Source organism: Notamacropus eugenii, chromosome 3, assembly GCF_028372415.1.
Source record: "Notamacropus eugenii isolate mMacEug1 chromosome 3, mMacEug1.pri_v2, whole genome shotgun sequence".
Classification (NCBI taxonomy): Eukaryota; Metazoa; Chordata; class Mammalia; order Diprotodontia; family Macropodidae; genus Notamacropus; species Notamacropus eugenii.
The window spans coordinates 12,836,074-13,124,431 of NC_092874.1; the positions used below are offsets into that span (position 1 = coordinate 12,836,074).

General features: G+C 41.0%; 2 protein-coding genes across 8 annotated transcripts; both read left to right on the forward strand.

Moving 5' to 3' along the window:
* Positions 1-23,023: 23,023 nt before the first annotated feature.
* Positions 23,024-137,549, forward strand: ITGB8 (integrin subunit beta 8). 7 transcript variants are annotated; one of them, XM_072650869.1, is made up of 14 exons: positions 23,032-24,664; positions 53,696-53,781; positions 67,617-67,791; positions 79,665-79,911; positions 81,947-82,112; positions 84,972-85,130; positions 100,002-100,097; positions 102,615-102,704; positions 106,474-106,608; positions 114,161-114,566; positions 120,705-120,930; positions 123,829-123,932; positions 129,586-129,746; positions 129,859-137,549. In XM_072650869.1, the coding sequence occupies exons 1-14, from the start codon at positions 24,532-24,534 to the stop codon at positions 129,979-129,981; spliced, it is 2,307 nt and encodes a 768-aa protein (XP_072506970.1). In that variant the 5' UTR covers positions 23,032-24,531; the 3' UTR covers positions 129,982-137,549. The 7 variants fall into 7 exon arrangements, with proteins under 7 accessions (XP_072506976.1, XP_072506970.1, XP_072506973.1 ...); XM_072650871.1 differs by having other exon boundaries at positions 23,033-24,664; positions 67,702-67,791; XM_072650874.1 differs by lacking the exon at positions 23,032-24,664 and adding an exon at positions 24,680-38,710 and having other exon boundaries at positions 67,702-67,791.
* A 112,591-nt stretch (positions 137,550-250,140) lies between these two features.
* On the forward strand, positions 250,141-251,721 carry LOC140532427 (26S proteasome regulatory subunit 4). The gene has a single exon (XM_072650876.1). The coding sequence runs from the start codon at positions 250,153-250,155 to the stop codon at positions 251,473-251,475; it is 1,323 nt and encodes a 440-aa protein (XP_072506977.1). The 5' UTR covers positions 250,141-250,152; the 3' UTR covers positions 251,476-251,721.
* Positions 251,722-288,358: the final 36,637 nt, after the last annotated feature.

Below are 288,358 nucleotides of genomic sequence, written 5' to 3' on the forward strand. Positions count from 1 at the left end.
ATAAGGGTTATTCCCTCTTAGAGGTAGATCAATCAGTTGGTATTTGTTAAGCACCTCCGATATTCCTAGCTCTATATTAGGCTCAGGAGACACAAAGAAGATAAAGAAGTGGTCCCTATCTTCAAGGACCTTGAGTTTTAATGGGGATGAGAACTTGCTCTTACTTAATATGCAATTAATACAAAATCAATATGAGATCATTTGGGAAGGAAGAAGTATCTGCTTGGGGGGGGGGAGGGGTGAATCAGGAACAGGTTCCTTTAGAAGTCTGTAGAGAACTCAACTTTGAAGGAAAAGGAAGCTACTCAGAAGACAAGGTGAGCAAGGAGAGCATTCCAGGCTTGGGGAAGTTAGTACAAAAATGAAGAGATGGGAGGAAAAAAAGATGGAGTGTCACATATGAGCAGGAGCCAGGCCAACTTGGCTGGGTCTCACTGACTGAAATGACTCACTCCTGGTCCCACAAGACACATTTGAATTTAATAGGTCTTGGGTGACCACAATATGCTAGATGTCAGGCAAGCCAGTTGATACTCTAAGTAGTTAACTTGGACCAGGAGTGGAGTGCCTCCTATAAGACTCTCTCCAGCTATATTTTGCTCTACTTTGTTTCCATAACAACAGGCTTGTTCCCATGGAGAAACAAAGATGAATACTTAGGGGAAAAAGTTGATGTTAAAGACATAAAACTTCACTCCATGGATTCAGTTTCTCAAAGACTGTTGGAGAGGAGGATTGGCTAAAAACAAAGGTCTCAAACATGCACATGCTTCCTTTCGCGTATATGTCATTGGAATTCAAAGGACTCCTCTCCCCTCATGGACTGGGTTGAGCATGATGCCTTGAGCAACTCTTTATTTTCGAAAATAATTTTAATGTTCATTGGTATACGTTTGTAAATGCTCCTTTTCTATACAAAGGGTACCTGTAGCATTGTATGTGTAGTGTTTTAGTCTAACTGAGGCTTTTAACAGTGATTTACATTTATATGAAGAGGTAACATGGTCTAGTAAAGACAAAGCTAGGAAAGAGTACCTGGCATTAAGTTTTACATCAGATTTGTCCAAACTCTGATCCAGTGGAAACGCATATTAGCTTAACCTCCCAGTTCTTAGGCAATTAACTCTGTAATCTCAGTGGGAGAAGTTTCCATATCTCACACTAATGAAAGTCTAGCTACAAGGGGAAAATAAGGAGGCAGAGAGCTGAGTGCAAAAAAATGTTCTATCTGATTGAACTCAGGATAGACTCATGACCTTCTCTGCAGTCCAATACTTACTGACCAGGGAAGTATAGGGAAATCATTAATCTTCTCTGATCCTTAGTTTCCTCAACTGCAACATGGCATAATACCTCTTTTCTTCATGGGGTGGTGAGCTAACTTTTTCATAAACCCTAAAGCACTCTTGAAAAATGAATTTACTTCCCCACACACTCCCTTCTTTTCCAGTTTGTATATTTTAAGAATTCCTGGAAGACTAACAAAATTTTCCAGCCTATCTGTTGTTAAAATCAGCTTCACAAAATTCTAGATCAAAGCAATAAGACTGAAAATGAATAAATATAAACATTTTCAAAGAATGTGCTAAATATCCTTTGGCTCATACCACCATTCTCAACAACTAGTTAATACCATTAACTCATGGGACAGAATAATTCAAAGAATGACTGTTATGTTCCAAGATACTTGGCACCATGACATCATCCTCCACTAAATCAACCAACCAGATTTCCCTCAATGGATCTGGGACAGGCATATTTGCATAAATTTACATCTTTCACATTTGCATAAATTTGCATCTTTCATTCAAATGGTCCTAGGGACAAAATGAAATTAAACGAAATCCAGGGGCTGCACTGCCAGTTCCTCCTGTGCCCCTTTCTTAGTGCACCTGCTATTGAACTGACTCGGACACTTTCTCCTTTCTCTTTGTGTCCTGTTGTTTTCTGCCGTCATGACGTCTTTGTTCCTCCTATTCCCCCCTCCACTTTCTTGTCCTTTTCAGGTTTTCCTGCCTTCTCTCTTTGGCCCTTGTGCTCCTGCTGTCATCCTACATTTTCTTCACTTCTATTCCATTTGCCCTCTTGTTCTTGTTGTCTTTTCTGTTCAGTGCTTTGCTTCATATTCATATATGTGTATGTATATATGTATGTGTATATATGTGTGTATATGTACACATGTATACATGCACATATGTACACGTGTATTATATATATTATGTGTACACACAAACAATCTTAATTTCTACAAGCCCACTCTATTTCCAAACATGTGTGCAGCCTACCACCACCATCCCTCTAGTGTTGGTATTTTCTTAAATCTTTTCTAATCTTCCTGATCTCAGGGGCAATTTTGACTTTTATTTCTCCTTTGGTCCTCTTCCTTTCATTCCTCCCACAGTCACATTTTTCTACCTATATGACTTAGGTATCTCCATCCTTCCACCTACTTTATATGAATTTACACATAATAAACCAATATTAAGATTTTCTTTAACATGATGAAAGGATCAATGAAACAGTAAGTCATTTCTGGATCATAAAATTAGTCTGGGAGCATTGTTTAGAAAGGTCTCATTTTTCAGTGCTATAAAACAGGAGAAGAGAAGGAAGATGAAAAGGAAGAAGAGGAAGAGGAAGAAGAATAAGGAGGAGAAGAAGAAGGAGGAGGAGGAGAAGAATGAGAAGAAGATGCCTTTTTATTTAAAATGAAATGTCAGATTGATGATAATGCTTCGGCAGGACCTGATTAGTGCCACCAGATATTATAGCTAGCTCATCCTTATGATAACTAGGGTTGATTTTTTCTTACTAAAAATTTCACAAGGAAACAGGAGAAATTATTCAAGATATCACTGCAAGTTGAAAAAAAAAGACCTCCCAACTACCTGGAACACCCTTATCTAGTGCCTAGGTATGAGAAATTTGATGTCCTCTAACTGATAAAGAATGAATCCTTTATGACAAATGTAAACCACAACAATGCCTTTCAGAATTCAGCAAATTATCTTTACTGGACCCAGAGGATCATCACAAACATGGTTCACTTTCACCCAGATATAATAATCGCCCACAAGAAGTTAAGAGCAAAGGTTTAGTAGATGTTCCCACGTTAAATCCTCATAATGTCCAATCTATATGAAATGAAAAGTTCCTGTAATATAATAGAGGAAAGCAAATTGCCACAGAAACAGGATAAAAGACATGTCAGTCCCATCATACTATCTGCTACGATTTTTTCTCAAAAATATTTTAATGATCCTGTGGAAGATAAGTTTGTTGTCCAATGCATGGAAATCAGAGAAACATGGCATGTGTGAGCTAGAAGGAGTCGGGATGGGGGTGGGGGGCTCATTTAATCCGATCTGGTCATTCTATGGGTAGCACAAGGTCTCCCCTGAAGCTACTTCCCAGCCCTCCATTCTCACTAGAAGGCTGGGTTTCCAGAGCTCAGTTGCTATCAGTCTCTTCAAGCTAATCCAAACATACTTCTTGTCTCCCCAGGGAGATACTAGAGCCATATTTACACCTGGTAAACAATTGAGACATGTTCTCACCTACTGAATGTACTGGAACTGAAAATATTAGAACTATGTAGAGTAGGGTGATGGCTTTCAGATAATGAAAAAAAAGTCAAGAGAGGGTGCCCAAGGTCACACAGGTAGTTAACAGAACTTGATTTCTTGAGTAGAGAAGACAATGTAAAGACATTACCCCTGGAAAACAAATTACATTCCCAAAACTCAACTTTGGCCCCATTGCCTTCATGGGACCTTTCCTAACATACCAGGTCTTCTTTCTTCCTGGTGCCTTCTTTACAAAATTCTACTGAATTTACTTGAAAGACAATGTACTGATCATTGGAACTGGAGTTAGAAAGCCCTGAATTCAAATTCTCTAAGTTACTTGAAAACAGAGACTATATCTCTTTTACATTTCTATTCCTTGGTATTAAGAACATAACGGGTGCTTATGAAATTCTTACTGACCAACTGATGCTCCATGAAGAAGCATTGGCTCTTCAAAAAAACTGCCATGGTCCAACATCCACAGATTTTAGCCTAATATTATTCTTGGAACTTCAGGGGATTAGGAAACTTTAGAAAGTAGGAAAGATTCCTCTTTAATTTTCTGTGCTTAGAAATTTTAGAAACTTGAGAAATTTTCTGTGTCAGAGGTAAAATTTAGGGTTAGGGTTAGTGTCAAAATCAACCACAAAATATTAAGCAGACATTAAAGGAAGTTGGCCTGTGCTTCTGGGGGAGCATTCCCATCAGCTCTTTCCCAGAGGGTGGAAGAAGGAGATGCATGAGGGGAAGGGGCAGGGGAAGGACCAATGAGAACATAGGGGCACCTAAGGATGTGCCATCATAATGAGTCCTGGCTCTTTAGACCTCTTACATATCAAATAAATGGGTCTGTATGTGCATGTGCACATGGATGTGTGTGTGTGTTATTTTTTGTTTCCTAAAGAAAAAGAATCATCACTATCCATACAAGATAAACTGTCATGAACATAGAGGAAAGCAAGCAGGACAGAGAAGGCCCTTGAGATCATATGATATGGGATTAGATTAAGGATTAAGAGTAGTTAGACTGAATAAATTTGGAAGACTCATATCTGTTGGTCATGTTCAGTTGCCAATTGGTATGCACCTGATTGTTCCATAAGATCATATCATAGATTTCCAGATGGAAGGTACCTTAGTGGTTATCATATCCAACTCCCTAATTTTATAGATGAGAAAACCAAAGAAACTCCTGGCTGCTCATTTAGGGTAAATTATTTACCCAGGGTCAGAAAGTTGGTGAGCAAGTGTCTAAGGCAGGATTTCAACTCATCCTCCTGACTCTAAAAGCAGTGCCCCATCCACTGTAGCATGTCACTTCTATCCTAAGAGCAGAACCTGTTTTCCGTTCTTTTCTCTGCAGTGGCCAAGAATGTACACCCAAGAAGGTGAGTACTGAATGAGAGATTTATCTATAACCTGTAATTTTGATGAATTTGGAAAAATCATCCAAATTTAGTAGGAGTTACCAGACTCCTCATCAAGAATATGTATGTGTGTGTATATATGCATCTATATACATGTATATATACATGCATATGTATATATATACATACATGTGTATATGCATATGTGTGCATGCACACATATTCATATATAATATGTGTATGTATATATACGTATGGATATCTACATAAGGATATAAATATGTATATATTTATGCTAGATAAATAAAGTATCAACAGGAAAAATGTGTTTAAGAATTAATGAGAAATAAGTCTTGAACAAAGAAGTTTGCCACATTTTTTTCCTCAAATACATTGATGAATGCAAAAGGACCACAGGAGAAAAGACCTAACCACTAAAGGGAAATGGAGCATGTGGTACAAATCCTTTTTTTCAGCTATTTAAAAATATTTGCCAATTTTCCTTTCTACAAATTCAAAAAGCTCATGATGGATGCAATTCACAAACTTCATTTGAAGGAGTGATGAAAAGCCAGACAGACAACATGCATGCACATCAGCCAGGATGTCAGCATCTGGCAGATGTGAGAATAAGCAAGGTAATAAACCTTTTTCTCCAGGGCATTGTGTTGTCTCTTCTTGAGTTTCCAATAATATGATGACTGTTTGGACATGCCTGACATCTTTACTATGCCCTCCAAATACATAACTTGGCATCATTTAGCTGGAATATGGCTTGCTTTGCTTTGAAGATTAAAATAATTATTTAAGTGTTCAGGATAATTAATGCCATAACTCAATTTTAGCTGAAATTATTTTCACTAATCCATATTCAAAATCAGGTCTCCATTATTCTAAAAAGAAGATCCTAATTGATCATTTAGTACAAATTAAGGTTGTGAGTTGCCTCTTTCAGGGCCTTTTCATTGCTTTCAGTTTTTGTGTACAGCATGTGTGTGGTTTAAAAGATCCATTTTTAAAGTGCATCCTACTGGGAGACCGTGAAATCCTCATAAAAGCAGAAAGAGGGATTCATAACCACAGCTCTTGGTTGCCACCTAAAGGTCTCTTATTTTGCTTCCAGTGGGAACTTCTGTGTCTACTTTCTGGGTGATAATCATTTCCTGTTTCAGGGAAACTGTCCCACTAACAATATAACCAAAGATGTTACCCTGAGCTAAGGGCTTTTCTGTGCAAGACAGAGATTTGTCCTGCTTGACCCCAAAGAGTTGAAGGAGGAGCAATAAAACAGAATTTACGGAGATGCAAATTTCAGTTTTCTGGCAAAACCAAATAAGGCTTGTTAACAATTAGAGGGTGATGGATGGCCTCAGGATGTGGTGAGTTCCCCTTTGCTGGAGGTCTTCAAGAAAAGACTGGTTGACCACTTATCCAGTAGATGGTAGAAGGGTTCATGTTCCCATGTGGCTTTGATTAGATCTAACCCAGCAGAAGTTCCTTCCAACTCCGAGACTGTGATTTTTTTTTTTATTTAAATGTCTCAGCCGCCACCGTCCTTACAAAGTTTTGTTTGTGTTTCCTATTCTGATTTCCCTATTTGATGGTAAAGCACATGGCTATCTATGCACTCTGATTCTCGATTCACTCACATGTTCACATTATTATTGATTTTATGGTGGAAGGAATCTCAGAGGCCATCAAATCCAACCTTTTCATCTAACACTCATTAGTTTAATGCCTAGAATATAGTATTTGTTTAATAAATGTTTATTGATTAAATGAATAACAGATGAGGAAACTGAGGTCTGCCGAGTTCAAATAACTTGCTCGGTCTTACATGGTTAATTAGGCAGGATTTGAACAAAATCCTTCTTCACCCTAGTCCCAGCCTCTAACTATTGCACCCCTGGCTGCCTTGTTAATTTGCCAGTTCTTTGTGCAGAGGCTGACATAACGGTCTGTGAACTTCTCCAAAGATGCAAAGCTGAAAACGTCCTACTTGTCTCCAAAGAGACAAATAATAGGAACTTAATTAAGAATGAATATTACTTGGTTATATTATAATAAACAATCTATATTAATGCTATTATGTTATGTGTTAAATTATATTATTAGCACTATCATGCCATTATATCATTAAGATTCACTAAAAATTAATAATATAATGTATAATAATATAGTAATGGGTGACATCTTCATAGCACTTTCAGAGTTACTAAGAGACTAGTTTCATTATTATGTAATGAGTAATACAAACCAATATATCATATTACTGATTTTATTCAACACTTATCCAGCAAGTGCCTAGCACATAGTAAGTACCTAGTAAATGTTTATTAATTGATTGAAATGAGATAATATATGTAAAGTGATACATATCATTAGCGCTAATATAATTAATAAGATGATCATAGCAATAGATATTTGTACAGCACTTTCAAGGTTACTAAAACATTGCATATTCTTGTTAATAATAGCATAGATTGCTTAGAGCAAATGTAGATGGAATAGATCTAGAAGGAGTATTTCCCAATTCAGACTTGCTAATTTGCATGTTAGGCCTATAAAACAGTTACTGGGATTTCTAGATCATTCATGACGTTCCTTTCTTGAAATACCTCTACTTTGTAGCTTCCTCCTCTCTGCCCAGTATGGTTCTAACTTTGTGCTAATATTGACTCGCCGCTTTCTTTCCATTCCTTTCACAAGAAATGCTAATTCTATGTCAGAGCAATGACTGGTCCTCCCTGCCATTCTGTTTGAGTAAAGCCACTAGAAGGAGCCAAATAGGATACCTGTTCCTGACCTCGTCTTCAGAAGTTAGGAAGGATCCCTCATGGTGTTCTAATTGACCTTCTGCCACACATGTGGCATGCTGTATTATGAACTGACTCAACTTTTCTTAGACTCCTTTATGTCGTTTACCAGTGCAACCTGACAATTACCATTTCCATTTGACTTCTTACCTGCGTAAGGATAGCCACCCCTTGCTGTCCTCAAAAGAACATCCAGTTTACACTCAATCAAAGACTATCTCCCCTAATTCTAGATTCCTTTTCATTTTATTACCCTTCTATAGCAACCAATTGGCAATATCATCTTAGCCCTTTGCAAGCCAATCAAATTTTCAAATTTATAGCAAAATTTGGTCTTTGTAAAGCTAGTAACTGACATTAATATAGCCCCTTAAAATTTGCAGTTTAAATTATCTCATTTCACAGAGACCTAGTCTTCTTTGAAAAAAAAAAAAACTTAGAAGGCTTATGTCTCACCCTTACTTGAATAAGAATTCCTCTGCAGGTTACAGTATAGTGATAGTGAGATATACATGTACAGAATATTTGTGGTCAAAGAGTACAGTTCCTGTTTACTGGGAGTCATTTTCTCCCTTTAAAGAATCCTAAAACTCCTCTTGGGAATAATTGTCTTCTGAGCTCTAAGAGCTGGTGCTGCTATTGAGTGTCTAGCCAGAATTTCTCTCTCCATGCCCTGAAGTTATCATCATTCTTAGGTAACTGTCCATCCAAACCTACCTGCAGACTTTCCCTCTGGTATTGGCCACCAGTCTGGCAATTACTGCCTCCAGTTACCTATAGGGGATGGGCTTGACTGGAGCTCTTCTGTTGTGATCTTGACTTGCTTCTGAAATCCGGCATTCTATACTGGCTCGTTATTTTACCCAATAGGACCAGAAACAGGTCGGGTCCTATCAATCGGTGACAAGGAAAGATAGTCTCTGTATGACATCATCTCTCTTTATTCAATGATTGAAGTACTTTACTCTTGGCAAATTGGCTAAGAATTTATTTGCTCCAAGTTTACACTTCTTACTTATCAGTTGATTGCTTCAACTAAGAAGCACTGAAGAAGTCACAAGTGGAAAATGTTTAAAAAGCCCTGACCTAGGGACTTGATTATATGAACAGAGCTGTAATGGAAACCCCCACCCTCACATGGGGAAAAAAGAAGCCAGTCATAATGGCATCAACACAGAGTGTGTCAGTGACAGTAATGTACAAGTAGCCTGAAGAGGCAGAATGGAACCAGGTAGAGGAGAATTTGTACTTTAAGCTACAGTCTCTAGCAAGTCACTGGAACTTCTGGAGTAGGGCATAATACACAGTGCTGGGCTCATCTGGAGAATGGACTGGATAGGAGAGTAACTTCAGGATGGTGAACCACTAGGAGTCTACTGAAATTGTTCAGGAGACTGTTCATGATTGGCTGAATTAGACATGAACATGTGAGGGGAATAGATCCAGACAGTTATATTGTAAAATAAAATAGAAAATATTTCACAACTAAGTGAATATGAGAGGTAAGGAAGAGAATTGACTACAGACCCAGAACTGAGAATGCATTCAAAGGGCAATAACCAAACAAGACCAAGGCCAATGACTTACCCAAGGTCACACAGCTAGTAAGTATCTGAAGTCAGATTCAAGCTTAGGTCTTGCTGCCCCCAAAGTTTTACCCACAAGTGCCAATGAGGCAGTGAGACAGATCAATCTAGAAGTAACCTTCACCCTCTTGGCCCCCCAGGCTAACCAGCTCAGTATCATCCCTCATCCTCACTCACACGCAACTCTGAAATTCTACCTCTTTCTGATTTTACGTTGCCCTTCACACAACATTTCTCAGTTCCATCCCTTTCTCTCAATTCAAACAGTCACTACCCTGGTGATTATTTTATACCTGGGCTATTGTAATGGTCTTCTGGTTTGTCTTCCCTCTCCAATTCTCTGTCCTACTAAAGTGATCTTCCTAAAATGCAGCTGTCATCATGTCATTTCTATTCAGTAAACTCTAGTTGCTTCCTATTACCTCTAAGATTAAATATAAAATCCTCTGACTTTCAAAGTCCTTCACAACCTGGTCCCCTCCTGCCTTTCCAGTCTTGCTTCACACACACACACACACATGCACACACATCACATACAAATATGCACATATATACATACACACATTTATACATATACACAGGATATATACACACACATATATACATACTTGTGTGTATACGTGTGTATGTATATGTGTATAGATATAGCTATATCCATCTATATAATCTACCTCTATCTCTCTATCTCCCCATGTTATCCCCCATGTTTGGAAAGCTCACCTCTCCCTGTCCCTTCCCTTCTTGGTTCTGTTGGTTCCCTTGAATGTGTACTCTATCCAACTTCTGTGAGAGACCTTTCCCAATCTCGCCACTAAATATGTCCACTTTCCTCTGAGCTTACCTCCCATTCGCACTGCACAAACTTGAAAAGCATGTAGCTACTTGCACATTGTCTCCCCCATTAGAATGTTCTTTGAGGGCAGGTTTAGCATGATGCTAGGCATACAGCAAATGCTTAATAAGTGTTTTTTGACTAATTAACAATAGATTTCATTGGTTTCCTACATAGATCCCTAAAAACGTCTAAAATAAACTAAGAGCACATTCCAACGAATTTATTTCCAAACTTGGCTCACCTCAGCTGAAACACCATCATTTGCTCAGCCTGTTGTTCATGCCCAGATGAGAGAGCTCACTCATAAAAACATTTTTTTCATTTTCTTGGGTGGGAAATAAGTAGACATGACATAGACTGTTATTACCTCAAACACTTTGGCTACCTGCGCATACAAGTATGTCTTTGTCCTATGTTCCAGGATAATACCCTAGTGTTATGGGGTTTTTTTCTTTAAAACTAGGATATGTTTTGAATTGCACAATGACAAAAATTATATTTCTTGCCATTTGCATGTTAAAATGACTTTGTATTAAAGATACTTCTTTGATAAAAGAAAGAGAGAAAGGCAGGAAGGAAGGAAGAACAATTACAGCCACCACTAAGTTGTACTTTTATTGTATGAGTTATTTTTAAAAGATGTGAGATTGTATTCTTGCCATTTTCTCCCTTTCCCTTGGGGGGAAATAGCAAACAAACCACCTCAGTGCACATTTGGAGAGCACGGGACAAATCAATAAACTGTCCCCCCCATGCACGCCTTTTCAACTCACAGCCCTCTGGTCTGCCAATCCATCAAACAGCATTCAAGGGCTTACTCTGGCCCAGTACGTAGCTAAGTAGGCACGTGCTGATAAAAGAAATGGATCTTACCCTCAGAAGCTTCCATCCTGTTGGGGGAGACAATCTGTACCTAATTAGGGTATATAATATAACAAAAGATGAATGTGGTTGGTTTCATCTCAAGACTGGGGAACCACCAGGACCAAGGTGCACAACAGGCAGATGGGTGTCATAAATAGATCTGGTTGGACTATATTGTCTGGGAATGGAGTACCTCTTGCCCACATCTGCCTTTTACTCGCTATGGAAGTCCATGCTGTGAGACAGATGATGCCCTTTGGAAAAAAAATGAAAACTGGATATGGAAAAAGTCTTTTTTTAAAACCTCTACTATGCTAAATAATAATAGCAGCTAGCGATGATACCACTTTAAAGTTTACAGGGCACCACACAGAGCTCATCTCCTTTGATCCTCACAACAACTCTGGGGGGCAAGTGATGTTATCATCCCCATTTTCCAGACGAGACTGAGAGAGATTGTCTTTCCCGCGGTCACACAGCTAGAAAGAAGCGGGAATGGGATTTGAATTGAAGTCATCTTGTCTCTGCCACTTGTACCCACAGACCCATTCCATCACCTCTAGATGACCAGTTACATTACAATGAAGTGCTTTCTGTGAGGCTAATTGACTACTTGCCTCCTCCTGTACCAAACCCAAGACTGAAATACAAAAAAAAAAAAAAATGCTTTGGGAAAAACCACTGGCACAGTTTCCTATTAGTACGTAGTAGTGATATAATTCAGGTGTGTAAATTCCCAACTGTCCTCGGAAATCTATGTTTCAATAATAATATTTTTTCATCGTTTGGGCATTCAACTAGAAAATATCAATCCTCTATAGCTAAAATAAAAATTAGATAACTGGGGAGAGATTTGAAATAACTTATGACATTACCAGAGACAGACACTCTAAGACTTACATAGAGGGATAGAGATGGGGAAATAAAGCCATTTGCCTGAAAGCACAAATCCTCTAAAAACACCAAAGAAAGCTTCTCAAAACTTCTCTCTAATGCTAAAGAAATCTGGAGGGGGAAACAGGATTAGAGGGGGACAAGAAATTGTTCTCTGGCTTATTTTGTTTTGTTTTGTTTTGTTTTCCAGTGGGATGATGAGGTCAGGGGCACTGGCAGGGTAAAAACAGGAATCCAACAAGACTTTGTTGATGAAGGGGATGATGGGGAGACTGTCCTCTTCACCACATTATACACATGTTCTCTTGAGAAAGGCAAGAGTGGGAAGTTCTGTTCACTTTTTCCCCTGAGATATTTATTATGCTGTTCTTTAGAACCATGAGATGGCCTTTTCTCTCTTCTCACCTCCTCCTCCTCCTCCTTTCTGTCCTGAGCTAACCTTCTCCTCTCCTCCAGGAAGCTTTATCAAGCCTTCATCTCCCCAGATGACTAACCATCAGAGCAGCTGTTTTGTTTTCTTTTGTTTTTCTTTCTTCCTTTCATTTTTTTTATATTGACCAAATAAACTTCCTCTGTGCCGAAGTTTCCTTTTAGCTAATCCACCATTCAAACTTTGTTGACTTAATCAACTCATCTGGTTTAGTTTTAAATGTTTTATTAATGTTCATTTTCTAAGTTTTTCATTTAATATTTGTCCATAAAATATGGCCTCAGGTAATATTGAACAAATGGTATCATATGTCCAACACATGTAATGTCTGTGTTGTCAACTGTCCTAAAAACCTAAGAAGAATTAAAGCTAATTAGCTGATTAAAGCCATAATCAAATACTTCTAAGAGGTCTGTGATTCATGGGATCATAGATTTGTAGAGCCAGGATTGACCTCAGAGACTATCTACTCCAACCTCAATATTTTACAGTTGAGGAAACTGAGGCAAAAATCTGCTTAAGATCAAACAGGTGATAATTGGCAGAATTCATTTTTTAACTTAGATTCTCCAAGCCCAAAGTTAGTTCTGTCTTTACAGAATCACACCAGCTCCTATTGGCATTCTTGTCAATAATGTAGATGATAACCCATACATCCATGTCCTCTGCGTTATTCAATTTCTTTTCTTCCCATAATTCACCACAGGAGATGAACCCAAAGTTATCCCTGTCAGGCCAGGACTCACACCTCAGTTTGTCTTGACCTCAAATAGTCAATAATGAAACACATAAAGGCTCCACTGGTCATACCCTATATTCACTGCAAGACTGCCCCATTGACTTTTGGGGTTGATGCATTCCTTTGCCACAGTCCCGTTATTCGATTTTAGTATGTATGTTGTAGCCTGCTCTCATCCACTGTCACCCACACACACACACTCACCCCAATACTCATTCAATCCATTCAGTTCTAACCAGACTTCAACTGTCTATAATTCACAGGAAACAACCCTGGCAGAATAATGTCATTAAAAGATTCATTTTGTTTTAAGAAGTAAATTGGGATGATTATATTAATTCGTTAATCGCTGATTATATAGAAGTGGATTTGTTCTAAGAAAAGCATACATATTAATGGATGGCTGATGTTTTCTGGATCACTTTTTTTGTCAACTCCCTTCCCCTTACACACACATTGTGACCTTTTCCAATCTTTTAGAATTCGATTCAATTCAACAAGTATTTATCTTCGCCTCAGATAGATCTTGTGAATCAATCCCCCAATGATTTTAAACTTGGGCTGCCTCCAGTATGTGTTTCTTCTGTGATTACATAGGTCAGGTCCAGAGATTCTTCTTAAATTCATATTCTGAAGAAAAATTGTTTTTACAAACTTGGAACAAGCCAGGGAGGGTCCAGAAATAGGCATAATTGGAATGGAACATGTATGTATATATTCATAGGATAATAATAATGATATTTAAATAAGTGTTTTAAGTTTTGTTTTATGTACATTTACCTATTTGGCCCTTACAACAATTCTATGAGACAGGTGCTATTATTATCTCCTATTTACAGATGAAGAAAACTGAGGTAAATAGCAGTTAAGTGACTTGTTCAGGGTTACACAAGTAAAAGGCATACGATTGGGATTTGACTTTCTGACTCCAAGTCTATTACCCCATATGGCCATTAGAATGCAATTTTCTTAAGTTCAGAGACTGGTTTTTTTTTTGTTTGTTTTTTTTTGTTTTTTTTGTTTTGCTTTTGAATCTCCGGTGCTAACACAATGTCTGCCACATGCTAAGTACATAATAAAAGCTTGCTGATTGATTGATTATATCCCAAAGCCAAATACAATTTAAATGTTTTTAGTGTCATTTAAATCATCATAATTCTCTTCTCCCACATTAAAATGGAATTTAATGACTCTATGTGTGATAGAAAAGCAAAGTTGGGATATATAAGAAAGGCATTCATAATTTGTCTTGACCAAGAATGTGAATTTTCCATATTTTAAAAAAAGTTCCATATCTCTGTGCTTATGTAAATATTCCATGGCATTATAACTAACCTTAGCCTCAAATGGCCACAGAAAAATGAGCATTCCTCCCATAGGCTGAGCTGAGGAGGATGGATTTCTTTCGAATTAAAGGAATGAGATCATTTAAAGTATGCCAATAACAATCCTGAATTTGAATTAAAAAATGCCTTTGTGCCACATTAACCTCTGAATTTTTTCACAAACATTCCTCTATGCCTGGAATTGACTCCCTCCTCCCCTCCACCCCTTAAGAGGTCTAGCTGCTTCCAATGTAGAGCTTCAATTCCTCTGTGTACAAAACACTGTTACTGAGGATCAGGATTGGAATTTCAACTCTTCTAATTATTTCTGGGGGACCTTGGGCAAGGCATTTCATCTCTCTTGGCTTCATTTTCCTCATCTGTAAAATAAAGAAATTGGCTCTCAGGTGTTAGCCTGAAATCTCTCCCAACTCAAAGTCTACGGTTCTGCAATGTTACGAATGACAGCAATTCCATCTAAACTCAGCTTTGTTAAAGAAAAGCAGCCACTCTGTGCTGCCCATCCATGTAGCTAAGGCTGGGTTCTCGTCCAGTCTGTTTTCAGATGGATATGTGGTCTCTGTCAGCCTACGGAAGATATAAAATATCTTAGAGATTTGGAAGAAGACCCCAAAGAGGTTTTCTTTGTGACGTCAACACCCTTCCCTAGATATAGACAAAGCCATACTTTCTTCCCTACTGATGTCCAACAATCATGTATGAGTCAAAACATAAGAGGTCATGTTTGATTGTAACTCCTTCACTGCTTATGTCCAATGGGACCCCAAATCCTGCCCATTCTTCTCATAGGATCAGAGAGTTTTTTTTTTTCTGTTTCTCCAATGTTATTGCTTCCACTCTGGTCCAAGCCCTGATTGCCTCAAGCCTAGATGGAGCGGATGGTCAAAAATGGAATGAGAACTCAATGTGGCATCAGAGGATGTGAATTCAAATCACTCTTTTGTCACTTACTATTTGTGTGGGCATAGGCAAGTCATTTAACTTTTTTTGGTTTTCAGTTTCCTCATTTGTGAAAAGAGAAATGACAGTGCGCCAAACAGGAGCAGCCTCAAGGTGTTTATATTCAACTGGGTGAAAAGTGAATACAGATTACATACGTATAAATACAAAGCGATTTCAAGTGGGATGGAGGGTGCACTAAGAACTGGGAAGTGAAGATAAATAATTTTTGTTCCTTAAACACTTCATTTGTCATTTTCTGCCCTGATAGAAGCTAAAAGCCCAATTGCAATCTTGTCAAGTTCAACATTGTCATCTTAGAACTCAAAAGGTAATATTGATGGGTGGCATCTTACCTCCCCAACTCTTTACCAACTCATCCCTTCTGTGATCATCATACAGGGTCTTCACTGTATTCTGGACACCCTGGGCTCATGCTCACACCTATACTTTGCTTCTGAATACTCCTCCTTCTTGGAACACCGCCCCCTTTGACTTTGGTATGGACACCCTCGCTACTCTCTATGATACACTGTTTTCACTGGTAATTCCAGGTAATGCTATTGTTTCTTCTCCATGGTGACACAGCCTCTGGACTTCATTTTGGGCATGAAGGGTTGCGGAGATGGATGGATCATTTTCTCAGGGTTTTATGGGTAGAAGAATAGGTGAGTAGATGTTTATCTATGACCAGACTCTATATAACTAACCATCCTAAGCAATGAATAGCTAATATATGATTGATTTTTCTCATATAGCACAACTTTTAGCAGAAGAACAATGTCCCTGATGAAATCCTTTCTTAAAATTTCTCCTTCATTTTTCCTACTTAATACCAGGAGCACTTATCTGCAAACAGATTAAAACATCCCCAGTGAAAGGTAAGCTCGGGGAGCAGAGACTGTTTCATCTTTTTCCTTTGTTTTCCAAATGCCTAGAACCTCATTGGCACTTCATAGAATTATAAATGGAGATATGGAAAGGAACTCAGAGGCTACCCACTCATTTCATAGGTGAAAATGAAGATGAAGATAATAAAACCTAGAAAACAGTGAGTTTCCCAGGTATCGAGGGCTTGAAATTCAGGAGCTGAAATTGGAACCCAAATGGTGGCATTAGAAATGCAAAGCCTTCCCCTTACACCAAACAGGGCTGGTGGATTTGCAGGTGCATTTTAACCAAATTAAATTGTTAAATAAGATAATGTATTAAGCATTGTATATGTCATATATGATCAGGTAAACACTTTCATATAATTGTGTATAAAACTTTGGAAGGATGACGGACTAAAAAGACTTTGGGACATTTTTTTTTTTTTAATTAACAGGACATAAGGCTGGAATTTCACAAAGAATGCTAGCGTTACAAGCCCCTATATAAAGACTTGTTTGCATTCTTTCTGTAAGTGTGAAAAATTCCTCAGTTACCAGAAAAGGAAAGCTATGGACTCAGTAATGTTAGAGATATTTAAAAATTATGTTTGTGCTAATAAGTTAGCCTCATTCAATATGATTATATTCAGGGATTTCCCATATGTGCTCATCATTTTTTTTCACATATACATTGCTAATAGAAACATTTTTTTTTAAAAGATAAAAAAAACTCATCAGTGTCTAGATCAACAACCCAGGGGTGAGGAATTCAAAGAGAAATCTAAAGAGGAACTTGGCAAAGACAATCAACATTATATTACCCAGAGCATTTTCACAATCTGTATCCAACTTTGATGGACTGCCTATATTGGAATGCCACCCCCCCACACACACCTCTTCAAATCCCTCATTTCCTGCCAAGAACAACTCAAATTATTACCTTCTACGTAAGGCCTTTCCTGATTGTCCCAACATTCACGTGCATTTCCTTTGTATATATTCATATGACTCTCTCTCTCCCCTCTCCCCCACATTTAATAAATGTAGCCCTAGTGCTGGATATATACTAGAGAAGGTTTTCACAGATGCGTGAAGATGACTGAAATGAGGAGTACGAAAATACTAAGGCTGCTGGGAGTGATAGCTCAGAAAATGAGCTAGAATAAACAAAGTAAGTTCCATATAAAAATACCTGATATTTATATTCTCTTACCTCTGTTATCTCAGTCATGCCTGTGAAGTAAGAGCTATATATTTCATTATCCTCATTTTAGGGATGAGTAAAACTGAGATTCAGACAGAGTTAAAGTGACCTGTCCACAGTGCAGGAGCTTATAGATACAAAAGGCTGGATTTGGTCATGAGTCCCCAATACGATTGACAATACAAAGTTGTTTCTTGCAAAACAAAAATTATACTCAGTAAAAATGAGATTTCCTTCCTCCCATCTTTTTATTTCTCAGTTCTTTTTCTGAAAATGAGTGTTTTCACACTTTTGTAACATTATAGAACTCAATAGAGGAAAAATAATTCTGATGATGGGGCAGCTGAAGTAAATGGCCACATAGGACTGTTAATCCCTCTGGAGATTTTATTGGCGCTTCATTTCTCTCCTGCTAATTAGCATCAATAATAAAAGTGTTTAGATTTTTACATGTGCAAGACGTTCTCTCCCTTCTTCTCTCGGTGAAACATAAGCTCCTTGAAGGCAGGGACTGGGACATTTCCCTTCTGGTGTTTGTATTTTCCAAATTCTAAATTATATAATCAATCCCTCAACAATCATTTATGAAATGACTACTATATGTCAGGCATTGAGACAAAATTGCCCCAAATTGCAAGTTAGACAATCAATCAATAACCATTTATGAAGTGGTTCCTGTGTGTCAAGCATTAAAGATACAAAGAAAAACAATGAAATAATTCATGCCTTCAAAGAGATGTGCCTTCTACAACGGGATAACAAAGAGATTATAATCTGCAAGGCGGCCAAATGGTAGAATAGATTGGGGAAAAAATAGGACTTCATTCACCGTCATACAGCTGGAACTTTGAAACACATTGCCATTTTCTGGGACACTACTTTCCATTAGTGGGCTATGATAGAGAGGCAAAAGCAGTCATCACATATGTACTAGAATAGAATAAGTTAGAGTGACCTTTATCAACACAAAATTAGCTCTACTTTACATGGGTCACTGGTGACTGTGAGGAGGGAAATCCTCCAGAAGTTCAAAGAGTTCTCTGGGGAATTCACTTGCCTTTCAAGTGCCCCAAATTAAGAAATTCAAGCATTTCTTGACTTTGGTGGGAGGATGATCAATGTCCATGAAGGACTCTTCCTTGTGTAATCTTGGCATCAGGATGAAGTAAGTCACAGAAACTCCTTGTCTTAAGTCTTTAGAGTTGAGAAATGGTGATAAATGAGAGCATGTTCAGCTTTTAATGCATTTAAATACCCAGGAGGTATTTACTATGGCAAGGTGAGATATAGCATGGCACAACGTAGAGGGGCTTACATCCTGCCTTTGACACATACAAGTTGTGTGACCATGGATGGGTAAGTAACTTTTCAGCTCAGTGGGCCAAGGTAACTAACATAATACATTATATCCTAAGGGCTTACTCCCCCAGAAAAAAAACCAATCACAGTTTCTGCCCTCAAGGAGTTCCTGGGGAAGGAGAGGGAAGATATTGTGACATGTACATAGATAAGTAGAATCCAGGATAATGGACTAAAAGGGAAAAGTTACAGGCAAAATGAGCTTAACAATATTTGAGAACACTTTGTTGAGGGATTGAGGGAAGATGTCATTGGAAAAAGTTGCCCACGAGGTGAAGTTTTGAGTGGTGTAGGTGAAGAAGGAGTTTTAGTTTAGACACAGGGATCAGTTTGTGTGGAAATGTGAGAGGAGGAGAACACATTGCTCACCCTCAGAATCCAATGGATTATTTCAAATTCTATTATTAGTAGAATCTTGAATGACCTGAAATAGATCCATAAGCCTCCTTTAATTCCCCTTCAATACTCAGTTACTTTGGTAGAACAGACGTAGACAAAAATACATCACAGAGCAAAACGGTTATAGAAAAATAAGTTGTATGACTTTGGAGGAATGATGTCAGAACATAGGTGGTGGCCCATAGGTGTGGAGTGAGACATATGTTTTGGGGGCCTTGGTCATTTTGTGCATTTGTTATACCTGAATTTACTTATTTCTTACAAGGAATTGTTCTATAGGGGAGGTATTAGGAACTTACATTAGAGTAAAAAGGAGAATTATATAAATAAAACATGTTTTAAAAGAAAATTCCTTTAACCTTATCAATTTCACTAAAAGTCAGCAGTCAATGTTTACATTTCCCTAGTGATCATTTTTAAATAGATTCTCATTTGAATTTATATGGTGACTAAGATGACACTTTCAATTTATACAATCCAGCTTCAAAACTGAAGCACAAAAGTCTGCTATGCTGCAGTGATCTGACCTGATCCAATCCTGTGTTTGTCTTGAGTGCTGAGCCTGCTTAGAGACCCATAGTCCTCCTGGGAATTATGAATTCCAATGCTTTTTCCTAATTGTAGCACTGCAAAGTCTCAAGGGTGGCTGCATTCCTAAGGTCTGCAAAATGATCTCTGGAAAGTGTGCATGCTGCCTTTTAAGATGGGGATGAAGGGTTTCCTCTTTTGGATAAGGTTATTAAGAATGCACAGAGCTGGGACAAAGCATCTGCATCCTTGGGTGAGGTTTAAAATGGGGGGGGGGGTGTTGGAAGAGCATTAAAATTTGAGATTCCTGTAGGGTGTTCTGTACCAGAAGTTTGTTTATTTCAATTCAATCCGACAAGTGTTTTTAAGCACCTACTATGTATCAGTAACTGTCTTAGGCACTGAAAATTGAGAAGCAATATGTTTAATAGCCTTTGGCATCAACGAACTTGCAATCTGCTTTGCGGGGGGGAGGGAAATCAAACAGAATCACACAATTAAGTAAATATAAACTATACATAAAACCATACTTGAAGAACATCTTATAGAATTGAAGTTCCTTGTGATCAGGAACTATTCCATTTTTCTCTTTGTATCCCAACAATTAGCATTGCAGCTGGGACAAAATTGGAAAGTAATAAATGTTGTTTGATCAACTGGGCAAATGTAAGGGGGGAGGGGTAGATTGGAGAGGAGAGAGACTGGATGCAGGGACACCAGTTAAGAGGTTGGTATGTGTACATCCTTCGTTGTCGAAGATGACCATGACTTGCGCTTGACTTTGTTTTGAGTGAGGGAGAGCTGTGCAGGTCACCAGCCTCACTTCTCCTCCACAACCATCTGAATCCAGTGACCTCATCAGGATGACTGGAGATGACCCAGGATGAGGCAGATAGGGTTAAGTGACTTGCCTAAGGTCACACACAGCTAGTGAGTGTCAAGTGTCTGAGGTGAGATTTGAACTCAGGTGCTTCTGACTCCTGCACTGGTGCTCTATCCACTGCACCACCTAGCTGCCCTAATTAAGAGGTCATTGCAGTAACAAAGCATGAGCTGATGAGAGACTGAATTACGGCAGAGACTAGGTGAGTAGAGAACATGGGATAGGTGAGAAAAGATGTTATGGAGACAGAATGGACAAGACTTGACAACTGATTGGGTACGGGGTGTAAATAGCAGTACAGAGTAAAAGGTTGACTCCAAGCCTGAGAGACTATAAGGATGATGGTGCCCTCTACAGAAACAATTAAGTTAGGAAGATGGGTTGATTTGGGGGTGGGGGGAAGCAAATGAATTCTGTTACAGACCTGTTTCATTGTAATCCCCAGATTTCACTTTACCACAAGTTTTGTGACACAGAGTTTTCCTATGAATAGAATTTCTTCCAGGGGCAGGAACACCTGAGTGCCAGAAGGCAGGGCAACCAGGGTCAGGAGGGAAACTGTTGCCAAGCACCTTCTGGCTTCTGTTTTCTCACCTACTCTTTGGGCCAAAGGCACAACACCTGAAGTGGGGGAGGTTTCTGGGCATGGGGCCACTTAACTTGCTACTTTCCACTACTCCAGTTAGCAATTAGGCAAGAGAAAACAGAGCCGCCTACTTAGTAAATGAGTATGGAAACTATTGGTCATCAGCCCATGAGCTTTAGATCTAGAAGGATCCTCAGTGATCATAGAGTTAGACCCCTTCATTTTCCAGAAACTTCCCAGTTTCCAGAGGAAACTGAAGTCTTACATGAGCATCATATTTGAGTGGAGAAGTCAACGGATTGGAAGTCTCAGAAGATCTGGTGGATCAGATGCCAGCCCTGCTCCTTATGATCTGGGTGACCTCAGACAAGGCATGTGATCTCTCTAGGCTGAACAAATGCTCTCTAGAGTCCTTTCTTCATAATTCTAGGTCCTGTGACCCTACAGAAAGTACTTTCGGGAGGAATTTAGGAAGCAGGCCTGTAGTACTTGAAGAGGACCCCTAGGGGAAGATGTGGAGAGGAGTGAAGAAGATGAGAAGTCCTGGGCCACTTGGGGTCCTCATTATGGAAAGGAGTTTCCAAAGTAATTAGGAGAGAGAGGGGGAAAAGGGGAGAGGGAGAGAGAGAGGGAAAGGGAGAGGGAGAGGGAAAGAGAGAAAGAGAGAGAGAGACAGAGACAGAGACAGAGAGAGACAGAGACAGAGAGACAGAGACAGAGAGAGACAGAGAGAAGAGAGAGACAGAGACAGAGACAGAGAGACAGAGACAGAGACAGAGACAGACAGAGAGACAGAGACAGAGAGACAGAGACAGAGAGGGACAGAGAGACAAAGACAGACAGAGAGACAGAGAGAGACAGAGAGTGAGAATGAGGGGGAGGAGCAAAAGGAAAGAAAATGTAAGGATGCCAGCCCGAGCCCCCTGCCTCCAACTCCCCTCCCCTTCCATTTCACCAGACTGTGCAGATGGGGATACTGATAACTTTTTTCCTTTACCTGTTCCAAGGGGTCCCAAACATTCTAAATGCTTTTGGTGAGGGTAGTCAATTCAGAGGCAGGGGGACCAGTTAACTTTGCAAGAACAAGCCTATACAACGGATACCCTTCGAAAGAAGAACATTTGCAGGGAATGAGGGTGGGGCATGCAGAGGTTCCAGCCTGGCCATAGTTGGACGGTGGCAGTGAAAGGGCTTGGGGGGCAGGCTGCATTCACCACTTCCCCATTTTTCTCTACAGACTCCAGGTCTGGAAAGGTCAATGGATCTGTCTACCTCTCGATCTATGTCTGGTATCTCTCTGTGTGTAGGTCTTTAAACTCTGTTCTCTCGGGTCGCTGTGGACCCAGGCTACACTGAAGTGGGGCGAAAGCTGAGCCACCACTTAATGATGGGTGAGAACCCGGTACTACCTGGAGTGGAGTGGCTGAGGCCAGCTGGGGGAGGGGATGGCCGCGGGGGAAGAACCAGGAAGAGGGCCACACTCCTATGCTACTGACACCCGCCTGCCTAGGACCCTCAGAGCTGGGGAGCAGGGGCGCATGGTGTGATCGGAGGATGCAGGAGAGCGTTGACAGCTATGGGGATCCCCCCACAGTGGGGGAGCAGCTCCTGGTCAGTGAGTACATCGGGATCAGCGGGCGGTCTGCCGGACCAGCTAGGCGTGGAGGCGAGCTCTGTGAACCGCTGCTGCTCAAGCTGGAGAAACGAGAGGGAGGCTCGGGAAGCTGATGGGGCTGGGAGGGGGTGGGGGGAGATGCTGCTGAAGTTGCGATGTGGACCGAGTTCAGCCACTCAGACCCTGGGGTAACGGGGAGGGGGGAGCAAGGGAGAGAAAACACATTCACATCCAGACGCACTGGGCTGAGCAAAACAAAGAAAGAGTGTGGGCCGGTGACTTCATGCTTTACCAATGTCCCGCCCACGCGCCCGCGGCCGCCGCGGCCCCAGCCCAGATCTGCGTGAAACCCGCGCTGGTCTCTTAGCAACCGGCCAGCCGCTGAAGTTGCCAGGTCCCAGGCAGTCCCAGGCTGCCCCGGGGCCCCGACGGGACGATCTGGGCCTAGCCAGGACCCCCTCCTGCGCAGCAGCCCCCTCCCCCAGATCCCCGCTGCTGGGAGCTGCCCCCCGCTCCGGCTGCGCTCTAGGCCCCTGGACTCTGGGGGCTGCAGCGCCTGGACAGCGGCGAGAGCCTCTGCTTAGTTCTCTCTTCCTCTCTGGAGGGGGAGGGGGGGAGGAGAAGGAGGAGGGGAGCCCATCCCCCTCTTACCTCTTCCCCCCGGGACGTACCCGGGGCCCCTCTAGTCCCACCACACCCCCCGCGCCCGCCCCCTTCACCTAGTCTCCAAAGCAGCCTCCGCTGCCCGACTGCCTAAAAACTCGACGGCGCCGCTGCTTGTGCGCCGGGACTGGAGCGGGTCCCGCGCGCGACTTCTGCCACCCGGGAAGTGACACCGATTCCGTGTCTCCTCTGCTCAGCGCCAACCCAAGAGGGGCTGATCTTTGGGGCCGTCCATTGCCTCCCTCCACCAGGGCCCAGAGGCTGAGGTGAGCAGGAGCTGGGCGCCCCAGGAGTACAGGTACGGCGGGGCTGCCCACCTGTGGCTCGGCTGATCTGCCCACCTGTGGCTCGGCTGATCTGCCCACCTGTGGCTGGGAGCCTCTTCTTCCCAGCCTGGGACTGTCGGTTCTCTGCGCCGGGCTGAGATCTCTCGGCCCGGCGCCTCTCCCCCCAGCCCCCGCCTCTCCCCCTGGGCGCTTTGTTTGGGGCCAGCTCCCGGCGGAGCTGATTTATGCCGCAGCAGCTCCGTCGGGGGCGGCCTCGGGCAGAGGCTGGGAACAAAAGCCCTTTGTCCCGGGCCGACCGAGCGGGGGCTGGGGCGCGGGCAGCTGAGCCGGCCCCCGTGCGCTGGCTCCGAGGCTCGCTCTGAATGAAGCGGGACCGCCCGCCGCTGCCCTTCTCCACAGCCGCCGCCGCGGGGCCCCAGCCGGGCTGAGTCCGCCACCCCTCTCCGCCCCCGCCTCCGCCTCGCCTCGCCTTCGCGCTCGGTCCAAGCTCTCGAGCCTATTGTGCGAAGCGCCCGGATTCCTGCGGTCGTTCTGACATGCTGTGCCCCGCTCGGGCCCTGGCCCTGCTCCTGCTCCCTGCCAAGAGGGCGCCCCGAGGCACCGACCCCTGCCAGGGGCGGGAAGAAACGTGGGACTAAAACTTGGCCCCGAAGGACTTCCCCGCCGGGCTACCCCGGACCGAGGCGGGAGACGAGCCCCAGAGCCTGAAGACAGCCTCCAGGAGGAGCCGCCCGCCGGGCGCTGTGAGCGATGTGGGGCTCGGCCTTGGCTCTCTGGACTGCTGCCGGCATGGTATGCCTGCAAAAGGGCCGCCGAGCCCCGGGGCCCGTGCTCGGGGCCGCCTGCCTCTTCTCCATGGCTTTCGGACTAGGACAGAGCGGCGGTAAGTGGTCTGCCTTTGTGGGCGGAGTGGCAGGGGTCTCGGGCGCGGGGGGCACACTGCCTGCCAGTCAGCTGGCACTGCAGCCAGATAAAGAGAAGAAAGCGCTGGCTTTATCAGGAGAGAGGCTCCGGCACCTGGACTGACTCAGGCCAGGTTTCAGCTAGTGGCTAGCTGCGGAGCTGGCAGGTCTGCGCGTTTCACAGTTGCCCCCCAGGAGGTCCCCGAAGCAGGTGCCTCCGGCTGGGCCAGGTGGATCACGTTCCCTTCGCTCAGGGCCAGGGATTAGGGACAGCACAGTGAGAAAGCCTGGAACTGGAGAGCCTGGAATCCAGCTTCTGTTTACTAAGAGACTAAAACAAAGTTAGACATTCCAGTGCCTCCTTGGAGAAGGACACTCTACAGTCTATGTTCCCAGTCCTCATTTACTGACCCGGAGACCAAGGACTGACTATTCGATCGGATGTGGGGGCAGTGAGGCAGATTTCCTTGGTCCTACATCCATACACGGAGAGGGCCAGTTAGCCCAACCTATTCATTTTACAGATGGCGAAACTGAGGCTCGGCGAGGTTAAATGCTTTACCCAAGGTCACACCGGCAATCGTAAGTGGAAAAATAGGAATGAATCCATGTACTTTGACTCCAAATCCAGTATTCTTTCCACTCCAGTGCTCTGCCTTTTAACTGAGAACTGTCACTTAAACATTATAGCTACCATAATAAACACATTACTGCAAATCCCCGTGAGGGAGGAAGAGGGGAACAGCACTGGCTCTGAAATCTGAGGGCTTGGCTTTCAATCATGCCTCTGGCATTTATTTGACTTGGGCCAGTCACTTATAACTCCATGGGTTCCAGCTTGCTCCCCTGGAAAAGGAAGGGGCTCCTAGGTGACTTCCAAAGTCCCATCCACCTTTAGAACCATGATCAATGATCTATCCCTCCTACCCCCTGCCACTCTCATTCAGGTAGTAGCACCAAGTGGTCCTTAGCCCCATGGAATACTAGGGTACATACTACACGGCCTAGCCTCTTTGTGCAAAAGACCTTTGCCTGGAGCCCCCCAATCCTATAAGCTAGAGAGCACACAGATATTAATATCCTATTTTACAGAGGAAGAAACTGAGGCCCAGATAAGTAAGGTGAGTTGTTTCAGAGCTAGGATTCAGAGCTTTGGGACCTCCCTGACTCCCTCACCATTCACTCTGGCTTCCTCTCTTAAGTCCTGATATCAGGACCTGAAGGATCTCTTGGTTTGAAAACAGTTAAGTTCGTCTCACTTATACTCTTAACTTTGCCAGGGTCTACGTTTTTTGAATTTTGATGTTCACCTTTACGTCAGCCCTAGGAACACCTTCCTTTGACCTCCCAAGAGCTAAGGGAGTTTAGCTAATGGTAGTTATTTGGTGGAATAAAATCAACTCCCACACTTGGGTTTTCTATGCCAAGTTTCTGCTTGAAGCTAATTAAAGTGACCAAGTCTTAACCCTATAAAATAAGATTTATACTGGAATCACCATTAGCCTCCTTTAGGGAGTTTAGCTTCCCTAAATAGTTTCAGATATAACTAACTAATATTTCATTCTCTGAGATTCTGTCTCCATCCAGCTCCATATGAAAAAAAAATAGCAATCAAAATTACTTTTCCTTGTGGTTACTTTGTGATGGAGGGGGGCTACTTCTGGGAATTCAAAGTAACATTTATAAAGTGAGGAAAAAGTGCAACATTCAGCATAAATAATTACCAACCTGATGGAAGAAGGCATGGTGTATTCACACATAATCCCCTTTAGTCCCATTTTAAAAGAAACTGACAAGGTAGCTTTTTGCAGGTGAAACATTCTATACCTGAATAGTGCACATACAGGTTCAGGGTCATTAGCCTGCAGGAGAAGTGGGGTTAATTTTTTTGTAGGGAATATGCCAGTGTTCTCAATCACTTTGCACACTTGGGGTGCTTTGCAACTCTCAGGGTTACTTTGAGAGCTCCCTAAGGTGTTCTTCTGTTGAAAAGAAGACACTAGGGTTGCTGTCACTAAGGTACCTTGTACCTGTATTTTGAGGGCTTAGAAGAATTCTTGAAACATAAAAAGCATTTAATAAGTACTTGGTGATGACTTGATTACGTGCTCTACCTCAAACACAGCCTTCTGTCTGTTAACTCTTAACACTATGCAAAAGGCTTCTGACCTACAGGATATATGTATGAGGGTTAGACTTAAGCCAGGACCTGGGATTTCTTTTTTAGTGTTTAGAGCTTTATAAGTAGGGAATTCTCTCTCCCAGTGAAGCTAGGCACCTTCTCTATACCTTGCAGTCTCATACAGACCTAATAGCCTAACAGTCACCTGGGGCACTAGCAGGGTATCCCACTCTCCACAGTGTCTTCCAAAGCTTCTTCTCCCTCCTCAGACCTCCCCTCACCCTTGGAGCTGAGATTCTTGCTCCTATTTTCCAGAAAACAACTGAGGTCATTTGCCACATGCTCCCTCTTCTCCCCTCATCCTTGTCTCCTGTCAATCAGATGCCTTCTGTCTCTTTTACCCCTGTTTCACATAATGAGGTGGCCTTACTGCTTTCAAAGGGTAACCCTTCTACAAGTTCAAGCAGCCTCATTCACCCTATCTCCTCAAATAGATTGCTTGCCTCCTCTGTCATCCCTGCCTTTGTTACTCATTTTCAATCTTTCCCTCTCTGCCGGTTCATTTCCTAGCTGCCGAAAATCCTGCCCATGTGTTCTCCATCCTGTAAAAACCCTCACTTGATCCCTCCCTGCCCACTATCGTCCTATATCTCTTCTTCACTTTATATCTAAAATCCTTGAGAAATCCATCTTCAATAGATGTTCCCTTTCTTTCCTTTCACTCTCTTACAATCTAGCTTCCCAGGCCACAAAAACTGCTATTTCCAAAGTTACCAATCTCTTACTTGTCAAATACATTGGTTTTCTCTCAATCTTCATTCTGCTGGAGTTCTCTGCACCTTGTGAATGACACTGTTGATCCCTCCTCCTTGAGACTCTCTTCTCTCTAGGTTTTCTGGAACCCACTCTCTCTTAGTTTTCCTCCTACCTCCTTCTCGGTCTCCTTTGCTCTGTCCACCTTGAGATTATACCTTCTAAATGTAGGAATCCCCTAAGGTGATGTTTTGACCCTTCTGCTCTCCCACTATACTGCTTCACTGGGGGCTCTTCTCAGCCTCCATAGATTTAATCACCACCTATTGTCTATACTGAAGATTCTCAAGTCTACCTACCCTGCCCCAACCTCTCTGCTTTCTTGCCCCTGCAATTTTGTTTCACTCATCCCAAACTGAATGTCCAATAACTAACTATACTAAACTTAACATGCCTAAAATGGAACTCAGTATTCTCCCTCTGAAAAACCCTTCCCACCTCAGACCTTCCCAGTACTAGAGAGGGCAGTACCACCCTTCCAATCCTTCAGGCTCTGCTCTAGGAGTCATCCTGAATTCCTCACCATCACTCATTTCTCATGCCCAAGCTGATGCCAAGGCCTGTCATTTTCACCTTTGCAGTATCTTCTTGTTTCTGACACCATCCCCATCTGGTGCAGGCCCTCATCCCCTTACACCTTGATCACTATGATAGCTGCTCATGGGTCTGCCTGCCCCAAGTCTCTCCCCACTCTCCCCACCCTCCATTCAGCCATCAAAGTGATTTTCCTAAAATATAGGTCTGATCATGCCTCTCCCACTCCCTATTCAGTATACTCCAGTGGCTTCCTATCATCTCCAGAATAAAATATAGAACTTCTGTTTGGGATGCAGAGCCCTTCATAACCAAACCTTCTCCTGTATTTCCAATCTTCTCACACCTTTCTCTCCAATGTGTACTCTTTAATCCAGTGACACTGGCCTCTTGGCTGTTCCAAGATGAAGATTCTCCATCTCTCAGCTCTGGACAGTTTCTCTGGTTATTTCCCATGCCTGGAAAGCTTTCCTTCCTCAGTTCACCTACTGTCTCCCTTTAGGTCCAAACTAAATTCCTTTCTACAGGTTTCCCCAATACCCTTCCTTCAAATGCCTTTCCTCTCAATTATTTCCTATTTGTCCTGTATCTAGCTTGTTTGACTTATGATTGTTGTCTCCTCTATTAGATTGTGAGCTTCTTCAGGACCCTAGTGCTTATCACAGTGCCTGGCACACAGTAGGCACTTGATAAATTATTGACTAACTGACAGAAGTGCCAAGACTGGACTTGAATCCAAATCTTTCTAGCTTTCAGGTGTATACATTTTTTAGAATTTAGAGATCAAAGTAAACTGAAATACTTTGATTATAAAACTACAGGTCCCAAGGTACATATTTAATAATCAGTATTTATTAAATACCTACTATGTGCCAGACAGAAGCTTAACATCACAGGGAATTGTAGTTGTAAACTCGCTCAACTAAGGCAGATAACACGTTTTCCATTTAATCTAATTCAATACAATAAGCATTTATTAAAAGCCTATAATATGCTGAGCTATGCCAAGAGCTGGGCAATTCAAAGAAAAGAAAATAAAACCAGTCTCTTCCCTCAAAGAACTTACATCTAAGAACCTTTTATTTAAAATCAGTTAGAATCTTGCCTCAGTCACTCAACCACCTAGGTGATCTGGGGTAAGTTTCTTTGCATCACTGTGCTCAGTTTCCCCTTTTATAAGATGAGGATGTTACACTGGGCACCATTTCAGCTCCTGTGATAATTCCTGTGATCCACTACTCCTTTCGAAAAAAGTAATAATTCCATTCTTAGTCACCTGAGGCTCAGCAAGGTCAATTTATTTGTTTTTTACAGGAAACTGCCTTTGACCTTAGAAAAGTGACTCTATGGGTTTCAGTCTGGGACTAGCTGACTTTTAAGGTTCCATTCAGGTCTTGATCCTAAGAATTTGCAGGATTCTGACTCTGTCTCTGAATTTTGATAATGGACATGGGATCATTCTTAACAATAACAATGTTTCACTCAACAAACATTGATTATCTGTGATGTGGAGGACATTGCATATTGACACTGGGGAGATTCACAGCCAAAGACATGATAGGCTTTTAAGGAGCTTGTTATCAAATGTTTATAATCTGGAACATTTACAGATAGTGAATTTTTATTCTTTTCAGGTCAAAGTTATAGAGTGAGAAAGGCATCAAAACTCTAAAGTAGTAAACGTGCCCCCCTAACTCATGGCGGAAATTGAGCTAGGAAATTCTGAAGGTTGTTTGGCCATTTTGGTTGCTAAATAGATTGAACATCAAATGACTGGCGCAGTAATGCTAAAACTCAGAAATAGAAAATTTACTCCAATAGTCTATGTAAAATTTGGTGATGTTCATGTCATATAAAAATATCTCTGCTGTTCCTATAATGCAGGATCTCAAAGTCATCAGTCATGAATTTTGAAACCTGCCCTTTATTAAAATTTTAATATTTTTTTCATTTTAATAAATGAGGAACTGAAGCCAAGAGGGGAAAAAGGGCCATGCCCCACATTATGTAGATACCAACGGATAGAGTCAGGAGTTGAACCTGGGACCCCTGGTGCACAAACAAGTGTTCTTTTCACTCCATCCATAGGCTCTTTTCATAATTCATTTCATAGATGTAAACAAGAATGATAGAGAGGCAGATTTGACATCAAGAATACTCATCTTCCTGAGTTCAAATCTGGACTCAGACACTTAATAGCTGTGTGACTCTGGACAAGTTACTTAAGTGTGTTTGTCGCAGTTTCTTCATCTGTAAAATGAGTGAGAGAAGAAAATCTCAAACTACTTCAGTATCTTTGCCAAGAAAACCCCAAATCAGGTCATAGAGAGTTGGAGATGATTGAGACAACTGAACAAAAATAAGTAAAAGAAGGATAAGTGAGGATGAAAGAAGAGGATTTTGTTTCAGGCAAGGTTCAGATATGTGGACCTGGGGACTTAGGACTCCACTTAACTGTGTTCTTGTAGCTCAGTATTTAAGAATCTCATTACTAGCTCTTGGAAGTCTCTGTGCATCCCCAACACAAGGCTCTTTTTGGAAAGGCAACACAGAAATTTGAGCCACCTGAAACAGGCTTTCAAAGGAACAGTCTTTTGTTTGAAATGTTGGCAGAAGTATAGAAAGTATTTGATAAGCTAAAGAGTCATCCCTGAATAAAAGCCTAAATGATCGTCGCCAGGGTATCCTTTGAGGAACACTGATGTCCCTTTTATTCACCAAATTGGTACTTTCTGCCTTTAATGTCAACATTAGAGATCAACTAAGTATTGCTCTCTGTAGATAATTCCCCTTTAAAGTAACACATGGTCACTAACACCTTAGTGTGAATTAACTTAGTAGGCTACTTTCCCTAGAAACAGATTGGAACAGGATGACCTGAGGTCCCAGGCATCTGACAGGGAAAGGGAGGTAAGAGGGACCCTATGCACATTTTTGTCTACTCAAGGCTAGTTATATCCCTTACAAAACATAATTTTCCTACAATTGTTGACATTCAATATTTCATAAAATCAAAGCCAGTGGGCTAAGGGTTCACCTGGGCAGGAGCGGATGGACACGATTAATCTGTCAGTGCTCAGGAATATGGTCACTTATTTATTCAGTAGACAGCTATTGCCGCTGGACTATCACATCTACACCTTCTTTTAAAGGCCTGTTCCTTAGTTTCCTTATCAATCTTGTCATCAGATTTACATTTCAGTTCAACCCCCAAAAAGGGTTTGTCTTTCTCAAAATCTGACTTTGCATCTCCTATCATTCAATTCAATTCAACACACCTTTCAAAAATATAAGTGAAACCATCTCTAAATTCAAGAAGTTTAAATTGTTAAGAGAGAATGCAACATCTATGGAACTCCACAGAGGAAGCATGGTGGATAGAGAGCCAGCCTTGGGACCAGAAAGCCCTGGGTTCAAGTCTTCCCTTTGACACATCATGTCTATATGACTCTGGGAAAGTCACTGGTCTCTCAGTGATCTACAGATAACTTTCTAAGATGCAGAGAAGATACTTACTCTTATGTTTGTTCTTTGTTGGAGAAGAAGACCATACCATCAGAGAAATGACGATGTGACTTGCACTTGACTTTGTTTTGAGTGCGAAAGGGCTGTTGGCAGAGGGAACAGAGATATAAAGAAAGTTGAAAACATACAGGCTTTTTTCCCCTAAGAAATGAACAAAGGAACTTTTTTTTTTTTTTTAAAGAAAATAGCCCATATGACCTTCACCAGAAACAAGATAGAAGGCAACAGAACATCTTCCTGGCTAATATTGGTGGCAATCACTGGGGAGTTGGTTTCTGTATCCCCTATCTCCTTTTGACCTTGATAAAAGTGGAATTACATATTGTAAACTCTTTCCTGTAGTACTAACAGCTGCAGATAGTGGGGGGAGGGGAGAAGAGAGGCTTATAGTGCTCCTGTCCCAAAGCAGGTCAAATCTTTGCATCTAACTTGGGAATTCATAGCATGATTGGCCCCATATATATGTCTGTGATTAATAATTGTTTCATTTGCTTCAGTATTCAAATAAATTTTCCTTCCCTGAAAGTATATTGATAAACCAGTGTACTATATAAATCTAGGGAAACTGTGAAATGAAAACCTATACTTAATCTTCAAAGTGCATAAAAGAGATAATTGAGCCCAACAGGCATATATTAAGCTCCTAGAGTTTGCAGGGAAAAGTTATAAATATCAAAGATACAAAAACAAAACAAAAACTGATCTCTTTCCTCATTAAACTTCTAAACAATATTGTGGGGGGGGGTGAGTGTGTGTGTATGTGTGTGTGTGTATGTGTATGTGTATGTGTGTTACATTTATATAGCTAAAAAGATATCAAATAATTTGAGGAGAGAGGGGGCTCTAAGAACTAAGAGTTTAGGAAAGTCTTCCTCTAGAAAGAGGGCCCTTGAAGGAAGTTCAGCGTTCTAATTCACTGACTGAGGAGGGAAAACCTGGGAAGATGCCTGGAGATGAAAGATGTAATGCTGAATTCAGAAAGATCAACTCGGCCAGTTTGGCTGGAATGGAGAATGTGGGAAGAGGAATAATGTGTAATGATCCTGGAAAGGAGGGCTGGGGCCAGACTGCAAAGGCTTTTAGCTGCCAAATTGAGTTTTCCTCTAGCTTTGCTTTTGCTAAGTCCAAAAAGAAAATATTTAGTCAAGAAACAAAAAATTCAGTGCCATTTTCCAGTTTCTTTTCAACCTTTCTGAATGAACTTTCTTCCAAAGCCATTAAATATTTGGGGGAAATGATAATATTTTCTAGCTATTAAAGAAGTTTTGTTTTTAAAAAAAAAAACACACCTGTTAAAACTGGCCTGTTCCTCACAATAATAATAATAATAATAATAATAATAATAAATCTAGCCTTCTTGCTCATGTGTACCATGCAGGTGTCTATTTCAATCCCATCCTTTCCCAACCCGAAGTCACCTTATTGACCAAGAGTCAGCATTTTGACCACCCCTTCCATTCTTTAAATGAGTATCTGTGGCAAGGAATTACTCAAAGACTAGTTATGTTCTTTGGAAATGGATAAGCCATTTATTTGTCTTGTGGTATGATCTCAATGTTGCTTATAATTAAACAAAGTTGGTTAGAGTATCTCCCTTCCAACCATGCTGTGTAAACATAGCCATTCACTGAAAATATCTCTTCTTATCCCCCTTCAACACAGTGAATAAGTGATATGAAAACTTGATCAGTTGGGTCATTCTTGGCTCCAGCCCCACTTGCCTGACACAGATATTGCTATCCCAAGAGATAAAAAAAAGTTTTTAATTCATGGCAAAGGTCAGTTCCCTGGATGGCTTCTTATAGCCAGTTAATCATTCAGTGCTTCCTGGTTGCCCATCCAGCAATAGTTGTTTGAGCCAAGATTGTCGCTTTCCAAAGGAGAACTGCCATCAATATACTTCATTGCAAAAATAGTTATTTATAGAAAAAAAGATAGCTAGTCAGGCTTCCTAATTCCTCCTTGTCTCCTGTGGGCTGCCTCCTTATGACTGACTTTTGAGGGCTTTATGCATTCCTTAAGCTTTATCACTCTGGATGAAAACAATGGCTTTTCTCTTTACCACTAAAATGATGCTTCTTGTTTGCCTTCTAGATAGTGAAAGGGAACCTAGAGCTTGTGTAGGGCTGTGTCTGAGTCTTTTCTGGAGGTTACTCCAAAGCTCTCCTCTTTGGCTTTGAGAACTTGGAGATTCCCACTCAATTCAATTCCAGCATTTATTGTTTATTTATTTAGGGCCCCTAATGTGTGACAGGCACTATGCTAAGCACTGGGGATAGAGATAAGAAAAAGTGAAGGTCCCTCCCCTCAAGGGGTTTACAAACTAATGGTGTTTAAGCAGAGATTCCCAAAGATAGCTGGGCATTCTCTTAAGGAGGAGAGCTGCCTCTGATTATCCCGTTGGAACTCAGGTAGAGAGAATTCTCTGTCAGGTATGGGTTGGACTAGGTAACTTCTGAAGCTCTTTCCAATTCTGAGATGCTAGGAATCTTGGTTCCCTCCCCCCCCCCTTCTTCTTTACATAAAGCCCTAGGCTATGCTATCAGCTGGGTTTTTGAAGGACCGAACTGCAGAAGTATATAAGCCCATCTTCAGGACACACTTGGAAGGGAAGAGCATAGTCTGCCTGAGTCCCAATGCATTGGAAGGTTCCATCTAAAACTTCAAGCTATTGAAAAGTAGAATGGTCTACCTCAGGAAGTCACAGGATCATCATTCAATCCCTAAAAGGGAACTCAGAAGCCATCTACTCCAAACTGCTGAGTTTAAAGCTAAGGGAAGTCACTTGGAATATGATGGGTTTCTCCTCAATGGAGATCAAAGGCCGGAGAGGCAAAGCTACTGTTTGAGTATATTAAAATGGGGATTTCGTTGGGGTTTGGAGTTAGTCTAGAGGACTTCTTGAGATCTCTCCTAGTTCCTGTGATTGCCATCAACACTGTACATATCTTGCATAGTTATTTCTGCATCTCTCCCATTAGAATGTAAGGTCCTTGAGGGCAGGGACCTCCCACTACTTAGACCAATATTGACACAAAGTGAGTGCTTAATTAGTGCTTGTTAACTGAAAGATTCCTCATGCTGATATGAAGATCAGCTGAGGCATCCTTTGCTCAAAAAAAAAAAAAAAAAAAAAAAAAAAAAAAAAAAAGAGTGAACTATTTTGAAGGAGTTGACTCCTTAATGGGAAGCTAAGAAGTTCAGTGGATTGAGTGCTGGGCCTGGAGTTAGGGAGACGAGTTCAAATCTGGCCTTAGACATTTACTAGCTGTGTGACCCTGGCCAAGTCACTTAACCGTGTCGGCCTCAGTTTCCTTGTCTGTAAAATGAGCTGGAGAAGAAAATGGCGAACGTTCTAGTATCTCTGCCAAGAAACCCCCCCAAAAGGGGTCACTAATGGTTGACCATGAGTGAAAAATGACTCACCACCAACAAAAACAAACTAATTGACTGGTGACCAGGCAGCTCAGTCAAATGATCCAGGTGGCTTTGTATGTTGACGCAGTCATGGTAAATGGATGTGGCAGTAAAACTCAGTGAACCCCACACCCCATAGCTCTTTGGCTGAGGATGCTGATATAAGGTTGAGTGATATGGTGAAGATGGTGCTAGATTTGAAGCCAGGAAAACCCCAGGTTCACGTTCTGACTCTGACACCATAGTTTTCAAATCATTTCACCATCCTGAGCCTCATCTGTAAAACGGGCACAATAATAGCATGTAGCTCCCAGACTTATTTTCATGAGGATCAAATTCCATCATATTTAGAAAGTGTTTGGTAAGCCTTAGAGCACTTTAGGAATGTCAGGTACTGCTACAAACACTCTTCGTGGCACTCAGATAAAAGCATCCATTGATATCACCTGAGGATGGATGGATTCTACATGCTTCCCTCCTGCTGTACATGGTTAGGGTATCCCAAAGGAGTCAGACCTTCACAGTAACTAGTTATAAACAATCTTGCCAACATGTGCTCCCCTATAATACTGGCATTTCCAGGCTTCCAACTAAGCCACCAACCTAAGCATATAGCACGTAAACTTTTCAATTAGGAGGCTTACCTTCAATACATCATAGTCAAGAAACAAGTAAAGACAAGGAGCATTTATTATGTCCCTACTAAGTGCCAAGGACTGTGCTGAACATTGAGGACACAAAGAGAAGTAAAGAGAAAGACAGTCTTGTCTTCTAGGAGCTTACTTTATAACAACAATCGAACCATCTTGATAATACCAGTGCTTTTGCATGTGTTTCTATGGTGTAAGTACTGAAGTTGTGGAGAAATTCTTACCTGACAATCCCACAATTTCAGTCAGAAGGAACTTGGGTGGCTCTAAAATCCAACCAACAGCTAAATGTGAATCCTCACTAGACTATCCCTGAAAAGTGAGAATTCAGATTTTGCCTGAAACCCCTCACTGAGAGGGAGCCCACTCCCACCCTAAGCAGCCTTTTCTACTCTTGGATGGGCTAAATGGCTAGAAATGTTTCCTTTGTCTCTTATACTTCTGATCTTTGGGCCAAGCAGAGCAAAACCGCTCCTCACTTAACAGCAAATAACAAGTTTGTGTGTGCATGTGTGCACGCGCGCGCGTGTGTGTGTTTGTGTACTTTGTGGAAGTGATGCATCAAACCATTTGCTAAAATATTTTGTTATTCCTACTCAGCCCAAAGTCGATATCTGTTCGTTTGCTGGCAGTGGCTGCAGAAAGCTTTTACATGAAAAAAAATGTTCCACCAAAGAGTATTTTTCAAATCCCTGTTTGGTTCCCAAATAAAATACCAATTTTTGGCAACATTCCATTTGTTTAAGTGTTCGTCCTTTCATTCTAGCTAGAGTCCCCCATGAAAGTTTTCACTTTCCCTCTGTGACTCAAGGCATCATGGGATCTTTGGAGTTAAAAGAAACCTTATAGGCCATTCTGTTCAATGCCCTCATTTAACAGATAAGTAGAGGTGAAGTATCTTGGCCCAGGTCACATGGGTCACCACTGCCAGAGCTGGCATCACTGGGGTCCTGCTTGGCCAAATTCATCATTTTTTCTACTGCACTCTGCCCTAACCTCTATTTAACTCCTCCAGGTTGAAAGGGTGAGTGGGAGAAAGAAAAATTGAAGAAAGGGGAACCATGGCAGTATTTCCCTGTCATCGAGTGCATGGGGGCTCTATAGCTTTCTTCTGGGCCTGAAAAATTCAAGTTCTCATCTGGGCTCTGGTCTGGTTTTCTGAGGTTGGGGTCAGAGAAAAACAGATGGATAATAATAGGGGGAGGGTGGCTGAGAAGGTGAGTGAGGGCAGAAAGCAGCAAAGCGCTAGACAAGACAAAGAGAACAAGATACCAGATCCAGGGACCTGGGTTCTAATCTTCACTCTCACAGGAATATGTATGAGCTCAGGAAAGTCATTCGATTCTTTGACTTCATATTTCTAATCAGGAAAATGAAAGGGTTCAGTCAGGTGTCTTTCCAGTGCTGGAGTCCTGGGATCCCTCTCATTAATAATGTTTATTTAACTAAGTGCTGGGTACTTTGCCACTCTTGTCTGAGATATACAAGGTCAAGGCTTAATGAAGATACACCATGATGAACATGGTATAGAAAGACATTAACTCAGCTTGTGACACATGAGAAAAGCCCAAAGATTTGGTTTCTATTTCTGGTGAGTTACTGGTTGGTTTGGTAAACTTAGAAAGGCATCGGATGTCTGACTATAAATAGGGGTCATCATTGTCTTCCTTCCATCTTTATCGTAGTAGTGATTCTCCATATCCTGCATACTTCCTAGTTATGCTGCAAGGAAATAGATGAGAAATATTTTAAAGCATCCTAATTGTACATCAATAAACACCTAATAATGGCCAAATAGCTGACAATGCTAACTTTATCAGCACAAAGAAGCAAAGCCTATTATATTAATTTCATTCATTTTTACCTAGATGTGTTAACAAGCCACCATTTTAAACTTTTGTACCCCAAGATTGGTGGTTCCATCTATGTGGGTATCCATTCGCCCCACCAATACAGATCATAACCCACCATGTCCTAATAAGCAGCCCATCCTTGAAAGCTGAAAAATTGGTCCCCCTTGTGGCCAGTTTCACTGATGAACTTCTCCTAGATTATCAAGGTTGGCCATTGAACGGTAGCTAAATAGGCCCTCACGTGGCCATATTCAAACCTCTTAAGCTCAATAGCAACTGTGAAAGCTGGGCTTACAGCCCTGGTTTTAGCCTTTTGGTGCCCAGGCATCAGAACAACACTCTACTGGAAGTCATGTTACAAATGATGTCTAAAAATGGTTTTATTACTGGTGGTTCTGATCCATATAGGTTAATAAGGTCTGTGGTTGCCTCAAAGCAAGTGTTGTCACCCTCCTCTTCTGCTTGAGATTTTAAATGTAGTGAACTAAGGATTATGTAATACAAGAATAGTTGATAGGTAAACCATGCTTTATGGTTTATAAAAATAATTTAATTTATGTTATCTCATTTGAGCTTTCAAAAGTACTCTGCAAGGTTCAGTTATTTTGAACCCGATTTCACAGATTTAGAAACTAAGGCACAAAGAATTAACTGATCCACAAGCATGCATTTCCAAAGTCCATACTCTGGGTCAGGTACGATGAAGGTAAGTGACTCACTCAAGGATAGAGAACTACTCAGCAGAAGACCTAGCTCATCAGAATCAACTGTGTTTCCCATCATACCCCACTGCTTTTCTAGACTAATAACAACTTCCTTTATGTAGCCCTTGCTTTCCTGATAACCTTTCTGTGTGGATAGCCAGATGAGTATTATTTTTTCTTACTTCTACTCATGGAAAAACTGAGACTCTGCAAGGCAAGGCTAGTAACTGACTGTCGGAATTTGAACCTGTTTTCCTAATTCTTTGAGGTTACTTGAATGAACTAAGGCAGAACTGAGAGGAGCATACAGACTTGTGAATCCTTCACCTCACATTTCAACTGACGCAACATTTCACAAGTTGTCACAGCCATCACCTGACTTGATGCTCAAAACAACCCTGGGTTGTTGGTAGGTGTTATCCTCCTTTCATAGATGGGAAAACTGAGGCCTAGAAAGGTCCATGATTTACTCAGTCATACAGGAAATTTGTGACAGACCAAGGATTCAAATCTAGCTTCCTTAACCTAATCCAAACTACTTCTTGTTGTCCAAGCTCTGAGATGACCAGAAATTCTTGGGTGGATATGAAAGAAATGACCACTTTCCCTTCCATTCATGTCATCTTCCTCAGGCTCTCTCCAGTTTCACAGTCCCACTCCGGTCACTACAGACCAGTTTATTCACTGGTTTTGGAGTTAGGGCTTAATCCCTGGCTCTGGTTCTTTCTACCTGTGTGATCCCTGGAGTTATTGAACCTGTGTGGAAACTCATTCTCCTGCTGCATCTGTAATCCAAGGTGGTCTAGAACAGATGTCCTTTCAAGTCCTTTTTGGCCCCATATCTATGACCTAGGCATTTGGGGGCATTCTTAGGAGGTAGTAGCTTTCCCACTGGGGATGTACAGAGATGAAAATTGACCTGAATGGCCTCTGAGGTCTCTTCTGAGACTGGTGGTTGGAAAAACCCAAAGGCGAAAGCAGAAATACCTTTTCTTTGGGTCAAGAGAGGAAGTTCCTTAGGAACTCAGAGCAAACCACCTGGTTATTTTAGACTCTTTCCTTTCTCCTCTGTAATATTCCTTGGTTGACTAAGTGCTTCCTTGATTATGAGCTCTGTTGAGTCAACTTAGTGCTTCTGTCTGGAAGTTTCTTGAGGTCAAGGATTATTTTTGCTTTTCTCAGTCAGTCAATAGACTTTATTAAGCTCCTACTACGTGCCAGGTTCTGTGGTAAGCATTGGAAATGCAAAAAGAATCAAAAGACAGCCCCTGCTTTCAAGGAGCTCACAACTGAAAGGAGACTCAACAAACAAATAAATACGTAACAATGAATTCTATGCAGGATGAAGGAGAGATAATTAACAGAGAGAAGGCACTGGACTTAAGAGTGGCCGGGGAAGGCTTCCTCTAGAAGCTGGAATTTTAGTTGAGACTTCAAGAAAGTCAGGGAATCTAGCAAGTGGAGATGAGGAGTGAGAGCATTCCAGGTGCAGGGGACAAACAGAGAAAAGCCCTCGAGCTGAGAAATGAAGAGTCCTTTTCCAGGAACAGCCAAGAGGCCAGAGTCAATAAATCAAAGAATCTGTGTGGGGAAGTCAGGTGTGAGAAGACTGGAGAGGTAGGCAGGCCCCAGGTTACATCGGGCTTTGAACTCCAAACATAGCATCCTGGAGAAGAGAGAGAATTTCTAGAGTGTACTGAGCAGGGGGAGGGAGGCGTATCCTTATCGCTTACCACAGTGCCTGGCATCTATTAAGTGCTTAATAAAGGCTTGGTGCTTGGCTGATTAAACACAGAGCTACTGGGAGTTTTGTAAAAAACCTTAGGGGCATATAGAATTCTGTATTTCTAGAAAGGGAAGTGCTCTCAGAGATCACTTAGTCAAACATTGTTACTTTACAGAGGAGGAAACTGAGTCCCAAAGAGATGAGACCTGCTCATGGTCAGAGCTAGAATGTGATTTCCAGCTTCAGACTCTTTCCGTGGTCCAAAGCTGCTTCTCATTGTGGGAGGCAATCAGTCAGATGACCAGTCACCAAACATCTGTTAAGCTTTTACCCTCTGCCTGGCATTGGGTCAAGTGCTGAGGAATCAAAGACAAAACCAAAACTCGAACTTGATCAGGAAGGTCTGAAAGTGATCTGACTGGTTCCTCTTTGAACCCTGCTTTGGCCACTTGCTCCCCATGTCACCCTGGGCAAGTCTCTTCCCCTTTTTGTGCCTCAGTTTACACATCTCTAAAATGACAGGGTAGGACTAGTTGCCTTTGAAGTCTCTCCCTACTCTAGGACTATGAATTCATGAAACAATTTAAGCCAATGTGCATTTATAAAGCATTTGCTTTGCTGCATCTGTCCCAAATCTAAAAACAAACAAACAAAATCAAAGTCATTTGCACCTGACTTCCAGAAGCTTAGGCTCAGGCTCTACATGGGATAGTGGGGTAGAGAGGGGGTTACAATGAGGAGGAGGAGGAGGAGGAGCAAAGAACACTAACAAGTTTAGATTAGGAAGGGTTTCCTGGAGAGGAGAGCCTCAGAGTGAGCCCTCATGAAGGCTTGGGACTTTAACAGGCGCAAGGGGAGAGGGAGTTTGTTTAGAAAACGAGTTGATGTTGATTTGCTGACCATGTAATAAAATCCACACAAGCAGTAGGTCTTCAAATTTCAAAGAAACATTAGCGAATCTAAGTTCCTCATGGCCTACACTTGAAGAATTTCTTTAAGCTTTAGGGATTTTGACCTAAGCAGCTGTTTAATAGTAAAGAAGAAAGAAAGGGAAGGAGGGATGGAGAGAGGGAAGGAAGGAAGAAAGAGAAAAGTGAAAGAATGAATAAAATAAGGAAAGGAAAAGGGGAGGGAAAGGAGGTAGAATGAGAGAGGGGGGGTGGGGAGAGAGATTCCTACCTGCCAAGAGTTGGAATGGAAAATAGGAAGAGGCCCTGAAACTTTAATGAAATGTGTTATATTGAAAACATTATCTAGAGGGGCAGAGTGGGAAACTAGTGAATATTTTGGCTTTTCAAAACAGGGAGTGTGCCTCCCAGAGAAGACAGCTGGAATGCATGGAAACTTTCCAGTTAAAACAAGGAGCAGAGCACATGTCCAGTCTGGCTTTTCCAGGCCAGACCCAGAGGCTCTGAGCAGCACAAAACCGTCCGCACTGGGGAGCTTTGGAGCCCCCAGAGGTTCAGGCCTAAAGAGATGCCCAGGGAGGTGCCCTGACTGGTAACTGTGGTTAGCCACTGTTCTTCTGCCTTTTCTCCTTGGGGCCTCTCTCTTTCTCCTGGGTCCAGAAAACTTCCTCAGATAAAGTAGCCTAGTGACAAGACCCACATTAATAAGCTGTCATTAACTTGGAAGAGAGCTGAGCAGGTCCCTGGGGAAACAAAGGGAAAAAAAGGTAACCTCCCCTGCCCTCAGGGAACTTGTGTTTTATAAAGGGAAGCAAAAGAACAGGAATAATTAAGTACCCGGGGCACCTGAGGATAGGGGCAGCGGACATGGGTTCGAGTTCTGGTTTTGACACTTATTTTCCATGTAATCCTGGGCAGGGCATTCAAATTCCCTGGGCCTCAGTTTCCTCATTTGTAAAATGGGGATAATGGTACTTATACTACCTTCCTCAAAGGGTGGTGATGGGGGAAATACTTGGTAGATCTCTGAAAGTTCAGGACTGTACTAAGGTATATCATCCAGAGCAACAGGGAGTGAGGGGGTGAGGTGGGGGCACGTCTAACATTTGGAGAATGATGGAATTATTCAACAAACTTCTCTCACTCTCATTCTTGCTTTGTCTCTCTCTCTGTTTCTCCCTTTTTGTTTTCTTTCTCTCCATCTTTTGATCTTTGTCTTTCTGTCTCTGTGTTCTCCTCTCTGTCTCTGATTCTCTATGTCTCTGAGTTTCCATCTCTGTCTCTCTGTGTTTGTGTATGTCTCCCTCTCTCTGTCTATCTCTCTTTTTCTCTCTGTCTCTCTGTCTCCCTCTCTGTGGCTATCTCTCTTTTTTCTGTCTCCATTTCTGTCTCTTTTTTTCTCTCTCTGTCTCTGTATCTCTCTTAATCTCCATCTATCTCTTGGTGTGTATCTCTGTCTCTGTGTCTGTCTCTCTGTTTCTCCACCTCTTCCTCTGTTTCATATCCCTCTGCTTCTCTGTTACTTTCTTCTCCTCTCCATCCCTTTCCCTCTCCCTTTGGATGACACATTTGACAGTCCCCACTCACCAGAGCTAGGTAGCTTTCCTCCAGACTGTGGAAGCCTCCCCCTCTTAGAGGCCCTGCTATTTCCTTGGTGAAAGTATTTCCTAACTCAGACAGCTCAGACTAGGAACTAGCCTCCCCCTCTTCAGGACTTCCACTTGTCATACATGGGTTCAGATCGTCTCTCAGGCAACCTGATGGGCATATAGCCTACAAGGATATAACCACACACAAACCCAGCCCTCAAGGGGCTCACAGTCTCGTAAAGGGGATTAGACATGCGCACAAATAAGCCCAACATAGCAGAAATTGGGATATCTCAGAGGTCTATGCGAGAGGCATAGCCACAGAAAACTACAGCAGGAGATCTCACTTACCAGTGAGAAATTTAGGGAAAGTTTCACTGAGAGGGATGACCCCTTGCAGAAAGTCTTGAAGAAAGAAAGCCATCATGTCCATCAGGTGACAGTGATAGAACTGGGCCCTTAACAGGCTTGGGGATGACATGAGCAAAGACACCAAGGTGAGGATAGAATGTGAACTCGGGTTGGGGGGCACTGGGAAGTAAATAAACCAGTTTGGTTGGAACATGGAGCCCATGGTGGGGGGGGCGGGGCGAGATAATGAGAAACAAAGCAGGAAAACTGGACTGGACCCAAGCTTCTAGAAGCCTTGAAGGCCAGGATATTCATCAATAAGCCCGAAGCACTTCCTCTGTACCAGCCACCCACTGTGTCAGACACTAGAGATACACAGGACAACGATGATAGTTAGTCCCTACCCTCAGAGGGCTCCCATACTATTGGACACAATTTCTCTCTAATTTGGACCACAGGGGGAAGACACTGAAGTGTTTTGGGTAGAAGAATGATGTCATGGGAAGACTAAATTGGAGGGAAAATAGACTAGAATAAATTTGGGGGCTCCTACAATAGTCCAGGAGAGAAGGGGTAAGTGCAGCATGGTTGTGGTGGAAGTAAAGAGGCTGACACAGATTTGGGAGAGGTTTTTAGAGGTAGAATTGACAGGACTTGGCAACTGAATGGGGTTAGCAGTATGGTTGGTTGTGGTTGTCCTTTGTTCTCAAAGAGGACCAAAATGACATTACTTACCATGGGAAAGTGAAGTTTCAGTGTCCAGCTGTGGCTGAGCAGACCAATATGAGCTCAGAATACTCCACCATAAGTTGGCACAGATAGTCTGTGTGAATATTTGGGGTGGATACTCCAAATCTGCACATCCTACATTTCCTTTGTGATAGAGACTGAGGCAAGACAAAGATCAAGACACTAGATGATATAGAGGCCAGTACAGTGGTCTTGGAGACAGACACTCCTCAGTTCAAATCCTGTCTCAGATGCTTACTATTGTGTGACAAGGGGTAATTCATTTAGCCTCAGTTTCTTTATCTGTAAAATGGGGATAATAATGGCACCTATCTGTTGAGGATCAAATGGAATACTATATTAATATGCTCTGCAAATCTTGAAGTGCTGTGTCTGTTAGCCGTCATTATTGTTAAGATTCTCAGGTTCCAAGCCTGGATTACAAGGATGGATGGGGAGTAAGGATCTTATTGGTGCAAATAGAGAAATTAGAGGAGAAACAACATATTAAGGGAGATGAGTTTAGTTTAGCTATATTGAGTTTGATGTTAATCCTTGAAAGACATCATGGTGCCAGGGAAAGAGGATAGACTATAAAGTCAAGGATTCCTGGGTTTATGTCTCACCACTGATACTTACAGTGTGCAATCTTGGGCAAGTCACTCAACCTCCATGGGCTTCAGTTTCCTCATCTGTAAAATCATGGGGCTAGACAAGTTGACTTCTAAATTTCTGTCCGTCTCTAAATCTATGACCCTTTGTCTCTAAATCTATGACCCTTTGAGGTGCTGTGTGGACATGCAAATTGAGCTGCTCCATGGGCAGGTTGAAATGGGAGGCTGAAGGTCTGGAGGAAAAGTTTAGACATGGTCCCAGAGAGGGAACGATCTTCTGCATCCGGGTGATGATTGATGTTCCAGAAGGTTTGTCAGAAGAGAGAATGGAAAAATTCAAGGACAGAATTTTAGGAGATGGCCATGCTGAAGATTCAGTGAGGAAAAGGAAGGAGCCATCATTTAGGAGCCATGTGAGCTGAGTCATGGGGAAAGTGAGGGATGACAATGTCAAGGAGCAGTGGGTGACAGGGCCAGTGGTTGCACAGAGGTCAAGGAAGATGGAATCTGAAAAGAAGCCATTGAATGGAGGGATCTGGAGGTTGTCAACACCCTTGGCAAGAGCTGTTTCAGCAGAGTGATGGCGACAGAAGCCAGATGGTATACGGCTGAACCATGAGGGGGTCGGGAGAAACTGGAGCCTATGGACCTAAAGGAAGCTACTCTTTCCAGCAGTTTGACAGTGGAAGAGAGGAGGAATTACTGACACTAGGGGTGGAAGCAGAGTCAAGGGCAGGCTGTTTTAGGATAGGGGAAACAGATCACAAGGCCAAAGAAAAAGAACCATTAAAGGCTGACCAAAGAAATATGTGGGGGGATCTTTCTGGGAAAAGTTCACACAATAGCAAGGGGCTAGATAAAGAGTGCCAGGTAGAGGAATTAGCATCAGTAAGAAGGAGGACTACCTCTGTCTGTGGAAGAAGAATCTGAAGGCCAGGAGAGTATGAGAAAGGATATGGAAAGATCTCAAGGACTAAGTGAGGGAAATGACTTGAGGGACCTTGGCTAAGTCACCTTTCTCTTCCATGGGCTTCAACCTTAAACCATTGGAATGGAGGACCCTGAAGGTTCCTTGAAGCTTTGACTCTATGGGCCTATAAGGCTTACACTAGCCTGGCTCTTCTTAGGAAAGGAGGAGAAAAGACTGCTAAGAGAGAAAGAGCAGAGGCCTTTGATTGCTCTTGGAATCCCACAGAAGGGGGCTAGAGGGCCTGGACCACGGCCAGTGTTCAGGACGTATGTTCGAGTCATGTTCAAAGCCCATGTTCAATTATCAGCTATAGCAAAGGTGTTTGTTATAAAGAAACAAAGATAGAGCAGATAATGAGAATGACAGTAATACGAATATTGGTGATAATAATAATAATAGCATTTTTAGGATACTTACTATTTGCCAGCTTTCTGCTTAGTACTTTACAATGATTATTCCATTTGATCCTCACACCAAGCCAGAGAAGTAGGTCCTGGTATTATACCCATTTTATAGGTAAAGAAACTGAGAAAGACAAAGATGAACTGGCTTGTCTCAAATCACATAGCTCATAAATGTCTTTAAATTCAGGTCTTCTTGATTCCAGGCACAGTTCTCTTATCCACTGCAACACCTAACTGCCCAAAGACAATTGTCATTGCCTCTGAAACAATGATCAGTTGTAATATCTGCTTATTATCCCAACTTTATCTCTGAAACATTGCATGCTTTAAAGATTCCATAGACTCAGACTGTACCAGTAGGCAAACCAATGATAATCAAAAAACAAAAATGGTTCCCAAGAGGATACTGTCTTTCTACTGTTTATGCCTGAAGTTTCTCATCAGTAAAATGGAGTATAATCCTTCTACTTCCTGACTCATACTTCTGGGGCTGTTGAAGAAACTTCAGAGTCCTATGTAAATGTGAGCTGTAATTATCAGAACTGTCACAGGGCCATTTGCATGATGATTATAAACCATTAGTGGCTTGAGAGTGGGACAGGGGAAGGGCCTGGATCTGTAGTTTCATTGGTATAGAAAATTCCTAGGGGAGAACACACCCTCCACTGCCAATCAGATCAGCTCCCACTATGTGTTAAATGATCTTAGAAAGTTGCCTATTGTGCCAAGGAATAAAGTAACTTGCCCAGGGTCAAACAGTCAGTTTGTATCAAAGGCAGGATCTGAACCGAGCTCTTGCTGACATCAAGACATCTATCCACTATTCCATACTGTCTCTGATGAGCTTATCTCCTTGTAATTATTCATTTGATATGATACTAGAAAAGGACTAGGCGTCATCACTTCTTTCCTAGAGGCAGGGCTCTAAGAAGGAATATTGTATGCCCTCTTCCCACCAGGTCACTCATGGAGAAGCTGGTAATCAGCATCATTGTTAGACTGTCATTGGCTGGCTTGATGGTGGCTGGTGACTTGGACAATTGGTGAGGAGCACCACAAAAGTGCTTGAGGGTACTGGCAATGTTCTTTTCTTCCCCATCCCCTCTGTTGATTCAAAACGAGAAGAGACCATGGAACATTCTAGTCCTGCAGGATTAGGTGGCAATCTCAGAGATTTCTTAACCTCTAAATTATGGACTTTTGTTGGTTTTGATTCACCTTCTGGGTATGCAGTTGTTGAGTGGTCATTTTGCATATGTTATAAATGACAGGCAGTTAGAGAGGTGGTCTTAGACAAGCATCCATTATTCTTTTGAGCTCTCAAGAATTTCTCCCCCTGCTATCATCTCTGGATCATCTTTAACACTCTTAAAGCCACCTCCACCAAAGTCTTCTGTGCAGTCTTCTGGCATCACCAACAGGAGAGGATGTTCAATGAAACAGCAGAGAGATATAATGACTGCAGAGTCTTAGAGAAGAACCGGGTCTAAAGGGAGAAGACCTGAGTGGGATGCATGGCAATCCTATCAGATATCTGGGTCACTGGGGAAAACTCCTAAAAAAATCACTTTCCCAACTGGAGGGGGAAGACATGATCAGAGATTAGTTTGTCTGAAATACATCTGGGAATCTGATGGACTGGAAACCCAACTGAGACTATAGTGTGAGGTAGCCACCAGAAAAGTGGATGCTGCTTAGGCTGCATTGAGAGGAAGGGAACAGTTTCTAGTCACGCGGAGAGGATAGCCCCATAGTGCTCTGCACAGGTCAGACTGTGCTCAGTGCTCGGGCCACAAAGAGAATCCTGGTAAGTTAGAGAGTGTGCAGAGGAGAGTAATCAGCCTTACATGAAAAGGGGTCTTGAATCCAGATCATACAAGGATCGCGTCGTCATCATCATCATCATCATCATCAATCAGTAGTAGCGTTGATGTGATACATTATAGTTCATAGCATTGATTGATGATGATTGCTGTTATTTGCATAGCAATTTGTGGTTTGCAAAGTGTTTTACATATGTCAAAATATGTTTACATATGTTCGATCCTCACAACAACGGTAGGACATTGGTGTTACTATTATCCTCCTCTTAAGAAACTGGGGAAGAAGACCTTGGAGATGAGAAGACTCAGAACAAGAAGTACAAGGCACCTACTATACACCAGGGGATATCATAAGATCACAGATTTAGAACTAGAAGAAACTAGTCCAACTTTGCCATTTTACAGAGGAGGAAACCAAGTCCCCAGGAGGTTAAATGACTTCCACAAAAGCCATCACATAGCATGTGGCATGATGAGAGTATTCATTTATCATGCAGAAGTGAGTTGGGGCTGGTTCTATCCCCCCCAAAGCCAGAGATAGGAGCAAGTTCAGTCTTAACACATTCTTACAATGAGCCCACTGATAAATGGATCGCCAATTTGTAGGTGTCTCCAGCACATTCTGGAATGGACCTCAGGGGCAGCAGGAAAGGAGGAGCTACTGAGGCAGATTTATTCTTGATGTCAGGAAAATCTTCCTAACACTTCGAGCAGTCAAGAAGGTGAATGGACTACTTTAGGATGCATTTTTTAAGCACTTACTGTGTGTCAGACATTGTGCTAAGCTTTGGAGATATAAATGCAAGCAAAACGAAAGACAGCCCCTACTCTTTCATTCTAATGAGGGGAGATAGCACCCAAAGGGAACGGAAGCCAGTGAATGGGGTCAAGGATGAGACATGATGAAAGTCTGGTCAGAGCTGGTAGGGGAGAGAAGGCTGAGAGCTGGTGGATTCCCCTCACTGGGGGTCTTCAAGAACTTCTTGGAGACATTTATAATAGCTATTCCTTGGGGGTAGATATTGATGAAAGTGGCCAGAGTTCCCTACAACCTCCAAATTCTCTAATTCCTTGGGCTCCACCTTCTATATCTGTAAGAAGAGAATATGGAGTTAGATGCCATGTATCATCCTTGCCAATTTTAATTCAGCTTCGATTCAATGTATTCCATGGGGAGGGCATCATGCTCAACTCTGGGGATACAAAAATCTATTAGGGCAGAAGCTCTCCTCTCAAGAAGGAGTGAGGGTGGGGAAGCCAAGATAACTCTGATACAAGGGAGACTCTAGCAAGGGCAGGGGAAAGTCTGGGCCAAGTGCTAGGAGTTACTGGGGAGGGTGAGCTGCCTTTCAGAATGCTTTGCTTCCTGGAATTGGAATTGGAAGGGAGAGATTTCAGCTGACAGAGATGGATGGGGTTTGGTGGAAGGGACAATGGTGTGAATGGCCTTGTCAGAGAGTGGAGGAACACAGGACCACAATGGGGGACAAAGAATGGGGCTCAGAACAGAGATTTTGTGGCCCTTTAGAACTTGTGAAGTACTTTACAGACATCACGCTCCATGTGAAGTAGTTCCCTCAGGTACTTTTCTTCCTGCTTCTTTACACTTAGGGAATTAAGAATCAGAAAAATGTAGTGACTTCCCCATGGTCACATGGGATGTCAGAGGCAGGGTTCCTAGCTGCAAGTCTAGCCCCCCATGTACTATCCCACACTGCCTTTCCTTCTATTCATCAAGTGAGTCCATGTGGCTTCCAATATTTCTCGAATCCCAGTCTGCTGAGTCTGTTGCTGGCTGGGTGAACCCTTTGTCAGCGCCAGCTCAGACCAGGGCTGCCTCAGACTTCTTTAGAACTGGACCTGCCTGAGCTGATGCTCAGGACAACTTGGCTAGCCAGGACCCTCAGGGCAAGGAGAAGGAATACTCACTCTCCTGCCTGCTACATTAGAGTGTGCCCCATAGGGATTTCAGGGCCTCCCAAAAGACAAACTTCCTTCATCCAGTCCTTTGCATAGGCCTTGTTTCAGTATGAAAAATGAAAGCCTGAAATCTATCTTTGCCAAAGTTTATCTGGCTTGTCTTCTGAGAATCTGACCATGACACTCTCCAGCAGCAGTCTTTGACATGGCTCCCATGGAGGCCAGAGCTGGAGTCTGCCCTGAGTTCCAAGGAAACATAAGGCACCCCTCCTCTTCCAAATCCATCTAGGGCCAAACTCATGTTTCTGGGAGGCTTCAGAGACATGTCAGCCCTGACCTCTGACAGGACCAAGGTGACCTCCCAAGCTGTCACCATCCAGCCTGGGTGGGTCCCTGAATTGGAGCCTGACTCCCAAATGCCAAGGATGCAGGGCAGCGGGGAGAGAAGCAGAATCATGGAACTTCTTCCTTTGGAAGTTGTTCAGTTCCTTGGCCTCAGGTTGAGTGAGGGTTAATCAAGGTCAGAATCAGACTAACTATGGAAACACAGCCCTGTCCCTTTGTCCTTCCCATACTTCAGTTCTCTGCACATTTACTTTGCAGCCCCAAAGTCTCACCTGACTGGATGAAGTCAGGGCTAAAAGCAGGGCCCAGCGCAGTGCCAGGCTTCTGCAGTGGTGGTCCAGCTTGAATTTCAACAAAGGCAAAATTAGACGTATAAGCATCTTCGATTCTAGTTTTCAGTCAGTTTACTAGCCCTGAAGGCACAGGACACTTCCAGGTTGAGAGAGCGCTGGATTCAGCATCAGAGGGCCAGCCTTTGAATCCTGGCTTTGTCATGGCCAGACCTGGGACAAGTTATTCACTTTCTCTAGACTTCACTATCCTCATCTAGAAAAGAAGATGTAAGACTCCAGGCAGCAACATAGCCTTTGGGATGGAAGGTTGAACTTAGCATTAGAAGAACCTAAATCCAAATCCCACATTAGATATGTAAGAGTTGTGTGGCCCTGGGCAAATCACCTATCTGTGTCTCAGTTTCCTCACCTGAAACATGGCAAGAGAGCGTGGACTCTCCAGCTTCTAAGGGAGATTCAATCTCTAAATATCTAATATTAGACCCTATCAGGACCCTTGTAGCTATAAGTCTGTGATATTGTCAGTTCAGAAAAAATGTAGGAGGCTAAGTTGGGCCTGTTCCAGATCATACACCCAAGTTCTCTGGGATATTTTTATCTTTAAAGATTCAATCTCACTGGAGGAAAACCTAGCTAGTGACCGACAAGGTATAAGGTGTTGAGGGTTGCTTTTAAAAAATACTGATTTATTCTATATAAACCTTATTGCCCATATCTCCTTCCCCTATCCCTTACTCAGAGAGCCATCCCTTATGGCAAAGAGCTAAGGGAGAAAAAGGAAGAAAAGAAGGAAGGAAGGAAGGAAGGAAGGAAGGAAGGAAGGAAGGAAGGAAGGAAGGAAGGAAGGAAGGAAGGAAGGTAGGTCACCAAAAATAACTAAGCAGTGGTTGTTTTTTAAGTGCTTGAATGCCAGGGTTAGCACCCTGTCTGACTCATGGCAGCCACTTCATTGAAGAGCTCAGGACCAGAAAGGTCAGTGTGAAGTTATATGAAATTAGGTGAAAGAGCATGTAAGGAAGAAAGTGATGAGAGAGTATCAGGAGAAAATGTCTGTTTCTTAATGTGATAGGGAGAGGAGTGAGGATAAAGGGAAGTAAGGGCATGCCCCTCCCCATCAATTCCCATAAGACAGTGTCAGGGACCTCTGGCTTCCCACTCTCCCCACTTAGCAAAGCTACCCCTCAGTTCTCTAGCTTTTCCCCTCCCTATCCCTAGAGTTTAGCTGTTCCCTGAACTCTCAGGGGACAGTTTTAGCCTTGAGTGCCTCCAAATGACTGACATGTCTCTGGGAGCAGGAAGCAGAAGCATCAAGGCCAGCCAGAGAGGAAAAGGTTGAAAGGAGACATCCCCCACCCTGGCCCTCTCCTCCCCCAGCATCCCCCAGTCTTCCTCTGCCTGCCTAAATCCCCAAATCTATTTTTAAACACTAGGTTTCAAAGTGAGTAAGATAGCTATAGAATGAGCAAAGCCAGAGGATGATGAGGGGAGGACTGAGCTATCTTTAGATCAGAGTGACATCAGTGCCTCCTGAGCAGGTCTGAGAAGAAGATGTGCCTGGTGAGTGACTGATACTGGGCTCAGGTGATGATCAAACCAGAATATGATGCCTACGCCCAGGGGTGCCAATGGGCTTTGTGATCAGCTCCAGGACACTGTAACCTGATGGCAAACTATGGAGAAATCAGTCAATGGTTATTTCTGAGTCAATTTTTCTATCTTTTTCCTAGTCTTAAACGTTAGTACTTGGGGTGGGGATGAAGTATGGGAGGGGGGCTATTCCCAGAGGAAACTGGTATTATTAAATATCACAGCCAAAGATGAAAATCTGTGAAAAATCCAGTTGGACATTCACTTAAGCTGAGCCAGATCTGAGCCAATTTCTAAAGTACCAGCACTGATGATTATCATGGCTTGTTGTCTGGGCTCTTCTGTCCCTTTTTGCCCCAAAAGAACAATAAGATCACAGGTCCAGAACTGGGAGAGAGTTTAGAGATCATCTAATCTGATGTCTTAATTTTAGAGAAGAGGAAACTGAGGCCTAGAGAAGGAAGTGAATTTTGCAAGGTCCTTCAGGTGGGAGCTGTCCAAGGTGTCAGTCATACACTCACAGATTTGGACATGGCTAAAACCTTACAGGTTATCTTGTCCAACCAACCCTTCTTTTACAGATGATGAAACGAAGCCCAGAAAAGTTCATTGACCTGTCCAAGGCCACACAGATTGTAAGTGTCAGAGATAGCGTTCATAGGATCATAGATTGCAAGCTGGAAGAAAAGTCAGATCCTCTATGATAAGGTACTCTCATGGGCACCCCAGCTCTTTATGAATTCTCCATCCAGAATATTCATGCCTGGGGCATGACCCAGGACTATGATTTATGAGAACCAAATCCATCCCCAGCTTTTAGGTACTGGTCCAGACCAGGTGAGACCTATCATTCTAGATACTATAGTAGCACAGTCTTGATATGGAAAGAATCATGACTGTTGATACAAGAGAATTGAAAAATTGATTTACATAGGGCATTGCAAGCATCATTTCATTTGATCCTCACAACAACCCTGTGAGTTTACTGTAGGTACTCTAGGGATTAGCTATTCTCATATTGCAAACTGGGAAACTAAGTGAGGTTGAGACTTGCCCATGTGACTTTTCTAGAAATTTCTACAACTAAGAGCTGAACCTAGGTGCATCAGAATGAGTACATTCCAGCAGCCTCTACTACTCAGTGCTCAACTCGAATTCACTGAGTTCAGGTCACATTCCAGAGAGCAGTGTGGCATAGTGGATAGGGAGTTAGCATTATAATCAGAAAGAACTAGGTTCACTTTCCACCTTTGACACTTCCTTGGTATGCAAGGCTGAGCAAGTGTATGAACCTCTAGCAACTCCCTAACACTAATCTATGAGGTATAAACAGCTGACATATTTGTTGGCAGACAGAATTCTCGCACTCAAGGCAATCACAAATGATTAATGTAATATTCCTGTATATGAGAATCAAGCAGGGAGTCCCTTCTTCTTGGGTTGCTTGAAGAAGGATTTATCCAGAACTATAAAATATAAATTAAAGATAGTGTTTCTCACCCTTCCCAAGGGCAGAAAATCAAGCACTAAAAATCTTGGACAAACATCATATTTATGGACTAAAATTTGTGAGATAAAAAGAAAGACATTGTAGGATTTTTAACATGGCTTCTCTCTGGAGACTAATGACCTGCGTACAAATTCTATCTGTTTCGTTTCCTATCCACTTGACTCTCCAAGGTTACCTTACCTCTGTTCTATGTATTTACATGTACTGGGTTCATGGCAGCTGATAATGTCCCCTCCATTAAAGTGTAAACTTCTTAAGGGCACAGAATTTTTTTTCTGTCTTTAAACCTTAAGTATTTACCATGGTGCTTGGCATGACAAGCATATAATAAATGCTTGAGAATTGAGTGGCTAATTTATTGAAATCATTTAACCTTTCTTGGCCTCAGTTTCCCTATCTGTAAAATAAATGTGTGTGAAGGGGGAGAGCAAGATGACCCCTAGAATCTCTTCTAGTTCTAAATCAATGAACTTTATCTTTTCCAATAAAAATGTGTTTTTCTTACCAAGTCTTGCAATTGGCCAGACTGATTTTTCTCTCAAGTAGTTTATCAGGGGTCAAATGGTAAGGACCATTCCAGGGAGGAGAACTCCTTAATAATCCACTATTTTGTCCTCCATTACAGAAGAGAACAGATGTACCAGCTCGAATGCAGCCACATGTTCCAAGTGCCTGGTGCTGGGCCCAGAGTGTGGATGGTGTGCCCAAGAGGTAGGCTTATGCTCTGCTTTCTAAGCTGGACTGCATGACCTTAGTCAACTAGGTCGAGGAAGTGCCTGATGGAAAGAAAGGGAGGGAGAGAGGGGCCATCAGGATAATTTTCCTAGGCCTTATTATTGGAGACAGCCTATCTGGCTTTATGAAAATAAAGAGTAACCTTTTTATTAGGAAAATTACAGTAATTTAAAAATAAAGTGCAAACCACTTTATGTTTTCCATCTGGTCCATAGACAGCATTGGCAGACAGAGATAGTCACTTTTCATAGGCTCAGCCAACTTTGGCACAGCGTGCCAGCCCTCATTTATTTTAAGAATTTAATTATATTTCCAAGCTGAATCAAGCTCATGTATAGGCTTATTAAATGTCAACAAGCTAATTTATTAGTGGTGTTTCATTTGTCTTTGTTTGAAATACTTGGAGATAAGTCCTGCCCTCCTTTGCAAAGCACAGCACAGTGCCTCCTTAGTGGCTGGTGGAAAAAAAATTATTCTCTCTCTCTCTTTCTCTCTCTCTCTCTCTCTCTCTCTCTCTCTCTCTCTCTCTCTCTCTCTCTCTCTCGGAGCTATTCTGTGAATTATCATGAGAGATTGCAATCTGGGTTCTGGAGCATTATGCAAAGATACTAGCTCTGCCACAAAGATAGTGTTTCTGTCTTCTGCCAAAAATCAACTGAATAGAAATAGCAGAGTTTTGAGACCCACCACCAATAAGGAATCCCTAAAGAGCAAATTCTAATTGGGTCTTTTAGTGCTTAAGCTAGCTTAGGCATCATCTGAATGTGTGTTATTGGCAACCCACGGATGTGGATTGCCTAGATTTATTCAGAATGGTACTACCTTGTGGAAATCCTCTGCTGATTGGGTTTCTGCCTTTGTTGATATATTCACACAGTTTGATTGTAGCTTCTCATGAATGACTTCTAGTAGTGAGCATCCATGGGGCTCTTGGGAGTAAAAGGTCACACGACTCCAGAATCTGCCTTCTGGAGCTTTTACGTGACACAGACTCCTTGGGCAATCTGGTGGTAAAGCCTATGGAATCTTTCTTAGAATCAGGTTTTAAAGGAATAAAATAAAATACATAGGATTACATATATATATATATATATATATATATATATATATATATATATATATATATATATATATATATATATATATATATATAGAGAGAGAGAGAGAGAGAGAGAGAGAGAGAGAGAGAGAGAGAGAGAGAGAGAGAGATGTAGTTATGTATATATATTCTAAATACAAAAGTTCATGACCCTGGGTTAAGAATCCCTACTTTAGAGTATCTCAAGATATTTGCAAAGAGTGGAGAGGTTTCCGACAGACAGGCAGCAGGTCATAGTAAGTCACAGGACCCTGGGATCTAGGGAACGATCTAGCAGAGTCTTCTCACTTTTCAGATGAGGAAACTGAGTCACATTGAGATTAAGTGATTTGTTCAAAGTCCCACAGGGAATAAGTGGCTCCACCAGGTCTAAGCCTCAGTCCTACAGCTTTGAATCTCAACTCTCCCCACTACATTGTGATCAAAGCTCAATTACCTACTAGGTGTGTGGGCACAGGCAGTTCACACAATCTCTCCAGCCTTAACTTTCCTCCCATGTCAAGTGAAAAAAAATCATACTTGTCCTACCACAAGGCTATATTAAGAACTGTGCTTTCTAAACATTAAAGGGTTTTAGAAATGTGGATGTTTCCAATTCATGCCACCTTTATTCTGGTCTTCCACCAGAATTTGGATTTCCACACATGGAGTCCTGAGTTCTGAGATGCAAGACAGCACCTGCCCTCAAGGAGCTTACGATCTAATGGGAGAAAGACAGAAAAGTGGGGTGGGGGGCACCAGGGGCACCTGGCACATGGTCATCTTATTCTATGGAGTTGAAACCAGGCAGGGCACTAGATTGAGAGTAGAAGGAACTGAGAGTCTGGTTGCTGCCCTCTAGAAAGAAAGGGATTGGGAGGAGTCCAACTACCATCCCTCCAATCAAAGGGGAAAGGAGGCTGAGGGACATGACATCAGTCAAGACTTGAGTTAGTAGCATGGTGGTGAGATTAAAGATGATGAGCTTATTTTGAGAGCGACAGCTTGTTCTGGCAGACCAGCAGATGTCAAAACGCCACGGGGCTTCCCAACCATTTTTAAAACCCTGCTCCCCAGTACAACATTTCCTTCCACAGGGCTTAACCCTGGCTCCAATGGCTCCTCACCTTTTCATGGTTCACAGAAGGAGGCCATAAGAGTTGGCAGAGGTGAATCCAGATCTATGAAGTTGTCCCTCCTGTCCCTAAACCTGACTCCCATCCTCCCTTTTCTTTATTGCTAGACTCCTCCTTTCTTTCACAAGTAGTTCCTTCCACATGAGGCCTTCTCTATGTCATTTCCACTCCAATAGAATGCTCCCAAGAGTAGAAACTGCTGGGTTTTGTCTTTCTTTTCCCTGTGGCAATCATAGTACCCTGTATGTAATAGGTGCTAAAGGCATGTGAAATTTTCAAGTTAAATCCAAGGCAGGGAACAGTAACAGTTTGCTTGGTAGTGACCCAAATCATATACAACTATCTTACCAAATGCATGAGGTACTTCTAGTGTGGTAGTCCCATATGTAGATCTGCAGAGAACCTCAGGGATGACCTCATCCAACCTTTGCATTTTACAGATGAAGAAACTGAGGCTCAGACAGGCTGAGAGACGTGCTTGGGGTCACATAACTCATGAAGGATGCAAACTCAGCCCCTCCTGGGTCTCTTTTGGAGGCCAGCTCTCTCTCCGTTGCATCCCACTTTCTCCTGGGTTAGAATGCCAGCTCTATCTCAACTCTCGTATTTTATAGGTTAGAAAAACAAGGACCAACAGAGGAAGTGATTTGCCCAAGGTCACACCCATAAGACATAGCAAGCCTGAGATTCCAATAGCTTCTCCCAGTCAACATCCAGGGCTTTTTCAAGTCCTCCAGACTCTAATGGGTCCCATGTCTTTGGCCTGCTGGGCTAGTGCTTTACTAATATTCCCAGATAGCTGTTACAAGTGCCAGGAGGCCATCAGCTGTGGCTGTGGTATGTTTTAGCCAGAGTGGTTTGGAGTGAAACTGAAAATTCCATACAAATTCCAGTTCTCAGCCAAATTTCTTCCTAGCCAGCTATGAAGGCTATAGAAATGTCAGAGACAGAACTGGGGCAGGGTCTTTGGGTCTTTGCTGTAGGGCTCTGATAATACTTAAACACCTTTGGCCTTCAGAAATAACAAATTAGCTTGTGACTCACAAGAGTAATTAAAGTAAGAAATGACCAGAGAGGGGTAGCATGGAATAAGAGATACCGCCAGCACCAGAATAAGGAAGACCTGGGCTCAAGTCCCACTCACACATTTTGTTATTCATTTGTTTCAGTTATATCCTATTTTTCTTGACTCCATTTTGGGGTTTCTTGGCAAAGATACTAGAATGGTTAGCCATCTACTTCTCTAGCTCATTTGTGAATAAGGAAACTGAGGCAAACAGGGATAAGTGACTTGCCCAGGGTCACATAGCTAGTAGGTATCTGAGGTTGGTATCTGAGGTCCAGTGCTCTATCCACTGTGCTACCTAGCTGCATCCCTTTGACACATACTAGCCATGTAATGAAGATACATAACCTTGCAATATTCTAGACTATTCTCTTTAATTATGAGTTGTAGAGAAAGTGTTAACCTATAATGGTAGAGAGAATATCCTGTCCATCAGTCAGTTAATAAATCAGAGATCTGGTCCAAAAACACCAGCAGATGACAATCTTTTGTTCCCCTCTGACTATACCCAAATTCAACGGGTCAAAGCCTTTTACTGGCAGAGGCAACACTAATATGGCAGGGGAAGTATCCATGGATAAAGGTGAGGGTGGTTCTCTTTCTTCAGAGAGAAAGGCCAGGTACGCTATCATGGGGTGACAAGGTGGGGAAAAGTGAGGGAAAGTTCTGTCCCTCACAGATGAGAGGGAGACCATCCTATTAAAATATCTCCTAGCCCTATGAACCTGGCACTGTGATTTTCTAACATTAGTTTAATGAACAAGGATACAATAACAGGTTTAAAAAGATATTCCAGCTGTGGAACATGGAAATCATGTGAAAATATGTTTACCTTGTTTCTCCACTCCCTCCTGATTTCCTTGTCCTCCCTCTGGGAGGCCTCTCTTTGCTTGTGGAATAATTATAATTGGCAAAGATTGGAAGGCTATTAAAATAGCTTTATGAGATGCCCTTTTGTTGTTCTTCACATTCCCTTTCTAATACTCATAGGAGATATGAGAACACAAGGAAGTGTGCTTTCTGCCTTTCCTATCTAGCCTGATACCAAATTGTGCCTGGAGAGATACTCGGAGGACAATGAGACAGCACATATTGCCTGCTGAGTTAGATTGCAAGTTCCTTGAGGCTAGGGATTGTTTTGGTTTTGCCTCTGTGTCCCCAGTGCCTAACACTCTACCTGAGGTACAGAGATAAGGGTGAATATTGACCCTCCGATGTCATTGATATAAGTGACTCCCAGATGAAGAAACCCTCTCTACCAGAACTGGTAGGCACTTTCATCTCTTCAGCTTGTAGGTTTAGTGCCCAGAGCACTAGGGGTCGAAGCGACCTGCCCAGCAGCCCCAGTCAATATGTTTCAGAGATAGGACTCAAACTCAAGTCTTCTTGGCACTCAGGCCAGATGTCTCTCCACTGCTTCAAGCTGAAACTTCAGAAATGTTTGTGGATTTATTAATTGAACGGCCCATTCAAAACTCAGCCCTGGTGCCCTCTCCTACAGGAAGCCTTTTCTGAGCCCTGGAGCTGTGAGTGTCCCTTCCCTCATGAGGCCTTATCTCATTGCCTATCTGTTTACGCTATGATTCCCAAACAGAACGTAAGCATTTGGAGGGCAAAAGCTGGTTATTTTCTTCTTCGTGACTTTGCATTCCCAACCCCTGGCATAGTGGCCCACACTTAGAAGATGCTTAATCAATGCTTATTGAATGGAGTTATTAAAACATGAATGGCAGCATGATGTAGGAGAGTGTTTGCTGGATTAGATGTTCTCCTTAATGATGGTTTGCTGGTGGTTATTTAGCAAGTGTCTGAAAGAAATCAAGACTGTGGTTTCCTGACACCAAGCATCTGCTTGTAAACTTTCAAGTCCAAGTGGTCATGGTTACTCTAGGCTGAGTACCTCTGTTTTTGCCTGAAATTCCCCATTTCCAGTCAGATGTTTCATGGTATGTAGATCTGACCTTGAGTTCTTTCCTCCCCAGTCACCCCATCTCGTCTGGTTTGGTGTACTTGTTGTTATTTTCCAATGGAGACAATACCTCATTGGAACATCTGATGTCAGATTATTTTGTTTACAAATTATGTGCAATTCCTCAGAGAAAAATACTGTGGGGATCAACATTTACCATATGTCCTGCCTCTCCTCTGAAAGCCCCGGGCGAGGTAGAGTTCTCTCAGAGAATGAGGCACAGTGAGATTGCACTCCTGTTTGGATCCCTTGGATACACAAGTGGCTCCCATGACATTGCACAATTCTGTGCACAGCTCTGTGTGGGAAAATCCTTGAAAAGCCCCAAAATAAAGGAGGGCAAATAAATGGAAGGCAGTACTCATTCTGTCTAATCCTCTGTTTCTGTCATGTGGAGAGTGATGAGAAGGGAAGAGAGAGAGTTAAAATGAGAAGGACTCTGCTTAAGGTCACCAGCCACCTGATGTCTGTTGTCACCTGTAAGTCTGTTCTCAGAGCAGGAGGATCTCATTAATTAATTCCCTCTGAATTGGCTTGACTTGTTTTTGTTTGCTGCTAGTGGTTGCAGTGGTGGTAGTGATTATTGTAGTGGTGGTGATGGTGGTTATTTTGGTAGTGGTGGCGAAAGTTCCCACTATAAACACTAATGTAGAGAAGTGATGTATTGTGTTGGATAGAATGCTGCTGTTCTGGAGACCAGAAGGTCTTTATTCCAATCCTAACTCTGAGGTTTATGAGCTTTAGGACCATGGACAAGTATCTCACCTTCTTTTTCCAAGAATCAAGAGGTGATTGGCTGGAGGCCATGCTCTGCGCATGTCAGATGCTAACAATAGTAGTCAAGTATTTTTCCCCAGTTCTGAGCATCCTATTTAAGGAAGGACAAGAATAAACTTGAGGAGGATGGAAAGGAGACAGGCCAGGATGGGATGGGGTCTCAAGGTCATGCCTTCTGAAGAATGGTTAAAGGAACAGGAGAAAACTCTAGGGGCAGGGAGAATCATGGTATTTTCAAATGTTTAAAGGACTCTTGTAGAAAAGGAATTAAATGTATGTTTGTCCTCAGATCAGAGGCATCCTAGGAGGAAAAGGGAGAAGTTTACACTTAATATTAGGGAAAACTTCTTAACAATTCAAGCTATCTTTAATTGGAATAAACTGCTTCAGAAGTTACTGAGTTCCCCATCACTGGAACTATTCAAGCAAGTGAGGATGACATCAGAATTGTCCAGTATGTGGAGATAATTCTTTTCCAGGTAGGGAAGTGATCTCAAGGTCAAGTCACCCAACACTTGGGTGCTTAAGTGATATGCTCAGTTATTCAGGTAGGCTGCACCAAAGTCAAGATGGGAACTTGGGTCCTGGCCTCTGGAGTCTCTTGTACCAGATAAGAGTAGATGGCTATGGAGGTTGCTTCTGTCTTTCAAAATTTATGGTTATGTGAAGATACTGAGCCTTAGGGAACTTGACTGAGGAAGACGGGTCACATTGTGCACTGTAGCAAATCACCTCTGAAATCAAAGACTCTTGACTTATTTAGAGGAAGATGATTTATATTTCCATAAAAAGCTAATTTCTCTTACTTTAAAAGATCTGTCATTTATTATGGGTGAGGACAACCACTGCAGGGCCCACCTTTTTCTGTGCCTTAGTAGATGATTTTTACCAATAGTTAAGGCTAAAAATAAATCAATTTTCCTGGCGTTTAACCTTCTGATGGTAAGTTGGCTACTGTCCTCGTCCTCCCTTTTCTAGGCTGGTTCTCAAACAACAGCCAGAGGCTGTAACTCAAAGGTTTTTTCAGCTTGGGAACTTAACCAAAGCCTAAGGCAAACACAGTAACAGTAATTCACATTTCTAGAGTCTTTGATAATGATGATGATAATAATATTTATATGGTACTTCCCATGTGCCAGGACCTATGCTAAGCACTTTACAAGAATTATCTCATTTGATCCTCACAACAGTCCTGGGAGATAAGTACTTATCACTGTATTGTCCCCATTTTACAACTGAGGAAACTGAGGCAGAAGTTAAATGACTTGTCTAAGGTTACACAGCTAATAAGGGTCTGAAGCTAGATTTGAACTCAGGTCTTCCTGATTGCAAGTCCAGCTCTCTCTCCACTGTATGTGTGCCAGGCACTGTTGTAAATGCTTTACAATCACTGGATCATTTGAGCTTTCAACAATCCTGGAGGACGGTGCTGTTATTATCCACATCTGTCTCCTGATTCTGTAACACTTTATAGTTTCTAAGCACTTTTCTTACAGTAGTCCCAGGAAGTAGACAATGCAAGGATTATTATATCTATTTTACAGGTGAATAAGCTGAGATGTAAAATTTGCTTACTTATGATCACACAGTTCCTCAGTCTCCTTGGCTGAAAGCCCAGTACTCTTGCTACCATTCCACCTAACATCATAATTAAAGGGAAATCAAAACATGAACTCCAGAAAAATGTGATGCCCTCTGGGTCACTATGGTCTGAAGTCATCAGGAAAGACATCATGAAGGAGGTGGCACCTATGTTGGACCTTTGAAGGAAGGCCAGAATTAAGAGAGGCAGAGAAGAGGAGAGAGGGACTGGGAGACTGGACTACAGGAACACATGGAAACTATAGAGGAAAGGACAAGATCAGGGATGGTTAGTCGTAGAAAGTAAGAACAAATAATGGATAAAGGGAAATCATGTAAAATAGGCTAGAAAACCAAGCTTGTAACCTCAAATGTCAATCATTCAATAAGCAGTTATTGAGCACTTTCTATGTGCCAGGTCCTATGCCAACCTCTGGAGACAAAAAGCAAAAACAAAACCTGTTCCTCCCAGCAAGGAACACATGTCCTAATGGGCAGAGGACCTGAGTATGGCCCAAAAGGTAAATATAGGTGGATGAAAGGTCATTGTAGAGGGGGCTGGCTAAGGACTGGTTTGGCTTTATCCTCTATTTAATAAGGGGCCACTGATGATGATTAGCAGGGGTTGAAGATGCCAAGGCTTGTACAATTAAAAGGATTATTTTGGTAGTCTTGTGGAGGGCAGAGCCTGGAGACAAGGAGGCCAGTGAAGGGGCTATTATAGCAGTTTGGTGATGAAGATCTGTTCTCCAGTGGTGATGTGGGAGTGTAAAGGGCAGTGGGGACCAGAGACAGCGAGAGGAGAAAATGGGTACAACTTGGCACCTGATTGTTGTGGGAGGAGGGAGGGAAAGAAAGAATAAAGGATCCAAGACTGAAGTCTTAATCTTGAATGACTGGGGGAATAGAAGTGGAATCAAGACAAATAAAGAAATGGGGTAGAAAGGGAGGATTTGGGGGGTGATGAGTTATTTTGTATAGATTGGGGTTGAGCTGCTGGCAGGAAGGAGATGGAAATGAGGGACTAAAGTCCAGGGCATTCAGAGTGATCTGAATCAAAGCCATCATGGACCCCATGGGAAAAGATGAGATCACCAAGAGAGAGGCAAATGCAGGCCAGTGACTTGGGGGATGCTAAAGTCTTGGGGAATTAGAGGAGATTCTGGATGTGTGATCAGACAGGTTGGAGGAGAACCAGGGGAGAGTAATAGCCCATACACTGAGGTGGGAGCGAGAGCAGGAGGAGGAGTGTCCAGTGCTGCAGGAGGGGAGGCTGAGGATTTGGTGAAGACTCCTACTTTATCTGAAGACATCTCCACTTGTCCAGCTCGCTTAGTACCGATATAAAGAGTAAATATCCCTTTCAATCCACACTTGTTTCTACTTTTCCTGTTACTCAGACTCTGTGATGTGCATTTGCCTAGAATCACTCCATTGCGCTTCACCTGCAAGTGAACAGTTCCTGCCAACACCCCCAAGGTTTCTGGTGCTCCAGCGATGGTGACATCCTACGTCTACCACAACCTGGAGATCCTCCACTGAGATATAAAGCAAAAACTACCATTGCCCTCCATAATTACTTAACAGCCCGTAAGATCTTAGCTCTAAAGCTAGAAGAGACTTTGGAGATTATCTTAACCTTTCACGTGACAGATGAGGAAACTGAGGTCTAGAGAACTGAAATGACTTGCCTAAGGTCACACAAGCAGAAAAGAGCAAAATTAGGATTTGAACCTTGGTCTTTTGACTCAAAGTGTCCTATACTTTCTAAATTGGAGCTGGGAAAAAATGTGTGAAGTTTGGAAAATTGATTTATTTATTTGCTTGTTTTTTCCAGGAGGAAGATGTGTGTTGGGGATGGGGGAGAAGGTAGATACACATTCCATTGTAATTCTGGGCCCAGATTACCTGGATGATTTGTCCACGTGTTTCCAATTCCTTGGGTGCTTGTTTGGCTATCCACCATACTTTGCCATTCAGTCCCACTTTTGGATGCCTGATCCAGCCAGTGCCTTAGACAGGAGAATTGGGCATGATGTGGGTAATAGTAAAGGGGGTTTTCTTGGGCAGTGTCTGTCCTCAGGTATTTATGAGTTATTAGGTCTGATGACGGTGGCAAGGAATCGAATGATGACAGCAGGAATTATTATACCTGGCATTTGTGTAATTGTTTAAATCTTGCAAAGTGATACATACATGTACATGTGTGTATATGCATAATATTTACATGTGTATATGTATACAAATACATAGCCTCTATGTTCATGTGTACATATACACATATTGTCATGGGATCATGAATTTAGAACAGCAAAGGAACCCTAACGGCAATCTAGTAAAATCATTTTGTAAGAAGAGTTTAAGAACTGACTGCATTCTGGATCTTGTAATTTAGACGGACAAGAGTTCCCTCTCAGCCCTGTGAGAGATTTCCCTGACGCTGTTTGAACAAGCAAGTGGACTTAAGTCATGCTGGGGAGCTCTGAAACAAACAAACAAAGAGCTGTTTCCCAATTAAGACATTGTTAAAACATATTACCAAACAGTTTTCATGGGAAGAAGCCTAAACAATTCATAGCCATAAGAAAGAATACTCCAAACCACAAAAAACCAGAAAAATGTTAGTAAAAGTAACTCGGAGGTGTTACCTCATGTCCGCTGGATTAGCAAAACTGACACAAATGGAAGCTGATAACTGTTTCAAAGGCTGTAGGGGAAAGAGTCACTTCACTGCACTGATGATAAGCTCCTGCCATTCCAGAAAGCAATTTGGGACTCTGTCCCAAAAGTCAAATTTCGTTTGTGTTCCTTTGATCTAGGCCTGTGTCCCGAATAAATCAAAGAGAGAGGAAAAGGACCTAGATATACAAAGAATATTTATATCAGCTCTTTTTTATAGTGGCAGAGAATTTGAAATTAAGGGTGTGCCCATCCATTGGGGAACTGCTGGACAAATTATTGTAAATGAATGCCCTGAAATACTATTGTACAATAAGAAATAAAGAAGACAGCTTCAGGGGAACTCAGGAAGACTCATAATGAAATTATGCAGAATTAAGTGAACAGAACCAGGAGATAATTCATATTATAAGAATAAAATTGTAAAAAAAAAAAAAAAAGACTTAACTCTTACATGATTAGTCATAATTCCAGAGGACTAAGGATAAAGTTTGCTCCACCTCCTGATGGAGAGAGAAGTGTTTCACTCAAGATGCTCAATCTTGGACCTGGCCAATAATGGAATTTGTTTTGCTTGACTATCTCAATTTGATATAATTTGTTTTGGTTTCCTGTTTGTTTGTTTTCTTTTTTTTCAACGGGGAGAAGGCAGAAAGGAGAAAAAATGTATTATAAATGAAAAATAAAATTTAATACAAAAATAAATGAATTAGAAAAATTTTTCAAAGTAAAATGTTGAACAGATGTTTTTTAAGGTCCATACATGTTTGAGAGAACAGAGTAGAAGAAAAGGGCTACTGTATTAGCTAAGAAACATCAGCAGCCAGAAGGTTCCTCAGTCACACTCAGACTTAATGGGCTAAGCTGGAGATGAGGGACAGCACAGGGGCAGTGGGTAAAGACAGAAAGATGAAGGAGGGAAAGGGAGGGAGACTCAGCTGGCCATGAGCTCTCCGCAGACACGTTGGACAAAGAAATGGACTAAAGTGCCCATTGTAATGAGCTCTTTGAAGCTTGAGAAGAGTTGTAAAATGTCTATTATTTTGCCAACTTCCCCCCACCATGGCTGCCCAATAACAAACACTGGTATATTCTCTTCTCGCTTCTTTTATCCAAGTGTTTTTTTTTATTCTGATTTTATCTTATAGAGAGAGCCCCAAAGCCAATCATAAAAGCTTATGTTGCATGCCTAGTCAGAGAAAAGGGGAGTGGAGGAAACCAGAATTTAGTTGGGACACACAGGATTTAAATTCAAGCAGAGAGCAAAGCCTTTTTCTGATTGTCCACCTCTTAAACCATTCAAACCTACTCTACCTTTCATATTAGAGGGGGTAATTGAGGTACAGGAAGTTAAGTGATTTGGCCAAAATTTCACCATTTACTAGAAAGTCACCAAAGCAGGCTTCTCTTGACTCCAAATCCAGTGCTCCCTTCAGCACTGTAGCCTGCTGATTTGAGCCTCAGCCCAATGCTACAGGGTGGGAACAATAGGGATTTTATCCCCATTTTGCAGATGAGGAAACTGAGACCAAGAATCTAAGAAATTCAGGTTGTACTGATAGCACTTCCAACCTCTTTCTTCATCATTCCACAGCAACCGTCAGACCTCACACCTTGGACCTTCACTCACCCTGCTACAGACTTCTCATCCTTCAAAATCATTCCACTATGGTGGCCCCTTCCTCTGATTGCTTGAATCCTCTAGAACCTACCATTTTGGCATAGAGGCCAGCCATGTTCACTCCTCCAATCCTCTTGGACTACATTTCTGACCTTCTAGATTTCTCTGTCACTCTCCACTTCCCTTCCTTTTTTGCTGTTTAACTCCTTTTCATGAATTGCCTTGACCCTTTAAAATGAAAGCTCCTTGAGGCCAGGGACTGTCTTTCCTTTTGTTTGCTTTTCTCCTCCCAGCACAGTGCCTGACATGTTGTTGTTCATTCATTTAGTTGTGTCTAGCTCTCCAAAACCATCCATGGAGTTTTGTTGGCAAAGATACTAGAATGGTTTGCCATTTCCTTCTCCAGTGGATTAAGGCAAACAGATTTGCCTAGGGTCACATAACTAGGAAGTGTCAGAGACTAGATTTGAATTCAGGCTTTCCTGACTCTAGGCCCAGCATACTGTCTGATGAGCCACCTAGCTGCCTCATAGGCAAACAGAGGCTAAGTGATTTGCCCAAGGTCATATATCTATTATGTGTCTGAGGCCAGACTTGAACTCACATTTTCCTGAGTGACTCATAAAAAGTGCTTAATAAATGCTTATTGATTGACTTTTAGTTCTTCATCTATAAAAAGGGGGTAATGAATATCTGTAGTGTCAGCTTTGCCAACTTGTAAGGCACAGGTGTGATTATGAAGAGATAGAGATCTGTATCCCTATCTCCATGTGTATATAATACATGTGTCATGTATATAATACATGTATATATGAATATGAATATATCATTGTCTTCTAGAAGTCCCTGAATGGTGACCTCTCTCTCTCTCTCTCTCTCTCTGTCTCTCTTTCTCTCTGTCTCTCTCTCTCCTATTGGATAGATATAATAAAGTATGCATACATGCATATATTTAATCATACTTTATGCATATATGTATACATGCATACATGTATGCGTGCATCCCTTTAAACCACTCAATAAATGTCAGCTGTCATTATTATGAATTATTATTATTATTTCCATCTATAAACTAAACTTAGGCCTATAGCTTTAAAGCTAGATGGGACCTTAGACCTCATAGTCTCACCCATTATTTTGTATGTGAAGAAACACATTTGCAGAGAGGTGAGAATGAGCCCAAACCCAGAGCTCATCTGACAGACCTAGAACTGAGTCCCCTTGACTCTGGGCTTTGCCGGACCTCATGCTGCCTCCTCCTTTTCCAGCTTGGATTGTTGCCTGCTTTCTGGACGCATGATAGAGAATTCCAGCACCACAATCTATAATAAATGACCTGTTGGCTTGTCTGCAAATTCACTTTCATATTTGGAATGAACAAACGTTCCACTCTGGTTACATTTCCTTCCCCAGGCAAATATTCAGGAAGCATGAACAAGACGATTTGCTGCTGTGACTAGTGAATAGTATTTGATACACTTACTGCTATTTCTTACAAATATAGTTTGTTCAGAATGTCCCAATTCAATTCATCTCAGTAAGTATTCATCTTCCTTTAATCTTCTAATTCCTAATTGACTTTCTTTTCAAAAAGCTGGAAATGACCATTAACATAAGCACAATTTGGGATGGATTAGCTATTTTTCCTTCACCATGTATGCTTATTGTGGGTTCCATATTGAATGCAATCTCCTTGAAGACAGGCATCTCATTTTGGTCCAGTGTCTGGCACAAGGTTTGTTGAATGGAATTAAATTAAGCTAAGTTAAATTCTCTGGCCATTTGTATCCCTTCCCCCAGGGGTTATATATCTTTATCCCATTTCTGGGAACAGAATCTGGATTTCTTTGAGTCAAACAGATGTTGCCTGCCTTAAAACCACCAGTACTTTTCCTTCTTAACAGGATTTCATGGCTGGAGCAGCAGCGAGTGAACGTTGTGACATTGTTTCCAACTTAGTAAGCAAAGGCTGCTTGTCCGATTTTATAGAATCCCCTTCGATTGGTGTGACGATCCCCACGGGAGGTGAAGCGAACACTCAAGTCAGCCCCGGGGAGGTGCTCATCCAACTGCGACCAGGTTTGCTGATCAGCCTCTTCTTCTAATAGCATTCATTGGAAGCTTCTTGAAGCTTGGTTTCCTTTTCTTGTGATTATTCATTGATTGAGGAGAAGGGACTGTGGTCTAGTGTAAAGGGCTCTGATTAGTGGTGAGGAGAAATGGCCTTTAATCCAGGCTCTGCCATTAACTGGTTGTGTGTCCTTGGAAAAGTGAATTCACCTCTCTGGTCTGCAGCGTCCTCATTTGTGACTTGATTGAATTAGCCCTTGTCTCCTCCAATTCTAAAATTCATAGTCATCATGGTGGATTTGATAGCCGCTCTTGGGGGGTGGGGGGCGGGAATGATTGTCTCCATCCCTAAAGAAGCTTACATTCTAGTTGGATAGTGAAACAACATATAGATAAATGGTTACTGATAAGAGGAGACCAAATGGACCAAAGGCCAAATTAGGGGTGGATACAAGGACAGGAATTATTGTGGGTGTGGTTGGAAAGACTTTGGCTAACACATGGGAATAATCTGTGGCATTCAGTAAACGTCCATCGGGTGACTGCTCCATGCTCTGATCTCTGGTAGGTACTAGGGATTAAAGACCAAAACAGAACAGCCCCAGCCCTGAAAGGTCTTACCTTCTATCGGGAAAAAGTAATGAGTATGCAGAAAAGTAAATACAAAATATTTGGAAAATAAATGTAAAATAATTCTGGGAGACAAAGGGCACTTTGAAGTCCTTGGTTTCATTGGTCTTAGTTTCCTTCCACAGCCCTGTAGAACACTGAGAGAGGTCTGCACTTGGAGGAAGACAAAGTCAAATCTTTCCTCGGATATGTATGAACTGTGTGACCCTAGGAAGGTCATTTCACCTTACCTATATGTGTGGATGTATTTATGTATGTGCAATATTATGCGTATATTATTATACATTATATGTGTGTATGCCTCTGTGTGTGTGTGTATGTGCTTTACAGGAATATAAGTCAATGTTGCTCAATTAGCTTGATTCCTTCACTGATCTGCATTAAACTCTTTGTGAGTGTGGTTATGGATGCAGGAGTCTGTTCTGTTCCCTTTTGGCTAGTTCAGATAAAAGTGAGACCGTTCTCCCACCCTCTCTTCTTTGGTTGTATGGTCTTCCAGTTGAGCACCCTGATTATGTGGGCCATTTCCCCCATGCTGCACATCCCTTTTTTTCTCTCTAACGTATTCCTTTCCCCCCTCTCTTTCATTTCTTCTTTTAAAAGCATAGCAATCACTCCCAAGCCATTGTCTCTATAAGCCTTGAGGACATTAGGTCTCTTAGGGAACACCTATTTCTTCTCCCTACATTAGAAGGCAAAAACTGCATCTGTGTAGAGTCCCTTCTAATTACTCAGATATATCACCCCTTTTTATGTTTCACTTGATGCCTCTATTTGCACTTTAAGTTTCTCCTCAGTCCTGGAATTTTTTTTTAATCACAAATGCTTGGAAGTCCTCCATTTTATTGGCAATTCATTTTATGCCTGTAAAAAGCAAGCACCCCAACTTGCACAGGAGGGCCTGCTATCACAGGTTCTTAGATCTGCATTTCTAAAAGGAAAGGCAGCTTTTGAGGGGTCAAGAGTCACTTTAATCAAGCACATATTATCATTTACTTAGTTCAGGGGGAAAAGTCAGCACCCTGAATTTCAGAGAAAATACAGAGAAACAGAGATCAATCCACAGACAGGGCTACCAACTCTCTGACCATAAGCGATTACGTACATCATGGGTCAATAGACAGATCCAGCTGTCTGACCATTACATACACACATAGTTACCAGAGAGAGAAGCGCCAACATCTGGGTTTTCATAGCTGGGGCGGGGGGGGGGGGGGGGGGGGATGTGGTCCTTAGCAGCTGCCCAGAGCCTTGTCTGCCCAAACAAATGCTTCCAATGAGTAACCCCCAAAGTAAAGCCTCACCTCAGAACATTTACACATTTTTCAGAGCCAAAGCACATCACAATTGAGAATCAGTGCCTCATTAGAAAATTAACAAAAGGTGTGAGCCTTTCTACAAATCTTCCCTTATCAAACTCCCCTTAATGGGCAGGCCCATTAATGAGTAGGGAAGATCTTCTTTAATCACATTAAAATTGTTAACAATACAAATACATATAGTATTTCTAGTTAGAGACTCTTGATTAACTCAATCAAAGGCAAGATATAATCAGAGGCATTTGATTATACTCAAGCAAAAAACAGCAAAAGATCCTCCTTTGCTTGCCATTACATTCCACCCTTCCAAGATCCTTGGCCTTACAATCTAAATGGCCATGGATTCTGGAACAAATAGAGGCTTTATGCTTTGCTATTCCAAATCCAGGTAATTTAAGCAGGTCACATGGGTCTATTAATGAGTGGTAAAGATCTTCCCATTAAAAAGCAAAATTATATTAACAATAAGCAAAAATGCATTATCAATACAATCACCTGCAAGATTATACTCATTTCTGCTGGGTTAATTGTTCTTGATCGCAGAATATGAATATATACACACACATATACATATAACATATGTGTATGTGCGTGTATATACATGTATGTATATATGCATATACATGTACATATATATTCACTCATACATACACACATGTGTGTATATGTCTGTGAGTGTGTAATTTGTCTTTTGGAATATCATATTCCAGTCTCTCCTCTCCTTTGTAGTGGTAACTTCTAGATATTATGTGATCTGGACTGTGGTTCCTTAGTACTTAAACTCTTCCTTTATACATACTTCTAATTTTTTCCCCTTTTAACCTGGAAGGTATAAATTTTGGTTGTTTTACTGGGAGTTTTCATTTTTTCTAAGAAAGGGAATTAAGGATTCTTTATATTTTTACTTTGCTCTTTGGTTCTAATAGATCTAGGAACAATTTTCATTCATTATTTCTTGGAATATGACATACAGACACCTTTTGTGATCATGTGTTGAAACATCCTATGACCATCCTATGATTAATTTTTTTTCTATTGGGCTTATTCTCCACATTAGTTGTTTTGACATGGGGAACTTGTGTTCTCTTTCTTTTTTTTAGTCTTTAAGCTTTATTTTACTATTTCTTGTCTCATGAAATCATTATTTTGTGTTGGAATCACTCTCAGTTTTTAGGTGTTTGTTAATTGGCTAAAGTTTGGTACCTCATATACTGAACTATTAATTCTTCCAAGTCTTTACCGTAGTGCTTTCATTTCTTCTCTAGTTCTTTCCTCTGGAATTTCATTTGATTTGTAATATGACTTTTTAATTCTTGCTTCATTTCTTCCAGGAATTCTGTTTTACCTTGTGGCCAACCTGTGTTTTTGTTTTTGTTTTTCCTGAGGCTCTCTTTATAGATGATTTTGAGTCGTTCTCTTGTCAATTTGTGTCTTTGGTGTCCCTTGCTCAGTAACAACTCTTTACCATGGGTATCTTTTTTGTTTACTGCCTCTTCTATCCTTAATTCCCAAACTGAGACTTTGTATAGAGGTTAGACTTTGTGTATTTGTGATTTGATCTTGATCTGTGTTCTCCAGTTTTCTCTGGCAGTTTTCTCTGGGTACTGAGTGCCATGTTCTTCAAGAATGTCAGGGAGGCCCCAAACCAGGGAACTGCAAACTTTCAACAGCACCTACCTGGTCTAATACAGGGCAAAGGATGATCTTTCCCCTCTTGCTCTTAGCTTTGCAGGCCTTGAGTCCTAGGGTATGGATCTGGGTGATAGAACCACAAGCTTGCCCCAGGTTGGAGCTCCAGTTGACAGCTGTTGAACCCAAACCTTTTCAACTCTCTGGAAGGCTCTCTAGGTTCGGAGCAACAGAACTGCTGGCTCACCCTTAGTATGTGCTCCCTAACCTAGTTACTCAGCTGTCAGCCCCAGCTTGGGTCTATGGGCTGAATCTGAGGTGCTGCTCTAAGGTCAAAATGATGTAACTGCAGAATTGCTCTTGTCCCTGCTCCCTGCTCCATCAGGGATTCTGGTTTGCCCTGGTATTCATCTGTAGGTTACAGCCTCAGTCTGCATTAGATCAGAGCAACATAATTGTCTTGTGTTCATCCTGATCATGACCTCTCCTTAGCATGATACACAGGTCTTAGCCCACTCCTGGGGCTGTTAGCCTCCTCTTAGGCCTTCCTAGGTGGAAATCTTACTCAGTGCCTCTGGTTGTCTCCCTATGCTGGCCTGGGTTGAAAGAATGGTCAGTTGTGACTTCATGATCACTGTTTAATCTTATATTATTTCTTGATCTTTGTTTAAATAGTTGTACAGGAAAATTGGACTGCACTGCTACCATTTTTCTCTACCATCTTTGCCCATCTTCATTCTTTCTTCTATTTCTTCCAGTTCTGTCTTATTCCACACAAACTCTCCATCTGGTACCCTTCATATGCTCACATACTTCAAATTATTTTCCTTCCTAAATATTTCCCCTTTAGCTTAAGGACCAAAGAATTCTTTCAACTCCTCAAATCTCTTGATAAATTGGTTCCTTTAAAAGTGAATTTCCTCAGGTATGCCTCAGCCACCTGAATTATGATTCAGTGGCAGCCTCTAGATCAAGGGTTCTTAACCTAGAGTATATGGATCTTCCAAGAATTTTCTATGAATAGATTTCAGGGAGTCTGTGAACTTGAATGGGAAAACAATACATCTTCATTTTATTTCATTAGTACCTAAAATGTATTACTATGTAAAATTTAACATTTTCCTCAGTTGTTTCAAAACATGATCAGACTGCCAAGGGGGCTGTGCCACATGAAAAGTTAAGAATCCGAGAACTGTATTCTACTCACAGAAATTCATTTTCTCAAGCATCTTCTTTTCTGTCCAGACTTTCGACACTTTGCCTCCCCAGCATTCTTATCTATTATGTCTTCCATCCAGTAACAGTGACCTCCTGGCTGTTCCACAAGTCAAGCATTCTCTCTGAGAGTCCACCATGCCTGGAATGCTCTCCCTCCTCAACTTCAACCACTGACCTCCCAGGATTCCTTTTTGTCCCAACTAAAATTTCCTCTTCTACAAGGGGCCTTCTATACCGTTCTCTGTTCTAGTGCCTTCCCTCTGTTAGTTATTTCCTGTTCTGTACATATCTTATTTGTATACATTTGTTTGGTTGCTGTGTCTCGTATTAGAGTGGAAGTTCCTTGAGGGCAGGGACTATCTTTGCCTCTTTTTGTGTCTCCAGCACTCAGCACAGGGCCTGGCCCACAGTAGGCAGTTAATAAATATGGATTGATTGATTGATTGATTGACCTTATCCACTCTTCTAGTGCTCTTACAAGTAGACTGATTATCCTGACAACCAGATTACAGAGGGCATTTATTGCCAGGCTCTTTGCTAATCTCTACCAACTCATGCAGGGTCTCTTTTCTCATTTATCTAACCTAAAGTAGGGGAACCATAGGATAGAGGAAAAGGTATTGGTTTTAACCTCTGTCTGACCCATGTTCAAATCCCCCCTCTGGCATGTCTTGGCTATGTGACTATGCTCAGTGCCTCAAGCAGCTCTCTAAGATTTGTCTACTAACACAGACATGGGTTCCACCCTGCTCTGCAATCTGCTTTGGCATAGGGACTTCCCATTCTAGGAAGTCCCCCATAGTTACAAAATCACAGCTCCATTCACTAATAATCACAGATTCCTTTGACTCTTAGACAGCATCACTAGGCGGACCTCAGTCTCCCATCAAGCCTCACCCAGGAAGCCACCTGCTCCTTGAGGCTTTTTTCTGAAGTTCCCAGTCTCTTCTTGTGTTAACAATGTTAACACAAAACAGCTGCTCATCACTCATTGAAACTGGATTATATTTGGCTTCATTTGGCCCCAGACAGACTGGGAATAACAGGGATGTGGCCAAATCCCCACATGAATTTTGGGAAGTATTGGTTTAATTTCTCAAACCTGCTTCCTGGTGTTCCCAAATTTCCCTCTCATTCATCAAAGCTTTTCTAACCCGTGTCCTTTTCCCACAGGGTTTTTTTGGTTGATGGATTAAGTATTCTGATAAGCTAATGCTCTCTCAAGTGTTCATGCATTAAAGAACAAGAGTTTATTGGTGATGATTGATGAATATTCTCTAGACATACCCCCATAGGAAGCAGAAGTCTATTTTAACTTCCTAGAAATGTTATAGTTGGTTTGCCCATGTGTCATCCTGGATCTTCATTGTTCAGGATAATAGAAAGGAAATAATAAAGGCTTTGGAATGAGAGATTTTGAATCCTGGCTCTGTGACATAAGTGAGTAAATCACCTCTCCTCTCATAGCATCAATTTCCTCATCTATAAAATGAAAGAACTGAACTAGAAGAGGTCTAAGGTCCCTTTCAACTCTGAATCCTAGGATTCTCTGGTTCAAGGGTAGAAGATTTTATTTAATATGTCTGTTGATCTTGGAGAGGAAAAGGTCTTACCTAAATCCACTCGGGTATGCCTGACTGCATTCCTCCATACCATTGAGGAGGCCTTTGTTTAAAAGGACTGATGTCATTGCTGGGCTTTTCATGGCAAGGGTCATGCTGGAGGTTTGGGCATGATACATATACCAGGGCAGGTGAGCTTATCATCACCCTTTATATCAGGTTATGAAGTAGTCATCTCATTTGCCCACCTTTTCTTTCTTGACTTACCACCAAGTTGACCTTCAAAGCCTTACGAAACTCCTGCTATTGCGTCAGCATGAATTTCATCTAAAACATTCAGTATTTTCTCTCTCTTCCTGTAATAGCTTCCATCTACATGCACTTTTTGGTGTTTAGAGGATCTCAGCTCATGAAGTCATAGATATAGACTTGGAAGGAACCCTAGGGTCTTCAAACTCTCATTTTGCATAAGGGAAAACTGAGACACAAAGGAGTTAAGAAATTGTCCAAGTGTTCCCACCTTGATGACTCTCCCAATCCTTTTCCTTCCTATCCTTGCTGCTTTGGCACAGGCTTAGATTACCTCCACCTGCTAATCCTGGATTTCAGCTACTTTCTGCACAATCCAGGTCCCCTCTACTAAGAAGCAGTTTTTAAAACTCATGTTATTCTGGTTTAAGTATTAAATTACTTTATAAAAATGAGTTCATGATGTTCAAAATATTAGTTATCTACGTTAAAGAATAAATTAAATTTCATATTTAAATGTATAGTCATGTAAGGCACCCAGTGCTGACCTTTTATTAACATGAAGGTGAGAGAGAGAGAAAGAGAGAGAGAGAAAGAGAGAGAGAGAGAGAGAGAGAGAGAGAGAGAGAGAGAAGACTCATATTATCCAGAGATGTTAAAAACATAAGTGTCTGCTATTTGCTCCCAAACAGACATGTCATTAACATCAACCTTGACCTTCTGGATTTTGATTTTAGCAATTCAAATCATTAGCACTCCATTTTTTTATTGAGTTGCATCTTTTATTCAGTGTAATGAGTATTAGATGTAGAGATGTTGAGGGTCTCTCAAGTGAAATCCCAGGATATTCAGACCTTTCTGCAGTACTGAACAGAATATACAAGATCCCTTCAGCTTGGTCTGGTGCCATGACCTTGTTCTTACTGAAGAGAGGTAGCAGGTATTTACTGTGGTCCAATGTGCAAATTATTTTCTCATCTGTGAATCTGGCATTACAAAACATTACAAAACACACTGAATATAAAGTCAGGGAATGTGGGTTCAAATGCTGCCATGTAACTCTTGAGTAAGTCACTTCACCTGTCTAGTTCTCAGTTTCTCCAATTATAAAAAGAGAGGCCCATGAGCTTATCTGAATGGTCCTTCTCAGGTGAAATCAATTATCCTAAAATCTAGAGGATGTCCATTTTGGAAGAGATCTCAGCAGCAATTCTGCTATTCCAGGACTGACTATCTTCCCTACACCATAACCAGCAAATGGTCATCCAGTTTTATCTAAAGACTGTGAGCCAGAGGACCCACTCTTTCTATTGGTACAAGGCAGACCCTCTTCTCTGGCCCAGTGATGGTTTTTGGTCTTTTCTCTTGACATCGAACTTGAACCTGAATCTTGTTCATTTCTTTCAATGCCCCTAGTTCTTCCCTCAGAGGTCAAAAGGAGGAGGCCTGGTCACCTTTCCAGTGACAGCCCTTCAGCTATCATGCTTCCCGCAAGTCTTCATTTTTCCTTACTAAATATCTCTTTCAAATGGGATATAAATTTGAGACCTTTCACCATCCTGGTCCCCTTTCTTTTCCTTCATTAGTTACATGTGGCTTTGGCATACTCCTGCTCATTAAAGCAGAGCCTCACCTTCCCTTCACATGTGACCTTAGACAAGCCAATTAAACTATCTAGTCCTCAGTCTCTTCATCTGTAGAATTTGAATAGAATGGAATTTTCTTTTTGGTTGAGTGTCTTTATCTCATCCAGGGTAGAAGTGAAGCTACTACTCATGGGTCCAATATTACTGCTAATCAGCACAGAAACTTTAACTTGCTCTATTCTTTCTAACCTGGGGTGGCTCATTCCTTTCTTTAGGCAGCTTAGTGTACTTTTATCCCCCAGGGCTTATCATATTGGTGCCGAATTTGCTCTGGACACCCAACTGATATCCCTATTGCAGCTCAGAACTCCCTAGCTTAAACAATCCACCATCCTCAACCTCCCCAGAAGCCAAGATCACAGGGATGCACCAACACACCCAACTAAATCAGGAATTCTTCACCTTTCGTGTAACATGCTCCCCTTGGGCAGTCTGGTTACGTCTAATAGCTTTTCAAACTCTCAGTCTATGACCCTTAGAGAACACTGACTTGCATGGGCTCTCCTTTCTGACATTCTTTCATGCCTCTCTCTCAAATACTGCTGTTCTGGTAGTTGTTTCAAAAGTTATCTATATACATCTGAATCACAGAGTTAGAGTTAGATCTTAGACTAGCTTAGATTAGAGGTCATAGAATTTAACACCAGCACCCTTCTTTGCAATGGAGAAAACTGAGACTAGAAAATGTGAAATTGTTTGCCCAGGACCATATAAATTGAAAATAGTAGAGCTAGGATTCATATCTAGGTCTTCTGCTTCCAGACTCAATGTTTTCTTCCCATCAAACCATAGTATTTTTAAATAAGAAGGAATGAAATAGATTAGAATGTGGCTAAAGGATAGATGACAGTGGGCTTTTCCCTTCAGTTTTACCAGTCATGCAACTTTACATCTATTCCTGCTAGAATATTTTTAGAATATCATGGATCAAATATACTCAAACTTAGAATTAATTACTTAATTGTTGTTTACATGAAGAACTCCACCAATGATGGAAAATGTGCATCAGACATTACATCAGTTGCCATGACTTTTAAGAGGATCTCTCACAAAAATTGAACCACAAGCCTAACGAGCTGCCTCACAGGGCAGTGGGCCCCTTCCCCTTAGGACTCTGAGCCACGTCTCAAATCTAATGTAGGTAAAATTCTTGGCCAAGTACAGAGGTTGGGTAAGGTGATTTGGGGATCCCTAGAACTCTGAGATTCTGTGATTCAGCTTGGGATATCTCAAAGGTTTTATCTAAGGAAAGGGACACCTTTGGAGTGAGTATTCTGGATCCAAATTTAATGTTTTAGAATTGTTCCTATTACTCTCTCCCAACTCCCAAATGGTACCACCATTGCCTAGCATGATTACGTGCTCATAGGAGACATTTAACAAATGTCTATTGACTTGATTATATTTTCCTAGGATTCTAATGTTGTAATAATGTCACTCAGAGTTCAAGAAACAAGAAAAATATCCTGTCCAAGACCCATGAGAACTGAATAACCTTAAGGAGACACATACACATATACATATGAACACATAATGGAGTTCATCTTGACTTCAGAAATAGAACCAAATGGTCATTAGAAGAATCAAGTCCATGCAACTTGGAAACATTCTATGAAGAGGAAACAAACTAAGCATCTCTAGATCCATGTGCTCTTCCTGTGACTGATAAAGGGACCAGAAAGTCATTGAATACACCTTTCTACCTGATCCCTCAACCCCCTTCAGTCAATAAGCAACCCAGAAAAGCCCAGCTCTGAAAGTAGCTGAAATTAATTGCTTTATAGAGACAAAGGAGCAAGCTAGCTTGAGAAAATTTTCATCTAAATATCTGGTTGAAATTCCTGGATCGTGATTGTGTGGAAGTAAAATGTTCAGTGGTCAGGGTCTTAGAGCTGGGAGGAACCAATCTCAATGCCATCTATTTCTGCCTAGATGTGAACAGGCATCCTCTTTGAAGCATACAAGATGAGAGGTCATCAGACATCTTCTCGAAGACTCCAGGAAGCATTCCCATTTCACTTTGGGACAGAGCTAACTGTGACAAAGGATTGAAGCCTTAGAACTGAGAGGTCCTTGGCAGTCATTTCTAGGAAACACTGATGATTTAGATCAAGCCATTCATTCATCCTATAGCCCCAACTAGCCATTTCCATGTATAGCCGAGGGGAAGCCAAAGGGCATTTTGGGGCTGCTATCACCTGGAACTTGTAGTTTTCAAGGTTAGAAGGATCAGAGCAGAAGTTTAATGAATCATGATATTTTTTTAATCACTCAGTTGAGAAGTATTTATTAAGCACCTATTTTGTTTCAGGAACCATGAATAGAAATGAGGGATATGGATAGGAATTGAACTGGTTATACAGTTCATTGCTATATGACATTCCCAGGTGAGAAAATTCCTTATATCAATACAAGTTGGCCCTTTCTCTACAAGTCCTAGAGAGTTTGAGGATACAAAGTCAAAGTAGCAACAACAATGATGAGAAAGACTTATGAAGCATTACTCTGTAGATGTCATTAGGGGATTCCTTAATGAACAGACAAGAATGTCCTATAACCAGGTAGACTGGTGATTCATAGTTTCATGATATCATTGTTGTTCAGTCATTTCCATCATGTCCCATTCTTCGTGGCCCTATTTGGGGTTTTCCTGACAAAGATACTAGAGTGTTTTGCCATTTCCTTTTCCCACTCATTTTATAGATAAGGAACTGAGGCAAACAGGGTTAAGTGACCAGCCAAGGGTCACACGGCTAGCAAATGTCTGAGGCTGAATTTGAACTCAAGTCTTCTTGACTCCAAGTTTAATACCCCATACATTGTGTCACCTAACTGCTGCTTCTTAGGCACTCAAAAAGTATTCACTGACTAGACAAAGTATGTTCAAATAGCCCAAAGCAAAGACTCTCTAATGGTGGAATTTTAAGCTTTATGCTGGCTAGAAGATAGATGGCTGAGATCAAGGAGAAGTAAGTCAGCCAGTTTGGATGGAACAGAGAGTGAATGATGGGAAGTGATGTTCCAGAAATCTGGAAAATTAGAGGGAATCCCATTGCAAATGGCTTGAACTTCCAAGCAGAGGAGTTATTTTGTCCTAAATACAACAGGGAGCCCCTGATGATTTCTGAAAAGGAGAGCAACATGATCAAACTTGTGTTTTAGTAATGTAGAAGAGTGAATTCTCTATGATACCACAAGCCTAGGCCAACAGAGATGTGTTTGAGTAGAGAAACTTTCCTGGTACCCCAGGAATGGCAACCTAAGTCAGCCACAAGTTCCTGCTCTACAGAAAGCTGACTCTGCCTTCACACCTGGACATTACCTAACATACCATCATCTCCTAGAAGCCAATGGGAGTTCCCATTCAATACTTTTCATAGGTGATGTAGAAGAATCCATTCTGAAGACCAGGGAGTTGGGCATTTGCCTAATGTGTTTACACTGGCAACATTTTTACCAACTTCTTTAAGTGACATCATAATTTATTTTTTGAACAAGCAAACCTCATGAAGCTATCAGAAATACTTAAATTTAAGAATCGATGCTCTCTGCTTAACAGTCTTCCCCAATAATTCATCATATGTTGAAAAAGAGATTAAATTAACATATGTATTTTTCCCTTCAATTAGGAGCTGAAGCTAGCTTTATGATGAAAGTCCACCCTTTACAGAAATACCCTGTGGATCTTTATTATCTCGTTGATGTCTCAGCCTCCATGCACAATAATATTGAAAAACTAAACTCTGTTGGAAATGACTTATCCCAGAAAATGGCATCTTTTTCCCATGACTTTCGACTCGGATTTGGATCCTACGTTGATAAAACAGTGTCTCCCTATATTAGCATCCACCCTGGCAGAATCCACAATCAATGCAGGTACCCGGGACATGGTTGAGTCGCATGTTGCTGGAGAGGGGTGGTGTCATCAAAGCAGGTGGATGTGGGGGCGTTTCAGGTGCTCTGCGGGAAACTGGTGATGTTGGTGATGTCGCTTTTGTTGCTGCTGCTTTTCTCTTTTCAAAACTATTTATGAATGAAAGATTTAGAATTCTTAGTGGAGAATGCTGTTGTTGGATACTAACCTTCGGGGTCAACAGTAACGTGGTTAAGAAGAGAGGCAGAGGGAGGATGAGGGGGGAAGGGTAGAAAAAGTTGGAGAGAGACAGAGAGATGGAGAGGGAAGGGAGGAGAGAGGAGGAGAAGGGAGAGACAGGGGAGAAACACAGAGACAGAGAAATAGACACAGGGGGTGGAAGGCTAGCTTTGAAAGTAGGAAGACCCTAGATTCAAACCCTACCTGTCTTCCTAGTGCTGGAACCCTAAGCAAGTCACTTAAGCTTCATTTGCCTCAAATGCATATAACCAATCTGTGACAAGAGTTCCTAACCTGGAGTCTGTAAACAGATAGATGGGTAGATGGGTAGTGAGAGAGAGAGAGAGAGAGAGAGAGAGAGAGAGAGAGAGAGATTTCACTACAATTTGTTTCCTTTGTAAATCTATTCTTAAAGTGTTATACTTATAAAAACATTATTTTAAGAAGGCTTCAACAAACTGGCAGTCAGAGAAGCATGATACCCAAAGATGGTTAAGAACCCCTGATCTATAATTATATCTATATTTAATATCATAGATAAATATTTTATGCACACACATATGCATCTATTTGTTGTTGCATAGATTCATGTGTGTATATGTCTATACTCTTATACATATATTCATATAGATGGATTATGAACATATACATGCATGTATATATGTATATGTGAATATGCATATGCGTCTAAAACAGACCACATGTGTATGTATACAGACATATTGTGTGTGCATGTTTTTGCAAGCCATCTCCATGTTAGTGAATATGTATGTATGCACATGTGCACAATTATATTATATATGTGTACATACTCCTGCATGCATGTATATGTGTACATGTGTGTACTATGTGAGTTGTCCACATAAACAGAAATGTAATAGTCATATTTAGTCATAAATAGATAATCATACAGGAGTTGTTCAGTCATTTCTCAATCATGTGCAGCTCTTCATGACCCCATTTAGGATTTTCTTGGCAAAAATAATGGAGTGGTTTACCGTTACTTTCTCCAGTTCATTTTACAGATGAGGAAACTGAGACAGACAGGGTTAAGTGATTTGCCTCGGGCCACACAGCTAGTCAGTGTCTGAGGCCAAATTTGACCTCAGGAGGATGAGGCTTCCTGACTCCAGGCCTGTCATGATGGCCCTCTGACTTTAGCCGTCTAGTGACACCTGTGGACTCCTTCTTAGAATAATGTTTTTAAATGAATCACTTTTAATGTAGATTTACAAAAGGTAAAATCATGTTAAAATATAGTTCTCAAAATATATTTTTTAAAAATTTACAGTCCCCAAGAATTCCTGTTATAAACAGATCATACACTCACACACACACACACACACACACACACACACACACACACATTCTCATCCTGACTTTCATGCATAGACATCCAACTCATGAAGACCCTGTCCTAGGGCAATCAGGGACTGGGACCCCCATCAACGGGGGTAGTGGCTGAACCAAGAAAATCTTGCACCTATTGGCAAAGAAATCTTTGCCAGACTTCATGAAGTTGCTTTAATTGAATGATTATCATTTGGCCCTGAGAAATTGTCACTGCTCTTATAATTTAGAGAGTTTCAATATCTCTCTGTTTTTCCCCCAATGGATGTTTATTTCTGAACTGCAATATTCAACAATGTTGTTTTCCATTCTGTTTCTGTCCTTTCCAATGCAGGTTTTCTTTTTTCAAAATGTAATTAATGGAAAATTGGCATTGTCTACTACTTCATGCCCATAGTTGTTACTCAAAGATTATTTATTTTGAAAGCAAAGCAGAAACTAACCCCCATGTTTTGTTTCCCCATGCAGTGATTACAATTTAGATTGTATGCCACCTCATGGCTACATCCACGTGCTCTCTCTGACAGAAAACATCACGGAGTTTGAACGAGCAGTTGACAGACAGAAAATCTCAGGGAATATCGATACACCTGAAGGAGGTTTCGATGCCATGCTCCAGGCAGCTGTTTGCCAGGTAAAAAGATGCCCGAATAATCAGTGATGGCAGAATTCTCAAAGGTCAGGTGGATTTTAGGATAATTTTCCCCTTGAGCCAAAAGTGGAAGGTGTGAATTCATAATTAATAAGGGGTTGATAGACTCAAAGACTAATGAAATGGAAATTAATTAAAATGCATTTAGGATAAAAAAATTATACTCAATATCCTGGAAGAGAACTTTGTTATCTAATTCAACCCTCCATTGTAGTCTTTGGTTGTTGCCTCTTAGCTCACTCTGCCAACTTTCAGGTTGATTCTCCAGAAGGTGGCTGACTACTCTTCTCCTCAGAGTTTTAAGGGTACTGAGGGCTTCTAATGTTATCTCTAGCAAGCCTCCATCCAATGAGCTCTATAATTCCAATTATCAGTTAATATCCCACAAAACTAATAAACCAGATACAAATATATTTACTGGTGGTGCAGTGGATAGAGTGCCAGGTCTAAAGTCAGGAAACCCACAATTCAAATGACTGTATAACTACAATAAGAACAACAGATAAGTCCTTAGATTTATTGATGAAAGTGACATAAGAAGTCATTAAATCCAACCCCCTCCTTTACAGATACAGAAACCAAGGATTGGGTGGTTGCCCAAGGTCACACAGGGCTGGGATTCAAGCCCAGGCTGTCTGTCTCCTAATCTGGGTTCTTAGTGCCTAACTATTCTGAGAGTGGACCCACAAAAACATTTCTCACCAAACAAGAGCAGGGCACACTGCCACCACCTGCACACAAAAAGTCCCTGAAGAGACTGGATTTCAACTCCTAAGTTTGCCCCATGTGGGGCATCTTATCCTTCCTATACATACAGAAAGTCCCCAGGAGGAGTGAACTCAAACTTCTAACAAACATCTTGGGACACACATGTTGAGAATCCATGTAGCCAAGGGTTACCTCGTGTTAGCTCCTAGTGGAGTCCCCTTCACATTTACTTCTAGGTGTATCCTAACTAAGGGACAAGAGGCTCCCTTATTTTGGGGACACAATATTTCAGATGTCAGGATGATTCATTGTGAGGTGTGAGATCCCTCCTCAGGACTCCCCACTGAATTTGACCACTGTGGGTATGGCTGGCTCTGCTCCAGGTCCTGGACCTCTGATGTTCCCTCTGAACATTGGAAGCTTCTAAGGTCATCTACTTGTCTCTGAATGTGCAGTAATGTAAGATCAGGAGACTAAAGATGGCAAAACAGGCACAGTACACTCAGGGACTCATGGCAGCTAGATGAGAAGTGAAGGCACAGCCAAAGCTGCCCTCCCTACCTGGTGGGCCACAGCCAGTCTTCACTTGAAAGATGCCAGGGGAGACTTAAAGACAGAAAGATGCTAGGGATATGGAGTTCCTTTTATATTATAACTCAGTTGTGAGTCTCTCATTTGTCCCCTTGAAACCAATGAGAAAACTCCACATCACTACATAGCACCAAGGCCAGTGACTGGCTTTCCCAAGTTTGAGTGTTGGTTTGAAACCAGCGGGGAATATTGTACATGCTCTGAAGACAGGCCTCATGGACCAATCCCCCTACTATATATCCATGAGGGAGCTGCCATGTCACATAAGCAGTAAATTATGACAGTCGGTACCAGATCCTATTCCTATGTGCTTCCTTACCATCTCCCCTGAGTAACTTAGTACTTTCTATTTGGGATATGGGTTGGGTTGTTTAGGGAAGAGGGAAGAAAAGTGTTATAAGAGGTAAGACAAAATAGAATGACTTTCTATATGGGTTACTTAACACATACATAGTCTCCTAAGGACTTTGCCAGAGGTGGGAATTCTGGACTCCTGAAGAAGGTCTTTCTTATATGGATTTAAGAAAAATAGCTGGGACTAGAGAGATGAGAATCACAGAAATTCAGTTAGGAGGGACCCTTAAAACCATTTAATCTACTCCATAACTGAAAAAAAATATCTTTCTTCAATATTACCAACAAATAGTCATTTGTCTTTTGCTCATTAGATTGCACTCAGGTTTCAAGAACTTAGGGATCCTAACTCATCCAGATGTGTGCTAACTTGCCCTTCCAGGAGGGTTGCCATAGGTTACCAAGGGTGGCTTTTTAAGAGTCATTGAAAGTGACTCACTTTTACATAGTGTATCACGCTATTTAAACCACTGTCCTCACATCAACATTGCACTATTGGTTTTACAAATGTTATTGTCCCTACTTTACAGATGAGAAAAATGGGATTCAATAAATCAAACAAGTACGTCATTCATGGTTATAGAATAGAAATGGTTAGAGCCAGAACTCAAGAATAGGATTTCCAACTCTACGCTGGGAACAAGCAATCATCAATAAGTATTTGTTAACTGCCCATTAGGTTTTATATTTGGTGTTGGGGATACAATGACAAAAAAGAAAATGATTTTCTGCTCTTGAGGTGCTTCTGGTCTACTGATCTCCAGAGACAGCACGGGATGAGAACCTCAGCCCCAGTGGATATATGGGGGTTTTATGTAGGGAAAGGATTAGGACCTCAGTCCCAATGAATGCATATATTGTTTTCATCCTCCAAAGCGTTTCTCAAAATGCAATCCTGAGTGTGTATACCCTTTTCAAAAGGGTAATTTGCAATATTAAAGAGAAGCCAGCCATTTTCTATCATGAAACCCAACTATTGAATTCATTATAAAATAAACAAGATTTGGAAAGGAAATATAAAATGAAATATAAATGCTAGGATGAAGTAACAATGATTCCTGATCTCATCACCCACTCAGTAATTCTCATGACCCATAATCATTAATTAGGTATATACAAAACTAAGGCTCTTAGTGCAGATCCTAAGTGGTTTCCTCAGATCTGATTGTATGTTTATTTTTACTTTAGAGTCATATTGGTTGGCGCAAGGAAGCTAAAAGATTACTTCTTGTGATGACAGATCAGACTTCTCACCTTGCCCTTGATAGCAAACTTGCAGGGATCGTGGTGCCAAATGATGGAAAATGCCACCTAAAAGACAACGTCTACATTAAGTCCACAAGCATGGTAAGGGCCCATTCTTCCATGATTCATCTATGTTCTTTGGCTGAAGTCTCAAGCGTGGGCAGTTCAGCTGTTCTTCTACATGGAAGTGACCCAAACAGAGGCTAGGCCAGGAAATGTAATGAGATAGGACCTAAGGAATAATGACTTCTCTTAATGGTGATTTGTAAAATATAGAGTCAAGTGTCTTAGGGAATCATTAGCAGCTGACTCATGCATGTAATGAAAAACAGGGTATAATTTATATAATGGATCACTTGCATTTGTTAAAAGAGAGAGGAATCCGCCTTTATGTAAATAAATCAGGGCTGTTTGGGAGGATCTCTTCTTCTCCAGGCTTGGCCAAGTAATGAAAATCAGTGCTGAGCCCAATGTACTCCCTTCTGCAGTGGAATAGGAAGGGTTTTAGTGGAGAGTGTTATTATCTGAACACTCTGTACCTTTACCTCCCTTCTTATGGGAGATATTTTGAAATTAAGAGGTGTTTCACATTTGAATTAGCTCTTGAGTTCAGAGCAAGGTATGAATCACACAGACTCCTGTGAATCATATCTCTGGGTTCAAACTCCAGGATATCAGTCATTTCCAGTAAAGATTAATTCTAGGTATAGAAAATGTGGAAAGTATCACATCTCTGAGTTCATTGCATTGACATCTGGGTAATGACTATTTCACAAGAATGAGTTAGAATCTTAGCAGTGACACCAGAACTAGTGTTATGCATGAATACCTTTGAATCTGAGCATTGACCCCTGAATTTTCCTGTCTTCTGGTTATTAACTCTTCAGTCAACTGACCTGACCAGTAAGTCTGTATAATTTTTGATAAGAAAAATTTTAATTTTCATGTACAATCTTTCTGAAATTAACTGGTTGTTTACTTGTAAACTTGATTTGAACATTTAGAGAATACAAATCACACTTAGAGTTTCAGAGTAAAATCAGTCATTAAGATATATTTGAGAGTATCTTCCCCTCGCTTTTCTACAGGGTGCACGTGTCTTAGACCAACCCACTCAATTTAATTATTGTTACTTTCTTACCTGTCAGTAACTTTTCTCTATTTACTTTATCATAAGCCGAGCCATCAACCAATCAACAAAGATTTATTAGACATCTGCCATGTCCAGGCCGACAAACAGAGACTGTCCCTACCTTACATGAGATTGTGTTCTATCTGGGGAGATGCACTGGATGTCATTTTTCTTGCCCTGGATAATTTGGCTTTGACCTTCCTTACATTTAATCCAAAGCAAATGCTCTATTCTTCTGTGGAGGCTTTGATGACATCACTGAATCCATCCCTTTATTTAACCTGTATTTATGTCTAGTTAATGTTATAGCATCATAGGTTTAAAGCTAGAATGAATTGTCAAGCAGCAGTATAGCACTGGTCCCTGTATCTGACTTGGGTTTAAGTCTTATCTTAGATACTAACTGTGTGTCTCTAGACAACTTTGGGCCTTGGTTTCTTCATCTGTAAAATGGGGCAATTGGGCTAGATAGCCTCAAAAGTCCCTCCCAGCTCCAGCTCTGGGATCTAGGCTAATGCTTCATTTTATAGATGAGGAAACCGAGACACAGGAGAGTTAATGGCTTGTCTACAGTCACACAGGTCACTCAACCAAGGTCCTCTAATTCCCAAATCAATGTTCTTCGGACTGCAGAGCTTCCCCAAACAAAGTGCAGATGTCCAACACTAGGGATCCATTCATTCAACAGGTAATTATTCGGTACCTATTTGTGTGCTGGGGATGTACCAAAGAATGCAATACAAGCTCTGGCCCGTTGCAACGGTGGAGTTAAGGTATTTCTCCCAGTGGCCAGAGAAAGCAAAGTGAACCCTCAGAAGGGATGAGGATGGGGGTGAGGTAGGGGGAGGGGCCTCCACCAAATTTTAAATCTGCAGTCACATGGGCTTCTGGGAAGATTTCAGGCAGGATCCTTAAGATGACATCTTGTATGTCCTGAGAGCATCTGCAGCTCCTTGGGAGACACATCTTTCAAATGCCATTGATGTGAGAAGTGAACTGAAATATTCAGTCACCTTAATTCTGTCAGTCATTCAACAAGGCTTTATTAAGCAAATGTGTGAGGCATTAATTAGTCAAAACTCGGAAGAGACAAAAAGGCAAAAGACAGACCCCACTCACAAAGAAGGAGTGAATTATTTGTAGAGAAGAAGCTCTGGCATCTCCTTAAAAAAATCAGTTATACCTAATATGTTTTTAAAGAACTCCCTTGACTAAGCAACGCAACCACCTCCAAAAATGTTCTGAATCCTTAGAAGGTGAACCTTTTTTTCCTATTTAAGTTATGGTACAGCATCCCGCAGTGAGTAAAGTAGTATTTAGTGTATTGTCAGCCAACTTAACTATCATTAAATCCACATGTCAGCCAAACAAAGCCAATTTAGCTATCATTAAGTCTCCCCTAAGTGCCAGGGACTGTGCTGAGCCCTGGGATAGAAAGAAAGGTAAAAGATGGTCCATGCCCTCCAGGCACTCATAGTCTGATGAGGGGAGACAATCTGCAAATGATCATGTTGGGACAAGCTACAGACAAAATCAACTGGAGCTCCTGAGCAGAGGGAAGACGCTGACCTTGAGGGGGACTGCAGAATGTGAGACGTTAGGTGAGATGTGAGGGAAGCCAGACACTTGTTTATCTTGAGAAAAGCTTAACTCAGGATTTGCTTGGAGAGTCTTGATAGCCTCAATTTAAGATGAGCTTCATCCAGTCCAGTTCAATTAAAAAGACATTTCTTTAAATGTATGGGACTCTGAACTGGCCACCCTCCCCTGCTCATCAGCAGCACACTCATTTTAAGAGGAGTAAAAAGATGAAAAGAAGAATGATGTGTTTTTATTTTTGTTCACTTGAACAGTCACGTGTGAAACATTTACTATGGACAAGGCACTGGGCTGGGTGCTGGGGGTACAAAGAGGGAATGGCCGCCATCCTCAATGAGCCAGCATCTTACTGTAGGAAACCCAAGCACCCACACAGAATCCAATGCAAAGTATATGAAAGTGTGTATGATGGGATTTTGAGAGAAAGAGGAGAAAGAGAGAGGACACTGGGAGTGGGTGGGGAGGAAAGACCTTCTGTGGGAGGGGCTGTGAAGTTGGCCTTGAAGGAAGCTAGGGATTCTACAGGGCAGAAATGAGGATGGAGTGCATTGCAGTCATGGGAGACTGCTTGGAAAAGCCCTGGAAGCTGGAGATGAGATGGGTAATAGCTGATGGTTCAGTTAGATTGGAATGAAGAGGGTGATATGAAGTAAGGCCAGCCATGAAGGTCACAGTCAGATTGTGGACAGCCTTCAAGGCCAGTCTGAGGATTTTCTATTCTGTTCTTAAACCAGCAAGACAGATGGCCCTTAGTCGAAATGGCCAAATTCCTTAGTATTAGATGGTATCTGAATGGATAGCCTCACTCTTCTTTAGTCAAAGTTTCATTATTTTAAGAGGAAGAAACTGATAAAAGACCTTTCATCCATGTAAACTGTAGAGAATGATTTCTGCCACCTGCACACGTGTGTGTAAACACATGCACACAGCCATTCTTTCCAAATTGATAGGCTCTGGGCTTCCATAGGCAGCCTTCAACAAAAGAAGAATGCTGCATTTTTCATCTTAAGGACAATTTCAGACTGATCTCTCTGATGTTTGCATTCCTATTGGAGGAAGAAATAAACCAGAGGAGCTGGTTTACACAGATTAAAAAGCCAAAGCTGATTGCTTCATGTAGCATAGTTTACAAATACGAGACCACTATTTATATATACGTTTGGCAACAACACAAACAAAATCTTCCATTATTGAAAAACTTGAATTTGTTCTGCCTTCTGCTAACGCTAAGGATGGTCCTTTTTTGAGCTTTTTCTCTTAGAACGCTTGTGTTTTCTTTGCCTGGTTTCTGTTATTGTTTTCCATTACTGAACTGCTAGAGACACTTCCATCTGGGTAGTGGGCCATGATAACAGAGCTGGGATTTGAACCCAAGTCTCCTGACTCCAAATCGAAGAGCTCTTTCCATTTTCACAAACTGATCTTCTCACTTTTCGGTGATGGCAATGAAATTTCAGGTCTGAGGCTTGGCTTCCCCTGGCCCAGCTCCCACATGCCTCCTTCCTTCACGTTGGAACCTTTGCCTCCAGACCCAAACCTGTCCTCCCACCCCACGTTCTTCACCCTGCTTTGTGGAACTATCTCTACTATTGGTCACGTTGTTAGTAGAGGCAGGAAGGCTACAGGAGCCAATAACCCCAAGAGGAGAGGCTGAGATCACTGGTAATGATGACCACAAAGGGAAGGGTAGAACTAAATAGAGCCATTTATTCCTAAGTATTTATTGAGGGCCTTATCTGTGCTGGGCACTGGAGATACAAAGACAAAGAAGAAGGAAGAAACAAGGAAGAAAAGAAGGATTGATCAGGCTCTGACTATGTACCAGGCTCTGTGATAAGGGTTTCTGCCCTCCAAAAGCATGTATGTTCTATGGGGGGGAAGCCCCAAGAACACATATAAACAGAAATAGAGAAAGTCCCATAACGCCTCTTAAAGTGAAACTACTCTGATGTCAGCCATCATTCTAGAACTTCAAAGAATCTCTTCCCTTTTCTGGGAAATAAAGTTAAGTAAAAATTAATATTGACGAGGAAAGAGCCAACCAGAGGAGTTCTCTCCCCTCCCTACCCACCCCACCCCCACCCTCTACCATCTGGCACAGTCAAGGGCCTTACTGAAGTAGTCTGTAAATCTCCCCCTGCCCACACCCCTTTTCCAACGGGAACAAATATATTTCCAAGACTTGATAACTGACTTATGATTAAAGCAAGACACCACAGGAAACATTTCAAACTCAGTGTGAATTCAATTTAAAGTGGTGGCATAAAGAAGGTGTTTTGGAACCTAAGGCAGACATGTGTCTAAATGGGCCCTTGAGAGGAGACAGGAAGCTTGGTCCAGACAGAGACCAGAAGCCTGGATTTGCATTCAGGAGATTTGGCTTGGAATCGTGCCCTGGCCAGAATCACCTGGGTGATCCTGGATAAGTCTCATCACCAAGCTCAGCCTCAGTTTCTCATATGTCAAATGAAAGGTTTGTCCTAGATGGCCTCTAAGGTCCTTTCCAACCCTAATATGATTCAGGAAGAGGAGTAGATTCTACCGGGTGCTGCTGGAAAGTAGGGGATGCCAAGATAGCCATGGAGAGCCCAGGAAATGACTGATTTGTCCATAGACACTGTGTCTAACTCCTCTATGCAGAAGTTGTCTTGTTGTAAGTTGTCTCCTCCATTAACACCTGAGTTCCACAGGGCAAGGACCATGTTTTCACCTTTTTCTTCATGGAACCTGACACATAGTAAGTGCTTAATAAATGCGTATTGATTGACTGACTACCCAAGATCAATCAGCTTTTTGGCGAACCCATTTGCTAATCTCCAAATTAAAAATACCTGCCTGGGCTTTACAAAATCCTTCAGCAGGTTCCTGTTTTACTCTCTTACCAGCCCTGGCATGTACACAGATACACATCTCTGCTATTCTCATCTAATTGCAATTTGAGGTATGGCACACCTGGTTTCCAGGAAAGAGTAATTTTAGCTAGTACAGCAAGACCCAGTCCATTTAAAAGTCATGTTCGATATGGTCTACCCAGGTGTTCCAAGTAGTTCAGAGGCAGAAATTCTCAAGGTTTATCTTCATTTCTTCCTGCTGAGTCTGGGAGTGGCTGGCACTGGGCCGAGACCCAGGGTTCCAAAACAGATTCTGCCCTCAAGGAGTTCACCAGCATACCTCGTGACTGACATTTGTCAAGGTACCTTAGTTTTGAAAAGTTTTTTTTTCAAATTATTCTGCTAGTCTCTAAAGCAAATTAACTCCCATGAAATTCGTAATAGCTAAATACTTTAAAGGAATTTCAGTCCTTGGCTGTATGTTCTAGGATCTCGTATAATAAAAATAATAATAATCTTGATTCTGACCCTGGTTGTATGACTATGAGTAAGTGACCTCATTCTCTGAGCCTCAGTTTTCCCATCTACAGTTGGAAATAATGACCTATTTTCTGCTCCTGTAAAGTTTCAAGGAGATTTCAGTTTTGAATTTGTTTCCAAATTTCTAGCTGCAATTTCAATTGAAGGGGCAATTCCCAGTGAGGAAATTTCTTCTATGATTGCAAATCAGCATGTTCTCTCAGTTTGAAAATCTTAGAATACTGTCTGGCCACAGAGCTTCTTGATGACTCAGGATGATAGAGCTAAGATGAGCCCAGAGCTTTCTGACTCCCAAGCCAGCTCTGTCTAAGTCATCCATCCAGGCTGCTCTTCTGCCCAATGCTTTGCATATATCGAAGTGCTATATAAATGTTAGCTGTTATTATCAACATCGTTATTATTAGCATCATGGCCTGGGGTCTTGGGGGAAAGGGTTTAGAATTGCCACTGGTAATATACCACCTTTCTGCAAGTGACTGAAGTTTGGAAGATCCAAGATTGAGAGCTGGAAGGGACCAGAGAGGTTAGAAAGTCCCGCCATAACATTTTACAGGTGAAGAAAGTGAACTTCAAAGAATTTGAGGGACTTGCCCAATGTCACACAGATCATTTAACCCAGGTCTTTCTGACTGTAAATTCAATGCTTTGTCCAATATACCAGGCTGCCTCCCTAGTTATCTAGTACAGAACTCCTTTGTGTTAGGGAAGGGATAGGGGAGGGGAAGGGAGGAGAGGGGAGGGGAGGGGAGGGGAGGAAAGGAAAGAAATTAGAGAGGGAGGGAGGCATTTTAGAAATGCAGAAATTAAAATGTAACTTTCAGTGATTCCCATGAAATTACTGAGGAGTGTATGTATGCACACAGAAACACGCACACAAATTAGTCACTATAGTGTGGTTAAGCAAAAAGTTAGGATGAGAATCCCAGCTATTTTTATATATTGTTTTTGTTCTGTTTGAATTACAAATAAACTACATGTGTTTGCTTCTACTTAGAAAGAGCCAGATAGAATCCCTTGGGATGAGTAGCATCTTCTTTGGACTCAAATAATTACTAAGCCAGGTCAGCTAGAGAAAGGAAGGAGAATCTTGGTTAACTGAAAGCCTGGGCTCCATAGAAGTTTCTCAATTCAAACTTTGTGCCTTTTCTTTTTACCTCTTTTAAATCTTAGTATGCTTTTTAGAAACCTAATCAAGTTACTTCTTCCATGAAATTTTAGCCCTTGGACTTTAGACTATGAACTCCAAGAAGATATTTGAGTGATTTCAATGAGGTCAGTTTAGTTTGAAGAAGGCACAAGAAAGCTTGGAGTAGCGGGTAGAGTGCTAGACTGTTTCAGGAAGACATGGGTCCAAGTCATATGATACTTGCCATATGAACAGGCATAAATCACCTGACCTCTCTAAATCTCAGTGTCCTTATTTGTAAAATGAGAATAGTATTATCAGAAGTGCTTATTTCGTAAAACTATTATATGACTGCAGAGAGATAGCCCATTTCCAACTTTAAAATGCTCTATGCGTGTCAGTTATGTCTCAGAAAGTCAGCCAGGTAATGAATGCATGCAGCTGTGACACCTTGATTTGAATAACAAGAAACAAGGGTGGGGGGAGAAGAAGGAAAAGTTCCCCAATAATGTTGATGATAGGCTTACATCCCCTTTGAGTAATTTTAACTATATTATGTTATTATAACCATGCTGAGTAATTGGACATGTTGACATATAGGGACTTTTTCAACTCTCAATGTGGTGAGAATGATGGATTCCATAAGCTTGGCAGGAAAGATTTCAGTTACCCAGAAAGCTGAAGGAATGGCATGCTCCACTTAACTGAGTTTTCTGACTAACATGGTATTAACCAGAATACCTTTTCATTTCAACCCTTGTAGAAAAACCTTGCTATAATATTTTAGTCTATCTTCCTACTGTAAAAAAATATGTAATTTTGTTTAGTGTTCAAGGACCTCCTTCTACCTGGAGTCCACCATTCAGATAGTCAGTTATCATTAGATATCATGACTGATTAAATGATCATAGGAGGCACTGAATTGTAGACTCATTCATTCATTCACAAGCACTGATAAAAATAACGTAATGTGTTTTATAAACCTGAAAATTTCATATAAATAACAGTTATCACTATTATTACTACCATTACTAGGATCCAGGCACTGACAAAAACTGTCTCTGCCCTCTGAGAATTCCCTAGTCTACTGAAGCAGTAGTGGGATACAACAAAAACCCGATCAGTATAACCCAAGGGATGGGCAGCGATTGGGCATAGGAAAGAGCCAAAGTTCTATAGGAAAAGGAAAGGAAACATAGAATTCTTCCAGCCTGGGGTAGCAAGAAAGACTTGATAAAGCAAAACGCACTAGAGCTGAGCCTTCAATCAAAGGCTCTAACATGCTGATATTGAGCATCCTTGACCTCATTGATATGCCTCAGTGGCAATTGTGTCCACATCAAGAAAATCAAGGATTTCCACCACCAAGTCAGAGCCAGGCTCACAGATCAGCTTGCTTTAGGGGGTTTTAATATGGTTAGGTTCTGCCTTTAGCATGACCAACGTGAGAGGAAATACCCAAACTGAAATTGGGACTCAGAATGTAGTGACAAGATCACTGAACTGCAGTCAAGTGACTGTTCGAGTCCCAAATCTGCCGCCAGCTACACTGTATGACTTTGGGAAAGTCATTTAGACTTTTAGTTTCAGTTTTGTCACTTGTTAAACAAGGGGGATGCCCTCAATGGTTTCTTCCAGCTCAAAAATTCAGTCTTTGTGTAACTGCCTTATTTTCTTACGGAGCATCTACAGGCATCCAGAGTATGGTCTGCTGAAGTCGGTGAACTGTGAAATTCGCTAGGATGGCTGCCAGGTTACTTGTCCTTGAACTCGCTCCCTTCCACTGCCCTTTGTGCTCCTGGAACTCAAAAACGAAATCAATGCAAATCAAATATGTGATTGCTGGATTCTGCATGTATCTGCTTCCACCTTCATCTCCACTCACATTACTACTGGCCTATCTCAGGGCCTCCTCCCTGTACTCCTGGGCTATGGCAACAGCCTCCTTACTGGTCTCTCTGCCACCAGTCTCTCATTACTATAATCTATCCTTCACATAGCTGCCAAATTAAAATCTCCCTACTGCACATATCTGGGGTGCTCTCCTGATGAGAAATTTTCAGTGGCTCCCTGTTGCCCATATGGTAAAATCTAATCTCTTTATTCTCAGAGTAAAAGTCTTCCCCCACTCATTTCTGCTGTACCTTTCCACAATTAAGAGTAAAACTCTCCCCCAATCCATTTCTAATTTATCTTTCCAGAATTAAGAGTAAAAGTATTCCCCAAACCATTTCCAATCTACCTTCCCAGAATTAATTTATGAAAATTACCATTCTTCAAGCAGCATGGGTTTCTGCTGAACAGAGAAAGTGGCTTTCCTCCAATCTTGTGTTGTTTTCTCCAGTCTCCATGCATTTACTTAGGCTTGGAATCCACTCTCTCCACATCTCTACCTCCTCAAAGCCTTCCCTAGGCCCCTAGTATAGAATGAGCTCTCTGTCTCATTGCTTCACATTATTTTGACCTTATCATATTCTTTCTTCTTGTGTATGTGTATGTGTCTTATCACTCCAACCATTCTGTAAACTCCTCAAGATCTGGGATCATTTTTATCCCAGCAGCCCCGATGCCTCCCTAGTGCAAGTAATGGACACAGCTCAAGGACTGTCTCTGCCCAAGGTGCTTCTTGATGCCTCTAGTTAGGGTTCTCTCCTTCTTGAAACCTCTTGTTTCCCCACCCCCAGCACATTATAAGGACTAAGTAAATGTCTCGTGAGTTGTACTGAGTGCATATAAACCATGTCACCTCATTTGAAATCAATCAACCAAATCTATTACTTTAGTCAATAATGCCTTTATCGACTATGCCAAGAAGTGACAATTTCTTCTTCAGAGAAAAACCTAAAATTATCTTGTTTTATTATAGAACTAGTGGTTCTTGTTGGTTAAGGTTGATTTTCTAATCTCACAGTGGCATTTACCTTTTTCATACTTTTTCAACACAGTTTTTGGTGCTACCCATTACAAACTTAGTTTCTGAATCTCCCTTTATCAAAATGTGCACTGCTTTTCTTTCCCCATTTCTCCCATCTACCATGTGGTGCCAGGTATGAAGATCCTGTCTTTCCTCCCTTCTCTCAGATATCTCTTTGTCCTACGTTGCTCCCTGTGAATCATCCCTTCTCAGACTTTTATGAGTTACTTCCCACAGGTCTCTGAGAACGTGTAAGTGAATGAGAGAAATAACAGAGGGGTCAGTCTCTTTACCCTTGAGTAATTAGCAACTGTCTTAGCCTATCCCTTTCAGTCCTCCCTGTTGCCCCTGAAATACCTATTATCACTTTTAATTATTTTGCAAGTTTAGAAAAACAGTCTGCAGTAGGTTAGCTTGAGGGGGAGTCTGCAGTGGGAGAGTAGTGACGTCACTTGACCTGGACAGCTAGTCAAGAGGGAGGATTTTCTCTTGGCTAGTGAAAGGAGAGAGGGAAAAGATAAAAGCCAGTAAGGACAGCATACTGCATGAAGAAGAAGGGGGCTTCTGTCATGGCAATTCATCCACTGTTTGGTTGTCAACAGTGGCTTATTGAAACATCTGTTCTAAGTTTGTAATGAAAGAGAAAAATCTCTCACAATATACTTGGAATTTTCTATTAAAACATTTTCGTCCACTCCCACCCTCCCCTCAGGGGTTCAGGGGAATCTGTCTTGCCAAGTTTGGAAACTCAACTGAACCTCTCTTCCTAATCTGCTGACCAGACAAGTGCTTTTCAAGATGGAGTTTATACATCCTTGGTAAATGTGATTTCCTGTTTGTAGGGGCAGGGGAGGATGGAGCATTAATAAGCCCCAGAAGGCTTCTTAAATTGTGCATACCGCTTTTAAAACCAATGTTATGATGAGTTAAGTGTAAACAAGTTAGAAACATATGGATTAAATTTCCCCTAAAATTCACGAGTTTAAAAATTAAGAGTTTGGGGGGGGGGGCAATGCTTGGCAAAATGTGTTCCAATTTTTGCAAACATCTTCAATAAATAGTTGTAATCTTCAAAAAACTCGGAATACAGTCAGATTTACCCAACCTTATATATATAGCTCATTAAGCAACTTTTTATTCATTTAACATCCATTCTATTGGGTGCAAGGCTTAAAGATGTGTCTAATCAGCTACTTAATTAGCATGAAACAGCTATTTGTGTTTGCATTTTCCAATTCCTTCTTTCTAGAGGAGCTAGCTATGTCAATAAAATTGGCTTTGTGGTCAATTTTTAGTAGGCAACAGCTAGGCCAACTGATGTTCTTTAAACCTCTTCTTACGAGGATTTATCTTCTGCCATTTTAAATTACTCCTCTTGCCCAAGGCAAAAATGACATTGATTTGTTTCTTTCATAGCTGTTTGTTGGGTGGAAGCAAGAGAGAAGTACTGTATTTAGTGATGTAGCGAACATGGTTGGATTTGTTTGTTTTTAATAGGCATGTATGGAGAAGCAGGAAGGTAGTGGATACAGAGCTAACCTAGATGTTTGGAAGATTGGAAAGATTAGGCAGTGCAAGTCTTTAACTAATAATAGCTGTATGACCTAGGACAAGTCTCATGATTTTTCAGCATTGCAGGCAATTCTTTAAGACTAAGTTGCAAAGAAGGTACCAACATGCATTGGCAGAGAGAGATTCCACACCATGCATTCCCTACAACCATTTATCACAACATACGTGGCTGTTCAGATAGATATCACTTTCTATATGAGCCACAGAGATTAGCTATAAGGGAAATTTTCAGTTTAACTTTTTCAACAAACATACTTATCCTGGAAAGACTAATGTCTGAAATTGGATTTGAGTTTGAATCATATTAGTGAAAAATATTTCCATCACAAGATTAGCTGAGTTCATAACAACTCTGGCAAAAAAGCTGAAGCATTCCATTTGTACTTCTTTGAATGAAAGGTTTCTGCTACTCTACTGTATGTGTGGACAGGTGGGCAGGTGGGCAGGACCATATGATCAGAGACCCAGCCAATGGACAGCAAGAGGATGGGGAAACTCAATTTAATTCAACAAACTCACATGAAATACCTCCCATATATTTAAAGAAATTTGGATTTGGTGGCAGAAAACCTGGATATTTGTGTCTCAGTTCCATGGTTCACTAGGTAGTAACCTTTGGCAAATTGCATCACCTCCCTCCTTCTCAGTTCCCTAAACTTAAAAAATGAGTTGTGAGAAAAACGATTGGTAAACTATAATGCTCTCAGTAGGTAGGGGTCATAAAGATGTACATTCCCAGGTCAGCATTCCTGGGAGTCTATATCGAATTGGTGTGGGTTCTCCCTCTAGTGGGGCTGGTTAAAATATTTTGTGCCTTTAACTGCATGATTTCTGTCCAGGTCTTTCTCTAAATCCTTATTGGACCTCTGCCTACTTAAGGACATTCTCCATTTTTTTGTGGGGAGAGACTTTGAGTCACTAAAATTTTGATTCTTTGGGATTCCTAAGTCTTTTGTTATGGATAAAATCATATAGAAGCACTAGGAGAATCCCAGTGCAGGACCTTTGTGTCAGAGAGCTGGTTGGCATCAGTGAAACCACTGCACACCTTTCAAAATGCAACCCAGTCTTCTCTTTTGTTCCTATTAATTCATGGTATCATTTATACAAAATATAGACACTACTAGAATAGTTTAGTGTGGTGGCTAACAAGCCACCTGAGGGTTAAAATCTAGGCAAGAGGAATTTTCATCCACTTTGTTTTTCCATTTGGATGGCTATAATCTATCTCCTACCAATGACCATTAATTTCATTAAAGAGTTCCTGGAGAGTCCCAAAGATTGAGCAAGTCAGCACAATATTATGCACAAAAAGGAATATCTGGAGAATTCCATGATCAATGTGGAGGCACCCTTCTCTTTGTATTCTCTACAACACTGATAATCACACCAAGTGAATAATCTTCATGTTTGATACCTCACTTAAGGTTGGTACTCAGTAGCTCATTGTTGGACTAAGTCATCTCTGGGATCAATTCTGTTATCAAATGTTGCATTATCTTAATATACACATCCATGAGACACTGTAGCTTCATCTTGTTCTTTCCAGTATAAACTACTTTTAAATCGACAGAAAGTAGACATAGCATTAGATTCTATTTGCTGTACTTCCCTGCCAGTTGTGTAACTTTAAACTTCTGGTCTGCAATAGAAAATCTCCTCTTAACGACAGCTTATTCCTTCCACATATTTTCGTCAAGGATACTGTCAGTGTGTGTCTAGACCATGCTCACCAAGATTTATAGAGCAAAGACAGTAGCATAAATTGTACAGAAATTTTGCTACTCTCTTGGCATCTTTTCTTCTTTAAGATCTGAAAATTGATCCCTGAGTCCCTTTAAAACAGAATTATTTGGAAAATAGTTTTCTTCTGCATGTACTCGTGCTAATCTATCTCTTCTTGCCATTGGATCTTCTTATATTTCGGTTCTACTTCATATAGTGCCTCCCTTCAGAAATGAGAAGGGATTATTACAGAAGCATCCACGTATCAGTTCCATTTAACATCTGTATCTTGTTCTCCCAGGTGGATTGAAGCATATTTTCTGTATCTGTATATTGGGGAAGCCAATCACTTGTATAAACAGGTCAGGAGACCAGCTCGGTATTCATACTCACTATCTTCAGTCTCTTTTTTTACTGCTTTCTCAAGTATGGTCAATACTGCCTACTTTGGGGACCAAGAGTAGGGAAGTCATGCTCATAACTCATTTTTTTAAGTCTGATTACTTCATTTAAACCAAAAAACATATTTTTGTTATAGTCTTACTTTGAAAAATTCCAACTTCCTTCTCCTTTTTGCTAAGCCATAAGCCAGGGATTGTGTATGGATTATATTTGTTGGAGAAAACCAAGTGAGAAGTTGGTGTTTTAACAACAGAACAGCTCACAGAAAAGGTTCTGTTTGGCTACGCAGGGTCAGTTTAGTCTAATGGTTAAGGTACTGACAAAGGAACTGAGAGATACATGCTTTGCTTCCAGCTTACACAAGCCTTCTTATTGGTGATGAATTTCACCACACAAGACAGTACTTTTTGGAATTTAGCATTAGTCCAGCCCATCTCAGACGCCGTAAAAATTCAAATTCCCACTAATGAGTTCTGGCTTCTAAGTCAGACATACTCCTACGATCCCAATACCTTGACTCCACCATGAAGTCTAAAGGTGTATTAAATATGACTTTTTATTAGATGGAATGCCTTGCCTTTATTCTCTGGATGGTGACTTTCCCTCACCTAGAAGCAGAACTATTTATGGCCAGTGGCCACCATGATACATACATGATCACATTGGCTTTCTTTTGACAAGAAGTTCAATGCTACTATCAGAATTATAGCTCTGCCTAGTTAATTCAACAAGCATTTATTAAGTGCCTACAATGTAACAAGCATATGCTTGTAGGTGTTAGGGACTCAAAATATGATAAATGGGCCTGCACTCAAAGGGCTTACCTTCTAAGTTAGTTTTAGGGCGGGTCAATGTAGTGAAAAACATACTGGCTGTGGAGTCAGATGACCCAGACTCTGGTGTCACTTCTGACATTTGGGCAAGTATATCTGTCACTATGGGCAAGTTACTTAACTGGGCTTAGTTTCTTCAACTATAAAATAAGGAGATCAACTAGATAGAACTGAAGTTTTTCCATCACAAAATCTAGAGTTATTTTTGGTTTTGCTTTTTTTTTTTTTTTAAATATGAACCTATGGGCCTGGGTGCTGTCCTCTAAATATCACCCCTTCTATTCCCATTTGTCTTACAGGAGCATCCCTCACTTGGACAACTTGCAGAAAAATTAACAGACAACAATATTAATGTTATTTTTGCAGTCCAAGGAAAACAGTTTCATTGGTACAAGGTAGGCTAATTCTGAAATGGTTTTGCTTTTGAAATTTTATCCATGTGCTAAAAGGACTGGTCAGTGGTCAAGAAATTCTTTGGAACCACAAATGAGAATCTGTGTGTAGTTGGTTCCACTTCTGACCCTCCTCATGTCCTTCACCATATTTCCTAGGGTATACTACAAAAAGAACATAACATGACAGATTGGGGTTGGATGATTTCTCCATATTCTCTTCCTCTTCATCATCATCCATAAATTCAATCTAATAGCCATGGAATTGCAGATTTTGAGCTGGAAGTCAAGTTAGAGGTCATCTATTCCAACAGTCTTTTGGTACAGATGAGGAAATAGAGCCCCAGAAAAATCATATGACTTGTTCAAGGTCCCAGACGTGTGAAGTGGCAGAGCCAGAATTTGAACCCAGTTCTTCAGACTCTATATCCTATACTCTTGTAGGATTGTACTAGTCTGTCTTTCAAGTCATTGAGGGAAATATTCCAAAGGGAGTTCACTACCGAGAAAAATGTTGTGATCTGGTTAACCATGGGTTTCATGCTTCACCTTTTCATTTTTCATGTCCAGTCCTCCTCATCATTATTCTAGACCATGTGACCTGAGTCCACACTAGGTACATTATAGACTAGACCTAGGTCATCTAAATCTGACTAGATCAATTATGGTCTACTCCAGTAATTGCAGCTCACTTTTAGGAACACGGGGTCTGGGGAGAGTCTTGAACCAAGCTGAGATCCACCAGAATCAAGCCCCATATTGATTCTCCCTCCCCAAGATTCTTTGCCCAAAGGATGACCTAAAATCATTTGGGATATCCTGAGGAAATAGTGTCCTAGTGTGGTAACTCAGAGAGGGCACAGATGGAAGTGTGCTTCAGAGGTTTGAGTGAGCATAATATAGTGAAAACAACCCTAGATTTGTAATCAGAAGAAATGAGTTTAAAACCTGGTTCTCTTATTACTTCAACAGTGACCTTAGACTAACTCACATAATCTTGCCATGCCATTAATGTTCATTTCTAAAATGAAAAAGTTTGCTTATAGGATCTTTGCGGTATTCCCCCCACCCCATTTTTAGTGCCCTCTTTCATCTTGTTTCCTTGTATTCCCTTGAGGACAAAGTATCTGTCTTTATTGGAGATGTGCAAATAGTGAAAAGCCAAGTGACACAAAATGAGTTATCCAGTTTGTCTTTTGGATGAAGGCATCAGGGTACAAAGCATGATCCAGAAACACCCCCAAAATCTACCCTCTTCCCTCAGTGCCTTGCTGAAACTTCCACTCCAGCTCCAGGTCAACAATATGCCTATCCTCCATGACCTCAGCAACTTCTGATGCCATTTCACCACATGTTCTCTCAACATTTCTACCTTCCATGATATTTCTTAGATCCTGGGATCCAGAGGCTACTAGTCCTGTAGAAACCACTGAGACAGAACCACTAGTGAGCTGGTGAAAACGTACTCCCTCCCTCACCAATAATTACACCTACTAAATGAAGTAAATTGGTTTCTACTTTACCTCTCTGGGGACCTAGAAGCCATCTGGTCCAAACCCTTCATTCTACAGTTGGGAAAACTAAGACCCTGAGCAAATCAATGCTGTCAATAGGCAGATCTCAAAGGTGTGGCAAGGGCAGGGTCTAGTTTGGGAATATATTTTTCTTTCTAACTAGAGACTAGATAAGTTGACATGGGAGATAATAGCCATGTCTCTGCAGATCTGATGGCTTCATCTCTCTGCATAGATGGACAATGAATCTCCCACGCAGGAACCCTTTAACCCACCACTTCAACCCAAGTTTCCCCAATTGTTATTGCTGCCTTCCTTACCCTGCCTTCCTCCTTCCTGATGGGAGAAAAATTCATCCTAGAACCCAACAAAGCTGGAAAGGACCTTAATAATCATTAAATCTAACCATTTTATAGAGGAAGAAACTGAGGTTCAGAGTTAAGTGAGTTACTTGCCCAGGGTCAGGCAGTTGTCAGTGAGGCAGTATTTGGACTCAGATCTTCTAATGTTTTATTCATTGCACCACCTGGCTGCTGCTAAAAGTAGGAGGCCCCTCCTTCTATTATGGTCAAGTCAGTCATCTTGCTGCAGTCTGTCTGTCTGTTCTATTCATGCCTTGAGTTTAGCATAGTGCTTTGTGCATAGTACATGCCTGGGGAATGCTTTTTCATTCATTCATTCATTCATTCCCTCACAGACACCTCTGACAAATAATCAGGATAGGAATACCGTATTCAGGGAAGAAATCAAGAGGCACCACAGCAACATCACGGATTAAGGCCCAAACCAAACAAAACAAAAAAGGTGGTCTCACTAATCTAATCATGTTCATGAATTGTTTGGATGTCTTATTTTCCCAATTCCACTCTGAATTCCTGGTATAACACTCTGGGGTCCCCAGATCTCTGCCTGTCCCAGCATCAGTCACTCAGAAAATGCCCCATACATGCTCAGTAACACACCACAGATTGTCATCACAGCTATGTGTGTGCCTCTGTTGTTACAGGATCTCCTGCCCCTCCTGCCTGGCACTGTGGCTGGCCAGATTGAATCGACAGCAGCAAACCTCAACAACTTGGTGGTGGATGCCTACCAGGTATGTTGATCAGGCACACATCTTCTTTTTTGTTTTTCTATTTGTTTATGTGAAGGTTTTCGGCCTAGAGTTTTGTTTTGTTTTATGACAAAGCATGAGCTAGAAGGCAATATGGATGGATAACCCAGAAACAGCTGACAGCTTCCCCTTGGTTAATGACAAACATTGCAAACCTACCGATCACAAAAACTCCAGGAGGGATTCTACCATCGATCTCATTGAGGGTGGCAGGATAGCAGCAAGAAGGAAGGACTCGTGGCATTGTGCTCACTGAGCTGGGCCCTGCCTTGAGCCCTAGGGGCAGGCAGATGGAGGATTGTTTTGTGAGTCAGTTAATTTAAACAGTTTGGACTTTTTTCCTTAAACTGAATTGGAAAGTTCTTGAACTGAATCAATCAGCCAGCTCAGCCAAGACATTGAAACGAGTGGCCTTTTAAAAGACTAATTTGGTAATCAACAAGCATTTATTGAGCACCTAGTGTGAACCAGGCCTTTGGCTAAGCACTGGGGATAAAAAATAAACACAAAAGAATTCCTCACCTCAAGGAGATTATATTATACAAGGGGTAAACAATATAGACATAGAGAAGTGACCCACACTCACATACGTGTGTGTGCATGTGTTAGCATGTTTATAGAGAGACAGATAGGGAATAAAAATAAAGCAATAGTATGCTAAATGTTGGAGATGAAAGTATCAACAATGAAACTCTTCTTACATAGATTAAACCTTGAAGGAACCAAGGGGGTCTGGAAGGCGTAAGTGAGGAGGGAGAGGATTCACAGCATGGGCAGTGGGTAGCTTACACATATCACCACATTTGGGGTTATGCTCCATATGGCCTGTACACGTTTACGCCATCGTCCTTAAGATGTACAGTGTATGGTGGGGTACAGAGGCAGAGAATGGGGAAAAATCATTGCTCTCAACTTTGATAATTCTCAGGTCTGCAAATTCACTAGGAATATTTTTCTATTCATGCCATAAATGTAAAAAGCTGCGTGATGCACTCCACTGGACACTGCCTACCATGTTAATGCTGACCCATTACCAACTGATGCCCTCCTCTGCACCATACCTCACAAGTGCTTCTCCATCCTTTGCTTTAAGACATGCATGGAGGAGAAGTTTCCTTCCTCCTTAAGGAGCACATTCCATGTTTAAATATTTGCAAATGGGAGGAAAGTTGTCCTATCAAGCCTAAAATTCCTCTTTATAACCTCTGTCTGCCCATTGCTTCTAACTCTATCCTCCCTGGGACATCTCTATGCATCACCCATATATCTCTTCTGCAAAATCTCCTGAATTGGTTCATACTCTTCCATAGTTCCTTTAAGCATACAGTAAGGGCTTTAATATATATTGGCTGAATGGAATGAATTCTTAAAATAAAAAACATTTATGATCCATTGGCAAATCATATTCTAGAGTATGCTTTGTCACTGAGGAAGGTCTTGTCCTTGGAAGCTAAGTTAAAATTCTTGAACAACCAGGAACGAGGCAGTGCTTCTGTCCTCTACCCTAGTCAGACTACATCTGGTGTGTTGTACTCAATTTAGGGTATGGGAGTGGGCAGAGTTTAAGATACCATGGATAAATTATAGGGTAGTCAGAAAAAATACAACCAAGACAGTGAAAGACCTTGGGTTCATTTCATAGAAGAAATGTTTAAGGACATGGCAACGTCAAGTGTTGAAGAGCTATGATCAAGTGCGTGATGAGCTGTCATATGGAAAAGGGATGAGTCTTGTTTCACTTGACTCTGGGGAGGTGCAGAAGTAGAAGCAGTAGGAGGGAGACAGTTACAAAGAGGAAGATTTAGGGATATGTAAAAGCGATGTGAGCTGCTGGGGAACATAGAGGTCTTTGGACAAAGCCTGGATGATCACCGATTGGGGATGTCATACTATGTATGGATTCTGGCCCAGGTACTGTTGACTTGGCAGCCTCAGATGTCCCTATCTGAGATTCAGTGACTATGGGACAATTTGACCCACTCTGAATTGGGTAGCATTACTATTTTAGGGTGAAAAGAAAGTTGAATACAGTGTCAGAGTTAACTTCCATTTTCCAGGACTGGGAGACATTCCACTCCATCCTCTAAAATCTCTGGACTATCAAGCCTGAATTGTTCTGAAAAACCAGTCATGAGGAGCAGGACAGGCCAAGAAATCTGATTCAAGGAGAACATTTCCTCTCTGTGTGCCTGATCACTCAGAATTCAGCAATCTGCTGTGTATAGCCTTCATTCACTCACCTAAATCATCAATTTATACGTTTAGACAGAAATGAGCTGTCTGTCTGAGACTGAAAAGTAGCGAATGCAGGCCCCAGTACAAAGACTCTTTTCTGTTATAAATATTGGGAAGGGGAGAAGAATTTGGTTTTGTTCTTAAATTTACTCTCAGAATCCAGTTAAGATCAATAATATTTATTAAGCAATCTTCTGCTGACAGGAGTCTACTTTCAAACACCCCTTAGAGCTGCTCCTTCATACATGTGTCACTATAGGAATCTTACATACCTTTTTGGTTCTTGGTTTCCCCATCTGAAAAATGTTGAAGTCCAATGGAATATTCCTCTACTTTTCTCTTAGTTCTTACAGACTCAATAGATTTAGATCTGGAAGGGACCTTAGAGGTTATTAAATCCAGCTTTTCATTTTACAGATGAGGAAACTGAGACAAAGAGGTCAAGTAAGCCAAGCAAGGTCACATGGCTAGTGACTGTCTGAAGGATTCAAACCCAGGTCATACTGATTCCAAGTCATAGGATTTATTCATTACTTGTGACACCTCTATGAAAAGCCAAAAGTTTTGACCATTCACCCCTTGGGAAATGGTTGGAGGTTTCTGACCCCTCCTATCTCCCTTCCTGCCTGTATTGCATTTCCCCTCTGCTTTCCTTTCTTTGGCTTCTGAGTTTAGAACTTATGGCTGACGGGCCCAGAATGTTATTGACTTGTGTTCAACAAAGATCCTTAGTATGTATTGGCACTGATGTCTGTGGTATAAGAGAAAGAGCTCTTATTCTAGAAGTTTGTTTCTAACCCTGTCAGAGGCCTTGCCATGGTGGGAGGCTTAGACAAACATGGCAGTCAATGGTGGAGCCAGAGGTTTTCTCAAATCCCTGGCAGTCTCCAGACCCTTACTTCAATTATGAAAAAAGAAAGGTGGAGGCAATGTCAGGCATCTCCTTCTTGAGGCAGCAACAAGTAGAAATGGTCCCAGCAAGGAAAGCTTCTTGTCAAAGCTCTGTCAGTCAAGTACATGAGCTTTTCTAAAGGCCTTAAGTCTGGGAAAGTTAAATGTTTTCTTTTGCATCTGCGGGCTCCAGACTTCCAGCTGTCAAGTCTCTCTACCCTCGATGATGATAGATGGGCTCCCCACTGTTTTATTGGAGCCATACTATGAAAGGAGAACATTAACGTTAAGAAACAATGCCCATCTGGGGAACACCCAGACTTACCAAAACAGTATAAACTATTGTAAGGCGAAAAAAAACTGAGAAAAGAGACCATAATCAAAATGGGGGTGTCTGAATCCTTTTCTTCTGAGTGGTTCATTTTCCCTTATGCATCTGAGGCATCATTGGGTTGCTGTGATGAAAAACAATGCCTTGATTCATTCCTTTGTTGCAGACAATCAGTCTTTCTCTAATTGTGCTAGCACCATGACGTCAAGCATGCTTTGAACGTGCTCGACTCTGATTCGTTACTTCTCTTTGGGACTCTTGGTGCTCTGTAATTGAAGGTATTGTCCTTTGCAGAAACTGATTTCCGAAGTGAGAGTTCAGGTGGAGAATCAGATACCAGGAGTCCATTTTACCATCACAGCCATCTGTCCTGATGGGAGCAGACATACAGGGATGGAAGGATGCAGAAATGTGACCAGCAGCGATGAAGTATGTAGACATTGGGACCCTCTCTCCCAGCCCCTTCAGATAATTCAGTTAGAGAATGTCAAAGTTAGAAGGGACCTTTGAGGTGGCCTTCTCTAGTTATCTGTCTTCATTGTGCCAGGGAGGAAATGGAGACCCAGAGAGGTGCCTGTGTTCTCCCACTGCTTAGTACAAGGCTGGTATAGCCTAAGTGTTTGAAAAATGCTGGTTAACTTGATTTCCTCATGGTCATATGGCTGGCTAGCAATGGAATTAGAACTTGAATCCAGATCTTTTGGCACCTGGGCCACGACTCTTTCTACTACAGGATTCTGTCTCAACCGAAGCTAATCTTTTTTTCCCAATAACTCAATTATCTGGCACCTTTTCACACAAAGTAAATTAAAGTGACAAACTTCATTGAAACTTGGTGAATTTGTGAGGCACACTGTTTTTGAAGGAATTCTTATGTTTGGATTTTATAGAAGGACTTATTCAACTCCTAAAGTACCTGCCTTTGGTTCATATGCAAGTCCTTTCCAATATGGACATTTTCACCAAATTTAAAAATTTTGATGCCCAACTCTTGAGACAAGAGCCTTTTCCATGTCTAGTATCATTCAGATAATTTAGTACATTAATGTCTTTTGACCAGTATTATAATGGGGAGAGCACTGAACTTGGAGTCAGAGGAGGCCTGGGTTGGAATCTCAGCTCTGTTACACATGATTTGTGTGACCTTGAGAAAGTCACATTGCTTTTGTAGACTTCAATTTCTTCATCTATAAAATGAAAGAGTTGGCTTTGAGTTAGCAAGCATTTCATTATGTGTACAAATACAGCGCTCAAGTAGCTTATGTCTCCTTGGACTGGCCTAGGTTGTCTCCATGGTTCCTTCCAGCTTGAAATTCTACATCTCTGATTGATCAATTTCATTTTTTGGTTACTTTGCTAGTAGAAATTTTGCTAATTTCTACTCTGAAAATTCTGGGAGACAAAGACAAATCACTTGGGATATAAATGGAATCAAAAAGAAGAAAATAGATGTAAGAAAACATGTGGGTCCTTAAACTGTTTTATTGATAGCACTGGCTCTAGCCTACCCACATAGATTCCTGGCTCAATGAGTAAAGAAAAGGAAAGAAAATATTAAAATTAAATTCATATGGAATCGGTATCATGCAACAAAGGGACAGCATTGGGATGGGAGGCAAAACCTGGTTTCTGCTACTCTCTCTGCCCCCTATATATCTGAGTGACTTTGGCTAAGTTATTGCACCTCTCTGGGCCTCAGTTCCCCCTGTCGATAAAATTAGAGATTATAATTGATGATCTGTAAAAGTATTTTTCCCAGCTCTAAAAACAATGTGTATTAACATGATTTTTGAAATGAAAGGACAAAAAAAGAAGATCAAAGAAAACAAAGAGTCCATAAAATAGATTGCTTATCCGCACCCCCCACACACAAGGTTAAATTTAACATTTCAAACATGGTCACATAGAATGAGTAGGGTGCAATATTTCCAAGGAAGTACTTTGAATAGGGGATCCTATTTTGTGTTTTAATCATATAAAGCAAATCTTCTAACTTGTGAAATTGTGGCCCCAATGTCCAAAAAGGTATTCGTAAGATTCTGAACATTTCTTTTAAAATGTTCTTCTCAATGCCTTTCTTTCCAGAGAATGCATCCAGACTTTATTAGAAGGAAACTTGGACTTCATTTTTTTTAAATTTCCCTAAGTTTAGAATCTAGAAAGTTTGGAATCTTGGGTGTCAGAGACCATCCCAAGGTCCATCAAATTATATTTTAAAAAAATAATTTATTGCAGTTTTATGATTCTTATTGGTTCTTCCTTGGTCACCCCCTATACTGATTTTTTGGTAATTTTCTAAGTCTAGAAGATTCCACCTCTACTCTCAGTTCCACCATCAAACTTGTGTGGACCCTGGGCAAGTCCTTTCTTTCCTTGGGTGTCAGGTGCTTCCTTTGTAAGATGAAAAGGAGGCTGTTTTAGGTTCATCTCCTAGTTTCCCTTCAGCTATAACAGTGCATAATTCTAAACATTATCTTAGAATTTTATGAAGGGAAAAGTACAACTGAAATCTGCAATATGGAGTTATTGAAATGTCTTTGGTCAAGAAGGGTTAACCTCTTAGAAGTAAGCCTTCCTTTTAATAGTCAGAGCTTGGCAGGCTTCTTTTCCTAAGTTCTTATATTCTTCCTCTTCTTTGTCTCATTCTTTTTCTCTTTTTCCTTCAACCAAGTAGTACAAACAGCATTACTCTCGGGAAAACTCATACGACCTTTTCATTACATAAACTCCTTAGTTATACTTCACCATTAATGTTGGCAGCACCTTATGCTACAAACCTCCTTGTGCCCTCACACATCTGTTAATCCTTAGGATTCTTGTACATGAAAAAATCAACCTTTTAAATGCAACATCAAACTATGTTGATTTTTAAAAGAATCTAAAAAATAGCCTGCATCAATCTAATGCATTTTAAATAGAGTACACTTAGTCTGATTATTTTGATTAAATGTAATGCCTATGGACCAGAAAGAAAGGCTACAGAAAATTGTGTATTAGTTGTAATGGAGGCCAGAGCAGCAGAGAGGATGCTTCCCTTTTCAGAACTGCTCGAGCCTCTGAAGGCTTTAGTGTGGGCGAAGATCAGAGCCCATGTAGATAGCCAAGAGGAGGAGACTGGGAAGAAAAAGCCGTAGGGCCATGACAGAACACCTGGTTCATGCCAACTTCAGATGCATCCTTCCAGGCCTAGCAGTGCCCACCAAGGAGATGGAGCCATTCAAAGTGGTTGCCACCCTCCCCCGCACTACCTGGGGTCCTCTGAGGTGAAAAAGAGAGGCCTTCTGAGCTCCCAGCACAGCTTCACTCTCATTTTAAATGAGAAGCAAAACTTGATATGCTACAAGAAGTACCAGTGAATCCACTTTTTGTTCCTCATTGAAGAGAAAGTAGAGGTTTCTCTCCAAGCTGGCACAGACCAGGAGGAAAAAGTGGAGGGTTTTAGCCTTCCTCTCAGGCCTCTGGGACAAAAAGAACAGAAGGAACGTCTGTTAGAGCAAATTGCTCAGCCAACTGGGCAAGCCACAGGGGAGCAACCCTCCACCTTGGCCTGTCGAAGTGATGCACTGTGCCAAACAGTCCATGACCCTGCATTTTACCTAGGTGAGTGCTGAATGCTGAGCACAAAAAGCCCTGGGCTCTGAGCCAGGGGGCCTTGGTTCAAATTCCATCTTGGATGTATACCAGCTCCATGCCCACAGAAAAGTCATTTAAAGTCTCCAAAGTTCAGAGAATTCATACAGGATTAGGACAGGACCTTAGAGGTCACCTAGTCCACCCACTTTATGTTACAGATGAATAAGAGGAGGTCCAGGGAGGTGAAGTCACCTCCTCAAAGTCATAAAGGTTAATTCCCAGAGCTGAAATTCCAAGCCAGGTCCTGCAATAACAGGCATGTTCAGCCCAATGTGTCCCACCACTCCACCCTATCTGTTAATGATACTTGGACACCTCCTTCAGAGGGTTTCTATGTGGAATCCCATCAAGTCTGCAGAAACAAAAGACGGTGTGATTGATATCATCATTTTTATCGTTAGTTCATTTTCATCTTTTTTTAAATGGAGTTCAGACAGAAGCCTTCAGGACAAGTTACTAGTTGTCTATTATTTCCTTATATTCAGTGTTTTGTGGGTTATTTTGCTGGTGGTTATAATGATGACATTTTGGAATTGAATAAAAACCTCATCAATAAGCATTTATCAAGCACCTACTATATGTTGGGGCACTGTGCGAAGCACCAAGAATACAAAAACAGAACAAACACAGTCCCTACCTTCAAGGAACTCCCATTATTATTGGGCAAACCACCTGCCAACATCTATTTACATGTAAGACCTACACAGGATAAGTAGGAGGTATTCTCAGAGGGAAGGCTCTAGCACCAAGGTGGGTCAGGAAAGGCTTCTAACTCTAATGTCATCCTCTTTAAGCCCACTGAAATCATCAACAGTGATCATCATCAATAAGCATGTATTAAGTGCCTACTGCATGCTAGGCACTGTGCTAAGCTGCACAAACAGTAGGGCAATGGCCAAGGTCAGGGTCAGTTACATGGTATGATCTGGGTTACTGACAGTCCCTGAGTTCTCTTGCTGGATTTCATGAATCAGTAAAAGAGCTGATATCACAAAACAGCAGTAACCACTTAATTGCAAAATGAGAAGGGAGGGCACCAGTAGCATCTTCATAATTTGTTGTTCCAGTGTAGTAACAGGTTGTGGACAGAACTGGTAAGAGCCAGACCTAAAGCTGGAAGAAAATTCAGAGACCATCAAATCTACCCCCCTTACTTCATAGAGGCATGAATTGAAGCTTAGGAAGTTTAATTAACTGGCCCAAAGTCACAACTGGAGTCATGCCTAGAGGTGTTATCTATCTGAGGCCATGTCTTCTAACTTGAGAAAGTCAGCCTTGTCTGTCTCACCTCTGGTGCAGCCAGTCATGTAACCAGGGCCAAAACACTCAGTGCCCCAGGAAATTCTTGAAAACCATAAGTTATGAAGAAGGTACTGCTCTAAATCGCTGGAAGGATTTTCTGCACCGAGTGTTTGTCATGTGGCTGAAATTCAGATCCACACTGATGAAACATACAGTGGTTCTTCCTTCAGGGATTCCATGATCTCATGATGTGAATAGAAATTGCTGACACTGCAGATCTCAGTGCATTAAATGCCTTCTCATCCTACATAATTCTTCAGTATAACTTTATAATAAACTTTCTGGGTGGACCTATCTGTGGTGCTAGCCACCTTTTTCTGGACATGACGTAAGATAAAACTTACTAACAATTAAAAATGTTCAAAAAAGTAATAGGCTGCTTTGGGAGGTGGTGGGAACCCCATTCACTCAAGATCTTCAAGATAATTTATTTGCTCTGTGGCAGAGAGCATGTGCAGAACTAAATGAGCACTGAATACTTTTCAACTAAAGGGTAACTTGTTATAGTGAAAGAGCACTAGATTTGGCATGAGAGGATCTGCACTTGCTACCTATGGGACTTTAGAAAAAAAAACTTTGGTCCTCAGTTTTCCTCTCTACAAAAGAAGAAGGTTAGAATGGATGATGTCAAAAGTCCCATCTATCCTGTGAACTCTTGATATAGCTCCATCCTTGGCTATTTTGTGCTGGCCATTGAAGCACTTAGACTGGACATCTCTTCTCCCTCACTCTCAATACATGATTAAAGGATCAAAGATTTAGAATTGGAAGAATTCAATGACTCTCAGATCTAATTCTGTAGCCCTCACCTCCAGTTTCACATCTACAACTGCTTACTGGACATTTCAAATTGAATGAGACATGTAGACATGTTAAACTCATCATGTCCAAAATAAAATGCATGATCTTCCAACCTCCAACTCTCCCTTTTCCTCACTTTCTTATTACATCAAGTGTTCCACTATCTCCCTGCTCACCCAACTGTCATCCTTATCTCCTCACCCTAGGTGGCATAGTAGATAGACCACTGAGTCTGGAGTCCAGAGAACTTGAATTCAAACCCAGCCTCAGACACTTGTTAGCTGTGTTGTCCTCTGCAAGTTACTTAACCTCTGTCTGCCTCAGTTTTCCACAGTCCCTCAAAATGGGGATGAAAAGTCCCCTCCTTTCCAGGGCTGTTGTGAGGATTAAATGAGACAGTATTTGTAAAGCACTTAGCTTAGTGCTTTGCTCATGGTAGGAGCTTAATAAATGCTTCTTTCCTTCCTCCATCATTCTCCCTCGCCTCCAATATCTATTTCTTTTCCAAGCCCTGCTAATTTACCTTCAGGAGATTTCTTTCCTCTGCTCCTGCCACTGCCCTGGTATCCTCATCACCCTGGACTATTTAATGGTCTGCTGACTGTCCTCCCTGTCTCAACTCTCTCCCACTCCAGTCCTTCCTCCATTCAGTTGTCTAATCTTCCTAAGCTCAGATGTGGCTCTCCCCTATTCAGTAATCTTTGGTTGTTCCTGTAACCTCCAGAATCAAATCTAAGTTTCTCTGTTTGGCTTTAAAGCCCTTTATGACCTGCCCCCTGTCACATTTAAGTCTTCTCATACCCCATGCCCCTCCATGTTCTCTTGTACTCAGCTTGTTCCTGTCAACAAACCATTCCATTGTTGTATGTCTAAATTACAGACGTTTTCCCTGATTGTCCCCCTTGCTTGGCATTGCCTCCTTCCTCATGTCCATCTCCTAACTTCCCTGGTTTTCTTCTTTGTATAAAAAGTTCCCTTCTGCAAGATGCCTGTCTGGATCCCATGGAATAATAGCTCCTTCCCTCAGTGTATCCTTGGTCTCTTTTGTTTGTAGTCAGCAAGCCAGCAAGTATTTACTAAACATCTGCTGTGAGCCAGGTATAGCAGTAAGCACTTAGGATACAAAAAAGGGCAAAAACCAAAATGTTTGCCCTCAAGGAGCTCACAGTCTAATGGAGACAACGTGAAAGCTATTACACACTATGTAAATGATAAATTGAGATAATCATCATAGGGAAAGCACTACCATTAAGGAGGATTGGTAAAGGCTTTTTGTAGAAGTTGGGATTTTCACGTTAGACTAGAATGGAACTAAGAAATCCAGAAGCTAGACATAAGCAGGGAGAGCAAATGCCTGGAATTTAGAGATGGAGGGTCTTATGAGAGGAACAGCAAGGAGCCCTTGTCACTGGATTGATAAGTACATGGGAGGGCTGGGGTGGTTTGACGTAGAAGAAGACTGTAAAGGTAGGAAGAGATATTATATCTTGGAAACTTTAGGGGTCTACTGGAGTTTATTGAGTACGGGGATGGCATGGTCAGATCTGGGCTTTATGAAAATGTATTAGATGGCTAAGAGGAGGATGGCCTGGAGTGAAGGGAGACCCCCCCCCCTCCAGCAGATCATTGCAATAATCCAGGCATGAGATGATAAAAGCCTGTATTAGGCAGAAAGCAGTGATATGGGAGAGAATGGGGCATATACTAGAGATGTTCTAAAGGTGATATTAGAAGGACTTGGCAGCAGATTGGATATGGGGAGAGAGGGAGGAGTCAAAGATGACAGCTAGGTTGCAAACCTTGCTGACTGAAGGATGGTGGTACCCTTAATAGAGAAGTTTGGAAGAAGGGAGGGTTTAGGGAAAAAAGATAATGAGTTCAGAGTTGGACGTGTTGAGTTTAAGATGCCTATGGGACATACAGCTTGAGAGGTCTAATAGGCTGTTGGAGATGTTTTCTTGCCCATTAGACAAGGAACTCCTGGAGGATATGTTTTGCTTTTGTTTGTATCCACAGTCCTTAGCACAGTGTATGGAACACAGTAGGTACATAATAAAAACTTGTTGACATTGGCTTAAATGTCAAAGTCAGTGCATCTACTTTCCCCATTACTCTTGACTGGAAGATATATGTATGTATGTATGTATGTATGTATGTATGTATGTATGTATGTATGTATGTATATGTATTTGGCAAGAGAGATGACCGGAAGCTGTAGTAACCATTGTGCTTTGCTCTTCACCAGGTTCTGTTCAATATCACTGTGACCATGGATGGATGTGATGGTGCTGATGGAAGAAGCTATACTACCATCAAGCCTATTGGCTACAATGAAAGTACCAAAGTTCACATCTATAGGAAGTGTAGCTGCCAGTGTGATGATGGCAGAAGCCCCAATCGGAAATGTGTGGATGAAACTCTCCTAGGTCCTACTTGCCCCCAGTGTGATGGTGACAAGTGTCATTTTGATGGTGACAAATCACATCTGGACAGTTGCAAGGCACAAAAGAACCAGCCCATTTGCAGTGGTCAAGGTGTCTGCATATGTGGGAAATGTTTCTGTCACAAAACTAAACTTGGAAAAGTATATGGAAAATACTGTGAAATGGATGACTTTTCCTGCCCATATCACCATGGAAACCTGTGTGCTGGTGAGCTCAAAAATTTAATTCCACTTTTACTGTTCCATTTTGCACTGGTCTGTGTGTTAACATTGCATGAAATTACCATGTATAAATTTAGCATCATTGGATTTGGCCTGACTAGCTGGGCTTAACATGGTAGATGTGTCTAAAAAATTCTTGGGTACCGCAAGGCATATACATTTATGTTTTAAAACCTTTTCCAAATGGCAAGACTTGTCTATTTCCTAGCTTTTTATAGGGAAAAGAAATAAGAGGGCCAATCCCAAGTAATTTCTGATGTGTATCCTGGATGCCAGAATCAGACTTATTAACTTCAATTCATTTGAGCACACATAAACATTTTCTTTCCATGAGAGCTCAAAGGATGTTCTTCCTGTAAGAACTGTTGGGTGCTACTTATAAGTCAACCCATTTCTCATTCTTGGTGGAAAAAGCAGGGGGGAACAAAACTTGTTCTGAGTCTCTAATAAATAGCTGCTAAAGCATAGAGACTTGTAGACTGTAATGGGTGGTATAGAACAAAGTTCAGGCTTTGGAGTCAAGAAAATGTAGGTTTGAATCCCACCTTTGATGCATAATGTCTGTGGAACCCTGGGAAATCATGAAATCTCTATGTATGTCAAGTACTTCCTTAGAGCTTATCTACTAAATCATAGATGGTGTGTAATTTGTTTTGGGGGAGGATCTCTCATCCTGAGAAGCTGATGAAATCACAGATATTTGGCACACATATTATTTATTATTTATTTGCATGCCTGGAGGAATAACTTCTCTGGGCCTCAGTATGAAGCATTTTGAGAACCTTAAAGTGATTTATGAGTTGTCATTACTATTATTATTAATATTTTTCATATTAATTCTATATAAAACACATTTAAATTTTGTAAACTGACCATTTCCGGTTAGTTAGAACATTAATGTCATGGTCAAGTTCAAAGGTTGATATTGTTCATGAAAATGAGTCAAACGCTTCATTTGAAATAATCCTCTAGTTCTCTTTTGTGTTCCATGAATATAACATTTAAAATTACCATCAGCTCATATTTTTGTCATCTCATCATGTTTACTGCCATCTAGAGGTAAAAGAAAAAGATCTGGGATTTATGGAAAATACTTGTTTATTGAGTGAAATAGATAAGTCCATTCCGTGGCATGATAAGGCAGAATCATGATTGTCCCAATATATTTCAATTATTCGTTTTCTCTAATATCCATTTAACATGAAGATATCTGTTCATTTATTTCAGTAACAACTAGCAACTTTCTAGTAAGTGAAAGCAACTTATCTAAATTACTCGCTATTTGGGTAATATTAACAATTTCATCAGATGAAGTCTTCCTTTTTACAGAGTGAATGGTATGTCATAAAGTTATGACATGTAGATTTAATTGTCTTGTCTAGGTTTAAAACTTTGACAAATCCCATGTAAGTAAAGGACACAGCATTCTACAGTGGACCAGGAGCCATAACTCCATAGCTGAATTTGAGACTAGGTTTGGGGACAAACTAAAAGGGTGACTTTGAGGAAATGACTTTAATTCTCTGGGACTCAGTTCCCTCATCTGTAAAATAAAGGTGTTGAACTATATGATTTCAGAAAATCACAGGGGTTTCAGGTTGGAAGGAACCTCAAGAGGGTCATCTAGTCCAACTGAAAGAGGAAAAATCACTTCCCTTAGCACCCCCAACAAGTGGTTGTCTGGCTTTTCCCATTCCAATAATCCAGAGGTTTTTAAACATTTCGTATTATGATCTATTTGGCAATCTGAAGAAGCCTTTGGATCACTTCTTGGGGTGCTATAAAATAAAATATATGAAAATTTCAAAGGTAACTAATTGTACTGAAAAATAGTTATCAAAATACTCAAATGAAAGCAAGTACATGGAGCATGATTTAATAACCTCTACAGTACTCTTTGAAACTTTAAACTTAGCTATTGATCAGAGAGAATATTTCTTATTCATTTTGTTTTAGAGATCCTTTATATCCAGAGTATTTGTCTTGCCATTGCCTTATTTCAAAGGTGAAGAAGAGGAATGCTTCAGAAATGGGAGAAGCACTAGCCACCCTTTATAAGAAATGGTCCTATTTTTGAGCTAGATGGTTTTTCTGCATCTAATTTTGAACTGTATGGAATTGATAATGGAAGGGTATAGAGACTATTCCTGAAGATTACCCCCATATCTCTCAACACTGTTAGAAATCCTCAGAGTCCTTAAATCACCATCAGGCCCCAGTGAGCCATTATGGCTCTTTGGGTGAGCAGTTGAAGTATGCCTCAAGTCAAGTCGAATCAACTTTTCTAAGAAAATTCATTTGAACATGGTGAGACACCCCAAGACAGAGGAATCCTGGTAGGGAAAAAAAAAAGGGGAGTAGGGCTAGACTGGAGAGAAAATCACTTAAACATATGACCACTGGAGAAGTAAGTTTTTTATTTTGTAGTTTCCTTTAAAATTACCGCCACCACCACCACCACCCCCCCGCCCATTCTGATGCCTCATCATGGCATGGAGATGACTCTGTCTTCAAAAAGACTATGCAAATAAAGCTAGAAGGCTTTACCAAGATGGCAAGGCTTCAAGTATAGTCCAGACAGCAGACTGAGTTTGTTTTCAGAGGACCAACCTAGCTAAGGATGGAGAGGCATACTGTTAGTAAGCGTGCCACCTAGCGATGGTCTATTTGGCCCTCCGTCTTCTGGAACCCACTTCTACCTCTCCAGTGATGATTGCAGAGTTGTAGGAAAGGAATAGAGGGAGTCTAAGAATCACATAGTGTTTAGACTGTTTATTCATTTTAAATGAATATTAATACTCTGTAAGATCCTTATTCAATGACCAACGAAGGACTTATGGGTTGGGAGCTGAATAATGTCAATCTTGACATCATTGCTATGAACAAAAGTAGAAATTGTAGCTAAATTGATGGATGACTCATGGGTAGTCCTCGAAGAGGCAAAGAAAAGCATTGATTGAATAGGGTTTATCATATGCCCAAAGGCAACAAGAATCATATTACAGTATTAATGGTAAATATTTGTAGGAAGCCCACCATGAAAATAATTACATATAAATACCATTTGTTGAACATCAAGTGATAGAGAAATTCTACGAAAAAAATTGCTAAGATCCCACAAATGAAATCAAAATATGCTGTGATCCTTGCCAATTTCAAAACTAAGGTAGGAAAAGTGGAGGAAGAAGAGAAATATGCAAAGAAGTAAATGGTTCATGAAGAATGCCTACAGGTCTCTTGCCTTACCTTTATATCACAAGTGTTGTCTTCAAGAAAACAGCTGGTTAACCCAGGGCATAGCATGCATCCATTAACATATATATTAAATAGACTATAGTTTAATAAACAGTAAAAGATTTGTTATTGACATGCCCTAAGTCAGTTGTCTGTGACCAGGACGAACATCAATTCCTCAGGACTTAGATGAGAATTAGTATAAAGTAAGAAGAACATGAGAAAAAGGTGTGGCTTACATTTGAAACATCTTAATCATTTGCTATTTAAAGAAATGATTGACAAGAAAACATGGAAAATAGACAATAGAAATGATATCCACACTGATTATAAATAATCTTATCTAGAAGTTGAACCAATATAAATTAATTGCCACAAAAGGGAATTAAAAGTGCCCTGAAAATGCCTTACTTAAGAGCATCTAATTTACTTGCCAAATGGGAAGGTGAGTACCAAAGGCAGCACCTGGTTAGGATACAAACTTGTTTCTAAAATCTCCTGAATAAGGATGATGGACAATTGTTCATAAAGCAGAGAGAAGCAGTGGAAGGCAAAGTCAGGTTCTTTTTAAGTTTGATGAGTTATCCAACTAAGCAAAATCATCCCAAGGGCATTTAAGGATAAAAATGAAAGAAGTGCTATGAGCAAGAAAAATGGAAAATATTTGTAAGATTCATGACAAAGAACTTTTTCTCCATCAAGAATAGTGGATTCATCACACTTGAATCATTAACTTGGGGAGTGTGAAATGATATAATGCTGACTATTTCAAGCCTCTGAAACCCACAAAGCTTTTGGAATAGATCATAATCATTCAATGGAATTTGGTCTGATCATCCAAGTCCCCCCAAAAAACAACTGGACAAAGAGTGACCATATACAGATTACAACATGGATTTGAATAGAGCATGTCTGTTGTCGCATACTTTTGTACGTAGATTGACGATACGTTGAGCCTAGGATCGAACGAGAGGAGAACCAGCTGGATTGCCTTCAGCTAACTGCCGAGGTCTTGTTTTGTTTTGTTTTTAATGACCCCAGCTTCCCATGAAAACAGAAGTCCATTTCTTTTAATACCAACATTCTTCTGGTATTGCCGTGTGAATGGAATACAACATTTTCCAAATAATTAAAGATGACAATCACTCCCAAGGGGAACGGAGCAGTACTTGGTGAATGAGAGTACACTACAACGTACAACCAATGCTGTATGTTGAAAAATGTTGAGTGAAATGCAGAGTGAAAAACACTCTGAAAAATGAGTGTAAAGAATTAATAATATTCCTTATCAGAACGATTAGAAAAGAAACCAGCCTGGTCAGCGAGTGTCACAGTGAACAGATCGCCATACATGGAGTCAGGAAGACCTGAATTTAAATTCTACCTCAGCATATAAGTTGTGTAACCCTGGGCAAGTCACAACTTCTGTTTAACTCAGTTTCCTCATCTGCAAAATGGAAATAATAACTGCCCGTATCTCCCAGGGTTGTTGTGAGGATCAAATGAATATATTTGTAAAGTGCTTAGCATAGCACAGTACCTGGTGCACATGTAAATGTTAGCTGCTATTATTATTAATTATTATTATCACCATATCATTATCTTCATCATAGGGTAAGAAAGAAGGATGACAAGTGGATAGCTAGAGTGCCCCACTTGGTCACTTCTGTAATATTACCAGGACAGCCACCAACATGCTGGCTGAGCATCATGTGGTGAACTCACAAGAAGACAAGGAAAACAGCTGCGCAAGACCAGGAAGCAGCTCTTAATTGCAAATCACATTATTGGAAGGAACCTCAAAATCAATGAGACCCCAGGTTCCTTTGAGCATCTGATGATTTCAGTTGGTTCTATATAAAAGGAGCATACATACTGTCAGCAACTTCTAAATTTGAATGCTACAACACTGCTCCAATGGCCCTACCCTAGTTCTAGTTTGGGCCACCAATATTTGCACTTCAGCCTTAAATATCAATGTACTGTCTTCCATATACAGATGAGGCACAATAGATTGCCCCACTGTCAGGAAAGCATATATTTAAAGTTCTTTTTAAAGTTGCTGGTTATCTCCTCTCCCAGAAAGTCTCTTTTCTAACGAATGTTTCACATTTATAAGCAAGTGTCCTAGATTAAGACTTTAATATCTGGAAATGACACAGACTCAGACAAAATGCATATATCAGGGCTGGTGCTGGGTGGGTACGAACATGATCTTATTGGCTTTTGGCTCTACTGAATGAGCCTAGCCTAATAATACGCTATCATTCTCAGTGAGTTAACTTTGTTTCACAGCAGGCTTGACCAATAACCAGAGAACTTGAAGAACCTGTCCCCAGAGGCCAGCACAGTCTGACTCATGGCCTTTGGCAAACACCAGGCACAACGCTAAACACTGTGGAGACCTTTAACGGAAGGTCCTCACTTTTCAGGTTGTAACTCAGATAATTCACATGAATACAGCATCTTGTTGGGAGAGTTCTGTTCTATTTTTCTTTCTTTGTGCAGTTTCAAAATTAGGGTGCAGTGCCAATCAAGGAGTCTTGGAGATTTCATTCTGAGCCGAGACAAAGCCCCAATAACTCCAACAGGCCACAGAACGAGAGAGGCTCGATGCCAAGTTAATGTAGAGTTGACTTCACGCTTGTCAACACAATACATTATGTAGGATGAGATTACTCCTGGTTGAATGGTCTTGGAAACAGCCACTCACCAGGCCTAGCAAACATTGATGCTAGGCCAATAGCAAAGGAGGCTGACTTCATTCATCTTCCTGTCATTGGGTTTCCATGGAGCAGACAAGGCAATAAGTGTCTTGGACCTGTTCCCAAAGCCACGGAGCACCAAACTTATGTCCTAAAGTTTGTTTTCTTTCTTATTTTCCTTGCAGGACATGGGGAATGTGAAGGAGGTCGATGCAAGTGCTTCCGCGGTTGGGAAGGAGACCGTTGCCAGTGTCCATCCTCCCCTGCACAAAACTGCGTCAATTCCAAAGGCCAGATCTGCAGTGGGAGAGGGGCTTGTGTGTGTGGGAAGTGCGAATGCACAGATCCCCGGATCGTTGGCCGTCTTTGTGAATACTGCCCCACCTGTGATGCAGCCTGTGATGAAAACCAGTAAGTTCCAAAATCACCATCCTGGTCCTCGCACCCAACTTTACCCCTCTGTCTCATGCCTTGCACCATTTGATGGCATCCAGATCTTCTCTCTTGTATGTATAGCGCTTCTTTAACTACTAGTGCCTTAAAACCAGAACAAAATAAGCTCCCTGAGAACAGGTATTGTATTCCTTGTCTTTGTGTCACTAGTAGTTGACACGTAGCAGCCATTAATATGTTCGTTGAAGTGCATCTGATGAGAAGCCAAATCAGCTATGATTAAGCAGATTCTCTATTAGAAGCTGGCCTCCCAATTAGAAGCATTTCTCCAAATCTAAAAATCTTGACTACCCTCACTGACAACTTCTTATACGTACTGTGAGGACAACAGAGAGTGACTATGTAAAATACATTAGCAATAAAACTAACCTCTAAGTACAAGCTGCTGTTATAATAGCTAGCATTTATATTGCACTTTTAGGTTTGCAAAGATCTTTCAACTATTTTCTCATTAGATGCTCACAGTCATCTTTGAAGTAGGTGCTATTATTATACCTATTTTACAGATGAGGAAACTGAGGCAGACTGAAATTAAGCACACAGATTCATACTATTAGTAAATATCTCAGATTGAATTTTGAACTTAGGTCTTCCAGACTTCAGGTGCAGCACTACACCCACTGCTCTTAGATCTAAAGCTGGATAAGACATCTAGTCCAACTAGTTTAAAACACTTATTTTACAGATGAGGAAAATGAGGCATGAGGAAATGAAGTGACTTGTTCAAGATCACATAGAGAATAAATCTCAAAGGTGGGGTTTGAACTCAAGTCCTGAGACAGTGATTCTTCTACTGTGCCGCACTATTTGCCATTGTCAGGAGCTAGGACGAAGTAGTAATGGTTTGGTGCCAGCTCAAGGACAGGACACCACAATGGAATCCCACAACTTGTACTGTTAATTTTAATAGAGTCACATATTTAGAACTGAGAAGGACCTGGGAAGCCATCCGGTCAAACCCCTGCTCTTACAGATGAGTGCACTAAAGCATACATAAAGCCTAAGGAATCTCCAACTAGGAAATAGCCCAGGAGAGAGGAGAATCCAAACTTGCTGCTGCCAAATCCCATGGCCTGGCCCTACACAAATGTGCTCCCCCACAACATGAGCTTTGACCAGAAATGCAGCAAGGGAGAGATGCAAAGGACAAAAGAGCTTTGGAAATTCAACTTAGGATTCTGGAGTTTTTTAAATGCCTATGATTTGGTCTCTTTTCAGGAATCCTGAAGCCTGCAGTGGCCCAGAATACAGCCTTTCCTTGACTTGGACCTTGAGAGTTGTTACAATAAAAAAAATGGCACTTTGAAACCAATGTAGTGATGTAGTGATCCTTTGTGAGGATGCTTTGAGACCACAAGCATATTGTCTATCCATGGGCCTGGTCCACTTGATAGGCCATGACTCCTTTCAAGAGGAAGCTAGGTGGTACACTGGGTGGAATTCTGGGCTTGACATCAGGAAGACCTAAGTTCGAATCTGAGCTGTGTGACTCTGGGCTAGTCACTTAAGCCCTGGTTGCCTCAGTTTCCTCATCTGTAAAATGTGGATAATAATAGTACCTACTTTCCAGAATTGTTGTAAGGATAACATGAGAAAATATGTATAAAGAATGTGCCTGGCACATAGTAGGTACTTCAAAAATACTTGTTCGAAAAGAATCAAGGACAGCACTTGCTGGCCACAATGAAGCATGACTCTTGTGGGGATAGTGTTAGAATACAGAAATAATGGCTAATAGCTTTAATAATGTTTCCCTTTTTATAGCCTTATTCATCTGAATGTCTACAACCATGCCAACATTAAACATGCCCCATTTTCTCGGGTCTCAGAAGCTAAGCAGAATTGGTGGGACCTGGGAAACACTTGGTCAGACCACCTGGAATACTGTAGGCTTTTCCTCAGTGACTTACTGCCTCAGTGACTTTGGGTCCTTCCCTTTTCTAAACCCATTTCCTTTTCTGTGAAATGAGGGATTTGGACTCTGAGGTCCCTTGCATCTCCAGACCTCTGAGACCATGATCCTCCTCTTTCAGAGGCATGATTGGATCATATGACCTTGAGAATCCCTTCTACCTAGGAACCTGATTTTGGATATTGATTTGATGGCTAGCTCTGGTTTCCAAACTCTTTTGTTTCAACTTCTACCGTAAAAACTCACTTGACCAGCACGTCCTTCTGAGAAGTCTGTCTCATTCAAACAAGTTAGAAATTTGTTTCAATATATCTGTCATTCATTCATTAAGCACTTATTAAGCTCCAGATATGGTGCTAGGTACTGAAAATGCAAAAAAAAATGAAAAGAAAAAGAGGAAAAATGAAAAAGAAATAAAGCAAAGGAAAAGACCAAGAGTCCCTGACATCAGAGGGATTGCATTGTATTGGAAAGATGTGAACTGTACACGGAAGAGTCAGGGCCTGATAATGAGGAGGAGGGAGGGAATATTGATAACTCAAAGGTTTCTTGGAGGACTCAGAAATTGGTCTGGTCCTTAAAGAAAGGTAAAATAGTAAGATTAAATAAATGTTAATACATATTTCTAATGTTTCAGGGAGTGATAGGGACCATTTTGTGACTGTTTTTTTCTTCTCAATGAGTTATCATCTGTTAAAGTATGGCCTCCCACAAAAAATCTTTTTTTCTTCCCCTCATAAAAGTCAGGTCTTTTAGATATAATGGAGCCTAGCTCGTACATGTTTTCCTGATTAAAAATAAATTTTTTTGATTTATTCCAGGCATCAGGAAGCCGTGATGCCCAAGTTGCACTCTGTTAATGACCTCATCTCTTCAGAAAAACCCTGCAGTGGAATTTTTTTTCTAAATGTGTAAACATTGCTACTTCTGTTCTCATTTTTCAGGAGTTGTGTCCAGTGTTACCATCCTCACAATTTATCTCAAGCCTTAGTGGATCAATGCAGAGCTTCGTGTCCTCCAAGGGCCTATTATATTGACCAAATCGAAGGTAAATGACTGCCTTATTTCATCCCAGTTGGTTCTCAGGGCTAACAAGGCCATTCTGTGGCTCCTGGTCTCCCAGAAAAAGGCCACACACCTCAGATATACTCATCAACATGTATTTATTCATTGCGGCATTAAATGCAGAGGGTGCTGAAGAAAATTACAAAGAAAAACCTTTCTAGGTGGTGCCTTATTTTTAGTGTCTCCAAAGATTCAGGCTTGGCATTGCCAATGATTTGGGCTAGGCCAGAGTGGAAGATTTTGGTTTCTGTACCAACTCTTCATGCAGATTGTCATATTGGATGATGCGACAATACATGAGAAACACTACCATGTACCCATCATACACAGTGCTGGTTGCCTTCCCTGATGGAATTCAGACTTCTGACGGGCAAGGACTTCCTTTGTGTCTTGGTGTCCCAGGTGTTGGCAACACCATGGGCACTTACTATGTGCTTGTTGATGGATTAATCCAGTTCACCTGGGAAGTGACCAAAGAGATTGTCTGAGATTTCTGTGGAGTCACATCAAAGAGTGGAAATGTTTCCCTAGAAGGGAAAGGAACTTCCCAGGGCCTCCAGGCCAACCCCTCCCCTTTCTTTGGCCTGTGAAGAGATAGAAAAGCAGAAAAGGGAGGTTACTTGTCTAAGATCATACAGGTAGTAAGTAGCAGAGTCAGAATCTGAACTCGCATCTTTCAATAGTCTCTCCATTGCACCATCATCCTTAAATATTCCTTCTGGCTGTGAAGTAACTATAGCTAATGAACTACTAGGTCCATCCACAAAAGCATGTGCAAATACATGCAGGAAAATGTAAGGGTTCTGCTCAGAGCTGACACATTTGAGGACACACTGATTCACTAAGGCAAGAAAACCAGCCTCTCTTACCTCCATTGACAGAGGTATGCACACCCTGGATGCATTTTCTCTTTTGAAAATGAAGGTGAAAAATGAACATAAAAATAACTGATACACAGCATATTTAGGTTTGCAACTCTTTACTTACATTCTTTTTGACCCTCACAAAAATTATGTGAGGTAAATATGATTATTAATTCCATTTTACAGATGGGCAAACCAAGGTAGAAAGAAGTTACTTGATTTGCCCAGGATTAACTAGTAAGTGTCTGAGGCAGACTTTGGACCTAGTCCTTCCAGCTACAAGTTCTGCTCTCCAACTACTGAACCACACTGTCTCTTACAGGGCTGCCTTAGGTTCACATGAGGTCATTTATAAAGGGGTTTACCTGCCCTGAGCACTAAGTACATGACTGTCCTGCTGCGAAACTTAGCTCAGGCCATCCTTGAAGGGTTGCCACATAAGCACATCCCTTCCCCCAAGGCTCTCCCTGCTCCTGAGCTTCTCCCAGCGTGCACTTGGCTCTAGGATGAACTCCATCTGCCTCCAGCTGGACCTGGCGTACTTCAGAATGCAGGGATTAGGGCTCATGGTCATTACCATGTCATCTATTACAGTGAATAAGCAAACACAGTCTTGGCTCATGGGGTGCAGAAAGCTGCTTCTTGACAAGACCTCGGCAAAAGCTGTTGCTTGACTCCACCCCTCAAGAGGGAGGCCAAAGTCAAGTCTGTAGCCTTCCTAACAACATCCAAAAGGACCCTTGTTCAAACCATGAAAATGCCCTCCACCCCTCACTCAGCCCTGCTCCCCCCTAGTTACCAGGGGGCCCACAGAGAGACAGCACTCACTCCAAGACTGTACTGCAACTTCCTGTCCAATCAGTCCTAATTAAGTGGATTTCCCTGTCTTGTGGTCACACTCCAGCCAGGACTCCAATTCAGTAATGAAGATCAAACATATCTATCTCTTTTAAGATTGGCGATGGAACTGATTACCAAGCATGACAATTTCTATTAATCAATTAACCAACAGACTTTCACTTAACACCTATGACATGTTAGAAGCTGTGAGTTTAAGGGGAAAAAAATCAAAAAAAAAATCCAAGAATCTGTCTTCAAGGAGGTTACAGTCTATTGGCGAACACAGCAAACAAGCACTTGTTAAGTGACTGCTGCTTACCAGGTATAATGCCCAATGAGCTTCTATACTACAGAGAAACACAATTCAATTTCAGTTTGATTCAGTGACTACTTTTAAGCACCTCCTATATGGAGAAAACTGTGGCCTGGGAGTCAGAAAGTCCTGGTTAAAATCACACCACTGACATTCATTAACTGCGGGACTATGGGCAGTCACTCATTCTCTCTAATCCCCAGTTTTCTTGTTTGTATAACCTAATTCACAGTGTTATTATGAGTATCAAATGAGCTCATTTGTGTGAAGTGATTTGCTAACTTGAAATCTCCCTTATTAGATATCTGGTATTATGGCAAGGTAATAGACCCCAAGGATATATGCCCAAAGAAAGCCCAGACTTAAGCTAATTGTCATTTAGGATGTAATCAAGCACCACTGACTGGAACATGCAAGTTTGCATCCTCTTGGAAACCTTGAAATATGAATCATCTGGATATTATGGTGCTATGTGCATCTCTGGAAGTTAACCTTTCTTCATAGAGTCCCAGCTTGACACACTCATTCCTGTCAGTCATCAACTATTCCGCCTTTACACTCTTTAAAGGGATCCATGTTACTGCATCTCTAGGCAACGCCTGTGGGCTTGCAGCCAATCAGGGCCCAGGGATGAGGCAACCCTTTCCTTATTCCTGAATTCTGAATCGTTTCTTTTTTAATATTTGTGTTTATTTTGCTAAATCTTTTCCAATTAGGTGTAAAAAATGACATTCTGTTTTTAAATTTTGATCTCCAAATTCTCTCCCTCCTACCTGCCCTTCTCCCCTCTTAAAAAGGCAAACAATTTAATTATTTAATTGTGATTATACATGTGAAGTTACACAAAACATTTCCATATTTGCCATGTTGCAAAAGAAAACTCAGATTCCCCCCTCCAAAAAAAAAAGAAAAAGAAAGTAGAAAAAAGACTACTTTAATCTGTACTCAGAATTCATCAGTCATCCCTCTGAAGGTAGAGAGCATTTTTCATCATGGCTCTTAACAGTTGATCATCCTAATTAATCCCAATTAATTGAGATTAGTGGTGCTGCTTCTGTGTTCTGATTTGTTTCAAAGAATTCAGGAATATTCCACATAATTCAAGGTCCTAAACTATCCACGTTCAGTGTGACCACACCTGTGCTGTGTAGGACTGGTCCCCTCCCATAAGTCTCTCTTGGCATAATCATGGAATCATTGAACCATTTGAAGAGATGTCAAGAGCCAGGGAGTCCCATCCCTACATCAAAGAATTCTCCTCTATAATATGCACAGCAGAGTGGTCTAGTCTTTGCTTGAAGACCATTTAGTAAGTGAGTATCAACCCAGGACCCCCAGAAAGTAAGGGATTCACTTAGAGAATGGGTAGAAGGAGAAGCAGTTAACTTAGGCCACACTGGGGAATTCCATGCCACCTCTGGGCTCCCTGATTATTATGAAATCATCTTCTAGGACGATCTGGGCGCTGTCTCTGGCTCCGGAGCCCCACGAAACCTGCCAAACAAGATATGCCAAGGGTTCAACAGGCCCAGCATGCCTAGCTTCTTGACATAGCAATCTCCTTTCCAAATATTATTCATTTGCTCTTGAAAGAATATATTGTGAATGTTGAAAAAAATAACAAAAATTTACTTCTTGCCAAAGAAAAAGTGAAAGACAAATTGCAGGAGAACTGGATTTGGCAGGCAGGGCCTGACCGGACCCTCCCAGTTACTGGAGATGCCAACACTAATGAAGACCGACACAGTGATTTCGGGGGAGACCTCGAGAGAAGCTGCTTCTAACAGTGCTGATCTGACTTCTTCAGATGTTAGCTTTATTCCGTATGACTGGGACAGAACAAACAGGGAATACACAGCAAGAAGAACCGTTCAGTATTTGGGGTCCCCAGAGCTGTCAAGATTTTATTTAAGTAATTTTGCGCTCACCGGAACATGAACAACCATCACAAATGCTGTCCTTTGGTCATAATTAAAATCCATTTTAGTTGAAAGCCTCAGGCATAGATATGCAGCTGATTCTGCAAAAGAAAAATGTGCTCCATGACTGTGGAGGGCCAGATGACTTTTATTAAATCTTGCAGGGATCTATGACCTCATCCATGCAGATGCTCCTTCCAATGAGGCAGACAGCAGTCCATCTATGCTTTCCCATCTGTGCGCCCTTGTCCCTGTCTTCCTTTCTGTAAACCCTGCCTGGGGCACCCTTCCCCCCAATCTCTTGGGATTCCCTGGATAGCAGTGGTATGACATAGTCTGTCCCTCAGTTACCAATTGCTCTCACTATGTTGTTGGTCCATCTTTTCTTCTGAGCTTAGGATAATGGTCTAGACCTAAAGACCAGTTACCCTGAAGTCTCAGATTTGGAGGTGGAAGGGATGTTAGAAGACATAGAGCCTCATTCTCTCATTTTATAAATAAGGAAATTAAGGCTTAGAAAGCTCAAGGGAAACTTGTCTGTAATCACACAGCTATTATGTACCAGAGACAGGATTTGAACTCAAGTCTTCTTGACTTGAAGTCCAACATGCGATCTACTATAGTGTTGCTCTGGTTCAGTCGTTTCAGTCCTTTCTGATTATTCTTTACCCCATCTGGGGTTTTCTTGGGAAAGATACTGGAATAGTTTGCCATTTCTTTCTCAAACTTACTTTACAGATGAGGAAACTGAGGCAAACAGGGTAAAGTGACTTGTCCAGGATCACCAATCTAGTAAGTGTCTTAGGCCAGATTTGAACTCAGGCCTTCTTGGCTCCAGGCCCAGTGCTCTATCCCTTATACCACCTGGCTACCCTGATCTACTATGCTATGCTACTTCTAAGGCAATGTATATATTAAAGGGAAGGCCTTGAAGTCGCAGAGATGGCCTCTGACACATAACAGTTGTGTGGCCACGGGCAAATCTGAGTTCCCCAGACAAGTCTCCAAGACTATAAGTCACATGTGAGTTGCTGATACAAGGCAGTAGAAGAAGTTTCCTGCAGCACTGTTGTCCAACTCCAGTGGAAACAGGGCCAGGAAGTCATGCATGAGGATCTCTGAGGACCACATTCTGACTGGGCTTGAAAACATCACGTTATCTCCATTTTATTGTATTGTTATTTGTTGTGTTTTCTACTTCCCAGTTACCTTTTATTTAGTTCAGGCTATGCTCAGGCATGTTTCAGGCCCTGTGAGTTTTGTTTGAGACCTCTACTCTACACCAATGAAATCACATCTCCAGAGCAAAGATATTATTTAATTATAGGGTGTCCATCACTCAGGGAAATCAGAGATAGGGTCTCTGCAATTAGATCATTTCCCTTGCATATCATGAGTACATATTACTCCTTCTTGGGCATCTGTGTGTTTTGAGGCAACTGTCTTCCTTTTGTTCTGTTTGGGCCTAAGGGTTCCCCAATACTTAGGCTTACACAGTGCCTGAAACTTAGTAGGTGCTTCATAAATGATTGCTTATCGGAATGGAGCCTGAATGTGTATATAGATGGACTGGGGGTGAGGAGAGGTAAACTTGCTTTATTCATACTCAAGCCTGAAAGCAAAGAATTGAGCTTGTAGAATCTCTTGACCTCCCCATGACCCTCAAGCTTCATACCTTCCTATCTGCTTACCCCCTTACAGATTGTTTCTCTAACCCAAGCCATTTCCGAATATTTTTCATCATCTCCATCATCACGTTCCTTATTGGATTACTGAAGGTTCTCATCATCAGACAGATCATTCTTCAAAGGACCAGAAATAAGGTGAAATCTGCCAGTTATAGAGTGTCCACATCAAAGAAGGTAATTGGTTTTGGAAAAGGCTTTGGGGTGGTGGGATGGGAGATGTACATTGAGTTTCTGCATAGACTATCATGGTCTTGCATTGACATATGCCTGTGACTTCTTCTTCAAGGATAAGATGTTTCTGCCTGCTGTTTGCACACACACTGTCACATACCGTCGTGACAAACCCGAAGAGATAAACATCGACATCAGTAAATTACACCCTCATGAAACTTTTAAGTGCAACTTCTAAAGGAATGGGACCTTCATTAGAAACCTTCTCCATGACCATCTCTGAAAAAGAAGTCTTCACATTGGAAAGTCACAGGAGGTGCCCAATGTTCTTCAGTCACACCATTGGTGGTGGAAAGTTCTGCTACAGACTAATGTGCTTCCCTATTGTGACATGCCCATTGGATGTGATAGCTGCTGAATTTGTGAAAGAGAAATGTGGCTTACTACTGTTTGAGACTAGTGTTGTCCTAGCACTTTAATGTAATATATAACTTATTTAGTTACAGCATAGAATGTAGATCTGAACAGCACTGATCTCACTTTACAGGTAGCTAACCTCCATCCCTTTTCCCTGCTGGAAAGGACAATGCTGTGAGATGACTCTGGCCTCACTGTATACTACAAGGGTACAGTCCTTTCTTGGGTTATATTCATTCATCACCAAATTTCCAAATGAAAACTGGGTTTTATTTTAATTCAATTAACCAGCTGTTTACACTTTGTTTTACATAGTTGAACTTCAAGTAGAATGTAAACTGCCTGAGTGCCAGCACTACTTTGTACTTTTTCTCTGTCTCCCCAATGCCTAGTCCATAGGCTGGCACTTGGTGTGAATCTTGTGAGTTGAACTTCATTGAATGGAGAAAACATCCAGATTGTTTATTCTACCTTGATGTTTTGGTGATAGGTGATGGAATGTAATTGGTGGTTGGTCAGTGTAACCTTCATCTCATAGTAAGTGATTTTGCTTTTTTAACTCTAGGGTTGGTGTTGTTTATTGTTGCTTCTTTGTGTATATATGTCGGGTTTTGTTTTGTTTTGTTTTTTACAAACTCTAATTTCAGAGGTGTCTCCTGATTGGTTTTTTTCTTCTTTTAATCTTAATGCATGTCACAAATTACTGGATCAAAGACGTGCTTAGCTACTGCCACTGGGAAAACCATGGGTGTTGAGTGTCAATTTCATGGAGTCTCTTCTTGTTGAGGATAAATGAATGGTTGATAAAGAGTCTGTACAGAAGTATCAGGGTTCTAGAGAATGCCATCCTTTCATTTCTTATTGCTTCAGGGTTTGGGATTTTCTTACCTGATCAACTAGATACATGGTACACTTTCCTTTGTCCTGATGGTGAAGTTAAACCTCAACAGATTATCTGAAAATTGTGCCATCACGCAAAGTACCCAATGACTGCATCTGTTTTTTTTAACTTAGGAAAGTCATACATCAATTTTTGCCATACAAACTGGACTTCAAGATTTTTTTCCCATCGGTATGCTAAACTAGCCTAAGGACTAATATGTTCCCTATTTTGAAATAGGACCCTAGCTGCCTTTTCTTATCAGAGATTCTAAAAAATATAAAAGAATATGAGAGATCCTGTAGTCTGACTTTCTCTTCCTCTCCTTCCACATTTTACTGGTAAGAAATTGGAAGTGCCAAAGAGATTATATGGCTTACCCAACATCACAAGTCTTCCCATTGTTAAGCTAGGGCTCTTTTCTTTTTCTTTCTGTTTTTGATACAATAGGCTACCTCCTAAATCTTGTAAATTAATATTAAAATATAAAGGGGTTTTTTTGTTTCATTATTAGATATACACACATATTTATATATTTACATATAGATATAAAAATATCTATATATCATAATGCACAAAATAAAGGGGAGAAAGGAAGCAAGTGCCCCGAAAAGACTTGTTAAGTATGAGAAGCTCTCAAATACACCTAATCACAGACTTTGACAGGTGGAAAGGACCTCATCACCTTTCAGATTAAACTCATTAAGAAAAGGAATTGCCACTATCCAAAACATCCTATCTGTTTGCTTAACTCTTTGATAACTTCCTCACCGGAAACAGCATCTTCATTTTCATATATTTGTAAACATATTCAAAGGAGACAGTGTGGTGGAATGGATAGCACCCTTGGAGTCAGGACAATCTGGGTTTAAGTCCTTCCTTTGACACATCCTGGCTGTGTGGCACTGACTAAGGTACTTCCCTTCTCAGGAACCCTAAGTTGTCCCTCTGTCTTTGTCTCTGGTTGGCAGGGCAGATGCAGGTCTTCATTGCTAGAGGGAGTTTGTGTTTTGGTCATTCCACTTAAATCACAGGTCCATAGCAACTATAACAAAAATAGTCACTTAAAGTTCTATTTCCTTGTTATATCCCGACAAAAAGTTGGCACCAACTCTCCCAACCCATTTCAAATGAGCTCAGCTCTCCAGATGAACAAAAGTCCAGCTGAGGGCTCACTGCCATGCCTGCATAGCACCAACCTTCTTTGTGTACAAGGGATCATGGCTTAAGACCTTATCAGGCCATAAAGAGTTTCCAAATATTGGTGCATTTGATGTTATGTACATGCCACCAAAATGTTGTTGGTATCAAATATGAGAATATGGGTATTATTTTTAATCACATAGAATTACAGATGCTAATTTCCTGAGATGTATCCCTATAACACCCCAATAGGGGCATGTTTCCAGGTTGGGCTTTTGTTTACTTCTTTGGGTCAAACTATTGAATTCTTCCTCTGGTTGACTTCTTGAAAGACTTAAATTCTTTAAATGATCAAAACTCTCAAATATTGTGAAGGATGTTTTCAACTATAACACTGATTGAATGGGAAAACATGTAAGATTTGGTAGCAGTGGTAGAGTCTTCTAGATTCATCCCCTGAATCCAGGCAATTGTGTCACCTGCATTACGTTAGCCTTCCCAAAGACGTGACCCTGAGACCTAAAGGCCTTTCAATACCAAAGCTCAACTGCATCAGAAACTTTGACAAATATAAGATGGAAGGAAGGAAGGGAACAGGGCTGGGAGGAAGGAAGGAAGGAAGGAAGGAAGGAAGGAAGGAAGGAAGGAAGGAAGGAAGGAAGGAAGAAGCAAAGGAAGAAGCAAAGGAAGGAGGAAGGAAGGAAAGGAGGGAAGGAGGAAGGAAGGAGGAAGGAAGGAAAGGAGGGAAGGAGAAAGGAAGGGATGAACAAAGGGAGGGAGGGTGGAGGGATGCCATTTTTCTTCTGAGTGAGGTGCTGTGTCTTACTTACCTTCATCTCTGTTTCTCAATGACCTACCACACTTGTTCTTTCTTAGATATATAATTATTTATTAGGGGTTTTTTTTGTTTTTGCTTAAATTATTTAGACTTTTTGTCTTTTAGTTAATTTAAAGGGTGAGGGGGAAACAGGGTATTATTAGATTAGCTAACATATGTAAATAGGGACTGGTTCCTGCTCATGTTACCACAGAAACCTTTTGTGACTGATTAAAGGAAGGAGAAAAACAAAGAAAAAACCCTTTGCTTTAAACTGAAAATTAAGGATTCATTTTATAAAGACTTTGTAGAGTACTTTGGTATGGCACAGTGTTTGCTCTCCCCCAGAAAAGTAAGTACATAGAAATCTATTCCCCCCCTCTCTGTCTCTCTGTCTCTCTGTCTCTCTCTGTCTCTCTGTCTCTCTCTCTGTCTCTCTGTCTCTCTCTCTGTCTCTCTCTCTCTCCCCCCCGTCTCTCTGTCTATGTGTCTCTGTCTCTGTCTCTCATACATACACACACTACAAGCTAGCTGTATATGAAGTAATGTGATAACAGCATAAATAATGAAATAGCCTTGGTTTTAGGATCAGAGAACCTTGGTTCACCCCCTACCTCTGTCACTACCTGAATGAGCTTAGTCAAGTCCTTTAACTCCCTTGAGTTTTTATTCCCTCTGTATACAATGAAGGGCTTGTATTCAGTGGTCTCTGAAATCTCTTGTGGATTCTGCGTTTTCTCTTCTGTCTACCAGGGATTCTGTCAGGGTTCGGTTTGTTAACTGAAAGGCTTTTATTGAGGAATATAAATTCTCTCTAGAATTCAGACATCCCTAATAGAATTGGATTTCTGTCCAAACTGTACGACTTGAAATTTCTTTCTCTTAACCCATAAAAGTGGAAAACAAAGTAACCAAGGACTGAGAGAAAAAGGAACACCTCCCCCCCGCCCCCCCATGCCCAGTGACAGCTCAGGCTTTCAGTTAATTGCTCCGGAACCAAAGAGCACTGCACCCATGCTTTGTCCCCTGGTCCTCACCCGCATGCCTGTATGTCTTCAATCTCAGCTGATTTGGACTTGGAGGAAAGTTCATTTAGAGAGAAATTCTCAAGCATGGCCTGATGTGCTCTCCTAGGGAAGGCTTCTGTGGTTAGTCAGCATTCATTCCAAAGAAATCTACATTTTTAGCTTCCCTTTAATCTCTCCCTCACCTCTTCCTCCTTCTTTGATCTAGATTTTTCTTCTACTTCTTTCTCTCTTCTCTTTCTTTTCTTCTTCTTGTTCTTTTTGTTCTCCTTCTCCTTCTTCTCATTCTTCTCCTCCTTCTTTCTCCTCCTCCTCCTCCTCCTTCTTTTTCTTCCTTCTTCTTCTCCTCCTTCTCCCTCCCCTTTTTCTGTTCCTCCTTTCTTGGGAAGAGGGCTCAGAAAATGTAGGATCCTAAATATAGATTAACTGGGTCCTCAGAGTCCGTGTAGTTCAATCCCCCACACCTTCATTTTATAGATGGGGAAACAGAGGTCTAGAACAACTTGCCCAAGGTCACACAGGTTACAGTAGGTAGCTTCTCCCCACTACACTACTCTGCTTAGAATTTATTGTACTTAATATTTTATCAAAGACTTTTCCTCAGCTATACATCCTTGTCTAAGTTGACACAAGGTTTTCTTTCTATGCAGTGTCATTCTGGGGGTCACCTCTTCCTTGAAAACTTAACTATTTTCCTACCTAAATATATGTGAAGGGTGTGGCTCAATTGAGTTCTTACATTAAAACATTTTATAAAACTGAAAATGTCCCTAACATTTCTATAGTAGAGCTTTAAAATTGGCAAACTTACAGGAATTATCTCCTGTGACCCTTAAACCCACCCTATGAGAGGAGTGTTGTTTTTATCTGAATGTTAATCACTATGATTTCTCTTCAAGATGCTTGTGAAATCACCATAGAGCCTGCCTTATGATGACTTCAGAGCAACAGAAAAATGCAGAGGGCTCTCACTCACTTGCTAATGGAGCAGGAGATGACTCGGTGTATCTATTCCATTGCCTATGATCCCATGTAAATTTTCTAGATGGGAGGCATGAAAAGATGAGAGTGCTGGACTCAAAGCCTGGGTCTTAATTCTAGTCCAGACTTGGCTGAACATCTGCTTACTAGCATATCACAGTAAGCATTTAATAAATATTGACTGACCATGTGACTCTGAGCAAGGCACTTAGCATTGCAAACCATCTGTAAAATGGGGGTAATAACAGCACTTGCCTCACAGGGTTATTTCGAGGATCAAATAAGGAAGATTTGAATGTGTTCCACCCAGAAGCAACAATGATTCAAGAAATTAGGGCAGTAAAAAGGCCTCCAGGCAAGGTGGGTTTTACCCAACATTGCCCAAATTCTGCCCTTGACACTGAACTAGCATAAGCTCATGGGAGGAAGAAATAGGATGCCAGGAGCCTTTACTTCTTGGCTACTGTGAAAGAAGCCATTGTAGAGGGCTGCAGAAACTACACTGGATAAGAGAGAGAAGGTGGCAATAATAACTCATTTTCTTCCCAAGAACATGGCCTCTTCTGGATCTGCTGGCTTCCCAACATTCCCCAGTTCAAGGTCAAGTTCAGGCCTCTTGCATTTGGTGGAGGCTGGGTAAAACCCTCTTGGTCAGTAAGTCAGCCCTTCTTTATTGCCTCCTGAAGCCAGGGTCCAAAGCCAAGTGACAGTCAGCTGTTTGCAAAACTTATAGTCCTGTAGAAATGTAAGACATTCCCCAATCTTATTTACAGGACACAGAGAAAGCAAATTTTCTTGCAGAGAAACAAAAAGAAGCTCATTTGTTTTGTTGAATATTTGCTCTTTTGGTGCCTTCATTTAGGAATACACTTTAGGATAGATCTCCTTGGATAGCTCTATATCAGCAAGCCAATGCATAACTGGAAATTGTGTTTTACGTGCCTTCTTCGTGTCATGTCAATTTCTGCTGTCTTTCATTTTGTTGACACATGGTCAGCATGGTACGATGGAGTCTGTGCTCAGCGTGAGTATGTTGGCCTTGCCCTCCCCTCCACCCTTATTTCTACCTTCCCCTTTTCTTCTCCCTGCTGCCTCAGTCCAGGTACAACTCTGAGTTATCATTCTCCTCTAACTGTACATGGAGGTCATTTGAAATGCCTGAATCATGGGGTAGATGCCCTGGAGCCCTGGGTAACAAGAAGTTGAGGGAGACTTTACCCTCTGACTTCCTTGGAATTCATTCCTGGATAAGATGGCTCTGGAATTATTCCTTCTTTTGTCTTTATATCTTTAGTGTCTAACTTAGTACCTGATAATAGAATTGAATTTGTAAGTTAGACTTTGTTCTTTCAAATCAATTTTTTCCTTTGATTTTTAAATTACCTAGATTTGTCCTTATATTTTTCCTCCTCTTTTCCCCCTCCCTGAGAGCCATTCCTTATAATAATAAAAAAAAAAGAATGAATGATTAAGAGAAAAAGAAGAAAGAGGGGGAAATCTCAGCAAAATTGTCACATATTTTTAAAAAATGGAATTGTATGCAATGTTCTACACCCATGGACCCATACCTCCAAAAAGGAGTGAGGGGAGATGTCTTCTCATATCTCTTCCTGGAGCCAAACTTACTACTCTTCATAATCCCCATCCTTCAGTTCAATTGTTCTATGTGTGTTTTTCCCCTTATGTTAAGTAGGGCTTTTTAAAGATGTTTTCTGATTTGTGACCTCCTGCTCCTTTTCAGCCAAGAAAGGTTTGTTTGTTTAAAACTCTGTTCCAACTATGGATTTGTTTTACATAGGCAAGACCTCTTGCATTCACGAAACAGCAGACATGCACAGGACTGATAGCTGATGGGTCATTCTTCACAACACGAATGCTACCTAGATATATGAGGTCTCAATTTTAAATTATGGGGAAAAACAAATTTGCACAAATTAGCACAGAAATTCATTGAAATCTATTTAATATGCCATTAAAGTCTGTTTTACTTTTAAATCCTACTGCTTTAAAGGAAGTTAAAATTCAACCTCTGTAAGAAAAAAAAATCCTTTTATAAATGTTTTTAAATTATCAATACGTTAACCTTTATTCTGTTAAAGTTTTACATTTTTAACCTATACTACCTTTGTAAAAATAAATTTAATATCGCTCTTGATTTTTTCTAATTGAAGACTTTTGAACTTAAAATAGCTCCTAGTGAAAGAACCAGGTTCTCATTAAACTTACCAAGTCTTTCATTTCCAGCTTTTAATGATATTTAAAATTAAACAATTGTAATAACAATGAAAAATGCAAAGGCTACCTTGACTTCCCTTAATGTCATTTACGTGCCTGACGTTTAATTCTAGCTGACTACTAACTTCTATTTTGAAGTATTCGTTAATGAATTGACACTGTAGTTTCCTGTGAGATGTTTATTTTTCTAACAGAGCTTATAACAACTGGGAGATCCATGTTTTGTGTATGGAATATTCTAAAAATCGATGTTTAATTGAGATTGAATGCTATCTGTTTTTAAATAAAAATATAAAGGTTTAAGGGAATTTCCTGTAATATCTTTATTTATACTGTTGGCCGATGACACCCCTGCCCCTCTGTCACTCACCGTTATACTACTGAGGATCCCAAGAAGTGATCCAGGATCTTCCCTGGAAATAGAAGGTACCTTGGCCTGAGCGGTAACCATCAACATCTTGAGGTCAAGTGGGGAGATGACATATAGGGGAAGCAATAAATAGAAGGGGCTTGGAAACACTAAGCTTTGGGGAATGATTCTTACCCTAGACTAGGGCTTCTTAAATTTTTTTTCACTTGCAACCCCTTTTCACCCAAGAAACTTTTACACAACCCTGAGAATATAGGTCTATAAAACACACATACAGATCAAACATTTACTGAAAATAAATCATGAAGAAATTTATTTTAAAACAATTATTTAGTATACATTTAATTTTGTCATTTATTAAAGATGAAAGCAAATTTGCATACTAATGAGATGGATATGCTTGTTTATTTTTATATGAAGAGTTAAACCTTGGCAGAATATTTGATACTGCAGGACGTAGAGCATATTCATAGTTTTTCAGAGTTGATCGATATTTTGGTTTTATAACTGTCAATGCTGAGAACACCACTTCCCATAAATACATAGTACAAAATAGCAGAAGTATATTTAGGGCTATTTCAGAAATTGTTGTCCTAATTCTGTCCTAATCCCAGTCCAAAATCCATTTAACAATGGTGTTTATACAGTAAAAACACTGCAATTCATAACACATGGTGGTCTCAAATCTGAACTGAGGTGTTTCTGACGGTGTTGGTTGGCATTGTGTGGTATGGTGACATGCACAAGACAAAGTGCACATGTGTGTTCAGAACCAAGGCTGCAGTGAAGATGATCAATGCATGGGAAAATGCCTTGGGCCTGGGTTTCTCATTTACTCAAGTGACGATTGTAAGTTGCAATTTCCTAAGATGGTCAACAACAGTGACACTAAATAATCATGAGGCTGTGGATAGAGATGCCATGGGCTATGATGGAAGGCATTCAGGGCAGAGGACCAAGAGCTCTGGCTTTGAATCCTGGCTCAGTCACTCAGACTGTGGGCAAGTCACTTCATTTGTCATGGCTTCAGTTTCTACATCATGAGAAATGGGAATGTTAGCACTTCTCCATCAGGAGGTGATCACATGGAAAGTATTATAGAAACATAATCCATTCACCCTCCTCATCCTCATGCTCATCCTCCTACTCATCATCATCATCTTTATCCTCATCATCACAGTTTTAGAGCTGGAAGGGACCTCAAAGGTAATCTACCTAGTCTTTATTTTTTATTCTGAATTTACTGCCCCCCAAAAAGAACATACCCATACTCCCAACAGAACACAAAAGGAAGATTCTACATAAAACAGTGAATCTCCCTTTAAAACTCTTGGATTTTTCCTTTAAGTAGATAAAAAATTCACATGACTCTCACAAGTACCCTATTTGTGCCTCCTTCTGAACTTCCTTTGATTCACTTATGAGCATTTTAGAACATGGTATGATCCCTTCCTTTATTTTATGTATCACTGATGGTAACCACCCTCCTCCTGCTCCAATTAAAGACTGAAAGGGGAAAAATAAAAAAATAGGATCTTTGAGGTTAAGGCCCTATATAGCCATAATGAAAGTAGAATATGAAACTGACCCTCCTGACTCCCAAATCAGGGTTAGTTCCATTGTACTTCACTGGAGACACAGGGGTCAAGGGAACCAGTGAGCTCTGATCTGGGGGACTTACCCAGTTCAGGCTTGTAAGACAGATAAACACAGCACATAGGAGGGCTGCTAGCACAGGTTCACTCTTGATTTGGTCAGACAGGAAACACATTAACAAAGGGTTAATAATCTTACTTTAGTCTAGTTTTCTCAGAAGAGGCTGCTGATGGATCACAAACTCTTACAGCATTCCCTAATCACCCTTCTTGCAGGAGCTGGGGAGAAGATGGGACAACTATCCCTATGTCTCAGTGGGGTCAACGGAGACCCAGCTTATGCATATTGCCTAAATCCCCTCAAGGCTCAACGGGGGCAGTGGAGGCAAGCACAGATTCCCCCCATGCCTTGATGGGGGCCAATCAAGGAACACACAGCATTGTAGCTTGTTCACTCAACCCAAAGGTTCCCCATTCACTGACCAGTGACCACTTTTTTTATAGATCAACAGACAAAGAACACATATTACCAGCAACAGCCTCACAAGGTGACATTACCTCATCCCCGTATCTCACTGCACAGCCACAATAGATGTTCCCATTTTCATTACATAATTCTGCACAAATGTGGTGATGTTTTGAACCATAACTGTGGGAACTTGTATCTAATGTATGTATGTATGTATGTATGTATGTATGTATGTATGTATGTGTGTGTGTCTCTCTATATAGACATATATGGAAACTGAGGCAATCAGGGTTAAGTGACTTCCCCAGGTTCACACAGTTAAGTGTCTGAAGGTGGATTTTTAAGTCAGAAAGACTCATCTTCCTCACTTCAGACCTGCCACTCTTTTCGCTGGACTACCTCACAGCTCTTAGTAGGTTCAGCAGGTCTATTAATACATTGTCACAAAAGAAATTGTATTCCTTTGTTCGGGAAAAAAAGGCTCCCTTTTCCCCTCAACTCACCTTTTGAGGAATTCTGAGGCTGCTGTGCTCCTTCAGTTTCAGAGTATATCCCACTTCTTTTCTTAGGAGGCAAAATTAAATTAAGTGGAAGACAAGAGCTGTTTGAACAAGGTCATGGTGATAAGAAAAAACGTCAATAAAGGACTCAATAGGAAAAGACTCCTTTGGCACCTGAAATTGGCTTCTGACAATACCACAAAGGTGAGAGAAATTAAGGCACTGACATTGCCAAGTCCACCTAGAGATTTGGCATATATGTACATATAAAAATGAAGCAGTCCCTACACTCAAGATACTTACATTCTATCAGGAGAAAAAGAGAAGGAAGGAAGGAAAGAAAGAAGAAAGGAAGGAAGGAAGGAAGGAAGGAAGGAAGGAAGGAAGGAAGGAAGGAAGGAAGGAAGGAAGGAAGGAAGGAAGGAAGGAAGCGAGGGAGGAAGGGAAGGAGGGAGAGAGGGAGGAGTGAGCATTTATTAACCACTCACTACTTAGCTCTACACTAAATTCTGAGGATACAAATAAAAAACAATCCTTTTACTCAAGGAACTTGTATTCTGGTGGAGGAGACACCAAACTTAGGGTAGTAGTTCTGAGGGAAGGAGGAGATATTATCTGGGGGAAAAATGAAGCCATAAGGGAATAGATTGACATACATCATTCATGGTTGGGGTAAAGTTGTTTCAGCCACAACTTACTGGAGAAGGAAAGTCTACTGGAGAGACTGTGGACTTGACTTGAGAGTCAAGACTCAAGTAAAGGATTTTTTTTTGGTTTGTTTGTTTTTCCTGAAATAGTGGTTGAGGTATTCATCATTCAGAAGGATGAGACCCTAGAGAGGACATTTCCCTGCAGCGATTTTTAACCTGTGGTTCATGGGCTTCTTCTGTAAACATAGTTTTACAATTGAATTTCATTATAATGAGTTTCCTATGTGTTTAATTTTACGCTTTTAAAAACCATCATTCTGAGAAGGGGTCTGTAAATTTCACCAGACTGCCAACGACATGGCAACAGAAAAGATTAAGGACCCTTAGTTTAGATTCTAGAACCCAGTCTCTTATATATTTTTATATTTATATACCACATAAATGTGATGTGTTAGCAGCTGCATGGACCGGACAAGGCTTCAATGTAGGAGATAGCACCTAACCTTTGCTTTAAAAGAAGCTCTGGAGTCTGAGGTGTAGTGAGAAGGTGGAACATTCCAGCAATAGAAGATAGTTTGTGCAAGGACATTGAGTTAGTGATGGAATGAATGTGTGAGGAAGAGGAAAAGGCCAGTCTCAGTGTGTGAAGGGGAGGAAATTTTCATCCAAGAACCTTTGGAGTAGTCATTTTATATATTTTTTTTAAATAGAGATATCATGGGCTTATGTAAACTGTAGCACTCATGTTTTCAAGATGAGTTTCTTTTCTCTATACTGAGGAATGTGATGAATTTATTGTCTTCTCCTTAAAAGTAGTCAGCCCCTCAAAGCAAATCTTCCTCCCATGTCTCATTGTACTGGGTATGGGACCCTGACTTCTCAAAGGCTATGGCAGTGAAACACATGTCCTATGAAGTCAGAGACTTTTCAGCATCAGGAACCCAGATAGATTATTCGGGGAGAAACAGCCTAGCTTGGTTTGGTCAGGTTGAAAATGATATTGGGGGAGGTGGTGCCCATTCTAATGAAATGATGAATTTGGAATGTTTTGAGACAATTGGGGGACGAATCACTGAACTAGGCTCAATGAGAAGGGAGACTTATAAAGCTAAGGGGTGTGCGTGTGTGTGTGTGTGTGTATGTGTGTGTGTATGTGTGTGTATGTGTGTGTGTATGTGTGTGTGTGTATGTGTGTGTGTATGTGTGTGTGTATGTGTGTGTGTATGTGTGTGTGTATGTGTGTGTGTATGTGTATGTGTGTATGTGTGTGTATGTGTGTGTGTATGTCTGTGTGTGTATGTCTGTGTCTGTGTGTATGTCTTGTGTGTCTGTGTGTATGTGTGTGTGTGTGTTGGGGGATAGGTTAATATGAAGTTATTATGTTATATCTATTATATAATTATATGCTATGCAATTTAAATATATTAATTATGTCAATATAAATAAATGCAAAATTAAGAGTAATATAAAAGTCACTAGCCCTGAACCCAAAAGCCCTGAATTCAAATTTTAGCTCTCCTACTTAGTGCTTGTGTGACCATGGGCAAGCCTCATCATTGCTATGAGTCTTGGTTTTCTCCCTATAGTTCAGGCCTTAATTAACTCAATCCCCAAGGGATGCTAAGGGAGTACCCTTGGTCAAGGTATCCTTCCTTTCCTCCAACTTGTAGAAGCATAGATCTATATAATCTGTCCTTGGCTGCCAGGGAAGACATTGCCATCAACTGATCTAAGGATGGAACTAGAACACCAAAGGGTCTTTGGGAAGTCTAATCCCCTCCAGACCCTTCAAAACTCTGTAGGGAACTCTGACCAAAGTGGGCAGGAGTATATGAAACTTAAGGCCAAAGCCAAAGCCTCTCGTCCTCTGCCCTTGCCCCTGCCTCAGGTGATGCCTTATCAGTGGATTTAGTTAGAACCCTGTACTTGTTCTACTTTCTGAAAACTCCTCAATTCCAACTAACTGAATTTTTTTTCCAGGACTCATAGGGACTGATAATAATACCTCCTCCCCTAGAACTGGTTTATTATCTGTCATTATTTCACTTCAGTAAACAACTTACATGAAGTAAGACCTAAATAATTGGAAAAATATCCGTTGCTCATGGGGAGGCTGAGCTAATATAATAAAAATGACAATTCTACCTAAATTAATTCAGTGCCATACCAATCAAAGTACCAAAAATATTTCATAGAGCTAGAAAAGATAGTAACAAAATTCATCTGGAAGAACAAAAGGTCCAGAATATCAAGGGGATTAATGAAAAGAAGTGCTAGAGAAGGTGGCCTAGCTCTACCAGATCTTATATTATAAAGCAGCAATCATCAAAATTCCTTGGCACTGGCTAAGAAATGGAGTGCTGGATCAGTGGAATAGGTTAGGTACCTAAGACACAGCAGTCAATGACTCCAGTAAGCTACTGTTTGATAAACCCAAAGATCCCAACTTCTGGGATAAGGACTCACTATTTGACAAAAAACTGCTAGGGAAATTAGAAAATAATATGGTAGAAACTGGGAATAGACTAAGATTTTAAACCATACACCAAAAGAAAGTCTAAATGGGTACACGTTTTAAATATAAAGGCTAATACTATAAGGAAACTGGGAGAGCAAGAACTAGTTTACTTGTCAGATTTATGGAGAATGTAAGAATTCATGACCAAACATGAGGCAGAGAACATTATGATATATAATCTTGATTACATTAAATTGAAAAGTTTTTGCATAAACAAAGCCAATGCAATCAAGATTACGAGAGAAGCACAAAATTGGTTAATTTTTACAACCAGTTTCTCTGATTTCTAAAGTCTCATTTCTAAAATAGAGAACTGAATCAAATTTTTAAGAATGCAAGTCATTCCCCAATTGATAAATAGTGAAGAGATATGAATAGGCAGTTTTAGATGAAGAAATTAAGGTTATCCATAATTATATAAAAATGCTATAAATTCATTATTAATTAGAGAAATGGAAATCAAAACAACTCTCAGATACTACATCACACCTATCAGATTGGCTAATATGCAAAATAGGAAAATGATAAATACTGAAGAAGACATAGGAAAATCAGAACACTAACGCACTGTTGTGGAGTTGTGAACTGATTCAACCATTCAGTTGACAATTTGGAGCTATGCCCAAAGGGTTATAAAAATGTGTATACCTTTTGACCCAGCAATATCACGTCTAGATCTGTATCCCAAAGACAGCATAAAAATGGGAAAAGACCCACATGTACAAAAATATTCATAGCAGCTCTTTTTGTGGTGGCCAAGAATTGGAAACTGGGGGGATGTACTGAGGGGACATTGGGGAATGACTGAACAAGTTGTGGTATATAAATTGAATGTAATGGAATACTATTGTGCTATAAGAAATGATGAGCAGACCAACTTCAGAAAAACCTGGAAAGACTTACATGAAATGATACTGAGTCAAATAAGCAGAAATAATAGACCATTGTACACAGGAACAGTCACATTGTTTGATTACTAACTTTGAAAGACTTATGTCTTAGCAATGCAAAGATCTATAACAACTCCAAATGACTCATGATGGAAAAAGCAATCCACATCCAGAGAAAGAACTGTGAAGTCCGACTGTAGATTGAAGCACACTATTTTCTCTCTCTCTCTCTCTCTCTCTCTCTCTCTCTCTCTCTCTCTCTCTCTCTCTCTCTCTCTCTCTCGGTTTTGTTTTGTTTTTTTTCTTTCTTGTGGCTCTCCCATTCATTCTAATTCTTCTTTACAACAGGACTAATGTGAAAATATGTTTAATAAGAATGCATATGGGGAGCCTTTATCAGATTGTACACCATCTTAGGGAGGGGGAAGGGAAGGGAGAGGGAGAAAATTTAAAACTCAAAAGCTTATGGAAGTAAATGTTGAAAACTAAAATTAAATAAATGAATTTTAAATAATAAACAATTTTCAAAGACTTTTCACACATAGTCTAAAGCTTATGAGTTATTGATTGATTTATTAACTGATTAAGACATTTTATGATCTGCTTAAGGTATCAAAGCCAAGATCACATAGATGGTTTTGATCCAACCCTGGAAGTCTCATTTTACAGATGAGGGAACTGTGTCCCAAAGAGGTGAGATGACTTGACCAACATCAAAAAGGCCATAAGCAGAAGAACTAAGGTGACCTCCAAGGTTGAGCTGAACCTGAAAACCTGTTATTTCATGATTTTATAGCAGCTCTGTAAGGCAGGTGCTACTACTATTGTCAATTAAAAATGAAGAAACTGACATTAGACATAGAAAATAAGTTCAATAGTGCTCTACTGCCACTGCATGAGAAAACAGACACTGAGAGTGATGTGACCACCCTTCCAACATCTCACCCAAGTAGTAATGTCAAAGGAAAATCAAATAGGAACCTCTTCAAGCCACAATACTTGTCCAAGAAGTGTATCACCAAAACTATAGGACATTGATATCTCTTTAACAGTCTTAACTTGCAAGGATGTGGTGAGATACAACCTAAAGATGTGGTGATAAAGCTGTGAAATTCTGGTACAAGAATCCTGCCAGTTGGACTCAAACTTCAAAAACCAAAAGAATTTACTGCATGAAAGAAAGAAGGACTGAGTGCACCTTGTTACTCACAGATGAGGGTGATGAACCTGACTGGCCCCAGTGACACATTCTTCATGGAATGCAAGTTCAGCCTCAAATGTCAATTGGATGATTGCTGCATATTATTTGGACTGGTATCTGGTCACATTCCAATATCATCTGACCCAATAGTGTAGATTTGGCCACTTGGTTAAACAAAGTTTTCACGTATTTACCATACAGTTAAGGCTAATATAAATTTATGAGGGACAGAACTATATAGGTAATCTTGATGTTGCTAAAATTCACATTTAGTCAAATGTTATCATGGAAAGAGAATTGAATCTTGGGATCCAGGGGCTTGTCACTCATGAATAAAAGCTCCATGAGGGAAGGGATAATTTTGCTTTTGTCTTTGAATGCCCAGTGACTTAGCATGGTGCCTTTCATGCAATAAGTGCTTGTTGAATTGATTCCTAACTAACTGGTTGACCCTATTGACAGCTACTCCACTTCAGTTACTTCATCAGTAAAGTCAGGACAATAATCCTTTCCCTTTATCTCCTTCACATGATTCCTTGAAGAAAAGCACTTAGTAAACCACAAAGTGCCATAGAAATATGAGGTATTTTATTATATGAGGGGGAAGTGCCATTCAATTTCTCTTTTAACAAATCATTGGCAACATTGAAGAGAGTAGTTTCAGTTGAATGATGAAAGCAGAGACCAGAGTGAAAGGTTTATATTGAAGTCCCATAGTAGAAAGGTACTAGATGAAGAGGATGGAAAGACTGTGGACTAGGCACCGAACTGATTGAAGAGGGAAGGAGACTGTCCTGAGGATCAATAGCTAACAAACTAGGCTATAGGTTGGGTGACCAATTGGGCTAGCATGAAAACTCAAAGGGAGAGAAGATGGGGAGTGAACTTGTTTGAGGGAGAGTCTAGAATGGCATTGGTGAGTGAGGAGAATTCCACCTGTCCCACCTAGACCAGAGAGCTGGGAATATGAGAGGATTCTGAATTTGGTCTGCCTCAAGTCATTCCCCTGTAGTTTATGTTTGATATTGCAACAAAATAGGAAATCCATCGGGCCCTCCACAGTGAGGAAAAGATTTATTTAGTTATTGCATCAAAAGGATATTCAACCAAGATATACATCAAGGATACCTCAAGGGGTTTCAGATGAGCAAAGCTCTCCTGCATCTGAGTTGCCCATTGTTTTCTACCAGCAAAACATCACAGGCAGCAGCTGGGGATTTGTGAATGTTTACATTCATGCAGCCAGGAAATGATGTCAATAATTTGAGCCTTTATCCTCCTGAACCTACCGTGTCTTGAGGATGGTTTCCATAACTTTTAAGAAAAAAAATTCGCCTAATCTGCATGTGGAAAGGGGGTTAGGACACTATTATTCCCATAAAGCAAAACGTTAGCCAGTGAAAGGGAACTAAAGGAGGCATAAAGAGGAGGAAGAGGAAGAGAAGGAGGAACAAAATGTGAAAGAGGAAGGACAATAACTTCCTTAGCACACTTTCAAAACCACTTTCTGATTAAATCCTCACAACAACGCCATAAGGTAATAGCTGTAGCTTTTATTATTTACATTTTAAAGATCATAAAACAGGACCAGGAGAAGGAATTGACTTACCCAAGGTTATACAACTATTGTCAAAGGAGAGATTTGAACCTATGTCTCTCTGACCCCAAGTCTGATTCTCTATCCCTTTGCCACACATTAAAAGAATTGGAAGATTTCTAGGTTTTCTGAGGATGATGTATGGAAAAGTATAGGCAACCAACTTATGGGATAAGAAGGCAAGGAGGGATCATTCCCTGTATGTACAGAAAAGGCAAGCACACCAATGAAATCATGAATTTCAAGTACTAAATTTAGTTAAGAAACTGATTTCAAAAAATGATTTCTGCTTATAATGGATAAACAGAGGCAGTGGTATTAGACCTACATATAATAAGAATATTTACATGAAACAAGCTGGGATGACAGTGCCATCCTTGTAATGGATTCTCATTACCAATTGCAAGCATCCTAAAAGCAATGATATTTTTAGAGGCCTACATGAAGCAGGCCAGCTGTCTCCATCCAGCTGCCATGATCCTTTTCCCATCAGATCTCTCTAGAATCAAGAAAGCAGAGAAAACACTTTCCCTGCCAAGTGACGAGAGGCATTTCTTTGAAGAGGAGTTAGGCAACTTCAAGAATTTATGGTGGCCCAGTGAGATTTCCATTTATTCAATTTGCAAAAGGCCTTTACCTGGAAGGGGGCAGGGAGGAATTAAATTTCTTGGTGTAGGAGACTAAACAGTAATGTAGAGAGATATAACACATAACAGAATAGGAGGGGATGATGCTGATCCTGTAATTTCATGGGTATAAGGAATTCCCACTAAAGAAATCTCTCCACAAAGGCTGATCAACATTTGCTCTCTGACTATAGAATTTTAGTTGTGACTTTTGTCCATTAATATGATTTCTGTCCATGACTGCCCATAAAACTATCCAGTGTCCTGGGGGCCTCCCCTATCCCTTCTTAACCCTTTCTGTGTGCATCATGGAGCTTTCGGAGTCTGAAGAAGCCTATGGAGCCCTTCTCATAATCCCATTTTTAAAAGAAGAAAGCAACACACTTAGGATTATGAAAGAAATCAATTGTGTTGAAATACAATGATCCAATATTCTGAGTAATAACAGCTAAGATTTAACTGGTACTTTAATGTCCACAATGAATTGTCCAAATATCATCTGATTTTATTGACCCAGCGCTGGTGATAGTGTTATCTTTATCACCATTTCACAGATGAGGGAACTAAGGCGGAGAGGGTCTTTTCTGACCACAGATCTTCTTGAAAGTTGTCTTTTGCAGCATGTTTTGTGCCCACAGAATCATTGTTTGTTTGCTGTAACTTGGATCTACCATGTGTCTGTCCTTCACCATACAAGTCACCTGCAATGTCAATCACAGCACACTGACTGACAGAGAACATGTGTCCAAGAAACATTTGATGACTGATTAATTCTTCAGAGATCAAAGAACTGTAGAACCCTCAGCCTTGTAGATAATTGGAAAAATATCATTGTTAAAATACGTGAGGAAACATCACTGCAACACTGAAAAGTGAAGTGACCTACCCTAACCTTAATTCTACAGCAGCACTTGAACCCAGATCTTCTGATTATAAGGCCAGTTCTCCATCAACTGACCCAGTGTGCCTCATCGTCACACACAATATATGATGTGACAAGTTCATCAGAAAACTACTAAACAGAGGATGGTGTTTGGTCTAAAGGAAAAGGATATTATTGACCAGGAGAACAGAGCAGACTAAGGACCAATTCAATCACAGTTTATTAGGTTACAGCTGGACTGAGGACTGTTGTGTTGTGTTGGGGATGTTTGAAATTATTTGAAACTAACTGCCTGTACTGAGACTAACAATTTGTTGTTATTTCAGTGGGGTATCGTAGTAAGAGATAAGTTGGCTATAGAATTGTAGAATGAATAGTTTATTTTGAGGGGGAGGGGGATAGGGAGCTGCTGCCTTTCTTCTATAAGTTGGTGTAGCATTCTATATTAGTTTTCCAGCCCCATCAGTTGCTTGAGAGAGATGATGTAGTGTAGAGAGGGCCCTCATCCATAAAATCACTAAACCCAACTGTGGAAAATGGAGCCCACTATCAGAAATCAGTGTCTGGTAGCTGGTCTGTTGCATATCAATGTGGCTAGGCTATGATCACTGCAGGAAAGGCTAGAAAGGACCCTAGAAGCACTTTCTTTTTTTTTGAGTCTTATGTTTTTTTAAAAAAAAATTTAAGTTTTCAACATTCCTTTCCACAAAATTTTGAGTTCCAAATTTTCTCCCCATTTCTCCCCTCTGCCACCCCAAAATGCCAAGCATTCTAATTACCCCTATCACTGATCTGCCCTCCCTTCTGACATCCCTCCTTTCCCTTAGCCCCATCTTCTCTTTTGTCCTGTAGGGCAAGACAAATTTCTATACCCCATTACCTGTATTTCTTATTTCTTAGTTGTATGCAAGAACAATACTCAACAGTTGTTTCTAAAACTTTGAGTTCCAACCTCTCTTCCTCCCTCCCTCCCCACCCATCACCATTGTGAAGTCAAGCAATTCAATATAGGCGATATCTGTGTAGTTTTGCAAATGACTTCCATAATAGTCGTGTTGTGTAAGACTAACTATATTTCCCTTCATCCTATCCTGCCCCCCATTTCTTCCATTCTCTCTTTTGACCTTGTTCCTCCCCAAGACTGTTGACTTCTAATTGCTCCCTCCTCCCATTGCCCTCCCTTCCATCATACCCCCCACCCTGCTTATCCCCTTCTTCCCCACTTTTCTGTATTGTAAGACAGGTTTTTATACCAAAATGAATGTGCATTTTATTCCTTTCTTGAGTCGAATGTGATGAGAGTAAGCTTCATGTTTTCACTCTTACCTCCCCCCTTTTTCCCTCTACTGAAAAGTTTTTTACTTGCCTCTTTTATGAGAGATAATTTGCCCCACCCCATTTCTCACTTTCTCCTCCCAATATATTCCTCTTTCCCCTGTTAATTTCATTTTCTTAGATATGATCCTATTCTATTCAACTCAACCTGTGCTCTCTGTCTGTGTGTATGTAATCCCACCAACTATCCAGATACTGAAAAAAGCTTCAAGAGTTACAAATATTACAAATATTCCATGTAGGAATGTAAACAGTTCAACTTTAGTAAGTCCCTTATGATTTCTCTTTCCTGTTTACCTTTTCATGGTTCTCTTGATTCTTGTGTTTCAAAGTCAAATTTTCTTTTGAGCTCTGGTCTTTTCATCAAGAATACTTGAAAGTCCTCTATTTCATTGAAAGACCATTATTTCCCCCGAAGCATTATGCACAGTTTTGCTGGGTAGGTGATTCTTGGTTTTGGTCCTAGTTCCTTTGACTTCTGGAATATCATATTCCATGCCCTTTGATTCCTTAATGTAGAAGCTGCTAGATCTTGTGTTATCCTGATTGTATTTCCACAATACTTGAATTGTTTCTTTCTAGCTGCTTGCAATATTTTCTCCTTGACCTGGGAACTCTGGAATTTGGCTACAATGTTCCTAGGAGTTTCTCTTTTTGGATCTCTTTCAGGAGGTGATTGGTGGATTATTTCAATATTTATTTTGTCCCCTGGTTCCAGAATATCAGGGCAGTTTTCCTTGATAATTTCATGAAAGATGATGTCTAGGCTCTTTTTTGGATCATGGCTTTCAGGTACTCCCATAATTTTTAAATTCTTTCTCCTGGATCTATTTTCCAGGTCAGTTATTTTTCCAATGAGGTATTTCACATTATCTTCCATTTTTTTCATTCCTTTGGTTTTGTTTTATGATATCTTGGTTTCTCATAAAGTCATTAGCCTCCATCTGTTCCATTCTAATTTTTAAACAACTATTTTCTTCAGTGAGCTTTTCAACCTCCTCTTCCATTTGGCTAATTCTGCTTTCTAAAGCATTCTCCTCATTGTCTTTTTGAACCTCTTTTGCCAATTGAATTTGCCTAGTTTTAAAGGTGTTATTTTCTTCAAAATGTTTTTGGGTCTCCTTTAGCAAGTTGTTGACCTGCTTTTCATGATTTTCTTGCATCTCTCTCATTTCTCTTCCCAATTTTTCCTTCACCTCTCCTACTTGATTTTCAAAATCCTTTTTGAGCTCTTCCATGGCCTGAGATCATGGAATATTTATTTTGGATGTTTGGGATACAGAAGCCTTGACTTTTATGTCTGTCCCTAATGGTAAGCATTGTTCTTCCTCATCCAAAAGGATAGGAGAAGATATCTGTTCACCAAGAAAGCAACCTTCTATAGTCTTATTTTTTTCCCAACCAGTTACTTGATTTTGGGGTACTTTGTCAAAAGTAGGGTATACTCTGGGGGTCTGTAAGATCTCTGTTCCTCCAGGGTGGTACAATCAAGTGTGTACACTGGTCTGGGAGCAAGGAGAAATTTTTGTGCCCAGAATCTTAGTAATAGAGTTTCCTCTTCACAACCACCTCACCTCCAGTTCCACCAAGCCAGCACTGGGGGCTGAGATTCAGATAAGCTGCAGGGGCAGGGCCGCCATTCAGTGTGAGATAAAGATCAGCTGCTCAAATCCTCCAGGAGTATTAGGTGGGGGCAGGGCCCACACAGGGCTGAGGTAAGAATCAGCTGCTCAGTGTCCCCAGAGATTTTATGATCCAACAATGGATGTGGGCTGCTATAGAACCTGCAGCTGCCCACCTGATGTGGCCTCTGTGGCTGCCACCTGAAGCCAGAGCTATGGGATAGCCCTTCTCCCTTCTCGGTCAGCTGAACCAACCCTGTCACTGAACTTTGGTGCCTGTGGGTTGAGGGATCTTCAAGCTGCTGCTACTGTGACTGGGGATTCTGCCCCCGAGGCCTCTTCTCATCGTCCTCCTAGAGCTGCGCCACAAGGCTAAGGCTGGGCTAGGCTCTACTCTGTGTCTATCTCCTCCATTCTGTTGTTCTGTGGCTTCTGCTGCTCTAGAATTTGTTGAGAGTCTTTCCTTACAGGTATATTTATGGGCTGTGGGGGAAGAGCTAGTATATGTGCACCTTTGTACTCTGCCATCTTGGCTCCGCCCCCAGCACTTTCAATAATCCTGATAAAAATATACCTCAAAATCAAGTCAACTCCTCTCCCTCCCCCCCCCCCCCAGGAGCCCTGCAAAATCAGCATGGCCTCTGGACCAAGTTTTCCTAGCTGCTCCTCAAGGAAAAATCATGTGCCATTGCTGAGCCATACCAAGTAGCCTAGCACTGGGGAAAAATTACCTTGCAAAAGCAGGGTGAAACTCAATAGGGACAAATATTAGGAAGAGTGCATTAGGCTTTAAAAACAAAAAGTAAACAAGACAAATTTATAAGCTGGGCAGAAATACAGCAGAACAAGATTCATGAGTCATATTCTACTAGAAGTAGAGGTTAAGTCAGCAAGCAGTGCTGGCCAGTTTTGTTTGGGGGCTGGGTTTCTGTTTTTTGGTTAAATTGAAATCCAATATTCTTTGGATACTGGAATGTATGACAGGCATAATGGAGACAGAGATGGCCATGCAGGCAGTAAGGCTTGGGTTCCATTTTTGCCTCAGATCAACACTAACCTTTCAGTGCCTCATGTAACTCAAGCAATGAATGGCCAATCTGTATTGGTAGGAGTTTTCCTGGCAGGGAGTTCTCTAAACCTAGGAAATTGAAGACCCAAACAAAAATCAAAGGAAATGTATGAGGGGAAGATGCAAGACCTGGAAAGTAGTCATAGCAAACAATGAAAACCAAACAAAAAACCATGAAGCAAACCCCAATTCTAGGAACAGAATACCATTGTGAGTGAGTAGGAGAGACTCTGGGGTCATTGTTTTTAAAATGTCAGCATTACATTATGTCCTCCATGCCATATTTTGAAGAAGATGTTGACAAACTAAACCGTGTATGAAAGAGATCTCTCAGATGGGGAAGGAATTCGTGTTACATAGTGAAAAAGAGAAGATATAGTGAGGGTGTGGTCCCTGGTTTCAAAAATCTGAAACACTATAATGTGGAGTAGACACTGTAGCTTCCAGTGGAAGACCTAGAACCAATGGATTAAAATGTCAAATGAAGGCAAGTTTCCTTTCTATGCATGCAAGACATGTCTAACAGTATGTGGTGCTCTTTGAGATCAGTATTCAAACAACAAAGGTGACTGAAGGAATTGCTACCTGGGGTGGTTCTATGGTTTCATTCCTCCATATCTTAAAGTATCCTTTAATATCAGAATGTTTTCTAGACCACTGGTTCTAGAAACAGAAACAGAGGAACAGAAAAAGGGGAAAAGGGGAGATTACAGAAAGGGCATATTAAGGGAAGAATTAGTATTAAGGAAAGTGAACTCTAATGATGGATATACAAAAATATGTAGAGCTATTTTTCAGATGGCAAAGATTAGAAATCTGAGGTGCCCATCAATTAACAAGTCATAAAATATAAATATGATAGAATACTATTGCGCTATACTAAAGGATGAAGGAAATTGCCAAGAGAAACTTACTAAGACTTGTATGAACTGATACATAGTGAAGTGACCAGAACCAGAGGAACAATTTATTCAGAGACAACAGTATGGTAAAGACAAACAACTGAAAGAAATGGGAACTCAGCTCAGAGTAATGGCCAACCATGATTCCAGAGGATTAATGATGAAGCTTCCTTCCTATCCCTTCCTATCTTCTTAATGATACATGTGTCTGTGTGTGTGTGTGTGTGTGTGTGTTTGTAACAAGAATTTTGTGTTCCTCCATTCCCAATCAGAGGGGAGAAGTGAGATGGTGGGGGAAAGGTCAGATTGAAGGGAGAGGTGGGGTGTTTCTGCCGGTTAAAAATAATGTTTTGCAAACCTTAAAATAATGGATGTGATTACTTTTATTATTGTCATTGTTAACATTCCATGTAAGATATCCTCTAATCTCAAGTGCTGAGACAATGTCAGTACTCTGTAATCTATGAAACCGTATGTTCATCTGGGTTTGGATTTTAGGTAGCAACCAGCCACTCTGAACAATTGAGTCCCAGAATACCACTAGATATCCTGGTCACACTTGCTAACCCTGGGTGTCCCCCCAAGGCTCTATTTTCTCCTCTTTACTCTTTCACTTGGTGATGTTATCAGCTCTTATGGATTCAACTATCTTCTCTAAGCAGATGATTCTCAGATCTCATTGTCCAGTCCTCACCTCTTTCCTGATCTCCAGTTTCCCGTCTTAACCTGGATGTCCTATAGATATTTGTCCAAAACTGAACTTTTTGCTCTACTTCCTCCCACCACCATCAAACTCTTTTTCCTAACTCGCTTATAGCCTAATAACTTAGGTGTTAACCTTGAATCCTTATTAGCTCTCACCCTGCCCCTGTCATATTTGTTCTGTTGCCAAAGCAAGTCAAAATTGTAAAATTACTTTTGTAACATCTATTGAGTATCCCCTCTTCTCTCCTCTGATACTGATCACCACCTTGATCCAGGCCCTCTGATCCAGATCTGAATTGTTGCCATATCCTGCTTCTTGGTTTCCTTGCCTCAAGTGCTACTCTCTCCAGTCTATCCCCTACGCAGCTGCCTAGCTGATCTTCCTAAATGGCAGTTCTAACTATATCACAACCCTCACCTATTCAATCAGCTCTGGTGGTTCCCTATTACCTCCAGGATTACATATAAAAATCCTCTGTTTGACTTTGAATCTTTATAACTGATCCCTTCTTACCTTTACCTTCCTCCCTTTCCCATTTTCTGTGATCCAGTTAACACTATCCTTCTTGCTCTTCCAAGTACAAGGCACACTATTTTCTAGCTCCAGACATTTTCACTGGCTGTCCATAAGGAGTAGAAGGCTATCCCTCCTCATCTCTACTTCCTTGCTTCCCTCAGCTAAAATCACTCCTTCTACAGGGAGCCTCTATCAATCACCTTAGGTTCTAGTGCCTTTCCTCTGTTGAGTTCCTGGTTTTTGCCCTTCTTTGTACCCCTAACACTTAGTACAGCGCCTGGAACATATGGAGTACTTAATTTGCTTGTTGACTTGACTGATTTTTGCATTGATAAAGAAGCAGGCCTATCATCTCTGCTGGTCTACCTCTTGCTCCGGGATTGAATGGATCAGCTTTACTTTTGCTAAGTAAAGCATGGAACAACATCCTACCTGTTGGCTACTCAGAATCTCAGGGATTAGGGAACATAGGAAGCCAAAGCCAAACATCTTTTCATAGACCATGACTTCACAGTCCCTTATCCCGGTCCATGATAGTCTTGTACCTCCAGTGTCCCAATCCTTCTCCATCCTTTCACTGTGCCCTCTGAAGCCCCAGTTCTGCTGTTAACACACAACCCATACCCTGAGGCATTTGTGAGTCATTTTATATTCCCAACATAGAGGGAAGAGACCACCATCAAGCATAGTAGGAATTATTCATCCACTCCTCTCAGTCCCTAATGGAATCTCTTCCAGCATATTCTCCAATAATACCAAAAGTTCTTTCCATGGAAAGGGAAAAGCTGGTCTCTTCTACTTGCAGATCATTAGTCTTCCTACTCCTTGACTGTACTAAAGACAGAAATGGAAATCTCCACCACCATAATATTCACTCCTCTCCACTATAGCCACAGAAGAGAATGGCATAGGAGTCTCTCCTCCCTGCTGAGCAAGTCATCTCTGTCTCCCAACCCCAAAATGCGTCAATCTCATGACAATATCCAGTTTTTTAAAGTTTCTTTTTTCTTCCAATAAAACTGCCATTTAATGTGGTGTGGCCAGAGAGCTACAAGTAGGAACCGTTGCTAAAGAGCCATTTGGGCTGCTAAGTGACAAGATTCATCTCATGCTCATTTGCATTGTTGAGGTAAATGAAGCATGACACCAAAGCCATATGGGCCCTTCATGTGACAGGTATCCCTGGAATAAGAATTACATAAGAAAAGTGTATGATAAGAAACAGAGATAGAAGGTAATCTATCCAAAAAGGTCAATAGGAATGTTTGTGCCCAAGGCAAGTCCCATAAAAAGCATTCTTATTTGGAGAGGGGAACCCAATACACTCATTAACATGAGTCTGCTGCTTCAAAGACAGTTGTGAAGCCTTTGGAGAGGAGAGCAAAATAAGGAGGAGCTCCACCCACTGCCAGCCCTGCCAATGGCCTCCAAATCCGGGGTCCTGGTGCAAAGGCCCAGTTATCTCCTCTGTTTGGATATCTGACTTGATCTCTCCACTTTTATTTCAGAAACCATGACACATTAAGCACAGAGAAATACCACATAGTATCCCTAGCACTCTCTCTCTCTCTCTCTCTCTCTCTCTCTCTTTCTCTCTCTCTCTCTCTCTCTCTCTCTCTCTCTCTCTCTCTCTCTCTCTCTCTCTCTCTCTCTCTCTCTCTTTCTCTCTCTCTCTCTCACCCTCCATTCATGATTTGGTAAGAATTGAAACCACAAAACCATTGAAGGTTGTGGAAGTGCCAGTCTGCCATGTTATCTGGATTGATCACCATGTAGATAAATCGGAATTTGCTTGTAAAAAGCAAATGGTTTTGTTTTTGTCATTGTTGTTGTTGTTGTTAGATTAAAAAAAACAGTATTGGACATTCCCTACGGGATGTTTTACAGCTGCTCAAAAATCCCCTCCCTACTGTACCAAAGAAATAGAGACAGCAGCGAAGGCTCCATAAACCAGATTTACTACGGGTCATTAATGTGTTTACAGTTGGGGGTGGGGAAGTCTTTTCATTAGAGTTCCCCCTTTGGGGGCACTTCAGATTGTCAAGAACTATCACCTCAATCCACTGATGAAAGTTCAAAGTTCAGGGCCTCTTATTCGATGGTTTCAAGTGATTTCTGATGTGGAGAGAAAAGCAGAAAAATCATGAGAGACAAGAAATTGAAATCTAAAAGAGACAGAAATAAAGAAAGTGAGATAGAGAGACATAGAAAAACAGAGAAGAGAGAGACAGAGGCAGAAATAGAGAGAGATAAAGGCACAGGTACACAGGGAGAAGGAAAATATGGCAGAACAATCAACTGACGTTGAAAATACCTACCAGCTATGTTTTTAGTTCAGGTAATGGATAAAAGGATCACATGTTAAGTTTCCAAATTCTGTTGCCTTATTCTCTAGTGATAATGTCTGGGCCAAAGGGAGAAGGGAAAATTAATGTGTAGAGATGGCTAAGCCCTAATGGGATGACTAAACATGGCAGAGCCATACATGACTCCCCATGCCATTGTTGTCTCTTTCCAATTCAAGCAAGATAAGATACTTAAGAATCTTCCCTTTTCTTGACTCATCTGGAATCATTTGCCCTCCCCCCAGGCCCACTCATAAGCTTTGGAAGTGAGCAAAGATCTAATAGGTTTTACATCCATCCTGGATAGGCACAGGAAGAAACAAAAGATACTTGTATATCAGGATAGGGTTATTTGTGTAGGTATTGGGCCTAGACTAGGAGAGTGCTATCAAAAGGAGGCTTGAGAGGGTGAGAGATATAAGGAAGAAAGGAAATGGAATGTCTGTGTATAACACAAGATATCATGACCTTGTTCAACATGACTTCCTAATAATCCAGGGCACAAAAGTGACCTTACATTTCCAAATTGCACAGTTCCCTCATCCTCTCTGTCCGCTTCAGACAGCTATCTGGGCTGACAAGATTTTAGACCCAATCTGATTTCATAGCACTCTCACACTGGGCCCATGCCACTGGGGATGGAGTAGGAAGTCGGGGAGAGGGTAGAACAACTGGAACCTGGGAATGCTCTTCAGGCACTGGGATGACAAGCCAGGAGGAATATCCCAGGCCAAAGGCTCAGGCTATTTCCTTCCAGTTGACTCACCCTGTTCCTTCTGGGACCTGTTACACACTCCCTACCAAGTCAGCAACAACTCACAAACGTTGATTTTAGCTTGTTTGACCTATCCAAAGCCAACTCCAAGATATGTTTATTCCCCTCTTATTCCTTTACTACAGAAGGACCACTGGCTCTCCTTTCCTTAAGATGCATTTTCTGTTCCTCACTGATGCTGTCTTGGAGGCTGGCACTTTAGAGACTAAGGCTCCAAAATGGCAATGTCCCAGTCCAGAAGGCACACAACCACCTGCTCAATCTTTACTGAAAGCTAGCCTTGGGTTGAGAGCACCAGAATGATATCATCAAACCTCATAAAGGTATTAACGTGACTAATTTTTCTCTCTGGCTCCAATCACACAGGGAGAAATAAACAACAAAAGTGGAATTTGAGCCCCAACCCATTGCCTCTCACACCAGTGTACTTTCTATTATACTGATGGATATCCAGTTATTCTGTTTGGGTGACTGATGTAGTTCTCAGGAATTTTGATGAAGCTATCTCAGATGGATGGAAATGTTTCATTGTAGACCTAATCAGATACTAGATGGACAGTTATCCCTTCCACATCATGACTTTCCCCATCCAGTTTCAATGTATTGCAAGTTGGCACAAGAAATTAAATGGGAAGTTTTGGGAAGTTTTGTGGAAGCTGCAGACAACATGTGAAGGCCAGCAGACAACATGGAGCCTATGACCAAATACTTAACCTAAATTAAAACACCCCATAAAAAACAAAGAGAAAATTCATCCCTCTTCTCTGGAACAAAGGGAGGGTTGAAGATATTTATATGGATTTTCCAGATGGTGGGAGTGTTGTGCCCTAACCCCTGTGATATCAAAGAGATAAATGTGGTATCATCTTCTCCTCCTACACTAGTGTATGACATATAGAAGTCATAGAAAATCCAAGGCACCAATGCAATCGTGACATAGACTTATTAACACACCAATACACACACACACACACACACACACACCCCAATTCAGAAGAAAAATTAAGGCAATCACCTCAGAGATGACAATTACTTTAAAAAAACTAAATTGTTTAAAATGATCTATGATCTTGGAATAGTTGGCTTTGTTTTTTAACTAGTTGCATTGGAAGCTTGGTTTATAAGACATAGGGGAATTAGATTCAGGAGTTCTGGGTTGGCTTTGTTAGCTTGGAGCGGGTGATCTGCATTCCCCAATCGATAAATGGTCAAAGGATATGAACAAGCAGTTTTCAGAGGAAGAAATTAAAGCTATCTATGGTCATATAAAAAAATGCTCTAAATCTCTATTGATTAGAGAGATACAAATCAAAACAACACTGAGATACCACATCGCACCTATCAGATTGGCTAACATGACAAAACAGGAAGTTGATAAATGTTGGAGAAGATATGGGAGAGTTGGAACACTAATTCATTGTTGGTGGAGCTGTGAACTGATCCAACCATTTTGGAGAGCAATTTGGAACTATGTTCAAAGGGCTACAAAAATGTGTATACCCTTTGACCTAGCAATACTGCTTTTAGGACTGTATCCCCAAGAGATCATAAAAACGGGAAAAGGTCCCACATGTACAAAAATATTTATAGCAGCTCTCTTTGTGGTGGCCAAAAACTGGAAATCAAGGGGATGCCCATCAATTGAGGAATGGCTGAATACATTGTGCTATATGAATGTAATGGAATACTATTGTGCTATAAGAAATGATGAAGACTTCAGAGAGGCCTGGAAAGACTTATATGATCTGATGCTGAGTGAAAGGAGCAGAACCAGGAGAACTTTGTACACAGCAACAACCACAGTGTGTGAGGAATTTTTCTGGTAGACAGTACTTCATTGCAATGCAAGAACTTAAAAAAAACTCCCAATGGATTCTTGAGTCAAAGTGCCTTCCACATCTACAGAAAGAACTTTGTAATTTGAATGCAGAATGAAGTAGACCATTTTCTTTTGTATTATGCTTTGTTTTGTTTTATGATTTCTCCCATTCATTTTAATTCTTCTATGCAACATGACTAAAGTGAAAATGTATTTAATAGGAATGTATGTGTAGAACCTATAAAGAATTGTGTGCAGTGTCAGGGAAGGAGTGGGAAGGGAGGGGGCAAAGAAGGAGAGAGAGGAGAAAAAAACATCTGAGGTATGTGGAAGTGATTGTAGAACACTGAAAACAAATAAAATTATTTAATAAAAAAAAATAAAGATTGATAAGATACTAATCATCCAAGAGGAAGCATGCTACCCTGATTCTCTCCACAGAGAGAGGTGATAGACTCAACATGCAGAATGAGACACATTTTGGGGCCTGGTCAATGCAAGAATTTGTTTTATTTAACTGTGTATATTTGTTTGTGAGGGATTTTTTCTTATTTTGTTGTTCAGTTAGAGGAGAGCGAAGTCGAGGGATAGAAAGCAAATTCTTGCTAATTAAAAATAATTTTTTTAAAGAGGTAAAAAAAAAGTTAGAAGGTGGGTGGCCTGTGGATAATCACTGTACCTTACTGTGGCTTAGTTTCTGTGTATGTGAAAAGAAAGGATTAAATGATGTGACTTTTAAGGTCCCTTCAAATTCTATAATGAAATGATTCTGGTAGAGACTGTTCATTTCTTTTCTTAAATTTCACTTGTGTTTTGATGGATATAAGAAACTGTCAGTGAGGAAACTCATTCCATTAGTGAAGACTGACTGCTGCCATGCACCAAGAAATCTTTGATATTTGGGTGGGGGTTCTGAGGCATTGAGGATGTGTGTGAGAGGTGGAAGCTGAAACCTTTCAACTTGTTTTTAGAAAGTCTTTCTTTCTCTTCATCAAGTTATTGCTGATCAAAGGCAAACTAAATTGGAGAAATTCCACTTTGACAGTTAAACCTGGAGGTGAATACCTAGGGGATGAAGGTGTTGGAGGCCCTTAGGGATTTCCTGTAAGAAGTCTGGCACTATCTTGAATGAGGAGTTTTAATGCCATTAAAACACTGGCAGAAAATTTCGATCTTTGATCCATACAAATCTCTAAGCTGCATCAGTTAGGAACTGGATATTGTAAAAAGGCATTTACAAACTGTTGACTATGTTTTTAATTCAGTATTCAATGAAACAAGCTTGCTAAAGTTTTTGGGAGAAAAAATTTTGGATTGACATTACCCACCCCCTGTCAGATGAGAGTATTCAGGGTTAGGGTGATCAAAATTTTGGTGATTTCCATGATCAAAGATAAAAGCAAAGAAGAAACATGAATACAGTAAACAAAGAGTGGGGACTTTTCTCCTTGTTGCAAGGTTCAGAAATTGAACTCCAACTGGCTTTGCTGAATTGACTGATGTGAATCACATGTAAAACTTGAGAAGAAATGTGAAGCCCACAGAGGGAGAGAAAAGAAGAGCCAAAAAAAGCCAAAACAAGGACAAACAAACAAAAACACAAAGAAACCCTGGTTTTTTCTGCAGTCTTCTGATTCCCTATCTAAACAAGAGTGACACTATTACATTTACTTTGAGTTTTTTAGAATCCGGTGGACCAGATAAATCTTCAAATTATAGCTAGATAGATATAGAGAGATAGATACACACGTATATGTATGTTTATATGTATATACATATATATGTGGGTGAGTGGGTGTGAGTGTGGGTGTATATATACATACATATGTATATGCATATATATATATTCTTCACATTGTTCTATAACTCATTACTTTTTATTTTAATTTTTCATTCATTTTTATTTTCAGTTCCAAATTCTCTTCTCCTACCTCCCACTCCCCCATCACTTAGAAGGGAAATAGAATAAAATTTATTACACACACACACACAAATGCATAGTAAAAAAAATAACTGTGTTATTTTTTTCCAAGGAAGAAAAGAAGGAAAGATGCTTCCATCTGCACTGTGAGTTAATCAGTTCTTTAGCAGAAGATGGAGAGCAGGTTTGCATGTTTAATTGTGAGTCTTTTGCAATCCACTAATTCTCAGTTATTATCTGTCTCCAAGAAAAGTTTTTTGAGAGGTAGTATGGATGAATGGATAGATCTCTGGCCTCATAATCAGGAGGTCTTGGATTCTGATTCAGGTCCTGTCTCTGATTCAAACAGGCTGTGTAACCCTATTCCCCCTAAGATTTTCAGTGTTCCCTTCACCATTCTCTAAAGATAATAGGTTGATGAGAAAGCATGGAACTGAGAAGCTAGTGAGATTTTCTCCACTGGGAGTTCCTTACACTGATGTAATGACAGAGACCAAAAAAATAAAAATAAAAAGGCCCAAATATTCTGCAGATGAAACTAATCCTTTATAAACTCAAACCCAAAAGTAAAGACAACAAACATAGTATTAAAAACATATTATGTATCTGGGATTAGAGATTTAGAGTTGGAAGGGACCTTCAAGGTCATCTAGTCCAAGAAGGGCATTAATAAGCTGGGAAGTGTCCAGAAGGTTAACAATCAGGACAGTGAAGGGCCTTGAATCTGTGGCATATGAGGATGAGGTAAGTAAAGATGTTTATCCTGGAGAAGAAAAGATTCCAGAGGGTCAGGTTTGATCTGTTCAAAGGACTGGCACATGAAGTAGGGAATTAACTATTCTTTGGTCATGGTGGGGTAGGAGGAGGAATAGGGTAAGGGGTGAAAGGTGGAAGGAGGCTAGTGTAGATCTGACGTCAAGGAGAGGAAAAGTCTAAAGGTTCCTAACAACTGCAGTTATCCAGAAGTAGAATGAACTGCCTAGAAAAGTGAAGGGTTCCTCCTTCTTGGAGGTCTTCAAAGAGTAGCTGGATGACCACTTGTGCATCATATTTCAGTGGATATTTCTTTGTGTTTCAGGTGTCCACAATGACAACTGAGGTTCCTTCCAACTCTTGAAGTCTGTGGTTCCATGGATGTTAAAAAAGAGATAGAAAAGTTGATTAGAAGGACACCATTGTTGTACATGACAGTAAGTAGAAGGAGTTTCTATTTTATTTTGTTAGTAATAGGTGCCCAGTAGAGGTTCTTAAAAGGGTGATTGATGGGAAGTTTTATGTATGGTTATTAGAAATCACAGTTTCATAACTAGAAAGGACCTCAAAAATCATTTAGTTTAGCCCCCTCATTTTATAAATAAGGGAAGTGAGACCTGGGAAGGTTAATTGAGTTAGCCAAGGTCACACAGGGATTAAGTAGTCAGCTGAGCTTTGCTCACAAGTCCTCCATCTCTCAACTGAGTGCTTTTTTCACAACCCTAAAGTACTTTTATTAAGTATGAAAAGGGACAATTAAAGAAAAGAGCAACTGGAGGCAGGGGAAGTTAGTGTAAATTAGTGGGGAACTTAAGTAAGGTGGGATCAATGGAAAGAAATTCACAGATGATTTGCATGAAATTGGGATTTGCATGAAATTGGAATTTGCATGAAATTGGAACCCACAAGTTCTGACAACAGATTGGATGGAGGAGAGAGAGAGAAAATTCAGAAATAACTGGGAGGATTGGGAGAATGTAACACCATCAATAGAAATAGGAAAGATGGGATAGGGAGCAAGAACTGGAGAAAAAGGTTGGATTTAGCCTTGCAGAGTAGACTTTGAGGTGCCATCAGGATAGCAGGGCAGAGATATCCAGCAGATAGTGGGAGAACTCTCAATAATTTTGTTTTTGGTGGGGGCAGAGCCAAGATGGCAGAGAAAAGACAGGTCCTTGCCTGTGCTCTCCTTATTCTTCTCCTAACAACTTCAAATAATGTCTCAAAATAAATTCTGGAGCCATAGAACTCAGAAAAGGATGAGGTGAAGCAATTTTCCAGCCCAAGACAACTTAAAATGTTGACAAGAAAGCTGGGTCACATTAGGACAAAAGTGGAGCATAGTCCAAGACATGCTGTGCCAGCTTAGGCAGTGCCCCAGCAAACCAACAGCAGCCCCCTGGGAGTGATTGAGTAAGCAGAAGCAGCAGTGGCTTCCAGGCCATCTACAGATGATAAGGTGGTCAGACAACTGGTCAGAAGGAGATTACAGGGATCCCTTTGTTGGTGCTGGGTGCAAGACTCTCCTGCATTACTCATGTTTGGATCCAGTTCAGAGTCCTGTTTCCCAGTCCCAGGGAAAGGAGGAGCACTAGCACACCAGAGTTTGTAGCTTCATGGGAGCATGGACCCTAGTGAGAGATTCAGGGCAGAAAAGAATGTTTGTGTTCACTCACAGACCAGAGAACAGGAAGTGAACATACCTCTCCTTATATGAGGTAGAAATGAACCTTGGAAGAAATGAAAACTTATAGACAAACCTCCCCCCCCAGAACTATCTCTGAAAAAAAAATACACTAAAATCCTGCAGTTTAGGGCAGTGCCCACTTCACTGTGGGAACAGAGCCCAACTTTAACCTAAAGTTAAAAAATCAAGAAGTAGGGTGGAAAATGAGCAAACAAACCGAAAAGAATCTGACCATAGAAAGTTGCTATGGTGACAAGGAAGATCAAACACAAACTTAAAAGGAGACAACAAAGTTAAAATTTCTACATTTAAAATCTCAGAGAAAAATTTGAATTGGTCTCAGATCTAACAAACAATTATTTGAAGAGTGCTCCAAGGATTTTAAAAGTCAAATAAGAGAGGTAGAGGAAAAATTAAGAAAAGGTAATTAGAGTGATGCAAAAAAATCTTGAAAAAAAGAGTCAATATCTAGGTAAACAAGGCACCAAAAATACAGAAGAAAATAACACTTTAAAAAAAACAGAAGAGATTAAATGGTAAAAAAAAAAAAAAAAAGGAGGCACAAAAAGCCACTGAAGAGAAGAGAATGCCATAAAAAGCAGAACTGGTCAACTGGGGAACAATGTAAAAAAATTCACTGAAAAAAATACTCCTTAAAAAGTAGAAATGACCAATTGGAAAAGGAGGTACAAAACTCACTGAAGAAAATAATTTCTTAAATGATAATTGGATGAGTAGAAGGTAATGATCCCATGAGACATCAAGAAACAATAAAATAAACACAAAACAATGAAAAAAGAGTAAAATGTGAAATATCTCATTGGAAAACATTATCTTGGAAAATAGATCCATAAGAAATAATTTAAAAATTATTGGACTACTTGAAATCCATGATTTTTTAAAAAAGAAGCTAGACATCCTCTTTCAAGAAATTATTAAGGGAAACTACCCTGATATTTCAGAACCAGAGGGTAAAATAGAAATTTAAAGAATCTACTGATCACCTCCTACAAGGATCCTAAAATGAAAATCCCCAAGAATATTATATCCAAATTCCAGAGCTCCCACATCAATGAAAAAATATTGCATGCAGCCAAAAAGAAACAATTCAAATATCATTGAGCCATAGTCAGGATAACATAATATTTAGCAGCTCTACATTAAAGGATCAGAGGTCTTACAATATGATATTCTGGAGAAGCTAGGATTACAACTAAGAATCACCTACTCAGCAAAACCGAGTATAATCCTTCAGGGAAAAAGCAGACTTTCCATGAAATAGAGGACTTCCAAGAATTCCTGACAGAAATACAAGGCCTAAATAGAAATTTTGACTTTCAAATACACTTGAGAAGCATAAAAAACAGGAAAAAGAAAACATAAGGGATTCAGTAAGGTTAAGCTATTTACATTCCTACATGAGAAGATGATACTTGTAACTCAGAAGAACTTTCTCATTATTAGGGCAGCTGAAGGAGTATATGTAGACAGAGGGCACAAGAGTGCATTGATATGATGGAATGACATTTAAAAACATAAAATTATTATCTCACATAAAAGAGGCAGGAAAAAGCTTTTACAATGAGGGAAAAGCGAGGGAGGTGTAGGGAGCATGTGAACCTTACTGTCATCAGAATTGACTCAAAAAGGAAATAATATACACACTCAATTTGGTATAAAAATCTATCTTACTCTACAGGAAAGTAGGAAGGAAAAGAGATAAAGAGATAAGAGAAGGCTGATAAAAGGGAGGACAAATTGGGGGAGGGGGCAGTCAGAAGGACAACATTTTCAGGTTGGTTAAGGTGAAAGGAGAAAGAGAGCAGAATAAACAGGGGGAAAGAGGGTGGAGGGAAATACACAGTTAGCAATCACAACTGTGAAAAAATTACAGCAAGTTTCTCTGATAAAGATATCTCTCATATATAGAGAGAACTGAGTCAAATTTATAAGACTACAAGTTATTACCCTATTGAAAAACCTTCAAAGGATATGAACAAGTACTTTTCAGATGAAGCAATCAAAGATATCTTATAATCATGAAAAAATGCTCTCAATCACTACTGATTAGAGAAATATAAATTAAAACAATTCTAAGGTACCACTTCACATCTATGGAAAAACAGAAAAGAAAAATGGCATTTGGTGGAAGGGATGTGGGAAAATTGATATGCTAATGCATTGTTGATAGAGTTGTGAACTGATCCAACCATTCTGGAGAACAATTTGGAATCATACCCCAGGGGCTGTAGACCTTGCATACCCTTTCACCCAGCAATATCACTACTATGTGTGTATCCCAAAGAAATAGTAAAAAATAAATAAATAATAAAAACTAAAAAAAAATAAAAATAAAAATAAAAACTAAATAAATAAATAATAAAAACTTTAAAAATGATAAAAAACTAAATAAATAATAAAAACTAAAAAAATAAATAAAAGGAAAAGGATCTCTAGGTACAAAAGTATTCATAACAGCTCTTTCAGTGATGGCAAAGAATTCAAAATTGAGGGGATGCACATTATTTGGGGAATGGCTGAAGTTGTGATATATGATTGTAATGTAATACTATTGTACTATAAGAACTGACAAACAGAATGGACTCAGAAAAAAAAAAGAATATGGAAAGACTTATATGAACTGATACAAAGTACAATGAACTGAACCAAGAGAATATTGTACATAGTAAAAACAGTATTGTTTGATAATCAATTGTGACTGACACAGCTATTCTGAGTAATACAATGATTGAAGATAATTCTGAAGGATTTATAATGAAAAATGCTCTCCACCTCTAGAAAAAGAATGTATGGAGTCTGAATGCAGATCAAAGCATACTGTTAAAAAAAAAAACTTTATTTTTGTTGGGTTTTTTGGTCTGTGTTTTCTTTCCCAGCACGACTAATATGGAAATATGTTTTGCATGATTGCACATGTACAGCATATCAAATTGCTTGCCTTCTCAATGAGGGGAAGGGAGAGGGAAGGAAGGAGAGAATTTGGAACTCAAAATTCTAAAAACATTAATATTAAAATTATTTTACATGTAATTGGAGAAAAATAAAATATTAAAAACATTCTAGAAATTTAGTTTCAATGGGAAGATTTGAGTATATCCTAATATTTTAGAACCTGATATTTGAGAATTTATAATATTCCTGGACCTTCATCTAAAGAGTCATCTAAGACTCAAGAGATTGAAAACTCCTCAAGAGGGCATATAGTTCCTGTCATTTTTGCGTTTTCATTGCGAGGACCTAGCATAGTATCATGTGCATAGAGCAGTAGGCAACTGACAAATGATATTGAATTGAATCATTCCCAACATCATTCCAAGATGTATACCAGAGCTGACCTCATACATAGATGTAGCAGTTGTTTATAGGAATTATTTTGAGAGTACAAGGAAGACCTCCAGTAGTCCTTCCTTGCCTTGTATAGATACTTGGAATTCCTTGAATCAGTAACAGAGTTGGGTCAGACTTGAGCACAGCTGCCCTGGGGAACTGTAAGATACCCAAGGATATCCCTGGAACTCAATTCATGAATGACCCTCCATCCCTGAGCACTTACATGGAAACATTGCCAAGAGGGATCAATGGGCTTTTCCCTGTAGCTCCCTAGGAAAACATCATTAGAGAATAGAGGAATGAATTCTGAGTCAAATAGAGTCCATAGTCCTGCCTCCATATGGCCAAAACAAAGAGAAGCAGCAGCTGAGAATGGCTTGGAAATGCTTGTTTGGCATTTGGGGTTATTTGTATTTGAATCTCTGGTATCCAACCATGTCTATGACCTTGACCTTAATCACTTCTCTTAGCAGCAATTTCTTAATCTGTAAAATGAAGAATTTAGACTCAATGTTCTCCAAGGTCTCTTCTAGCTCTCTCTATAGTACTCTGATCTTTTTAGAAAAAACTGATTGATACCATAGTTGCCATTACAGGCTTAAGTAAGTGAACCTTGATTGCTCTCCAGGAGTGGTACTATGAAGGTCCAGCTGCCAACCTACCTTGGAGTCATCCAAGAAAGATGCTGAGACCCCAAAGAGAGAAAACCTTTGGGGACTCCCCAGAGTCCATGGATATAATGATCAGCAGACATTTCTCTGGAGCTGGTGCCAATGGAAGCCAATATCCTTTGTCAGGATTCATCCATGATGCCTTAAGAAGGTCCAGAGACTTCTGAGCAGTAAGAAAACAACCAGTCCCCATAGATTTTTTTCCCAATGGAGACTCCGACAAGAGTAGCAGAAGCCATCAGTGCCAAAAGAGGCAGCCTTGGATAATGAAAAGAACATTCGAATTGGATTTCTTCTGCTAATGCTTGTTGACAGGCAATAAGGCAGAGTGGATAGAAGGCCAGTTTCAGAGTCAGGAAGACCTGGAGTCAAGTTGTGCCTCTGATGGATTCTAGCTATGTCTTCATGTAGCTCCAAACTACAAATCATGGTAAGTTGCTGATCTGCTTTGACACTGAGGGTCCCATACCAGGAGTTCCTTGATCTGAAGTGATATATTTAATCACAACCTAGCACATACTAAAATCTATCTTATCTTTTACTTCATTCAAGTACTGGAAGAAGAATGAGAGAATTGATTTCTTCTACTTGGCCACAGAGGATAGAACTAGGAACAATGATTAGAAATCACAAGGGGTAAATTTAGGGCTGATGTGAGGGAACAAGGAAAACTAACCCCCTAACAACTTGAGATTCCCCAAGAGAAGTGGGCTTCTATGAGAGGGAATGACTTCACTCTCAATGGAGGTCTTTAAGTAAAGACTACATGATGACCTGCCAGATAATTTGGAAGGGAGAGTCTCATTCAATAGGAGTCAAGCTGGAGAGCCCTAGAGATCCCTCCTGCTCTGTGTCTGAGACTTTGAAATATCACCTATGAAAGGAGAAAGAAGTGAGTGCTCAAAGAATCATACAGCTGTCATTGACCTAAAGCTGGACTACACCTCTGAGGTGTTCTAGCCCACTCACCCCCTCATTTTACAGATGAGGAAACTGAGGCCCAGGGAGGTGAGGTTACTTCCCTAAGAAGTGAAAGAGTATCAAAAAGAAATTCCTATTTGGCGTTTTTGCCTTAGGTCATCATTCTCAACTTGGGATGATCTAGCAGTGAGTGTCAACTCTTCCAGCAGAAAGCAAGGCATTCTGGTAAGAGCAGAGACTTTTTTTCCTTCTTTATATTCTTAGCACCTAGCACAGTAGCTGGAATCTTGAAAGTGCTTAGCACTATTTAACTATTTGAATTGTATTAGCTTCCTCTCATCAGCCTTCTCAGAATGATTCTGACTTTTGCTTCTAGTTGACAACCAGTCGACTGAGAGTCCTAGTGAGGGATACTTTTAAAAAGGTAGTAAGTTTGAGTTAATGTATTTTTTAATATCATCATAGTTTTTCCCAATGTCCCTTCCTGTCTCCCTCAGTAAGAGCCATCCCGTAAAGCAAATTGTATTTCTCAAAAAGAAAAAATTAAAACAACAATTGAAAAAGTCAAAAACTGTAGGCAATGTGTAACAGCTGTGGCCCTCTTACCTTCATGAAGGTTGGGACTGGGCTGTCCTCTCATTCTCTTTACTGAGTCCTGCTTGATCTTTGTAATTTTGTCATACTCAGCTTTGATTATTGGGTGTGCACCCATAGTTTGTTCCACTTAACATTGTATTCGCTATATACGTTGTTTTCTTGAGAGAAACCCTTTCTGTACCAAACTACTTACGCCCAACATAGGCCTATTGGGGCAATCCCTCAGTCCTGCAGCCTGTCACAGTAACCACTGCATTAAACTATTCTCAAATGAGCCAGAAAAAGTAACTTTCCAGTTTAAGGAGGTATATTTCCACACACAGAAAGAAATTGTGTATTAAATGTGACCCTAAGGCTTAAGAGAATTAATATGTTCCCCCAGATGAAAAATCATCTCAACAGAATCAAAACCACAGCAAGAATAGAAGGAGAATACAATGAAAAGAATGTTGGATTTGGAGTAAAAAGACTTGGTTTCTTGTTTGTGAACAGGGACAAGTTGCTCCATTCCCTTGGCCTTGGTTTTCCTCATCTATAAAATAAGGAGGTTGGACTTAGGGACTTCTGAGGCCCATTCCAACTGCAAACTAGGATTCTATGGTCCTGGAATAATCTTTCTCTTGCCTCAGTTTCCTCATCTGTAAAATGAGGTGGTTGGACTTTTAGTTGTTTTTCACTTTTGTCTGACTCTTTGTGACCCTATTTGGGGTTTTCTTGGCAAAGATACTGGAATGGTCTGTCATTTTCTTCTACAGCTCATTTTGCAGATGAGGAAATTAAGGTAAACAGAATTAAGTTGCCAAATGTCACACAGCTAGTAAATGCCTGAGGCTAGATTTGAGGTCAGGAAGATGAGTCTTCCTGGCTCTAGGGCCATCACTCTATCCACTCCACCACCAGACTCATTGATATCTAGGTTGGATTCTAACAGAAGAAAATATCCATTGCTTGAAATCATCAACTGAGCTTACATTTGAGTAGTTGGATCAAAGTCTATCCACAGAACCTAGAGTCCCAGAACTTGGCTTTAACTTCCTTTATTTCATCCAAACACTTGAATGTGCATAAAAATCTGGAGCCTGTCTTCTTGAATCTCTCCAAGAATAAATTCTTTGATGACCCTCCAGTTGCAAGAACCTTATCTATAAGATTCAATTAAACTGGAGAAAAGTACTGTTCTTGGTAAGGCACCCTTGCCATTACTCCGAAGATTAAGCAAATTCAAACTGGGAAGACTGAGTTAAAATCCTTTCTCACCTCTTTGAGCTCCATTTTCTTCATCTGTAAAATGAGGGTGTGGACTTGATGACCTCCAATGTCCTTCCTAGCTCTAAATCTACTATATACACGTACATACACATATGTATATACACATATTCATGTATATATGTGTGCATGCTTATGTATACATATATATGTATGTACATATATTACATTATGCAATACATTGTATTATGTATGTATACACATATATACACATACATACACATATATACTATGTAAAATAAATACTATATAATACATATGTTTATATATACACTATGTAAAAAATATATACTATATATGTGTGTATAAATTCTATCCTATGAACTTTTATTCAAATCCCAAGAGCTAAGGAAGGGGGGATAGATTTGACAATAGTGGCTGCCCCTTTTTGGTTAGAGATAGAGACTCTAAGGAAAGATTGGGGGCATTAAGAGAGGCAGACCATCCCAAACAGGGGTGGCAATAGTCCAGCTGCATTCTGCCTTGATCAGAATATATCTGGAAGTTGACATTCAGTTTGCAGTTAGAGTTCTGGGCACTGAATTCATGATACAACTTTATCAGCAGGAGGAATAAAAGAGGAATTAGAACAGTAGGTCTGAAGTAGGTCTGAATATACTGAATATACTGCAAGATTCAATGAAAAAGTATTTATTAAGCATCTACCAGGAAAAGCACACTTCTAGATACGAAGTATACAAAGGCTGTCCAGGGGATGCTCATTCAGTCATGGGTAAGACTACATGGCCTTTCTGATCATAAGATGTTGTTTATGGTGTTCTGTGGTTTTGAGTAGAGAGGGACATCAGAGAGGTGGTGTTTCCCCTTTCTTGAAGATCTTCGTAAAGAGATTGGGTCATCCTTTGTTATAAAAGCACTTCCTTTGGTATATGGGCCAGATGAGGCCACTGAAGATCCTTGAAACTTTGAAATTCTGGGATTCTGCAAGAAAACAGCTGGCCCACTGTCTTACACTTAGAAGGTGCTCCACAAATGTTCATTGGCTCAAATTGAATAAAATGATACAATGCTCAAATACACAGAGGAGTTGAAGCAATTCCATTCATATCCATTTGTAAACATTAACTACATGCCTAGCCGATTTCACACCAAGGCTTCTCCACCAGGACCATCACCTCCACCACCTCCCTACTAGTAACCCAGACTCCAAGGGTCCATGGAACCCTCACCACCTTCCTTCTATGTACTGTATTTCCCCATTAGAATGTATGTTTCCTGAAGGCAGAGATTATTACTTGTTTAAGTCTGCAGCTCTAAAACTTAGCCAGGTGTGAGTATATAAGAAAGAATTTTGAGCCTCTTTTATCTGTATGCATCTCAAGAAACTTTACATAAACCATTTAAAATAATACCATAAATTCTGCTTGGATTAAATAGAAGATTCATATTCAAATTTGAAATGAAAGTTTAAAGCTGTATGGTTTATTTGATTTATATTCCCCAGGCAAGCAGTCAAGAAAACCCCATGTTTCCTTCACCATTTCCCATATCTGTGACTCACTTCTTAGAAATATTAAAACTTCAGTAGGAGGGCAAAGTAAAAACATGCAAACAGGCAAGGGTGAATGGTGAATAAACAATGGGAAATTTTTAATTATGGAGTGGAATGTGTTATCTTTGGATTTCACAGCCCACAGTTTTGGATTCTCCTGGAAGCTTGAAGCTTCACTAGAACACATCTTCGTGTTTTATTCTTGACATGCCAAAAAGAACAAGAATTTTCAGGCCAACCGAGGGCAGTGCCTCATGGTGGGATGAAGGCAGGGATCCTAGCATTTGTGCAGCCTGTGATGATACCAGCAAGCTAGAAAGATTCCCAAGCAAAAACTTACCCTAACAGAAGCAGACCAAAGTTCAGACAAATTCATCACAAGGTTGGCTACTAAGTGAATGATTTTTGTTTTAATTTATTGTTGTGGCATCTTGAAAAATAGTACTTACCAAGGCATAAACTTTGTGATCTGCTGACAGAGAAAGAGCATCTGTAAGGATTGATTTTTCTCTGTACACCTAGTTTCTCATCAGAATGTAAAGTCTTTAAGGTCAAGAACTATCACTCTAGTGCCTGTCACAGTGCTTTGTCTAAGTTGGGGGGCTTCCACAGTTCTGAATGAGAAGGAAGCATCAGGGCTGGACATCAAGGTTAATGTCCTTTTGGCCCCCTCCATTCCACTCTTGTAAGATACTCTGTAATACCATTCTAAGTTGTTGTTCAGCCATTTTGTTCAGTTGTATCTGATTCTTTGTGACCACATTTGGGGTTTTCTTGGCAAAGATATTTCAGTGGTTTGCCATTTCCTTCTCTAGCTCATTTTACAGATGAGGAAACTGAGGCACCCAGGGTTAAATGACTGACCCAGCATCGCACAGCTAGTCAGTTTCTGAGACCAGACTTGAACTCAGGAGGATGTCTTGCTTACCCCAGGCCCAGGAATCATTCTAAAACATCATTTTTGCACCAGGTAAATTCTGTCGTTAACAACTCAAGGCTCTGGCTTTTTAATGCTCATAATCTAACATAATGAAGATTACTCTCCAGAACACATTTTGTCAACATCTGATGAGATTGCTTATCAAGGTATCTGTGTTTTACTTGTCTTATTACACACAGAAAACAAGAGTAGCATTTGTTTTTGCTTCCAAGAATTGTTTTATCCAATGTTGATTGCATGAATGAACCATTTAGAAAGTAAAGGACATTTACCTATAGCCAAAACTTTCATTTCTGTTCATTCATTTCAACTATGTAAAAATTAAGAGAAAAAATAATAAATGAATGGGTAAATGACGTACAGAATGAATGAATTAGCTAGAAAGCACGAGGGCTCTGTTTTGACTTTTGTGGCTGACACTAGCTTTTTGAAGATAACACCCCTGCCTGAGTTAAAGGAGTGGGTCTTAAATCCCACCTCTGACTGTTACTGCCTGTGTGAACTTGGGCAAGTCACTTGGCTTTCCTAGCTCTCAGTTTTTATATCTGCAAAATGAAGGGTAGGACAAGACGGTTTCCCAGGTCCCTCCCAGCTCATAATCTCTGACTGTGCAATTCTGTGCATGTTATACATTTGCCTTCTGCTCCTGACTCTCCCAGCCAATGTGCCAGCCTCAATTCTCCTGGAATCTTTGGGGTACGGTATACACAGAAACTGACTTTGCTCAGACTCAGGGAAGGCTGGAGCTGGAGCTGGAGTGGAAGCTCACTCAAAGGACAGGTGCTTTTTTCTCCTTCTAGTTGCTATTTTAAATAGAGTCAGGTAGCTTTAATCATTTGTCATCGGCCAGAAAACAGGTTATGAAACACCTTTTCCTTGTTTTAGGAGAGAAATGGGGGGGCGGGTGCCACAGAAATGGAACATGCCAAGGGAGGTAAAATGGCTTCACGTTGGTAAAATAGGGACCTTGGGCTCATTGATCATCTCATAAACCCCTGATTTTACACAAGAGAAAATTGAGACCAAGAAAGCTTAAACAACTGCCCTGAGGTTGTTCAGGTAGGAAATAGAAAACTAGGGATTTGAACTCAGGTCTCCTGATTCTAAGGGCAGTACTTGTCCCATCACATTCTACTGCTTCTGTGGTTTCTGGCACCTACTCTGCTCTGACATGAATTCCATTCAATTAAATTAAAATCTTGCTTTATTAAATGCCTATTAAGAGTCAGGCAGTGTGTGGTACCAGAAATACCCTCAGTGACTGCCCTTATAGGACATGTTCAGGGTGGGGGGCAGCAGTGGGAGGCAGGGGAGAGTAAGGGACAGAAAATAACATGAAACATGTAAGTAGATCATGGGAGCAGAAATCCAAAACTGAAAAGGACCCTATAAGTCATCATGTCCAACACCCTTCATTTTACAGAAGAAAAAAGTGAAAACTTGAGAAGTTAATGACTTGCCCAGAGTCATACAGCTTAGGACAGGATTTGGACCCTGGTTTTCCTGATGAAGCTGGGGCTTTATCCATACTGTTTCTCTCAAAGCAAGGCTGCATATACAATTTGGGGAACCCCATGTAGGAAGTAGCTCCAGAACGGAGTCTTGTATAGAGTCAGAAGTTCTAAGAATTGGACGTAAAGAGGGGAAACATTCCAGGCTTGGAGATGAGTTACAGCAAAGACAGAGGCAGAGGCAATCCAAATGGGAGCAGTAATTCAGCTGGCATGGCTGGGAGGCTGGCAGAGTAGGAGAGGGCTCTAGGGGCATGAATAATCTTTATTGTACATTGACTCAGGCCTGGTGGCTCTGGTTTTTGTCCTGCCCCTGTTCTTCCACCAATATCAAACCATTGCCCTGAAACTAACAAGTGGGCCTTTTTTCCAGCTTATATTTGTTGTTTAATAATCTTAATTTTTTAAATTAAAAAATGTGTTAAAAGGTGATCCCGAAGGGAAGGCACTCATTTCCCTCAGAGCCCAACTAATCAGCTACAATTTTGGCTCCAAAACTAGGGAGAGACCATGGGGCTTTGTCCTATGTTGGAAGACTTAGAAGTAGAAGATAATACTGTACTCTGGGCACTTCCTTCTCTCTGTTTACTACTCCCATCCCACTGAAGCTGCTTAGACACTACCTTATGACCTTGGGAGCAGTAACTGGACTGCTTCCTCTTTCCCCTCCTCCATACTTTGGGATCCACATCTCAAATGAGACTCTCCCATTCCTCCCTCCCTGTATCCCATGTTGTCACAGGCACAAACATCCTTACTGAACTATTCTGCTAATACAGAACCTGTCAGGGATTCTGGCAGAACCTGTTCAGTGCCTGCTAAGGTAAAGGTAAAGTTTTTACCAGGAACTATGCAAATCCCTCATGCTTTTTAGGGGAGACACCTGCCTAGAGTGCCCCACAGAAGATGGTGATTCAGCAACCTCTGTAACCATATCAGCAAAAAATCAAGTGAGATTTGGGCCTAGTTGGACACCCCCAAAGAAAGGTCAAAGTCTGTTTCTGTGCGAATGACACGTGATAGAAGTAAAAATGAAACTCCTGCCTCAGGAAGTCCAACCTGCCAGAGGGGCACCTGTGGCCTCATTTCACCTTGTCAGCACTTTCACCATCAGCAAACAGTGCAGACCACAGCTTCCTGTTCCAAGCAGAAATAAACCCCAGGAAGAATTCAAAGGCTTGACTGGCAGCTGGTGAAAGTCCAGAAGCCTGTTAACCTGGTAATCTCTGGGCTCCTGAGGCTGATGGGGAAGGGCACCCAAGTCTTATTGGCCTGAATCAATCCCATTGCCTTCTAGTGACCCAGCTATAATCCTAGTGGATTGTGGGAAGAATGCAGAGGGGCTAAAATTCTGCCTCAGATTTTAATGAAAAATAATAATGATGTTGGTGGAAAGGGTAGGGACTAGATCCCTAATTTCTCTGATAAAGAAAACTCAGAAAGTGAAGCAGGTTGGCACCATCTCAGTAACTTGTAGCCTTAAAGAGATTTTGCCTATAGTATGGAAAGTTGAAGTGATCTGCCCAACATTACACACAGCCAGTGCATGTCAAAGATGCTTGAATGATGATGAAAATGGTGATGATAGGATAAAAGCTGCTGCTGTGACAAATGCCTAGATTCTCCAAGCTGTCTGAGTGGGGATGGAAGCAGGGGTGTGCCAGCCCTCGGGTTGTGCCCTGGCATGGAGGCTGCTCATTTCATACCTGTTTGCCTCATTTCTCACTTGGCTGCCCAACTCTGGACCTTCTCCACCATGCCTCAGGAATCAGTAGGAAAAGCTTGTCATCCTGCAAGTTGCCATCAACCATTGGACTCCACCAAGTCATCATCCTCTACCCCTCGGATCCAAGAATGGGGCTGTGAGCTCCGTTTAAGGAGAGAGCTCAGCTCAGACCTGGCTGCTCTCCTCTAGGACTTCTCTGCATTCTCCACCCTGCCCCAAGTTGGATACCACCCCTTCCTTCTAGCTTGCTTTTAGAGAATAAGCTCTTTGAGGGTGGAGAAAAATTTCCTTTTCATTTTTGTATCCTCAGCACTTAGCACGGTGCCCTCGAGAGGACAGTCCTTCTGTCCCCATTTACAACATTAAATATAACAGAGTAATAGCAAAATGACTGATCCCATGACAACCTCCATCTGAACCTCATCAAAAAGGATGAAAAGAATCAAATAGCAATGATCATACTAATAGTAGCCATAACAAGATGGATGGATTCGTGATGGTGATGTAGAAATTATAGGAAGGGAATCCCTAATGAGTCTAGTACCTACAGGTGAGTTAGAAAGCTCAGCCCCATGTGTCTCAAGCATAGAAAAACCTCTAGGCAAACAAGAGAGAAGAGCTTCTTCTTCCAAACCTCACATCCTAATTGTGGGGCAAATGATCCAAGAAAATGAAAGACTCTATGCCCTATATCAAGACAGACTGCAAAAATTTGGCTTCTACCAAAGGAAGGCACAATCTGGAGGCTAGAATTATACATTAGAAACTCACCATCTGTCATAGAATAACAGATGACAAATTCCTGTATTACAAATATAATCCTCCAAATATCCCTAGGAATCCAACAAACAAGCTATATTGGAACTAGAGCTTCATCACAGACAAAACCATAGCCCACTATCACCCACACAGAACATGGATCCAAGAAAATTTAAGAACAATGTTTTCCATAGATGTTGCCACACTAAATATTCATCATCTCAAAACTGTATAGAATGACAGTCCTTTCCACTATAAATGTAATATGGAGTCCTTCTCTTCTCTCTCTTAGCTGGCTCATTCACTCAACCAACCATTATATTGGTGGGTTGCAGGTTCGCAGAAGGGACGGTTGCACTGCTCCTTCTTATGCTCAGAATATTTGAAAGTAACTCTAACATGGAAGAGCTATACTTCTACTATTAACAATGATAGTTCACGAGCCCCCATCTGTGTGCTATTCATTTAACATATTAAACAAGATGCAACCATTCATTCTTAAAAGTATTTACTAAATAGAAGGCAAAGCTAGAATAATTAAAGCACAAAATTCTACCTGTGAACCTAGGATATACACTCACATTAATACATGTTGAATCCATGTGGGAGGATGATGGACATAATTAGAGAAGCGTAGCAAGGATGAACATAAGTAGAGAATATGTACACTGCAATTCACAAATCTGAACTTCAGTCCTTCATCTCCTCTGCCCCTTTTGGAAACAGTCTGTACTAGTCAGTAGTGGACTGAGATGTTCCTCTTCTAGATGTTTCCACTACTCTTCTGTTGAGTGGGCTGCATCTCTACTGGCTGCTCTTTTTCTGTGCTTCTGATGTATTATCAAGCTCTTTTAGCAAAAACAAAAACCCTAAGCCTAGGATCTGAAGAGCTTTTCCCATACTACTCCCATGGCTGGGTTCTGAAAGCTTTGTACCTCAGGAAGCCAGTGGCAATACAAATTCTGAGGTATGTTGTCAGGCTTCTTCCAGGCTTCCTTCTGCTTCCAGAATTATCTCCTAAGTTCTGAGATCCTTTCAGTTCTCCCAAATCAGCGCTTCTTCGTACTCTAAACTCAGCATGACTGCAATCTCAGGTCTTCTTTGAGCCTTTCAAGTTCAGCTCTGTTCCAATCAACTCTCAGGCAGGTGGCAAGCCTTCATATTCATTCAGTTATCTCTTCCAAGAAAACCTTGAGGTCTTATCCCAGGCCCAAGCAGAGGCATCTCCCACTCTCAAGGCTATGGAGCCCTCACAAGGTTCAGGTTCTCTTCCAGCCTACTTAGAGGTCTGTTCTTAATCAATCTCACTGCTCCAAAACAGGAACTCTTTGGTAAAATGATCCATTTCTACCTCATCATGAGAAACAAAAACTCACATCTTGGAGATGACAACCTACAATTGGACAATAGTCCTCAAGAATTCTAGGTGTTAGGATTTTGTAGTTGTCAGTTACAAGGTCCACCTATCAAGCACATGCAAATTAGATGCAAGGAAACAGGATTTTTGGTTTTGAGTCAATATCTTTTATTTGGATTACTTTCTCAGAAACTTCTCATGGTTGTCCTTTTTCTGCCCCTTCTCATTCACAAAATCTCTTAATCAAAATGGATTCCACTTTACATCAAAAACAACAGGAAAAATTAAAAAACCAGCTGGATACAGTATGAGGCACCTATTATTCCCATTTTTCTATTGGCTACTTGAATTGTTTCCAAGATTTTTCAATGAACTCACAAAAGGCAGGCTTCTATCCTAGTATTCTTAATTACCTACTAAAAGCATTTTATGTCTTTGTTTAATACAAGCCCACAGAACATAAAATATGGAGAATAATAGCAAGATAGGGACTTGTTCCAGGACAATTCTTATCTGAAATTGATGAAAAATTCAAAACTCAGCTCTGTCACTTATTAAGAATGTGACCTTTGGCAAAACTTCTTTTCTCTGAAATTTGGTTTCATAATTTAAAAATGAGGGGATGGGACAAGAACAGTTCCTTCTAGTTCTTACATTCTCTAAAAGGGGAATGGAGTTTCATGTGGGAAGACATTCGCAAATATTTTTATTTGTTTAATAGATTTTCTCCCCATGTTAATTTTCCTTAAACATTTCAATTCCAACTGTAGAACCAGAAATCTGAGCTTTCTTTGCTAAAGTTTTACTTTTCTTCCTTTGTCCAAGTCATCCAGTTCCGAAATTAGTATGTATCTAGTTTTCTCTAGAATGTGTAGAACATAGAAATATTTTCTTTCATTCTATTTTTAATTTTTTGCACTCCATGGAGACATACAGTCTTCACAGCTTCAAGTTCACCATGTTGAGGTGCCCTCATGCCCATCATGATGCACTCTGGCCACTTTTTCTGAATGCCTCTGCTCTCCACCCTCCTCCTAGCATTCCACCACCAATGTTTTGGTCCTATGCCCATGATTGGTGGAAGTTCACCATGCTCCTAGACCCAACACAGTGTACCCTAGTCATCTTTATTCTATACCAACAGGTGTATACCACCCCCCTTTTTGCTTTCCTCTGGGAATAATAACCAAGCCAATTTTATCATTCTTGATATGGCCATACGATTCAAATCATCACTCCTGAGACTTCCTTGACCAAGCACTTCAGTGCTCCTATATGTAATGTTGTCCCCTATTAAGGACAGCAGGGGCAGATACCATCCTGCTTTTTTATATTTATGATTCCAGAACTTCTAAAATGCCTAACATAGCTCAGGTACCTAATAGATGCTTTATTATTCATTCATCTGAATGGTTGGTCAGTTGGTTGTTGTTCTTTGTCCTCAAAGAGGACCAAAATGGCATCACCATGATAAACTCAAGTTTCAAAGTGTCTGACTGGCTGATTAGACCAATATGAACTTGGAATGATCTACCACAGATTGGGCACAGATAGTTAACATGAACATTTGTGGTAGTTACTCCAAATTCGCACATCCTACATCTACTTTGTGCTGTCTCAATTCTGCTTTGCTCATAGAGCACAGCACCCTTTCCCATGTGGGCATGCCATGCCGAGTAGTCCTGTGCCAGTGTCTCCCATGTCCCATAATCAAATCCAAAGTTCCTGAGAGAGATCTTGAGAGTGTCTTTTTATCCCTTCTTCTGACTACCATGTGATCTCCTGCCCCAAATTTTCTCCAGACTCCAAGTTCTCTTTCTCCTTCTCCAGTCACCTTGTCTGACCTGAGGTGCTTTTCTCTTGACTGATGACTCCTTGCCAAGAGCACCAATTCAGAAGGAAGTCTATTTGTCACCTCACTCACAATAGAATCTAGTCCCTGGTCTTCTCTTCCACCTTGCCTATGCCCTACCTGATTTTCTAACTCATTTTTATGTGGCAGCTCCCATTAAAATTTAAAGTCTTCAAGAGTACCATGTGAATGTATTTGCATTCCTACTGCACAGAATCTAGCATTGAATAAGTACTCAATAAATAATTTCACTATCTCTGAATCAACAAACTGATTCTCACTTCTCTAGGTATTTCAGCAAAGTTTCAATACAAAGGTAATACTTGTATACCTTTTTTCCTTGGGGGGAGAGAGAGAGAGGGAGAGAGAGAGAGAGAGAGAGATTTAGGACTGGCTCACAGTTAAGTCTAGAGCCATTGGTCTCACATGGTCAATTTTGTCTTCTCCACCCCAAGCCCAAATGTGGTCTACTCCTTTATAACAATCATTTAGTCTGAATGCAATAAAAATCAGTTTATTGTTATCTAGAGACAAAACTCATTATGAAACTACATATAGCAAATAAATGAGATTAAAAGAGAGCAGGAAACTGGGGGGGGGGGGCGAGGAGGGGGAGGTAACCAATGCCAGTTTGCTAGGCAACAACGAGCCAGGAGAGGGAAAGGAAGTAGAGAATGAATAATAAATTCACCTGGTTCTAGGAGTAGCATAGTTATAGAAATGGCAAAAATTCTGTCCAGGAAGATCTATCATTAAAATAGGATGGAAAAGCAGGCAATGTTACAACTGCTTGTAATTATATTCAGTTTAGAGTAGCAACAGCCTTCATAGGCAGCTGGACATGTGGGCCTTTTCCCCTTCTCAGAGCTCAGTTCTTCCCCCAGTACTGTGTCTTCCACCTTTTGTGATCCTGCAGTCCCTCATCCCAGCTGGGAAACTCCAGCGCCCTTGCCAAATAAAGACCTGCAGACGCCAACCAGACCTAATAACCAAATAGATGTACAAAAGCAGGACCAAATGGATGAACAAACAGCAGGGCCACGGATGGGGATTCTCACTTCTGATCGACCTCCACTTGCTATGGCAGAAAGGGGGGAGGCCCATCCATCAAAATATCTAGCCTCTGTAGTCATTGGGCTTGGGAGAGGAAAGGCGGACTTTGGGATGGGGGCAACATGGCAGCCGGACCCTGCTGGCTCGGCACTGGGGTAGTAGCCTGTGAGGCAAAGCATCGGGACGGAAACCACTTTAACGAGAAAGTACCCGTCTTTCCCATGATGACGTCCTAGAACAGTGATGTCAAACTCTAATAGAAACTAGGCTACTGACCCGTATGCGGTGATCCCCAGGGATTGCACGTTGACTAGTTGTAAAATGTGATGTTTATATTTCATTGTATTTTATTTAGTTTACTAAATATTTTCCAATTACATTTCAATCTGGTTCTATGCTAGGGAGTGTTGGGGAGGGGCACATGACACCCACCTCCCCGATTGTTTTTTATTATGTCTCCTTCTAGGTCTGTCAGAAGTATTGTTTCCAGCTATATCAATAACAGTGTGGTTACATATTCCCGGAGGATGTCTAAGAAGAAACTTTATTACATATATATATAATTCTTATTTTCAAATACTAAAATACTAAAAACAGACACATAAGAACTAGCAAAAAATGGAAATCGTCTTATTAACTTTAAATCATCCCCATTTGACTAAAATCACAGGATTCTGAGAGCTGACAACCCTTGCAGACAAACAGAATTATGAAATCTAAATCAAGGTGATAGATGGATGGAGGAATGGATGGATGGACAGATAGGTAGACAGATAAAATAAAGCTATGAATCACATAAATGTAGCTGTCTATGTCTTCTTGCATGTGGCCTTTTAAGTGCAGGCACATTTTTTCTCAGAATAAGTCACTGGAGCATGTGATGTCGGTTAGAAAAGGTGTCCATAAACAGGGTTTATTTCTGAAAGCCAGTGGAAGGCAATTAATCTGAATGGGAACATAATCAGCCACAGTGGAAGCACATGGTGTTTGTGGAGCCAATACTGAGCAGTGAAACACCAGGATAAAGTGAACCTGTGGTGCTGATTTCAGAAGAACACGTCAGATGTTTCATTGGAAAAGACAGCTCTGAGCAGGAAGTGAGGCAGATGGCCCTAAACATTTGTTATCTCCTGTTACCATCTGCCTCTGCTATCCAACTCCCCAGACTGAACTGCTCATTTTAGGGCTTCTAATGAACATCCTCCTCCTCTCCACAAGCAGGTCCATCACAGGGACAGCCAAGACCTCAGTGCTGATGGGGAGAGAGGATGTTGTATAACAGGCATGCAGGTGTACCTGGGGGCACAGGATTGCCACAGAGGACCCTCAGCTGCAGAGACTACCCAGAAGCACATTAATCAGCTTAGTGTTATGAGCCACCTTACAGGTCTCCCTTTAAAGAGGGACCACTAAGGCAGAAAAAGATTAAGTGATTTGTTAGAGGCAGTAAGTGTGTGCATTTGTCCTTCATTGCCTAAGAAGACCATGCCATCAGAAAAATTATGACATGACTTGCACTTGGCTTTGTTGTGAGTGAGGTAGGGCTGTGCAAGGTCACTAGCCTCACTTCTCCTCCAGAGCCATCTGAATCCAGTGACCAGATATTCACCAGGATGACTGGAGATGTCCCAGGATGAGGCAATTGAGGTTAAATGACTTGCCCAAGGTCACACAGCTAGTGAGTGTCAAGTGTCTGAGGTGAGATTTGAATTCAGGTTCTCCTGACTCCTGCACTGGTGTTCTATTCACTGCACCACCTAGTTACCTGAGGCAGTAAGTAGCAGGGCAGTAGTATAATGCCTTTAACTACAGACACAAGAGGCTTTCTGGATTAAGCACCTAATTTACGTGGGGCATTGTAAGGGGTTCTAAATATAAAAAGATTTTAAAAAGATACAATCCCTACCCTCAAGGGGTTTCCAATCTACTCTGGATGGAAGACATGAAATATACAGAAATGGGAATGGTGCATGCAAAGACAGAAGCAAAGGAGGGATTCAGAATAAGTTGTTTAAGGAAATTCAAGGTCAGAAAGGTCTCTTTCATTGGTGAAGAGTTAGAAAAGCTTCATGTAGCAGGGAGCACCTGAGTTGAGCCTTAGGGAAAGAGAAGGATTTTGCAAGGTAGAATGGAGGGCAGAACAAAATCTAAGCATGTGAGATGGTCTATGCAAATGCAGGGAGGTGGGAGGTGAATTTGTATGGCTAGAACAAAGAAATGCAGGGTAGAAAACTGCTAGAAGGTATGTTAGAGTCAAATTGTCAAGGGCTTTAATTACTAATTTAGAGAGCTTGTATTTGATTCTAGAAGCAATGGGGAATCTGAAATTGTTTGAGTAGGAAAGTGTCATGGTCAGAAATGTGCCTTGAGGACCTTGCTTTAGAAGGAGAAAGACCATTCCAAGGATGGAGGATTGCCTTTGCAAATGATTGGAGGTCAGAGAGTGGAAGACACTAAGCCTTAGAGTAGAATGACATCATTGAGGGGGAGATAAGGAGGTTGTGTTTTCCACAGATGGGTGACAGCCTACAGGCAGGAAAATACAGGACTAACTCAGGGATTAGCTGGTACCCCAATATTGGTACCAAGGAGAAATTATGGAAGTGTGGCATGTAGGTGACAATGGATCTCAAGTGTTGGGTTCAAGAACTTGTGTGGTTTTTTGTCTGTTTGTGTTTTCTTTTAATCTTTGAAACAATAGGGCTTGGAGGTGGGAGGGGGAGTTGAAGGGAGAATGAGAAGTGGGGAGTCAGAACAGTGTAATCGGTCCTTCTTGTGATATGGAGGTCCCAGGTAGGGATGCCCCAATCAGTTTTATGATGGAGTCATCCCTCTCCCATCACAGGCAATTAAATTCTGACACAAGTCTAGCAATCATTCATTTATATAGATACAGATATAGATATCTCTCTATATATATCTCACAAGAGCTGGGGTAAATAGTCATCTGGGACATTGAGTCTAGGATTAATTAGATGCCATTTCTTTAGTTTTATCAGCAAAACACAAGGAAAAATTCTCAACAATAAGCAAGTGCTAACTCAAAGAGCAAATGACCTACAGATGATGACCCACCTCCCCTGTTTCTGCCAATGGCTCCACCATCCTTCTAGTCACCAAAGGTCCCCACATCCATTCAATTTCCAAGTCTACCCAATTCTGCCTCCACAACCTCTCTGCCATGCATCCTCATGTCTCCACTCCCATCTCAATTACCCTGCTTCAGGCCCTCATCAACTCTCACCTGGATTTTTGCAATAGCCTCCTAATTAGACTCCTTGCCTCCAGTCTCTTTTTGCTTCAATCCATCTTCTGTACAATGATCAAATGCATGTTCCTAAAGCATTGGTCTCACTATATCCTTTCCATGCTCAAGGAATTCCAAGTTGACTTGCAAAGTTATAATCTAGCTCCAGCCTGTTTTCTCAGATCCATGTTTTCCTTCCCTCTGCCCCTGCCTGCATGCTCTCTGCTCCAGCCAATATGGCCTCACCAAACTGCTATTTGCTGTTCCATCCCCCACATCCATGCCTAAAAGTCTGTCCTTCCTCCCCACTACCAAATCAAAAACTTCTGTCACTTCAAGGAGTACTGTCACCTCCTCCAAGAAGTTCTTGGTTCTCACAATTACATGTGCCCCACCCACTTGGAAATCACTTTGTATTCATTTTGTGTATGACCTATATTTATTTGCCTGTGTATCTACTATATCGCCCAGAGATTGTAAGCTTCTGGAGGCCAGGGTCTTCTTTTTTTTTGTATTTGTGTCTCCAGTACCCAGTATAGTGTCTAGTACAAAGCAAGCATTCATTTAATGATTCTTGGTTGGTTAGTAGAAATAAGATAGTGATTTTCAACACAAAAAATCTTATTTTGACTGGGGAGAAGGAAATGCTCTGTGAGCTTCTTGCTTCATTTAATTGAGTAACATTCAGTTTTATTTTAGAACATAGTATTTTTAGAGGCAATGTGATGCAGTCAAGCACAAGGGGAAATTCTTGACACCGAAAAATTCCTTCTAACTCATCTATAAGATCCAATGATCTCCCAACTTCTCTATTACTGTTAGCTCCTCGGGGGCTGTGAAGTCTTTATTCTGTTTTGTTTTTAAATCTCTCCACCCTGATGAGCACAATCCCTTGCACTTGGTAATCATTTAAAAATTGAAATAGGAGCAAAGGCAGGGATGTTATGGATTGGCAGAGGTGTCTCTAGACATAGAGTGGGAAGACTTAACGCTTATTTTTATTGTAACTTTGGTCAAATCACTTTGCACACTCAGTTTCAGCTTTGTCATCTAAAAAATGAGGAAAATCATATTTGCATTACCTCCTCGGTGTTGTGATGAAAGCGTTTTGAAAACTGAAATCTGTGAAGTACTATATAAGTGTGACCTATTATTATTAATCAATCAATATTCATTAAACATCTAATAGGTGTCAGGCACTGTGCCAAGTATTGGGGATACAAAAATAAGTAATTGACAGTCCCTGTCCCCAAGGAGCTTCAAAATATTACTGTTGTGGTGGTGGTGGTGGTAGTGATTTTGAATTCTACATGTAAGTAATCCTCACAATATCAGAATCTCAGGGCATTGCTACACATAATATTGTTGTTCTAGATAGAAATTAAATATGACTCGCTACAAAATGACCTCCTATTGATCCAGAGCTGGCCCAAAGTAGATAGCTGATCACATCTCATGTAGCCAGGCCAACTTTTTCCATCTTCCTGCTGCTGTCACAAGAATCTAACTCTCCCCTTGGTATGGAGTAAATGAACTGTTTCCCCCCAATCTGGCTCCCACAACCATCCATGTGACTTTCTAAACCAAAACTCTCTACTGTGGTTATCACTGCTTTACATGTGTTGCCCACTCCCGTCTCCAACTCCATCATCCTCCATGAGAGCAGAGAATGTCTCACTTTTGTGTTTGTGCCCCTAGAGACTCACACAGTGTGTGCTACACAGTAGGCACTTCATCAATGATTTTCATTTGTTGACTTATTTGTTCATCATTCACTTATTTTCTTCTCCTGCTCAGAGACTCTCAGTGGCTTTCTATTACCCCCAGAGTAAAGGACTGGCATTCAGGGCTGTTCAAGGTATGGCTCCAACCTACCTACTCAGCTTATTTCACTCAGCTACCCCTTGCACACTTTATGTCGAAGATAAACTGAACCAACAACCATCGACCCTCTCATGTCTCCCTCTCTTGTCTCCTGCATCCTCCTGCTTCTGCTTTCCTGTCAAAGGAGCTCCTTCCCTTCTGCTAAGGAGGAGGATGTCATATTGTTACATGATGTGGCTCTTTGTGGGGGTTGGGGAGGGAAGAAGGATAAGTTAGAGTGAAACTATAGAACTGAAAACAGGAAACAAGAGAGAATCAACGAAACACTAGCCATGAAAAGATTACATAGAAGAAAAAAAAAAACAACAGAAAGGCATAATGTTCATTAGAATTAAAGATCTTCCCTACTCCATTAATGAGCCTCAGGTGGAGCCCATTAAGGGGAGCTTGATTAGGGGAGGCTTGTTTTGTAGGAAGGCGCATGCTTTTTATTAATTAATGAGGCACTGGGTCAAGAGGGTCATGATGCCCTCTGGCTCTGAAAATCATATATACGTATATATATATATACATATATCATATATACATATACATATATATACATATATTCTGTGTACATATATGTGCATATATTATATATACATATACATACATATATTATATATACATATGCATATATATACACACTCTGAGGTGAGGTTTTGCTTTGGGAGCTTGGAAGAAGTTTCATATGCCAGATGAGACTCTGGGTAGCCATTAAGGAACTCACACACACACACATCCTTTGAAAATCCAGAGGGTGGTGCTTCTCTCCACATGTATGTGATAGTCAGGCAGTTGGATCTGTCTGTTGATCTGTGATGTATGTATTGATTATGATCAGACAGTTAGAAGCCCTGTCTCTTGGTCTTTATTTCTCTGTTTGTATTTTCTCTGTGGCATATGTGATTAAAGTATGCTGTTGATTCCCTTTAAAGAGTCTTTCCTTAGAAAAGAAGATATAAGAACCTGTGCCAGCAGGTCACCTTGGATATGTGTCAGGGTGCTTATTGTTACAAAAGGTCAGCAGAGGACAAAAAAAAATGACAACAAAAAGGTCAGGAGGCACAGCAACTCTCAAAGTATGTTCATCAAGTTTCAGATGGTTGGAGATCTGCATTGGTGGAGAGAGTGTCCATGTTAATGAAATCCCCGATCCTTGAATAATAAAGCTTGCCACCAAATGGCAAAAAGAATGTTGCCATTTTTCAGGGAAACAACAGTTTTTCCATTCTCCATACAATCTTATCAGGTTCGAAGTCATATGTTTTAGGAACATCAAGGTCTAGATCTATAATTAGTTGGTTGTCAACAAAGTATTATATTTAAGGAGGATTACCTACAAATGAAGTCAACAGTTTCCCTAATCAGTACATGGCTATGTTTCCAATAGAATATCAGCTTCTTGAGGGCAGGGACTATTTTATTTTATCTTCATATACATTCCAACCTTCAGCACAGTGCCTTATGCCCAGGAGGTGTTTAATACAGATTTAATAAACTGAATCCAATTTCACAACTTATTTTGTCAGGAAGCTCACCCCTGCATATGATTGAGTGCTTTCTGTGACAATTAAAGTTAATTCATTTTATCTTCTTGATGAAGAAGAATTATAGTTAGGCACAAGTGGATGGCTATATGCTATAGGTGGCCCACTTACATGGGTCACACCTCCAGAACCTCTTTTCTCAATACTATTAACCATTCCTTCCAGGAGCCACAGGATTATCCAATCCTTAGTTCATATTGCAACTTCCATAGATATCCTCTATTCTTCCATTCAGGTCTTTAAAATAATGATTTTCAAAATTTTTTAGTATGAAGACCTTTTTTGCATTAAAAAAATCACATAATCAATTTGACAGTACTTGTACTATTATTATTAAATTCAACATTATTCAACAGGAGTTTAGTTCCTACTGTGTGCACTACACTGGTAATAAAAACAAAATAAAAAAAAATAATCTCTGTCTTCAGGGAGCTTGTGTGTGTGTGTGTGTGTGTGTGTGTGTGTGTGTGTGTTTATATTCTACTTATATTCTTTTTTGGAGGCTACATGGCTGCTTGAATGGAGGCAAAGCATTAAGTGCCCATATATCCACTCCAGCAAAATGCTGAAACCAGACAAAATAATTATAAAGAAATCTAATTGAATAGGAATTTAATTTTTAAAATTAATATTCATCCATTAATGACTTATTGGTTTGTAGTTCTCCTTTACATTAGCCTTTGCCGACATCAGGACTGCATTTGTCTCACAAGCAGTTTGGAAAAGTGCTTTTTTTTTTTAATACTGTTTGAGAATAATTTATGCAGTGTTGTTATCAATTATTCTTTAACTATTTGATAAAATTCTTCTGTAAATCCATCAGGAGCAGAAGTTTTCCCTCATGGCCCTTTGGAGTTCCCTTACAAAGAGTTTTATTTCCTTTTCTGATTGGATTAAGATTTTTATACAGAATCCTGTTAGCTAGAATATTTTATATTTTATAAGGAAATCCTTTATTTCATTTATGCTTTCTATTTTGATCATATATAACTTTGCATAGTAAGTTACAAAAATCCCTTTCTTTATATCTTCTGGTTTTGATATGATTTTACCTTATTTCCTGCCCAGTTAATTCTATGTCTGCCTTCTATTTTTTAAAACTGAGCTAGATAAATTATTTAATAAAATAAATTGAAGAGAGGGGGCGGAGCCAAGATGGCAAAGTAGAAAGATGCACATACTCTACCTCCGAACCCACTGCCCATAAAATACCTGTAAAAAAAGAACCACCAGTGAATTCTGGAGCAGCAGAAGCCACAGAATGGAGCAGATGAGATTTCTGTTCCAGAGAGCCTGAAAACCTCTCGCAAAAGGTCCCTCGTGCCCCGGACCCAGAGCAGAGCCCAACCCTGCCTTGGCGGCGCAGCACCGAAAGGAGCAGATCCGAGCAGGCTTCAGGGATGGAATCTCCAGCAGTTGCGTGGGTCCCTCCACCCACAGGTGACAAGGATTGGTGAGAGGGTCTCTTTGGTGGGTCGAGAGGGCAGTGGGGTGCCCCCATAACTCAGGCCCCCTTGGGAGGCAGCAGCGGAGGCAGGAGCAGACCAGGGCTCCCCATGCAGGCAGGAGCCTGGATCCATTGTTGAAGGTCTCTGCATAAACCCTCCGAGGGTACTGAGCTTGTGAGGTGGCCCTGCCCTGACCTGAGCACCTGAACTTAATCTCATACTGAACAACAGCCCTGCCCTGGCCCAAAGCCCTGAGGTTGGGAAGCAGCATTTGAATCTCAGACCCCAAGTGCTGGCTTGGTGGATCTGGAGGCGAGGTGGGGGTGGAGAGGACACTCAGAAGTCAAGTCACTGGCTGGGAAAATGCCCAGAAAAGGGAAAAAAAACAAGACTATAGAAGGTTACTTTCTTGGTGAACAGGCATTTCCTTCCTTCCTTTCTGATGAGGAAGGACAATGTTTATCATCAGGGAAAAACGCAGAAGTCAAGGCTTCTGTATCCCAGCCCACTCAATGGGCTCAGGCCATGGAAGAGCTCAAAAAGGATTTTGAAAATCAAGTTAGAGAGGTAGAGGAAAAACTGGAAAGAGAATTGAGTGACATGCAAGCAAAGCATGAAAAACAAGTAAACACCCTGCTAAAGGAGACCCAAAAAAATGCTGAAGAAAATAACACCTTGAAAAATAGGCTAACTCAATTGTCAAAAGAGGTTCAAAAAGCCAATGAGGAGAAGAATGCTTTCAAAAGCAGAATTAGCCAAATGGAAAAGGAGATTCAAAAGCTCACTGAAGAAAATAGTTCTTTCAAAATTAGAATGGAACAGATGGAGGCTAATGACTTTATGAGAAACCAAGAAATCACAAAACAAAACCAAAAGAATGAAAAAATGGAAGATAATGTGAAATATCTCATTGGAAAAACAACTGACCTGGAGAATAGATCCAGGAGAGACAATTTAAAAATTATGGGACTACCTGAAAGCCATGATCAAAAGAAGAGCCTAGACTTCATCTTTCATGAAATTATCAAGGAAAACTGCCCTGAGATTCTAGAACCAGAGGGCAAAATAAGTATTCAAGGAATCCACAGATCACCGCCTGAAAGAGATCCAAAAAGAGAAACTCCTAGGAACATTGTGGCCAAATTCCAGAGTTCCCAGGTCAAGGAGAAAATATTGCAAGCAGCTAGAAAGAAACAATTCAAGTATTGTGGAAATACAATCAGGATAACACAAGATCTAGCAGCTTCCACATTAAGGGATCGAAGGGCATGGAATAGGATATTCCAGAAGTCAAAGGAACTAGGACTAAAACCAAGAATCACCTACCCAGCAAAACTGAGTATAATACTTCAGGGGAAAAATTGGTCTTTCAATGAAATAAAGGACTTTCAAGCATTCTTGATGAAAAGACCAGACCTGAAAAGAAAATTTGACTTTCAAACACAAGAATGAAGAGAAGCATGAAAAGGTGAACAGCAAAGAGAAGTCCTAAGGGACTTTACTAAAGTTGAACTGTTTACATTCCTATATGGAAAGACAATATTTGTAACTCTTGAAACTATTCAGTATCTGGGTACTGGGTGGGATTACACACACACACATGCACACGCACACACACACACACACACATAGAGACAGAGTGCACAGAGTGAATTGAAGAGGATGGGATCATATCTTAAAAAAATGAAATCAAGCAGTGAGAGAGAAATGTATTGGGAGGAGAAAGGGAGAAATGGAATGGGGCAAATTATCTCTCATAAAATAGGCAAGCAAAAGACTTAATAGTGGAGGGATAAAGATGGGAGGTGAGAGAAAAACATGAAGTTTACTCTTATCACATTCCACTAAAGGAAGGAATAAAATGAACACTCATTTTGGTATGAAAACCTATCTTACAATACAGGAAAGTGGGGGATAAGGGGATAAGCGGGGGTGGGGGGGGATGATGGAAGGGAGAGCATGGGGAGAAGGGAACAATTTGAGGTCAACACTCATGGGGAGGGACAGGATCAAAAGAGAGAACAGAAGTAATGGGGGACAGGATAGGATGGAGGGAAATATAATTAGTTCTTACACAACACTACTATTATAGAAGTCATTTGCAAAACTACACAGATTTGGCCTATATTGAATTGCTTGCCTTCCAAAGGGAAGGGGTGGGGAGGGAGGGAGGAAGAGCAGTTGGAACTCAAAGTTTTAGGAACAACTGTTGAGTACTGCTCTTGCCACTAGGAAATAAGAAATACAGGTAAAGGGGTATAGGATGGAGACAAAGGCAGAGAGGGATGATAGAAGAGAGGGCAGATTGGCAGATAGGGGCAATTAGAATGCTTGGTGTTTTGGGGTGGGGGGAGGGGACAAAAGGGGAGAAAATTTGCAAACCAAAATTTTGTGTAAATGAATGTTAAAAGTTAAATTTAAAAAATTAATAAATAATAAATAAATAAATAAATTTTAGTAAAATAAAATAAAATGAAAGGTTAAAAAATAATAATAACAATAAATTATAAATAAATATAAAATATATAAATATAAATATAAATTATTTCGTTAGTCTTTTCAAAGAACTAGCTTTTAGCTTTGCTTATCCTTTCCATTGTGTTTCTGTTTTCCCGTTTGTCTATTTTTCCTCCAGCTTTGAATATTTTGTTCTTATTTCAGTTTTGCTTATTTGTTTTTCCCCTAATTTTTATATGTTTATTCAGTTCACTAATTCTACCATTTCCTTTTTATGTTTACTGTTTACACTGTTTACTGTTTACACTGAGGACTGTTTACACTGTTTACTGTTTACACTGTTTACTGTTTACACTGAGGACTGTTTACACTGAGGACTGTTTACACTGTTTACTGTTTACACTGTTTGCTGTTTACACTGTTTACTGTTTACACTGAGGACTGTTTACACTGTTTACTGTTTACACTGTTTACTGTTTACACTGTTTGCTGTTTACACTGAGGACTGTTTCAGTGGCAACCCAGAAATTTGAGTGTGGTATTTATTACTGTCTTTCATGCAGTTATCAGTTATTTCTATGATCTTTTCTTTGTCCCACTTGATATTTAGGATTTTAATGTCACATCTCAAGTTAGATCTCTGTTTTTTGTTTGTACACCCTAAACAGATTAGCATTTTTATTGCATTATGATGAGTAAAGGTGGTGCTTACTATTTCTGCCTTTGTACATTTATTTGTGAAATCTCTGAACCTTAATAAATGGTCAATTTCTGTAAAAGTGTCATGAAGTGCTGAGAAATACGTGTATTCTTTATGAATCCCATTCAGAAGATGTAATGTTTTTAACTGCAGTCTAATTTATTGAATTCTACATTTTTCATTTCTGTTGTATTTGTACAACTCTGAGAGAGGGAGATTATGGTCCGATACGAGTATTTTACTATCTATATCTTCTTGAAATTTAGTTAATATTTACTTATGAATTTAGATGTTGCAACATTTGAGAAACATGTAATATTATTTGTTTTGATGGTTTTTCTCAATAGGTCATTTCCTCACTTCTCTCTGATTATGTTGTGGATTCTTGTTTTTGTAAAGTATTAACTTTCAAAGTGAAAATAAATGAATAATGATAAAGAAATGAATGAAAAAGTATAAATGACTACTTCCATCCCAGACCCACACACACACACACACACACACACACACACACACACACACACACACACACACACACACACACATCTACTAGAAGCCAAGGACCAATAACAGCAAAGTGAGACATCTCCCCCTCAAAAAAAAAAACAAAAAACAAAAAACACAGCAGAAGATGGGGGCGGGGAGGGTAAGATGAGTTTGGGATAGAGTTTCCATAAGGACAGGGTCCAGCTCGGGATGATGTCACTGGTGGCAGCTAAGTCAACTGGCAGCTCTAACAGCAGGGACAGAAGCCAAGGGACTATAACAAAGCAGTGTTTTGGGGTGGTGATCTCCATAGCAAGGAAGTATTCTCACTTGAGCAAGAAAAGCCCCCCTGGAGAAAATATGTCTCCAAGTCCTTTCCCAAGTCAGCCTTGTTTTACATAGAGATGAAACCACCAAGACTCAGTTATCCCGCTGGGTCTTGAAGGTTTCCCTAGCTTCATAAATCCCCTATGCAAATGCAAAAAAAACCCCAAAACGCTCAAAGAAAAAATGCCTTAAATCCTAATCAATATCTGGGCAGAGGTATTAGACCCTTTCCAAACTGCCCAAGGAGACTAATGTCCCACTCTGCAAGTATAAAACCCTGGCTGATGCAGTGAAGTGGAGGCCTAAATTGCATTTCCAGGAGAGCCAGGGGCCGTCAAATCTTGACCTTAGGTGTCAAGGACTGGTCCTATCTCCTCTTTAATTCTCTTCATTCCTGCTGCTCTCTGAGAATGCCTCTTGGAGCCACAGCTGAGAAAATGGCCCCAGAGTCTGGGGCCTGATTGTGAATCCCACTATAAGCTGGGGGACAGAGGGGAAGTCTCTAACTTTTCTGGGCTGGGCCTCGGGTTCTCTTCCTGTTAAAAAAAGAGAGTTAATAAACTTGAACAGACTTAAAAATTCTAATCTGCAGCACAACAGGCACTTCAGAGATCTCTTCATGTGACAAACATGATCCCCACCTTCTGAGAGAGATGTGGGGATCCTGATCAGGCTGCAGATGTAGACATAGTGTTTCATTAGACAAGATTAATTATACATATGTGTTAAAAGGGCTTTGGTTTTTCTTTCTTTCCAGTGGTGGGGAGGGCAAAAGGGTGAAGTGAGTTATCAGCAGAGAATGTAATTTGGGTTAATTGAAAAATAATTTTAAATTAAAAATTAAAAAGACCTACCCTAATTCCCTCATTAGTTATTTCACTGTGAGGAAAGTGCAAAAAAGTCAATAGAAAAGGAAGGTGATTTTCTTATTGTAGCTATCTAATATTCGTCTTGTCACATTCTCTAGCTTTGCTGATGGAATAGAAAGAATCCCCTTTCTTAAATTAGTCAATGGAGTCACTTTGTAACAGGTGAGTCTGAATCACGTTCCCCATCTTTTAAGCTAAAGAATTCAGCAATCTTTCTCCTAAAATTTATACAACTTCTTTCCCCCAGAAGTGTGTTTCCCTACCAGCAGACTTAGAGTCCATAGAGCTCTCCATGTCAGGGAGATTGCCATCAAACAGTGGTTCCCACTCTAAAGATGCCATAGACTCAGACTACAGGACTTCATAACTCTCAGGAGGTCATTATAGCCTGATTCATATGAGCTTAAGGGGCTCATTGCCAGTCTATCCAATTCAATTCAACAAGCATTTATTAAGCATCTATGAGGTACCAAGTCTTATGCTGAGTTTGGAGACCCAAAGACAAGATGAAAAATAGTCTGGGTAAACAAGAAGCTAATATTCTCTTGGGGGAGGGGTGGAGGCAGTATGGAGCATATCAACAGAGAAGTACATACATGATAATATGCCAAGGCAGAAAGCCTAAACAACTAGGGGATTTAGGAAAAGTCTTCCATACCAGGGCACAGTGGGTAAATTTTGAAAGAAACTGAAAATTAATCTAATAGAATGTGAATTCCTGGAGAATAAGGACAATTTTGTTCCTGTCTTTGAATCCCTGGGGTCTAGTATGTTGCCTAGAATATACATAGGGATTTCATAAATGACTATTAATTGACTAATTTGGTGGACCAGTGGCTGAGATTGGATTGGAGATTGGAAAGATCAGGAAGAGGTGATAAAGACCTGAAATGAATGGTTACCATGTTAGTGATAAGAAGGAGATATATTTGAGAAATATTGGGGAGGTAGGAATAAGAGGACTTGGCAACTAATTGGGGCTGGGGTGGGGAGAGAGAGGGGAGAGCTGAGGGTCTCCTCAAGATTGGGTTATTCTATATTTAAAAAAAAAGAATGGAGTTATTCTAACCAAGAATTACAAATTTCAGAGGAGGGATAGGTTTTGGAGAAAAGATACTAAGTTTGGTTGTAGATATGTTATATTTGAGGTATCTCTGGGATAACTAGTTGAAAATGTACAGCAGGTTGTTGGAAATGAGGAGAGAGGTAAGGACTAGATATAGATATAAAGAAGTCATCTGCATGAAGATTATCAATGAACCATGGAAACTGATGAGAGAGAGAGACAGAGAGAGACAGAGAGAGACAGAGAGAGACAGAGAGAGACATCAAATGATTCAGAGAAATCAATGAAGATTGAGAAGAGACTTACTAATTTTGGTAACTGTTTTACTCAAGTGATAAGGTTGGAAACTGGATTGAAAAGCATTGAAAAGTTAATGGGAAAAGAAGCCATGCAGATGATGATTGCCGGTAGGTATATTTTTTTTTCCCTAGAAACTTGGCTGTTAAAGAAGAGATGTGGCAGAATCATTTCAGAAGATGGTAAGAATGAAATGTTTGCTTGATTTGATCTGTTTTGTCTTGTGTCGCATCCAGTTTAGGGGTGTATTTGGGGCATTTGTAGACAGCAGAGAAAAGGCCAGTAAACAGGGAAGACTGAGGACTGTGAGGTGGTAATCATTTCCTGGCACGCTCATATATCTGAAGTGTAGCCAAGAGCCAAGCCTCTTCCCAACTCCCTCCTGACTCCCCAACTAGAAGGAGTACAACAAAAAATAGGTAAGTCCATGATCAAAAGCTCAAGCATGCAGACCATTTACTCTGAAGCAACCAGTATGGCTTTGAATAGCTTTGTCCTGTATGAGAAACACTGTGACATCAAGAGTCTAGAAGTTCCCAGGAGAGATTTCAGTCCAGAGGCTTCTTGGCTGCACGAAAATGGAAGAACCTCATAATCTCATTAAGTCTCAACTTTCTCATTGGTAAAATGGTTATGATAATACCTCAAGATTTTACCTCACAAGTTTGTTGTGGAGTTCAAAAGAGTTGTGTGTGGAAAGTGTTTTGTAAATTTTAATGTACCATTATTTAAATATCCATTATGATGTGGTTTCTAAACTCAAGGCACTTTAGCAGGAAAGAAGGGGGCTGCTGCTGCAGACAGTTTGTAGCCCCTCCAGCCAGCCCAGCCATGTGTCCATAGAGTCTCTGTACAGACTGAAATGAACTGGTGTGACTCACATGGAAGAAAAGGACTTTAATGAATCAACAATTTTAAAGCAACTTATTGAAATCACCCAGATATGAAACCTCCAGGTAAACACATTTCCTGCAAGAAGGAACAAATAGTCCATATCAGGAGGGCCTCAGGCAATAATTGTTCTGCAGTCCAGGACAATAGCTTTTTTATGAGAACACTGGGTCACAAGAACAGGGTAAGCTACCTGGGCACTTCCTGTTTTAGGAATTAGAAAAGCATGCCATGGGGCTTGTAATCATTTTCATCTCAAATGAAAATGTGCTGGAGGTGGGGCAGTGTTTTATTAAAACTTGAACTGTCTGGAAAAAAAAGCTTTGCATAACCGAGGGGTACTGGGCTTACCTGCTTTGCATTTAGGAAGCCAATCAAATCAATTAATCAATGCCAGGCCTAGAGGCCTGAGGGCTACCCGAGTCTTACCTTACCTATCGCAGGTCTTTGGCTGGCCAAACCGGATAAACGTATGAGAGAAGAGACTTTCCAGAGTCGAACAAGGGTTAGGCTTTATTCAGGGTCTTGGTTACATGTGCAGGGGGAATTCTTCCTTAGGAGAGAGAGAGAAATCTCCCAAGGAGGCAAAGATCTTACAGTAAGAGAATGAAAGCAGAAGTGGAAGTGGGGAGAGAGGGGGGAGGGAAGAGCGAAGAGAGGAAAAGGGGCCTTCTGTCCTGAAAGGGCCCCTCAGCGCTAAGAGCGCCTTCGGGCTTTCCTGACCCTACTTAAGCTCTCCTGCCGCATAGTTTGCACCTGAATACCGTGCCTGTTAGATTACAATAGGTGTGCCCAGATCCAGGCCAGTCTCGAGGGTGGGGATGCTCTCTCCCATCACGTTTCCCACGGGAAGAGGCGGAAATGCACGAGATATCCCGGTCTCACACCTCAATTCCCTGCTGTTCCCTGGGGGGCCTCATGAGAACTCTAAGGTTTAGAAGTCCTCACCTTTTACCCGCCCGAGACTGTCCACATGAAACTGAGCTTACACCCCCAACAAATCAACAATCATTAGTTAAGTGTGCCTACCTACCAAGCATTCTGTTAGTTTCCAGAGGTACAAAGATGAGGAATGAAACAACCCTCCTCTCAAATAGCATACGCTCAAGAGGGAGAGATAACAAATACATACGTGTATGATATACATACACATCCATATAGTACATGCACATACGGATGTACATGTATATTTATGTATGCATATGTATGTGTGTATATTTACAGAATGAATATTTTTAAAGTCCCCTAATTGGCAGTAAAAGCTGAGAACTTGGCTTTCTTGAAGACTTTTGGAAAATCAAACCCAAGTCTTCCTGACACCAAGGACAACACTGTCTACTATGCCATTGTTTCCACTAGTTTAACCTAAAAATGGGTTAAAAGATAAAAGTCTTTTTTAATACTGGACAACAGAATTCCATATTTAAAACCAACACAGAATGCAACAATGGTTTCCAGCTGATAAAACCTAACTTCACATCAAGAACTCTCAAAATTTGAATTATCAAAACCAAAATACCTCCTCACAATAATTTGATTTTCTAGGGTAGCATTAGCTAATTCCCTCAACTGTCAAAATCTCAAATCTTTAGTCTTAAAAATATGCCTAATAGGCTACATCCTAATACCTTAGTGAGACATTTTAAGATCAACATGTCCAAAATGGAACTCATTATATTTCCCGCCAAACCCTTCCCTCTCCTTCTCTCCTTGTTACTTTAGAGATCAACACCATCCTCCCAGTTCCTCAGACTTTCAACTTAGTAGTCATCTTTGACTCTTTATTATTTCTCAACACTTGTCCAAACTGTGGCCACTTTTTTCTAAAAACTAATCAAGTCTGACATCAATGGAAGTAATTATACCGGTTGGAAATTATGATATATTTATATGGCATTTCAAGGACAAACCCCCAGTGAGTCAGGACTACCCATAGAGGAAGCATTTACTGAAGTGACCTATTAAAGACAATTGGCACAAAACAGCCCCCAAAGTGTCTCAAACACCTTCTTTAGATGACTGTGAATTGTGTATCAGGATCATCTCAGAAGATTAAAATACAGGCAACCCAAGAGCAAATGGTGACTCTCATGATGGACATAACTAGACTTCAGCTTGCTAACAAAAGCAAAGAAGGCAGCACATGATAAACAAATGGGAAAGAGGCACAGATGAAGGAGAGCCATAGATGAGTGTGCACACATGCGGCACTGGCACCCATGAGGAGGGCAGCCTCCCTCATATGTGGTGGTCACTCCGTGGAGTCATGGAGCATCCATAGGAAAGCATGGTCAAGAGCAGCCCAAGATGAAGAGTAGCCCATGGATGGGTTGCATTCCACGTTGTCCATAGGAAGCATTCCCAACATTGAGACTTCAAACAATGGAACTTCAAAAGCAAATCCTCAAGAGCTGAAGAGAAATATAATTCTGTTACCAGCTGTCAGATTATCCTAAAGCTGAAGAACTGTTTAAGTTGTTTTTAACAAGTGGCCAATTTACATGGCAGCACTTTTGATAATATCAAAGAGTTGAAAACAAAATTGATGCCCATCGTTTGGACAATGGTGAAACAAGCTGTGGGATGTGAAAGTGATGAGGTGTTAGTGTTCTATAAGAAACAATGACTATTTTGAATATAGAGAAGTGAAGAAAGATTTATGTGAACCAATGCAAAATGAAGGAAGTAAAACCAGGAAAACAGTTTACAAGATGAAGGCAATGGTGGAGATGGAGAGAAGCACTGAAATGGAAATAAGACTGAAGCTGAAGGGTGAGAAAAGCTAATCACCAAGTCTGGTTTACATAAAAGGTGATCCTTTTGCTTCAAGACTCAATACCTCAATACTCAACACCCCCCTATTCCCTCAGTGGGGGTGCAAAAGCAACTTTCTCTCATTGGCAGAAATGTTTGCCACCAAACTGTCCTCATGTAATCTCTGAATCACAAGTATGTTTGGGAACTTTCAGAAGTCCTTTGTGAACCTAGAAAGCCTAAAGCTTCCCCAGAAGATCCCAAAACTTTAGTCTGGTTTTGTCAGTCTTGGGAATTACTGGTAATTCTGCGTTGCTTTGGGTACAGCCAGTGCTAGGTGACCTTACAAAATGAATCCATCCATCATTTCCTCACAAGCGGAGATGAGAGAAGGAACCTCCCCCCCACCTTCTTTGAAAAAGTGGGGAACTATGGGTGAAGAACACTGAATATGATATCAGACATTTTGTGGTGGTTAGTTTTCATGAATGCTCCTTTTTCAAAGTCTTCTTTTTCTTTTCTAAAGGGTCATATTTGGGGGAGGGGAGGCAGATTAAATAATGCATTGGGAAATTTATGTGACATGAAAATTAAAGACATCAGTAAATTTATTTTGTGTCAGCTTCATGCTAATGTTAGAGAATTTCCTTTCCTTGGTTGTTTGGTGACTGTGACATGAGTGATCCCTGTAGGAATGTACATAGATACATATAGATATAGATATAGATATAGATATAGATATAGATATAGATATGTGTGTATGTATGTACATATATGGTTCCAAATTCTCTCTTTCCCCTCAGCCCCTCCCTGATCCATTGAGAAGGTAGTAATATGATACTCATTATACACACAAAACATATTTCCATATTATCCATGCTGCAAAAAATGAAACAACAAAAATAAATACTAAAATATGTTTCTGTCTTCACCCACAGAGTTCATCAATTCTCTCTGGAGGTGGATAACATTTTTCTTCAGAATAGCTGACTCCTTCATAGTCAATGGTTGTACAATACTGCTGCTACTATGTACAATGTTCTGATTCTTTTCTCTTCACTTTGCATCAGTTCGGGTAAGTCTTTCCAGGTTTTCCTGAAATCATCTTCATTATTTCTTATAGCACAATAATATTCCATCACAAACATAAATGACAACTTGTTCAGACATTCTGCAATTGATGGCTATACCCTCAATTTCCAATTCTTTGCCACCACAACATATATTGTTTTTCTTTTACTTTGATCTCTTTGGGATACTGGATGAAATTGTATACACATTTTTATAGCCATTTGGGTATGGTTCCAAGCAATCCATAGAGTGGTTGGATCAGTTCACAACTCTGCCAACAGTACATCAGTGTTCCAGTTTTCCACATCCTCTCAAGCACTTTTCCTTTTCTAGTCATGTTGGCCAGTCTGATAGGTGTAAGATAGAAACTCAGTTATTTTAATTTTCATTTCTCTGATTATTAGTGATTTAGAGGATTTTTAAAATATGACTTTTGAAGCTCCTATTTCTTCTCTTGAAAACTACTTGTTCATGTCCTTTAAGGAATCTGTTCAGTACAGTGAAGAAGATATCTCCGTACTAGACTGAGATTTTCACATCATCTATATCTGTGTTAAAAATAAAATTTTTTTAGAAGGATGACATATCATTTCCTCTGATCTCTAATAAAGACAATGTGAAGAGTATGCTTCTCCTTTCACTTTCGTGCTTCCCTTATTTCCCCATGGCTTGTAGTTCAGTAATGTCTTTGGGGGAGGGGCAATAGGAAATCCATTTCATGAAAATCTTTGGTTTTCTCAGGAATCAGGTGGATGAGACTACGGGTAATCATGTACCCGAGGACTGACCAGCTCTGGTACAAGCTACAGATTTCAGCATGAAGGTCCAAAGGGCAGATTTTGGTTTGAAACACAACACATTTCCACTGGCTTCCTGCTCCCTTGGGTGTGAGCTGGACATGATATGTACAACCCAGACATATGACACAACATTGTTATTTCCTTCCTTCCAATTCAAATTTCATGTGCATGCAGAAGTGACTTCCCAGCAAATGAAATAAGTGCTTTTTCTTAGAGATGAAGCAAAGTAAGCTGATTGAGACAGAACCTGGAAGAATGTAGCAGAGAATATTTGTCCAAGCTACTTTTATATCAGCAGGGACCCAGCAAAGGAGATAGATTTCACCTCAATTTTGTATGGTTTTTCAGGAATACAATGAAAAAAGCTTATCAAAATGTCTGAATACCTGGCAAAAGCCTTTAGCATCAGTTTTAACAATGGCAGATTTGATGGTTGATTCCATCTCTGATCTCATTAATGCAGGGGCTCTTTGCAAAGGTGCATATTGCAACTCACCCATGCCTTCCTATCTTCTGCAACTTTGGTTCCCATGGTGAATTTGAGTTCTCTTGATACTGTGTAGAAGCAATTGGTTACCCTTCCCACTTCTCTGTCTAATAACAACCATTCACCACTTCCCATGTGAACTTTCTGATTGGTAAAACATTATAACCTATTCACATCCATAGTGCATGCCTCCATCACTCTTTGCATTGTTTTTAGTCAGTCTTTTCAGTCATGTCTAACTCTTTATTTTGGTGAAGTTACAGGAGTGACTTGTCATTTCCTTCTTCAACTCATTTTACAGATGAGGAAACTGAGGCAAACAGGGTTAAGTGATTTGTCAAGGGTCACACAACAAGTGTCTGTGGTCAGATTTAAATTCAGGAATCTTCCTGTCTCTAAGCTCACTGCATCATTTTCAATAGCATTTAATATTTTTCACTTTTTGGTAACAAAAGACTGCAGTCTTGACCTGACCCTGTGAATGCTAAGTTTCCCTCTGGCCCTGTATTTGAAGTCCACAGTTAAATGAGAAACATTCTTCCTCTATTTTTCAACAAGGATACAGTGAGTGGGTAAAATATTTGTTCTTATAATGAAAGAGATTTGCCACATACCCTGTTCCTTGCCCTATCCATCTTCCTTCTTGCTCATCCCTGGCCTATAGGGTCAAACATCTGTAAGGACAGATCCACCTCCCCATCGTCTCCACCTACTCAGTTCTCAAATTCTAACATCCTGGCTTCCACTCCCACCATTTCACTGAAATTCCTCTTTCAAAGATCTCTCATGATGTCCTAACTGCCAAATCTCATGGCCTTGGTGCAGTTCTCATCCTTTTTGACTCCTCCCTCTCCTTGACATTCGTCTCCTTGGGCATCTATGTCCCTACACTCTCCTGGTTCTCCTTCAATAACTCCATTTACTCCTTTTCTTCTTCCTTCTGATCCTTAAGATCCTAACCCCACACATAGGTATGAGCACTTGAGCATGCATACACACACATGCTCTTTCCCTACTTTGTCTACCTTCTCACCTTTAATCACCATGTCTATTTGACCATCACATCCTCACTCATGACAGAGGCACAGAGAGAGAGAGAGAGAGAGAGAGAGAGAGAGAGAGAGAGAGAGAGAGAGCATTTCTGTAATTACTCACTTTTGTAACCCTTCCTACCCAGCCCACACAGCACTATTCCCCTTTAAGGTGCTTGGCAGATGTTGTTTAAACTGAATTGAACTGACGAGCATGAATTCAGGAAAAATTCTGTGACTTAATTGGTGTCCCAGAGTCTTCAAACAAAAAAATTTCCCTAATCAATCTATAGAAATAAGACACTGTATTTCTCTTAACTGGCCTAAAATTCCAAATCATTGATCCTTTTAATTAGGCAACCAAAAACAAGCATCACCATGGCAATGAGCTGCTACCTGGAAGAACCCTGGGGGAACTCCATGACTCTTCTGCCATTATTGGATCAATATCAATCAGTTTATCAAATCAGGTGCTTTTACTTAGGAAGTAAAAGAGTCAGAGAAGATTGGGGGGATCCAACATGAGCTCTTTCAACTACCCTTCCCAATTCCTCATCATGGCTTTATATTAACCAGTGCTCCATTCTCTTTCCCTCACCTCACAGAAGAACAGTATTTGGTGGTCACTGAAGCTGAGCACTGTACCTGTGCTCTTGGTGTCCTGCCCACCAGCCTCCACCAAGCCTTGCTATGGTAATCCTCCCCTTTCTCACATCTTTAATCTCTCTCTAAATTGTTTTCTTCCTATCCGTCTACAAATAAACTCAGATTTCTCCATGTTAATATTAATATCATTAACAATATTTTCCTTTGACTCTTCTCTCACATCTCTCTTTTCTTCTTTACTGTTAAACATCTGGAAAAGTGGAATGAACCCCATATCTCTACTTCCTTGGATACCCACTCTCTTGTCCATCATTTGCAATGGCTTTCATTCCTAGTTGGCCACTCGGTGGCGCAGTGGATAGTGATGGTCTTCCAGTCAGGAGGACCTGAGTTCAAAGCTAACCAGAGACACACCTTAGCTGAGTGATCCTATGGAAGTCACCTAACCTCCCTATGCCTCAGTTTCCTTACCTGTAAAACAAGGATGCTAATAATAAGAGCTGCTTTTCACAGAATTGTTGTGAGGATCCATAACATTCACAAACATTAAAGTGGTTGTGATTGTTATCTCCAACTGCGTCAGTGATACCATGGTCATGTCGAAACAATGAAGTAATATTCGCTTCCATGGACAAGGTGTTCCACACGTGAATTTTCTGTTTTTTACGTATTTCCCCATTTAATCCTCACATCGGTCCTGGGAAGTAGGTGTTATTCATAAACACATTCTTTCAATGTGGAACAGAAAGCCAAGAGAAGGACCATGGCTTGCCCAGGGTCTCACAGCTAGTAAATATCAGAGACTGTATTTGAACTCAGGTCCTCCTGACTCCGAGTGCACTATGCAGCCACATCTTTAAGGCCAAAACTTGTTTTGTTCATTTGGGATGAAATTCTTTCTGGAATTCTTTTTAACCACTTCCTTGCCTTTTTGAACAGAGAACGCTGACTGAAATGTAAACAACTTTTGATGTCCCAGCATCAAAGTAGACTAGTTTTTAGGCAGAATTGTAATATAGTTTATTATTAAAATTCTGCCTACGATAGTCATACAGGACAAAACTCTAGAGTCTACACTAGTGAGATGCCAGGTTCATTTAAATATCTATGCTGGATAAGCAGGGTTTTTGTATGTATCATACATTTTGATAGCAAACAAGGCACATATGACTCGGTTGCTCTGGTCAGACAGGCTATATCATTCCCTCAGATAGCCAGGGTCCCCTAAGGGGCTGGAGGGGTATCTCAGAATCCATATACTATGTTCTCCCATTTAAAGGGTTGGTAGCCAGAAACGCCAGTTCTACTCAACAGCTTAATAGTGATTAGCTTTTACAAAGGGATATTAACTTTAAAATGTAGCAAAAACAAAGATTTCCTCCAATACCTCATCTCACAATCCCTTCTGTAATACATCATTGTGGGGGCGAGGGAGAGATGAGTTTCCAAACTTAGCTTGGCTGCTCCCTAGACCTGGTCCTATGAAGTTCATTCCCAAGGAAGGGGCACTGCCGGGTGAGTCCTTCTACTGGGCTTGGCTATCAAGGGTACAACCAAAAGTTCCCTTTTTGGAACATCAAGACTTTGCTGGTTACAGGAGTTGACCTGAATTCTGACTCCCAGATTCTAGTTCCAATGCAGACCAGAGATTCCACTTCCTATGCTTAAAATGGAAAGGACAAAGCCAAGAAGGCCCTATTTTGGGGGTGGATCATCTGGTTCCTAAAGGGAAAGGGCCTACTTCCCTTTTCCTCAGAGCATGGTCTCTTCATTGAACACTTGTCACACTATCAAAGGCAGCTGAGGACAATGAGGCAAAAAAGCAATAACCAAAGCCAACAAGGTTTTTGAACGTCTTTAGAACCAGAGGATGTCCCTTTCACCAAGCAGTTAGTTGACCAGATTTTATTGTTATCGTTTGGTCATTTTCAGTTGTGTCTGACTCTTTGTGACTCCATTTGAAGTTTTCTCAGCAAAGCTACTGAGATGTTTGCCATTTCCTTCTCTAGCTCATTTTACAGATGAGGAGACTGAGGCAAACAGGGTGAAGTGACTTGCCTAGGGTCACACTGTAAGTAACTGACTGAGGTAAAATTTTAAATCAGGTCATCCTGACTCTACAGCTACCCAGAACCAGTTACCAAATGCCCATTCATCCTTTCTTCTCCCCTCAATTCTCCTGGATAAAGCTCCATAGTGTCTTCCATGTAGAAATTCCATATAAATCAGCAGATGGGCTCTACACTTGTGCCCAATCCTCCTTCCTGGCTCATCGGTGATGTTTGGCAAAGTTGGTTAGGCATTTAATGAAGCCAAGTTTGCTGATTCCGATGAGATTGTTGAGTTCCATTGGCATCACTGTATTAATGGCCACAGAATGACTCCTTTCCTCTTGGCAGCCAGCTCATAAGTGCCCATGGTTTTCCAAAGGACCAGAATGTACCTTTGCATCAGCCCAGCTCTACCAGCACCATCAGGAAGATGACTCAAGGCCCATCTGCTCTGATATAGGACCAAGGGCTTTTCTTTAAAAGCAAGGACCATAAGATTCTTCAAAGATGACATATCCTTCAAGATTGTTGCTGGTGTTTCTTCCATTCGTCATGTGGGCTCTTTGTGACCCGACTTGGTGTTTTTTTGGCAAAGATACTAGAGTGGTTTGCAACTTCCTTACCCAGTTTGTTTCACAGATGAGGAAACTGAAGCAAACAGGGTTAATTGACTTTCCCAGGGTCATACACCTGGTAGGTATCTAAGGCTAGATTTGAACTCAGGTCCTCCTGACTTCAGAACCAGCACTCTGTTCACTCTGCCACCTAGCTTCCCCATCTTAAAGATGGATCAGTATAAATGAAGCATTTATCCATCTCTAATGAAATATGCTTATTAGGTTCACATCCCCCAAAAGGCAATATCTGGAGGTCTTTAAACAATTACATGATATATTAACTGTAAATTTTTGTATCCTTCTCTGTGAATTCATGTGCTTTAGGCACTGTTGGACGGATCTGGGGGTTGCTATAATGGATTCATCAGTCTGGTAACTACTTTGAATGGCTTTTGTGGTTTGGTTAAATTGACTGTATCAAAGAATCATAGAACTTTTTAGTACGAAGACGTTTCAGTCAAGCAAGAGTTTACAAACACCACATCTATGTGGAGAGGAAAGTATAAGATCAGACTCTGATACTACTGGGGTGTTTGGAATGGAAGGGCAGTGTATTTTCACTTGTGAGTTGATTCACATAGGAGAGAATACCATACTCTTTTATCTTATAATCATTCTTAGAGTCTCTTTGTGTTTGAAAACTCAGGTCAAGGTGACCAGACCTGGTGGCACATACCTATTGTACCCGTTAACAGAGAGGTTGACGTTGGTGGATGGCTTGAGCTTGGGCGGTCTGAGTTGCAGCAAGGCTATATCTTACTGAGGAGCTGCACTAGTGGGTATCAATACAATGAGCCCCAAGGAGTAAGGGTGGTGCCAAGCTACCTCAAGAAGGGGGAACTGAACCAGGTCAGAAATGCAGAAGGGCAAAGCTTCTGTGTTGATCATCAGTGGGGCTGATCCATTAGTGGCCACTTTCATTTTCACTTTGAGTGAGAAAACAACAACAAAATATTCAGGTCAATAGCCATCTTCTATTTGAAGTCTTTCTTGATCTGCCCAACTAAAAGTGCCTCCTCCGTCCCATCCCCCCCAAAATATTACCCTATATTTCTTTTGCACAGATGCTGTATCTATTTAAATACACATATATGTACATATACATATATACACACACATAGATGTATACCAATATATAGATGTATATATATAGACATCACCCTCACCTCACAACACACATACATACACACACACACACACACACACACACACATACATACACAGACAATGTAAGCTGTCTGACGACAGGAACTTTATCCATTTTTACTTTGTATCCTTAGTGTCTGGAATGTGGCAGTCATTCAATAAATTGTGGCAAATTGACTGTTTGATACATAATCCTTTTTTAAAGCAATAAAGTCCTGTGTAAAGCCTCCAAGGTATATTAACTTATAAATCTCAAAGGGAATTTTCTGCATGAAAAAATGTTTTGTTTTGTTTTTATTCTATACTCTACCATTTTTAAGGTGTAGTTAGGTGGTTCAGTTGTTAGAGTGCCTAGTCTGGAGTCAAGAAGATTCATCTTCCTGAGTTCAAATCTAACCTCAGAAAGTTACTGTGTGACCCTAGGCAAGTCACTTTACCCTGTTTGCTTCAGTTTTCTCATCTGTAAAATGAGCTGGAGAAGGAAATAGAAAACCATTCTAGTATCTTTGTCAAAAAAACTCCAAATGTGATGACGAAGAGTTGGACATGACTGAAAAATGACTGAACAACGAAACCAGTTTTGAAGTATTTTCAAAAAGAATATCTATTCATGAAGGTCTTTTTAAGAGAAGACAAGATAGATCCATTTATACATGCAAATGTAATCAAGTATAACTTTTTCACTGCCCTCCATCCTTACCCCAAAACAGAGAATTCCAAGATGCTCAAAGGAAATTATTAAAGGTATGAAGTAGAATAATCAGATCACAGAGTCATAAAAAGAGTTGGAAGGGACAGATCTAACCCATCCCCTTCCCATTTTACAAATGAGGAAAGTGAGGCAGAGAGACTTGCTAAGGGTCACACAGCTACAGAAGGCAGGAGTTTTGGTGACACAAGAGTCTATAGCAGATAATTATTTTATTTGACGTGGTTTAGTGCCTTAAAAAAATAAAGAGCATTTCATTTCCCAAAATTCAGCAGATTCCTAATGGCAGATGGCATCAATCAGATTAGTTGAGCTCAGTATGGAGGTCTTTGCCAATGGAATGGCCCCTAGTTGATATATCCTTTGTTGACCTGCTAAATTTATATGTGAGCAAATAGAGATTTGGAGATGTTGTAGCTTGACCGAGATCACACAGCTCGTAAGAATCTGAGATAGGCTTTGAACTCAGGAATTCTCTGCCCTAAGATTAATACCTTATAAAAAAATATCTCAGATCTCATCACTGAGCAGACAAATATTTGCATGAGAACAGAGCACGATCTGGATTTGGGTTTCTAGCATTTTCCATTTGTGGCCATGCCAGAGGAAATATGGGAAGAGTCTAATAACCTTGACATTTATGTTCCCTGTCTTCAGCAAAGCTGTAGTTAATCCCCTAAACCTCTTGGCTTCCCATTGCTACATTGCTTCAGTGGAGGTCTCTGGGGTTTCTCAGGGAGCCAGCCCAGTATTCAATGTCCTTCTCCTGGGCTAATATAGCATCTATCTCACATGGGTGTTGTGAGGATCAAATGAAATAAATCGCTAAGGAGTTCCACTATGCTTAAAGTAATGTGTGTGTGTGGTGTGTATACATATATGTGTGTAATATATGTGTATATATGTGTATATATGTATATATGTGTGTATGTGTGTGTATGTGTGTGTATATATGTATGTGTATATGTGTGTTTGTGTGTGTGCAGATATATAGATATATATGCTGGTTATTATTGTCATCAATGGATCCACCAAATCACTGAATATGTTGTTAACTGTGGCTATAGCTGGTTCTTTACAGACACTCAGGATTCAACAGTGTAGCTGCTTCTACTTCAGAGTAGCCTATAGTATATTTATTCTTTTCAAAGAGATTAGCATTTTCTCTGCTGCAATATAAATGTTATCTATTTCTAGTCCATTGAGAACAGAATCTTGGCCAACAGAAGATTCTCTCTTTAAAGAAAGAAACCTTCCCAAGGAAATCAGGACTTTCCTTGGTCTTTTTCCTTGAAGTCAGACTCTGGAATGGCATGTCTGAAATGGAGATTCTCTCTTTTCTCACTTTCCTGACAATTTCCTAAGGGCATTTTCTTTTGCACTTAACCTCTTAAGCTTTCGCCTAATTAGAGGCATTGTGGGGTGGCACAGTCCAGAAGACCTGAGTCCAGATCTTACTGCAGGCATTTAATAACTGAGTGACACAAGGCAAGTCACTTGACCTCTCTCAGCCTCAGTTTCCTCACCTAAAAGTGAAGGAGTTGGACTCAGTGTTCTCTCAGGTCTTTGCATCTCTATGTCAACGATCACATGATCCAAGGAAATGGAAAACTGAAAGGCGGACAAATTAAATGGCAGACAAGTGAGGAGTGGGTCCAAGGAGGGGTTCTCTCATCTGCTGCCTCCCTCCAGGACCTTCCCACTGAGAGTATCTTCCATTGTCACCACGTACAACATACATAGTGATTTTCACATTGTCTCTCCCATTAACATGTAAGACTATTGCAAGCAATGACTATATTTTGTCTTCCTTTGTATTCACGGTACTTAGCACAGAACCTGACTCACTAATCACTTAAATGATTGATGACTGACTGGTTGATTGTATAATCTTCTAATATAGAAACACAAAAGACATTCCTCAATAAATAAAAGGTCAAAAGATATGATAAAACAGTTCTTCAAAAAGTAATCTATGGCCAACCATATGAAAGCATACTCTGAATCATTAATAACAAGATAAATTCAAATTTAAAAATTTCTGAGATTTTTTCCTTCAGTAAATGAGAAAAGAAGACCAAAAATGGAAATATTCATGAAAAGATGTGCACATGAATGATTTATTGGTAGAGCTATAAACTGGTTCAATTATTTTGGAATGCAACTTGGAATTGTGCAATGAATAATTAAACTGTCCATACTCATTTATTCAGAAACACAACCCCTAGGGATGTAGCTATAGGAGGCAGCTAAGGGGTTCAGTGGATGGAGTGCTGAGCTTACAGTCAGGAAGCCCTGAGTTCAAATCCAGCCTCAGACACTCCCTAGCTGTGTGACCCTAGGCAAGTTACTTAATCTCTGTTTGCCTTAATCCACTAGAGAAGGACATAGCAAACCACTCCAGTGTCTTTGTCAAGAAAACTCCATTGATGGTATGGTCCATGGGGGTCATAAGGAATCAAACGCAATTGAACTGTGACAATAACAAAAATCACCCCTAAGCATCTACTCCCCAAAAGTCAGCAGTAAAAAGAAAGGCCTTATATATGCCAATATATTTACAACAGCACAATAAGCTAGAAAAAAAGAACTCAGAACAAAGTAGATGTCTATTAACTGGAGAATGGCTAAGCAAAGTGAGGTACGTGAATACAACATTTGCTGTTGTTCTGTAAGAAACTGTGAATACAAAGAATACATAAAGAATGGAAAAATATATATTAATTGATGAAAAATGAAGTATGCAAAACAAAGGAAAAATGCACCATTACTCTAACAGTATAAAGAAAAAGAAAAAGAGCCCGAAAATTGCAATTGCATCCTGTGAGATTTAAATCACAAGCTTCACTCCAAAGAAGATAATGGAAATCACTCTCCCTCCACATGTTTTGGGGGGCTCAGTGGAGTCCAGCACATCTTTCTTTAGAGCAGAGATGAAGGATGCTGAGGCACTCTCACTCTCTTTTAGCCTTTTCTCCAAAACCTGATCTTTGCCAGTTTCCTACCAGAGACCAAACAGGCTAGATGGGTTTGGGGATATCAAGCTATAGCCACTTTTTTAGTGGGTAAAGAGGAAGATGTAAATGAGTCTGGAAGGAAAAATGAGCCAGACTGGAAGGAAAACATTAACATCCAATTCATAGCAAGGAAGACTTGTCTTCCCAACTTTTAAGGGAGAAAATTAATGAGATTCAATCCAACAGTAGGTGACAACTCTGTCCCAGGCAAGAGTGTCTGACTCACCAGGGGAAGGTTTAGGAGAAACAGCCCAGTGTATTGGGAAGAGCATTCAGTTGGAGGTACCAGGCTTCTGGTCCAAGATATGGTGCCCACAGCATTCTTTGTATCCCATCCCCCATTTAGTGTAGTGCCTGGCATATTAGTACGTACATAACAAATGTTTGCTGACTTGTCACCCCTGAAAAAAAAGCATATTCTTCCTTGCCTTGAATTACTTTGTCTTATTTTTAAATGTGGAAAGATCATGAAATTATACATTTCAAGCTGGAGCAGGGTCTGTGTACAAATTGTATAGCCTTTAGCAGTCTACATATTCATTTAAATCAGACTATTTGGTATTTAATCTTTGTATTTCTAGCGATTAGTACCTCACAGGTGCTATAAAAATGTCTATTGGATTGAATAATTCCAAAAAACTTACATATGCTAATTAATTTACCCCAGGCCCCTAGAATTCAGACTTTGGTTGGGTGATAACATTCTGCTGCCCAGAACATTCACTGGGGTGACCATTACCACCAAATCAATGGTAATGCTTACCCAAGGGTATTTGGGAAACTCCCAACACACCACTGAACTAAGAAAGTATATTTGAATCCATTTATACCCCAGAAAAAACAGCTCCTCATACAGAAACTACCCCAATAATGAACTTTGAACATGGTTTCTCTGAGCCCCTGAATCCTCCAAACTGGGTTGCAGGGAAAGATTAGTCAGGCACCGGTCCATAGGACAGCCCCAGAGTCAGAACTGGTTCATTTCAATGATTTGATGGGGAGCCACAGTTTACTAGGAGTTGGAATCTTATCTTCTCAACTCAGAATTCAATGTGATTCAGGGTACTGGCAAATACTGAAGAATCACCAAGAAAAGATGCCCATCAAAGTTTATTGAATTGAATGATTGTTCTTTGGGATTTTCTTATCAATCTTAATCATTCAATGTCATCTGGGGGCTACATTCTTCATTATTTTTCATGTCTTAATGTCCTAATGAAAAGGCATATGACTAAAAGGAACCAAGGAAATCTGGTGACTGACATGAACTGTTAAGATTTCCAAAATCTGACAGTGTTTGGTGGGTCTGTGTTCTGGCAGAGATTTCCCTTCAAGGGCTCTGTTTCTAAGAATGAAGGCAAAAGAGAAAAGAGCCCTGAGATGAATGAAGGTTGTGTAAGCCTCTGCAGGAAAGAACTCCCTGACTAAATGTCAAGTTATTTGGAGAGCATGCCCCCAGTGAAGATGACATTGTGTGATGAATGGGATCCTTCAAGTTCCCAGGGAGCATTTAAATGTCTAGGTTTGGCAAGGGGCCTTTGCCTCTCAGAAATGTTGCTTGCTCACAATGTTGGTGGCAAACCTCTGGGCGATGGCCTGTAATTCAATTTTTCCATCCTATGTCAATCTCCGGTCAACTACCAAGTAGGAAACAAGACCATGAATCCATGTTGCCTGGTAAACCCAACGTTTACTAGAATTTTAGCAGAATGGAAAACCTGGTAGGCAGCAACGGTTTTTCATTTTTTGGCCTTGCATTTTCAGCACCTAACAGTGTCTTTCATGTGCTAGGTGCTTTAGAAATGTTTGTTGAATTAAACTGCCCTTAGTAGGGGAAAACTGTATTAGCAAATAAGAGAAGCTAAATGGAGAGGCAGCCCTCTTCAGCTGCTGCACTGCCACTGGAAAGTCAGGAAACCAGAGGCCAGATCTGATACCCACCAACCTATGGGCAGCAGATAGCCGGTGAAGTGAATTAAATGCGATTTACTTATGGAAATACAAAGCAGGCCTAACTAACAGCAAACCTTTGTCACTGTTAATATAAAATGCCTTTAAACTTTTATTAGTACAACCTAATTAGTCTTAATTAGTACAACTATTTGGGGGGGTTGAGTTTGTCCCCACTTTGGCACAGGAGAGATAAAGTGTCAGGCCTGGAGTCAGGAAGACTCATCTTCCTGAGTTCAAATCTGCCCTTAGACATTTACTAGCTGTGTGACCTTGGACAAGCCACTTAATCCTGTTTGCCTCAGTTTCCTCATCTGTATAATGAGCTGGAGAATGTGATGGAAAACCACTCCAGTAGCTTTGCCAAGAAAACCTCAAATGGCATCGTGAAGAGTCAGACACAACTGAAAATGACTGAACAACAACCACTTCGTACTGTCTTCACTAAGATCTTCATAGCTTTAATGGATGTGAAATACCATTGACTGGCATGCCTCCTTCAGGAGAGAAAATCATAAACTCTTTACACTCTGCTGGACCCTTGTCCATATCACCCAAAAAATCCTCCAGAAAGGTTCCATCCAGTGAGCTGTGTTGGAGGCCTCTAGCACTAGGATCTACTTAGGTCCAAACTAGTATGCGTATAGAGTACAGTATGATCTACAAGAGCTCCTTCAGGGTAGCAAGTCTTTAATAATGCCTTAGACATAAGAAGCACTTGGCAAACACTTAATATTTTGGGGGAGGCCATTATCACTGTTTTGGTTTTTTGGCATACCAATTAGGAGTTAAGTGACTTGCCCAGAGTCACATAGATAGTGAGTGTCAAGTGTTTGAGGCTGGATTTGAACTCAGGTCCTCCTGAATCCAGGGCTGGCATCTAGCCATGGCACCATCTATCTATGCCCTGCTTGTTGCTTTTTAAATAAGCTTTTCGTTGATGTCTTTTGTTTTCTACATCACCATAGCTTCCCCCAGGATCTCTTCCCCTCCCCGTCCCAGAGAATCATCCCTTGTAGCAAATATATTTTTTTTTGAAAAATGTTTGTTGAATTAGTTTAGATCTGAGTTGTAGCAGAGCCCTCGGACACTTCCCCAAGGTCATTCAGCCAATAAGTAACAGAGCCAGGTTCTCTGATTCCATATCTAGGTCATTTTCATTACATCACATATTAAATCTACATTTTATTTCCAGTATCAATGAACAAGAGTTCATTAAACACCACATTGTGTGACAGACATGGTTCTAGGTGCTAGGGATATAAAGACCTAAGTGAACATGCCCCCTGCTATCAAGTACTCTAAAGCATTCTAAGGTCTTCTAATTTATCATAATTAGAAGGATGCTTCTCACATCTAAAACTTATGATGCTTTACTGAATTTGGTTCTTTCATTTCTGCAAAAAGTTTATAAGTTATGAGTTCCTTTGTTGTTCACACATTAATGCCAAAATATTAAATAGATTATAAATGGTATTTCTCAGCTTTCTACTGAAAAAGTAATGTGGCCTAGTGGCTAATGAGCTGGATTCAAGTTCTCCCTCTGACATCTACCAGCTCTTTAACTCTAATGCTCTGGGCCTTCATTTTCTCATTTGGATCTTACTTTTTCTGAGTTTCTGCTTGTTTGTAATACATAAAACTGATGATATCTGAAGGTTCATTTTGTATCCAACAATTCTGTTAAACAAATATGATCAAATTATTTTTTGTTGATTCTCCTAGGTTTTCCAAATAATTGTTTCATTCACACATGAAGATGTTTTAGTCTTCTCTTTTACAATTTTTTTTTTACTATTTTTATTCTTTTTTTAAATTACTGTAGCTAGGCTGTGAGTCACTCAGTGAATAAACATTTATTAAATACCTATTATGTAGTAGGCATGCAACCAGGCATTGGGATACAAAGAAAGGCTGATAACAGTCCCTCTTGTCAAGGAGGTTACAAAGTATGCACATGATAAACAGGATAAATTGGAATAATCAAATGACTGACTGGTTTTAATTTTTTTTTACTGTCTTCTTGCTAAAGCTAGACTCTCTAGAATTATGATTAATGATAACAATGCATGTGCCCACCCTTCAACACCACCAACTCCCATTCTTAGTGGAAAATCTTCCAATTTTTCTCCATTGCAATATTATCTCAGCTTTTTTTTTAAAGAAAAGTGTTGTTATTTCTCCCTGTCATTTTAAGAAAAAAATTCTATCATCTTTAAACATATTTTCAATGGTTGAGGAGTTCTCAAAGAACATGAGTCCTGCATTTTATTAAAGGTCTTTCTATACCTGATTCTATAACCATGTGGTCTCTATTATTGATGCTGTAAGATTATAAATTTAGAATTGGAAGGAACCTTAGCAGTTTTCTAGTCTAAGTCCCTAATGTCATCAAGAAGGAAACTGAAGCCCAAGAGAGATTGTTCAAGTTCATAAAAGAGAGAGCAGCAGAGCTGGGATTTGGACTGAGGTCCTTGAATTCCAATATCCTTCTCACCATACCATGTAATGTCCTCATGTGGAGTCATCCTTAAAATTCTGATAGGAATCTAATTTGGTCATCCATAGGAATCATTGCCAGATTATTGGGCTCTTTTCTATTTTGCTGTTCTGTATTTTCACTAGTGTTTGGCTCTTCTTGACCCCAGTTGGGGTTTTCTTGACAAAGATACTGGAGTGGTTTGCCATGTTCTTCTCCAGTTCATTTGACAAATGAGGAAGCTAAAGCAAACAGGGACTTGTCCAGAACCACACAGTTAGTGTCTGAGGCCAGATTTGAACTCAGGAAGATAAATCCTGCTGATTCCAGGCTCAGCAATCTATCCACTGCACCGCCTAACTGCCTTTCTATTTAATAGCTATGTGCAACCCTTTAGGATCAATATTTATCAACAACACCAGACTACTTTTATTTCTCTGTCTTTGCTATTTTGCACACATTAAAAACATAAGAAATTTAGATATTTAATTTAGAAGCACAGGAGTAAATCTATAGTCCAGAGAAATGCCCTGAAGGGGAGACAAGATGCTCAACAGGAGAGTGCCCTGTTTCCAAGTGCTCGGCCTTTTCCATTACACCAAAAATTGAATAGTTCAATAAAAAAGAATGCTAGACATGGAATCTGAAGGGATCTGGGTTCAAATCTTACCTCTACTACTAAGTACCAGTGTGACCTTGGGCAAATTACTTGACTGGACCTCAGCCTCTTGATCTATAAAATTAGAAATTTGGTAGTAATCATTTCACAGGGTCATTGTAAAGATAATGAGATACGCATGTATAACACTTTGCAGAGCCTAATGTGCTATGTCAAAGTCAGCTCATTATATAGCAGTTACATGGTGCCACAGAACTCAGCTTTGGGATGAGAGGACCTTACTCATATCCCACCTTGGATCCTCACTACCTGTGCTCTAGGGCAAATCACTTTAATTGCCTTGACTTCAGCTCTCACATTCTGAAATGAATGAGATAATGAGGTCAGATGATCTCTAAGATTCCAACTTGTCCTTAATTCATAATGGTATCAGATAAAAGGGGCCAAGGTGTTTTCCAAAGCTGCTGATAAAAGCAATACAGAAAAGATCCTTGGAACCATGGCGTAATAAGCAAAAAGCAACTCAGGAACCCAGGAGACCACAATGCCTAGCTGGGTGACTGGTACATAGTAGGTGCTTATATGTGCTTGTTGCTTGGTTGGTTTATTGGTCAGTGATTGATTGATTGTCTGATTTTAGATAACAGAACAAACACAAAAGAATTCCAGGTGTTTCTCCCCTGCCTGTCGTATACTCTCAACTAATCTGACTAAACTCATCAACTTAGAACTCAATTTCTTCTTCTGTAAGAAGAGAGGATCAAATTAGATTAGATCAAGTTAGAATTTTCATGGTAGGACTCAGGTAATGTCAGGTATGCAGACGTACATAAAATGAACCTCAAGGCAGAGAACTATCGATTTAGGATTGGAAGGATACTAAAGATCATCTAGTCTGACCTCCTTCATCTTATATGGAGGAAACAGAGTCCCAGAGAAGTGAAGGAACCTGTCAAGGTCACAAGCTGGTAGTTGTCAGTTTGGGAATTTGGGCTCAGGTCCAGTGGGGCTTTTTCCTCATTACATATGAAGAGATTGTGTATCTTTGTTTATGTTATGTTATACTATGTTATGTGATGTATATTATATTATATCATATTATGTTATACTATATTGTATTGTATTAAGTTATGTCATGTCATGTCATATTATATTATTAGGATTATATTATAATGATATGCAGCAGTGACTATCAGGATATCACAGAATTTCCCAGTTGGAAATTCTCAGTGGCCATGTAATTCAACCCATGCCTGACTAAGAAGGGCTTTTATATGATCATCCAGTCTTTGGCTAAATACCACAGTGACAGGGAGCTCACCACAGGCATTTGCAGTCATCCCTTCTACCTTGAAGGGTGTTAGGGGAGTGGCACCTCCATGATCTGGAAAATCCATGTAAAATGTTTGGACCCTCCCTTCGTACCAGAAAAGAAGTTAGAATTATTATGGTTTTAAAAGTTAAAATATGTTGATGTTTTACAGTGCTGTACATCAATTTAACCATTTCTAAGTTTCTAACCTTTTTCTTTGTCATTTGTTCGCCTTTGCGTGTCATCTTTAGCTTGTGCAAAACTCCCAAAAAATTCCATTTAATTTCTTATGTCAGCCCTTGATATGATTGAAACTTAAATACACAATAAGAAAAGAAACATAAACTTAAACATTGAGACTTAAATAAAAAAGAAGAGAAGAAAAAACATGATAACCACAGCAGAAAGTAAGAGAGGATACAAAATATACAGCAATAAATTTCCATTTCAAGAAAGCCTATGAAATAAACACTGTGTTTTGTCCAGAGCTGTCCACCTTTCCTTTGCTTCCTTGTTAGTTTTGGTTTGTTCTATGCTGCGCACTTTTTAACGTTCTTTTTTCCCTCCCTGGAAGGCTACAATTAGGCTCACATATAGTTATGTACATATAGATACACAAATACATATATACACAGATATATACTTTCCCTAAGAAATTCTACTTCTAATTTTTATTTTTATGTTTGTGTATATCTCTTATTTCCTATCCCTTCTAACTCCTCTACTTTACTTTTACCATCTATCTTGCCCTTCTATTACTTAACCTATCCTCCCCTCCAACGATCACTCCCTTATCCCATTCCCGTAAATGTAAACACCTTTTTATATCCTCCTTTGATCTCTTCCTTCACCATCCTCTCTAAAGATTCCTCTCTTATCCTCTCTCCTCTGCCTTTCCCCTTAGGGTTTTATTTCTTTCTGAATTTAGAAGACTTTTATATTACTCTAAGTATGTATATATGTATATATATATATGTATACATGCACACACACACACACACACACACACACACACACTTCCCTCTTGAACCCATTCCCAATGAAAGTAGGGTTCCAGAACTAACAGCTCTCCTCCCAAATCTAATTCCTCTGTCAGTTTTTCCTCTCATATCTCATTTGTATAAAATAATTACTCATTTTAATGGTTCCAAATGATTTTACTTTTTAAAGTCATATCATACACAAATCTACCCAATCTTTCTTATGAACTACCCAATTGCTAATAACGATCTTATACATACAGTTTATATTTTCCATATGTAAAAAGTAAACTGTCCTTCTTGAGTCCCTTGTAATTAGCCTTTGGTATGTACCTTATATTTCTCTTCTCACAGAAATTGCTGTCTGTCCTTCATTCTCAGAAGAGATCATGACACCCGAAAGGTAATGCCACAACATGCAAGTGAATTGGATTTAAGTCAGAAGAGCTGTGCAAAGTCACCAGCTTCACTTTCTCCTCCAGAGTCATCTGAGTCCAGTGTCCAGATATCGATCAAGACAATAGATGGCCCAGGATGCAGTGGGAAACCTTGACCTTTTCAAGGTAAGGTATTTAACAGATATCTCTTTGCAAAATGTTTATTACTCCTACTTCCCTACTCTAAAGACAATCAGGAAAAGTCAAGGGTCTCTTATACCTGAGAGTCCTTCAGACACTGAAGACAACTATCATCCCCCACCCCCACCCCCAAAGTCTTCTCTTATTCAGGCTGAACACCACCACTCTCTTTCACCATTACTTAAATGGAATGAATGTGTGGTTCTTCAACCTGTCAGTTGCCTTCTTTTGAATGTTCTCCAGATTAACAACATCCTTTTTCCTTCTCCATCCTTTTTCCTGGCTGCATTCCTGACTTTCTGGACTTCAGAACCATGCTCGATGTATTGGTGGCTCATCCTGAAGTTTCCCTCAGTTCCTGGGGCCTCCTCCTCCTGGAGTAGCTGCTCCCCCTCTAGCCTGCTCACTCTTTAAATGCTGCTCAAAAAGTCACAGCCCCCCCCCGTCGGCCATTGGTGAGTTTTTCCTGGACCTCCATTTTGTGGAATGTGCCAGGCCAGACCACCTTCATTCTCCTCCAGGCCTTGTTTCTGACTTTCTGGCCAGCTCTTCCAGCTCTGGACAACTCTAGGACCAGCGTTCTGTCCACTCTGGTGCCCTCTAGCTGTCCAAAGGGAATTAATTCTTCCTGACTTCAAGCCTCTTTTCTCTGGCACACCTTAGCAGCATTCTGATATTTTGAGACCTAGGAGGCTATTGAGTCATTTTTCAGTAATATCCGGCTCTTTGTAACTCCATTTGGAGTTTTATTGGCAAAGATACTGGAGACCTGGGATATCAGGGCCCGAAAGTGATGGCTCCACTGTCACTAATGGTGAAGACAGATCCTTTGGCAAACCTCTTTCACTCTCTGCCTCTTAGCTGTCCTCTGGCCATTGCTATTCATGAAAACTCATTGGAAAAGTGAGGTTGAACCTCCCACCAAACTTTCCAATAGACTTATTTTCACTTCCATTGCTTTTTTCCTGTTTTTAATCAGAATTTCCCCTGGCTGTTTTACAAATGAGATTGTGTTCTAGGTCAGTGTTGCCCTTGGCTGATACCTCTGCCCTTTCGGTAAGGAGCTTATGTTTGCTGGTATGGGCTGTTTCTGGGCCCTGTTGTCCTCTTTATTGAAATAGCCTTCTGAACTGGCATCCCTGATAGCAAGTTCATCCACAGTGATGCATCTTCCACCAACACAGATGCTGATGCCTTAGGAGAAAGCATCTTAGAGTTGTTGTGTCTGTAAGGCCCATTGACAAATGACCAGTCTTGAGGTTAGTCCCTCTCCATTTAGTTAGAAATGGATGGAAGGAAGAGAGCAGAATGCGCTACAATGGGCAGACAGAACAGTAATTTTAACAGCCCCAAGAGGCTTACACACGTGTATGTCATTTTTTCCAAGGTTAGGTGACACTGCTTGGCCATCACTCCCCTGACTGGTGAGCACCTGCTCCACACTGCTATTTCCTAGGTGGGTGCAGTGCAGAGATGCTCTCTTTGTTCTCAGGTCAGCTCTCTCTCTCAAGACTTCCCTGTCTCCTTGCTAGCAAATATTTTCCCTTTTAGATCCCACTTTCCAGCACCCCTGTGTGTGCTGTCTCCCCTCCATGATATAGAAGCTTTCTGAGGGAAAAGATTATTTGATTCCTTGTTTTTCTGTTCTTAGAACTTAGTACAATGCTTGCACAGAGCAAATGCTAAAGAAATGCCTTATTTTTAAATATTCATTGAAAACCACAATTGCTAAAGATTCAAAATTTAAGAGGATCTAGAAGACAAAGAAGAAATATAAGACAGGTTCAAGTGGGCTGCAACACATTTTCAGTGAAGACTTTTGTACAAAACATGCTATAAAAAGATTCTTTCAGAGACGTATTTAATCAAGAAAATGCAAGAGTCCAACTGAGTAGCAAGACTGAGGGTTGGCAAATGGGCAAAAATAATCATAGCTAATATTTTTATAACTCTGACAATGGGCCAGATAGTGTGCAAACCACTGTAAAATTAGTATCTCATTTGGCTCTTGCAACAGTCCTGGGGAAGAAGGAGGTGCTGTTATTATTCCTATTTTACAGATGAGGAAACCAAGGCAAACAGGAGTTAAGTGAATTACCCAGAGTCACACAGTTGGGAAGCATTGGAGGATGGATTCGAACTCAGTTCGTCCTTTCTCCAGGCCCAGGCTTTTATCCACTGGGTTACCTTTCTGAAAAGCATTTATCAAGTGCTAATTGGGTATCAGATACTATGCTGGATGCTAAATGGCAGAATGAGATAATCCCTGCCCCAAGTAGTCTATATTCTACTTGGGAAAGTAGAGGGAGAATCCAGTAACCTGAATTTGAATTCCTCCCGATGCATTTGCTCGTTCTGTATCTTTGAGTAAGTCACTCCACCTCCATGACCTTAGCAACCTTGTATAGAAATTAAGGGGTTAGACTATATCATCTTTTATGTCCTCTAGCTCTCTATGATTCATTGAACTAAGGTACCCAGAGGGTACAATGGATAGAGCACTGAGCCTAGAGGCAGGAAGACCTGAGTTCAAATTTGACTTCAGACACTTACTGGCTTTGCGACCATGGGCAAGTCACTTAACCTTTATTTTTGCCTCAGTTTCCTCATCTGTAAAATAGGGATAATAATAACACTTCCTAAAGTTGTGTAGATAAAACAATGAAATTTTAAAGTGCTTTGTACACCTTTAAATGCTATATTTATTCTAGTTCTTATCATTAGCAATTTAAATTGAATTGTATTGAATTAAGTTTAATTGAATTGAGAAATACATAAAGGTTCTTTCAGCAAAGCCAGAGGAATCAGGAAAGCAGCACATTCTCAGGCTCACAAGCTCAGTCAGGACATGGCACAAAGACACCCATTATCCCAGAAGAAAATGTCAACACCTGGCCACACCTGATTGGCAGCATTGGCTTCTCCACCTTGGCTACAAGTCAAGTTAGCCCAACCTATCCTTCTCAACACCTTGGCACTTTAAAAAGAGGCCTTTATGGAACTCTCCCCCACCCAGCTCCCAGGCTGGCAAGAGATGAGGATGCCTCTGGGATCTGGGGACTATTTACATGAGAATGTAAACAAGTGAAATCTTGTTCTGATTTTTCTTGATGGAGTAAATTCAATGAAAATAAAAAAGAGTGGGGATCTTGTCCAAGGCTTCTGAGCATCTTGGGAAATGCAATTTTGAGTGTGACTTCCCCAGCAAACAGTGTTCTCAGTCTGTCATCCCTGAAAAAATGACTTCTTTTGGAAGAATTATGCAACGCAACGATACAACCCTATAATGGCCTCTAAGCATCCAAGTGAAAGGAAGAATCGATTGATAGGACAAACATCGTTGTCTCATTTTAAGAAATTGCCCTTGCCACCCCAACCTTCATTACTCTGATCAGTCAGCAGACCTCAACAGTGAGGCAATCATCTCACTGAAGGCTCAGGTGATGGTTAGCATTTTTTAGCAATAATGCATTTTTTAAAAATTAAGATACGTACATTCTTTAAAGACATAATACTATTGCACACTTAAGCAACTATAGTACAGTGTAACTATAATTTTCATATGCATTGGGAAGTCACAATAATTCATATGACTTACTTTACTGCAATATTTCCTTTATTGTGATGTTCTGGAACAGAGCCTGCAACATCTTCAAAAGTATGCCTGGAATATGGAGAAATCTGGAGTAGAACCTGGTGAGAAGAGATGGCTGGCCTCGGTACTTTCCTTGAGTGGAGGATCTAGACTCAGGAGCCATCCACTCTGAGGAAGAGGTCAGGGGAGAAGGCACTTGTCAGGTATGGAATGATTTTCCAAGATGAAGAGATTTCTGGAGTAGTCCAGAGGGCAGTCTTGTGAGAAGTGAGGAGAAGGCAAGACTCAGGAAAGGAGTCAACAATTAAACCATTGCCTAAGATGTGTGGATAGAAGGAGAGTGATAGAGATCTTAACACAAGGAGGCCAGTGCTACCTCCAGGTATCTGGAAGTTTGGTGGGGAAAGTCCATGACCTCAATGTAGCATGTATAGACAAGCATATGCATGTATAATATAATAGAAATATATGGCATATATGTGTATATGTGCGTATGTGGTTTTATTAGTATAGGAGAATTCCTGGTGTAGATATTTCTCCACTGACATACATCAGTATCTGCTCTGTAGCTTACAGTCAGAAGAGAATTGCCTCCAAACTTAAGAGCTTAAGTGACTTGTCCAGATGAGTCAAAGCTTAAGCTTGAATCCAGATCTTCTTGGCCTGGCCCTAGGGTCTTCCCTAAATCTGCTACACCATCTTACCTCTCATAAATAATAAAGGAATATAATAATCACTAAATCTTAGATACACTTACTAATGGTGAAGCTTGTGCGTATAAAGTGCCTTTTAAAATACTTCCACACTCAACAGACTGCTAAAACCATGAGAATACATTTCAGCACTTCAAATTATATTTCTTGTTCAAATGTTCAACCCTGTTGTGAAATCAATTGATTTGAACAAACTCATTCATGGAAATAGTTCATGGTCTTTAAAATCTGTGACATATCTCCCTGGGCTCAGTTCAAGTGATAAATGGAACCTCACAAAAAACCCACAGAGATATTGGATTTTAATTTAAGATTTATGAGGCAAGTCAAATCTCCGGATGGAGTAAAGATCCTGCATCAATAAAACATGTTCCTGGCTGAGAGATGCATATGCCCACCTGAAGCCGATGAGCCGAGAGTCCCAAAATCCAAATTTCATCAAAATGTCTTATTGGAAGCCAGTTACCTCCAAAGGGAACATTTTTAGGGTACAGGAAGAAGAGTCTTGTATTTCCTTTCCTTGGGTTAGAAATGAGACCATAAGATTAATGAAGAATTTCCAAATCATGAGTACGTGTGCACCAGGAGAGGTCCTGGACGCAACCATCAATCCCTCACAAGTATTTATTAAACACCCACTCTCTGCTGAACACTGTGCTAGGCACGGAAGACAGAAACCGAAGGTGAAAGAATCCCTGGCCTCAAGGAGCGTGTAGTCTATCAAAGGAGACAACAAAAATTTACAAAAAAACAAACCACAAACAAGAACGAAACAAAACACCCCCCCAAACAAATTCAGGGTAAGTTGTGGGGGCAGCAGCAGCATCTCCTCTGTGAGGAGGTACTACGAGGTAGAGGACTGGATGTGGAGTCGAGATGAGCCTGGGTTCAAATTCTACCTCAGACACTAGGAGGATTCCTGACAAATCACGCCAATGTTCTCAGCTTGTCTTCTCATCTACAAATGGGGGTAATGACAGCACTTGCCTCATATGAGTGTGGAAGTATCAAGTGAAATAATGTATGTAAATGCTTCATAAGCAATCATGTGCTATGAGAATGTTTATTTTTAATATTAGTTACTAGGGATATACATGCGCAGACATACATACTTATATGTAGTGATACATGCATATATCTACACACACATGTATAGATATGCATATATATACACATACATACACACATATGTATATACATATATTCAAAATTGATCAATACACAGGCTTGTTTAAATGACTATTATGTGCCCAGTACTGTATTTGGAGAAGAAATGGGTAATAAGTTGAATTCAAAACTGGATAACGGGAGAATGGGTTTGGGTACCTTAGGGAAGCATATCAATGAGTCTAACCTCCTGTGGGAACCAAAAATTCTTTTGAAAAACACCCACAACAATGTCTTTCCAGGGCAAGGCATAGAACTCTCCAACTTCTGAAGCTCTAGGAGGTGCATGGAGGGCAGGAGATCAACCACATGGTAAACAAGGGAGGAATGAGAAGGAAGAGATCTCAATGAAAGATGTCAGCCCCAAAGAAGCTAGACTCAGCACAGAGAGTGGGGGATTTTAGGCACGGAGGGCCAACATCTTGCTTCAGCAGCCATATAAGACCAGGAGAAAGCCATTCAAGCCCTGGGCACACAGGGCAGAACTTTTGGGGGTGACTTTATGGGAGATCGAGGCAGAAGGTGGTGCTAGATGGACAGGCCTGGAGGGACAGCTGACCACCCTCACCAAAATTCCTGAGGTAGTGAGCTCATAGACCGTTTGGAGTCTTTACATTCTGATATGGGAGGGACGGATAAACAAAGTTATTGAGATTCCCACACATTGTGGATTAGAATAATCTCATTTAAGTCATTAAGAGAGGCAGCTTGGTGGGACATAACTTCCAGCCCCTGCTCAGGCAGAAGACAGCTGAGTCCATATCCTCCCTGTAACATTTATAGTACTCTAACGCTGGTGCTTGCCCAGCAGTCCCTCAGGCCATAGCAATATTTTTTAAGCATTTAGAGCCTTGCCCAAGAGAGAATATCCCCAACAATTATTACAAGATCATGGTTAGACCCTGGGCCAACCTCTTGGTGATGGGTCTCTCCAGCCTGGGATTTAGGCAGAAGACACAGCCACTACCACTAGGACTCAGTCTATGACTTGATGTCTTTGCATTTTGGCATGCCTGGCTCTCGCTTAGACCCCACTGGCACAGCTTTCTTCTCCAGGAAACATAAACATGAAGACATCTGATGACAAATGGATTCGTTGTGATCTGACATGTTCAGATAACCCTCTTGAGGACAGAAGCTACATTCAAAGGAGGAAAGAGAAAGAGAACAGATCTCCCTGAGAGATGAAAGAGTGATTCTTACCATTCTTTACAATTTTTACAGTTTGGGAAGCCAAGACTTGGTGGCACTTGTTTTTTTGTTTTTTAACACAGTTTATAACAGATAAAACAATTCAAACTTTTGGTCAGGTGATACTTCTTTGTAAAGCATTTACAATATGGACCACAAAAGAATTTTTTTTTTAAACATAAGCCAACTGAGACACAGATAATATTTATGTTGCTAACTTCACAAGCTCTTGATCTAATTGTCTCCACAGTATTACTAAGAATAAAAAGACCCTAAATTATTGTTGTTGGTCTAAAGTCCTATGCCTAATAGCTTAATTTTAGATAGCCTCGGATGTTCCTCTACCTATAATCTATAATTGAATAGATCTAGTATTGAGCTTACAAACCTTTTGACTATAGGAAATTGCCACCAAGAGTAGGGACATTGCAGGGATACAATATCTCCCCAACTTCATGTCTTTTCCAGGCAGGAGTAGATTGTCCACTTGCATTCAGTCAGGTTTAAAGTCTGCCAGGCTTAAAGTCTGCCAGTGGGGAAATTGAGTCTGGAGAATCCCACCTCAGCCCATGCTGAACACCAGCTCTCCCACTCTTCCCTTGAGATCACCTATGCAGTTCATACCAGCATCTCATGAGCATACTGGCATCGTGTAATGGAAGCTCAGATCGCCTTTCTTGCTTCCCATACCTGGAGTTAGACACAGAAGAACAGTCACTTAGTAGTCCCATAGCATCTAAAAATGGCAAGTTCCTATAACCAGGTTTAAAATATGATTATAGTTTCACTTTAGCTAAGGAACATCTTTTAGGCAAGTCTTAAGTGGCTTACATGCCTTTCTATACATGTTCTAGTTCCTGATTAAATGGCACTCATAAAATCAAATTTACCATTAAAACCTTGACTTTTCCATCAATGCCAAATTTTATCAGAGGTTACCTTCCTCTTGGAAAGTTAGACTGAAATTCTTTTCTCCAAACTGAAGATGTCATTGATTTATTCAATTCAGTCTATTGTTTTAATACTAATTGCTTTTACCTCACTTTGTAACATGACCAATTTTTCTCCCCATCGCCCCCCTCCCCCCACTTCCTAATACCTTGCATTCTGGTTGCTCCTTCCCTCAATGTACCCTCCCCTCCATCGCACCCCACCCCTGTCCTATCCCCATCTCCTCTCTTTTCTTGCAGGGCAAAATAAATTTCCAAACCCTTATCCGTGTAATTCTTATTTCCCCAATTATATGCAGTAAAAATTTTCAACATTCATTTCTACTACTTTGAATTCCAACTTCTCTCCCTCTCCCCCTCCCTCCCCAGCCCCACTAAGAAGGGATGCAATTCAATACAGACTAAATATGTGTTGTTTTGCAAAAGACTTCCATAGTAATCATGTTGTGTAATGCTAATTATATTGCCCTCTGACCTACCCTATCCTCCTTATTTTCCCCCCTACAATTGACCTTGTCCCTTCTTGAAAGTGTTTATTTCTAGTGACTCCCTTCTCCCATTGCCCTCCCTCCTAACATTCCCTTTGCTCCACTTGTTGCATCCTCTCCTATTTTCCTGTGGTGTGATATAAATTTTCACATCAATTTTAGTGAGCATGTTATTCCTTCCTTCAGCCACATGTGGGGAGAGTAGCTTTATTTCTTCCCCCCCCTTCTCCCTTATCTCTTCTATTGAATAAGATTTTTCTTATCTCTTTTATGAGTTATAGCCTACCCCATTCCATTACTCCCTTTCTTTTCCCAGTATTTTCCTCCTTCACCCCTTAATTTTAATTTAATTTAATTTAATTATTTTATTTATTTACTTTTGTATATGTGTGTGTGTGTGGATATCATCTCTTCTGATATAACACACCCTGTACTCTCTATCTACATGTATGTGTGTGAGTGTGTGTGTGTGTGTGTGTGTGTGTACAATCTCTCCAACTACCCAAATACTGAGAAAAGATTCAAGAGTTAAAAATATTTTCTTTCCATGTAGTAATATAAACAGTTCAGCTTTAGAGAGTCTTTTATGATTTTTCTTTTTTTTCCCCTGTTTACCTTTTCATGCTTCTCTTGATTCTTGTCTTGGGAAATCACATTTTTAAATACAGATCTGGTCTTTTCCTCAACATGAAATCTTCAAATTTGTCTCTGTCACTGAATGTCCATTTTTTCCCTTGAAGTATTATATTCAGATATGCTGGGTAGGTGATTCTTGGCTTCAATCCCAGTTCCTTTGACTTCTGAAATATCTTACTCCAAGCCCTTCCTTCATTTAATGTTGAAGCTTCCAGATCCTGTGTTATCCTGATTGTATTTCCACAGTACTTAAATTGTTTCTTTCTAGCTGCTTGCAGTATTTTCTCCTTGATGTAGGAACTCTGAAATTTGGCCACAATATTCCTAGGAGTTTCTCTGTTTGGGTTTCTTTCAGGCAGTGAGCGATGAATTTTTTCAATATCCATTTTGCCCTATAACATCAGGGCAGTTTTCCTTGGTAATTTCATGGAAGATAGTGTCTAGGCTTTTTTTTTGATCATGGCTTTTAGGTAGCCCAATAATTTTTAAATTATTTCTCCTGGATCTATTTTCCAGGTCAGTTGTTTTTCCAATGAGTTCTTTCACCTCATCTTTATTTTTTTAAATTTTTGGTTTTGTTTACTAACTTCTTGGTTTAACTCATAGTCATTCTTTTCCCTGGAATCAATTCTCTCTTTCAATGAATTATTTTGTTCAGTGAGCTTTTGAACCTTCTCCTCCATTTGCCTAATTCTGCTTTTCAAAACCTCCTTCTCCTCATTGCCTTTTTGGACCTCTTTTTCCAATTGAGTTAGCCTCTTTTTAAAGCTGCTATTTTCCTCAGTGGTTTTTTTTTTTGGCTCTCTTTTAGTAAACTGCTAACTTGATTTTTAAGGTCTTCTATTGCCTGAGCCAAGTTTAAGTCCTCTTTGGAGGGAGGGCCTTTGACTTCCTCTGACAGTATGCCTTGTTCTTCCTCATCCGAAGGAATGGAGGGAGACACTTGCTCCCCAAGAAAAGTAACCTTCTATGATCTTATTTTTTTTCCCCCTTTTCTGGGCATTTTCCCAGCCAGTTACTTGACTTCTGAGTTTTCTCTCTGCACCCACCTTGCCTTGAGTTCCGCCCAGCTAGCACTTAGGGGCTGAGATTCAAAAGCTGCTTCCCAGCCTCAGGGCTTTTGGCAGGGGCAGGGCTGCTATTCAGTGTGAGATTAAGTTTAGGTGCTCAGGTCGGGGCAGGGCTGCCACACAGGGCTCAGTTCTCTCAGGGGGTTTATGCAGAGATCTTCAACAATGGATCCGAGCTCCTGCCTACTTTGGGAGCCCCTGTCTGCTACCGCCTCTGCTGCTGCCTCCTGAGGGGGCCTGAGTTATGGAGACACCCCACTCCCCTCTTGGCAAGCTGAAAAGACCCTGTCACTGACCTTTGGTGCCTGTGGGTGGAGGGACCTGCACTGCCGCTGGAGATTCTGTCCCTGAAGCCTGCTCAGATCTGCTCCCCTCGGTGCTGCGCAGCCAAGGCAGAGCTGGGCTCTGCTCCAGGTCCGGTGCTCAACAGACCTTTGGTGTCGGTTTTTCAGGTCTCTCTGGAACAGAAATCTCCTCCAGTCCATTGTTCTGTGGCTTCTGCTGCTCCAGAATTTGTTGGGAGTTCTTCTTTACAGGTATTTTATGGGCTGTGGGTTAGGAGCTAGCATATGTGTGTCTTTCTACTCTGCCATCTTGGCTCCTACCCTTGGTGGCACTTCTAAGAATCTGGTGCAAGATGTGAAATGTTGAAGTAAGGGTTTTGGTCACCATCCTGTAGGTGATGGGCATCCACTGAAGGGCTGTGACATGATCAAGTGCAAGTCATGTCATCATTTATCTGATGGCAATGAAGGATGAATACAACAATCTGTGTGATATGATGAAAGTGGTTCCTCAGGAAGATGAGGTAAGCTGGTGGTGGCTACTTGGGTGGATTAGAGGAAAGAAGGAACTAAGATGAGTTCGATGAGGAAAGAAAGCTGCTTGTTGGGATCTGGGCTGGAATCCCAGCTGGGATACTTCTGGTCTGTGCAGCCTTGGGTAAATAAGTCAGTAAGTTCTCTAGTTCTCACTAAGCACGTTCTCGGTGGGGTTACTGCTGCTGTTTGCACTTTGTTCTTGAAGAGGACTGGGACATTATTGCAAAAAAACATGCTAGCCATCACATGAGCCTTCAGTGAGATGAAATCTTTTTGCCAGTAGAGACTCTTGCCTCACTGTTGAGGTCTGCTAACTGATCAGGGTATATGGTTGCTCAGGGTTGGGGCGGTGAGGGCAGTTTCTTAAAACAAGACAACAATGAAGTTTGTCCTATCAATTGATTCTTCCTTTCACTTGGACACTTAGAGGCCATTGTAGGGTTGTGTTATTGGCCTAATTTCTGCATTATTATACCTTGGGGGATGGGGTGGGGGAAGCAAGCAAGTCGTTGGATTAGTCAGAACACACAACGTTTATCAATTAAGCTGCTGTCTTATAAGGATGTGATTCATAGTGTCCCAAAACAATTACATTAGTGACATTCAAAAGTTTCAGTTGGTGTTGTTCAGCTATTGAGTCATGTCCCCATGGACATGACCTTTATGACCCCATTGACCATAGAACATTAGGCCCTTCTAGCTCCACTATCTCTCAATGTCTAAGTTCATGTTTGCTGTTGCCATGACGCTCTCTATCCATCTCCACCTCTGCCATCTTCTTTTCCTTTTGCTTTCAATCTTTCCCCACATCAGGGTATTTCCCAGTGACTACCCTCTTTTCATTATGTGGTGAAAGTATATCAGCTGAGAGGTTCTGGGAAGAGGTCAAAAAACTTTCAGCTCCCCAAATTTCCTCCACAGAAAAATACATAACATCACCTAAGAGGAAACACAGAGCAGCGGAAATAAACAGAAGTCGAGGTAAACCAGTTGTTCTCTGAAGACAACTTGAGAAGATCCCAGGAAAGATCTGACCTCCAGGAGTGGATGTGCATGAGTGAAGTGTTACTGCCCAGCCAACTCCACAGAATCAATAAACAACAAGCCCTAGGGGCAGCTGGGCTGGGAGACAGCCCCAGCCTCATGGCTGAGTAGAAGATTGAAGGACCTTAAACTTTTGAGGGGTGTTAAGCACAGATGTGCTGACCAGACATGCCCTGGGCTATGGCTGCAGAGAGAAGGAGCTGGCACATAGGGTGAATGCCACAGCAAAGGGGCAGGGGCCCTGCTGGTTGTGGTCACTTGCAGGAGAGCAGAGTCCCTTGTTTCAATTCCAGGACAGAAAGGACAACTGTCATTTGCAGCCACCTGAAGGAACACAGGAAGCAAGGTCATTGGCAGGACAGTGTGGCTGGGGGCCCTAACCACACTATATGAGTGGACAGAAGAGATTTTATCCCAGTACAGACCTCAGAAAATAATAGTAAGGAGAACCTGAGGCTTTGGATGAGAGACAGAGACACTGAGATGGAGAAACAGGGAGAGAGATAGGGAGAGAGAAAGAGAAAGAGAGACAGACAGAGAGAGAGTTTGTCTCATTTGACTATCATGACAATCCTGTGATGTTTGTGACATTATAATCCCCATTTTATAGTTAGGAAAACTGAGGCAGATAGCAATGAAGAGACTTGCTCAGAGTTACACAGCTAGAAAGATACTAAAAGGGTTATTTCTATACTGCAGAGGAGGAAAGTTAAGCCCAGAGGGTTTAAGAGACTTGGCCATAATCACACAGCAGCTAGTAAGTGTTAGCAATGAGATATAAACCTAGGTCTAGGCCAAGACCAAACCCTGAGCTATTAGCAATGCACCAAGATGCCTCCTGGGGAAAAGGCATGAGGGGAGGACTTTAGCTTTCTGTCTAAGTGTTCAGATGGTCAATGAACAGTCCTGGGCCCATTGATGCATAGCATAATCATCCACAGTGGTCCCTCAGTGGGAAGATCTTTCGAACGAGCACTTCACAACTCCAGGCAATGGGTACAATATGCCAGATCTTTGGGAGTCCCTCTGGGAATGGTGAACCCAAACCAGAATACATTAGCTTTTACCCCAAACCCTCTCCACTTCTGAAACCAGCCGTCATTGTCTAGGCCACCACTATCCTCCCAGTCGTCCAAGCTCATGACCTTGGATTCAGTCCATTGCCAAATCTCTTGTTCTACCTTCATGGTATCTCTCCTATATATTCCCTTCTCTCCATTCACAGTTATTACTCTTCTCCACTCTCACTTCACCCCACTGCAGGAATATTTAATGCCCTTCTGCCTGGTTGCTCTAACTTCAATATCTCCCACTGAATTTTGAAGGTAATATTTCAAAAGCACAGCTATAACCCAGTTATGTCACCACCAACCCCTAGGAGCTCCAGTGTGTAGTTCCCTGTTTCCTGCAGGATAAAAAATAAAATCTCGTTCGGAATTTAAAGCCTTTCATAACCTGACCCCTTTCTACTCTCTAGTGTTTCTACATCCTCCATACATTCTCTGAACCAGATGCACTGGTCTTTTTGCAGTTCCTTGAATAGGCCTTTCCATCTCCCAATGTCATGGTTTTGCAATGGCTTGTCTCCATGCCTGGAATGCTCTGCTCTATCAGGTAAGACTTAATTTCTCTGTCAGACTCAGTTTAAATCCTACAGGAGGTCTATCCCTGGTTCCCCCCACTCCCAACTTCTAGTGCCTTCCCTCTATTCTGAATAGATCTTTGGTTTCTCTTGATATTCTGATATGTCCTCCATCATTTGCATGTCATCTCTCTAAGAGGAAGACTGTGGAAACTGGGGTTTTGTGTCTTGGTTTTGTCTTTCCTTGTGTTCTCAGCAATTAACAAGGTGTTGGGCATATGCTTCATTAAATCTTGTTCACTCTTAAACTGATTATCCCCAAGAAACTAGATGAGCCTAGCCACCCGAAGATGCCTCCATAAAAATACCAACTCTGTTGGGTGCTACTCCGATGGCAGGGTTTCATGTGTGAGCTGTAACTGGTTCTCCAAGAACCTGCCTAGCTCAGTGCAGAGATGCTTATCACCAAGTTGGCCACAGAGTGATGACTTTCCCAGTCACACCAACTCTCTGTCTTGTATGGTTTATACTCATAGAACATTGCAGTCTCAGAGAAATCAAAAACAACTGACCATAGAGAATAACAGAGAAAGACACTGTGGGTATGAATAGGTTGTAGCATACAACCTGTAATGAACAGGGCATCATGTCAAGAGTCCTGGCTGGAGTCAGATCTACCAGTGACATTGTTTTATTAAACTTCCCAAGAGCCTATCTGCCTGACCCCATACCTGCTCTTTCCAGTGATCTGAGGTGGGTTTCCTAGAATCTGGGTTTTTTTTTGTAGACTATGGGTTCAAATTTCATCTCTAAGAATTCCTGGAGAAAGTGAATATCTTCATTACATTGGGTGGAACATGTTGGCCAAGCAAATTTGACCAAGAATTGGTTTAGATTGGCAGTCATGAAAGGACCACATCTTTGGAGGAAATATCCCCTCAGAGCTGTTGAAGCAAACAAGTACCCATTCTCAAAAACTGTCTGCTAAGATATCAAGGTTTGGATCTAGGTCAGTGGAGAGAAGCCTTGGAATGGGACAATCATTACTTATTGAGCTATCCCAATATCCAGCTGTAGCAATCATTCTCTAAGACATCTACAGCTCTGTGAGAAGAGCAGAGTTGTTGCTGCTGATGTTTTCCCTAGAATCCATTGATAGTTCTTGATCCTCTTGAATCATAGTAAGCCCCCTACCTTCCCATAGGGTCTTCCAAATTATACCAAATCCCTGTTGCTTACATCCTCATGCATAGTGAGGTTCATCAATTCTGTGAGTGATGTGTCTAGGCTGATATTTTACCAGAGAAAAATCTACTTTCTCAGCATTACTCCCTCAGTTCTACTGGGTCAGGTCCAAACCCCTACCACTTCACTGAGGCTCAACTAGACTAATCTTTTTGTGTCTCAAACAGGCAGACTTTCAGCTCCTTATAATGACTCATGTGTCAAAGCTTTGGGCCATGCTGCCTAACTCTGTTTGACTTTTTGCTGAACTTCTCAGATTCCCTCTACTCTCAGTCAGCCTATTGTTGGGGGTTTTGCATTAACATTCTCTAAGTAGGCATTTGCAGATTAAAGTTCAAATGGATAAGTGTCTAGCACCTAAGAAGGCAACCCTAAGTCTACATATTGGGAAAAGAAACTAATTATTGGTGAATTCACACCAGGATTTTTCCTCACAAACTGTAGGAAACTCCTTCTCTGCTGGAGTGATTCAGTTCACTGATTTTCGGGAAACATGCTCGTACTCATTTCTTGCTCATTTGCTATCAGAATTGAGCGCTAGTATCTTTTGCTTTACATTAGCTTCAGTGTGGTTTAGTAGATAGGGAATTGTCCTTGAAGCCAAGAAATCTGGAGTTGAAGGGACACCTTTGATACCCAAAGGCTGAGTGACCCTGGGCAAGACCCTCTCATGCACTAGGTAACTAAGCCTGGAAGTTGGAGAGCACGTGCCAAGCTCTTCAGCAGAAGTTGTTTACTCACCTTGGAGTTCCTTCTATCAATGAAATCACAGGCCCAGTTCCTGTTCCTAATCCTCTGTTTACTTTCTTTAAGGACAGAAATCTCTCTGGTGAGCCTCCATCCAGAATCTTGGCCTGGACATAGCCACACGTTGTTTGGGACATTTGGTTGCAGTTATTTCATCTAAGGATTATCTTTCCTTTCATGAACTGGAAGAGAATAGTGGGTAGCAGTTAAGACCAGAGGTACATGGATACATCAATCAGTCAGTCATTAAAGGCTTTCTACAGTCAGGCACTATGCAAAGCAGTTTGAATACAAACTAAAGTAAAGAACAGTCCCTGATCCCATAGAGCTCAAATTCTAATGAGGGAAATAGCATGCAAACAACTATGCACAAACAAGATTGATATGGCATAAATTGAAGTAATTAGAGAGAAAATGCATGAATAATAGGAGTCAGTGACCCAGGAAGGCCTCCTGAAAGGGCTGAGTTTGAAGCTGAGTCTTGAAAGAGGCCAGGAAAGCCAAAATGTAGAGGGAGGTCATTCCAGGCCTGGGGAATAGCAAAGGAAAGGGAGAGAGCAGGAGATGAATGTCATGGCTGAGTGAACTGGAAGAAAGCCATGTGGCTGGATCATAGGGCACATGGAGAAGAGTCAAGTCTAAGAAGACTGAAAAGGTAAATAAAGACCAATTGCAGGGCTCAGAAAATCAAATCAAGGATTTAAGATGTGATCCAGATGGCAATGGAGAGCCACTTCAGCTCTTTGACCTGGGGAAGGTGATATGATCATGTTGGCACCATCTCAAAGAACTCAGAATCAGACCACCTCTAATCTAAGCACAGGCACTTATTGAGGATTGACATCCTCAGAAGCAGGTTAGGTTCCAAGAAGAACCGTCAACTTAGTAAGACAACACAGGCCAATTTATAGTGTAATGATACTGATTACACAGCAGAAATTATTAATATTAAAAAGGCAGGAGGGATTTGTGAAGGGATTAGGTAATGGTTTGGTGGTCAAATGTCCTGGTCATGCTGCTTTCTGATTGGTTAAGTATTATGGTCCCCTCTTGAGATAAATGTGCTTGTGGTTGAGCAGCACAAGAACACACCTATTCAAATATATGAAGTGGATTGGGGAAAGTGGCTAGTTAGGTATAGTGATGAGTTTGAGGACAGTGGCTCTTTATGGGGATTGTGTATTGAGTCTGGACAGGTTAAAGTTAAAGCCAGATTGTATGGCTAAATCAGGACATGTCTACTGTTCAGTGGGGCCCACAAGGAAGTTAGAATATTGGGGCTCAGAGCCATCTTTTTGAGGATTCCATCAGTCATGTCTGCATTTTGGGACAATCACTTTGGCAACTAAGAGGGGGATAGATTGGAGTCAGGAGGGACTTAAGGTGAGGAGACCAATCAGAAGTCTACTCCAATAATTAAGGAGAGAACTAATGAGGACTTCTATCAGGGTTGTAGTTCTGTGAGTGGAGAGAAGGGGCCATATGAGAGACATTTTAAATAATAAAACTTGGTGAAAGGCTGGATATATAGAATGAATACAATTGAGAGTTAAGGAGGACACTGAGGATGAAAGTCCTGGTGACTGGAAGGATAGTCATGACCTTGACTGTGATAGGGAAGCTCAGTTGAGGTAGAGTTATGGGGGAAAGATAATGAGTTCTGTTTCTGACTTGTTGAATCTGAGATGACTACTGGACTTCCAGTTCAAAACATCCAAGAGGTAGTTGGTGATATGAGTCTGGAGCTAAGCAGAGAAGTTAGAGATGGATACATAGATCTGGGAATCATCTGAGAAGAAATGATCATAGAATCAATGGGAACTGATGAGGTCACCAAGTTAGATGATATAAGACAAAACTGAATCTCAAAATACTTGCTTTTCTTTGTAATTCTCTGCATTTTATTTTCTATATTTAAAAACATGCTTCTGAGAAGGGGTCTGTAGACTTTGTTAGACTTCCACGGGGAATAGTAACACCAAAAAAAAATGTATGAAAACTAAGATAAAAGAAGTGGGACCAGAAGTGGTGGTGGTGGTGGTGGTGGTGGTGGTGGTGGTGGTGGTGGTGTGTGTGTGTGTGTGTCTGTGTGTCTGTGTGTCTGTGTCTGTGTGTCTGTGTCTGTGTCTGTGTCTGTGTCTGTGTCTGTGTGTCTGTGTGTCTGTCCTTCATTGCCGAAGAAGACCATGCCATCAGAGAAGTAATGATATGACTTGCACTTGACTTTGTTTTGAGTGAGGGAGGGCTGTGCAAGGTCACCAGCCTCACTTCTCCTCCAGAGCCATCTGAATCCATGACCAGATATTCACCAGGATGACTGGAGATGACCCAGGATGAGGCAATTGGGGTTCAGTGACTTGCCCAAGGTCACACAGCTAGTGAGTGTCAAGTGTCTGAGCTGAGATTTGAATTCAGGTCCCCTGGACTCCTGCACTGGTGCTCTATCCACTGTACTACCCAGCTGCCTCAGAAGTGGTGGTAGTGGCAGTAGCCTTAGAAGCAAGTGGGCTCCACCAGGATGAAGGTCAGGTAAAAGATGCTGAGAAGGAGCAATCAGACAGGGAGGAGGAGAAACAGGGGAGAGCAGCATCACAAAAAACCTAAAGAGGAGAGTCAGAAAGGCAGGGTGATCAGTGGTGACCAAGGCTGCTGAAATGTCAAGAAGGATGAGGACTGAGGAAAGGCCATTTGATTTGGCAATTAAGAGACCCTTGGGAACTTTAGAAAAAGAGGTTTCAGTTGAATGATGAGGTTCAGAAGCCAGATTACAGGAAGTTTAGAACTGAGTGAAAGGGGAGAAAGTTGAAGCGGTGGGTATAGAAAGTCATAAAGGAGGGGAGAGTTATAGGATGGTATTTAACTGAAGGAGCAGTCACATAATGAAAGGCATTTTTTTTAAGGATGGAGGAAACATAGGTCTCATTCTAACTGCCTAGAATATCTTTCCCACAATGGCAGTCAGCTATGAACAAAATTCTCCAGACGTCTGGTCTGACCAGAGCAGAGTACAGAGTGAGGCTATTAGTTAGACAACTGGGAGGCATGAAAACTGGACTTTGAGTCACGAAAACTTGAGTTCAAATCCTACCTCAGATGCTTCTTAACTTTGCCTGTGAACCACAGGACTTTAAGGTAGGTAAAAATGATAAAATAGTTTTGGCAATGTCTTTTGACAAGTGCATAAATTGGATTTAAGTGAGACAGAGTTGCATAAAGTCATCAGTCTCACACTATTCCAGAGTCATTGGAATCCAGGGGCAGGACAAAAGTCAAGACCACTGGCAGTGGCAGATGCAGTATGTGACCTTGGCTTCCTTAATGTCTCACCAAGCTCTAAACACTCCACAGCGTCTGGTTAACCACCTTCATGGCTGTTGGGATAAATTGTTCTCATCCTCCCATTCCTCCAGAGGAAGTCTCCACATGATTGGGGTAGACATGTCCCTGACTCTTGGGAGATGAGACCTCTTGGTTAACTGCAGCCTGGTTCAGCCCATCTGTCAAAACCTTTTGCCAAGGTATGGCTGGCTATGCATGCTACAGATACTTGGAACCACAAGCTAGAGTTGGGTAATTCAGATAGACACCAAAGGTGGAAAGCAGCCCTAAAAGTGGCCCAACAGACCTCACACCAGAGCTCCTAGTCTTCCCTGGACACACTACACATTCATAATCTACATATATGTATAGAGAAAAACTAAAAAGAGAACAGCTATAAGATAAAGACAAGATGATTGAGGAAGCAGGGCACTAGCAGTTGGAGGATCGAGAAAGGCTTTGTACAGATGATGGTGTTGGATGAAAGGAACTCTGGGAGTTGAAAGTAAGGGATGTGGGGGTGGGGAGGCAGTATTCCAGGCAAAGGAGATGCCAGTTCAAAAGCACAGTGATAAGAGATGGAGTGTTGTGCATACAGAACAGAGAGAAGCCCTGTTCAGCCCCATCACAGAGTGTGGAAAGAGAAATGAACAATGAGCCTGAAAAGATAAGATGGAGTGAGGGTGTAAAGGACTCTGCGAGTTAAACAGAGATTACATTTGATCCGAGAGGCAATAGAGAATCAATGGAGTGACTTAGGCACTTAATATGAGATAAGTCATATAAAAAGAACTTGGTAACATTTTAAAACCCTATGCAAATCTCTTATCACCATGAGCTCGTTCTATTTTTTCAACGAGATTCACTTAGAAATTATCTCCTGCTATGATTTCTTTATTTTCAATCTAGACTATTGCATATGTAAGAAAAATAACTGCTTTTTAAGGTTGAATAAAATCATTCAGATATAAGCTCACCCTCTACAGGGTCACTGTCAGAAACCTCAGCATAATGCCAGAAACTAACATGGCAGCAAGGATGCCCAACGCATCAAATTCCCACGTTTTGCTGTCTTCTGCTAAGTGCCACCATTGTTAATTTTTTTTTGTTATCAGTTTGGGGTTTTTTTCTTCTCCTATGTGGCTTGGAGATTATTTTGTATGGCCATATGCGGGCAGCTAGATGGCACAGTGGATAGAGTGCAGGACTTGAAGTCAGAAAAACTCTTCTGTCTGAGTTCAAATCCCACCTTAGACATTTACTAACCATTATGACCCTGGGCAAGTCACTTATCCCTGTTTGCCTCAGTTTGCTCATCTGTAAAGTGAGCTGGAGAAGGAAAAGGCAAACAACTCTAGTGTCTTTGCCAAGAAAACTTCAAATGTGGTCACAAAGAGTCAGATACAACTGAAAAACAACAAAAACATTTCAGTAACTGAGATTTGCTATGTGTCGTCAGTAGCATCCCTGTCATTAGCCTTGTCAAAGTAAAGACTAGTGGGGTTCTTACAATGAGTAGACAATCTCCCCCAAAGTGAGGGTTTCAGAAAAGGTCTATAGCCATGGACCATAGATGGAAAGGTAGCTGTTGTTCACCCTTCATGTTTTAAGAGGACCAATGATAATGTTGGGGTCAAGGTATAGTGTGTCTGACTGTGGCTGATCAGACCAATATGAGCTTGGAAGGCTCTACCACAGATCAGGCACAAATAGCACATTTGAACATTTGGTATGGAGAGTTCTCTGGATATATATATCTCACATTTGCTGTGAGTTACTGAGATTCAGCTGTGCTATAGAGCACAGGGCACATCAGGCTGGATGTTCCTGTGCCAGTATTTCTCATATCTCACAATCAATACTAAAGATCTTCAGAGAGACCTTGAGAGTATCCTTCTACTGTTTTTTTCTGATTTCCATGTGAGTATTTGCCTTAAGTGAGTTCTCTATAAAATAGTTTTTTAGGCAAACCTATGTTTGGCATTCAGGCTGTGTGGCCAACCCATTGGAATTGTGGTCCCTGAGGTAGAGTTTGAATGTTTAGCAGCTTAGCTTGAGAAAGGACCTTAGTGTCTGTCTGGTACCTTATCTTACCAGGTAATCTTCAGAATCTTCCTAAAACAATTCAAATGGAAATAGCTCAATTTTCAGTCACAGTGCTGGTATATGATCCAGGTTTCAAAGGCATACAACAGTTCACCACAATGGCTCTAGACTTTCAGTCTAATACCTCTTGTCTCCCACACTTTCCTTCAGAGCCTCCCAAACACTGAGCTACCTCCAACAATGCATGCATCAACCTCGTCATCTATGGAAAGTATGCTGCCAATGAATGTGAACTTATCTACAACATTCAAAATTTCTCTATTTGCCGTAAACAATATGGATAGTGTGTTACCGGGTGGTCAAGAACCTCCATGTTCTTGGTGTTGATTGTCAGGTCAAAATTAACACAAGTGACGAAGCGTTCTATACTCTATTTTATCTCAGCCTCAGATGCTGCACTGAGTACACAATCATCTGTGAACAATATGTTGTGAACCAGTTCTTCTTCCACTTTAAGATTGGCTTATATCCTTTTCAAGTTTCAAGCTACATAATTTCCCATCAGTACAGTAGTTAAACTTGATGCTATTTGCATCCTGGTTGAAGGTGTCTGACAATATCAGACATGGGAACAATCACATAGCCCTGCTTCCCTCCATCAGTGACTGGGACAGCTGGAGAGTATCCTCTATTATCTAGAATCTAAGAGGAACCTAAGGGCATTCAAAACCTCTTCTTCAGCTGGAAGTTTGGGGAAAGGGGAACTGAGATCCATCTGAGGCTTCGGGTCAATGGCGTCAGCTTTTGTTGATAATAGACTGTCAAGAACATTATGGAGAAGGACTTATGATGAAAAATGCTCTCCATCCCCAGGGAAAGAACTGATGGTGTCTGAGTACAGACTGAAGCAGACTTCTTAATTTTCATGATTTTTCTTGAGGGCTTTTTTTGACCTGTTTTTTCTTTCACAACATAATTATTATGAATATGTTTTGCATGACTACACATATATAACCTATATCAAACTGCTTGCCTTCTCAATGGAGAGAGAGAATTTGGAACTCAAAGCTTTAAAAATGGGTGTTAAAAATGTTTACATGTCACTGGGGAATTTAAAAAAATAAATAAATATTGGAAAAAGGGGAAAAAAGATCACGATGAAAGAGTTTAGCCTATGTCTCCAGAATCATGTCCTTATCACTCATCAATGTGGCTCCATCAGCACTGAGTAGTTGAGATGCACCATAGGCTTTTGGCCTGTAAATACTCTTCAGGGTATCACAGAAGTGCTTTGGATTATTACTATTGATATAAAACTGAATCTCATTGTCCTTCTTACCGAACCAAGAATCCTACATCTCCCCAAGCTTCACGTGCATTTTCCTTTTGATGGAGTTAAACCCTACTTTCTTAGATATGGACAAACTGTCCTGCTGGTAAATCCTGTGGACTTTACATTTTCATTTAACAGCTTATGAATTTCACCTTCATTTTTGTCAAACCAATCCGATGTTTGCAAGTGTTCTGGCCCAGATGGGTAAATGAGGCTCTGTATGCCAAGTCTCTGAAAGCTGCCCACTCCTTTTCTGCTCCACTGTTTCTAACTGTGTGCAGTCTTAGCTTTCCTTCCAACTGTTCACCCATGGAGAAGTGTTCTAATCTGTTGATGTTGAGTCTCCTGACAATGATTTTGCCTTGGTACCACAGGCTTTATTTAATGCAACTGTTTAGCTTGGAGAGGATGTCTACGATCAGTCCAGCACTCTGGGCCACACATCTTTGTCACTCTCATATCATGTTTCTTCTCCTTACAATGACATAGTCTATTAAATACCAATGCTTGCTGTGAGGGTGCATCCATGATGTTTTATTGTGTTTAGGTAAACAGAAGATTGTGTTGGTGATGAGAAAGTCATGAGACCTACAAGTCTTCAATAGTTAGTGACCATGGCTGTTGGTGTTACCAACTTCATTCCTCTCAAGGACCCCCTTTCATGTCTGGTAGTCTGTGCCTACTCTAGCATTAAAGTTACTGAGAATTACAAGCTTGTCCTCTTGGAGCACACTGTTGATGAGGGTTTCCAGGTCTTTACATTTTTTCCTTTAGCCTCATCATAGTTTGATATGATGGGATCATATGTACTGATGATGGGAGTGATAACACTTCCCTGAAAGTGGCAACCAAATCATCTTGAGGCTGCCCTTCACTCTTTTTGGGAGGCATACGTGCTTGTTGACTAGATTGTACCTAACTGGAAAACCTATGCCAGCTTTATATCCCTCCTTTTCATTACAGTCACTCCAGAAAAACATGTATCCGGCTTCCACTTCAGGAGGCAGGCCTTCCTTTGCCAGCTTTGTTTCACTCAAGGCTGCTATTTAGACATAATTCCTGCTGAGTTCTCTCAGTGTTCATCTTTCAGGTATACTGGATTCCATGTTGTCCATAAGCATGCACACAATTGTGAATGAATCATCTTCACAAATTTTTGTAAATTTTTGCATGTGTTTTGGCCATCTGTAGAATTCCCACCTGCTGAGGTAAGCAGGTATAAGGGCAAACAAAGTTGGATCTTATGCTGGTTTTGTTTTACTAAAAGTGCCTCTGAATAATGTGATTAAGGAGGATATTTCCCACCTACCGTTAGGGCTGGAAAGATTTGTAAGAAGGTCCATGCCTTTTGTTAATGAGGCACTGGTTCTCAAGGCATTTGATGCCCTCTGGCTCTTAAAAGTGTATAAATACTCGGAGGGTAAGGTTTTACTTTGGGGTTTTCTGATTAGAAGTGTTTGCTTGACCAGACAAGGACTCTGGGAAGTCGCTTAGGAGCCCCCTGGCTTGGAAAAACCAGAGTTACCAGAGGGCTTCCCTCTCTGGTAACTATGGTCAGACAGGTAGACCTGTTTGTTGATGGGTAGGCAGAGGAAGCCATGTCTGTTGATCTTTGATTTCTCTGTATTTTCTTCGAAGTTCAGGGTGCTCACTCCCCTGAATGAGGTGTATGATAGAAGTGCTTGATTAAAGGAATGATACATGTGCTTGATTAAAGTAATTGTTAACCCCTCAAAAGCTGCCTTTCCTTTTATGAATGCAGATCTAAGAACCTATGATAGCAAACCCCTCCCAGGTATGTTGCGGTGCTTATTGTTACAGCAGGCAAGTTTAGCTTAGGTGAGATAGACAAGTTTAGGGCACCTTTTCTGGCCCCTTCTTCATGCCAGGAATTGAGCAGCACAGTCCTTAAAAAAGGCTGCTCAGACACCCAGGGGGCTGTGAAATCCCACTGCTCTTCAGCCCACTGACCCTATGGCCTGGTTTGCCTGTGTGCAGGGTTGTGACTACAGCTCCCAGAGTATCAGTATCTGCTGCTTTGTCACTCTCTTGTTACCACAAGATTTCAAGATAGGTGAAACAGTAAAATACCGGATGATGAGTGATGTCTGAACTTATGCATGAGCTGGATTTGAGAGGCAGAGCTGTGCAAAATCATCAGCCTCACTCTCTCTTCCAGAGTAATTGAAGGCAAGTGGCAGGACAAGAATCAAGATGCCTGGCAATGGCCCAGGATACAGTGGATGACTTTGGTGTCTTTGATATCTGACCAAGCTCTAAACACTCCACAGAGCCTGCTTCAGCTGCTTTCATGGTCAATGGAACAGACTGCTCTCATCCACCTATTCCACAGAGGGATACCTTCACATGCCTGGGGCAGACACCCCCCTAACTCACCAACAGGTTGGTGGCCCATCAGTTACACCCAATCTGGTTTAGCCTGTATGCCAAGGAAAATTTTACCAGGGTGTAACACCTTGGTGGAGCTACAGGTGGGAGTTGGGTGATAGGTGGACACCAAAGGTGAATGAATGGCCCTGAAAGGGCTTGGCAGTGCTCAAAGCAGAGGTGCTAATCCTCCCTGAACATCCCATATGTAGCTAACAAGCATGGGGAAAGTTGGCAGAGCAGATGATGAGTCCCTGGTTCTATCTTCCAATCACCCGCCACCCAGGTCAGTTGATAAAAATAAGTGTTCTCAAAATGCTTCCTAGAGTAGGGTCCCTTTAAAAATCTCTGCCATGCTTAAGTTTACAAATACATCATTCAATGTTGTTGGCATCTGGAACACAAAGGCAGCCTTCATTCCTGAAGGAACAAAGGTCCTTCTGAGCAGGATGCAAGGCAGCATAAAGAACAAACAGAAATCCTCTGTCAAGATCACTTCCGTTCAGGCACTCCCAATTCAATGAAATACTGGGCAAAAATGATCCCTCTTTAAATGAGGATGGCCCGTGGGTTGATGATCTGTATCCACTGGCAGCAGCTTTTGACCTGAATGAGGACTGCCAAACAGAGCTTTGCCTAGCCTCTCCAACATGTCAGAAATGGATCCAGGGGGATGGATACCTCAAAGCCAAGAGAGCAATGAAAGTTTTCTACTAGTTTGTTCTTAAGTTTCACATGCATGCTTCCCCACCCACCTGTGATTTATCAAGGCACTGTCATCTTTAAGAGAATAATTAAGATTAGATTAAAATTTTATTTTTAAAATGGAAGGCCATCTTCTCCCATCCTGAACTTTAATTCATCTGGCAGGACCCCAAGAGAGCACTTCGAGTTTACATTAAAAATTAGCCATTGTCAAAACTGGGCAATGCATCCAGGGGTGATTCATTGGTTGGGAAGGGCGTTCGCTGCAAGTCTCAGCCTGGCAGAAACCAAGTTAGTTAGCTTCAATTAGTTCCAAATAACCCAAGGCAAAGAGTCATTTGCCATGGATGTTCTGCCCGGTGTTGAGGAGGGTGAGCATGGAGCACATTGATCCAAGGGCAAAGTTGGGGACAATTTCATATATCTTGATCCATTAGGACCCAGTACAAACCAGCAATGGCAAACTCAGTCAACCAATATGGATGTGCAGCTAATCAAACACATTCGTAGAGAGCTACCAGACATAATGGATAGATTCATGGGTGAATTTTTCCTCAAACCTTCAAAGGAAAGTAATACACTGAGGTAGACAGATCACTGGTTTTGTCATCAAAGATCTAGGTTCAAATGCTGGTTGAAAAGACTCAGCCTTTGAGTACCTATGAGCCTCATTTCCCTTCATCTATAAAGTCAAAGGATCAGGCTTGGAGCTGCTTAGGGTCCCTTCCAGTGTGACATCTATGATGCGATGAAGAGTGAATAATCTCTGTATCACATTATTATTCAGATAGGGAGATTTCTCTGTGACTATTTGGAGATAACTCGAAAGCAGTAATTCAATTTCTTCCAGCCTTTGATGAGACAAACAAAAGAAAATGTATAAAAATGCAACACTAACCAAGAAAATTATGAACCCCATTCAGTCATCATAAGTAACAATTATATAGCCCTTTAATGTTTACAAAGCACTTTACAAAGATTATCTCATTTCAGCCTTATGACAAACTTGTAAGATGGGGACTCTAGTGATTCCCTTTGGGCAGATGTGGAAAATGAGTTTCTGAGATACAACCTTACTTTCCCATAATCCTACAGCTGGTAACTATCAGAAGCAGAATTCCAGCCTGCAGTGGCTAAATCTCATCATTCCCACCTCTACTTATCTTGTATCATATCCTAGATCCCCAATTTTCCAGAGACAATCAAGACAGGCTTCCTAACACTCTTCAATTCTATGTTTAATTCATAGTCTGTTTTCAATGTCTGTCTAAGGTCTGCAACCTAATAGATGAGCTCCAGGAGCTGAACATCTGGATGATCAATAGTTTGTCCATCCACCTGGTTTTTGCCACGTGGAAAAATGACTGTCATTGATTCTCTTTGAAAGTGAAGGAACAGCAGCTACTAAGTAGGTCAAACTCCTTAGAAGGATTCTTGAGCTCATTTAGGAGGTTCTGGAATGGGCCAGAGCTTTGTGCATCCAAGACAAAGACTTCTTCAGATGGGAGCATCTGGGGACTTCAAACTATACAGCAAAGGCCCTTCAGCTTATCTGTGCCCTGAATGTTTTTGGCGGTCTGGTGAAGCCTATCGATCCTCTCTCACAATAATGGTTTTAGGTGCATAAAATAAAATACATGGTGTTGAAAAGGAGATCAATTATGTTGACATAAAGATGGATTTTTTCCCATCCAAATTCATGAAATCTATCCATAGACCCCTTTGGGTTGGAGAGGTGGGGGAAGGGATTCATGGAGACTCTGGAAAACTGTTTCCTTTCTCCAGTGATCTCCTTGCTGTATCTGTGTCTATGTGCAGTATTTATTTGTATATCTTCTCTCTACTATATACAGTATCTTCTATAGTCAACTGGTTCTGATTTCAAGGCTATAGAGATGATGGAGAATGGGGAAGCTGCAAAAATTCTTCAACCACCTTCATCTCTGAACAATTTCATCTCAGTTACCAGGTTTTTCCCTTCACCACTGGCTTGAACTGACAAAGTTGGCCAGGGCATAGCTATTTAAGCCCTGACAAGGCATGTCCAATTTTTGCTCACTCAGTAAAGTTGCTCCTTTTAATTTCATTAGATTGCTTTATAAGCTAATGTTTATAAAGCACTTAGTGATTGGCACATAGTAGGCAATATAGAAGTGTTTATAATAATTATCATTTACTTCTTTTATTATCATCATTATTATCCAAAATACTAAATCACAAGAGGAAATTTAGTTTGTAAAGCAAATCTGCTCAGATTGTTTTATTTCAAAACATATTTCTTAAAGAAATCATCAGATACGAAGATATGAATATGTTATTAATATAGTAACAGCTTATCTACCCTGATTTTAGTTACTATTTCAAAGGAGGGCAAAGAAAGCTAAGCCTCCTACATACATACTTAACAATAGTCAATAAACAGTAAGAACAGGGGGAGGATTATAAATGCCCAGGAACCTTTCAGACAATTGTGTACAATTACAATGATGTCTGATGAGTAAGTGGTAGCAGCAAGCAAATGATCAATCACAGCAGTGAGAACCACTAGGGTCTTCTCCATAGAGACAGCAAACAGGAACCCTGGGTTCTAAATCTGCCACTAACATTATGACCTTGTGACAGTGATGTTCCCTGGCTGAGTGTCAGTTTCCACATTGGTATAAAACAAAAGTTGGGCCAGGTGATCATATAAAATATATGTCATATATTATAAACCTTCTATTTACGTAAAAGAGTACTGGGGCTTGAGTCAGAAAGACTCAAGCTGAAATTTGGACTCACATCCTTATTAGCTGTGTAACCCTGGGCAAGTCACTTAACTTCTATTTGCCTCAGTTTTCCCATCTGTAAAATGTAAATAATAACGGCACCTACCTCATAGGATAGTTTTGAGGATCAAATAAGGTAACGTTTATAAAGCACTTAGTGCTTGGCACATAGTAGGCCACACAGAAATGTTTATAATAATTACCATTTATTTCTTTTATTATCATCATTATTATCCAAGATACTAAATCACAGGAGGAAATGTAGTTTGTAAAGCAAATCAATAGTTAAAATATTTCCCTAGCAGCTACCCTGAGCCAGCCCTCCATGCCAACTCATAAACATTTCCATGCACATAAGGCTAGTTTTCCAAAAGCTAGCTTTCCAGCTTCAATTAAACTCCAGACGCCAAGCTGTTATATGCTCGTCTGCTTCAGTGATTATGTCCCTGCACAATTAACGGGATGTGAAATGAGTACCCCGAAAATAAGATATTAATTGTAATAAATTCTGCTCACACAAACTTTCCAGAATCATATTACCCTGAGCAGGGATCTGGGCTTCAAATCTTGAGATGATAGCATGGCTAGAAGGTAATATGGCACCTTGTGCAAAAAAAAAGAAAAAAAAAAAAAAAAAGACTCCTGGTCTGCAAATCAGAAAGTGGGGGCTCAAAACCTGCCTTTGAAGTTTCAAGTCCCTATGTAATCCTTTTGCGTCTCTGGTCCTCAGTTATCTCATGAGAAATATGGGGATAATAATAAGTTGTGTTACATCATATCCCTCCACCGTATAGGTCATGGGGTTGTTGGGAAGAAGTTCTTGAAGTACAGACAAATTAACTGTAATCCACAAACTTGTTAGCCTCCTGGGTGTTTCCTGGTTATGCTAAATGAAAACTTTAAGAACAAAGAATTCCCATATGCCTCTCTGATAACTCAAGAGACTAGGATGAGAGCATAAGACCCCTCCCTACTCCACAATCTTTTGTTATTTTCATGTATATCTGTACAGCTAGTTCATCCCTATGAGAGCATGGGATAGCCCTAAGAACACACTTGAATTCAGAGCACAAGGCATGGATTTGCGATTGACCCCAATGAAGTGGCATTCTTTTTTTTTTCCCAAGGGGAACGTATCAAATTTGGTCATTTTATGCCTTAATAAAATGTTATGAGAGTCAGTCTTAGAGTCAAGAAAAACTGATTTCAATTTGAAATTATGCTAAAAAAGTGAATAAAATAATTTTGGTTCAGAGATCTCCCTGTTAGACATCTACTCCAAAAAGGACACAAACAGAAAGGATCATGTACAAAAAATTCAGAGCCACACTTTTTTGTGGTTGAGAAGAACTTGAAAAAAGGGAAGATACCCATTGATTTGGAGAAAAGTTGTGGTGAATAAATGGGGGGTTGGTACATGCCTAGATTAACTAAGATGGAGGCATCCATGTGGGAGAAACCAGGACCTGTTTCTGGGGGAAAGACTGGTGCAGGTGTGGACATTCTGAGTCGTCCCATCAGGTGATTGAGAGCAGCCCCTTTCTGCTGGCTGTATAACCAGAACTGCTTGTGTAGCCAGAACAATTCAGACTAGAACTCTTTATGTGTCTCTGTTTCTCTCCCTCTCTGTCACTCTCTCTGTCTCTCCTCTGCTCTCCTCTCCCCTCCCCTTCCATCCCCTCCTCTCCTCTCCCATCTTCAATCTCTCTCTTTCTCTCTCTCTCTCCCTCTCCCTCTCCCTCTCTCTCTCTCCCTCTCCCTCTCCTTCTCTCTCTCCCTCCCCCTCCACCTCCCTCCCCTTCTCTCTCCAACTCCCAAGTGCTCAGGTGAAGGATTCACTCACAAAGTTGACACATCACAAATGAGAAAGGGTCTACGGGCCACCTCTTCCTCCACAGTACATGTGGCCTAGAGAAATAGGCATGGCTGGGGAGTGGAGGGGTGGTGGGTCTGCTTCCTTTGTCCTCTTCAGTCCTAAGAACAGGAAGCAGAGTCCTAGACTAGGAAGCTCAATTCATGGGGACCTTGGAACCAGGATTCCAGGCTAAATGTTGCAGACAAGCCAAAGAAGTTCTAAGAGCCAAGAATCCTAGGACACAAAGCCAGAGAGAGCTTTGGACTTGAATTTCATGATACTAATGCTAAGTAGGAACTGAGTTAAGTTGTGAACCTAATATCAGAATTTGAAATGGTATAAAGAGGGATTATAACCTGGAGGTATTAGGTAGAAATGGTTTCATGCTCACTCACTGCACCTTTGAAGCAACTGATACAGTGTAAAAAAAAAAACAAAAACCAAAAAAAAAAACTAACCCAACTGGTGATCAAATAAAACTGAGGTTCTTAGACTCATAAATTTGGGTGGAGCACAATTGCTGCGGGACGAATCAATCAATAATCATGTTGAGGTCCTACTATGTGGCAGTCCCTGTGCTAGGCTGTGGGGATAAAAAAGGCAAAAAACAGTGTCTTCCCTCACATAGCTTTCAGTCTAATGGGGACAACATGAAGACACATGTATACAAACAAGTTGTATACAGAATAAAGAGGAAATAATTAAAAGAGGGAAGGCTCAAGGGGAGCCAATGGCCAAGACTGGAGATCTCACCACCTCCTTAAGATCCTAGAAAACCTTGCATAACCCACGTAGCCCTCTGGGAGAGGGGCCAGAATAAGCACTGTTATATAAGAAATAATAATGATGGAGAACTGAAAGAAACCCATGCACAGTCTGGGATGAGCTAATGCAGAATTAAACCAAGCCATGAAAACAATAGACATAATTGCTCCGACTAATTAAGTAGGTAGAATGAAAAAAAGGAACTGCAAAAGGCATACTTACAATGACCAAGCCTGAGGAAGACATGACACAAGGGGCGGCCTCCCTTCTTTGCAGAGTTGGCAGACCACAGATGTGAAAAATTGTATTTAGGAGCAGATCAGGTTGGTATATCAGCTGTATCTGTAGGCTGCATTTTTTTTTTCTCCTTCCGTAAAATCCTGTGTCACAAAGGATGGAGAAAGATTATATTCAGATATTAAGATGATTTTTTTTAAAAAGATCACTAAAATACTTAACCTTTTTAAAGAAAAAACCTAGCTTCAAGTCTTGCCTCTGGAACAAAACGGCTTTGAGACTGGCCATCTCTCTTGGTCTTTGAGGGTAGCAGAGACCCCTCAAAGCCCACTGGTTACAGATACATGGCTGAATTGTGTCCGTGCTGAGAGTTGTCTTAGTGAGATGTTTGCCCACGTAGATCAAATTACAGATCTAAGGGCTGCAGCCCCCTGCCACCACCCCAAAAGATGTTTAACTCAGCAATAACAAAAAAATTATATAATGGGGCTGAGGAAAGGTGTTTTCCCTATAATCATGCCTATTATTCTCCAGATAATCCCCTTTAATAACAAATGGAGAGCAGGGAGCGCGATGGGTCAAAGTCAGAGTGGTGGGCATGGACCTGGGGGTGGCAAGAAGGATGACAAGGACAAGAAAAAGAAATATGAGCCTCCAGTTCCAACAAGGGTAGGAAAAAAGAAGAAGAAAACTAAAGGACCAGATGCTGCCAGCAAATTGCCACTTGTAACACCTCACACTCAGTGCAGGCTAAAATTATTGAAATTGGAAAGAATTAAAGATTATCTTCTCATGGAAGAAGAATTCATCAGAAATCAAGAACAAATGAAACCACTGGAAGAAAAGCAAGAGGAAGAACGATCAAAGGTAGATGATCTAAGAGGGACCCCAATGTCTGTAGGGACATTGGAGGAGATCATCGATGATAATCATGCCATTGTGTCTACCTCGGTGGGATCAGAGCACTATGTCAGCATTCTATCATTTGTAGACAAGGATCTGCTAGAACCAGGGTGTTCTGTCCTCCTCAACCATAAGGTTCATGCTGTGATAGGAGTTCTGATGGATGACACAGATCCCCTCGTTACAGTGATGAAAGTAGAGAAGGCCCCACAGGAAACGTATGCTGATATTGGTGGATTGGATAACCAGATTCAAGAAATTAAGGAATCTGTGGAGCTTCCCCTCACTCATCCTGAATATTATGAGGAGATGGGTATTAAGCCACCTAAAGGAGTCATTCTCTACGGCCCTCCTGGCACAGGTAAAACCTTGTTAGCCAAAGCTGTAGCAAACCAGACCTCTGCGACTTTCCTCAGAGTTGTTGGTTCTGAGCTTATACAGAAGTACTTAGGAGATGGACCCAAACTCGTTCGAGAATTGTTCCGAGTGGCTGAGGAGCATGCTCCATCGATTGTCTTCATCGATGAAATTGATGCCATTGGGACCAAAAGGTATGATTCAAATTCAGGTGGAGAAAGAGAAATTCAGCGAACGATGTTGGAATTGTTGAACCAGTTGGATGGGTTTGACTCTAGAGGAGATGTAAAAGTGATTATGGCCACGAACCGAATAGAAACTTTGGATCCAGCACTAATCAGACCAGGACGTATTGACCGAAAGATTGAGTTTCCTCTGCCCGATGAAAAGACAAAGAAGCGCATATTTCAGATTCATAAGAGCAGAATGACTTTGGCAGATGATGTAACTTTAGATGATTTGATCATGGCTAAAGATGACTTGTCTGGAGCAGATATCAAGGCAATTTGTACAGAAGCTGGTCTCATGGCCCTAAGAGAACGTAGAATGAAAGTAACAAATGAAGACTTCAAAAAATCTAAAGAAAATGTACTTTATAAGAAACAAGAAGGCACCCCAGAGGGACTGTATCTCTAAATGAACTGTGTTGCCTTCATGAAAGTTGTTGGGAGCTGTCCAAACCCCCTGAACTAATAACGCTGGGAGAACTGAAGGGGCATCCATATGCCAGTGGGTCTTTATGAGCAAGGGTTTTTGGTTTTTTTTATAGTACTTGGATAGGATTTGTGAGGTACCCAAAGTCTTTTGTTCAGTGTGCTACACTATATTCCACAATAAAACGTGCTCTTTCAGAAGGCAAAAAAAAAAAAAATAAATAACAAATGGAAGCAGATTTCATCATATTTAGACGCTACTTTTACATAGTCTTGCATGCTTCGGGATATTTTAATGGATCTGGGATGTCTCGAGTGTTAGTGCCCTCCCCATCCGTCCATGTCTTCTTACCCTGTGAATTTTTCATCCTTGCCCTCCCATAAATTCTCCAGTGAAGATTGTCCGAAAGTGTGGGAAGCCTTCCTCTTTTAGTATTTTGTGACTACCCACTCAAGATTCATAGCATCACAGATCTAGACCTAGGCAGAACCTTGTCATGTAATCCAACCCCTCACATTTTACAGATCAGGAAATTAAGGCCTAGAGAGAAGAAGCAGTTTGCCCATGATCACACAAGTAAGAAACAGAAAAAACTGGGATTTGAACACAGGGCAGCTAGGTGGCACGATGAACAAAATGTTTGGCTTGGAGTGAGAAGGTTCATCTTCCCGAGCTGAAATCTGGCCTCAGACACTAGCTATGTGACTCTGGGTAACTCATTTAACCATTGCTTCATTGTAAAATGGGCTAGAGAAAAAAATGACAAACCACTGTAGTGTTTTTGCCAAGAAAAACCCAAAGGGATCACAAAGAGTCAGAGGTGACTGAACATTGTGTGTTGTGACATGTGACCAACATGGCAAATGCTTGAACAATCTTTTACAGTAGTATGAATCCTCTTCTTTCCACTGTTGAGCTCTCATCCTCACTTCTCAACTTGCCCATTTTTATTTGCTTATACTTACCCCTAATAGTGTTTTCATGTCACTTCTTACATATAAGGAAGTCCTTGACTCTAATGTGCTACATAGATAATTTACTCCCCCATATGCAACTCAGTTGCCTTTGGGTCATTCACCATTTTGATTTCCAGGTTCATGACATTCCATGATTTGCAGTGATAGAATGTCAGTGGGAAAATATTAATGTTAGAAAGATGAGCTGCTATGTCAGGGAACACCGTGGCATCATTGAAAGTGCTATGAAATTGCCCAAACATGATCCTCCTCAGTCTGGAGCTTCTTTCCAGTCCTGGCCTCAGATCATCATCCACTGGCAATGCTAGTCCAAGATATAGGCCCTGATTAATGACCTTAATAGGCTGACCATTGAATTGTATATTATAATCGGAGTAATAGTCATTCTTCATCCCCTTGGTTTTTCCCATGTGGATGGTGGAGCCAGCTTTTGAGAAGTCATGGACTTCATTGGGCCTGGTTGTACGCTCTGGCTTGAAGCAATCCATACTGTCATTCTTGAATGGGAGCATCGGGTAGATTTTATAGGAGATAATTCTTTCTTCCAGTCTACAGGTGAACCATGATTCATTGAGACTGTCTTCAGAATGTCTTCCATGACAGGACCTTGTTTCATTGTTTTATGCTTGATACTGACATGCCATCTTAGCATATACATAGCAGAAACCCTGCCAGAGGAGAGATTTTAAGGCCAAACTTCTTTTTTTTTAAAGTCAAATGATATTTTTGGAATGCATGAGCCATACATTCAGTGGGATTTTTATAGTTTCTATCACTCAGGCAAGTGTGTAACTATGAAGACGTGGTCTATTACAGAATTAATGTCTTCTAAAACTAGTCCAAATACTTCTATTTTCATCAGACATCTTGAATACTTGAATAGACAATTCTACTAAAGTTACAAGTTGTAGGATGAGGTGAATTTCTAGAAGCAGGGAGGGATCATAGAATCACAGATGTAGAACTTGAAAGGATTTTGAGTTAAACCCAAATCCCTTGCTTTACAGATAGGAAAATTGAGTTAAAGTGAGTTGCCCAAGGTCATAAGACTTGTAAGCAATAGAATGAGGGTTTGAATCAACATTCTGGAAGCTACTAAAAATAATAATCACGATAAAAAACAACAAATGTGAAAAAGAAAAAGGATATAGTCAGTCAATAAGCATTTATTAAGCACCTACTATATTTCAGGCATTCTGCTAATCACCACCCATGACCTCCAGGCAGACGCCAGTTCCTGATAGGATCTATAGGTTTCTACTCCCAAGCAGATGCCCAAACTCAGTTTGTATTTTGAACCATGAGAATCAGGGCATAGATTACCAACCATTGGAGTGAGGGGAGGGGCATCATGCACATGGGAAGGGATTGTCCTTATGACAGTCTTAAGAGGAGAAATAGAAGGAGCAGGGCTGGATCCAAAGTTTTAGATCAGAGCCCTGGCTTCATGGCTGCACATGTATGTGCACACCAATTAGGTCTAACTGCCAGAAACAGTGGTTAGGAAACAATGCAGGGTTCCCATCACTCATCATTCCACACTTTGAGAAAGGGGACAGGGCCCATAGGCCTTTGTGCTCACATTCATATTGAAAGTGAAAATATAAAAGGACTTTTGAAATATGAAGGATATTTACCAGTGAGAGGCAACATAGTGTTATACACAGGGGGATAGCTGTGGAGGCAGAGAGGCCTAGATCCATGTTTGACCCTGACTGGGCAAGTCATTTCTCAGTGTCCTGGGCAACTAACAACAAAAATGACAGAGGGGGTTGCTGAGCTACGTCAGGGGAGGGAATTTCCCACCATAATCAAATACTTATGAAATCACAAGTCTGGACACAATCAAAAAAAGATCTGAGAATGTTCATAATGTTTGAAGTTGATGGACAGCATATAAAAATAGCCATTAAAATATACTAAAGTAATGGATTCTTCAACAACTTAGAGATAAGCTGCTTTCTTAAGCCTTTCAATCATGGTATGCATGGACATTGCAAAAGATAAATGAATGAACGAATGAAAAACATTTATGAAGCACCTACTATGGACAAAGCACTTCACTAAGGGCTGGAGATACAGACAGAGACCAAGCAGTCCCTCCTCTCAAAAGGCTCCCATTCTAATGGAGGGAGACAGCTCACGTTGCCTGGAAAATTCACAGTCCCATGATTCTTAGGGTGCAAGAGTAAAGGGTAATGCATTTTCTTTAACTCTGTTTTTACTGATGCCATTTGATAGAACCCAGGACTTTGGAGATGAGAATTTGATTTTCTGGGTCTTCAGCAGCTGTGGCTGCTCATGAGGCAGGAATTAATATAAAAATAGCAGTAAGGTTTCTTCTGGTCCTGACATGTGAGCTCACTGATGTAGTGAACTTCCAAGGGAAGAAATTCCTTCTATCCAGTCAGACTTTTCTGCAACTTTTCCTGAGCCTTACTGTCTTAGGGTTGCCTGGGGCATAGAGAGATTGGGTGGGTCTCTTGTGCAGGGTTACCCAGCCAGGCTGCTTGACTTAGAGACCAGCCCTCTATATCCACTACCCTATGCTGCTTCCTCAGTGACAAGATGATTATAATTATATAATGCAATTTTATTAATTATGCGTAAGTTAAATGATTCCAGATAATATAGCAATCAAACTTATAATTATAGTGAGGGAAATACCCACTTCAGTGAGATCACAGCTCCATCAAAGTATGGAAGTATAATTACAGATGCTAATAGACACACCAACATATTAAGATATAATAATGTATGCTAATATAATATTTCTTTTATTATTTGTTGAATAATAACAGATGTAACAGATAATAAATAGTAATTGTGTGATAATTATGAATATATAATGATAATTAAATGGCTGAGACTAATTTTTTAATGGTGAATTCTGAGCTTTTGCAATGGAGAGAGATGGCATTACTTTGAAAGGACCTGGGACTTGGCATTAGACAAATTCCCTGGCCTTGAGCAAGTAACTTTCCTACTCCAACAAATGTTTCCATTTGCCTAATACTGATTGCAGGCTCCCATCCCTCCTTCCCTTCAATGATTTCTTAGGGGACTTGATGATAATAATAGCCCATGTCTTTTAATAATTGCAGGGCTTTCAATTTAAAATGTTGTAATACCCCCAGGAGGAAAGCTTTAAAAATGCAAATCTGTTGCATGCTGTTGAGAATATCAAAAAAAAATGAATCGAGACATTGGGTCTCCACTGGGTATGTCATGAAGGAACCCTACTAGTCACTCATGATTAGGTCAGCAAAACACAAGAGTGGCAGTATTTCATTTCTTCTTCCAAAGAAGTCAAATGTTTGCCCCAAATGCCCTGAAAGTAAAGGAGCTTCCTTTCCAATCACAATCCCTCTTGGTCTTCATGAATTCAGTTTCATGTAATCAGTGACTTTCTCTGAACTTAGGGCATCTGGACTAGAGCAGACATGCTTTCTCCCTCTGGAGGAGAGACATCTCAACCAGTCTTTCCAATGATGCTTGAAACTTATTTAGCCATGTTCACACTCGAACCTTCTTGGAAACTATCCTTTAACTCATGAAAATTCCTCCTGCTGAGCCTCAGGACAAAGGCAAATTATCTTGACAAGAGTCAACCAGAAGCCTGAGCTTGAGTCGTAGCCCCACTAGAAATCCAGGTGCTGGGTTGATGTTTCCCAGCATCAACAGCTTGAGTTGTTCAAACTTGCCAAGGCCTAACTTTTGATCCAGATTCACATACTGCTTTGTAAGGAATGTGGAAGATAATCATGATGGAATCTGTGGGAGAATGGATGATGTTGCACATTGAATAGAGCTAGGACCTCAAGCCAAGAAGACAGCTACAGGTTGTTCCTCTTAAACATGTGTGAACAAGGGAAAAATACTTAACCTTTCAGTGCCCTAGGGGAATGAGAACATAAGTGAAGATAAGATGCTGAACTGCACCAATAGGGGAGTTTCCTCAGTGAAAATTAATTTCACCAATGAAATTACATGGAGGTGTGGAGAAGGGGAGGGAGAACAAGAAGGTGAGAGGAAAAGGAGAGGGAAAAAAGAGGGGGAGGGAAATAGAGAAAGGGGGGAGGGGAGAGGGAGAGAGAAGAGGGGGAAGGGAAAGAAGAGAGAGGAGGGAGAAAGGGAGAGAAGAGGAAAAAAGAAAGGGGGGAGCGAGTGCTTCCATCTGTGGTTTCATTTATCTTTAGAACTGATCTTAATTAAAAATATCTTCTTTCAAAACAAGTCAGAAATTTCTGTACAACTTTTATAGTCTAAAGAGTTGTCTTGAGCCCTGAGAGGTAACGTCACTGGCCCAGGTGCTCATCCCAGGTCTTCCTGATTCTAGGATCATCTCTCTCTACATAAGGCCATGCATTTCTGAACATATATCAAGTGCCTACCAGGTGTCAAATGCTGTGCTAAATGATAGGGACACAAAAGACTGTCCCTGCCCTTGAGGAGCTCTCAATCTAATATAGGGGAAATAACATGGAAACAAATATATACAAACAAGTGATAATATAGTACAAATAGGAAATAATCAGCAAAAGGAAAACACTGGAATTGGGATGGGGAAGGCTTCCTGAAAGAGGCAAGACTTTAGTTGGGACTTAAAGGAAGTCAAGGAGTTGAGAAGTCAGAGCAGAGAAGGGAGAATGTTCTAGGCATGGAAGACAGCTAGAGCTAAACACCCATAGCCAAGAGGTAGAGTGCTTTGTTTGTGGCATAACCAGGAGGCCAGTGTTACTGGGTCAGAGTATTTGTTGGGGAATAAAATGTTAGAAGATTGGAAAGGTAGGAGGGGTGGTTGGTGACAAAAGGCAGTGAGGAATCCAGGATGAGTCCTAGGTTGTGAGTCTGAGAAACTGGGAGGATGGTGGGGTCCTCTACAGTAAGAGAACATAGGAGTGTAAAGGGTTTAGGGTAAAAGAAAATGAGTTCCATTTTGGACAGACTGAGTTTAAGATGTCTACTGGACATCCAATTCAAGAGTCCTGAAAGGCAATTGCAGAGGTGAGATGAAAGTTCAGCCAAGAGTTTGGAGCAGGAATGGTGGATTTGCTGAGATATGCTGAAAATCAGCAGCACAGAGATAGGAGCTGAGGAATCGCCAAGTGAAGTAGTATAGGGGAAGAACAGAAGAGGGTCCAGGAGAGAGCCCTATGGTTAGAGGGCATGATCTGGATAAGGATCTGGCAAAGGAGACAGAGAAGGAGCGGTCAGAGAGGTGGGAGGAGAACCAGGAGAGAGGTGTGTCCTGAAAGCCTAGAGAGAAGAGAATATCAAAGAGGAGTGAGGGATCATCAGTGTCAAAGACTGGGGAGAGAGAGAGAGACAGAGAGAGAGAGAAAGATTAGACAGATAAAATCAAAGCACTTTATCAACATAGGAAAGGTGGTATTTTGATTTGAAGTAAACAGAATGCAAATATATTTTGAGAAATATTCACTAGCCCCTTCTCTAAAAAAAAATGCACCCCAACACATTTTTAAGTTTAATTTAAATCATTAAAATTTTATCTAATATTTTCTTAAGGAATCAACAAAACAATAAACCAAGCCCTGATTTTTAGGGATCACTGATTTCTGAAATGTCAATGCTATTTAAAACTTGTTAATCAACTTTCATGAGTCAATTTGAGCTGGTTCCAGCACACCCCTGACTAAAGGCTTTCTGCCAATTCTAAATGCTATCTCTCTGATATGGAAATTAGAGTGAAACTTTCTAGGATGAAAAGTAGCCGCCAGAGTTGGGAATGTCCTAGGACAAAAATTGTGTTTGCAAATGGAAAATCTAGCTATTTAAAAATAATTAGCCATCTGGAAACTGTATTCACCAGAATACTTTTTTTTTTCCTACTAAGGCACTTAACATATATTACCACGTATTATAAATTGCTTTTTTACAATGGTAGGTGGTCTAGTAATGTGCATATGTAGGACAAGGCAGAACAATTGGCAGCCTGAGCACTTCATTTGTATCCACAAAATGTTAATAAAACTAGAAGCTCTCCTTCCAACCCCCAATTCCATGTGGGCCATGGTCCAATTGCTCTGTGATGGATTTTTGAGAAGTCACAGACACAAATAACATAGGATGAGAAGGTTGCTGTAGATTGCCATCTGCACCATTGGAGAGGATAACCATGTTTGAGATCATAAAGCCTTTCACTCTTCATCCACTTGGTTTTTCCTGCGTGAATTACTAGGTTTGTCCCTTCTGGGGGACCCTGAAGGAGGACCTCTAGCGCGCTGGAGCTCCATGCAATCAGGACAAAATATCCTGAGACAGAAGGCTCTGGAGGACCTCACCACTCTGTGGAAGCTTTCTTCCTCCAGGACTCTTCCCAGGGCCTTCTCCATGATAGGAGTTCCCATCTATGGTGAATATGCCTCTTCTTGTTTTAGGGACTCCCTTGATCATAATTTAAAAGAGAGTTATTGAACAGGCATTCCCAGAGTTGCATCAGTTACTAATAATATCTTGTAGAATATTAACATTTGCATAGGATATTTCTTACTAGAGAAGAACCTTGAGGGTCACATTCTGTTTTGCCAAGGCAAACGCTACTGCTGTTGTTTTCAATGTGGTTTAATTTAAATGTATCATGTCATGTTATGTCATGTTATATATTATGTCATATTGTATTATATTGTCTTCTGTCATGTCATGTGATATCATACCCCAGACTTGGATCATCATCTTTCTATTCTACATGTTTCTGCCAGTTTTGAGTTTTTTCAGTGACAGATTTCACAAACAACACCAATCTCATCATCTTCATAATGATCATAATAACTAACAATCATAATAGCTAACATTTATAAAGTATTTTTAAGGTTTGCCAAGCATTGTACATGGACAGCTAGGTGGCGCAGTGGATAGAGTGCCAGGCATGGAGTCAAGAAGATGCATTTTTGTGAGTTCAAATCCAGCCTTAGACGCTTACTCGATGTGTGACCCTGGTCAAGTCACTTAACCCTATTTTCCTCAGTTTCCTCATCTATAAAAGAAGTTGGAGAGGGAAGTGGCAAATCACTGTGGTGTCTTTACTAAGAAAACCCCAAGAGGTGTCACAAAAAGTTGGATGTGACTGAAAACAACTCAACAAAAAAGACCAAAGCATTTTATATGGTTTATCTCCTTTGATTCTCACAACAATCTGGAGAGGTAGGAGTTAGCATTCTCCTCATTTTACATATGAATTGAACAAGACTGAAAAGTCTGAGGATTTTCTTGGAGTCACACAACTCATCTGAGGCAGATTTGAACTCAGATCTTCTGGGATTACAAGTCCAGTTCTCTGTCTAAAACTATACCATCCAGCTATTGTCAAATTGTCTGTTCACAGATGAAATCAAGGTAGGTACTCCAGAAGTGAGAGGGAGGAGGAAATGTTCTAAAACATGACCCTTCAGGGAAAATGTTCCCGTGAGGGTCATTTGACTTTGTGCCCCAAGAAAGGAAATTTGCAGATCAGCCATTGTGTGTGCAATCAGGCTTGGAAAAGATTTCTCTTTCCTTTCTTCTAATGGTGTTTGGTTTCACATCCAAAGATATTCTTTTACTTTACAGATTCACAGAATATCAAAGGTGGAAGAGACCCAATGACCCATTAATTGAACCCAAACCTGAACAAGAATTCCATCTGCAAACCTTCCTATTTCCTCAACTGGAAAATGAAAGAATTAAAATTTGGTGTTGTCCAGGGTCTCTTCTAGCTCTGGACTCCAGATTCTCTGACCCTATGAGCAGCCCCGTTGTCTGAAGATCTTCATGAGGGTGTGCCAGTAGTTCCAAGACAATTCCATTTTGGACAACTCTGGTCACTAAGCCATTGAGGGACTTTGTTCCAATCATTATATAGTAGCACCGGATGAAGATGGAAAGTTCTCTTCTATAGATGTGAGCATGCCCTGGAGCAGTAGGTGGTAGTATGACCTGGAAGAGTCAAATATAAGAGGTTGCAGAAGCTTGGAGTGAAGAGTTCAGCTCATCCACCCGTCTGATGCTCACCTGGGAAAGTCTACTCATGGGAGTCTCCAGCTGACCCAAGCCTGCTGAGCCTGGACAGCAGCCCCAGGACAGCTTCCAAAGGAGTGCAAGGCACAAGCAAATAGAATTATTTTCTTTGATGTAATTTCACAGAAATCTATTTTGGTGAAATGTGGGCTCTGTGGTGAGGAATTTATAAGCCGTTTTCCTTTTCTGGGTTCTCCTGTATGATGAAGTGATCTTGGCAGTTAGATGATCTGCCCGAGGCATCAGCATATCCCTAATATATTTTGCCCTTTGCCAATACTGAGTGCCCTATTTATGTCTTTTCAATCTCTATTGCCATCTTTTGAAGAATTCACTTTCATGTGCAAAAGGCAGGGCCCAGGCCGAAGTTAATCCTCCTGTTCTTTATCTGCCCAGTGACCTGGCTCCACAAAGACCTTGTGATTTGAGGGGAAAGTCAAAGCTGAAGAAAAGCCTTTGGCTTCCTAGGCCAGTCTACATCTATTATTGTAGGGGGAGAGGTAAGTCATTGCATTTCATCACACTTCTCAAAAAAAATCTACTCTGGCTGATGCCTGAAATTCTACTGTTCGAATTTCATGCCTTTAGCTTAAGACTTTGAGTCCTATTGAAATGCAACTGCCTCTGGGAGGTATCACCTTGTGTATATTTCATAATGACATACCTATGTGTTACACATAATATACATGAATGTACACATATACACACATATAATTGTATGGATGTGTATATATACATAAACTCAGACACACATATACATATAGATGCATACATGTGGGGAAAGGAATAAGTATGTATTCATCTTTATAGATAGATGAAAATGTATATTTGTGTGTATTCATATATACACACAAACACATGCGTGCATGTATGTTACATATAATAAACATATATACACATATGTCTAAATATCTATATATCCATGCATCTGTACATGTTCCTTTACCTGTAGAATGTAAACTCTGAGGGTTTGTCTCTCTAGGTCTAGAACTCAAGCCATTTGCTGTCTCCCCATTAAAATGTAAATTCCTCGGGAGCTGGGGTTGTCTCATTCTTTGCACTGTGGCCTAGCACAGAGGTTAGCACACACAAGATGCTTAATTAATGCATGCTGTAGGGTTACGGTTTCTTACTACAAGATACTATCAGTCACTTAAACCTTAGTAACAATAGCTAATAACAATAGCTAACATATGTTTAGTGCCTACTATGTGCTAAGCTCTTTATAAACACTATCTCCTTTGACCCTTACAACAACAACAATCTTGGGAGGAAGATACTGCTGTTATCCTCATTTTCTACTTGTATAAACTGAGGCAAACAGAGGTGAAGTGACTTGCCCAAGGTCACTCAGTCATTCACATGGCTGAGGCTGTATTTGAGCTCAGGTTTTCCTGACCCCAGGCCTGGCACTCTATCCATTGAGCCTCTATGTGTGGCTTTTGATAGAGAGGAAACAGGACTTTGAACATCCGAGAAAGGCATGAATCTGATGGGGATAAAAGGAGTGGAGCAAATAAAAGGGAAACTTGAAGTGGTAAGGGCAAGGTTCCACTTACTTGATCCTTAGACAAAGAGGCAGCCAGGTCATACCTGCTGAAGAACTTTGTTTTACAAATTATTTTCCATGGATCAAACCATTGAACTTCCCAGTGACCTCTTGAGGTAGGTGCTGAAGGTATTATCTCCATTTTACAGATAAGCAAACTGAGGTTCAGAGAAATGATGTAAATGGGCTCAGTATGGCAGTGGAAAGAGTATCTACTTTGGAGTCAAAGGATCTCAGTTTAAATCCCAGGTACGGCACTATCTCCCTGGGTGACCTTCAGTGAATCAGTGAACTTTCCTTGGCATCCATGTTCTCATCTGTAACTGGAGAAGAGTGTTCTAGATAACATCTATGGCTCCTTCTAGACTTCAGTCTAAGCTCCTATGAATTCCATTTCAAATTCCTCCTCTGACACTCCCTGTCACCTTGCCGTCAGTCTGTCTTCTCATCTCATCATGAGAGAACTGAAATTGGTGACCCCTGAGGTCCCTTCTTATTCCAAATCTAAAAGTCCTCAGTTCAAATCCCACCTTTGAAACTGGCTATTGTTGACCTCGTGTGAGTCATTGGGTGAGCTTCAACTCTCTCATCTGTGAAATGAGGGGACTGGATAAGGGAACCCCCAAGAATTCTCCAGCTCTATGTTCATGAGCTCATGGCTTGTCCTGGGTAAGAGTGGTAGGTGAGAGAGACAGGTTTCACACCCTCGTTCTGACTCTGAGTCTAGTATTTTACCTGTTCTCAATGCTCATACCAGTCAATGTTACCTTTTTCTTAGAGGTAGATTATATTACAAAAGAAAGAGAGAAAAGGGAGAATGAAGAGTTAGAGACATTGGCTTCTGAGGGACCTATGAAACTATGAATGAGGATAGAACAGTTGAGAGTAGAGAGAAAGTGAATGCCAATGGAGAGGAGAAAAAAGAATATGGGGAAACTGAAGAAAAAGAAGTACAGATGGTGGGGGGAGACAAGATGAGGTGGGGGGAGGGACCCACCTGAAGTCCCTGATCCTACTATGGTTATCATATAGGTTACAGAAGCAGTCATTATTATTACATGCCTACTATGTGCCAAGCATTGTACTAAGAAGTGTGCACCATTCTCCTCCCCATCTCCCTATTTAAGCTTGGTTATTATTTACATACAATCAGCAGATAGCCTAGGAAGCCTAGCCAAGAGACAAAAACTCCAACAGCTGAGGGAAATGACTTTTTTTTATGGCAAGCAAAGTAGGATCTTCTGCTGTTTTTGTTTTAATATAATCAGGTGCCTCTGACGGAATCCTGCCTTTATCAATCAAGAGTCTTAACTACGAGTAAAGTATAGAAATTAGAGTTTCTTTAACTAGAAAGACTATATGTGTTTGTATTGTTAATTATTTTAATGTGATTAACGATCTTCCCCACCCATTAATGGACCTGACCTTTAAGGTGAGTTTGATCAGGGAAGATTTGTGGGAAGGCCCAAACCTTTTGTTAATGAGGCATTGGTTCTCAAGGGTTGTGATGCCCTTTGGCTCTAAAAAGAAATGTATAAATACTCTGAGAGTGAGGTTTTACTTTAGGGGCTTACTCTTTGGAAGTGTTTGTTTGACCACATGAGAGTCTGGGAAGCCACTGGAGTCCCCTGACTTTGAAAACCCATGTGTTGATACTTCTCTCTCTGGTAACTATATATGTATGTAATAAACAGTTGGATCTGTCTGTTGATTTATGATGTATGCATTGCTTATGTAAGGTAGTTGGAAGCCATGTCTGTTTATCTGAATTTCTCTGCATTTTCTCTGAAGTTCCAGGGTGCTGACTTTTTCTCCTGAACTAAGTGAATGATATATGTGCTTGATTAAAGGGGATTGTTAACCCCTCAAAAGTTGCCTTTGCTTTCAGAAAAGCAGATCAAAGAGCCTGTGATAGCAGGCTCTCCTGTGTATGTCAGAGTGCTTGCTGTTACAGCTTTGAAAACCCTCTGTGAAGAAAGCACTGATTGTCAGCCTTTATAGTCACCTCGGTAGCCTGTGTGACATCAGAGAGCTTGCCAGCCCCATTTACAGCCCAAGTAGACACACTCAGGCTCCATTACATTAAAAGGAGAGGTGAGAGAGGCTGAGCCCAGTGATAACCCACCATTCTGTGATCAAAGAAACCCTGCCCAAAAGACAGAATCTACTTTATTCAGATCTAGGAAAAGAAAATCCATAAACATTTGTGAGGATATGTAAAGAAGGCTTCTCCCCTGAGACCCATGAACTTTTTTTTAAAAATTAATAACTGCATCAAAATATTCATTCAACATTCAAAATATCTAACTTTATAATCATATGTGTTTTATGCAATTAAAAGCATTATTCCAAGAAAGGGTCCATCAGAGTGCCGGACCATCATACACAAACACACACACACACACACACACACACACACACACACACACACACACACACTAACAACACCTAATCTAGAGTCATCAAAACAGAGTAATATGTGGTGGGAGAGCCTTTGTAAATGTGAGACCAAAACTGAGCAGATAGGAGAAATCTCCAAAACTTTTGCAAATAGGCGGAATGGACAGAAGACATGAAAATGTGTAAACTGATAAAAGCTGATGATCACAGTGTTGAGGAAGGGAATGTATATTTTGTGCCAGGAAGATAGCTGGTTGGTTAATTGTTGTCCTTCATTGTTGAAGAGGACATCACCATGATAAAGTGAAGTTTCAATGTTCTACGGTGGCTGATCAGACAATATGAGCTCAGAATGCTCTGCCACCACAGGTTGGGCACATGGTCTATGTGAACGCTTGGGGTGGTTACTCCAAATTTGTGCAGTTGTCTAAAATAGAAACTAACTTTTACTATAGCTATTAAGGATCAAAGCTGCAATGTCCTGCTATTTTAATCCAGAAGTGTTAGTCATGGGTTCATCGTCACATCTGTTCCTCATCTCTACAGACCTGGAAAATTTGATGTTTTCTTTCTCTAGCCCTGAAGCCCCACTGCTTCAAAAAGGATCTTGTAAAACCTTGCAGAACTCCAAGGGTGCACTTGCCTCAGTCATAAGACCCAAGGAGAAAGGGGGAGCCCTCAAGTTTGTGTGATGGGAACAGTGAGGAAACATTTGCCAGTCCTGGAACATTTGGAAAAGAGGTCTTGCCTCAGTAGAATTAGCAAGCGGTGCCATCCTCTGTGACTCATCTCACTATTCTTTTCTTTAAAAAAAATCACACATACTTTGAGAACCAGAGCAACATTTTCCAGATGGCCATGCCAGGATTTTCCCAAAATTGTATCAACTTAAGGGTAATTTGGAAATCTTGGTCAACGTGAAATGCCAAGATTTCAGCATCAGTCCTGGATATAAAAGAGCAACACGCATTTCGTGAAATCACATGACTCCTGCTGAGCCTCATAATCACTTTCCTTTCCAGTCAATGAGGGTTCTTCTATTAAACATGTAAATCGATGAGGCTAGTGATGCGAGCCATGGACCAATGTATTTCCCTAAACAGTCCCTCATCAGCAGAGTCATAGTTAGAGGAAAAGGTGATGGGTCTGGGGGAAGTAGTGAAGAGGATGGCATAAATAGGGATGCAGACTATACACTCCCCCCCCCCCACCCCGTACATGACTATGCTTGCAATTAACTCAGTGAGGTGAATGGAAGTTCATAATGTGAATCATCCAATGAACATTTATTAAGAGCTCACTATACATGAGGAGGCACTGTGCTAAGCACTTGGGGTTACTTAGAAAGGCAAAACTATTTCCTGCCTTCAGGGAGCTTATAGAAGACAACATGCAAACAATTCGATGTAGAGAGAGTAAATATGTAAAAAGTAGATGGAAAGAAATCTCAGAATAGAAGGAAATAGCACCTGGGAGAACTAGGAAACACCTCCTGCAGAAAGCAGGATTTGGGCTGTCTTTGACGCCAATGAAACTAAGAAGCAGAGATAAGAGGGGAGAACCTTCAAGGCATGAGAGAAACCCAGGACAAACACATGGAGATGAGAGATGGAGCATCATGTGTGAAGATCAGCAAGGAGGGCAGAATGACTGGATCATAGAATCCATGGAGAGCAAGAAGTGTAAAGGACTAGTATGTGGAGGAGCCAGTAGAAGAAGAACCTTACACACCAAATGACTTTATATTTGATCCAGATGTTAATAAGAAGCCATTGATGTGCATTGACTTGATCAGACCTGACCTCCAGTCTCTCATCTCCACCTGCCTATCGGACATTTCAAACTAGAATTGATGTTCCACAAACATCTTTAGCACCACAATACGTCGCTGTCACATTTCTACCTCCATACCCCCTCTTCTAAATGTCCCTGTTTTAGTCAAAGGCACCACTATCCTCTCAATCAGCCAGGCTCAAAGCTCAGTCATTATCTTAGAGCCTTCATGACTCTCTCTCTCTCTCTCACCACCATATACAACAAGTTGCCAAGTTCTGTCAGTTTCACCTTTAGAACATCTGCCATATACACACTTTCTCTCCCTTGTAGAATCTCTGGCTCCTCTCAAAGCTCACACTGGGTACCAGTTTCAACAGATCATTTTTCCTGATCAGGAAAAATTGTATTATTTATTAGTTACTAGTTCTGCTCTTTTGGAAATTATTTTGTATTGGAGTTATATATGTCGTTTTACTTGTATACATATAGGACCCACCCTACCCCCAAGAGAGCATAAGCTACTTGAAGGCAAGGATTGTTTATGTTTTATCTTTGTCCCACCTAGCCTGAAGTACGTTGCCTGGCACATTTTTATTGTTCAGTCATGACTGGTTCTTCCTGACCCCATTTGGGGTTTTCTTACCAAAGATACTGGAGTGGTTTACCATTTCCTTCTCCAGTTCGTTTTACAGATGGGGAGACTGAGGCAAACAGTGTTAAGTGACTTGACCAGAGTCACACAGCAAGTAAGTATCTATGGCCAAATTTGAACTCAGGAAGATGAGTCTTCCTGACTTCAGGCCTGATACTCTATCCACTGCTCCACTTAGCTGCCCCATGCCTAACACATAGTAGGCCCTTAATAGAAGATTATTGAGTTGAATTGTTTGTCCATCAGTTTTAGATAATTTCAAGTAGAAATGAGCAGTCATAAATGCTCTTGATCACAATGAAGGATTGACTTCTGGCAAGCTGGTGGTAAGGGTTGGAGGAGAGGTAACATTCTGGGAGAATGATGAGAAGTCCCCAATAGGGGGTGCCCATTCTCTTCATCATGAAAGGGTCCTTGAGAGCCATGGATGTCCAGATCCTCCTGATACCCCCAGCAGCCAGTGTCACTGACACAAGCCTCACATTCAGCTCCTGAGATCACATGAGCCTCATTACTCACACCAAGTCCATTCCTTCCTTCCTTGACCCTAATAGAGCTATTTATGAGGTCTATGACTGCTTCTGAGAAACCCACCCTTCAAAGCACCCACAGAAATGTTAACATATCTAGATCTCAGGGACAGAGGGAAGCTTAGCAATAAGATACCATAGACAGAGTCCTAGGCTGTGAGTTCTGTAGGTTGGGGCCAAGACAAAGCCATGTCTGAGTTCCAAAATTCTAGAATTCAACAAACAAAAGCAGATAAAGTCTAGATTGCCCTGTCTCTGGCATGCGGTGGTTAGGCAGCCAACAGAGTTTGACCATTACTAAGTAAGTCTTTGGACAGATGCTACAGACAGACAATAAACTTGGCCCAGAATTTAGTAGAAAAAGCAAGGTCAGAGTCAGTTTGGGAATTGGGGAAGAGCTTTCATGTCCCTGGACACTCACTGGCAAAATGGGTACTCCTTCATACCACTTTCCTCTCTTCTTCCAAGGGCATGATGTCGCATACTCTTGGAAGAACATTGGAAAGACCCACTGGGAATGAGTAGGTGGCAGAATTTCACCAGAAATCATTTGCATGGGGGAAATGGCATACACTAAATCACTTAGTTAATTAGAATACTCCTCCCAGCCAAAGTTGCTCCTCAAAGCAATCCTTACATTGTGTAGTCTACAAGCCTTTCATATTCTTGGTATGTTCTGAGCATTCTCTGATGTCTCAATGTCCTCCTCAAAATGTAGTCTTATAGATCGAACCCAGTGGTCCAGATATAGTGTGCCCAAGGCAGAGCCTGGCAGGGCAGTCACCTCCTGGACACCATAACTCTGCATGAGTAACAAGGCTCTCTCGCTCTGCCTTCATGACCATGAGCAATTCTCTGATTATTTCTGTCCCTCTCATTCTCTCTCATTCATGAGATTTGAAGAATCCTTGCAATCTCCCAGACCTCCCTGGGCTGGTCAGAATTAGAAAGATGACTGTCTATGTGGCATTTTTCCTCCAGCGTGCTTTCAAGGATTCCTCTCTTGCTTGACAAAGTCAGATGATTCTTTGGGGTTAGGTTTTAATAAGGGAAAGCCTAAATGTGCAATATTTAAGCCAGTAATTGTTTTTCATACAGTTTAAGCAGGCCAAGATTCAAGTCCTAGTTCTACTGAACACAACTGTATCCAAACTCCACCACCCCCTTGCCACCCACCTCTTACAAAACCCAGAAATGTGCTGAATTCCCTCTCCCTCAATTAAAAGCAGCTTCCTCTCTTCCTTTTCTCCCAATGCATCAAAAGAGAAAAGGAACAAAGTCACTTTGGAACTTCCTCTTCATTCGAAACCTCCAGGCTTTAGATAGCATTCCTGTTTTGGGGGGAGGAGGGAGACTCAATGTAGAATTCCATTGTTATAGGGAACTCCGAGGGAAGAAATTCCCATTGAATGTTTTATTGTACCCATTGAGTGATGTCCTGAGTTAGGCACCCTTTCCTCGCCTTATCTGTACAATGCAAGTGAATGGATGCAAAGAGAATTTGAAGGGCACTTCCATGCTGCCTGCTCTGGAGTCTACCATTGCTACTCACAGCCCTGCCTAGCCAGGCAGATTTGGAAAAGGATGAAGATTCCCCCCCACCAAAACTACTAAGAGCCATATGTACATGAGTATGTGCAGAAGTTCAGTTACTACTTAGGTAGCATTTACTATGGGTCAGGCACTGTGCTAAGAGCTTTACAAATATCATTTCATTGGATCCTCACAACATCCCTGGATTTTGTTGCTCGATCAAGTTTGTTGTGCCCAACTCTTCATGATCCTTTTGGGGTTTTCTTGGCCAAGATACTAGAAGACCTGCCATTTCCTTCTACAACTCATTTTACAAATGAGGAAACTGAGGCAAACAGGATTAAATGGCTTGCTCAGAGTCACGCAGCTAGGAAGTGTCTGAGGCCAGATTTAAGCTCAAGAAGATGAGTCCTCCTGACCTCAGCAGGCTCAGTGCTCTCTCTACTGCACCACCTAACTCCCTGAGAAGGAGGTCTTATTATTATCCCCATTTTTCAGAAGTGGAAACTGAGACAAATAGAGGTTATATAACTTGCCCAGGATCACCTAACTAGTAAGTGTCTGATGCTGGATTTGAACTCAGGTCTTTTTGCCTTTAGGTCCAGCACTCCATCCTCTGCGCCACCTAGAGGTGAGTCAAAAATGAAACTCTACCTTCTAGGACAAGAATTCTTAACCTTGCTTGTATTACAGGACTCCTCTGTCAGTCTGGGAAAACATTTGGGTCAAGCCCATCTTGGTGTTCAGCCTTCTCAGATTTGTGGTTTAAAATGCATAAAACAGATCAGATCACAAAGGAAACCAATTATGGTGAAATGGTTATCAACACTTTCTAATTCATGGGCCACAGGTTAAGAATCCCTGATAAGATTCCAGCAGTAGCACAGAAGATCAGCAGAGTTGATCTGGAGTCAGGAAGACCTGGATTTGAACCCTGTCTCAGACTCTACCATCCAAGTAGGGCTGGGCTTGTCAGCCTTAGTTTCCTCCTCTATAAAACTGGCGATATAGTACCAGTACTTGCTTCACAGGGATACTGAGAGGCTCAAACGAGATAACATTTGGGCTTCTAACTTAGCCATCTTAAGATGGTCAAATGTTTCAATGTCTGAAGCTGTTAGGACTTTATGAGTGGACATGATATTATAGAAGAGCCATGACCATCTGCTTTGCTGCTGCCTCCTGACACCTTCCATCTGACTGGTAACTGAATCCTTCCCTATGTGTCGTTTCCTCTAAGAGAAGAGGAGCTCCTTGAGGGCAGGGTTTGACCAACCTTTCTATTTGTATCCCCAGCCTTACTTAGCATAGTGATCTGCACATAGTAAGTGCTTAATAAATGCTTATCACTTTATTAAGTCAGTTGCCTAAAGTGGTTGGTACTGATGCCCATGAGAAGTCAAAGTTTCTGAGAGTGTTACTTTTCTCTACATGCCCTTGTTTGCTTAGCAAAGACTCAATAAATGCAAATAAATCAAATCAAATTGAAATGAATGTGAGGTTGTTTTATCCACCAATATTTTCTAAGCCACAGGATTTCAGGACTTGTTGAGATAGGCATTTTCCAAAATACCTAACTCAGACTGGTTGGAAATGGATTAAAATAGGCCGAGTTGGCAAGCTAATTGTCTCCAGGCTCATCCGCAGCATTATCTTCTTAGTCACATTCCCCAACTATTTATTAACCAAACTATTTAAGATCCTTTTCCAAAGAAGAGAGGAAGCTCCTGCCAAGAAATCTAACCTTATTGCACTCTGCCAAGCAAAGATGGCAGACAGAGCTGGAAAGGACCTCAAACATCATTGTATCCTACTCTCTCATTTTACAGGTGGGAAAACTGAGGTCCCCAATGGTTGATACCACAAGGCCAGTAAGTGACAGAGCAGGAATTCCAGCCTAAGTCCTCTGACTCCAAAGCCAGCATTCTTTCTGCCGTACTACTTGGGTTCACACTCAATCAAAAGAGCATGGCCCCAGTCTTGACCCCAACTAGAGCCTCAATCATCATTTTGAGTCCCTCATCTAAAGCAAATTCAGCAACCATGAACTGCACCAGCTCATGCCTCTGTTTCTGGAGGTTAGGGTTTGACAGTGTATTAATATAATTTAGTGGTGATCACAATTACTAATTGAGTAAAACTCAAAGAACCACCTATATTGGAAAATTTCCCTTTCATGTTAAGCAAAGCTGTGCTGAAGGCTTCATGTTAATTCTCAGGAAAATTCAAGCCTTCCTAAAAGAAAAAAGTACACATAGATACACATATATGTATATGTATACATATATGAATATAAATATTATACACATACATGCACATGGTTGGTTGGTTGTCATTCATTCTTGAAGAGGACCAAAATGACATCACTGTGCTAGAGTCAGGTTACAGTGTGTCTGACTGTGGATGATCAGACCGATATGAGTTCAGAATGCTCTGCCACAGCTCGGTCACAAATAGTCCACGTGAACATTTGGAGCAGATACTCTAAATTTGTGTGTCTCTCATTTCTTTTGAGCTACTTTAATTCTGCTTTACTCATAGAGCACAGGACCTTCTCTGATGCGGGCACACCAAGCTGGGCAGTCCTGTGCCACTGTCTCCCATGTCACACAGTCAATTCCAAAATGCTTAAGAGAGACCTTGAGAGTATCTCATATACACACACATATACATATGCATACATATATCTCCATATATCTATATCTAGATAGATAAGTAGATACACATAGAGACTGAAACAGAGATAAAGTTTCAAGATATCAGCGCTCTGAACTACAGCCTCCTTCAAGACTCAGAAATTATCAAATATTTCAAGCTGAAATCAAGTTCTAAGTGAATTCATGCAGGTGCTTTAGCCTTTGAGAGAGGCTTTATACCAGTTACCTTCTTTGACCCTGACGAAAGCCCAGTGAGGTAAGGATAAGAGATGGGTCTCAGACAAGGAAACGAAGGCACAAAGAGGTGCCCTCACTTGCCCATAGTCACATGGCTAACAAGCATCTGAATCAGAATTTCATCTTAGATCCTCCTGACTGCAAATTCGGCTGCTTCTCAATTTTAAAAGTTACCAAAATTTAAAAGAAAAACCTTCTAATCCTTCAAAAACTTAATAAAATGTTTTAAATGGGTGGTAAAATCCATCAATTTCTCCAGGGGGCTTTGCCCACTCCCAGGCTCTTTTTAGGAGTGAGGGGAGGTTGATTGATCCAAGGGAAGGGAGAGTTGGCATCTTTAGAAGACTTGTTTTTTTAGTCAAAAGGAGAAGTCATATGGAAGTTGGGAAAGAAGGTCACATTGATATAAATCTACAGTTTATGATGATATCCAAGGGAAGCTATACAAGGAAGAGAAGTTATTCCAGAAGACTGGAAGCTCCTTGGAAACAGGACCTCTTGTCATTTTTTTCTTCACACCATTTTTCCATGTGGACTTGCAGATGGTCTCCTTCTTAAGGGAAATCTCCAGAAGTTAATTATCTCATTTCCCTTCAGCTCCATCAGCTCTTCATGTCTCTGGTCTCAGGATATGACAACGCTGGTAGTAATGAGTGGGTACGAGAGAGGGGAGACAGTCTGGTTTGAGAGCAATGGTGCTAAGATGGGCAGAAGGCAAAATACTCATTAAATAAGTCCTGGCCTCCTGGTGGACACTGGATAAGAGCTGGAGCCTCGGGCCTAATGAAATAATAAGGGGTTAGGAAAGTTTGTACTCAGTGAGCCTTCAGGACAGTTCAGACCCAGGGCAGGGTGACTGAGCCCAGTGGATTAACTTCCAGACTGGGGAAGCTCAATCCCACTAGTTCAAGTCAGGACAGTGGGCAAAGGGCAAAGTGGATGTCAAAAATCAGGAAATGATTTTTGCAAAGCAGATGTTGGAGTCATGTCTAGGTTGATCCCAGGGCAGCTCTCGTGATTGGCCCAGTTCCTTCTCCAGTCAAACATGAACTTGATGAAATTCCCATCATTATAGATATCAAGGGGTAGTAACTAGCATTTACATGGGGCTTCAAGGTTTACAAAGCACTAGACACTTGTTATCTCATTGAAGAGGCTGAGAGAGCCTGATACTCCCCAGGTCATTCACCTAATAAGTGTATGAGGAAGGATCTGACCCTATGACTTCCTGACTCTAACGTAACATCAGCTATTCGACAGGATTTCTTGAGGCTCTATGTACTTCAGTTTATTAACACTGACAGCAATCTTTCTTTCCAAACAGTAAAATATCTAAATTCTGCTCTGAAATCCTCCACACAAACTCAGCTCTGTCAAACAACAGGTATGTATTCAGTACCTACTGTGTGTCAGACATTGGTGATACAAACATAGAAATGGAAGCCTCCCTGCTTTTGAGAAAATTCTAAGAGCTCTGGGTCATTTAGGAAACAGAACCTGGTTCCAAGAAGAAGGAAGAAGTCCAGGCTGGAAAAAACAAGACCCAGAAATACTAAGCAGGAAAAAGTGGGGTCTTTTAATGGCTACGTTTTGAGAGTTAAGGGGTTTTAGGAGTCAAGTTTTATGGACTGGGTAAGGGGAGAGAAATGCTGTTAGTGAGAACTAGTCTGCAAACCAGAGACGGCGAAATCAATCAGGTTTTAACCCAAAACAAAGGTAGAAAGAGTCAAATGCAAGGCACTCACCCAACAAGAATGGTGAAAAGGGAGATATTTGAAGTTAAGTAGCTTGTAGTGCCCCCAAATCACACCAAGGAAAGGGTAACCCATGCCACCAAAGGGCAGAGTTAGGCTTAGACACTTACTAGCTGTTTGACCCTGGGCAAGTCACTTTGACCTCTGTCTTACTCAGTTTCGTCCACTGTAAAATGGGGGTCAAAATAGCTCCTACCTCCCAGGGCTGTTGTGAGAATCAAATATTTGTAAGGCACATAGCACGGTGCCTGGAACACAGTAGGTGCTTCATAAGTATTTGCTTTCTTCATTTTTTCCCCCTTAATCACCTGTGGATAGCCCCTGACAGATGTTCCTCCCATTGTACATTTGTGAGTACGGGTGCAAGTATACGTATGAGAGTGTGCACCTGCTCAATACCAGAAAACTTTGGGGAAGTCTGGGCCTGAGGTTTCGTCAGCACAGGACACTTCCAAAGTGGAAATAGCTTCTACCAACCCTTCCTATAATTTATAGTCTTAAAAAGTTGCCCATGGCACTGAGGGGTTGTGACTTACCTAGGGTCTATGCGTCAGAGACAGTATTTGAACACAGGTCTTCTGGGCTCTGAGGCTGGCCCTCTAATCATTCCCATGCTTATATTCACTTTCTTGACAGATTCTTGGCCAAAAACAAATTGCAAATCATTTAGTCCTGGAAGCCCCAGGGGCCTATATTCACCACCTAAAATATTTTTCTTGCATTTCCTTAATACCTCTAGCCTTCAGGATAAGCCATTTGAGAAACTGAGCCGTCCTTTACAAGCCAAAGTGAGTTTTCAACCAAAGCAGGCCAAAGCAGGCCTTTCCTAAGGATTCCATGCAGCCCCCCAAACAGGAAATGCCTGAAATTCCTAAGGCAGGTTTGCCTGTTTGCTGAGCATCACTCCCTCGACATTTCCAATTTAGAAGAGGTCGACTGTTCTCACCCTCGGAAGGCAAACTTAATGTACCAGGTCTAAATTGGGCAAGGCTGCTCCCTTTGAGGGATTACAGCTTCTCTAAGAAATGCCTCCTCCCAAGTGATGCCTGGATGTCAGCAAGTCAGTCTCCATGGGAATTTGAAAGAAAAAGTGGGACACGAATGAACCCTCTGTTTGTTCCTCAGTTGAACTCACCGAGAAAGGTTAGCTTTGCTGTACTTGTTACCATAATTGGTGACTGAGGCTGATGCAGGAGATGCCAGAGCTGACTGAGAGGAGGCCTTTCCGAGATGCCCTCTGTAGCTTTCTCCAGGCATCCCGAGTCACATGTCCATAAGCTGGAAAGGAGAGGAGCCTTCACCAAGGAGCTGGGAGGAGTTATATCCACCTTCAGGGGCAAAATGAAATGAGAAAATCACTCCCTTGTCAGTGCTGAGGAAGAGGCTTCATCAGGCTTCCACTCTCTTCCTCTAGAGAAACCCTATCTCCCTTCAAGCCTCAGTCTCACAGCTGCCTCTTCAAGAAATCCTCTCTTCTTGTCACATGAAGGATGGGAAATGGGTTTTGTTTTGGCCTCCGTGTGCCTGTGGCCCAGCGCAATCCCTTGAACTGTGGTTTACACATGGTAAACACAATAAAGGTTTGTTGAACTTGATGAAATTGAATAGGGAAAGAATCTTCCATTCGAATCAGAACCAACCATAAAATCTTTGGTCTTAGGCAAACCGAGTGACGACTATTTGAAGGGATTAAAGCAGAACAAACTAAGGCACTTTACAGTTACCATTCAGTCATATAGCACTTTAAGGTTTGTAAAGAGCTTTGCAGTTTTAATCCTCACAACAACCCCGGCAGGTAGGTGCTAGTATTATCCTCACTTTACAGGTGAGGAAACTAAGATTGAATTTAATGTTCTCTAAGGTCCCTTAGCCTATGCTGCTGTCATCAGATTTGCCATGGAATAATATAGCTATTAATGATCTGAGGCAGAATTCAAACCCAGCTTCTCTTGATTCTAAGCTACTACTTTGGATTATACTCATCTGTGTACATTGAATCATAGACAGGCTGGAAGGGACCTTAGAGGCAAACTCCCCATTTGGCAGATGAGGAAACCAAGACTTAGAGAAATAAGCTAATTTACCCATGGTTACAAAGATAAGAGAAGAATATTGTATCTCTCCACTAGAATATAAATGTCACAAGGGTGAGAATGTTTTGTTAATATTCTCAGTTCCACACATATGGTGCTGTTGTAGCTTGTTCAGTTGTTTTTCTGTCGTGTCTGACTCTCCATGATGCTATTTGGGATTTCCTTGGCAATTTGCCATTTCCTTCTCTGGTTCATTTTACAGATGAAGAAACTGAGGCAAGAAGGGTTAAGTGACTTGCCCAGGGTCACACAGCTAGTAAGTGTCTAAGACCGGATTTTAGCTCTGAAAGCTGAGTCTTCCTAACTCCAGGTCCAACCTTCTATACACCATACCACCTTACTTAAAGCAATCTATCTTTTTCTTTATTAGATGTGAATATTGTCTTCCTGGTGAAGATTACAACATATTCATGTCTTCTCTCATCCTGACACCATACTTGGTGAAGTCTCCTTAATGAAATATTTGTTTTCTTTCTTTATATCTTAATCTTGGATGCAGAGCCTGGCACACAGAAAGCACTTAATAAATGCTTATTGTCTGATTGACTTGGTATAGTAGAGACCTTCCCGTAGGTCTTCTACTTGATATCATGGCAACCTCCAAGCTAACCATTGGATCCTCTTCATTCCTCCTATATAAGCAGCCCACTGCCTTTTCTAATCAGGCATCTCCTAGATGTTCTCTATGCCACTTCTTACAAGGAGGCCTTCGTGGGCAACATTATACAGCCTACTCATATCTGCCATATACCTTTGAATCACCCACAATTCTGAGTCATTGGAGACCATCATGTTCCATGATTGGTGGACTTAGCACATCATTGGAAGAACATTGGCATTAGAAAAATGTATTCTTTGTCTAGGAGTGCCTAGTACATACCTTACGTATAAATAAATGTTTAAGAAGTGTAAGATTAAATTGAATGTTGATGATCAGTTGGCCTTTTATAGAAAGTCACAGGCACCTCCTCTTTTATTGAATATTTTAATATAGGGAAAAGCACTTTGTATAATTTTATGCTTTTCCAACATCAGGAATGATCATCTTACTCCACACTCTAGGACAAAATCATGCTTCTGTCAAGCCCTTTGGCTCTATGTCTGTCCTAACAGCTTACTCACCAGGGAACTGAACTTCAAAAATTGGCTGAATGGAGAACATTTCAACAGCAAAACTGTGTCCAATAATAACAGCCAACCTTAAGAACTAAAATGACAAAGAATAACTGAATCAATCCATAAGTACCTAATAAGCACCTTGTTTTATCTAGACCCATCTTGATTTAGACACAAGAGATACAAAGAATGGAAGAATTCCTAATCCTAAGGAGTTTATATTTTATCTGGGGGATCGACAAAGACGTATACATATATCTGTGTGTGTCAGCGTGTATATTCAAAATAAAAATATATCAAATTCAAGGCAATTCTGGAGGAAGGGAGTTAGTCTTTGGGACTTTGAGAGGATAAGGAAAGACTGAAGGAGGTGTCTGAAGCAAGGAAGAGATTCTATGAGACAGAGGAGAGGAAAGAGAGAGCCTCCAGACATCTGAGACAGGGCCAGTGGACCTGTGGAAGGTAGGTATAGATCAGTGTCTATAGAAAGAAAGCCAGTTTAAACAACGCCATCCAATACAGTGACTGTCTATGAATATAGACAGTCACTGTTTAAGGTGTTTTTTTCTTCATTGTTTTTCTTTGTCAAAAGGAATGGTCCAGTCTGGAAGAGTGTATAAAAGGTTTTCCCCCTGCAGAAATGACTATGATATAAAAATGAGACATCAATAAAAGGAAGTAAAAAGGAAAGCTAATGTGATCCTAGGGGGAGAAAGAGAAGGAGAAAGAGAAGGAGAAGGAGAAAGAACAAAAGAGAGACAGACAGACAGACAGACAGACAGAGAACACACAAACATTTGTTACTGGGTCCCAAGAACTTAGAGTGAAAATACAAAAGCAAAGATCCTGACTTCCAGGAATTTGCATTCTAACCAGGGGAGACAACATAAAGAAAAGAGGTATGTGGTTGGGGCACATACTTCCTGAAAATCAGAAGAATCGTAAATAAAGCCATGGAGGAGTAGATTGAAAGTCCTTCCAAGAGTGATGGCAGAAGAGAACTGAACATGGTTATAGAACTTGGGTGAAGGGAAAAAGAAAGTGCCCCTGGGTGGAAGTTCTAGAAATAGAAGGGTTGCAAAATGAAGAGCATGGTCCCTGGTGTGGACAGTGATGTGGTAGATGAGGCAGTGGAGAAGATAGCCAGGGTAGGGAATGAAATACAGCTGGAGCGTTCTTGAAATGGTGATCCAGATGAAGCACCAGGAAGGATGGGGGGGTCCCAGGGCAGAAGTTTCAGAGAGAGGAGGGTTACTTTCTATGGCATGGTCTCTGTGGTGGACATCAAAGCAATTGGAGAGACTGGGATGAAGGAGAGTGAGGAACAGAAAGGAATAGTGTCCCCAAGTGAGGAGACAATAATATGCGGTCTTACCATGTGTAGAACATTATGTTGAGTTCTGTTCATCAGGTTTTTAGGAGGACATTGATAAGCTGGAGAGCGTCCAAAGGAAGGGGACTGGGATGGTAAAAAGAATCTCAGTTCATTCCTGATCGTTTTTGTTGTTCGTCATTCATTCTTGAAGAGGAGCATGGCATCAGAAAAGTGATATCATGACTTGCAATTGAATTGGATCTGAATGAGGGAGGACTGTACAAAGTCACCAGTCTCACTTTCTCCTCTGGAGCCATTTGGATCCAATGTCCAGATATCGATCAGGACAAATGGAGATGACCCTTTTATTCCTGATAAAGTTTGGTTGAGGGAATAGGGGATATGTAGTCTAAAGAAGGGACTTTGGAAGGGACATGATAGCTGTCTTCAAATATGTGAAGGACTGTCACATGGAAGAGGCATTAGAATTGTCCTTCTTGAGCTTGGTGGGCGGAATCAGGAATCATTGGTGAAGAGGCAGATTGGAGCTTCTCATAAGGAAACCCTTTCTAACAGAGATACCCCAAAGTATAACAAGTTGCCACAAGTGGTAATCAATTTCTTTACACCGGAGGTTCAATGGATCAAAGAATTAGAGCTGGAAACATCCATAGAAGTGATCTAGCCAAACTTCTTCCTTTTGCAGAAGAATTTAAGCTCCAGAGAAGTGAAGCAATTTGCCCAAAGTGACACAGGTAATTAGTGGCAGGGATGTGAACCCACGTGTCATAAATCCAAATCCAATGTTCTTTCCATTGCATCATGCCACCTCTCTGATTTTTAAGCAGAAGCTGGACACCCATTGTAAATATGAGGTAAAGCAGGTTGTTGTTCAGGTAGTCATCAGATAAAAGGCCGTTGAAGTCCCCTCCCTCTCCAGAATTCTGAGAATCATTTTAGAGAAAATATCTGCCAGAGCCCTAGTTTGAATTCCCATCTATGTAGGAACACATAGCTAGGAGACTATTCTATTTTCTGTATGTAGTCAGCCACGATAGTGTGCTACTGTCTTGGAGAGAAAAGCATTGGATTCAAGTCAGATAGACAGAGCCAAAGTAACTTCCATTGCCTGACAGGCAGCAAAAACTCCACGATGGACCATAACACCATTAGGAAGTCTGGGGCCACCACCAAAAGGAGCTGACTTGACTGCCCTCTAGAATGATCTTATCAAAAGAATCAGGTAGATCCAACATAGAATCATCATGGGAATGTGTTTTCTTTTCTTATTGTAAGACTTGTGCTCCAAGGTTATGTCTCTGACAATTTCTCTTCAAACTCTTTATGGCTCAATCTGGATTGTTCCTAGCAGGCAGAGACAATATGTCTCTTTCTATCTCTCTCACATAAACACATACACACATGAGTGCATGCGCACGTGCGCGCATGCACACACACACACATACATACACAATTCTCTCTCAAGTTTTTAGTGGTTATAAAAGAGGATAGGCTGAGGTGACAGCAAATATCACAAGCTGATCAAATTCCCTCATCTTCGTAGAAATGTGTTAAAATTCCTGATGAATAAGTGTAGTAGTGGAAGTCATTTTAAATGCACTTGAATGTTTGCATTGGACCAAAAGTACTCTCCCAAGTCCATGTACTTGGGATCATAGATCTCAAGAAAGAAGGGTCAGTTGGGGTCACTGAGTCCGAGCATCATGTTTTGAGATGAAAACAAGGTACACAGAAGTTAAGGTGACTTGACTAGCATCGCTCAGGAAGTATCTGAGGTGAGATCTAAACACAGATCTCCTTGACTTTAGTCAGTCAGTTAATAAGCATTCATCAAGCACCTGCTGTGTGCCAGGTGTTGTGCCAGATCCTCTGGTACTTAAAGCTCCTTACAGCATGGCCCCTTCCTACTTTTCCTAACCCCTCCCATTTTAAACCCCTCTCCCTTTTCATTCTATGGTAGAGCCACGCTGGCCAATTTGCCACTCCTCAGACATCTCCAGACTCAATGACTTTGCACTGGCTGTTGCCTTTCTGCCATGCTCTCCCTCTTTACCTCCAACTCAGCTCATATGTCCCCTTCTTCAGAAGGCATCTTCTCTTCCACCAATTACTAGTCCCTTTCCTCTGCAATTACCTTCCATTTACCCAAAGGTGTTGACCTGTTGTATCCTCCTTTAGAACATGAGCTCCTTCAGGGTAGATTTTGTGTTTTGTTCTTTTTAACATCCCCATAGCTTAGTGTAGTGCCTAGCACACGACAGAGATTTAATAAATACTTGTGAACTGACTGCCTACTACTCTCTTACCTCTCAAGTTCTCAAATATTTTTAAGGCTTCAGTATGGATGTTTATTTGACTAGATTTAATAAGCAAGCATCTGATGTCCATCACTTCAAAGCTCCTGACTTACTGACTGTGAAGATATAGAGATGCATGCTCATATTCCTCCTTTAGGAAATATTGTGTGCTAAAGAATACAGGTGCTATCTTGGAAAGAAACAAGCAGCCTTTGGTGTTTGTGTCCTCAATTAGAGCACTGAGTGTGGACTCTTTTCCTGATAATGCTACTTCCCTACTCAACATCCTTCAATGGCTCCCTATTACCTCTAGAATAAAATATTTATATACTCCTCTGTTTGACAAGGAAAGACAATCTGATTACATTCTATCTTTCCAGCTCATTTCACACTTCTGCCCTTTACGATATCTATGTTCAAGATAAACTGATCTGCCAGCTATTCCCCCAGCTCGGCATCCAGCTCCCTGCCTTCATGTAGGCTTTCCCCAATATGTAGAATGCAATTCCTCCTTGGAGCCCAAGGTTAAGAATCCTGAGACTCCATCAAGGTTCAGATCACTTGCTACAAAGCAACATGGTACATTTGAAAGCTCCATGGAATTAGAACAAAAGAAAGTAGATTCAAACCTCACCTCTGACACCTTATTACATCTGTGAGCTTAAGCAAACCCCAACCACTTTGGGTCGCCATTTCTTCATCCATAAAATGAAGACATAGGATGAGATGGCCTTGAAGTTCCATTCTAGCTCTCAGTCTATGAGTCTGCCTGTATGACCTTAAATAAATTATTTCCCCTTTCTAGGTCTCAGTCTTCTCTTCGGGAAAGTGAAGGAGGTTGGACTCAATAACCTTTGAGAGTCCTTCCCTTTATAGATCTATTATTTAAAGGACAAAGGCCTAGACTGATAATTTCATTTGTATGGGGAACTATCAGGGGAGAAACTTCCTCTTCCCAAGGAGGTCTGTACTTTCTCTGCAGGCTGTCTTGGACAATTGTCTGGGGCACTGAGAGGTTAAGTGGCTAGCCTAGGGTTGCAGAATCAGCATGTGTCAAAAATCAGGGCTTCCCTCCATCAAAGTCAGCTCTCTACAGCTAGGTGGCAGAGTGGATGGTGCCCTGAGCTCAGAGTCAGAAAAATCTGAGTTCACACCCAGTTTCAGACATTTACTAGCTGTTTAACCCTAGGCAAGACACTTTAGCCTCTTTTTGACTCAGTTTCCTCATCTGTAAACATGAAGTTTATAACCACCTACCTCCCAGGGTTGTTGTGAGGATCAAAGAGATCAAAGCACTTGGCACAATGCCTGTGTGTGGTGGGCACATACATCAATTCTAGCTGTTGTGGTTGTTACCTACTGTACCACCTCTCCATGATCCTGTACTATATTTTCTGTTTTATATTCCACCCCCACCCCCACACACACACGCAGTGTCTTGCACATAGTAGATACTTCATGGATGCATTTCCGATTCTTTTAAGATGACCAGGTTGGATCCTCTTCAGATGATCAGGCCCTTGTGGACCATGAATTATACCAAATTCATTCGTATCCACACCTAGCACTTACCATAGTATGAGCCCATGACATGTGCTCGCAGTAAGAACTTTATTTTACATGCAACGGTGACATCTACTGGTGCCTAGGAGATCTGGGGCTGCAGCTGGACAGTCCCTCCCTTGAGAGGATCTAACTTATCTCCTTGAGGCTTACTGTAGCCAGGATTCCAAAGGTCTGTGCCAGCAGCGCTCCCACGCCCACTCTCCTGTGGTGCAACGGCCCACACTGACAGACAGACAGCTGGTGAGCTTGTGGGACGCCAAGGTGCCCTGCCTGGTAACCACAACTTCCTTTTTCTGGTAGGAGATTACCAGAAGTTTTCACGGAGCGCATCTGAACTTTTGTTTCCAGTTAAGACCCAGGCTTATTGAAATAAACATTTAACTTGGAAAGAAAGCACGTAATGGATGTTAAAAGCCATTGCCGGGATGGAGAAATCCAGTGTTAAACCAGCTGGTGGATTTCCCATCTTCTCTGAAAGATTCTTCATCTGCAGCTCCCCAGCAAGGAAAAGCAATCCCATTGGTGACAGAAAGGACTGCGTGCCAAATGTCCTCATTCCCTGTCCTTTGCTCTCTCCAGCAAAGCACATTGCTTTTTCCTAGCTAATAAGTCGATTATCAGACATGAGCAGATGTAAAGTCCACTAATAGCTTCATGTCAAGATCTGGACTTAAACTTTCCCGCTGGTGTTTGCTATATGACCCTAAGCAAGTCCTTGTTAACTGATAACCTCTCTGTGGCTCAAGCAACTCCCTAGGATTTATCTATTGGGTCAGAGACAAGATGTCGAATAGAGTTAAGTCACTAGGTGGTAATTAGTACAACAATGGGGGGGAGGGGACACAAATATTGGTACTAGAATTGGAAAGAAAAAACCTGAATTCAAATCATAGCTCTGGTATTATGACCTTGGATAGGTCACTTAGCTGTTCTGAGTTTCTTTCCTCATCTTTAAAATGAAGGGGTTGTATCAGATGGACTCAGCTCTGCCTCCATTCTAAATTTAGGCCACCAGGATCCATGAGTTGAGATTTGTGTTGGTGGATGGAGAACTGAGATACCAGACCCTGCCTCGTCCTGATTATGTGGTTTGTATCAACTGAACTTCTTTCCAGTTCCCACGCCCCAGGTTGGGCATAATTTAGCAAACCTTACACCAGGGAGTGTTAAAGGGTGGCTAGCACTTGACAACTTCTAATTCAGAAGTCCTTTCTCAAGCGCAAAATAGGACCACCGAGGAGCATCCGAAATTAGCACGACAAAGCATGGCACTAGGGGCGAGAGTTAGCTTTAAGGCTATTCACATTTAGAGCTAATTTCTTCTGCTTTCTGAGTGAAGGAAGATTAGTTTGAACTCTTTGTTGACCTCAAGTGCTAACAGCTAGAAGTGGGGAGAAGGGGCCCTACTGCTCATAGTAGGTGGTATCTGAAACATGATTTAAAGGAAGTTAAGGATTTTAGAAGGCAAGTGTGAGGGGGAAAGCACCTGTGCAAAAGCATGGAGGTGGGAGATGGATTATAGTGTACGGGAACAATTAAGTGGACCATCTGGCTGAAATGGAGTGCTTGAAAAAAAACTTTCAATAAGCCAGCCAACATATGGAGGAGGTGGATCATGGAGGGCCTCCCATGCGAGTTGAGGAGCCTTGGTTTTATCCTAAAAAAATTAGGATCTTTCCTATGCTCATGACGATGAATTACAGGAATTTGCAGAATTCAGAGAGTTAATTGCAGAAACATCCTGGGCTACTGGACCAGCTGCTCCAGCTTCCACTGCTGCTGTCAATGTACAGTATGAATAGTCCAGTAGACTCAGGTTTTCTGTTAAAGAATGTCAGGAGGAGCAAAATGCTCTGTGCTTGGGAGATCTGGACTCTAAAGCCATGGATTCAAAACTCAACCTGCTCAAAATGAGCAAGTCACTGCCCCTCGTTGGGCCTCAGTTATTTCTCTGTAAAATGACGGATTAGGTTGCAGGATTCCTCAGAACACAGTCATCTCTAAATCAATGACCCTCTGGCTAATGTGAAAATACTTGAAGTTTCTAAGGAAAAGTTACTAAAGATAAACCTCACAGTACATGGAAAAAATGGTGCGCTGTTTTGGAAGAGTGAGGCTATGCTGACATCTTGTGGCTCAGAGCATTATCTACTACTGACCTGGAGCTCTCCAATACACTTAGAGAAAAGAGGCAAAGAGTCAGCCATTTAAGAAAGAAAACACATGATTTTTTTTCTTAAATGGTCAGTTAATTGATACAAAAAAAGTATCTGTTATGTTTAATTAACCAGAATTGGTCATCACCTAATTTTTATGAATAGAATAATATCATTCAGAGAAAGGAAATGCGGAGGCATGGGGAGAAGAAAGTTAGCCTCTGACCCAGAAAGAACAAGGCTGCAATCCTACCTTGGATGTGCTGTTAGACAAAGCAGTCACTGATCAGAACTCTTGGTAGAGCTCCAAGCCTAGAATGTTCATAGAACGGGAGGCACTGCCTTGGTAAAGGACCCAGCAGTAGGGTCTTTAGACCAATGAAATCATGGGTGCAGACCCTCTTCCTAGTCTAATAATATTCCTCTAAGAATTCCACTAAGCCCTGTTGGGTCTGCTATATTCATTTAAATAATAATTTTCATTTTAATGGTAATAACAATGAGACCATCAGTAGTGTAGCGGGTAGATTATGAAGCTTGCTCTAAACCCCACCTAAGACATTGAATTGGTGTGTGACTTTGTCCAAATCCCTTCCATTCTGTCTTAGGCACCATCCCAAAGTTGACCCACTGAGTCATAGAAGTTTGCTACCTTAAGGATCCTCCACATCAGACCTCTTGGTGTGTTGGGCTTTGTGACTGGATATTACAGAAAACTGCAGAGAGAGGTGGAATGAGGGCCTCATGGTCAAAACCCAAGTTCAAGTCTTGCCTCGGACACAGATGGATCTGAGCAATGAGGAGCCTGGGCAAGTAACCTGACCTTTCAGTATCCTAGGCACCTTTCCTAGATGGTAATAATAATAACTAGCGTTTTAATAGTGCCTTGATATTTACAAAGCACTTTAAAAAATCGTTTCACTAGATTCTCACCAACCTGAGAGGCAGGTGCCATTGTTATCTCCGGTTTACAGATGGAAAAACTGAGGCAAATGGAGGACAAACGACTTGCCCAGAGTCACATACCTAGTAAGTGTCTGAAGGAAGTCAGGTCTTCCTGTCTCCGGGTTCAGTATTCTATCCGTTGTGCCACCCAGCTGCCTACGTAAAGGACAAAGCACTTACATGGGTAAAAGAAGTTTAGTCACCTGAAGTTCCTTACACCAATGAAATATGAAGTATAGAGATGAAAGAAAGAAGGAAGGAAGGAAGAAAGGAAGAAGAAAGGAAGGAAGAAAGGAAAAAGGAAAAGAAAGAAGAGAAGGAAGAAAAAGGAAGGAAAAGGAAGAGAAAGAAAAGAAGAGAAAAAATAAAAAATAGCTGGATGTGAGTGGGGGCGGGGATGTTGCACCTGTCTGTACTGACGCATTGTCAAATGACCCTATTTGGGGTTTTCTTGGCAAACATGCTGAAATACACTGAAGCTGAGCCCTCCTGATTTCAGGCTCCACAGCACCTTGCTGCCCAGTGGTTCCTCCTCCCCTTACTACACTGTAAACTTCATGAAGCTGACACAGAGGAAAACAGGCAGAGTACAACTAAGAAGGACAAATCACGTCTCCCCCTTGGGCTTCAGTTTCTCATCTGTAAAATCAGGGTGTTGGCCTGGCTCAGAGGTTCCCAGTATGGGAGGCATGTACTGGAGAGGGCACAAGAAGCTAAGGGTACAACTGGAAAATAATATTGAAAACAATCTCTTTATTTTCTTACATACATATGCATAGCAAATTCTAGAATTAGTTTCAATTCATATTGAGTAAGGAGTCAGGAAAGTTTAAAAAAGCCAAAGTGACAGAGACAGAAAAAGATTAGTGCCTAAAGACCCCTGATTTCCTCAGTGGGAGGAGCTCCAAAGGGCCCATCTACATATTAAGTTTTTAGTTTAGGGAAGCTGCTAGAAATAGTTTAGCCACGATCACACAGCAAGTAAGTGTCAGAGGTAATACTGGAACCCAGGGCTTTCTGCCTTCAAATGTTGTTACTTCTACCTTTTCTTATTGTTTTGAAGTTTATCTCCTAGGATGCCAAACACTGGTCCGAAGGCATCATCGTCATCCCATAATAGCCCTTATATGGTGCTTTAAGGTTTGCAAAGTGTTTTACATGTTATCTCATTCGCACATCATAAAAAACCTGTGACATGGGGGCAATTATCATCACCATTATACAAATGATGAAACAGAGGCTCAGAGAATTTAAATGGCTTGCCCTGAATGTCATAGCTAGAAAATGTCTGAGGCAGGATTTGAACTCATATCTACATAACTCCAAATTCAGCATTTCAATTCACTACAGCACCCTGCAACCTCTTAATATTGGAGTAGAATGCAAGAGTCCCTGGACCCTGTTAAAACTTTGCCTTGTGAGGGATATGAGGGCAGTTGGATCCCCAGAGATAGGGAGCCATGGAGGCAGGATGCTGAGGAGGTCCACATGGCGATATGACTACATGACCAGGAACAGAGCAGTAGAAGGAGACCAGTGCCATCTGCTGGGATTTGAGTCAAACTGCAGGCATAGTGATACCAGGCCACACAGGAAGGCTATGGGAGATTCAGTGGGAGACATGTACCGTGGAACCTCCCTAGAGCATCATAGCCCAGGCTATATGGACTTCCAAGGAAGTCCATTGGTTCATTGGCAGACCCTAATATTTCACAAACTCTCAAATCTGTCCTGTTGGTTTCCATTGCCAAGGCTCTTTGAGAAGCCTCATGTTATTGTTTACCACTTGTTTTCAAAGAGGACTGATAATATCACAAGTGCTTGACTTGCATGTCAATTGGATTTACATGAGGCAGAACTAGGTAAAGTCCTCAACCTCACTCTCTCTTCCAGAGTTATTGAAGTCCAGTGATAAAAGTCAAGAAAAGTGGCGATATACCAGGATGCAGTGGAAGATCTTGGCATCTTCTATGTCTGACCAAGTTCTGAGTGCTCCACAACTCTTGCTTCAACTGCCTTTGTGCCCATTGGACAAATTGTTCTCATCTACCTATTCTACTAGGGAAAGTCTCTGTGTGCTTGGAGTAGACATCCCCCTAATTCATCTATGGATTTGAGGTCATCTGCCAAGACAGTTTTACCTGGGTGTGGGCATTGCACAAGCAAAAGCTTCTTAGACTCACAGGTAAGAGTTGGATGAATCAGGTGGACACCAATGGTGGATAAGTAGCCCCAAGAAGGCCTCAGCAAGTCCCTCACACCAGAAGAGCACCACATACACTGCAGTGATCCTCATGACCCATATGCAGTACCTTGGGCCATGTCAGATAGTGAACTTCCCATAGAAGTGCACTTGACCCTGGGCCATTTAGATCATTTTAGAGGCTCTGACATTAGAGTTTCAGCATGTAAATACATCAGGGATCTGTGACCTCATGACCAATAAGCTCATCACCTTCTTGTATCTTAGTAGATAAGTCTTAGTTGTCTGAGGCGCATAGGGAACGACTTGTCCAGCCATCTTCGTAAAATTATCCACTGCTCCTAGTTCTGTCCCCCACAGACCCCCCAGAAAGACTGATGTCATTTTTCACATAATCTCTGTTCAAATACTTAAATACGGTCATGACATCCCCCAATGGCTTCTTCAGATTCAACATCTTCAGTTCTTTCAACTTGTCCTTGTAAAGCACAGGTTTGTCCCTTTGCCATCCCACTCAATCCAGATGCCCTCCTACTTTTCCATATCCTTCTGAAATCTGGTACCTGAAAAGTGAACTCAGTGATCCAGACTGGTCCGACCAGGACAGAGGACAGCAGGGTAATCACCTCCCTGGTCCTGGGCTCTACCTCTCTTCATGATGCATAAGGGATTACTCTTGACTTTACTGGACTAACACTTCATTAAAACATCCAGTCTGCTTTTCTTGCACAAGATCACCTAGCCACAATAGCTTCCAGCTTGTCCTTGTGAAGCACATTTTTCTTTAACCTAAATGGGAATCATTCTAGAGCTTTTGCAAAAATGTTCTCAGAGATCCTATGGCTACTACAGATGCTACTACTGCTGCTGCTGTCACTGCTGCTGTTGCTCAGATTTCCTAACATCCAGCCTGGAGTTTTATCCATTACTATCTAGGTGCCCCCAAAGTAGTTGCCTAGAGCTTAGTGTGTCCTAGCTTCTAAAGATACAAAGACAATCCCTAACCTCAAACTTCTATCAGGGAACATAGCATTTGAAAGCATGTAAACCATAAATACATGAAGAATAAAAA

Excerpts from the sequence above, each read along its gene's own strand:
- ITGB8 (XM_072650869.1), top strand. The coding sequence starts at position 24,532 with ATGTGGGGCTCGGCCTTGGCTCTCTGGACTGCTGCCGGCATGGTATGC. Across the intron at positions 24,665-53,695 it reads CGGACTAGGACAGAGCGGCG|AAGAGAACAGATGTACCAGC; the intron begins GTAAGTGGTCTG and ends CCTCCATTACAG. Across the intron at positions 114,567-120,704 it reads CCATGGAAACCTGTGTGCTG|GACATGGGGAATGTGAAGGA; the intron begins GTGAGCTCAAAA and ends TTTTCCTTGCAG.
- LOC140532427 (XM_072650876.1), top strand. The coding sequence starts at position 250,153 with ATGGGTCAAAGTCAGAGTGGTGGGCATGGACCTGGGGGTGGCAAGAAG.